At 35.5% G+C, this 288,358-nt stretch overlaps 2 protein-coding genes across 2 annotated transcripts in view; both read left to right on the top strand.

Moving 5' to 3' along the window:
* Window positions 1–80,484, top strand: part of LOC150107100 (Na(+)/citrate cotransporter-like) — a 135,108-nt gene extending 54,624 nt beyond the window's left edge. The window contains exons 2-12 of the mRNA XM_090391613.1: window positions 22,782–22,931; window positions 38,979–39,094; window positions 42,610–42,758; window positions 56,612–56,723; window positions 56,975–57,106; window positions 62,673–62,792; window positions 66,547–66,627; window positions 70,112–70,292; window positions 74,107–74,268; window positions 78,351–78,488; window positions 79,879–80,484. Of these exons, the coding sequence (XP_090247739.1) occupies window positions 22,782–22,931; window positions 38,979–39,094; window positions 42,610–42,758; window positions 56,612–56,723; window positions 56,975–57,106; window positions 62,673–62,792; window positions 66,547–66,627; window positions 70,112–70,292; window positions 74,107–74,268; window positions 78,351–78,488; window positions 79,879–80,019 (1,482 nt within the window). The 3' untranslated portion in view covers window positions 80,020–80,484. The remainder of the gene's footprint in view (window positions 1–22,781; window positions 22,932–38,978; window positions 39,095–42,609; window positions 42,759–56,611; window positions 56,724–56,974; window positions 57,107–62,672; window positions 62,793–66,546; window positions 66,628–70,111; window positions 70,293–74,106; window positions 74,269–78,350; window positions 78,489–79,878) is intronic.
* A 23,021-nt stretch (window positions 80,485–103,505) lies between these two features.
* Window positions 103,506–287,391, top strand: MED17 (mediator complex subunit 17). The gene is made up of 14 exons (XM_090391000.1): window positions 103,506–103,619; window positions 106,826–107,002; window positions 125,176–125,311; window positions 139,755–139,935; window positions 158,615–158,794; window positions 174,345–174,469; window positions 183,010–183,081; window positions 201,384–201,446; window positions 230,386–230,585; window positions 235,553–235,609; window positions 248,244–248,381; window positions 258,756–258,870; window positions 285,673–285,821; window positions 287,062–287,391. Exons 1-14 carry the CDS (start codon window positions 103,513–103,515, stop codon window positions 287,273–287,275), a joined length of 1,914 nt encoding a protein of 637 aa, XP_090247126.1. The 5' UTR covers window positions 103,506–103,512; the 3' UTR covers window positions 287,276–287,391.
* The last annotated feature ends 967 nt before the right edge of the window (window positions 287,392–288,358 follow it).

Here is a 288,358-nt window from a genome sequence, read left to right as displayed (position 1 = left end):
TGTGTACTATATTGAGGAAATTGTATTCCAGGAAATAGTTGAAACTAAGGATTTCGGGATGGATGGTAGTAGATAGAGAGTTGAAGTTTAGCGGGCATATTGCTAAAGTAGCTCTTAGGATTAGTTGGCTATTGCACAACAAGAGGAGATAAGGAAGTGGTTATTCCTCTTTATTTCTTGATACGTCCACATCTGCTCAGGTCTGCCTCCTGGGTTTCTTGGAGATCACCAAGTGGTGGAGAAGATTAGATTCAGAGGAGGGAGTGATCAAGATGGTGAGTGGTCTGTGGAATGCTCTCTATGAGGATAGATTGAAGTTTGTGAGTTACAAAAGTTGTTTAATAGGCGAAAAAGTGGGTATGTGACAGAAACTCTTAAGTCACGTAAAGCTTTTTAATGCTTTAGCACTTGGGTACAGGGGATGACAAGAAGACATCTCTGGAGGTTGAGCAAGAGTGTGGTTAGTAAGGGTGCGAAAACGAGATTTTTTTTTTTTTGCTTTGAGAGTAATGAATAAATTGAATGGATTGCCATAGTCACTAAAAACTAAAAACACTAATATTGCAATGGATTTGAGGATAGAAATGATATGGATAGCTTAGGTCTCTCAAGATGAGTCCTTCGAACTCCTTTGCAATATTAGTGTTTTTAGTTTTCCTGGTATAGTCTAGTCTTTAGTGACAAGTTGTAAGGTACAAGTCAGTCTAAGTTACTTGACAGTTGAAAGCGATTCTTGAATAAATTACGTATCGTTAATTTCTGGATTTTCGTATCCCCTTAGTCTGTCAAATTCCCTGCTGTCACACTTTATAACAACCTGAAGAATGACACAACAACAGAGGAATTCTCTTTACTAGTGAACAAGTTTAATAAAACGTGAATAATGGAGAAGAATAATTAGCTATGCTTTATTTTTTTATTTTATTTTTGAGCCCCTCAATCAAGTAACCGTTAGTCTACTGAAGTTTTACTTAATGGATACTAACGGTGTTATTTACTAAATGCTCTAAAATAAAGCATAGCAAATTGTTCTCTTGGAAAGCGCTGAGCAATGCGTACAAGAGTTAGTCATCATCATCATCATCAATCAGTGGTTCTAACAGGCAATTAAGTGCCTACGACCTACTATCATTGGATTTCGTAACCACAATCCTAGAATAAGGTGATTAGTGGTGTGCCTATAAGTTTTCTTTGTATATAAATTGAAGATGCACTCCTGAGAGGTTTGAGGATGAAAAACCCGCGTTTCGGCGAGGAAAACCTCCGTAGGAGGTTTTCCTCGCCAAATCCGTAGAAGACCGATTAACTCACCTTCAATTGGAAAACTCTGATAAAGGTTGCTCGCGTCCTCGACGGATTCGAACCCAGATCTTTCCAATCGAAGTACTTCTTCTATACCAACTGAGCTATGGAGGCTCACACACCAGAAGTATAATTCCTTTATTTTAATTTCTTTACTTGTTTGATGCAGAGAAAGTTTAAGTAGTGATCTAAGAAATTATACTGAAATGGTGGCATAAAAGCTGAAAGTTCTTCCTGATAACATTACACGATGAAATTTTCCTCGTAAGCGGGTAATTAGCGTAATTGCAGCGATGTGCTTGAGCTATAGAATGTGTAAGGGAACGTGTTAAGAAACCGCATGTGATTTAAACTTTACAAGAGAAACTAAACATATTTCCTGTTTACTGAATTTCAGAATTATATTAAGAATACATAAAGAAATAAAATATTCGTCTTATATTTCTTTGGCAAGTTTTAGTGCTGCATATCTCCGGAATTCGGTAGGCAGCCGGTCTCTGTGTCACAATCGCCGATTGAGTGCGTTCTTACGTGGTACTAGATAAGAGACGATGTTCGTAATCCTGGTACTTGTGTGTGTATGTATTACTCGGCAAAACTGAGTTATAGGATTAAAATCCTGATCTTTATTTCTAACTTGAGTCAAAAATCAGTTTGCTCTCGATTAGGGCGAAAAAAGATCTAGAAAAAGTCGCGTCGGTAGGTGATTTGAATCGAGCCCTACCATCATGGGAGTTTCTAAGAAAGTACGTAATGCCAGGTGCATAATACTATTTAGAACATGTGAAAAGTCATTTTCGAATTTTGAAAATAAATCTGTCTCATTATGCTTAGATCCCCATGATGTTTTATCCCTGCCATTATCAATCATAATTGTCCTTTCTCAAGAGTGTTACATCGACGACCTCTAATTTCCAAGTTATGGCATCCACAGTAAACACAGAGGAAAGGGGGAAATTTTCTACGAAATGCTAATCGATTTCCAAGAAAAACGTAACGGTACATCAATTGCCTCCCTATGTCGCCACCAGCTGACCATGAAATGAGATAAAAATATAACAAGTTCGGTCTGGATTTTTCAGATTCGAAAATTATTCATTTCCTGCCATTCTGCATATTTTTTGTGAGTGATCCACAACAGGAGTAGTTTTATTTGCCACCTCAGTTGATTCCGAAGCGTCGTGCGTTGCTTTATTCGTTTTCATTCATTGTTTCCGAAGGATGGTGCCGTGTAGTCAGGCTTGCATAGCAGTATGGAAGACAGCACGTTTATCACAAACAGTGATCTCGAAATCTTTAGGATTGGTGAGGGAGGGGGAGGATTGCGATAATTCCAGCAGAACCATGGATGAAATCAGCAGGACTTGTATATTTGACTTTCTGGAGTGCAATCCTGGTTTCGGGTTGGAAATGTGTGAAAAATAAATACAATAGTATTGACGATTATCTCGGCTGGAAAGGATACACAAGTCTTTTTTCGGGTAGTTTGTGTGTGTGGGCGCGCGTGCGTGTAATGCAGAAAGAGAGAAATAAATTGGGAAAATTTTTTTTTTTTGCGTGTGTGAAAAACTCCTTAGAAAGGAGTTTTTCACACACGCAAAAAAAGAAAGGAGAAAGTTTTTAAAGAAAGGAGTGTGAGGAGAAACTCCTTTCTAAAGAAAGGGAGTTTTTCAAAATGTTCACTCAAATTAATAAAATTTAAAAAATTAAAAAATATACTTTCGATGTTTTTTCAGATCACAAAGTAGTAATTTTTTTTAAAAAAATAAAGAAACATCGTTTATCAGACAATTGTAACATCTGATGTCTAAATGATTTTTTTTCCTTTAAGAAAAAAAAGAGTCTCAGCATTATTTAAAACGATGGGGTAGCTGTTGTAGTCCTTGCTGAGACATTCAGTTTAGAAAGAGAAGAGACTTTCTAATACTAGATTTTTTTTCTTTTAAAATCATTGCTTTTTAATGTAAATTCTTCACTTTTCAGTCACAATTTTGAAAAACGAAGTTTTTGTTTTCAGATTTTATTCTAATTCTTTTTTCGATTTGATTCCTAGGCCCAATGCCATCTTTAAAATGCTTGGCTTGGCCTTGCATTTACATCTATTTTTATTATAGATAATAACACAGATATTTATATAATTGAATGAATTGCGAACTAAATTTCGCTGTTGCGTTAAGATTTCCCACACTATTCTGCGCGCAGAGAAGAATCAGCGATTTAAGCTATTGTAACAGTGGTTCAGGAAAAAAGAAAACTTTGAATTGACATTTAACGGCTGACGAAAGTTATTTATGGGATGACTGTTGTGTGTGCGTGCGTGCGTGCGTGCGTGTGTGTGCGTGTGTGTGTGTGTGTGTTCGTTCTACATTGGACTGTACATGTGCCTGATAGAAGCTTTAACATTAACTTCTGGGACGTGAATTCATTGTATATACTATTCACGTTGCTTATCTCCACCACCATCATTAATTCAGTGGGCAAATTTGGAGTAAAGCAAACACTGAAGGCAAGGTACCTACTGTAAGGGTTTGCATTGAAGTGTGGAACCATTTTCTGCAACAAGATGATCTATGACTTCACACAAACGCAAGGGGTAGTATGGAGATTCTCCACATTGGTTTCATTGCCTTCCACTTACCCAGACAAGCTTTATCTGCCTTAATTCCACACTTACCCCATATTGAAGGAATATTTGAGAAGATATCGTGTCAAATGATAACGTCAATGCGACAGCGGGAATGGGGTTCCCGTTGGCGATGTGCATAATAAAACTTTTATTTTTACACGGCGGTGAGTTGACGTTCCTTGTTTTTGACTCATTTGGCCACAGGAGGCCAAGGAACAGACAAACGGAATGAGAAAACGCACAATTAAGAAACATAGGACATTCGTCACATGGTAATAGGTATCTCACTTTCACTCTTACACTCCTTTGGCGATGGCACTTCCAGTTTTTTCAACTTTCATTTTAGGGATTTCAACCAGCGAACCTCGTGGTTAGACGACCCACTTGATCGCGTGGAACGTCGTGCATTGGGAACTATACGCTTATTTGACTTACTGCTCATCACTGATCTGAAAAATTTGACAAGCGACGAGAAAAAAGAAAGTTTTGGTAACATCAGCGACTGGATGGGCTTCCAGAAACCATGAAAAATTTCGCCCATTGAACAAAAAATCATTTTAGGCCAAATTTAGGTTTCTCAAAGGCCAACAGTTGCGATCGACGTTGTGGCAGTTTTCCTAGACTGATCCACGCAGCTGTGTAATCACGTTTCGTTTTCTGCATTTTTCAAATCAGAAGTTTTTCCCTTTAACAGCTTGAAACCGTCAGTAAAGTGAGGGGAAAGATATTTTCGAAACCTGTATTAAATTAAATGTTAGTAGACCTGCATAATTTTTCCCATCCAGATTAATTAGTTGAAGCTACTTGGATTAAGCGTGTAACCGATTTTACGTATTATGGAAAAAAAAAAAAAAACTAGAATATTATTGGATAGCTTTGAACTAACTTCTTCAAGATGAACTAAATTTATGGCAGGCAAATGTTCGTAAATAGTGGTTACTCGTAAATGAATTTTAATTTTCACTTCTGTGAGCACGATGCAGAATCACAAATAATGTTCAACTTCTATCGCAAGCAAAACTACTGATGCAAAATTCTTTGAATTCCATGCGAATTGGTACATCAACAGAAATATGGAGGGCAGTGGAATACAATGATCAACAGCCAAACAGCCTCTCTTCCTTGTCCCAAGGTTTTATTCCGTTTCGGTCTTCCCTGACAAGTTAATTTTGTAGCAAAGTTTTGTTTAATTATTGACTAAACTATTTAAAAAAAAAAACCAACAATCTATAATCTGCCTACGCAAGCATTACTTGTTAGAAAATAATGAATAGATTTTTCATTTGAGCACAGGACAGGGAAAATTAAAATTCAGATCCAGTTATTGCTGTGTTCTCCGTTTTTAACAATTCCCTCCCCCCCATCCCTCTGATCTTCACGTAATTTTAATACGACTTCTGAAGATCACGCAGCATTATTATAACTTAATGATTTGAGGGGGGTCAAGTTATATACAACAAGGTCAATATACAGCACCTTGCATCATTCTAAATATTCTTTATCTTCAAGTTATTTTAACAAATTGAAGAACGTTCTAGCGATCTGCGCAATTACCAAATGGAAAAGAATGAAATATTTCGCATGGTGGTGACACGAAGTCGCACTTCCTTATGACGTCAGGTTACTTCCCCCTGTCACACCTCCTCGTACGAGTACGTCAGAAACATTTATCTACAGCTACGATAGAACAAGGAAGTTCAAAATGATGAAAACAAATTGGGCGAATTATATAAGGTTATTTAGAAAGTTGGCTGAAACCACGCTCACGAGATCCTCTATACTTCGTAATTCGTTTGCAGTTTCGTAATCTCTTGGACTTTTGAAATAAAATTCCGAACCGTCCAGTTTCACGTTCCTGCATTCATAGCCAGCCGTCCTTGCTCGAAACGAATATCGATAATAATATGGAGGGATATTTTATTCAAAGAAACAAACACCATAACAGAATTACTCGCATTACAAGTAATGCTAGAAAAATTAATTTTTGATTCCGTTCTGCTGTTTGTCTCATTTGGTAAGAGAAAGACTATTTGACAGCGTCGAGGTGAAACCGTACAGTCCTAAGCTCGTATTCATTCACAACATGCATTTCCTGTACAACTCGATTGTAATATAAACAGCCAAGAATATTTTTGTTCAGTGTTCAAGGACACATCTCTAGAAGCGTGTTTCTTCACCAGAAAAAGGACACCGTCAGTAATATTTTTCCTTAATGTGTCGATTATAGTTATACACGTTAATAATAGGGAGGGGCTAATCCTTCGCAGAAATATTTCCTCTTTCCACTGTTTCAGAATAGCGTGGTGCTAGCGGAACCCATTTTTAAATCTTGCTTCGTTCTAAAAATTCCAAGTGCTATTGCAGAACTGTTCCTTACTGCGTAAGCTCATCCGCCAGTTCCAACATTTATTGACAAGCAAAATTTATTTTTATGACAAAAGAAAAAAAAAAAAAGATGAGTCTAGTAGAAGTATTATATTCTGACGTCCAACAGAACAAAAATAAATAAAATAATTTGTAAACGATTTTTGTCATTTATTTTTCAAATTATTTTACTCTGTTTCAGTAAATGTTCTTTATACTGTTGTGCTCTTTTGAAGTGGAGAAATGGTTTTGTAGCATAAAAATGCTGCGATAATAACCAGTCGAACGGAGTTCTCGAATGTTAAATAACAACTCCGGGTTATTATTTATATAATATGTTATATATTATTGTAATTGTCAATATACTCTCCCATGTATATGTGTGTACATATATATAATGTAAAATGGGAATAAAAGTTCGCTATTCTAGTGTCACAATGCTGATCAGAAGAAAGGTTCTGATATTTCTTAACACTACTTTAAGATACTTTACAGTGAATAAGAAAGCCTTCAAATATGACAATATTTCTTCATACGTCCCTCACCTTTCAACCATTTGGTTCTTTCTCTCTCTGCTTTTTTTATTTTTAATTCGGAAGGACTATGATTAATTTTTCTACTTCCAGTTTATGGAAGTTGCATGCCTGAGCACCCTCGAACTGCGATTTCGGAAACGCTATTCTTGCACAACGTGTTTCACTGCGAATAACGTAATACACACGATTCGCGTTTGCGGAAAACACCCGTTCATTCACCAATGTCCAGAAACCTGCGCCACCTACAGTATTATTGTAGGTCTCTTATAAACACTTCTAAAACCAGGTAGCGTTAGCTGTTTCGTTAGGTAGTGCGGCTGTCATTCAAGTGAGTATCATGTTACGACCGTGGTGTTTCCAGAACTTGACGATAAGAACGGTAAAATACATCGAAGCATTTGCGATACCTTTAATATTATTGCCGCTGCCTCTACATTCCGGTACTCAGGTAAGTTCGTTCAAATACAAATATATGAATGATGAAAAAGGAGAGAATGGATAACGGAGGGGGGGGGATCGCTAAATGAAAGAGAATTTGTGTGTTTGACATTATTTTCCAAAATTTTCTCATTTGATCCCTTTCTTTATGTAAATACTCGTAAATCAACTGCAGGAACTTTTTATGAAGCAATGCAAAATTTATGTTCAGGAAATTTCGCAGAAAGGGATTCTCCGGTTGGCAAACTGGAAGTGATGTCAGGGAAAATGTGTAAATGCTTACATTGTACGAGGAGAATGTTCCAGATAATTTAAATGCCGGTTGAATTCGATTTCTACGGAGGCACAATTTTCTTCTAATTTCATTACGATCTCTGCCTGTGGAGAGGTCATGATCACCGTTTCCCCCACGATTCTAGCTCTGACACAGGAAGTCATTCTCGGAATGACATTTGGTGACTGCCTTTTGCTGTGCTGATTTTTGAAGCATTTTGAAAAATTACTGATAACTAACCCAGATAAAACAAACTTGGTTCACAGTCTTGTATTATCGTAAAATATTCCGGGAAATCTGAAAAACACTGCAAAATTTATGTCATTTTAAAATAACATAAGAAAAAAAAATGGAGTGATTTATCCTTTCAAACCGCCTCTTTCTTTTAAAAATTATGACGATCACATTCGAATGAAGCGTTGTTTTGAAATCTGATCCACTAATGGAAATAGGATACAATTTTATTTACGATATTTCATTCTTTTGCTCCATAACAGGAATAAAATTATTTCAACTGTGCCAAGTTGATGAATACATTTTCTGCATTAACATTCGAACTGTCGTGTTTTGGTAAAATGATCCGCACATAATTTGTGTTTAGCAACATTTGATCCCGAGATTGGTTAAAATGATTTTAATTTCAGAACTTCAGCACATTCCAGAATATTATGCTCAATATTAGGAATAAGGTTAAGCTAAAACCGTTGGAATCCAAATTATAACATTCACAAAGGCTTACTTCTAACTATAATAAAATTCTACAAAAGTCGGGACTCAATTGTCAATTGATTTTAGCTTAATTGGATCCTGATAATTTCTTTTACTTTATTTTTACGGCATGTTTTCTGAACATGATCTGACCAATGATTTTCATTTATTCGACTACGATGAAAGTGTAGTATAGTTTTTGTTTCGCGATATTTTCATCTCTTCAATGATGGTTTGGAAACCTCGGACACACTTAAAACTGAGTTGTCAGATTAAATCAACTGAGCGTCCTCACATCAAATATGATGTTTTCTTTTCTTTTCCGTGATACCAGTCGACGAGAATCCATCAACTTGATAGCTTCCACAAACGTCTATACTACAGTGGGATTGAAACGTATAGCCTATTAGTAGTAAAGCGAAATCACGATCCATTCTACCCAAGATGAGTAATTAGTTCGAATTGTACACTTTTCGTACGATTCATTGTTTGGCATTCAGAAATCTTCTATTAATTCATTTTCGGGAGTGTCAACTCTAAACACGTAATTTATGTTCATTTTTTCCCCCCTGATATCTTTCATTTTCTAGTTGACAAATTAACCTTTCAGATTCGTCGCAGAGTAATAAATCTTTTATTTTCTGCTAATTACTTCTCATTGCGTATCACTTATTACTTATCTGAAAATTATCTCCGGAATCCCTTTCACATCAAGAGTATTGGATTGAGGAGGACTAAATAATTCCAGAGAAATTCTCTACAGCGCGAATATACCCCCTGGTTAACTTATCTCAATTTCGTCAGATTTAATGTTTAACTAACTTTTTACGCTCTGCAGTTATTTATTGAACTATTGTGGTCAGCAAGGAAAAGTACTAATATTAAGATGTATTTTCTTTTTTGTGCTAAAGTGACTTGAGGTACTCTTATGTCAGTGGATTTAAGTTTTTTTTTAAAAATTTTGCATTTTATCAAACAATTTTCATAATCTCGTGCACAGAAGAAAGGAAGTGATGGCTGAGGCTAGGACTTCGGTATACCTGAGGTTTCTTGTGCGATCCATTAGTGAAGTCAGAACTGTCTTAACAGGAACCTAACCAGTACAGTATTTTCTATTAATGGGGAAAAATTCCACGTACAAGTTTCGACCCGAGTTCAACAAGGCCAACAATCATAGGCAAATAGCTACAGAAAATCTGACAAAACTACGATGAATTCGCCGAGGAGGATACACAAGCATCGCTGAACGTCATAGTTTCAATAATCCAAGGAAACCAAGCGAGTGCATCTCTAATAACTTCATTTTAGATGTATTATTCAGCTTCCTTACCCTTCAGATGTTTTGAAAATTTGGTTAATTCCACTATTCGCGAAGTTCAAAGATGTTATTCAGCCAATATGCAAAAATGAAAATGCAGCGTGTGCTTTGTGCATATGAATTTAGCTTTTCTATGTGTCTGCTTCATTAAGTATACTATAAACAATGACTCGTGTACTGTACGTAGATACAGACATCTCATCCAGGCAATGAAATGGTTATACACATGGATACGCAAGTTACAGGCGTCAGAGAAATTTTTACTTTGTATTTCAGAAAAGACAGGGAACTCATAGTAAAAAGCTAACTTTAGGAAATCTGGACGGAGGTCCTTCCACTCTTAGCCTTCATAAGAATCCATGCCTGTCGATGAATTTGGAGATATCGGAGAGAAAGCGCCAAACCATTCGGTCATCTCACGATCCTGACATGAGCATTGTTGTCTGAAAAAGTGGTTTCTGACTGGAAAACCAGCTGATAACACTAGAAAAACTTGTAGTCGTCGACTAAAATAGAACTTATAAGGCTCTCACTTCTAGCATTAAGGTACAAGAAACATTGCCACAAGGCTATGTAGCATTTTGCACAACACTAGTAGTATGGCCACAAACTTTTATGTGAAATCATAAACTATTTTTATTCAAAAATAATTACAATGAAAAATTCTCATTTAATAGCATTTTTAAAAATTCATTCCACAATTTCCCGGAACAATGCGTCTTATTGCTTACTCTTAATGCACCAGAATTATATAAAATTATAAATTGCAACAGAATTCTTTGAATAAAATATTGCACAAATAAGTTTAAAGAACGTTTCTAGATTGTAGACGCACTCTTAAATTCTACTCAATTCCCATAGATGCCTTTTAGCATGCTGAGAATTTGGCTGGTACAAGGCGCGAGAATTTTGCTAATCTCCTTCGCTGACACCAGATTGTTCAACTGATTTCTAAGTCGGTTTTGAAACCGACTTAGAAATCAGTTTACGCTTTTGACTGAGAAATTCGATCCCAAATGAAGAAACATTATGGTGAGGGGACTTCTGCAGATCGTCTCGTTCAATGGATTTCGACCGAATTCGTGATGGATTCTGAAGAACAACAGATGAGTCCTTTCCTTAGCAGGCACCTCTTCAGGTCTCATTCTTCAACTACTTCTGACCCTGTATAGTTCTTAGATTACTCATCGTTTTCTGATTAGTTTCTACATTTAGATTAAAATGTAGCGTGGGGTTTAAAAATAATGTCAACTGCAGATATTACAGGTCCGCCATTCAACCGATTATTGCTGCTTTATTGTTCGTTGTGTTAGCCATTTTATGTAAAAAAAAAAAAAAAAAAAAAGTCACTTTATATATATATGAGATTTTTTGAAATATTAGAAGTATTAAGCAAATAGAAAGTTGGTCGTAATCTAAATATGAATACTTAACTGGCATTGTTTTAATTCTTCAAAATGTAATGCTCAACTAAAATGTGACCGCTACCATAACATCAGCAACTACACTTCTTAAAAATGCCATTGAAATAGCTTCTAAATTACAATCAACATTCCACTTTCACAGCATACGTGGCTTGCTTTTTACGTTTCTTTCTGATGCAAATTAAGTTACTATATAGCTAGCCATTTTCGAAGTTTGTAAACTACGAAATTACAATAATCAGTGAGTGATGATTCATCGTTATACACTGGTGTCAAAAAGTTAAGGGCGAACTATTTTTATCTGTATATGAAAATGTTTTCATGGCTGTAACCAAATGTGGACAAAAATTTATCGTCGGCATACTAATATGTTAATAAAAAATATGTTTATAAATTTCGTACAAATTAAATTGCAACACGTTTTTGGAAAAAAGTTACAAATTTTGTAAGGACGCAGTTAAGGAATTAATGTGTATAATATGCAGTGTTTACAGAAAATTATGCGGGCACATTTCATTATGGAATGTGTCCACCCAAAACTGTGATGCAACTTTCACAACGTCGTACCATGCTTAGCGCCAAGTGATTCAGGAGTTCTTGAGGTAAACTAGCCTACTTTTCCTAGCAGAGGAAAGATAAGACCTTGTTTGTTTTCTAGAGGGGAATTTCGAGCAGCAATGCGTCTCCCCTTTTGCGTCCCAAATCTATTGGGTCAAGATCTGGGAGCGTGTTGGCCACTCGATTCCATTAATATCCTCGGTCTCCAGAAGTATCTCCACTACTTGTGTTCGATGTTGTGTAGTATTGTCATCCATAAAAATGAATTTTTCGCCTAGAGCACCACGAAGCAATCGAACGTTGAAGAACATCGTTGTAATTTGTACGAAATTTATAGTCCCTTTTTCCAGTACTTGTAGCTCGGTGCATCCATTAAGCATAATGCTCCCCCCTCCCAATACACACACCATGACCCTAGTACCGCCGTATTTATTCCTTTCAAGAACATTCTGACGATGGTGAGCAGTGGCGCACTCAGGATTTAATCTTGGAGGGGGCCGAGCGCTCAAGATTTAACCTTTTTTTTTGGGGGGGGGCTCGAGTTGAGTAGACGATTTGCGAATACAAACTACGCATCGCATACGACCTATGACTGAGCATCTGTAGTGATTGCTAATTCATAGAAATAGAAGACACGACACAACATAATTAAAAAAAAAAAAAAAAGAATTTTAATTAGGAAAAGATTTTTGGAAATTTTTCTAGTGTTTTTTCCTTTTCTTTGGGGGGTGCCCTGCCCGGGCTGCTTGCTCCCCCCCCTGGGTGCGCCACTGATGGTAAGTAATATCATTTTCACGCCAGATCAAATGTCGTCTAGAATCGCAGGAAAGACTAAAACGACTCTAATGTGTAAAGAGTACATTAGCCAATTGATGTCTTGTCCAATTTTTTATTGATACAATACCACTCACTAAAAATGTCCTCTACGATGAGCTGTGGATAAAGAGGCGCATGCCACAGTCTTTCGGGCATATAGGTCTAGATGTCTTAGTACGTCGGTTTGTCGAGATATCCGAGTACCTGTGCTTGGATGGAGCCGACTTGCAAGCCAATCTGCTGTGGTGCGTCGATTACGTTTTGCTGTTATCACCAAAAATCTGTGTTCATGCTCCGTGTTATTGCGAGGGCAACCTCTTAGCAAACATTTGGAACACATTCCAAAATCTAGATATAATATAAAGAGAGTAATCGGAGATAACGTGTTTATATGGCGTCTAGATTTTGAAACATGTTTTGATTTCCACTTCATCCGCCTCTGTTGTACAATTTTGTGACTCGCAGATCTCCTTATTGTTACAAATTCTGATTTATTAATTAAACTCTATATATATATATATATATATATATATATATATATATATATATATATATATAGTTATGATTATTACAGATTCTGTAATACCATTTAGTTAATTCTGCGATGGATGCAATGTTAAAGCTGCCTTTCTTAGGAGAAGAAACCTTTATCTCCGTGCTGGTGGAGCTATAACGTCATGGGCAAATCAAGCGGATAAAATTTTAACAACTCATCGACTGGTAGCATTCAGACCCTCAAGACATGTTATTGAGATCTTGTATATATGGATTTTTGCTCACCGGATACCGACATGATATCAACTATAGACACATCCACTGAAAGGTTGTCAACGAAACTTTTTACTTACGTTATCCATCTAATGAACAAATTTGGAATCTTCTACTGTCACATGCACCGCTCTTGTAGTTCTAGTTCCGAAGGTTGCACCTAAACTAACAGCATCTTTGATGTTTTTGGGGGGATTTTCGTAGTCGAAGGTGAGTTAGCCGGTCTCAGTGAGGTAACGGGGCTTTTCCTCCTGAAAACTCGGGAGTTTCTACATCTCTGAGACCGGCCAAACGGATACACTCAGTTTAGGCATAATGCAATGGCCGCCTTAGTTGCTTCTGACAATTCCAAAATCTGAAATGTAACGAAGTAAAGCACTTTCCCTGCACCTTCCATATGCTTACAAGGCTGCAACCGTCCTTCATACATCAGCATGATCATGCAGTCATTGGAAAACAGTGTTTCATTATTTATTTACTTGACCGAAATCAGCGGTAAAAGTGCTGATGCAAAAGATAGTTTCAGACTTCACACTATTTTTAATATTTCATAAATTGCAACAGATTATTTCAGCTGACTTTTTTGCTGTTCGTTAGTCTATTGCAAAAAGGCAACCTAAATTACGAATTTAATTGAGGTTATCTTTCGACAATAGTTACATCAGACCAGTTTTGCTATATCTATCCCATTATAAATTTCCTTCCATCAGTCTTAATTTTATCAAAATTGATTTTCACTTTGGCATTTTAATTTTTTAAAAATTTGATTTATTTTTATTCGATTTAAGATATTGCTGGTATCTTCTTCGCTCATGTATTCCTTTCTACCATACCACATTTTTGGTATTCCTTCCTGGATTCTGTTTAAATTAAGCATCACCAAAAGATCAGTAAAGATATTTGGCAATCTTCGTAAATTAATCGACCAAGTTTTGATAGTAAATATCAAATGTTGTTAAAGTAAATGGTATAATAAATAATATATTTTAGCCATCTCAAATACTTGTCAAAAACAGCTTTATTACAATTAATTTTAGTAGTCTGTTCTTGTCTATTGGATTTAGATATGACCATTTTTGTTTATTATTATTATTCTTCTTCGTGACACCTACAACTGTCTCAACCACTACACCGAACCTCTACTACGAATCAGCTCCATCAACGCCATCTACCGCCCACCTCCACCACTACCACAACTAGTATTTTTTGTCTGTAAATTGCGTGTGTTCTGAAGGGCCGTTATATATAATCGCTATTGCGAAAGTTAACTGGTTTACATTTAAAGACTAAAATTTCTTCCTTTTGTTTTATGGGGACCATAAAGAGTATGGCATAGACCATATATATGGTCTATACCATGCGGTATATATCCAGCCGGTTTTGTTTTCTAGGAAACTTCATTTTTATTGTTTGAAGTCGTTTCTCAATCTTCTTTTCATGGTCAATTTTACAATCTCTGAATAAAAAAAGCAGTTAACCGTTTACAACAGTAATTATTATAAACCAATGATCACATCTAAATCGAATAGACAATAGCAGGCTTCTGAAAATTACTGTACAGAAGGAAAAAAAAAAACTGGAAGACTAAGGAAGTGATGACATTACACTGGAACTGGAAACTTGACCCATAATAAGAAGACTAAATATTTCGTAGAGAATTTGAAAACTTCCTAAATAAGTTCAAAATCTCCTTCTTTTTCCTAAAGCAATCGCAGTTGATCATTTTCCGACTGCAAAATAAGTTGCTAAACTCGACTGCTAAAATATTTGAATGAGAGATTTTTTTTTCTCGTGGCTTTAAAATTTTATTTTGCAGTTTTCTTTAAGTTGCAATACAGGATAATCTTTGCCATAAGCGGGATTAATAAAGCATAATCCATTTAAGCTGTAAGTATGAAGGAGATAAAGAATAACTACCATCTTTAAATTTGGACAAGATACACCCAAGCGAGCCCTTAGTTAATGGGTGACTTCATATTAATTGCAAGAAATAAAAGTAATTCTCTGAGTACTTCTGATGCTGTGGGCATGGATGTTTGCGATTGTCTTTAGGTAGGAGCCTGAAGCCTTTTTCTAGCTTACAAAGGGTCCATGTTTGGTGTCTAGAGGAGGCTCTCTCGACCATGTAAAAAATAAATATATATCTGAAAGAAATCCTTAGCTCAAACACGATACTATAGGTTTAACCTCTTGTAGGCGAGAGAGAGAGAGAATTATTAAAAAAAACGGACAATAAGATAAAATTTGGCATTCCGACTAACACAGTGTGACGGTAAAATTTTTTTTTAGGCTCTGCAAGTTTTTATGGAAATGTTTGCCACTAATCTTTCAGCTTGCATGCAGTATTCTTCAGACAACAGTTCTGAAGTGATTCTCCAGTGAAAACTGCCTGTGGACGAGAATCAATCTTAATTCTTACATTATGGCTGATAAAGTGATGTGGCTGCAGCTACAACACCGGTACTTTCCTTTAGGCAATATAAGATTTTTATAGTAATCCCATCCGCGAAAGTTTGGGGATCTATAGCACATTGGTTCTAAGACTGGAAAATTGCTGATATGAAAATTTTCCTTTTTCTAGTAAAATAAAATTTATATGAAATGCTTATGGACTAAAAATGGATAATCACTCTGTGTGTGTGAACATGCACGTAATCATATGTCTTTAAGTAAAAGATATTAATAGAAATTTCTAGTTACTTTTCATGCTTCCTTTAAATAACATTCGAAATTGCAACTAAGGCTCTGAGGCTAGTACATTACATTTTTGCGTGTGTTCTAACCGGTTTTGCCTGTTTCTGATTTGCAGGAGAAAAATCCTCAGTATGAGATTAGCTAACTCACTTTCAGTAGAAAGACCTTTTTTATAAGCGTTTTTCTCGTTAGATAGGATTGGAATGCACGTCTTTCCAAGCCACAGAGGTTATGTAGAAATAATGTTCCAAAGTTAGAGACAGTGCAACGGGGATCCCATTGTGGTCTTCAGTTTAGTCTACAATCAACTGCTGTGAACCGAAATATTATAAATGAGAAGAAACTCTTAACGGATTACAGGTGATCAGAATGTACGTGCGTCTTCCCGGCTTTGTTTGGTGAAGGAAGAGGATGAAGTTTGCGGCAGAAAGATCTGCCCATTTCAGATTGACTCAGCTTTGCGTTAAAATAAGGCTAAGAAAATGAACAAGCAAAATAGAATCTCGTATGATTTCGGGAATAATTTTCATGCCGGTTGCGATATAAAATATGAAGATTTAGAAACCTAAATGTTTAATGGTTGAAGAATTTGTTTAGCATTAAGATGTTTTTCATTTATTCAGAAATAAGTACACTCGAACAAAAAAAAATCGCTGGTTAAAAAAATCAGACTTGCTTCCGAAAGCAAGCGGTGAGAAATGTCTTTTTTTGTTGTTGTTTTGTTTTTGGTAGCGGTATAATGGACGAGTTACGTTTTCTTGATAGCTTCACCAGTTCGAATACTGCAATTCTCCCATAAGCGAACAGTACCAAAACTACAGACATATTTCGAATTCATTAGCCTTAGGAAATCTTTATGAAAGGCCAATAAACATTAGAAACCAGCATTTAGCAAACATGCATGCACGAATGAGCACCTATTTTTTTTTTTTTCTTCTCTCTTCCTTAATGACACGTTTAGAATCTAAAAATGAAAGGTTGTTGCACTTTATCGTAGTCGAAAGCATGATGCTGACGTTATTAGCTGATGCAAAAACAGACATTCTAAACAATGCACGGAACGAGAGAATACCATTTAAATACTTTATTCTCTCTTTGCAACGCCTTTCGTTACGAAACGAAAATGAGTTTTTAAATAGTGGTACAGCTGAAATGTCAAGGAACTTGAATCCTTCAAGTTTTATTGGCTTACTATTAACCACTAACAATGTATACTTATGTCGGTAACTTGAAAATTAAGACAACGTGTGCATTATTGTCGGAATCGACAATCAGATGTCATCATGATGTCGCATGCTTCGGTATTTTTATTATTTTTGAAATTGAATTCATATTAAAATTAGCTTATTTTAAATGTAAAAATACTTAAATTTGGTTTTCTTATGAATATATTGAGGAATAAGCATTACTTTGAAACACTTTCCACACTCCACGACTTAAGAGATTACCGAACAGAAAAGTAAGAGGAAAGATTTGCTGAGATCGCAAAAGCAAAATGCCAAGATAGTCTCCATTAGAAGGAGCGGAGTGATCAAATAAACCTCTAAAGGTTCATTAACATATGCATTTCTCAATTTTTCAAATTGTTTGATACTTGTTTATTTAATGCTAATAAGAACTAATATAAAAATTCCCGGTTTAAAGATTCCTCAATATTACAATATGTCGAGGTGACCGAATGCGAATTCCATCAGAACAGTTCTCTGTACCATCCCATAAAGATTATAAAATAAACATTTAAATGCTTTTTTTTTTTTCATTCTGGTAAGGTGAGAACCCTGAGTAAAGGCATTTAATGGTTTGTTTAGCGGTTTAACTCGCAACACAAGAATAACAAAATATTATTTAAATTTGTTAGCTGATATTTCGCGAGTGTTACACCCAGCATCTTTAGAGCACACAAAAAAAAAACAGTTTGTCACAGCACGCGAACAGTAGCAATTTCTTGCTGTTCGCAACTTATGAGCTGCAAACACAACTCTCTCTACCTGCTTGAGAGTTCATCTGCTTATTTTCTAAAGGCGTGGTATGCCTCTACATTACGGTTACTTTCTGACATTTTATGTAATGAGAGATAAGGAACTCAGAAAACAAAGAAAAAGTCAATCATCATCGCATGAGAACTGTTATCCTATAAAAATTCTATATGCAAAATACCTTTTCCGCTATAAGTCTTTGGCGTCGACGACAAGAAAAACTTTAAGATCCGGAGCTTTCCAACTGGATAGTAAACGTGATAACATCCTCGCGACTGAGCTACAGAAATACCGAAGTATCGTAACCTTAAGGAGTACCAGTTTTGAAAAAACATTTTGTGCGAGTATATAAAGCCGAACACCTGTTTCTTTTTGTATGGTTCTAATTTAAATCGTTGCATCTGTCGCGTTTTTTTGCAATGCGTGCAGTTTGACTTCCACGCAAGAATATTGCAGTTTGTTTGAACTCCAACATTCTGAGTAACTAATTTTCCATTCGTTTTCGCAACACGCATCGACATCTATTTAAATTCATATTGTGTCTACCTGCATATGCAAATTATTTCTGGTCTTTGGCTGTACAAATATTCATAAAAATGTCGAGGATGTCTGTTTTGGTTGCAGACCCAAAACGTAATTATATATGGCCACGATCACCTCTGGCTAGAAAGAATTTAATAAAAATTTTGATTGCGTTGTAAACATGTGATTGATTGAGGTTTTGATTTCAGCAAAATTAGTTCTATTGATAAAATTTAGCGAAATGATGTTGAACCTCATCAAATTTAGTTAGACAGTTGGAGTTAAGAATCGAACATGCAATTTTCCTTTGTCTAAAGGAAATTTGCATGGCTACAGTTCAAAGGCAAAAACGGGTGGAAGTTTCATGGAATGAGCAACTTTTATAACGCTCATTTTTATCATTTTTTTTCGTAATTTTTATTATTAATTATAAAAATGTATTAATTTTAATAATTTAAAAAATATTTAATTAATTAAAATAATTTATTTTTTAGTAGTCGGGAAACCCTGCTCTAGAGACCAAACACGGAACTTTTTCAAGCCACTTCAGGCCTCCAATAAGCGGGGAGGTGGTCTTACGCCGGGCAATGAAATTCACTTCCGCCTAAAGACAATCCAAACATCTATGCCCACAGCGGGATTCGAACCAGCGACCTGTTGGATACGCTAATCGCTCGGCCAACTAGACAGGCAAAAAACAAACTTGGCCCGTTGTGGGATCAAACCTCTGACCTTCGCATTGCTCGCACGACCGGCCGCTCAGCTAACACCAAAGTGCCAACTTTCGATATGCCAACTTTTCTGATATCCAGAAGACGAGGAAATATCAAACCAATCTCTGTAATCAATTTCATATTAAAATATATTCCATGTAAACACCTGCAGCCGTCTACGATGTGGTGTTATTGAGTCAAACTTTACACGACGATGAAATTTTCAGTCGGAATTTAACTTTTTTTTTTTTTAATGTGTTAAGGGACGTATTAGATTGCGAAATCGCCACTTCCTAAAGGAACTCCTCCATTGCATGAGTCGCTCGCTCATGAAGTTACTTGGTCTCAAGGCAATGAAAAATGTATTTTTATCTGCTTTTTTTTCCATAAGTTTTTACGCAGTGTTAATATTAGCTTTTATTAGATAAAAGCTAATATATGAGTTTTATGTGGACGAACCGACACGACAAAATACATACTTTTCAGAACGCCTCTTAAAAAAAACAAAAAACTCTAATTTAGTTAAAGATAGGAAGAATTGCATAGTTTTGCTAGTTACAACTACTTTTACTGTGAACAACTTGGGTTACACTGGGCGTATGGTTTTTATAAGAAAGTTAAAAGTTGGCCTGCATCAGGGAAAAAAAACACTTTTAAATGCCTGTCTTTAGAATATCAAAACTGAATATTTCGGCACTTATAAAGAGCTACGTCTAGAGTTAATTGAACTGATTATTTGTTTGAAAAGCTGAAATATATACTTTTTTTATTAAAGTTGTATACATCCCACCCATATAAGGTCATGGACGGGCTAAAATTTAGTTAATGTCGAAAACCCTACTCCAGAAATGGAACAGGGAACTTTTTCCACGAGTCCAATATGTAGGATGTTGTTGTCACCCCGAGCAACGGAAATTCTGTATCACCTAACGGCATTCACAAATATTCGTGCCACAGTGGGAATTGAACTCACAAACAGTTTAGAGAGCCAATACACTTACCTTCTACCAACCATTTTCCTCATATGCGAAAGGAACTCCGAAAGTAAGGTCTCCATTGATAGCGCCCACTTCTAGCACCAAAGAGATGCCAAGTGAAACAAACAAACAATAGTTCTGACGTCCTCTTTTCATTTTCACACGGCTGTGGGAAGATGCTTCACAACTTCAAATTCGATCTCTTTGATAGCTAAAGTTTAACAAAACGAACATCCTCTCTCTCTATATATATAGTCCAGACTTTGCTTCGTTCGACTTCTGGTTATATCCCAAACTAAGACACAACTAATCATTTTGAAATAAATACCCCAAGGTTTGATTTAACGTTCATGTTCGAAATGAATAATAAATCAGTATAGAAACGATGATTCTGAAAGCAACCTGAAAAGTTTTACTGCGATTAATTTGAAAAATCCTTACGTGGAGAAAATTGTATTGAATGAGAGGAGGAGCTATCTTATTGCAGGATTGCTGTACTTTTATTACTTGAACTACTTTTAATGTGTATTCAGCGTTCAAAGCTGAATACACATTAAAAGTAGTTCAAGTAATAAAGCAAAGTGCAGTACTTTCCCCCTGCTCTTCAGAATAGTGTTTTGTGTACTGGCTCTAGTTTTTACGAGTATACGGTTTTAGTATTTTGAAAATAATCATTGCATCAAAAATAGCTCCCTATTTGAAATAAATATTCCACATTATCTTTAGATTACTTAGAAACCCCAACGTACTCGTCATTTCTGACTGTTCATTAAACTAAAGGCTATAGATAATATTTTTTAAAATGAGGAATTTTAAAAATTTCTCATTTTTAGAAAAGAGGAAGGACGAATTAAGTATTTGTCCATTCAAAGTTGATTTGAATTTGATAAAATTCAAATTAACTGTGAATCTATATTACATTTTGTTTTACACACACAAATTGCATCACGTATCTGATTTAAATTGTTCATCGCAGTAATACATTTCATAAACTTTTCTTTCCTCACAATGTTAACGTCTTCTCTTGATCATATATATATATTGAATAACATATTGGTGTGAAAACCAAATTCTTTTGTGGAGATTTGCTTATCATAAAGATAAATTATTTTAAATGAAATTACTGCTGTCAGAAAATCGTGTAATATCATTTCCATTTAAACCATTAATTGACTAACACTTTTTTAATTCTGCAAGCTAAAATTTGCTGTCTGTTTATAGAGCGTGAAAGGAAAAGAAATCCCAAAGCCACGCTGCTTCTGCAGATACGTCTCCCTCCTCCTATTTACAAGTCAACTTGAATCCCACAGATATGGATGTTTCAGAATGTCATGAAGTGGTAGATGACTAATCGCTCGGTGTGAGACCATCATTCTTTATTGAAGAGAGAAAAAAAAAACATTCATTGAAATAGTCTGATTTCCTCAACCCGAGTCGATCATGGCAAGTGTGCTCAGCTACAAGTTCCGTGTCCAAGTTAAACAATTTAAAGAAGTTAAATATACCACAATGTTCAGTTAATAATTAAACATAACTACTTAATTTTTTGTGTGCTAACCAATCCCGTATCATGTGCACTTCACAAAAAATCAGACCAGGATAGCACGAATTTCAAGTTAGAGCAACTAGCCATTTAAATTATTGTTGAATGTGATGGCTACAAAGGAGTCAAAATGGAGCGACTCGCATCAAACAGAGAAACGAGTGTTATTTTATTTTATTTGTTCTTCAGTGTCTTCCATCAGACAATTTACCCGTGACCATCAAAAGCAGCTTGATTAGATTACAAAGTTCTCTTAAATGAAACTGACATTGCGGTGATGAAGATTAAATAGACGAAGCATTCGCAGTACTGAAATTAATTTGAAGCTATTTTTCAAAATGGTTTTGCTTATTAACAGTACAATTTCCTGTCAAAGCTGTCAATGTTTTTTCAGCAAAACATAAGTCGACGTGAGAATTTCGATATGTATTTAAAAAAGGGGGAGGGGGTTAGAAAGATAGCAATGATTGTATTAGATTTATTATTATATTATGTGATTATATATAATATAATAATAAATTATATTATGCATAATCGTATATCAATGATTATATTATATTTATTAAATAATAGATTTAACATTTGCTATTTTTTATTTGCTATTTAACATACAAAAAGAAATTAAAAAAAACCCTTTAAAATAAGAATTAGCATCAATGAAGAAAACAGTCTAGCGTTACTTGAATACAGAAACAACAGCATGAAGCAATAAAATATCAACATGAACAATTTAAGTGGTTTCAGTTGGTAAAATACCCTGTAGCTATCAAACACGATCAAAGGGGGGGAGTGGGGGTATTCCTAATCTGTCAAGTCCGATTGACGGTGCCAGACCTAATATTGCTTTTATTTCTAAACGGTATTCATTCTTACAGTCGACTGTTTTCAAATTTTCTACACTTTGGAAAAGTTTGTGTTCGCAGGAACTATTCTCGGATGCCAAAAACTGTGAACCATCTAATTGCCTTGTTCGATGGTTGTTCAAAACCAAAGTTCAGAATAGTTTGTTCTGATTATTTCCAAACATCAGAGGCCGAATGAGAAACTCGCGCCTTAATTAAAACGAAGAGATAACAGTAAATTTTGAATGACTTAGTTATTCTGAAGTTACTGTCAATTGATTTATTTGTTGACACTATACTCGTATAGTCATTCCCAAGTTATATTTACCATGTGTGTGTGTGTAATGCACCCTGCATGCAATATATTTTTCTTTCTTTCTAGGAGGCAAAATGTGGTTATGTTATTCTTCTCATGGCTGCCTATTGGATGTTAGAACCAATTCCTCTGGCAGCGACGGCACTCCTGCCCATTGTGCTGTTTCCGTTGTTGGGTATCCTCAGTACTTCGGCTGCTTCATTACCGTATATGAATGTAAGTTGTTTTGGCTAAGTGTTGCAAATAGAATTTGATAAAATATTTCCTATAAGAAAGTACAGAAAAAAGTGCAATAAATGCACGTGGAATTTGTCTTTTAAATTGGCTGATCCAAAATAGAATATCCGATTTATAACCATTCATTGCAGAGAAAGCAATTCACATTTTTAGAAGTGTTGTAATTAAAGTAAAAACTAAATAAGTAAATTGAAATAAGACTACTTCTTAGAAGTATCCATTAACTATATTAATAGCAAATTTTATCTCTGAGTATTGTGCCTATAAAACTCTTAATTGGAAATTACGAAATTGAAAAACTACTTGCCTTGAGTGTGGGTTCTTTTGGCGCAGCAGAAGACCTCGTTGCTGCTCATCATTGCTATGGAGAAGTGGAAGAAAAACGTAAGCTGAGCATGAATTCTTAGTACGAATGACTTTAAGCACGCAAACTTGGTATTGCATGAAATCAGGGTTGCAGGGAATTGCTTGATCCCATTTAAAGGAACTGATTCTACCGGTTCCTTGGAATGACAGTTGGGATGAGTCATCTGATATGTCTTCTGATATCAAATACTGGGTAATGGAATATTTAGATCTGACTCAAGATTTTCTTACCTCATTCTCAATTATTTGACTGAGCATCTTTCATCCTTTTAACTTTTTAAATTTATTTAAAAACGCTTGAATTTCTGTTTCCTACAGAGCTTCAAAATTGTGAAATTCCTCCTCATCCTTAATAATTAAGACCACAACATGATAGTATCCTTTCCACGGAATAGGCAATTTCATAATCGCAACGTTGTCATCTAGCGCTATAACAATGTCGAACTGGATGATTGCGATTTCTGCTTTATCTCACCTCACTTTCGTGCTTTTTCCAAGGGCTTGCTATCTGCACATGCTAATGCTCGTATCTCTAAAAGGGGTTATAAATTTAACCAAACCTGATCTTAGAAAATACAAAATAAAAAATATGCTTCGTACCTCGGTAATAAGGCTGTCATCTGGTTCCTAACTGGAACTACTGGTCGCAATTATTACTTCATTCCACCCCTTTCCCTACATTTCGTGTCATCCTGTGGAAAAGTGATCTTCTGGTGTTACTTGCCACTCCAGTGTTACGAGAAAGAAACGTTCTGTTGAATTTCACACTTATTGCATCTTTATTTTTCCCAGGGGCGGCTCATGCATAGCGGGTGCTGCGGAACTGCAGCACCCCCAATTTTTTCTCGATATATAAATATATTTATTAATTTATTTATATTTGCTTGTAATATTTAATTTTATCATCAACAATCCTATTCAATTCTCTTTATTTTGTTAAAAAAAAAAAATAATAATAAAAATCCATCTTGTAGCACGTAATTAAGAGGGCGAAGGTCTCTTGCAGCACTGTGTTTTCCACAGTGTCATATTGCTACGCGCGCAAGCATATGCATGTCATAGTGAGATGCGAGCTATTGAGCTATTAGCGTAATACGGCACTGCCCCTCCGGAGTTCCACTGTTGTTTATATGCAGTTTGCGCTAGTAGTAGAGTGTTCGTATCTTGTTTACTCCGTCTCTTTAAATATTTGGACATTACAATTAAAGACATAACATTTGTTATAGTAATTTTTAAGTAACTTTGAATAATACCAAACTGTATAATTTTATCGATAATAAACAATATTGTTTCATGTTTAATTTTTTTAAAAATTTTTGCCATAATTTGGATATTTTATCCAAACACGTATACACTGTACTTACAGTGTGTGTGTGTATATTTCGAAAGTTGCAACACCCCCACGATTTCAAGCCGCAAGCCGCGACTTGTTTTTCCATCGGCGAACAATCAGAAAAATCTTAAACTACTCGGTCACCAGCTTGGACTAGGAATTTTCGGAGCTCGGAAGACAGTCACATGGACTCAGAGTATTTCTCCAAGTGTTTCTCAGTGTGTGCTCCAGTCTCCCTCCTTCTAGTTATCACTTTTGTTCTACTTATAAACCTTGTTGCCTAGAAATTAAGTATATCTTTACCATTTTCTTTACACTTCCCAGATAAAGGAAGGAAATCTGCATTGTCTCATTCCTGATGCACATCTCTCGCACAATTTATTAGAACTCTCGATTCAACTTCTGTTAAAAGCTTTGAGGGTCAGCGATCGCCAAAATGGTTTTCAGTGGTCAACTAGCATGCAAAGGTGTCTTAGATCAAGTGCCGAAACAGCAGACTGTTTCGGCACTTGATCTAAGATTCTACAAAATATCTGAGCAAACTCCCCATCTTTCTCTTCTTTCTACATTTCGTCTTGACGATTTAGTGTTTCCTTTCCCCACACTGTGTGAGAGAGTTTGACGTTTTCAATCTTCGAAATTATATATATATTTTTTTCCCCATCCATTTGCTTACTTTTCTACTATAGTGATCTTTCTCAAGCTACAACTCCTAGTTAGTTTCGCTCATTTTTGCACTACAGAAATCTTGCAGTGCGCAAAACAATATTTTCAAAACGAAATGATTCAATAAATATTGACCTCCATATCATTTTCCAGCACGGCAAATAAAACCTAGTTGAATTGAATTCCTGTATCGCGCAACAAAGGGAGTGCACATTATACCACTCCCCGTGTAGAGTCATAATTTTATCATTCAGGTCTCATTTAAGACGAAATTTAATTACTGAAATGACTCTGAGCAGGAACTTATCACAGTTATAGCCCAACATCCCAAAGCTGGGATTTTTATTAAGCTCAAAATCTACTTCGAGCAATTGCTTACTCTCTCTAAATTTCGGAGAAAACTTAGCGCCGGCGTATTCAGAAGACTGAGACGTATGATTTGGATGGGGTTTGGTGTAAATTCTGTTCTGGACACGAGCCTTCTAAGGTCTTTTTGGTCCAGTACATCAGCTGAGAATGAGTCATCTGGTGACTACTGTTTTTTCTTTTCTCGTGAAACTACTACAGAAACACACAGGTAAATAATATAACACTGCCTTAGTTGCATCGGAGTAATTATTAAACAGCAACGTCTCATGTTTCGGAGATTCTTAAACAAATACCATTCGTCACATTCCGAGAGAAACGGCGCAATTGGAATGATTAAGGAATCCATTCTCATTCCTTCTGCACACAGGATTCAAGATTTCAGCAAATATAAACACTGAGAATACACGAACTTCGCATTATGCGCTCCTTATTAGGTTTATTTGCTTTAACGTAAAGTAAGCAGTAAGATCAGAGTCCAAACGCCAAGAGTGCCCTGGCCCTTTTTTTTCCCCATAGATACTTTCATCAACTGTTAACTTGCACTTTTATTTATGGCTCTTCCACTCCGTGAGCACTGGAGCGATAACCAGTCATCACTTTCATTCCAGTTTCTTACTTTTCTCTTCATTCGTTCTGGCTATCTCCGCTTCCTGAAATATGCCTCCCCGCATGTGTTTCTTAATAACAAATTGCAGTCATTTATTCAAGAGAAACAACTTTCCGTGTCGGCTCAATCCTTATTCACCCAGAGCATCTTAAATTTTTCTTTAGTGAAATTCCTGTTTTTTAAGTGACTGATAAAGAAGTTTTGTTACACATGCGTTACGTCATTTTACCTTGTTCAATGCAATCTCGAAATACCATCTGCAACTTGACTGCAATAAATAATAAACTCGAAAGGTCACATTACTAACTTTATGTAGTAATCACTAGAATGACATACGCTGCCTAGCCAGAAACTTAAGAAAATATTTTCAGTATGAGATTAGCAGAGTGGTTAGCGTCTTTAATCTCGATCTACGATGATATTATCACCTTTTACCTACCCACGGTAATGAATGAACAAGGTTTGCAACCTTCGTTGGAGTCATTTACACGCGCGAGCGCGCACGCACAAAATTATTCTTTGGTTTCAATAATTTGAATCTTAAATCGTGGATTATACTAAAAATGTAGAAATCCCGTTCATCATTAACTGCGAAAGGATCTCTTTAGTTCATGCTTCAATGTCCTGAGTTGCGTCCAACAGCTGACCATATAAAGCAGTCTCTTAACTAAATAATGCAACATGCGATAAAGAATGCCGAAGGGACAATGTAGAATAAGCTACAAAAGATTTCTTTAATTTATCTGAATTTTACTTAGTTAACCTATATATTATATCAGTATTTAATTTATGAATACGATTATGAATTCATAATCCAGGAAACCTTTGAATTTGCAAATAAGCAGTGGGATTGTTCTCAAACCGGAAGATGAAATTCATCTACCATCAAAAACATGGCGGATTCATAATCTGTTGGTCGGAGATGGATATGCTAACCACTCTTACAACCAGAGCAGCATTTATAATCACCGACATATTTTTATACATAGACGAACACATCAATGACCCTCCGAGAAATTAGAAAAAAATCCTAACAAACGAGCAAAATAATTTTTGGCTTTCTGTCTTATATCAGGGACGAACGAGCCTTCTTCATACTAATCGGAAAGTCGAGGCTTGATAATCGTTCGTTGTTTTTGGTTCGATTTTCGGTTATTAGTTCATATACCATGACTCCTCACTGAAAACAATCGGTCAGAAACTGGTCCATTCAATTAAATTGTTAAGATAATACGATTCGTTTTCAATCACGATATTTCTGTTTTTGTATTCGCGGTTTCCTGCTGGTTCTCGTTTTGGTTGGAGAATTTTCGGTTGCAAGTACATTTCTTCATAAGCTTTTAAATCCTTCACACTTACTAGATTCATGTCTGTAAGGGTGCTTACACACACATGCGACACACTGTAAAACAACGGACTGCAACGAAAGAAGGGAAGGGTTCGAACATATTTGTCACGTGGTTCATCTATAAAGACAGGCGATCATTCCGCAGAACAGTGCTGTGCGCTTTATAATCCGGATAGGAAGATGATTTTCTATACATCTCACCCTCGTACTTGATGCATTATTTAAAAAAAAAGGGGGGGACGAAAGGACAAAGGACGAAAGTTGTGTGTTCGACAGTGGTTTAGCTTGTTGCCAGACTTACTTTCAAGAAGTTAGTGGACATCTCAAATTGAAGAGAATGTACTACAAATTTTGAATTAGTTTAACTCAAAAAATTGCAAAGATGAATAACATGTGCAGATATTCCAGTGCAGTATGTGTTAAAAAAAAGTTTTTTTGTTAATGCGTTCTCCCTTCCAATGGAAGGGAACAAATATTATCCCTCACCCCTTTCTTTATCTTAATCTCCAACTGCAGTGCCAATTTTCAGGAGTCGGGGGGGGGTTGCTCGCACATTATTTTCGACACTTTGTTATAGTGTGTCTGTTGGGGTTGTTTTAAGATTTCAAGAAACTTTTCTTCTTTTAGGCTTCAATAAGTTGTAAAGCCTGCACTGCTACATTTATTCAACGAAGTTATGGAAACTAAAGAGGTCTGTATTAAAATATTTTTAAAAAAATGCGGTGCAAGGATGTCCCCATTTTATCAGATGAAAGATGATTATAATCGAAACGAGAGTGTTTTGGAAATAAGTCCTAACCTGCTACAACGCTGCTCTGTTAGCAGCACGTGATGTTTCACTGAAATGGGCTGCTCTCCAAACTGAACACTTGTACCTCTTCACGCGATACTTAACTTCACTAGAGAATAAAGTGAAGACACGTGAAAGAAAACGTGTTTTGAACTTGTGCCTACATACTTGCTTTGATTTAACTTATCAGAAATTTTATGAAAAAAAAAATTCTGGAAAAAATATATATACATGGTATGACGATAATTACGAATTGCCTAAAAAGGGAGAAAATGTATAACACTACTATATTATCTCAAACTATTTACGGATATTTACTGACGTTATTTTTAGAATTAATGTTACTGTTATGGTATTTCTCAAATTCTTGAAGGGAATTTACATGCTGAACAATTAATTCAAAAATATCAACCAAGTAGTCATTTTCAAATGGTATCCAACTTCTTGCGTCTTCAGAACTTGGTTCATTTTTTACATATGAGATTTTTTTTTATCATGTACCACTTTGTTAGATGTAATTGGAAAAGTGTCTGAGCATTACCCATTAAAAGTCGACCTTCGGAAGTTTAACTTTTTTTTTCTTTCCCCTTTACAGCTGGTCCCCATTTGGTCCAGCTGTACAGTGCTATCATGACTAAATATTTTGTGCAAAGTTTTTTTTGTACAAAATATTGTACTGTGTACAGCAGGTTTTTTCCCCTCCTGGTCTCGGTTCTCTTTAACGAATAGTTTTAGTAAACACAAATAGTGGAATTAATAAATTGACGTCATGATATATTTTTTTTTTTTTTTGCCGATTGTCCCAGTTTCGAGATTTGATTTATACAGCACAGTCGCCCCATTTAGCGATCATCTAGTTCAGTGCTTTCGGTTCATTTTAGGTGTGGCCTCGTGATCTTAATTGTCTCTTCTGTAATTCCAATGCTACCTGTTGTAATTATAATTGGATACCCCTGCATCAGATTTTAATTAATAAATTCATTTTCATCGATTTGTACAAAAACTTAACTAATGTAATTACTTGACAGTTGTATAGCAAAATGATCGTTCAATGGAAAAAAAAGACATATTTTACTTTAGTAACAACTTAATTTGTTCTAATTAACATTTATCAGATCAAGTTAAGTTTGCTAATAAAGTTAATTAAAAACGACTATATAGAATGTAAAGTAGGAGTGGATTTTTCTAGATTTGAGCATTTTCCCTAAAATCTTCATACTCGTTCGTAATTACGCCGCGGTAACTCATTCCAAAGAAATTCGTCTGTTTTTGTAAATTCGTAAGTTTTGTCTGTTTAGCTTCTTGTATTCTAACTCATGGTGTCTTTTTCCGAGGGAAAATCATTCCACCACCATACGAGACCAACTAACTCAGCTGAAGCTGAAAGCCGTTATACATGTACCCAGTGGTGTACCTAGAGCTTTTTCCGCCCCTCTCAATACACCAAAAATACTACCAAAAGTCAAAACGACGTATAGGGAAATAAATTCAAACGCTATGTTTATTTTTGAAGTAAAACCTTAATTTCAACATTCTAAAATGTTACTTTTCTTGCTTTTCTGTTAGCAAAATCGTCGATGACATTGGCGAAGTCTATTTCATAGTAATGTAGGTAATTCTTAATCAGTTTTATTTAGAAAGACTCCTCTCACAACTAGCAACACCTACAGCATTGTGAAGAAAATTCGCTGTGGTAGTATTACAATATTTGGAAATGAGTTCTTTAGACTGTATTTTAGAATTAACTGTAAAAGTTTAAAAAAGGTTCCCAGCGCCCCCCCCCCCCCATAGCTAAGCCTCTGCATGTACCAAAGATCAGGACGGTTTAAGGAAGATAACCGATTGCACTCTCTCAAGTCATTAACAATATCTATATATTAATCAATATCAGTATATTGATTAATATATACTGATTGTTTTTTAACCATATCGAATGTGGCTTTTGCCTGGAAGACTATAATTCTCGATTAAATACAAAGCATTTCGACTTCCTTCTCTCACATCTAGCATTCATGCAGATAGTTTCAATTGCACTTCCTCCCGTGCTATGAAGACGAGACACGAACAACCTGCGGATTCATGTAGTCAAGTCCTCTGTAATGAGTAGATTTTTGAAAACACACCGAGATACTTCAGTTACTATGAATTGTGAAACGGTGATTGCCTCAAAGCTTTTGCATTTCTCTCAAGTTCTTGCTTGTTTCTTTAGCAGCTTTTTTTACGTGAAGTGATGTCTTCTTTCGTAACATCTATATACACTTCTGTTGAGCTTTGAATAATCCACGGAATTCTATTGTACTTTTTTATATCGTTAGTGGACATTAACAAATAACTATTTTATCACTCGTTTTTCTGCAATCTGAAGTGAGTGTTAGCTTTTGCTTATTTTTCATTTTGAAACATTTTCACGAGTAGGGCTGCTAGAATTTCTAGCCGTGCAGTTTAATTTCCACAAAATAAAGCAAACAACCCCCTGTATGCTGGAAGGAGAACAGTCTACTTCTGATTACCCATCTTCGATTATTCATAAACGACCCTTTTAAATCGTTTAAGAATCGAAGGAGGAAATTTATGCATATAAAAAATATGCAACGTCAGATGGTTCAGCTGAATATCATCTAACAAGAGAAATGTTTAAATTCTTCCCAAGAGTGAATTATTCAAATATTTTAGTAAAATCCTTTTTCTTAATATGAATGGTAATGTACTCCTTAAAAATTATCAATCTCCCTGAAAATCCCCCGAATTTCCATCATCACTCTATCGTACTTGCCGTCAGGCGATCATCTTATTGCAAAAAACTTAGCTCTACTCTTTCGTGTACAAATATCACAAAAGTTTGAAACTGAGTTGCGAGAGAAAATTTAATTTTTTTTTCTTGATCATAACAATACTGCTAGATGGCAAATATGTTTATATTCATACGGAAAGTGCAAGGCAGTATTGACGCATTTATAATCATTTCTCATCAGCCTTGAATAATTACGCATTTACAATTTTGCGAGATGCTTTTTTGGTACAATTTTCGACTAGATATTCCTAGAAATCGATGAAAACATCGCATGGTAACCCTGAAAACTGCAGTGACGCGAAGTCGATAATGATCTAAATTGATCGTTATGTCATCGTTTCATCTGTGTCAGCAGCAAACACTTCACGGCTCTCCGCATGACAGCTTAGACATTTTTCGAGAAACAGGAAAGAGACCTCTTACACTCACTTGCGCAACTGAACTATTCAAAGAACTTCAAATAAAAGGCGAAAAAAAAGTTTTTAGTTAGTGGGACTCGCATCGTGGAATAGCTTTTATCTAACCCTAGCCTATTTGCTATCTCCAATTTATTTACAACCATTTGTGGACCGGATGGCTCATTTTTTATAATAATACAAAATATTATTATAACAAAGCGCTCTCAGAAAATCTTAAACTATCGTCCTAAGCTCTAATTCAGTTTAATGCTTGAATGTTGAAATGTTCCGCTCACAAACGAATGTCTCGTTTATAAATAATATTAGATTCTTATTTAGTGTAAAAATATATAACCACGATTGAATTGTAAATCTGTAGCAAACAGTAAAATTAAATTTCTCATTAAGTTTAAATGATATGCCAATTTATACTGAATCTCGCATATTTTAGGAAGATGTGTTCATTTAGGCTACCTAAACAAATTGACTACGTCGAAAATGCTGCGTCACTTACCGATAAATACATGATCAGCTCAATCCAAAAAAGAAATGCAACCTCACATCGTGGCTGAAGGTGTTGGGAGGCCACCGAGCTTCGTTGTGAACAATTGCCTGTCTGGAAGTTCACAAGCCTATGAGAACTTGTGTGCAATTGGAACAACGGATACCCAGGTGGCAAAATAGAAGCATCAAACATCAGAACAATCTGCATTTCTTCAGTGGTGGTTAAGATTTTGAAGATAAAATAGTAAAGCCTCACTTCCATCGACATGAGACAGATGGTAATGGTATTTATAAATGTCGGCACCGATTTATTGAAGGGCGATTCTGGTTTATTAGTTTACTCGGATTTCATAGGTAAAGTGTGGCCGGTGAGGGCATGTACATATTGTTTTGGATTTTGCAGAAGTAAACGAGTAAGCCAATTCTTTGCAACTGTCTTGCTTCTACAAAATTGCTGGTAAGTTGTAACGAACGAGTTTAGATATATCAGCTTAGTAGATTGAATTGGCTATTTGACAGGTGTCAGTTGGGTGCGAGGTAGAATGTTTGTAAGAGGCTATGCACGCGGACCCTTGTTATATTTATATCAACGATATTTATTTCAATGGCGCCTCCGTAGAGCAGTCGGTACATAAAACTTTCAACTATATCTCCTCAATTTATGGCACCTTCGACTCCAAGTTTTCTAGCCATTTCTCCATTTAAGCCTAAAAAGGCTGGTTGTGAAAAAAAAATGGATAGTACACCATTCTTCACTGCTATTTCAACAATGTGTTTTTAAACCTTTCTGGCGTCATTGTTACGATAACTTGGTCAGATGTAAAGAATCTTGGGAGTTGTGTTTGGCCTCCAGCAGATTTCTGATCTTTTTTTAGCCCCTGAAGCAGAGGAAACGTTCTTATTGCTATCTTTCTCATTCACAGCTTCTAACACTTCAGGATGAAAACGATGCAAGTGTCGTTTTAAATTTAATGCTCTTGTAGGTGCATTTTTTTTTATCAGAACCACAAAAACTACTAATTTTTGCATCACATGCTTTTTCACAATCACCATCTTCTATAGTGCATTGACACATATTTCTCATCTGTTGTATTGTAAAGTGTTCAAAAACAGCGGACTCTTTTGACACTTTTTTGGCTATTGGGAATTTTTTCATGGGATGCCGCTTTCACTAATATAATATATAAATTATCAAAATGTTTTGTTTTGAAATTTGCAAAGAACTTGAAATTAAAATATAATCTTAAAAATAGGCTAATCAAATTATTATCTGAAATAGGAAGTTTTAACATTATTTATATTACAATTTAAATTCATTAGGAGTCGGTACATTTTTATCGACTCTGACTCCAGTAAAACCAAGAATTGCTTCTGACTCCACAGCTCTGGTTAGAAAGACAGATCATGAACATTTCATTTCATAAAGACTTGGCTCGCTTCTCGTCTGCGCATTTAGGAACTTTGCCTGGCCTTTTTAACTGAAGGTGAAATTAGCTGGTCTCATACAGCGGGAGTAAGTCTTTACCACCACCCCCTGGAAAATTGGGACTTTTTCTTCTTCCAAACCTGCTAGGAATATATGCGGTTAACATGCAAAAATATTTCGTAGAATACTGGTGTTAGGACGAGAGTTATTGAATTATGTAGTGTAGTGTCCTCCACAGATGAGTTCTGAGTCTCAGTCTCCATGCATGTAATGTAAATATTGTAAATGTCGTCGAAGTAAATGTAGAAAAAGTCTCAGAAACAATTTAATTATTTGAGGATTAATTGCCAGGAGGAGTTTTTTAGGTAATAGAAACTGTTCGGGCAGAATTGAACAGCCTGAAAAAGGTGATAAATGGATATATAGTTTAGCGTAACTAAGTGGAAAACTAATTTTAATTCTCAAACGACTTGTTCTCTAATAGGAGTAGGCTTTGAACCCTATAGACAGCTAACTCCTGGATAGCTGGTCTTCATGACAGATGAACCTAGGGATATCGAAAACTTTGAAGGCACTAGTGAAGGAAAAATAATAGTATGCAGATATCTGGTGATGGTATTTCTGAAATAAGAGTTCTACGGGCCTTTTTGAGTTTCGGGATTAGCATTAGTAAAAAGAAACCTATTATATAAAATTAAATATCCATTCTTTCTTTATTGCCAGATTCAAATTTTCTTGAACTTATTAGAATAAGTTCGTCAATTTCGGAGTTGCCTTCATTTGCACTATATAAGTCATGAGCTCTGCCGGAGGAGCCTAGATAGTCTTTTTTATTAACTTGATTTAGGTTTTATATCCTTTTATATAATAATTTAATAGGCTAGAATGAAGGATGTTCTCTTCTTACTATAGTAAAAACCCTCATTACGAGACCTATGATTTATTTTGGGAACCGGCAAAAAAACAAGCATAGTAAACGTTCCTCTGGTCGGCAATTAGAATTCAACATATAACCGTCTCTTCTTTGGTTGTTACACGCTACGAGGCACATATATAACGCTTTGGAACATGCTTAAAAGTTTTAAACTGATGAACTTCGATTACCACAGATGAAAAGTATATTTTGTTGGGTGGACCACTACTGGCGAAGTAGGGAGAATGAATAGGAAAATAAAGTTGAGTGAACACATGCGAAGGCGTTGAATCCTTCCAGAGGATATCAGCGATAAAGAAAACGATGAAGTGGTTCCTCTGCATATGGTCGTGATCAGCTTACATCGGGATTACTTATTACAGATCTAATCACCTCCCCAAATTTATTTGTTAGGAGGAGATTTTGAAGGATATCTGCTGTGAAACATTGGTTGTTAAGGGACAGACCGAGAATGTGTACATAGGAGTATGACAGATACTCTTGACGGAAATTTACCGATGAATACTGGAGAGATTTTCCAAATGGTAGGATAAGATTAAGGAAGTTGCGAAAGGAGCAAATAAACTTTGATAAAAAAATACATGAAGAGTGAATGAAGGAGGGTACAAACGGGGAAAGAGTTTAAGAAGCACATGATACACTTTATTTCGTCTAGAATGGGCCTGACGCGATAAGTTCATGGAAATCTTGTAATACTATTATCATTGATACTCCATGCTACAGAATATTAACATGTTAATTAATATACTGGTGTCCAAAACCTAAGCACAAACTACATTTTCACCTGTATGTCAAATATTTTCATGACTACAGCAAAATGTGAACATAAATTTATTGCAGGCATACTAATAAATTATACTACACAAAAAATGTGTTACGAATTTCGTACAAATTAAATGGCAATACGTTTCTGTCAAAAGTTCCAAATTTCCTAAGGATGCAGTTAAGGATTTATTGTGCAGTGATTAAAGAAAACTATGCGGAGGGACATTTAAATAAGGATATGTCCACCCCGAACTGCGGAGCAGCTCTCACAACATCTTATCATGTTTAGCACTAAGTGATTCAGGAGTTCTGAGGCAAACTGGCCCACTCCTCCTCCTCCAGAGCAAGGATAAGGCTTTGTTTTTTCTGGATGGGAATTTCGAGCAGCAATGCGTCTCCATATTGCGTCCCAAGCGTGTTCTATAGGATTGAGATCTGGGGAGCGTGCTGACCACTCGATTCGATTAATAACCACGGTCTCCATAAGTATCTCCACTGCTCTCTTACGATGTGGTGTGGTATTGTCATCCATAAAATGAATAATTTGCCTTCAGCACCATAGAACAATTGCACATGATGTTGAAAAACTTCGTTGCGATATTGTTTACCAGTCATAGTCTCTTTTTTAAGCACTTGTAGCTCAGTGCATCCATTATGCATGATGCCTCCCCACACCATGACCCCAGCACCGCCTTATTTATCCCTTTCAAGAACATTTTCGCGATAGTATGCAGTATACTCCTTACACTCAAGATCAACTATCGTCCGCAATCGGAGAAAAGACAAAAAATGACTCAGATATAAAGAGTATATTAGCCCATTGGTGTCTTGTTCAATTTTTATGGATACAACACGACTAAAAACGTGCTCTACAATGAGCTGCGGATAATGGGACGGACCTTCTGTCCAGGCCTTCCGGCGTATGTCTACTTGTTGCAGACATCTTGCCACAGTTTGTCCAGATATCCGAGTTCTTGTGCTTAGATGGGGCTGATTTGCATGCTGATCTGTACAAGTGCGTCGATTATATTTTGCTATTATGACCCAAAATCTGTCTTCATGCTCCCTGGTAAAGCGAGGGCGACATCTTAGCGTCGAGAATACATTCCATTGGCTTGAAACGCTCTCCAAAGCCTGGATGCAACCCTGTGGTATTTCAAACTCTGTGGCAATATCAGTAATTCTGTGCCTTCAAGTTTTCCAATAATTCTCCGCGTTCAGTCATCTGGATGGTGTCCTAGTTTGCAACTCGATTCCTTCAAACATAAGTCGCTTAGCGCAGTCTTTTGCATTTTATTCTGTTGAGTGCAACCACGTGACCCTTTGCGTGGATTCGAAAATTTGAATGTGTATCCCAGTTATACAAATTGCCACAAGCTAATTCGTCTGAACTGCGATTTTAATCTTCAGAAATAGTGTTTGTTCTTAAGTTTTGGAGACCAGTGTAGTAACTGAAGAGACATTTTAGTGTGATAATTTAAAGAATATATTATTTCAGGGCACGTGTCAATGAAATGTTCGGTTTTTATATTGGAATTTCTATTAAGTTTGGCTGCTTTGAAACTGCATTTTTTTCTCAAGCTTATTTGTGTGTTTTGCGATAATAAAAATCTACTACGAGTTTTCTGTAGAAACGCTAAGATTTCTACATCATCATCAGAAGGAAAATTCATAGTTTTTTTTTTAATGTCATTTCAATTCATGATACTTGGGAGGATGTGCTTAACGATCGGCTAGGCAAAGAGACACGAGTGCTTAAGAAACCAACTACACATTTTCCCTCCACTTCTGTATGAGATCGGATAACTTACCTTTACTTAAAGTCTCTGTAATGGTTCTAGGCGTTAGAGAGAGGATTCGAATCCAGTCCTTTCTCAACCAGAGAACGTCCTCGGTATGTACTGAGCATTCACTCGCCCACCTAGTTCCTGAAATTAAGGCAATTTCTAGGGTATTTTAATCAACTAGGAAAGTTGGAACTGTATGGGACAGTTTTAGTAAAATTGTGCATAATTTGTTTAAAACGCTGAATTTTATATTGCAATTGTTTTATCCTATTCTACTCACTCATCCATTCTAGGACAGGTTGAATCCCCATCCCTAATGAGGGAGCTTACGACTAATTATTGCAGCCCGGTCGTCACTCCTTGCTGCATCCCTTAAGGGAAGTATTCCTGACTGTAATCCGTGTGTTCACGGGGCCGGTTTGGCTGTTCTGGGGGACGAAAAACCCGAGTTTTCGGGTGAAAAAAAACCCTACCTCCGTATGAGACCAACTAACATATCTTTTAGTCGAAACAGACCAGATAAAGGTTCCTCACGTCTTAGACGGGAATCGAACCATGGTCTTTCCGACCAAAGGGCTTCGTCTATACTGACTGAGCTGCTACGGAGACTCTAATTGTTTTAAAAGTATATTGTAAGTCGGGGGAAAGGAAAATTCATGAAATTTGCGAGATAAGTAGTCAGCTGTGGTTAACGTACTCATTAGGTAATAACATAGGACAGTGTTCATACTGTTTGTTGGCCGAGCGGATAACGTGTCTACTTTCCAACTAATAGGTCTGAGTTCAAGCCACCATCCTATTTAACTGGAGGCCCTAGGTCCTTTGAAAAAATTCCATGTTTCGTCTCTATAGTGGAGATTCCTATGGCGTAACCCTCGGAACATATACGCACTGCTTAACGTACAATTTACAATCTTCCATGAGTGGGATTCATGGAACTGTGTGTACGCGCGCGCTCACACACAACCATTTGATGTTTTTTACAAAAGTTAAGTCTAACTAATACGCCGTTTTATTATTACTTCGAATCATTTTGATACTCATTAGGTTTCAAAAGACGAAGAAAGTTCCATATTTGCTTAAGCGAAGAGCAAAATCATAGAACAATTTCAACTGAAGAGTAAGTGAGCATTGATTTATGTATTTTATTTTAAATTATTAGTAATTCTATATCTTTTCTGGTCTCGAGCACTGCTGAAGCTCTCTGAAGCATGAATTTTTCTCTACTCAATACGTGAATGCCATCGCTCATTCTTTTGCCTTGCTGCTCCTCTTATGCTTCATATCACGTACTGAGTAGAGAAAAATTCATGCTTCAGAGAGTTTCAGCAGTGCTCGAGACCAGACAAAAGAATTACCAAGTATGATGAGGGAAAGATGCGAGTCAGACATTACCATTAAAAAAGGAGAATGATTTAGATAACCTACTACTTTCTGGGGGAGGGGGGGTAGGATAACCGATGACGTTTTCTTGTCATTAAATTCCAAAACCTATAATTCTAAGTCAGTTGCGCGTGATAGAGAAGATGAAACTGCAGAAACCGCTCGAACTTATTTCTCCGATAATGACAGCTGCGTTTAACATTTTATAACCTTGGTTTTCAGCGGATAGATATCCGTTGAGAGTGATAGATGTCAGAATCACAAGTATTTCCTAAGAACCATACCTTATTGCTGATATCTTGCCTCTACTGTGACGCAGCATTTACATCTGTGACCTATTTAGGCAAAGTGAATAAGTTTTTGTTTGCTGCTTATGTCACCGTGACGTTTCAAGATCATCTTAAATCCGTGTTTATTTGGCATTTTCAAACTTGTAAACATGCTTGTCAAATTTGGTGACCAAAACGAATGGTGGTTGGAATAGTTTTGCTGTTTCGATTACAGATTTCACAATATTTTTTTTTTTCTGTTCTTACACTCTGTGCTTTCTATCCCCCAGGCTACTAATATGATGTTTATTGGAGGACTTCTTATGGCTGTTGGTATTGAACACTGTAACCTACACAAGCGAATTGCACTAAAAGTTTTACTACATGTTGGGCCAACCCCGATCTGGTACGTATTACTTTTGTGTTTTTATGAGTTTAATTTATTTTCGTTCATAACGCAGAATTTACTACTATCATCATTGCTATATACACTAGCTATTATTATTATTATTGTGTGTGTGGTTCATCAGAAAGGCTAGCAGTAGGCTTTTCATGAGTAGAACTCACTATGGCCCTTGCAAACTCTGTCGCACAAAAATCATTCCTTCTCTCGCCGGAGAAAATCCCAACTAGCCTATAGGAAGCAGATAATTTTCCTCTTCATTGAAAACCTTGCTTATTTGGAGGTCTTGCTTATTGGTTGTTGTTGTTGTTGCGATAGAAAGGGGACAGAGACAGTCTATCTACATGCAGTGAGGACACCCTACAGTGACATCTTAAACACTAGGGTATATAGCAGTCAAACAGTTTCACACGGTTGGCCGCTAGATAATACAAAAAAGTAAACTAGATAGCAAATCATCAGGAAGCTAACAAAGCGAGCATTCAGCTGCAGTTACTTTTCCACATCAGGTATAAAGAACGAGTACAGTGATATTCTTGTGGTACTGACAATACTTTGTGGAAGGCATGTTTGTTAGTACACTCTGCACTGCATGAGTACTCTTCAGTTAATTCTTCTGCAACACTCAACCATGTAAAGTCTCATAAATAATTTTGATGACAGCAAAACTAACCCAAGAAAGTTAAAGCCAATGGAACTAACCAAAAACATTTTTAAAAACAACAGAAAAACCATACAAAAAAATCAAAACACTTCAATATTCATGGTCTGGTGTCAACTCCAACATAAACTACGAGCATCACTACTTTATAGACATTCGGACATAACAGAATCTCAACTAAAGGACACAACTTCTGTCCACGCAAATTCGGAACTCATTCCTTTCAAGGATAGGACGTGTGCATTTTTCAAGTCTGACAACCATCTGAAAGAATAACAAAAATTGACCTCTCCCTTCTTTTCTATCTGCTCTGAATCAAAATTTATTTCCCCCATTTCCGCATTCATTTGGTGCCTATCACTTTCCAAATTAGGAGAATACTATGAACATTTTTGTGTCTTTCAGAACTTATTTTATTCGATCCAAATGTAGAAAGAATTAAGTCCTTGGACGTCAATTTCAACTGACTTTCCTTCTCCAGTTTAGTTGATCAAGAAAGAAAAGAGCAAGTATTTTCTATTAACAATGAAGTTTCTGAAATCATCCATCTACACACATGAATTTCACTACTGCTGATCCATGAGTGGATCTCGCTGCAGCATTTTCACTTTTCCAAAACAAGTCATAGAAAGTTTGAGAACTACTTGATCGAGTTTGGCACAAAAGACGTCTTATGATGCTGCGATGTTATGGCTAACGCTCACTCATGCAACCGTGTTGCATTTACTCTTCTGTCATTCATTCGTAGCATGATGGATTACTTTCTTCCGATTTCCTTCCGTGCGAATGTTGGTACCCAGAACTCTACACTTTCGCTTAAGCTATTTCTCCTTTATTTGAATAACCTTCTCTGACTAACATCAAATTCTATCCACAGTTCCTCATTTTCGTCTGATAATTTGCAGTGCTGAAATATCCCGTTCTGTCTTTTCAAGCAGTGTCTTACACGGATCTTCTTAAAAATTTCATAAAATCAGTAGGACGTAGATAACTTGTTAACTTAAATGCTTCCAAAACGTAGTTCCATTTCAAACCCCACCTCCCATATCCGAAGATACCCAATCCCCCCCCCCCAAGATCAGATCTCTAGTTTATTGCTGATTTACACCTGTCAAGCACATACATCCATTAAGAATCACATCTCCATGCTAAACCTGATGAAATGCTTCAAGCGTATCAAGAGCGATTACTCTGCTCTGGTTTTTCCAAACTTTAATATGGCATCTAAAAATTCGGAAAAAAAGATGGATAGTGTAGGCTACAAGAATCCATTGTAGATCTAGAGTAGCGGAATCCCTATTAGCAATCATTATCTTTGGTACTACAGGTGAAAAAACAGTTCACTTCGATGGCAGCGTTCTCTCTCTTTTCTAGATTGGGCTTAATACAATTGAACAGGAAAGTGTACATACAATATAGGAGGAAGTTCATTTTGAAGTACAACTTTTGAATGTAACTGTTGGAATGCCATCAGAACCAGAAAGCTTATCTAAACTATTTAAGAATCTTCCGAGGTCTTTCTGACAAAAGATCTCGTAAGGCATACGACATTGTTTCTAATATAGTAAAAGACAATGTGTCCTGGTTAGCGAAGCAGAATTTGGATGAGAGAAACTGACAAAAATCGGTTTTATCTTTAAGTGACGTTGCCATCGTAACATCAAAATTTGTTGTTACGATAGTGACTTCACTAAATAACGTAGCGAAAAAATTCATCCCGAAAAATTAGGTTTAGTAAAAATACTTTACAGAGGTTTTTTTTTTTTTTTTTTTTCCATGAGGAATAAATTATTATAGTTTAACCTTGTTCGTATGACTGAATGCATATAAAGTACATCTTTTTACCATCGTATTTTCCAAGGGATTAAATAATAAATTCTTGCTTTCTACTTTCAGTACTGTTTGCACGGCAGGATGTTTCAAACATTAAAGAATCGATAACTTCTAAGTGAAAAGGAGTCGTTCGCGAGGGAGTTGGTGAAAGCGACGAGAAAATTTGCAGTCGTATGTTTCCTAATGGCATAACATTACGTGAGCATCGTTGAGAAGCATATCAATTTCAAGACGGCTTCTAAAGAACAGAAACATGGCGGCATACGTAGAGGAAATGCGATTTATGCAGGGTGGTATCACCTCAAATCCATCTAGAAGCGTATGAAGCAAATGCCATGTCACGGAAACGGCCTTTGCTAATAGCATGACGGAAGTCGAAGTGCGGGCGTAATCAGGGTGACAAAACAATCTATCATGATGGTGTTTGTCTCATATGTGTCTAATCGGAGAAGACAGATGCATTTCCCAAGGATTAACTCACTCGTTGGTTAAGGGAAACGTTTTTGCGCAGTAGTGTCAAATAAAATCGCGAATGTTCGCTCCTCATAATTCTGAAGGGGCGCCGGTGATTTCCATCTCTAGGCAGTTAAGCAGTTTACAACTGTTCACGATGCACAGGGTTAACACTTCGAAATAATTCCTTCTACACCGCGACAGACAATCCGCTACTGTGGGGCAAACGCACAAGCACTTCTCGATCATACTGAGAAGTAACGTGTGCGCCAAATGCCATTCATTTATCTGAAGACCTCTCAGAAGTAGAAATTCATGTAGAAATACTTCTGTTATTTTTGAAATATCCTGATTAGTGGAATGACATTACGAATAACAATTGCATGAATACTTCCACAGAATGAAAATGTGAAATTTGCACAAATCATAATTATTCTCCGCGCAAATTTTGGGTTAGCCAATCACTAAAACCACTCAAATCACATAAGAAATAATTACAGAATAGAATACTTGGGTGTATGATCATGGACTATAAGAAATGAATCGCTTATTTTTTTATATTTATTTTCAGGATGATGCTCGGAATTATGATGACTGCAATGTTTTTATCAATGTGGATCAGCAACACAGCAACGGCTGCCCTAATGGTACCCATAGTGGATGCTGTGCTGACAGAACTGGAAGCTCGACAAGTAGAAGACGATTTACCTTTGAAATCAGGTAATTACAAGTTCTTATTTAATATTTTTCTGCATTCTGGATACAAATTTCAACTTTAGAATAACGAAAATTGATTTAGTATCTACTGAAACAGCACTTTTACCGTAGTGATCGCTTTCTAAATGCTACCGATAATATTCAGTAAGCAGCGCTTGAGTTTTCATTGCCCGCATGCGGAACGTGCGGTGTAGTAGTTAAGCCACTAATGTCAGGGCAGAATTTATTTTCCTTAATATATAATTTACTACTCAGTCAAAATACTTGAATGTAATGGTTACATGCTATGCTCTGATGGGATTCAGCAGCCTCGTGAATACCCGTCAAGTCCATCCTTCTGTACGACTAAAATCTTAATTGCGCCCTTGGGATGAGATAAACAACGACCGCCCACTTTAAACCAGGTTATAGAATAGGAAACCTAATAAAACCTGTAGAGGTTTTATTAGGTTTCCTATTCGATTTGCTGTTAGTAAGGCAATTCTGCAGCTCTAATGAAGACAAACCTAGCAGTCTAATTAGCAATCGTAATGTGAACGGCACTGGTCGATTAATAGAATGACCCACTAGGCCACATTTTGTTCACCCATTTTTAAATCGGCAACATTTATAAATAAATAAAATTCGATTTAGTAGTTTGCAATTTATGGCACGCTGTAAGGTTAGGGCTCATGTTGGGATCACCGGTTTTATTTGCGCTTAGTAGCTTTCGAACAAAAACACCCACGTGTCGCGTGTTTGCGAGGTCCCCGTATAGAGGAAAATTGATTTGACAGGTTTCCAATTGAAACCGGGGTTTTCTAGATGAGACTTGACTTTGGCTGTTTTTATTGAAGAATACGAAGCAAAAATAGAGAATAGGGCCAAGTGGATTGACAATGCATTCACTCACACATCGAAAAAAAAAAGAAAAGAAAAACTGTACCAGTTCACTATTTCTGAACAAGCTGACTTGATTGTACTACTCTTCTGTCAGCCACAATGACGTAAGAAACTTATCATTGTTGTTATTTTTTTTTCAGACGGTTTTGTCTAAAAAAAAAACTCTTTAAAAAAAAAGAAATCGACTAGACATACGAGCATATTACCTATCTTCCCAATTCATGTAAGAAACGTAATGAGAAATTTTTATGTAGCAGTCTTTCGATATTTTACTAAAATTTCGTTGAGAATTTAGTAGGATCGTATGTGCACCGTTATCACAACAGTCTTTCAGTACGTATCCATCCAATGGCGGCTCATGCGAACGAATGTTTTCATATGATTATTTATTTAAATTAACGGAGCATTATTTTTTAACAAGCCAGGCATATGGAAATGCTAGCTTTTTCTTAGTAGTGTTTCTGCTCAATAAATCAAACAGCTTCACTTTTCCAACAATATCGAAATAAATATGACGATAAAAAAGCTGTCAAGCATGGTTGTTTGTGTAAGGAACAGACAGTTAATGCGAAGGATGACGATATTCGGTTTTGATTCCATATCAGCGAAAACGACGATGCACTTGTATACCGTTATGTGGGCATCGACCGTCTCCAGTCATTAATGAAACTGCTAATTTTTCAAGGATAAACCTGAATACTTTCAAGGACTGAAACTAATGTTAAATCTTAGCAAACAAAATGTCTTTGTTCTTTGGGGTGGAAATGTAAATATTCAAAATTCATTGAAGGTTTTTTTTTTTTTTTTTTTTTTTTTTTTTTTTTTTTTGCATTTCCACAACAATTGTAAAAATAATTAACTTTTTTTTGTTCATTGAAGAATCCAGAAGGCTTCATTCCCAAACGGAGAAATAACAGTCAAGGCAGTACTACTATTATTCATGATGAAGCAGCAAAATATAACTGCTGACGCGTATCGTCATAAAAGCCTGTCTTGAGACATCGAAAGGAAATTTTTTTTTCGCTTATAAATCTGCTCTTATCTCAAACAACTGCAATTCTGACAGCATTTTTCAGATTAGGCAAATGTTTCACACGCACAAAACATCAGATCAGTTGGTGAAAGGAGTGATAACGACTTCTGAATCGAGCAGAATGCCTCTTCTGTAAGTTGTTATAAATCTGGCTTTTCTCTTTGATTTATTGAGAGTATTGGCAAAAGTACAAAATTAATTAATTCTGTCACATGACGACTAAAATTAACATTACCGGATTTTTTTTTCTCTCAACCACGAATGGCTTATCTGTGAACCTATAATATGAGTTAAGGATTTTTATCTATTTTTATTGATATATTTTTACGATCCTCAAGAAAAACCCTACTCTAGAGACCAGACATGGATTTTTTTTTTTTCATCCAAGACACTTTAGGTCTTAAACAAGTGGGGCGATGAAATCGATCTCCCACCTGAAGACATTCACGAACATCCATGTCTACAGTCGGATTCGAACCCGAAACCTGTTGGTTTGAGAGCGGATATGTTGACCACTCGGCCAATCAGGCCAGCAAGGGAAATACAAACGTTATTAAAAGCCTGTGTGTTCTTGATAGTCGAATTTGCTTATGTGCTATTATACAGAAAGGTGGCTCTGGACACACAAACTTTTTTTTTTTTTTCAAAATCGAAACGTTTATCAAGACAAGTGTCTTTCTAGTACAAAAAAAAAAAAATTAAACGCTATAAAAAAATAAATAAAATAAAAAACAATAGCAGAACTGTTTGATTTGGCGGCTGACACTGTTATTTAAGACTATATTTGCGGTCCTAAACATACTGCACTTATAAGGCACGATACCCTCAGTCTTAGCATCATAGTAGATGCTTTTTAGAACAATTGCCAAAAAAAAAAAGAAAGAAAGAAAAGAGGGATGTCTGTTAACGCTACAATAAGAACACCGGTGGTTGCAAAACCAGTTCAATAACTACCGGCTTGAATGATTCTGCATATTCATTTCTGGAATATTTTCAAACTAAATTTAATGAATGCGATCCGCTCACTCACTCTGTGTGGTAACGAAGCAAATGAGCTGTCTCTCTTAAGACTCAATGAATAATCGACCTTGAAGACGTTAGTAAAAACTGTCATCTTGCATATGCCCTCAAATATGAGTTCTCAGTTCAAATGTGAAGCCGCAAATTGATACGTCGCTTAAGGATCGACAAGGAAGGTACCTAGAAAATCACTTTGAGGAGGAGAGGAACTTTCTTCAAAGGAAGCAATTCCTTCCATGAAATTGCTCAAGCAAATATGATCCGTAGAAATGAAACGATTTTCAAAATATTTCTGATTTTCTTCGAACATGTTTAATAGAATTATCGTTTGGAATTTGAACTCGGTAACTATACCAAACAAGTAAGGGAAAATATCAATTACTCGGTGATCAGGAACACTTCAACCAATACAGTGCAAAACGGTTTACCCCTCTTGAGAAAGAGTGCGGATGTACGAGAATGCCAATTTATATTATATTAAATAAACGTGTGCACTAAATTGCATTGTATATCATAATGGCTAAGAACGGTTTATGACGTAAAACTGCTCAATTTAACGTGTCTAATTCGAGTTCTAGACGACTTCAATAGCTTTAATCGCCGCAGAGCCAATCAATTCTTATTAACAGTTTTTATTCAAAGTAACAAGCAAAAATGTGCCTTTTTTGTTCTAACTATTCGTTTTATTATAGCTACAAATGAACCTGCTTTTACTTTGGTGCTTTCTGGTACAGTTAGTTACTGGGTTAGTTACATGATAAGTAAAAAGAATTGTGGACTCGTCGATTCCGGTAAAACGTGCACTGTTTGAAACATTAAAACAAATAATGCGTTCCTAATTGGAATACTTAAAAAAAAAATCTTTAAAAAAATCTTTCACATATCTCCCTATGTTAGACCATGTTTTACTGCAGGTTTTTAGTTTTTTATCTATTTTTTTCGTGCATAACATCTAAATTCCTTCTTAATTTTGTTTTATTCTATGACGTTATTTCTACTTTCTAATATATCCCTTCTCATGCATTTGAGTTTCATTTTCTATACTGTTTTGCTAATCTCACATTATCTTCAGACGCAATTTTGAATTCTGCAATAAACATCGCCATCAATCTCTCTTTAATCGATCAAGGAGGTGTATCTACACTGTTACTCTAATTCAAATGCTAAATTAATAAATGTGTTAATCCTAAGTCTAAAGGTTGGTAAACGGGAAAGCTCCATCACTATAAAACTTGGCCGTTGTATGGATGCCAGTTTACATTTGCGATGAAATCGATCAAATCTGCTAAAATCAACCTAAGAAAAATCAATGTTGTTTATAAAATGTATGCATTTGAATAACTTTGTTAGTAGCAGTATCTACTACTAACTAAAACTTTGTTAGTAGTAGATTTTTTTTTCCCCCCGGAAGATTCCAAGATTAAAATGAAACGTCCTTTTGGGTTAATTTTGTGCGATATAATCGCACGACGGCATTTTCACAACGGGGAGACCGAACGTATTAACCCTGTCTCAACGTGAATAATGGTCTCGATGCGACTTAATTTTCGTATGAGAACGTAATCATATTTTTGGCATTCTGTGAGGCGGTTTCAAAAAGTACCATGTTTGGTCGTTTTGCAACCACTGAAGAAACTTCATTTCGCATGACTTAGCCCATGCATAGTACTAAAATGCACTACAGATTGCTTGCAGCGTTTTTCCCCTTGCATGTATAAGGGCAATGATCTATCACATCATTAACTTGGCTAATTTGAAGTATGTGATAGGGTGGGTATATTCTATCTGTATAGTGTATTCTTCTTCTTCTGTCCACTGCTGGACGAAGGTCTCCCCCATGATTTTCCAGATCACTCGGTTTTCTGCCTCTCCCATCCATCTCACTCCTGCAATTTGTTCCAGTTCATTCCTACACCTTCTTCTCGGTCTTCTTCTTTGTCTTGCTCCATCCATTGGTCTCCACTCTTGTTTTTCTAGTCCATCTCCCGTCAATGCATCTGGCAATATGGCCAGCCCATCTCCACTTAGCCTGCTTAATGTATTTTACAATATCCATAATACCTGTTTGAGATCTTATCCAGGTATTTGTCTTCCTATCTCTTAATGTTATTTTTAGCATACTTCTTTCCATGCGATGTTGTGTTATTCGCAGCTGTTTGTTTAGGGCTTCTGTTAAAGTCCATGTTTCTCTTCCATATGTTAGGACAGGAAGTATTCACTGGTTGAAATCTTTCCTTTTTAGACTCATAGGGATGTCACTTCTGAATATGTCTCTCATTTTCCCATAAGCCATCCATCCAAGGTGAATTCTTCATTAAATCTCTTTTCTTTGGCACTCCTCAAAGGATAACAATTGGCCAAAATATACATATGAATTAACTTGTTCTATTTCATGGTTTTCAACTTTGACAGTTCTATGGTTAATATATTTATTCATCATTATTTTTGTTTTTTTCTCTTTTTATTTTTAATTCAATTACTCTGGAGGCTTCATTTAGCTGATTTAACCTTTCTTCTAGATCTTAAAGATTATCTGCTATCAGGACAATATCATCTGAAAATTTCTGACGATGCAGCCTTTCTCCATTTATGTTTATTCCTTTTGTTTCCCAATCAAGACTTCCTCTAGTGCAGCTGTAAATAATTTGGGAGATATGGTGTCACCTTGCCGGGTGCCTTTTTGTATTGGGAACTTTTCACTGTTTTTATATAATTTAATTACAGAAGTTGCATTATTGTAAATATGTTTTAGTGTTTCAATATATGGTTTCTCAGTTCCCTGGGTTTCAAGTGCTTTTAGTATTGTAGATGTTTTAACCGAATCAAATGCTTTTTCATAGTCCATATAGGTCAGACATAAGGGTTTATTGTATTCAATTGATTTTTCAATGAGCTGTCTTAATGTGTCAATATGGTCCAAAGTATTGTGATTCTTTCTAAATCCAGCTTGTTCACAGGATTGCATTCCCTCTAGTTTAGATTTTATTCTATTATTTATAATTTTTGTGAAAACTTTATATATGGTGGGGAGTAGGCTTATAGGCCTGTAGTTTTTAATTTCTTCCTTATTGCCCTTTTTAAAAATTTAATATTAGGAGTGAATTGTTCCAATTTTTTGGACATTTTCTCTGTTTTAGGCATTTATTAAAGAATTTAGTCAGCTGCTTGATGACGGGGCTTCCTCCTAGTTTTAAGAAGTTTACCATAATTCCATCTTCTCCTGGGGCCTTTCCATCCTTCATTTCCCGCAGTGCCATTTCCACTTCACCTTGTAAGATCTCAGGGGCATCATGTTCTTCATCACTCGAGTTATCCATAGATGATTCTTGGATGTCCCGGTCTTTGTCTTCATAGACTTCAGTATAAAATTCCTGAATTCTTTTGATTATTGCATCTCTGTTTTTTATAAGTTCACCGTTTGCTCCTCTTTCAACAGCTATTTCTTTTTTTCCAACTAATAATGTTCTTCTTAGGACCTTCATATTACTATTGTTTTCTATTGTTTCTTTAATTTTCCTAAGTTCATAGTGTATTACTGGCTGTCAACTGCATCAGTTCTTCTGACCGGTTTAAAATTTTAATTTAAAAAACCTGATTACAGGTTTTTCGCTTCCTAGATACCAAAGGCATATAAGAACTTTTCTTATGGAATAGAACGTTCTTTTCATTTCATTCTCGTTACTTTTCTATTGATCGCATATAATTTGAGTAAATAAGATTGATCGCGGTTTTAACATCTGTACATAACGTGATGTAAGGATTTTTCACAATTCAAGAATTTGTTTTATAGCCTGCTAGGTTTTGTTTAGGGGGATCTTCACTTACGAGTATTGCATCTCACTATTGTTATTATCAGAGATGACTCGGCTTATATTGGAAACTCCACGCAGTATTCTGCAGTTTGAGTGGCCAGGCGGTGTTGACACCGCGATGCGGAGAAAAGTAATTCATCCATGAAACAACGTGTGTTTGTTCTAACGTATTTGATTGCCTTTCATTTAGAAACCTGTGGTATATCCCAACTGAGGTGGGCATCTACCTGTGCTCGTATGCTTCGTTGGTTAGCTACGTTGGGTTTTTACGATACTTTGCAGGCTTGGGTCTTAATCATGCATTATGTTTCAAATATGAACAGTAAGCCGTTAAAAAAGCTATTAAAGTGTAGACTTCTTTCATGTAGTCAAAACTTGGAGATGGAACAGTTAAGTATTCCTAAACACCGACATTACTTCAAGGTTGAATTTTATGCATGTTAGTTGAGGAATTTCAGACTCAAAATTGACTTCTCCATGCATTCCACAACTGATAGCGCAAAGTTAGAATGGGCGATGCCCAGTTAGGAAGCTCTCGAATCGAATCTCGTCTGTGACGCAAAGAACTTTATACGGGGTTCTTCGGCTGATGGTGAGTAAGCAGGTTTCATACAAAGCTGACGGGATTATTTCCTACCATAAACTAGTGTTTCATCCCGTAAGACAGACAAACCTGCTAGCGGAACACACGCAGTGTAATCCACTGGCTTTAGCTGCTTCTGAAAGTCACAGTGAACGTTCATAAATCAAATTTTCCAAGATACTCGGCCAGATACTATGGCATCTACTAAATAAGACAAAAGGATGCATTTCCGTCTACATGTTTGAGGTGCGATATCCAAACGGATATTTGAAAAACTAAAGTTTCAGGCAGTTTCATAAAATTTATGAAGACGGTATAACAAAATACACATTTTTATTTGTTGTGTGCGTTTCATGAGGTGATCATGTTCTGAATTGGGGAAATGTCTTTTCAAAAGAAGATAAATACCACAATGTTGATATACATCAGTGTTTCCCAAAGTATGGTACACGAACCCCCACTAGTACGAGGCGTTGTTCTTTTAAATTTTGATTTTACATATGTATATATATTAATTGGAAAGAAGTCAACGGACACTATAGTTTGAGGAACAAACAGCCATGGCGCCTAAATTAAGAAGATGCATCCTTTTGCTGCGATCACTGCAGCAATCCTACAGGGCATACTTTCCACAAGCGTATGATAACGATCAACGGAATTTTGGATCGTTCTTCCTGTAGGCAAGTAAGGAGGTCCCAAACTATTGTTATTATTACGTGACACCTCCAAGGAGTCCAAAGACTCATCGAGGGAAGGTCCAAAGACTCTACAGCTCTCCGTCTCCACCAACTACAGCGAACCGCATCATTTACAGCAACGTCATCTACTGCCCACCACCACTATTTTCACAGACAATCACAAACATTTATACCCACGGCAAGATTCGAACCCCCCCCCCAAGCCTTTTGCCTGGAGAGCGGATATGCTAACCATTCGACCAACCAGGCCAGCAACTATTGTACAGCAGACGTCCCTTGACCTCATCTGACGCTCCAGTTCATCCCAGAGATGTTCAGTAGTGTTGAGATCAAGATTCTGTGGAGGCCAGCGAAGCGTGGTGACGTTCATGTTTACAAATCACGCAGTTGCAACAGCAGTCTTAAGACACGATGTACTCTTACTCGTAAAGACAATGGTCAGTTCCGTAGAAATCAGTGGCGGCCTGTGAAAATTTCAAGTGGGGTTGCTGCATATAAAAAAAAATTCCTAATCAATAACGAATTTATTAATAAATAAATTAACATATAAAAAATTGCTTTATTACAAATATTTCATCCTCACCACGAACAAACACCAATAATAAAAGTTTCGTATCAATAGCAATGACAAGCGCAAACGAATATCGGCGTTAGATCGCAGTGCATTTGTTTCGTGTAACGATAATCGAAAACATATAATTCTTTTCATATTTTCAACAGTGACCCTCGTCATAATTCAGCCCAGTACCTATAATAAATAAATAATTATGTTATTTTAACAAAATAAAATAATATTGACAAAATATAGTTCACCACGCACACCTACCAATAATAAACGCTTCATATCTCACAGAAATAAAGTGCGTAAGGATACTAAAGATACACTGCCTTTGGGGCAGTGTGGGAATGACGCAACGTGAAATGACATGCGCAAACGAATATCCGCGTTAGATCGCAGTGCATTTGTTTCGTAATCTAAACGTTAATCAAACATTTCCAATTATTAACTATTTAATCAATGTCAAAACATAAGCTGTAGACTTTAACATGTTGTATTGCATTTATATAATGTTGTAAGGATTATTATTATTTATAAACACAAACAAAGTTAAAATGTTTAATTTTTTCTTGGGGGTGCTGCTGTGTCGCAGTGCACATGTACGGGCCGCCACTGGTAGAAATGCCACAGAGTAGCCATTGCATTGTCCAGAATGTTCAGATACCTCTCGGAGTTCAATGTTCGTGGTACCATAAACAGAGGTCACGACATGGAAATTCATGTTGTTAGCCTCTGTTCTGAATATTTTTGTGCAGATTAGTGTTCCAGTCGATAGCGATGTCCGAAACTCATCGTTCAAGGCGTCGACCGACGAATGGTGGTTTTTACATATTATCCTTCCTTACGGTCATGTTCGGTGAGCCGTCCACAGTGGGTAGCACTTGCAGTTGACTCCCTGCGCTTCCATCTCATTATGCTATCACTGATTGTTGCCCTGGGATGGCCCAATTTGCAAGCAATTTGCTCAACAGATAGGCCTGCAACATGGCATCCTATCACGACGTCTCTTTCAAACTCCGTCAGTTCCCTTTTCGTAACCATTTCACCTAAACACATTTGCACTGACTTGAGAGCATCATATTTCTCCAATTTATATCGGCTATAAGCATGTGACTCGTTACATGGCAGGTTGCCCCTTGCCCATGGGAGTGGGGGGGGTGTCCGTTCACTTCTTTCCTAGCAGCCTATATAATAAAGAAATATACTATCGCAAATAACATACTCAAAATATCGTGCTATGGCAAATAAACAGGTCTATTCTATTATTTTTCTATAACAGAAATAAATCTAAATGAAGTTTTTGTATCGGCTGGCTGACGCTAGTATCGCATGGTTCGAAATGTGATTGTATCAAAGGTTTAATTCAAATGGTTTGAACCACAAAGTTAAAACTGTACGTAAATTTCGGAATGGTTCGCATCTTAATTTGTAATCCTCAACAATTTTTTCATCACCAGTGCATGCGTAATTATATATGTATTTAATCGTTTTTGTGTCAGGAGTTGTGATTGGATGTACATTTGATACGAGCAAGAATAATATTTTTTTAGTTTTGTTGGTTATTAAATTTCAAAGTGCAGTCTAATAATAATATTATTAAACATTTAATTAATATTAACATCTCTTTTGTATTTATTAAACCTTTTTTAATATGGATCACTGAGTAAAAACTGGATATTTGAAACGCACAATAGAAAATAATGAAGAAAATGACTGCTATAAATGTGAAGAACGCGATGCTGCAATAGAATCAATATTTGTTCCTGATGCATCAACTCGCTACTTTCAATGAGTGTTGGCCATTAATTTATTATAACACAAATGTTAAAAAAAAAGTTTATAATCATTCGTGGTTGAATGAAATATTATATCATTATAACTTGTCCTCAGTTGCTTTGCTTGAGACGACGATGTTACTAAAATCTTAAAACGGTTAGGCTGGTGAGATGACAACCAAGGAAAAGGAGTAGCCATAGTATTCAACACTAAATACGCGGCAAATCTTGAATGGCAGGCAATTTCAAGTAGAGAGATGTGGGCAAATATCAGAATGGGGAACTGGACAATGAGACTTATTTGTGCCTATGGTCCCACAGAAGGTTCTACTAAGGTAGAAGTGGAGGAATTTTTTGAGACTTGAGAGAAAGCAACTGACACAATGAAAAAGGAAAGGTTGGTCCTTGTTGGAGAGCTAATAGCAGAGTAGGAAATGACACTAATATGGTGTTAATACTAACACTATATTCCAACATAAAAATGTACACAAATTCACATGGAGAGAAGAGGCAAGGAATAAGAAAAATATCATTGACTATGTTATTGTTGATAGTGATGTTTTCTCACTGGTGCAGGACATTAATATACAGAGGATTTAAAATTGAAAGTGTTCACCATTTAGTCTTGAGCAGGATAAAATTAAATATCATATTGTAAAGAAGAACTTGTAAGGCAGTTTTAAAGCAAATAAAAATTGAGCAGCTTTCAGATGTGAACTGCAGACCAAAATACACAAAGATTATTCAAGAAAAAATGAAACCGTTTGAGAACAGAAACCAAGCCTTGGAGATTCAGTGGCAAATCCTGAAGAAAATATTGATCGATTCAGCCACAGAGGCAAGTGAGGAGGTTGTGTGCAAGGATAGAAAAATCAGAACTGAACTCCATGGTGGACACAGAAAGTTAAAGAGGAAGTGAAGGAAAAGAAGAAAGCGCATCGAAAGTTAATGACAAATAAGTCAGCTTGTGCTCTTCGAGAATACAGAGACAAATATAAGAAAGCTAAACAGTGTGTAAAACTAGCTAAACCAAAGTCATGGGCAGACTTTGGTAAGAACATAAAAAATAAATATCAAGAAAGTGGCAAGAAATTCTGGAGATTGTTGAAAAAGCTCAGAAATAGATGAAAGAGTGCTGTAAAAGGAATTACAGATGATAATGGTGACATGTAAACAGGAGAAAAAGATATCTTTGAAGTATGGAGTAGTTACTTCGAAAAATTGCTAAATGAAACAAGCAGTGATGACAGCACAGTGGTAAAAATCACTCAACACGAATGCGAACAGTAATCCATTTCCATACTTGAAATAGAAACAGCCATTAAAAGCCTAAAATGTGAAAAGGCAGCCGGACTAGACGATATTCGAACAGAAATGCTCTCCTATGGAAGTCTTATAGCCGCTACAATGCATAGTTTAGATGGCAGGGACAGAGAGAGACGAATTCCAGATGATTGGAGTAGAGCTCTCATAGTACCCATATATAAAAAGATGAGTGTACTACTGAGCGTTCCTGGTAAGATTTATATAAGTATACTCGAGAAACGGTTGAGAAAGATTGTGAAAGGGAAGCTTGGTGAAGAACAAGCTGGATTCACGCCAAATAGAGGCTGTCAGGATCAGATTTTCACTTTACGACAAATAGTTGAGAAAACATATGAATATAACAAAGATCTGTATTTAAGTTTTCTCGATTTGGAAAAGGCATATGACAAGGTGCCAAGAGAGAAGCTATTCATTACGCTGCAGTTATATGGTGTCAATGGGGCATTATATCAAGCAATACTTACAACTCAAATAAAGACTAAGTCAGCAGTTAGAATTGAAGGAAGTACAGGAAGATGGTTTAATGTTAAATCTGGTGTGAGACAAGCATGTACGTTATCCCCTCTGTTATTCATTATCTATATGAATCACATTAGGAAGGAAAGTGGTATTAAACCCGATATCAAAATTGGAAATGTTAACCTCAGCTCTTTACTTTTTTATGTGGATGATGTTATATTTCTAAATAAATCCGGTACAAGTCTGCAAGATTCCCTGTCTGAATTGAATAACTGATGTAATAGATTTGGTATAAAGCTCAGCAATAACAAGACAAAGACGATGAAAATAGGCAGACCATTGAAAATATCAACTGCAATATGAATAGAGAACCTACAGAACAAGTAAATCATTTCAGCTACTTAGGCACGCTTTTAGTGAAGATAGATAACAGAATCAAGCTGGTATGGTAGGAAGTCAGCTGAATAAATTTATATGGAATAACAGAGAAATTAGTCAAAACACTGAATTAGCTGTATACAAGAAGGTGTTCAAACCAATTTTAACTTATGGATCTGAGAGCTGGGTTTGAAATAAAACACTTGCAGAGACTAGAAACCGCAAATGTGAGAGTCCTGAGAAAGATTAGGGACGTGAACGGATGGTATCAGTGGCAATATCATATTAAAAATGAGGATATTAGGAAAGAACTTGACAACGTCAGCATAGAGGAATGCGTTAGCAGAGCTAATCTCAGGTGGTATGGTCACTTAAATAGAATGGGCGAGGAAAGATGAGCAAAACAAATGTTCTCTGCCAGGTTGATTGCAAAACGACCCAGAGGAAGACCAAGATATAGGTGGATTGATACGGTACAATGTGCCTTAGACGATAGAAATATAAGATCTGACAATGTTGGAGTCTTGACAGCTAACAGATTTATTTGGAGGAAAACTGTAGATCGGAAGTTGGTCGTAATGTAAGTTTTTCATGTAGTACTATCATATCCTGTACACCTCTTGAGGGTACATGTCAGGAATTTGATGATGATAAAGAAATAAATCAGCTAGCGCCTTTTATTTCCGTAGTACACGAGGTAGTTTTACCTTTTTAGCCCTATCTAACTTTTTGCAGGCCTCTGCTCTCAACATTTTTAATGTTGATGATGTTATACTTCTAAATAATGGAGTGGGCAGTTCAATCTCCACTGGTAGGCAATCAGAGATAGCTTGCCCAAAGCTATCACTGATTAAGCCTCACGCAGTGAAGAGACGGCCATCTCGTGGTCCATAACACTAACACAATATATTTTTGTTTGAAAATACTATGGGTTTACGTCGATTTTCTTGAGAAAATCGACTGTCTGATTTACGAGATGAAAAATCCGAACAATGGGACAGTTGTTTGCGGGAGAAAAACACGCTGCCAGTGCCAGAGATCGACAAACTGGGGAAGAGGTCGAAAAAAAGGATTAGAAGTATGTTCCTTTAGTCGGAAACTAGATTTGAATCCATGTCTTTCTTTGTGCGGTCAAGCATTCGAAATGCGCAAGCTCCACTTGTACTTACTGTAGCTACACAGGCTCTACTTTCTTAATTCGCTTAATTCTAATAATAGGAGCATTTCTACGAGACTGAGTAGCATTTAAAATAGACTACTATTCAAATAGTTTAGCTATTAATTGCGAATAATTAAATACTAACTGTAAATATTTTCCTTTTTCCTGCAAGTGTCGATAATCTCATCTCCAATGACACCCGTTGACGATTGTCAGACGAACGACTCGCATTCCGATAAGTCAGACAAGTCGGATGCATTTACAGACGAGGCCTTACAAAAAAGGTAACTACAACAATAAAGTTATTATGAAATTTCAGTTTAGAGCCAGATTCGTTTTTGATAACCAGCTTTAAAAAATTGCTATTTAATCTGTATTTCCAAAATTATAAGGTTTGTTAGAATTTAATTAAAACGTGACGTTCTTGCATTATTCCTGCGCACGTGTTAGCATGATTGGCGGATTTGCATTGGTAGACGAACGTCATCTTTACTATGCAATACGAGTGAAATGTAAAGAATTTTTCTCTTTATAGGAAAAATAATAACAGAAGACAGTTGCTGAGAAAGTCCATGTTTCTTAGTGTTGCTTATGCTACAAACATTGGTGGTACCGGAACTATAACAGGAACAGGCCCTAATCTCGTGCTGAAAGGGATTATGGATGAGTAAGTTAACTCATGAGAGGCATTATTAGAAATGTAAATAAATAAGACGAGAATTACAATTTCCATTCTTAGTGTAATTATAGAATTGAGCATGTCAATACTATTGCATAATAATAACAAATAACTGACCAGAAATTTGTGTAAGTAGAATGAAAATGAATTTAAAAATTAAAACACACAGGAGACATCCTTATGCCTCCGCAAGGAATTATTTCACATTATCACTGAGCGAAACTGCACTTTACTTTGAACAATATCTGGAAATTTACAAAAGCACAAATTATGCACCTCCATGGAGTCCAGGGGAGCAAGCAAAATCCATCCTATCTCATTGGCGTGGAGCCTTTTAATTTTCGTATCGACATTGTCGCCGATAGGCTGTGTATATACCATGCGAAAACCACTTCGTACAAGGCAGAAGGACTAATTAATGAAGTTCAATTTCGAATGAACTGGGCAATTTCGACAAAAATGAAGGCAGAAATAAAGTAATTTCTGAAATGAAAAGTTAGTTTCTACTGAGAGCAATTAAACAGCAGCACCTGTGTTTTCATGGGAGATGAGTTGCCGCGGAAGCCGTTTGGAGAAACCACGTCTGAAATTGTTTCTTTCGCAATCTGATTTGATCTTCGCACACTGAAGAAGATTCTTTACACCTCTATCGTCAAAAGATCTCCTTCTTCTACACTTACTTTCCCGGGCAATGGTATCAAAACGTCATCAAACGTCTCGATGTTTATCCTTTCCCCATCTTTATATCCCAAATTTAATTAACTCTTTTTTTTTTCTATTTTACAATAATCGTTTGGAAGAATATTGATGATTCGATTTTAGTTCAATCTTCATATTTTACATTGACATTTTAATGCCTACCCGAGTGACTGATTATAGAGCTTCTCCTTTGTGGAACAGTGAATTAGACTTCTACTGTGGCAGTAAATTTATGTAGTTAAATCGTTTTCATTGCCCAGTGTAAAAGTAGAGCTTTTTTTTATTAGACGCCCGAGTGCCATCGATGTTGATTATTTAAAGAATCGTTTCGAGAGTCTCAATTAACTATCCCTTAGTCAAACCTATGATACTCGTATTTGCTCGTATTTCTAATCTTTTTTTAGAGAGAATTGCCATAAAAAGCATCTTTTCAGAAACATTTTCTCATTTTTTGTAATATCTTTGGAGCAATTTTGCGTTGCAGTTTAATGTTTTTCTTTTCTTAGGTATGGAATTTATTCACGTATCCTATGAAATGCGATTCATCGACATTCCCATCTCAAACTTTAAAAACTTTTGTCGTAATAGATTCAAAGTTACCTGATCCCGGAACCGTGCCCTAGGAAACAAATCTGACATTTCTTCAAGCCCTTTCAGTTATACTAGAGGGCGGTGGTCTCAAGCCAAGCGATGTCAATTATCTATGAGCTAAAGACTCTTGCCGACATACATGCCGCAGTGAAATTCAAATCCCATAACTGGTAGAATGCAAAGCGAAATCCACCCAAGCTTACAATTAGATAGATTTAAGACGATAAGAGGTGCGTTTCATAACAACGTGTATGTGTACTTAGGTAAGCACCGATTAGCATCGCTATGTTCGTCCATTCATAGTGGTATCTAACTCTTATTGGTTGGTTAAAATCTTGATTAAAATGTGCTCGGTAATCCCGGCTCTGGTATTAAAACCGAAATTATTCATTATACCATGTTTATATTCATTATAAGAGATTACACGATGTAATACAATCAAGAAGCGCGTTATCCAAACCGTGCGGTGCTCATTATTCTAATAATTACCTTATATGTGAGGACAAATTTATGAATTTTTGTAGTTATTTGCTCATCGTTGTAACTAGATCAATCCTCTTTTCAATCCTAGTAACTTATGAATAAACTTTTGATTTTCTCGAATAATTTTTCTTTGTTTTCACATCTCTCTCTCTCTCTCTCTCTCTCTCTCTCTCTCTCTCTCTCTCTCTCTCTCTCTCTCTCTCTCCAAGGTGAAAATTTTAAATATGACAACAAACGATCTCCACAGTCCCTGATTATCCACCAAGCACACTAAGCCAGTGTAGTGCAAGTCCTTGATGACATAATTCAAGGATTTCACGATTAGGAAATCCAGAAAGAAGGAATGATGAAGTGCGTTAAGCTAGCTAATCCCCTGATCTCCATTCAATTTCACTATCAGAAACTGGAACACAATAACCTAACGTTCATTTAAGTTTAAAGGTTTTTTTTTTTCAAATAAAGATTCTCGATGACATTTCATTTCGCTCCCCAGTCTAACATCATGGGAAAAACAATTATTCAACATCTCTGGTTTAAAGTTGTTTGGAACGTTATGTATTTTCACAATTATACTCAGTTATAGAATAACAGCGTATCGCTGTGTTCATTTATAGATCTTCTTTTGAAGTGATATACTAACAATCTGATTTTAATTATTTTAAAGGCGATTTGGTAGGAGTGCGCTTACCACGTACTCGTAATTGCACGATAAAAATGGAAACGGTAAAACCGAGTGAATCATGAGTTCACACCCGATTTCATTTCAACCGAAGACAATTCCTTTCTTACGAACGTCACGCCCCTACAACAACGGCTCTGCTGACTTCGAAAATAGTCGCAGTGTATCTGTGCCAATATTCTAGAACGATGGCAATGAATCATAGCAGGAAAGTAATAGCATTTGAAAACACCACAGTGCTGCAAGCTAGAAAATCTTATGTTTAGAAAATTATCATATCGAGATATAATTTTAAAAGATATCACCGAAACTTCTAGCTTGAGTAAAGGAACTTTTCTTAATAGATTAAAAAAAAAAAAAAAATGCTTACATGCAGGGTCATTCGTAATTCACATTAAAATTTCCTTACATATGAAATTTCGAGCAGTTTCCATGTAATGTATGGTAACTGTAGGAAGATAAAACAAAATGCTAGTTAAGACACATTTCAGACAAAGGATTATCCACGAACCACCCCTTACGTGGCACACAAAGTGTTGATTCATTTCGTTCAAACTCGCCAACACAGAGCGTGATTTTATCAATGTACGAATTACTGCCATGATTCTTATAGGAGCGCATTCTAGCTCAATTAGAAGAACGAGACAAGCGTCCTTCGATTGGGAAAGACTTGTATTCGATTCCATTCTTGCCGGAAGGGCAGTTCGGGAGATCTCCTTACAACTGAGGCATCGCTAAAATGTGAAGCATATCTGGTTGCACATCAGCAAAGAAGAAGAAAGCCGGTAATCTTCAGAGAAACCACTGCACAAAAGCTAGGGACTATTCTGCATTTTCTGAACAACTTGGGCAGTATGGTGTTCGAAATCCTGATGTCCACGATACACTTCATCATGCACATCTGATGAAGCAAGTTTCGGGTGAAACTTGCTTCATCAGATAACCAGCGAATTAGTCGCGACCTACGATGTCTTAACATTTCATCACAGAATGTCACGTATAAATCCTTTAGATGCAATAATTTTGTGGACAGCGAACACAGGATACTTCTATGTGCTCTACATATTCCTCCCGTTCTTGGTTATTAAACTGCTCACATGCACAGCAATGTTCGAAAATCATACAATTTCTTTTATAGGTAGCCCAGAAGGTTATTTTTTCTGACACTCAAGGAAAGATACGTTGCATTATTGTTACTGATTTTCGTTTCATGGAACTGCAAAACACATCCAGGTTTCTCAGTAAGCGTCGCTTTGACGGATTGCACAAGCAACAATGTCGGTGCGCAAAAAAGCATTTAATAGGTGATCCAGTCAGCTAGCGCCATCTCGGGACAGTCTGAAACTTGAAAGAACGTTCGATCGAACAGTTTTGGTTTAAAATTCATGCCTGACATAATTTTAATGTACTGCCTATTAAGTAGTAAAGGAAATTATGATTAACCCTCTGCAATAAGTACAGAATATTCACTTTATGCAACAGACTTATTTCAGCGTTTATTATCACAGTGTTTGATTAAGTAGTAACAGTAACAGTAGTAACCAATAAGTAGTAACAGCCGCCAAATCCGCTGATTTGGCGGCTGTTACTACTTATTGGTTTCTCATGTTTGAAATTCCTTTCTCAAAGTGAACGCTCGTTCTGCACACAGTCATGACTATCAAAAAATTAGTTTTTTAAAAAAAAAAAAGAAATAAATTATTAAAATAAAATTATTGAAAAATCGAAAATTATTTAAAGATAAATATTAATAGTTAAGTAGTGAAATTGAATTGCACCACTCAAGATGAGTATTCCTCGGTGACTACCTCCAGTAGATTCAATTGATCTGTTACTTATCTTGGGAGAGGGACTTAGCATCGTCTGCAAAGGTCCATGGTTCCTCCCTTTACAATCTACAGTTGCGCTTTTCTCAAGAAAGTTTGCATCTGGCTGAGAAGAATCACTCGGCAGTGAAGAATAAAATTTTGATTCGGTATAGTTTTCTTTATTTTTATGAACTGTTTAGATTTGGTGCGATATTATCACCTTCTTGCTAAGTCAACAAGTGAGGCACCACCACCATAATTTAATAGTTATGATGCTAAGTCCTTCCCCTTTCCCCAAGGTAAGTAACAGAGATCAATCGAACTAATGGGTGGGTAGGTCACAGAGGGATACGCATCTTGAGTGGTGCAAATTCACGTTCGAAACGGTTTCAGTTATCACGTTCTTGACTAAATCATGCCCAGTTGTAGTCTTGGTTTAGCTGTTGTACAAAATGATAGTGATGACAAAGCGAGAACTAATTAAATATACGCTGTTAAATAATGTATCGCCTCCTCGGTGATGTAAAGGCGGTCACATTGGTGAGACACCACCATGTAGTCGCTTTGTTTAAAAAAGGCGCTGATCTTAAAAGCATGCAACAGTAAATGGTACTATATGCATATCTTGCTAGTCGATAAAATGCTTTCCTACCCGTGTAGAACTGGCATAAGTCCTTAAAAAAAAAAAAAAAAAAAAAAAAAAACTTGGGTCATGCCAATTTTTCATCTGAAAATTGTTGAAAAGCTTAGCGTGAAATTTATTAAACAATATTAAATAAGGCTCCATGATTCATTATCTATCCTATTCCTTCCCCAAGCACATGGTTTGCGAAGCTCATAGCCACTAGGCTAATCGCGCGGACAGTGGTTCATTAATTTTTTTTTTAATTTCTTAATCCATTTAATTAAACAAGGCCAAGGTCTTGAATGTTTGGCAGGTGCGGCATTCTTCACCATTAAAGCGTTGTAATGAATATTTCATTATGAGAAAGTGGGATGGGGAGAAGTGTGGGATAGAGTTGGAGTTTGAGATCCGACTTGACATCCAGAAATACGTTAAATGATTTGTAACAACTGATCCGTACCGAATATATTTGTTTATTTGAAACCTGGCTGTTAATCTCCACAATGACGCCGAGATGTGGGATGGTGAGAAAATATCAAACTTATTGCCTTCGTTTAAATTACGATTTAGATTATTTCCGTTACTTAAATATTCCTTCATATTTTCGGATATATAAAATATGTGTTCAGGTGAGAGAATCTCATTCCGATATTTACATTTTGTTCATAGGATGTTTCCGAAAAACACGGTTCTTTCATTCGACAAATGGATGATGTACAACACTCCAGTGATGCTCGTGTGCGTAATTCTGGCCTGGATATTTTTATTTCTCGTTTATCTCAAGAGGGCGTAAGTATTTTCCCTTGCTGTTTATCATATTTTTTTGTTTGTTTGTATTATCAACATTTCATTGAATAAAACGATTTTTGATAAATTCATTATCGAGTAATGCAAATTTATTGGAAAATCCCGATGAGTAAGATTCAGGGTTCTCGATGCTTTCGCGTGTAAGAGAGAGATGCCATCAAGTATTCAGTGACCTTTTTACGCACAGTTTTTGTTTTCATTTGTCTCAAGCTTTTTTGAGGCTTATCAAATAATAAAGGCATCACTGTTTAAGTAAAACCAATTAGACTAAATATTTGCAGATTTTATTTCCTTTGGGTTATTCGCATTTCATATTTACTACATCTATTTACTTGCATACATCCTGACAACTGTGGAAATAACTTCTTGCAATTTCTTGTCTACGAGCAAATTTTTGTGGAATTACGAGGTGGTCATACAGTTGAAGCATAGAACATGTCTAGAGTTTGAATAATGTAATTTGTTTTCCCAGTAATACCTATTTGTATACTTTTATGTTTTTGATTTACAACTGATGGTTTTTCTAAAGAAAAAAAATAAAGATAACTATTTACAAATAACTAGACTGCATTTCTCGAGATGGAAATGCTACTGAAATGATTTAAAGGGGGGGGGGGGGACCATAAAAAAAAGTTTATCTAACAATTTTGCCATTTCTACAGAAGAAAGATTTCGCATTACAAAAGCACAGGAGAATCTGTGAATTCTTTCGCATTCATAGATTCCAATGTTTGTAATAAAATTTTATTGGGAATTAAATAAAATCAATATGATTTTTGATTTTCCTGGTGATACTTAAAGGCGTTCAGGAACTACCAGTGCAGCATTCTAAATGAAGCTTTTCTGCCATAACTTAATAATAAATACTTAATCTAATTGCTAAATGAAATATAGAAGTCAATGTTTTACTGTCGTAGTCCATAAACCGCTTCGGAAATAAGTTGTGATTTGTTTATATCTTAATTTATAAAGTAATTTGCCATTTTTCGTTCTTCCATCGTACGCGGTGGTCATTTTCTAGAGTGCTCGAAGATAATCCTATTTCAGTTGTTTATATATTGTGTGGATTTGTTCTTTCCGCTGGGGGATAGGAGATCTCTCATTAAAACCAGGATGCTCCTGTTGTTCGAATATTTTGTGAAACTTACTTTATGAAAATCAGACTACACATTCCATTGTAAATACAGACTTCTTCATTTTCCAATAGACACCGTTAAGAAAACCAAAAAGCAGGGAACTAGACGCCATGCGGCACAAGGCAGAACCATCGCACAAAATATATTAGCAGAAGTGAAGCTTTGAACCTTTACCCTCAACCCCGATGTTCCAAAAGATTCCATCCATCGTAACTGGTTACGAGACATAGAATTGTTTTATTGATTGGGGTTGTTTAGAATCCATGATTGCATCCATGAAATGATGGATGCAATAATAAGTTCTAAAAGAATATATAACACAGTGCTTATCACAGATGTTCTGGAGGGAGGGAAAGAAGATGTTTTGTTTGAGCTCTAGTATAATTTCCACTGCTCCCATCAGGACTGTCCAAGAGGTCATTATCCACTAATTTGAATGCTGTGTACTGGAAAGTGTTATATTTTCCTAAGCTAAAAGAAATCGTTTTGTAATGAACCCCCTTCTCCACCATTAAAATTTCAAATATTCAGATCTGGAATATAAGTTTGTAGAATCCAGTACAGCACAATTAGTATCCTGTGGGCTAAATACAACTAGAATCTCAGTTTAATCATTGCCGACCTAGTTGGCCATGTAGATAGCCTTTGTGTGCCTTTTTTAAGTTTTATATTTTAATCGTCTGATATGCGATTCGCTTTCTAGTCACTTCAGTCCCCTCCAGGGCTGAAGTAACTAGAAAAATCCCATGTTTGATCTCGAAGAATTCTTTAATCTTCCCATCCCCCACGATATTAAAATTTACAACCTTATGTGGGAGAGATTCACGAAAAAATAAAACTAAAAATTTATTCCACTTGAAACATAATAACCAATTACAAAGATTCCTCATCTAAGAAGCCTGAAACTGTCTACATTTTAATGCTGAATTCATGCAAGTTGATCTGTTTTACTTTGCATACTTTTCAATCATCCATATTACAGTTTATTGATTTCGAAGCTGTTATAAAGAGGCGCATGAAGTAGAAAATTCCAAGTGCTAGTCTAAATGACAACGCATCACTTGGCTTTCTCAGTATTCAGTCTAGATAGGGAAATATTGCATACTTTCTAATGTTTCCAGTTATTATAACCACAAAAAACTTGGAATGAACAATAGTATTGTTTCGTTTTCGCAATCACATATTGGTGGCTTAATGCTCCATAGCTTACGATATGGAATATTTGATTAAAAACTGAAACGGAAATTGTCGAATGAAACCAGAACTGCGACAGGAGAATCTGAATTTTTACGTATTCATTGTAATCCACGGTTAGTGCATGCTCTGCATCCTTCTTCACTCTTATTGATTTTGTCCACCTGTAGGCTTGTAATCACTCAAATTCTCCTCCTGGCAATGGACTACTTGGATACTGTAATTCATATAGGATTAGTTATTAATATGCTAGCAGTCGTTCAGGACGGTACTGGTTATGTTGATATAGATTGAAACTTAGATATGTTCACAACAGCTCCGCACGCTTGTAAACAAATTAACACCTGGATATGAAAATGTTTATCCCCTTCACAAAAAGTATTCTTCGACGATGAATGGAAGCCTTCAAAAATCGGCCATTGTTAGGTGTCTCGTCGGTTGGAGTCGATCTTTTTCACGGACTCTGTTACAACAAGAAACAAACTTTTCAATCCAATGGTTTCAGTGTTAATTTCCTTAGCTGCCATAAATTGACAGTTTCTCCAACCGCTCACGTCGAAAGACTTCAAAACACAGCTAGAATAGCATTCCTTTCTGTCCAGGAGCTTCATTTATGAGCTTAGCAAATGAAAAACTCTCTACTAGCTAGTAATTATCAGATGACTTGTCCCTGTGTTTTTGCTTTAGTCGGGGGGGGGGGGGGGGGGGGGAGAGTTACACGGCGACTCGTCGTAGTATCTCTCTCACTAACTGAAAATAGCAAGCGTTCAGGAATTTGGGGTGGGGGGTTAAATCTTCTGTTATGTATAACAGCAGATTCCATATAGAAATGCCATTAAAAAAAAATCAAAATATTAACAGATCCTCAGAATTAGACATTTATCCATATTATGGAAAATTGTATATTTAATACTCATAAATGTTTTTTTGCTACTAGCTTTTGCTAGGACTTCTTTCATATTTGCATAAACAATGCAAATACATTATTTAAATTATACAACGACCAGGAAAGTATGAGCAAAAAATTGCATCAATAAAATCGATACATATGATCAGTTTTTTAAAAAAAATATTGTTTGCTCTGTACAAAAAGCGTTTGGAAATTATTAACCAAATACAAATAAAACAAACTGACAGTAAGAATAAAATTCATTTATTTAGCCTCAGCAGTGTTGAATCACAGTTTTAATAAACAAGTTCTTTTCATGCATGGAGCAATTATACGTGAAAATATTGTACGTAAGATAATTCAAACAGTTGGAAACCTGAGAAAACATTTTTGTAACTTTAATAGCCTCCATTACGATCAGATTCTTGGATTAGTTTACATGGAATTATTTATTTGAATACGTTAATATTAACTATGTTGATACTTTATTATTAATTACATTTTCAAATAATTTTAGATCTGTATACGTGGACAAGAATTTTCGGAAAACGTTCAGAGACATAATCGTAAAGAAATATGAAGAGCTGGGAACTATATCGTGAGTGTTGATACTTTATTATTATTAACAAATTATCCATCAATCACATAACACTTTCACTTACAACACCTCCACTTGTTCACTGTTCTCCAAGCAAAAAATTACTATTCTTCGTTGTTTTAAAGCTGCTAATTTAAAAATGTCTTCACGTTGGTTGTCTTGGGGGTGGGGGGGGGGGGGGGTGGGGGGGGGGGGGGGTGGGGGGGGGGGGGGGTGGGGGGGGGGGGGGGTGGGGGGGGGGGGGGGTGGGGGGGGGGGGGGGTGGGGGGGGGGGGGGGTGGGGGGGGGGGGGGGTGGGGGGGGGGGGGGGTGGGGGGGGGGGGGGGTGGGGGGGGGGGGGGGTGGGGGGGGGGGGGGGTGGGGGGGGGGGGGGGTGGGGGGGGGGGGGGGTGGGGGGGGGGGGGGGTGGGGGGGGGGGGGGGTGGGGGGGGGGGGGGGTGGGGGGGGGGGGGGGTGGGGGGGGGGGGGGGTGGGGGGGGGGGGGGGTGGGGGGGGGGGGGGGTGGGGGGGGGGGGGGGTGGGGGGGGGGGGGGGTGGGGGGGGGGGGGGGTGGGGGGGGGGGGGGGTGGGGGGGGGGGGGGGTGGGGGGGGGGGGGGGTGGGGGGGGGGGGGGGTGGGGGGGGGGGGGGGTGGGGGGGGGGGGGGGTGGGGGGGGGGGGGGATACAAATAACCTCAGTAGAAGTAGCCTCAAGAAATGTAAATCAAAATGTCAATTAGAATAAGCATTCTATGTACAAATGTATATATTGTAAATAGTTGTATATATATTTATTTTGATTGTACATAGATGCTTTAGTGTTAATAAAAATATACTCAGTGGAAGTGGCGCTTGGTCGCTCGAAGTTGGACTTAAGTTCAAGTCTAGTCGCGCAAATTGGAGGAACTTTTTCTAAGGCCTTTCTTCGACCAATTCCCGAGTTAGTCGAGCTCTGGCACGGGCTAGCAGGTTTTTTTCCTCCCAGAAACTCTGGTTTGTCATCCCGTAAACTCAAAAAAAATCGACCATAGTTCCCACGTTATTTCAGACAGTAACATATCTTGTTAGGGTTAGGTACCAAGAGATGGCAGCACTTGATTTCCAACCTCTTCATCGGTGGCTGCTATAATTAGTGATAGACATGGGCCAACTATCTCTGATTGGCTACAGGTGGGGATTGAACTACCCACTCAGTCTCCAAAAAAGCTAGATAGGGTATGAAGTCTACTCCCCATAAGGGAATACAAGCGGTTAGCTGATTTATTTATGTATAATAAATTCCTTTTTATGAGTTCAATGCTCATATTGAACATCTAGCATTTGTGTGCACATTGTTTTTCTCAAGAATGCAAAGCTTTCGGCTTGGCATCTTTGCATACTCTTCGCTGATACACCTTACGGAAACATTTGCACTTCTATCAGCAGAGTCCTAAATTAAATCGGCCTGCAATTCTCAGATTTTGCCAGTCTACACAAACGGCTCAAAATCAGTCAATTGTGATATCTACAGATGTCTTTAGTGACAGCACAATACATATCGAATACATGACGAATGTAGTAACTATACCACTAATCTTCATGGTATAGAACTTGCAACAGAGTAAATAAAACTGATACCTGAAGTGCGGCATTTTTTTCACTTTCACAGTTCATTACAGGCCAAAAAATATACTATTCACAACCAGTTTCTTTTTTCCTCTCTCTACACACCGTATGCCTTGGTTGGATTCCTACCAGACACCTTACTAAAGAGGAGATTACATGTACTGAAGGAGGTCAGCTTGTCCTTGCTAAGCTATTGTGTCTGCCTTCGAATGAAAGGCAGACACAATAGCTTAGCAACATAAGGGAACATACAATAAAATATGTATGTTCCATTATGGGCTGTAGCCAGTTAATAAGGTTGATCTGGAAACCAAATGGCAAACATACTGGTGTAGAGATTAAAAGAAAAATAGCTTGCCAGAGTTTAATTTCAGACTTTGTTTTTTCCCCTTTTCATTTTTTGTAGACAAAGTTCTTGACTGGCATATATAGCAAATCATATTACGCACTGGCGTAATATGTTGATGACTCACTTATGTATGATCACGGAAGACTATTTTCACCATATCTTACATTTTAACTAACTCTTGTGTTAACGATTTATGTGCTATTTTTGAGCTTTGTACCCAGGCAGATCTTTATACACGGAAAATAGCTGTATTTTTAAGTTTTAACATGCCATTTAGTACTATTATGTAGTGGGCAGTGTCTCCAGTCAACATGCTGTGAATCGTATTTTGACATTAATGTTTGTGCATAGCTTCATATCCAGGTGTGAGATCATTGCTCATTGGAGGTATGACATGACTTGAAATATTTTTGTTCTGTCTGTAGAGTAGGATTTCCGGATTATTTAACCCTCATCCCACAGAATTATTTAACCCTTACCCCCAGCACTGAACCTACTATAGGTTAGCAACTTTTCGTGAGTAGGATTCACATAAAATGTATTTGTCTTTTTTGTTTTAATTATTTCAATAAACATGTATTTTAAGAATTCTATGCATCTGATAAACATTTTTAATCTTTACTTGGCACATTATGACCATAGTAGCCAAGCTGTCATGAAATCTTCAGCCGAACCTCGTATTATTCTAGAGCGCTGTTCCGAACGATGCTTGGAGTAGTACTCTAATCAATGCAGGTGTTTCATTGAGCGAACAGTGCTTCCACTCTGTGGCACATGAATTTATCGACCACTATCCTGCTCCTTATATAGATTGTTGATAAAATTCCAGGATATTGCAGATACCAAAGGTGAATTTCTGTTGGGTCTGGTCCTATTTCACTTATCTAAAATCGGATAAGATCTGTTATGCTAGAGACATTTTCATTTTGTAGTTCCATTTAAACGGAATTATGAAAGATAAAAAATCGCTTTAGCTTCATTTTACAGATTGTTTTTTCACATATGGGAAAGATTAATAAGCCAATCGGGCTAATCGTTGTCTGTTATTGAAGTGTGATTCAAAACATGTTTGCGTCAGTATATCTACGGCGACTTGGTTGATGGAACTGATAGCATTTCCGTACTCCAACCAACGCCCATACTTCGAATCCCGTTTTGATTTGGATGTTCGTTAAAATCTTCGGGCAGAAGAAGATTTTAAGTCCAATGTAAGACATCTCTTGCTTACTGGAGGCCAAAGCGGGGTAAAAAAAAATCATTTTAGATCCTAGAGCAGGATTCCTAACCGGATTATCTAACCCTTATCCTGCCCATGGTACTAAAATATACGATACCTTTCAACCTTTCGGGAGTGAGACTCAAATTGTTTATTCTCATTGTAAAGGGACGTAATATTAATAGTTGAATCTGTTTCTATAGAATAGATTCCATCTGAATAATAAAAAAAATGTGTGTGTATATATATATATATATATATATATATGGAATAAAAAATTAAACTCCGAATTTTTACGCTATATTTTATTTACCGTTCTTTTGCGTTTTGTTGCAGAAAGATCAAAGATGCTACTGCTGGAATTGGAATACCGTTACTACTCTTTATGATACCAGCAGAGCCATGCAGGATTGGGAGAAGTCCCCCTCTTCTAGACTGGAAAACAGCACAACACAAACTCCCATGGGGTATTATTCTTCTTCTGGGAGGAGGATTTTCTTTAGCTGAAGGTTCCAAGGTACGATCATTTAAAATATTTATTTGAATCTGTCCTTGAATGTTTTAGGTTCATATCATTGCTCGATAACCCCAGGCTGAAAATCTTTGTTAGATTGAAGAGTTATTCAATTTAATTTTTTCTTTTGTATTTAAATAAAATTTCGTTTATCTTGTTTTTAACAACCTGCCAGATAAGTTTAAAAACCAATGTGCATCGACTTCTACTCGCAAATAATTATGTGAAACCATCCTTTTGACTTTATCTTGAACCGAATCTTAGTAAAATAAGACAAAACTATTAAATACTTTCTGATTAAACAACGATAATAATAATAATAACCTGGAAAGAATATAACTCATATTCAGCGGAAATGTATTTAAATCCTCTTATGTGATTTCGTTATGGGAATGGCTGAATATGGGACTCCCATAGGATTGAGGAAATAGTTACTACGCAACGTGCAAACACCCTTCTGATCAATAAAAAACTTAATTTCGGAAACATTGCAGAAGATGCTTTTACACGCTGAATCAACTTACCTCCATAGCATAGTCCTGATGTCGTAATATGTTTCGTTTAGTTGTCAAGTATGGACTAAATTGGGTTCAAATCCAGTCGAGAGCGTCAGAAAACGGTCTCGACTGGATTCTTTTCAAGTGAAGAGGAGTTACCCACTCCCATAAGCTAGTGGCACAGTCTTCTCACCAGGGAATTCGGATTTATCATTTTGCAAAACACAATCCGCCCGAGAACACTCCTAATTAAGACATAAGGTACTGGTTTAGTCTCATAGCCTTATTTACTTTGACTATAAATTCCAATGAACTTAACCTAAGCGAACTGAATCATTGTTATCTCTTGAGAGATCCAAAACTATAGGGTAGAATATATATTTTATTTAAAGATAACACGAGTTAACAAGCATTAAGACACATTTTTTTTCGATTGCATTCCCAATAATTCATCTTTCCATGAAGTACATGTAAAAAAACATAGCAAGTTATAAGTAGCATTCTTGTATTTATGTGTACATTGACTTTTCAGTTAGTATTTGTTTCATGTTAAGAAACGCTTTTTGGATATTTGTATTTTTATTTCTTGTTCATTTTCTATTCACAACTGATTAGACTTCCAGATATTTAAGTCTATCTACTTAGTTGAGTCTTTTTTCTTTTATCTTTTGATTATCATTATTTTTCTTTTCTGGGTATTTATTTTTATACTATTTATCACAATTCTTATTCGTTAATTATACTTTGTATAGAGGATCTCTCTTCATTGTCAGCAACTAATACTGTTTCATCTGTACATCTTTGGTTTTATTCCTTGAGCTATCCTTCCTGCGAACATTTCACACAATAACTGTGAATAATGTCCATCCTTGTTGGACTCTTCATTTTGTATCTGTCTGTTATGAAAGCATGTTAATTTTTATTACAGATTATTGACTCCAATATGTTTACTTTTTATTATCGTTAATCTTCGGATTCTTGTCAGAATGTTTTAAAAAATCCCTAAACGGTTTATCATGGAAAACTCAAATGCCGTTTCGAAATGCATGAAATATAGGTAGACCATTTGTGTATAGCAATTGATCTCTTGCATATAAATCTGAAGTTTAATATTGCATCGCCTGTGCCTGTTTCTACCTGTAAACCTCTACTCTTCTTCCGTTATTTTAATCAGGTTTTTATATCCAATATTATTATACGAAATAATTTCAGGGCATTGTTCATTAAGCTAACTAATCCTCATTGAGTTTGACTTTCTTTTTGGATAAAGCTCACTGCACATCTCAGATAATCTTTCTATTGTTTTTTTTTAATATTTCGCTAATAACCAAATCTGGGATTTAAGGGTTTTACTTTTTTGTGATTTTCTTATTAATTCAGTTTAAATTTGAAGGACCAAATACTTCACTCTCCTTGTTGATTTTTAAGTTTTCTCCACTTCCTAAAGCCATCCATCCATTCATATCCGACCAAGAAAAGCTGGGTGACCTAATTAGTTGTTTTAGGCGATTAATGCAGCCGGCTTGCCACTCCTCTGCTGTACCCCTAAAGCAAGTTTTTTTTTGGCTGTAGATCTGTGTGTTCAAGGGGGCAATTTGCCTTGGTTTTTCGTCCCTCAAAAAAAAAAAAAAAAAAGTTTTTTTTGGGAGAAAAATCCTCCACCTTCGTATGAGACCGGTTAACTACCATTTGATTGAAAACATCCGATAAAGATTCCTCAAGTCATAAACGAGAGTCTAATCCGATCTTCCCAACCAGCGGGCTCGTCTATACCACCTGAGCTAAGAAGGATCTATTTCCGGAATTTTTTTTTTTAATCTATTTCTCTTACTGTTCTAAGATACTGCTTAGAACAGTACTTTTCTTTTCGCATTCTTTATGCATTTGTTTCCCTATATTTGATTTATTTATTTATTTGCTAATTCCTTTATCATATTGATTTTGCAGAATTATAGCGACAAATTCTTCAGGTTCTTAGCATTGTTATTCAATCAATATATTCTCTCTTCTAATTATATAAATAAATCAGCTAATGCCCTTTATTCCCTTATAAGGAGCAGGCGAGGCCTTTATACCCTATCTAGCTTTTGAAGACTGAGTGGGCAGTTCAATCTCCACCAGTAGGCAACCAGAGATAGCTGACTCTTGTCTATCACTAATTATAGCAGCCACCTATGAAGAGGCTGGCAAATAAGTGCTCCCATCTCTTGGTACCTAACCCTAACAGGATATGTTACTGTCTGAAATAATGTGGGTACTACGGTCGATTTTCTTGATTTTACGGGAGGAAAAAACCCCGATATCCCGTGCCAGAGCTCGACTAACTCGGGAATCGGTCGAAGAAAGAAAAAGTTCCAATTTGCTACTAGACTTGAACTTAAGTCTGACTTCGAGCGACCGAGCCCAGAGGATGCAAGTTCCACTTCCACTGAGCTACAGAGGCCCCTCTTCTAATTATGACTTTAATTTTTTTATATTTATGTAGATCTTTGCTCTTCCTTTTTTTTTTATATTTAACTCTATAATTTTATCTGTCATCCATTTTTTTTTAATTATTTGGAGAAGAAAATGCTTAAAACATCGGTTTTTGAGAGAAAGACTACATCACATTTTATGATAACTTAAGAGCGATATTCTTTATACCAACTACAACATATAGTTCGTTTCATAAACTATAGTTTATGAAACGAACTATGCTATATTAATAGCTACCAATATAACATGCGAATAACTCAATCAAACTTTTGATCAATCCTTAGCTCAGTCTCTTACCAGTATCCATTTGGATACTGAACATACAAAGATCCGCTGTGACTTGCCACCATCTTGGACGAAACTATAGTTTTTGATGGCACCGCATTAAATATTATACACCATCCCGGGCATACAAGATCCCGCTGTTACAGACAGAGAAAATGAAATCACTTACTAGAACAGATGTAAAGATAAAGTGCCATAAGCACAAGAAGCTTAAAAAAAAAAAAAAAGATATGGAACCTGTAGAAGAATCAGAGGAAGACCCTGCATAATTCGTATTATTGATACGAAAAAGACAAAAACAGGGGAGAAGAATCTTATTCTTATGAATAAAATTTCCTCAGAACGCTTGACGTCGTTCATTGAGAAAGTAATCAAAACTTGGATATTAAATGAAATTCAATTAACTCAACGGGTATCCTTCCCTTACAAGCATTATTATGATTTTCTTGGCGAATTGTTTTAAATGCGAATAAAATGGCAGAATTCAAATACACAAATTTGGATTAGTATTATAATTTCTTTTCCTATTGGATCCTATATTACTTTTAATTTCGTTTTAGGCGTCAGGTCTGTCGCTGTGGGCGAGTGATCGTTTGGCTTCGCTTAACATCAGTTCTCCAGTAATGGTAGGTGCGATTTTGTGCCTCATGACTGCTGTTCTCACAGAGTTTACTAGCAACGTGGCTACAGCGAACATCGTTCTACCTGTTGTAGGTCAACTGGTAAGGTTTTTCGCTATATCTTATGCTAAATGAAAATATTAAGTGAGCGTTCATAACATTTTATTTTTATGTCATCATAAAGCTATAATTATTAAGATTATAAAATATTTCTAGAAATGTAGGCCACTACGTCATTCCTTTCTCCAATATACTGTTGCCATAGCATCTTCCAAGAAATAATACTAACTATTCGATAGAAAGAAAAAATCTTATTAAAAACGATTTTCCATATTTCTATTTTGTTATCTTCTGTAATAAAAACATAAGAAGAAAGGATGATGTCATAAAAGGAGCAAAGGACTGGATTTGGAAATGCAACTCAAAATAAATTTGCTTTCAAGTTTAATTCTGTTGATGGATGGCAGCGGATTGTACGTATGTTAATATAGGAGAATAAGGGACTTATTCATATCAATTGTAATCAGGGAAAGAAATGTAGCAATTGCATGCAGAAGAAACTGAACTGTTTAGCAGCTATTTTTGTAGTAGCACAAGATACTTGCAATACTTGGACTACATGTAAATACAAAATAGTCATTTTATATCATCGTAATATGTCCTGAAAAACTAAACAAAATGGTCGGTTGAGCAGTGACGCCATATGTGGTGGTCGAGTTTAGATTGATTAAAAAAAGCTCCTAGTCAAATGCATATTTGTGATGTTGCAATTTTGTACCATTTTTGGTTTTCTCTAACATTTATTCAAGCATGGTGAAAATGTTTAAGTTTGTAAAATAGTAGATTGTCTATTATTTCTCTTCTACTTATCATTCTGGGAGCAACAAATACTACTGCGGCGTTTTTTACACCCACGAAAAGCTGTAGACTTATAGTGTATCAGTACCGTCAGACGGCTAACGCTGTCGTGCGCGTGTGTATTACCTAATTCAAAAACCCTGCTCTACACGCAGCTTTTCAAGCTACTTCGGGCCACTAATAAATAGTGATTATTTTCTGTATGCTTTTGCAATTATGCAGGAGAAAATAAGGCTGCGACTAGCGTTTAATAATAACCACTTATAATCTAATACAGTCCCTTCATTTGAATGACGACTAATGGCATGAGTTTAGTAACTTGATGTGTAATCTTACTGCAGATTGTCTTATTTGTGGAATGAAAATCCCGTAGTTTCTAGGAATAAACTCATCCATTTTCATATGAGACTGAATAATTCGCATTCAGGAAAAAAAAAAAAACGGTATACAATGACACTTGACAAAATCAACTCAGTTGCAAATAATTTCGAACTACTTTTTTAAAGTGAAGTCGCAGCTTGCTGGCAGACGAAAACTGCTCGACAAATGTGAATATTTCGGGTTGGTGCGCAATTGTCATTGCTTTCTTGTTTATTCTTTTCTGAAAAAATAGATCGCGAAAATCTGATTTACATATTATACTTCGAATTATTAGACCAACGTCTATTCAACGATTTCATCTTCTCTATTCATGCCCCAATTTAGAAAAGGAGGTGAGGAAATTTCACAAAAAGGCCCATTTTAATTTGAAATTGGCTGACCCCTTCCTCTCTGAGTCACTTCAACCACCATTTTACTAACAGCCCATTTCTACTTGTTATGGCAGTGCTCCACCGGTTAGCATCTATCATTCCGCCCATTCAATGATCATCATTCTAAGCAGGATGGAGTTGGGATTTGTGCTATGTTGGCTATTGGATAAAAAATTAAATAAAGCTATTCATCTGATGTTTGCCATGGAAGACTAGAGGTATTTCAGTCAGACAGAGATCTGACACCGTCTGGTAGTTTGTGTATTATTGAAATTCAGAGAAGGTGTGTTCGAAGATTCATTTTTGCAAGAAAGGAAGAAATCACGACTGCATTTTGATAGCATTAAAGGTTATCAGATTCCTAGCACCATTAAAAAATAATATGAAGATCAATATTCTTGAAGCTTAAGTTTGAACACTTTGAATGGTTTGGATGAGTAAGAAGAAAAACAGGCAATATTAACAAAAGTGGAGAGAATTATTGGTTAGTGACAGAAAACCATTGATTTATGGTAGAATGGAAATAGAGACAAAGCCATGAAGTAGACAGACTTCAAGAGGTGAATTCATCCATGAGATACCACAGGAAATTAGGTGTCCGCTTACAGATAGTGGAAAGTAGATCGAAGGATGGCAATTTACTGATCAGCTTCGATGCCAGACACGAGCAAAATGCTCTTGATATATTAATATCTAAAGCATTTTCTACACAACTTTCCAGCATGTTCAATAGTAAGAGGTATGCTGTATATATATGGTGGTATGTACTCATATATATGAGTGTGGTCTGAAAAGTCCTCAGCCTAACAATGAAAAACGAATTTATAATTTCAAAATTATTTTTATTTTTCAACACAATCTTCCTTAACACTAATACATTTATTCCAGCGATGCTCCAGATTATATCGTCCCTGTAGTGGTTCTCAGAAAGATCTACAAAATACCCCTCTACAGCTGCAATCACCTCTTGATTCAAAGAAAAACGCTGACCAGCGAGAAAGAGTTTTAGTTTTGGGAAGAGACAGAAGTCAGAAGCAGCAAAATCTGGGGAATAAAGTGGATGTTCCAACAATTCATAGTGCAGATCCCTTAATTTCCCATTGCCAAAACACCTTTGTGGGCGGGTGCATTGTCCTGATGAAAGATGATTTTTTTTCTTCTGCCAACCGGGTCTATTCTCGCGAATTTTTTCGTCTAGTCTGGGTAAAAGATCGGAATAATATTCCCCGGTTATTCTTTTATCCTTTTCAAGATAATTAATAAACAAAATGCGTTTTAGCATCCCAAAACAGCGATGCCATGACCTTTCTTGCTGATGGATCCGACTTTGTCTTTGGTGCTGAACAACCGGCTTCTGTCCATTGTTTTGACTGTTGTTTGGATTCTGGTGTGTAATCCAACTTTCATCCATAGTAATAAATTGACGCACAAAATCAGTTTTGTTCTTGTTAAAATGCTCCAAGCACTGTTCAGAGATTTTCATGCCAGTTCGGTTTTGATCTGCTGTGAGCAAGCGCGGCACCCATCTTGCGCAAAGCTTTTTCATTTGCAATTCTTCATGCAAAATATATCCTACACGTTCTTTTGAAATGCCTATAGTCTCAGCAATTTCACTCACTTTGACTCGCCGGTCATGTAATACTATATCGTGCACTTGATCAATGATTTCTGGTGTTGTTATACTTTTTGGACGTCCTTCACGTGGATCATCTTCAAGGCTGGTACGGTCACGTTTAAACTCGGAGGCCCATTTCTTATTTATCGAAAACGAAGGATAAGTGTGCTCATAAACTTTTATGAACTTCGAATGAATTTCTTTTGGCGTTAAACCTTCTTTTTCAAAGAATTTTATAACCGCACGATACTCAATTTTATCCATTCCAAGGGATACAGACAACACTTTTGCTTCAGACAGCTGCATAAAACAAACTACCTGATAGAATGACTTACAGTTTCACATGGATGATTGACAGATGTACTAACTTAGAAAAAAAAACTCTTGCCGATAGTGTTGCCATGTATGTTCGAGACCGAGAACGTTTCAGACCACCCTCGTATGCAGGTGGTTCCTGATTAACTTCTTGGCCTCTAGACACGGAAGAAGTAAGTGCTGTAACCTCCGCCATTAATTTGAAAAAAACTTGAGTGATGGTATCCGTCGGTAGTTTGATGCAGACTTTTTTGAACAGGTTCGCGATATTCTTGCTTCTAAGTATTGATAAAAGTATAACCTGTGTATAAAAGATTAAGACTATATAAGACAAGTGTTCATTCTGGCGCACAAATTTTGATTATAACTTATCTCATATTTAAACTTGAAATACGTTTCAATTTTTAACAGCTAAAAAGATTTTTTAATTTCTTGCCAAATAAGTAATACGACAATAAAAATATTAATGGTGCAAAAAAGATTGTCTAATTTATGTTCTTAATTCAATATTCAACGCAAGTTGTAAATATATACATGGAATGTTATTTAAATTAATGCATCATGTATTTATAAATTTCCTTGTGTTTTGCAAGTTTAAGCTAAATTAAATATATTCTGATTTACTGCAAGGTTTTATGTTTTAGGCGGTCGTCCTTCAAGTAAATCCTTTATATCTCATGCTTCCTGTAACTATAGCTTGTTCGTTTGCGTTCATGCTGCCTGTTGCTACCCCTCCGAATGCTATAGTTTTCGAGGCATCATCAATGACTACAATGAATATGGTGAGTACTTCTAAATTATAGAATGTCGAGCAATAAAATATAATTAATAAATCTATCAGAATAACATGATTACTTGTGACTGTCCTATCGATTTCTTTGTGGAAAGCATAAAGCCTTGTACAATATTTCGATGCCGTGCGTCTGTTGTTCATATTCTTTTAACAACTATCTATTAGGTTCTAGTTTCCCAATGGATTGCTCCTCTGTTCTCTTTTAATCTAGGCACTGCTCAACAGAAATAATGGGCTAGTGAAGAACAGAAATCAAAGACATCTTTCAATTAGATACTAAATATTTGCCTTTGATAGAAATGGATTGTACTTTTATAAATATTTTCATATATTTTCTGGTATCAACCTGTTTTATCTTGGAGTAGGCCATATGCTTTTTGTTAAATGTGGTACAATAATTAGTTATTTACCATTTAACCCAAGGGCTTCACTGATGCAAATTTAGTGGAGTTTTTTCTGTTCATTCTCGTTAGTGTAAGATATCAGTTAAAACTCAATGAATCTTTGTGCTTGATGAAAGCACTACTTATGGTAGACTGAACGAACGGTTGCTTGTTTGGAGTAACAACTGAACACTGAACTTTAGTTGTGTGTATTTATCTTGTGTAGCTTGTATGAGAATTGTTTCCTGAAGCTCAATTTGTGATCTTTTATCCGCCTGCTACTCAGTTACAATAGATGTATGTTTTGATTATCCTCCTTCAAAAAATTTTTACTAATTAAACCAAATAGTGTTGTCTGGACTCATTAGATCTGGATTCTCATTTTGTAAACACCATATATAATTTTTTTGCATATGTTATTTATTTTTTTTATTAAAAAACTTCAGATTTTTTAAATTCAGATGGTAATGCATAATATTTTCATTATTGTTATATCTTGTATTTAATATCATTTGAAAATGTAATTTTCCAATATCCGTTATTTGTAATTTATTCTGCAATAGCAAAGATATCTGAATATACTGTATAACACAATGAGTTAATGTTATTTGGCTTGTAATCGAAATAATATTTTGCATTACTTTTGGGATTTCATATTTATATAAACTGTTATTTTGCTACATTATTATAAAATTATTTTATTATGTTAAACTATACTTGAATTCGAAATTTTCTGAGGTGATTTCTTGAGATCCTTTATCTTCTTATCCCTCCCTAATTGAACTTGAATCTATATTTCAAACAAATATTCATACCCGTCGCTAATAATATTCCCATAAGAAATTTAGAGGAAATACAATTAAAACAGGAAATAAACTTTTTTCAGTTACATCATTATAATCTGTGGTCATGTATAACCATTTAGTTAATACGTTACTTTTGTCGCTTGAAAATCATAATTACCAGACGCTTATTTCACTCTCATTTTGTTTTTAGGTTCTACCAGGAATATTCATGAATGTTCTGTGCTGTGGCATGGAGATCCTATTGATAAACACTCTAGGAAATGCAGTGTTCGACTTTAAGACATTTCCAGATTGGGCCAATATAACAGTGGCGAGAAATATAACTACTTAGTGTTTCTCTTTGACCAAATATTTTACAGATAAGAATTACTTCCATATCGTGCAGTAGGGATGCAAAGGCCGATCTCTCAAACGACAATTAAGTAACTTGGAATGGTTTTAGACTTGTTAGCGCACTGAATTTTATATTTGGGACAAAATTGAACAGATGACTGCAAACGCATCTGAAGTTCAGTGTTTGTGACAGGAACAACAACGCTTCAATTGCTAATTGCAGTCAATATGGCAAACAACATACTGTACAAAAAGAACAGTAGTGCTAGTATTTTAATTATTTTGTTAAAATGTGTAAAATGAGAGAAAAGAGTGCTAATAAGAAATGTATAAATTTTGATCTCTAACACGTTTGACAATGCTATTCATGTAGCAATTTCTTGAAAGACGAGTAAGACTTCTTGCAATTTGGAAATAAATTGTTTTATAGTTATTTTGACATAAATTGTTAAATATGATGATATTTTAGTCTGCAATGAAATCAATTTTCCTTTTGTAAAGATGAAAGTTCAGATAAGATTCAACAGCAGTTTATTTTTAATGTCAAAGGATTCATGTATATAATGTATATTCAAAGTTATGTGTAAATACAGAAAACAGGAGAAAATTTTTCAAGTATTATTCTGAGGCATGTGCATACAGTTAAAATCAAAACCGGCTTGGTACAAAATCTCAGTTGGCTTTTTGTACTTTTATTTTTTAACACTCAGTCCAACATTCTGTGTGAACCACGTTTGCACAATTTAGACATTGCGTATTTTACTAGAAAATGTTCATAATAATGACCAAAACTAACAAACGATTCCTTCGGCGACAATATTAAGAAACCGAGAGTTGGGGGGGGGGTAAAAATGTAAAATATTTAATATTAATTTAATAACTCATATGTTTAGCGTTGCTGTATATGTATTAGAAGGCAAAGTTTAACGCAATCCTTTCACTTGACCGAACATCACTACATATAGTCTTTTCCATCTGCATCCATTTCCATCTTTTCCATTTCCATCTTTAACCCATTTTCTGATCATATTTTCAATACAGCATGCTGCCAACATGATGCGAAACGAAGGCAATTCAGTAGATATAGTTTTGCTGATCAGCGAAGTTCTAATTTACAGTCTGTGATGTGAATTTCGGTTCTCATATATACAAGAGTGGTCTGAAAAGTTCTCGGCCTCGACCATACATGGCAACACTATCGGCAAGATTTTTTTTTCAAAGTTGGTATATCTGTCGTAAGCATCCATATGAAATTGTAAGTCATTCTATCAAGTAGTTTGTTTTATGCAGCTGTCTGAAGCAAAAGTATCTGTATCCCTTGAAATCGATAAAATTGAGTATCGTGCGGTTATAAAATTCTTTGTAAAAAAAAAGGTTAACACCAAAAAAAAAATTCATTCGAAGTTCATAAACGTTTATGGGCACTCTTCTTCGATTTCGACAATTAAGAAATGGGCTGCCGAGTTTAAACGTGGCTGTACCAGCCTTGAAGATGATCCGCGTGAAGGACATCCAAAAGTGTAACACCACCAGAAATCATTAATCAAGTGCACGATATGGTATTGAATGACCGGCGAGTCAAAGTGCGTGAAATTGATGAGACTATGGGCATTTCAAAAGAACGTGTAGGATATATTTTGCATGAAGAATTTCAAATGAAATCCTTTGCGCAAGATGGGTGCCGCCTGCTCACAGCAGATAAAAAAACGCACTCGCATGAAAATCTCTGAACAGTGCTTGGAGCGTTTTAACAAGAATAAAACTGATTTTGTGCATTGATTTATTACTATGGATGAGACTTGGATTCACCATTACACACCAGAATCCAAACAGCAGTCAAAAGAGTGGATAGAAGCCGGTTGTTCAGCACCAAAGAAGGCAAAGTCGGATCCATCAGCAAGAAAGGTCATGCTTCGGTGTGTGTTTTGGGATGCATTTTGTTTATTAATTATCTTGAAAAGGATAAAACAATAACCTGGAATATTATTCCGATCTTTTAACCAGACTAGACGAAAAAATTCGTGAGAATAGACCCGGTTTGCAGAAGAAAAAAAATAATCTTTCATCAGGACAACGCACCCGCCCACAAAGATGTTTTTGCAATGGGAAAATTAAGGGATCTACACTATGAATTATTGGAACATGCACTCTATTCTCCCAGATTTCTGACTTGTACCTCTTCCTAAAATTAAAACTCTTCCTCGCTGGTCAGCGTTTTTCTTCGAATCAAGAGGTGATTGCAGCTGTAGAGGGATATCTTGCAGATCTTACTGAGAACCACTACAGGGACGGTATAATGGCGCTGGAGAATCGCTGGAATAAATACATTAGTCTTAAGGGAGATTATGCTGAAAAATGAAAAATAATTTTAAAATTAAATTATAAATTCGTTTTTCACTGTAGGCCGAGAACTTTTCAGACCACCCTCGTATATCTTATCGGACAGTGGATACATTAATTTCTCTTATTTCTGAAAATGGACCCTTTAATCTTCATCTATACTGTCTGGAAATGTAGTTCACTGATCTTTCAGCTGAGTAATCTCACACATGATAATGGCGATTTTCGATACTTTTCTGTTTAAGCGAGACTAAATTGGCCGGAAGTGACCATTTACTTCCAAGCAAATCTAGTTTCTCCTCTCGAAAAATGAAAAAAACTCCCATCATATGCAGTTGACACATAACACGTTTTAGTTGCCTCAGGGAGTTATTCTAAGCAGTGGTCCTTATGGAATCCGTTTATCAGATATGCACAAAAGCGCCTAACCAGCAGTTCTTCATTGTAGGATGTTCAGACTGTTTGGCAGGTTGGAAAGGTGGACAGGTTATATCATGTTCGGCTGTTCAAAGTAATTTGTTATCATAGCCAGTTTAGCATTTAAAAATGTAAAATATCAAATATAATTTAATAACCTGCTTAGCGGTAAGAAAACCTTCATCTTTTTTATTTATTGTTACCATGAGATCTTGATTTTTTTTAGCAAGATATCTCATAAATTTTAAAAAATGTCATGCGCGATGAGGGTAATGATATTTTAATTTAATGTTTCCTGACACTTGCTCTTGATGATACTTTCTTAAACGTGTTTTACCATGATCTGTTTTTATTATTTTTTTAAAAAATTTTTTTAAAGTTTCATTTGCTTTAAATGAATAAAATTTTTGGCTCCAGCATTATTTTTGAACAGTGTTTACTCTAAATATCAAAATCATTAAGTCGAGGTTTACTCTTTAGTAAACATCAAGAGGGGTTAAATTTCTTTCCTTGTGAGAAGAAATCTTAACACCAATTTCTGCCTATTCTTACTAACAGTTCCCTTTACAATTACTCAACTTTAACTGGTGTTTATTTATTCAGTTTTGCATTCCAGATATAATAAATTGTTTCTGAATTGTTTATAAATATCAGATAGAATCCTGTTATAGAATACAACAACATTAACAAAAGGCATTCTAAAACAGTTTTTATTTTCCAATTCAAAGAGAGAGAGAGAGAGAGAGAGAGAGAATGGTTCAGAGATATCTTTAAGATTTCCTAACATTTGCAAATCTGTAGGTTTTCTGTGTCCTTAGTCACAACAAGTGATTGAATTCATGGCTAACCATTTGAAGATTTAAGTTAAAGAAAATACATCAATAGGTACCGCTATCATCTACCCCCCCCTACACACAAAAATAGTGTCATTGTTTGAAACAGTGGATATTCTATGATCAGTTTTTTCCTTCAGACAAACAGTTACTGGATAAAGATTTAACTAAAATTCTAGATACAGACCAAGCTGTGCTAGTAGCAGGTGACCTAAGCGCACAGCCTGGAACAGCAGAACTGAACACCGAAACGGTAGAATGTCATGATTCTAGGTTATTATCCAAAATCCACGTGCTGCAACGTAGGACTTCCTCATGTACTTGACACAGCGATACCACAAAATATCGTTCACCAATAACAAATAAGTGCGATTGACGACCTCACCTCTGACCACAACCCAATTTTACTCCAATTGGTCTCGCAGCACGAAAATATCCCAGATCGCCATCCAACCGTCAACTGGAAAGAATTAACGTTCGTTTTGCACGAATTTAATGGCACAGTTCAACTATCGACTTGAAGAAAAAAATCGACGACTCAGTTCTCGAGCTTGGAAAGGCAGATAACATAATTAAAGCTGCAAATGCGGATGTTCCACTCGCAACTGACTTATGAACGAAATTTAAAACTTCATCCTTCAAAAAAAAAAAAAAAAAAAAAAAACAGCCAGGTATTAACAGCACAGAATGCTTGTCCCAGAACGCCGAAAGCTGCTCAACAGGGCTAGGACCACAGCTCTACCAATCCAATCCACAGTGAACGTGGTCTGGATTACCGCGATGCAAACAAAATTGCAACTTAATTTTGTTTGCAACTTTAATCTAGGCTATCGACAAAATTGTCGATAGCCTAGAGAAGCAGTGTACTCCAAAGTAGATCCATGCAGTCTTCATCAGTCAAGTACACACGCGGGTACGTTGTACGCTAAAGTGCACAGAGTACGAAACCCAATCTAGTCGACATCCCCGCTGAGGTAAATGAAATCATCACTAAAATTAAGAAGAGGAGACCACCATGCCCAGATGGGATTTCTAACAAATTCATCAAACGGCTGCCGCATAAAATCATAATGCACATATTGTTGTTTTATTGACGCATTATTAAAACATCACTACTTTCCATTGTAATGAGAAGTAGCCGAAGTAATCTTAATCCTCAAATCAAGAAAAGCATTTCCTCAAAAACTAGCCCACAATCAGTCTCATCTCCTGCTTGGGAAAAATGGCCAAGAAGGAAATACAGTACTAACAAGACTGCAGAAAATCACTAAAGAATTACATCGCAACCCCGATGAATTGCGATGTAATTCTCAGAGTTGTGGAATACATCAGCGTATAGTATAACTAGAAGCAGCATACAAGGACCATCTTCCTGGATAATGCGGCAATATCTGACCCGAATACGGCAAGACGGGCTTCTTTTCAGACTCGTGAACATCAGATTTCCACTAGGACTAGTCAAATTTAACAGGTCGTACCGTGGCGATCGCAAATTCCTAGTCTGAATCGCAGCTGGTGTCACCTCTACTCTTCGCTATCAATGTCAGTGACATCCAGAGTTGCCACCACAACGGTCCCATATGCAAATGATACTACAATAATGGTACGCTCTCCCGATCTAGATTAGCAAAACGCAATCCTGGAACTGGAACAATGGTTCAAAAAGGGAGAATTCATATTTGGCACCCCATTCCATGGCAACCAGTAGCCAAATACTGTGGAATACAATTAAATAAAGGGCTTCGCTTCACAACTCATGGCGATCTTATCCACTCAAAACCAAATGAGGCCATAGAAAAGCTATACCCGCTACTGAACCAAAGTAGCCAGCTACTCATAGACCTTAAGCTATTCTTATACAAGATACTTATCACGCCACTCCTGACTTATGGCCCTCCAACCTGAAGTCACACTGGATTCAAATGTTAACAAATTACAGATAAACAAATATTTACGATTAGCGTTGAACGCAAACGTATAGCTTCACCGAGACGCTGGTATTCATGAGATCAAAACTTTCCAACACGAAAGGATTGCAAAATTATTTGAAAATGCTGCCATTCACCCAAACCCATTATCTTCTCGCAAGCGGTAGACAACACCGAGCATGACACAGCAAAACACAAACGTCCCAAAATCATACTGAACTGGTATTAAAAAAATAAATAAATAAAATCGCTTCCAGAAGCCCAAAATGGGTTAACCAAAGGATCAATAATATGACAAGTTCGTTGTGGTCTGCAACCTAGTAGAAGACTGCAACAAAGTTATAATTACTTAATTATTGACAATTATTGAGCTAATGCTCAATAATTGTCTTCAATCCAATAATTTCTTGCAAATCGGATAAAGGGACACGGGACCAATGGTCCAATCAATTCATCGTGCCAGAACAGTTAACAGTAGCTTGGTATATTACTGGGTGTGGCTCCTCCTGAAGAGACCTCAAAGGTCGAAACCGGATGTAGTGACTCTTATAATGCATAGTATCATGAATGTCGGAAAGGAAGTGTGCTTTGCGTTGTGGGATACTACCGCAGTGGTGAGCTATAAGGGGACTCGCGCGAGCCCTTTGTTAAAATCTTCTCAAATTTGCGATCCCCTTGTTCTTCGTGTTTATTATTTTATTTTTTCAAAAAAAAAAAAAAAAAGACATTTTTTGAAATATATTAAGCGACAAACTCATACGGTAACCTAACAAAAATTAGTCTATTCGGCAGTGGCATTATTGTTTCAACTCCTCTATAACGAATTCGCCCAATTTTGAAAATAAAATAAGCGCATACGCTATCTTACACTTCTGGTAGCCAAAACCAGTATGGTAAAACCAGTAGCCAATCAAATTTGTTCGTAAAACTGGCATCAACTGGTTGTTCCACTGGACATTAGTTCGGTGTTCGTCAGTACACTGATGCATAACAATTGTTTTGCGTTTAAAATTTAAACATAATAATAAATTTAATTTTTATAATTGTAAAAGTATTTTTATCCGTGAAACATGAAAAGACAGTTAAATGTATTAAATTTTTTTGGTGAAAAGTGATTCTGTTGATTCCACTGCGGTTGAAAATGAAGTTGAAGATAACACGCACATTGATTCAATGAATATGCAACCGGTTGGAGGAGAAAAAGAAAATCATTTACCTGATTTCTGGAACAAGAAGCAAGCATCGTATTTCAAAACGCAGTATAAGTGGTTAGAAGTTAAAAATGATAAATTAGGATGTTGTTTGCTCAAAATATAAAAACTTAGGTGGTTGTTGAAGGAGAAAAAAAGTTGTCACCTGTCAAAGGAATGGGTAGAAATGAAAATGGAACCGAATGGAAACACTAGAGGCTCAAATACCCCATCTTTGCGTAAAAAGTTATCCAAACATAATGAATCATTTGCTAATAATAAAATCATAAAAATAAATGAATTTAACAAATCTATATTATCAAATTTAATTGACAAACTAAATGAAAAAGAAATTTTGATAACTTCAAAAATGTTTACTTCTGTTTATAGTTTGAAGAGAAACTGACCAATGTCTGATTTATCAGATTTAATCGAGCTGCAAATTTAAAATGGTATTCATCTAGGATTATCATTTCATTCTAGATTCTTAGGAATCTAGAATGAAATGATAATAGGAATCATATTTTCTAGACAAATAAAATTAGAAATATTCTCCAAAATAATAGAAAAAATTGCAAAATTTCTATAATAGCAGACGAATCGACAACATTATCGAAAATAAGTGTTTTAGTTATTCACATACAAGTTGAGCTCACTGAACCATGTATGATTTTTGTAGATCGTGTAGAACTAGAAAATACCACCGCGGAATGTATACATGCTACTTTAAATTCATATAGATTTTCTGATAACTATTTAAAAAATGATCCCATTGCATTTTGTTCTGATGGAGCTAGTGTAATGTCAGGAAACAAATCGGGTGTTGCAATCAAACTTCTACAAAAATTCCTAGCATTGTGATTTGGCATTGCGTAGCTCATCGTTTACAATTAGAATTAGACGATTCGATAAAAATAAATAAATAAATCATTTTGAAATATTTGTGGATAAATTATATGCTTTTTATTATCAGTCACCAAAAAATCAACGAGAATTAAATTCGATTGCAAAAGACCTTGGTATCGAAATTTTAAAGATCGGCCGTGTGTTTGGAGCACGATGGGCAGCTTGCAGTTTACGAACGGCTCTTGATGTGTGGAGAAATTACCCAGCTTTATGCAAGCATTTTGCATCGAACGATAAATGAGGGCTTTTTAAACCCACTTCTCAATTTGTAGTTTTTAAAGGATCTAGCATTAATGATTGACATCCTACATGAATTATATCTGTCAGAAGCTCTACAAAGTTGCAATATAAGTATTATAAGGACTGACTCCTTAGTCATGCGAACAATTAATGCAATTAATGATTTTAAAAATTCTGTAGGTTCTTGTGAATCTAAAATTGATACCATGTTGAAATCAAAAGAATTTGAACGAATAGAACGTATTGAAAGCAAAATCAGATTTCACAAACTACTACAAGAACATTACAAAACTCTCTTATAATGTCTTTAAAGGATAGATTAATGCAGCAAAGTAATTTTAAACTTAAAAATGAAAATTATGAGGATTTGGAAGATGAAGAACTGAAAAACATTTTAAATGTATGTTATCCTGGAAGAAGAAGTTACGTGTTAGAAGGAGAAAACTGAATAAGACCTTTAAATTTTATTTTGAAATATGAAATTAAAATTAATGATTTTAGAGATGTAGTGGCTTTGACTGGAAAGTTACGAAACGAAATTCCCAGCACGGTGAAAAAAGCCAAAGTGATTATGGCAACAATTGCAGTTTGCAGCGCTGAAGCCGAACAAGCTTTTAATGCGATGAATAATATCGTAACGACGAAGAGATCTTCTCTCACTATAAAACATATTTCGGATTTAATGAGAATATGTATAAATGGGGAAACCCTTGAATGAATTTAATTAGAATCCCTATGTCAAATCTTTTCTAGAAAATCATCGCTCGCCTATAGATCCTCCTAGAACAAAAGACGTGAAGGAGGAAGGAAATAAGGTGTGGCAGCTGTTGTCATAAGTATTTCCTTAAAGTATTTGTTTGTAAATATTAACCTGTAAAGGAGTGAGTATTTTCTGGTAAATGTGCACCAGACAGTGACTTTTTTCTTTTTTTTTTTAAAATCTTCTCATCGTCCCGAAAGTGATTTTATTAAATAAAATATTATAGTTACTGTTACTACCATTTTACAAATAAGAATTCACTTTTGGTAATCACATAAATAAATAGGACTATAAAATAATGTCCCTTGATTGGTACCGTTGATTATCACTTGAAGTATAAAAACATAAACATAACATATATCAATATTATTTGTGTTCGAATCATATTTATTTATTATTTATAGTTTGTCATAAAAACTTCTATCAAACAAAACAAATTTATTTTGTTTATAAAAAATGCGGATTATTGCATATGTGCGATTATAAAAGATTTTATTGTTATTTTATTTTGATAGTTAAAAAATGTTTTTCTTATGTAAGATAAATTAACACAGATTATTGTGTGCAAATATTTCATGTTTAGATCATGAAATATTTGTTTAAAAATGATAGCCTTTACAGGTTGATTGTCCTCTCATACTCTTTGATTAGCATTTGTACAGCTGTATTAATAAAAGTTTTTGTGTGAAATACGGCTTTTTTCTTTTTTTTTTTTTTTCCTCGACGATGCGAGCCCTTTGTTAAAATTTCCATAGCTCACCACTGGATACTAGGGCAATTGATGTGAAGTCATCAGCCTCTATCTATATACAAAGCCTAGTCGTGAAGATACTTCACGCGCAAACTTTGCTTATACTTGGATAAAAAATTAAACAAGAATATAATTTCTTGGCAAATATAATTTGTTTTGTAATCAGCTAAGTAAAAACTTAGCTGATTATAGCTTAGCTGAATATATAGCAGGTATCGATTAAAATGCGTTCTGCAGTTGAATAAATCGCAAAGATCTTTTTATTTTATTTTATTTTTTGATATTATTATTCAACTAAAATATATCCTGTTTCATTATCATCAGCATGTCCATTAAATCTATATTAGTACCACTAAATTTCAAATCTTTATAAAATATTGACTCAATGCCCAAGCACACAAATCATTTGATTAAGTCCATTGAATTAATTAATATAAATAAGAAAAATGCAATACTTAGCAGGCAATGGAGTTACTCTGTATCTCAAACTAATTTAGCTAGACTAATTTTATATTAATCTTTTATATATTTTTATTAAAAGACTTACCCAGTTGTACTTTATATTTCGTGCAGGTGAAGATGACAAAATATTGGATGGCAATTTAAAAATAGTTGCTTGTTTTTGAGTTTTCGAACAGTGGACTAACAGAAAACATTATATTCCGAAACTATGCCATTCCAGAAATAAAATTTACATCATGGAGAGTATAAAAATATTTTTTTTCTGTTTTTATTTGCATATTAGTGTCTCATGAAAAACTAACTCACTGGACGAAATGCCTGTCTGGTTACCATGGGGATAGCGTATGATGTCTCCACCAACAGGCTATGCATTCGCGTTCCAGGATCTAACTTTCAGATTTCCAAAAGTTTGTTTCCCAAACTTATATTTGAAGGGTTTCATATTAAAATAATTCAATTTTTTATTATTATTTATTTATTTATTTTGATTTAATGCTGAACCCTGGAAATCATCAGATCTTGAAGACTGGGAAAAAACAGCCAAAAATTATAAAGAACTGCTTTTTAAACTTAGAATTGTACAGGGACGAGATAATATTGAGGATTCTCTTCTTTTTTCCTCTGCAAAATTTGGTATTCTTAGTTACGTGGATAGTGAATGATTCGACCATAATATGAGGATTAGGGAGAATGCAATCCTATTATGATGGAAGACTTCATTTTGTTTTCTTCAAAGAGATATACACAAGTACTTATATGAAGAAGCGAAGTTCTAAGCACTTTTGAATCTGTGTGTATTTGTAACCCTTTTATTATCCTTCTTGTTCTAAATAAATATAGTAAAATATAAAAATACTTGAATTTGACTATTCATTTTTAAAATAATTTCATTGAACAAACTTAGTGAAGCTTGTATATTGATATGCTTCTAACAAAGGTCCCTGATGTGCTGGGAAAAAGTGCTATTTTTAAATTTCCTCCTAAAATGCATAATAGAATCTATTTGTTTCGAACTTAGTTGCAAAACTTTATTGACCAGTGTTATTCATCATTGATAAAATTCATATTCCAGAATTTAATTATGGCCAAAGATTTTACAAAACATTTTACACAACTCATTTTACCGCTGGACAGACGAACTTCATATTACCATTGAAAATGTGTCCAATGAAACTCCTATGAACAATCAAATTCCTTTGATTAAATCATATCGTTATATGGAAAGCAGTTTATTGATCTAGTAGCAGTAGATGGAGTATCTTTTGCATCATGTAGAACTGAGTGCTTGAAGAATAAGAATGTTGGATCTGTAACTGGAGTAATCATTATCTAATGTCAGTGGAGGATTGACTATGCAGTCTTCAGAGGTGATAAGGAATACAGAGTGTTTGGTTGCTAAAGCAGTTTCCGGATAGTACTAATGGTACTAAAAGTAATAGGTTTACAACTTTTATGGATGGGATTCGCATTAAAAATAGAAATTGTAATGGAAATATAAGGAGAAAGTGAGGAAGGAATCCATCACTGAATAGAGCAGATGTATAAAAGTAGCTATGGCAGATAAAATCATTTTTGTGAGAGGAAACTGCAGTCCAGAGAAAATTATGCTCATAAACTTTAGTAGAAGGAATTACTTTTAAAAAAATATATATATATATATATCGGAATTAGAGCTCTACAGAGTTTTTTTCTCCCAGTCTTGTATTATTTTTCAAGAACTTTAGAGATAAATGATATGAGCTATCTATAGGTCCAGTGCTGAAGGCAATGGCTTTTACCCTGTTTGTAATGTAAATAGGTATATATTGAAGTTTTAGTTGTTAGTTGGAGGAAAGAGTAATACTGACATCGAATCTCATGTTCACAAGTTTCACGAGTACTGGATTCAGTTGTCCAAATGTATAAGTAGCCTAATTTGTTTATTCCTGGACTCTTTTTAGTTATGTCTAGCCTTTTACTTAAGGTTACAAAACGTATCGCTAAATTTCCATGGCTGTTGTTAATATTCACGTCGCTAGCTTAATCTAGAATTATCAGAAGCAATTTAACACTACACCCTCAATGTAGATATAAACTAAAATGACTTGGATAACAAGGATAGTCATGTGCATGTACGGCGATATTGGTGCTCTTGGTGGTGATTACTATTGTTAATGCTGATAGTTGACACTCTCCTATCTACCTATTTAAATCATGCATTTTAGGAAGCGGTCTTTCTCAAATGCATGTTGAGATAGTCCGCTTATCATCTCTCCATTTCGGATGTATCAATGTTTTCCAGGAGCAAACTATTTTGTCCTGTGTGTCCAAAATATTGAGTTTTATACTGGCAGAGGGTGCTGTATACATCTGGGAAAGAGAGTGGGTCGACGCGATCTTTGATCTGTCTTAGGCAGGTAGAAATTTTGTTCAGAGGTTTGTATATATATATATATATATATATATATATATATATATATATATATATATATATATATATATATATATATATACACACACACTGCTTGGAAGGGAGTCAGCAGACACCGCAGTGTGGGCTAAAAACAGCCATTGTTCCTACTTTAATAATTGACTTGAGCAACCCAACAGGGCATACTTTTCAGAAGCTCAATCAGAGGTCCGAGACCAAACCAGGAAAAACAGGACAATACCATCACACCGCCACGTTCGAATTTCATACTTGAGGTTGTGCACTCTGATAATAGGCGTTCATTGGAATCCGCCACACCCGTCCATTTGCCCGGTAGAGTGGGTAGCGTGATTCCTCGCTCCATAACACCGATTTCTATGCTTCCACAACTCATTTTACATGCTCATTTCACTAAAGACGACGCTGCATATTGGTTCGAGTAATGTGGAGCTTGCATATTGCGGTCCTACGATGGAAACCCATGTTGTGAAGGTTCTGAATGTATTTATGCAGATTAGTGTTCCAGTCACCAGGAACTCTTCAACGTGTCTCCGAGGAATGTCCGTTTTTACATATTATCCTTCGTTACGGGCACTTTCGGTGAGAGGGGTGGGTCATCCACTCTAGGTATCACTTGCAGTTGACTTTCTCTGCTTCTATCTCAGTATGGTATCACTGATTGTTCATCTTCTATGACCCAATTTGTCAGCAATTTGCTGAACAGATAGACCTGCAACATGGCATCCTATCACAACGCCTCTTCAAAGGCCGCCAATTCCCTTATCGCAACCATTTCATACGGACACAGTTGCACTGACTACAGCTAAAAAAAAAAATCAGCTTATGCTTTTTCTTCTCTTATAAGGAGTAGGCGAATCTACTGTCTAACTTTTGAAGACTGAGTATGCAATTCAATCTCCACTGGTAGCCTTGAGCCAGCCATCTCTGATTGACTGTTACTAATTTAAGCGGCCCGCAATGAAGAGGCGGCTTAACAAGTACAGTCATCTCGTCGTCCCTAACACAATATTTTTAATCTGAAATAGTGTGGGTTCTACGATTGATTTTCTTAGTTGCTAACTGACTTGGGAGCATCATATTCCACCAATTCATACCGGCTACAAGCATGGCACGAAGCACCTTGCCCATGGGGATATCCGTTGACATCTTTCCAAGCAGTGTAGTTTTGTTGCAGGAGGGAGCAAAGTTTATTTATTGTACCTTGGATGTGAGGTGTTTCTGGGGAAACCCCATATCTCCATTTTGCAAAGTTTTGAGAAAAACTGAGTGTTAAAATTTTGAAGTCTAAAAAAATTTAAATATGAAAGTGGTAATTATTTTTTGAAACATCTGGGAAAACTCTATAACTCCATTTTGCAAAGTTTTGAGAAAAACTGAGTTAAAGTTTTGAAATCTCTAAAAAAAAATCTAAATATGAAAGTGGTAATTACTTTTTTAAAGCATATATTTCTTACAACATTGTTTTATTGAAATATATCATTCATACAGCATTTTTTAATATAAACTACATTTATTGCTTAAATGTGCTTGGTATTCATCTTCAAGCTGACTCTTTTTCTCTCCTTCGGGAGTTTCAAAAGTGAAGCACATTTGGCACTGGCCTTTTTTTTTTTTTTTTTTTTTTTGGCTTGAAAAATGCTAAGTTATAATTGGTACAAAAACTCGTCTGTAGGTTAACAGGTACACAGTACGATCTTCATTATTTTCTTTACACTTCATCCTATACAAATCATACATCTTAGTATTATTCAAAGTAGGGTCTAGATACTCATACTCATGTTTGGTTGATGACCTGCAGTAATGGGATTCAAGCCTTAGAAAACTTTCGATGTGCCACGCTACCTGCCGAGACGTCTATAGACGTTCAAGTTATCATGGATGCGAAGTGCACATTAAATTGTAATACCATTGATATTACATTGAAATATATGATGGATGCGTATTTGATCCATAATGGCCGGTACGGTGGTTAACCGGCCATTATGGATCAAATCACTATTTCAGGATTTGTTTTGTTTGCTGGTGAAGTTTTCCCTCTCTTATCTTCAACAAAAATACCGCTGTCACTTTTATGTCTAAAAGCAGTTATAACCTCATCGTCATCACTTATAAACAGGGTCTCCAGAAAGAATGCCCGACACACTAATATTTTTTTCCATTTACCTCAAAAAAATATTTCCTTGGCTCCCTGCGTTGTTGTTCGCTAACTTTTGTTGATCTTCTTCTTTCTGGACTTGAACTGATTACTGTTTTTAGAATAAAATCTTTTTGTGTCTTATAATCTGCCAGTCTCCAATAATCACCACAAATCTTCACCCTTTCTTCTTCTGATATTTTTTCCGCGCATTTATAGCGACACAAATAACAATTGATAGGTTTTGGGGCTTTAGCAGGTCTTTCTTTCCACTTAATTGTATAAGGTAGTCCCTCACTGCCTTTCCTTTTCTCTAAATTACATTTTCATTTGCTTGGTCAGATTTTTTCCACCTATCTTTCTTAGGAGATTTTGAACATTCTTCGTGAACTCTTGCAGTACTGTTTTCTTCATTCTCATCTTGCTTACTGTTAGATGTATTGTGAAAGGTTGCAGCAACTGCTTTACCATCACTATCATCCTGATTTGAAACATTTCTGTTGTTCACTTTTCTTGGCATAGCTTCTTCAGTTGAATCTATAAAAATACAATTATTTGTAACACAAATGTGATCATCCAACCTGAAAGTTCTGTAATTATGATTATAAATTTTAACTTTAGAAATGATGGATTTTCCAAGGCTTGTGTCAAGTCTTGGGACCGTGGGGGGCCATGCAGAGTTGCAATTACAACTGATGAGTCGTTCTTGATCAAATATGCTGATGGGAAACTGTTTCATGGAAGACGTGATATGAGGTAGTGCCTCTCATGAAGTTAACTGTGTGAGGATCATTTTTCCCGCAAGCATGGTACCACGTTTTCATGTAGCAGTTCTAACTAGTGCTGTGCATTTACTGAGCACACCTCTCAGCCCCTTGTTGCACATTGCTCTTCAAAGGAAATGGGACCAATATGATGGATGTAGTGAAGCCGCACCAAACAGTAAATCGCGGTAAATATAACTGCTCCTGTGTGGATTATCCTGCAACCAAATTCGACAGTTATGCATATTAACTTTTCTATGAAATTGAAAATTTGCTTGTTGTCCAATTTTAAAATAGTATTTTCTGCGGCTCTTGAACATGCAAAAATGTATTATATATGCAGCACTTATTATCAAAGAACTTGCCCACCCCTGCTTTATAAGAACCAGAAAATATTACATATTTGCAAAAAAGTAATGCCGATTGTATACGAGAGTGGTCTGAAATGTTCTCGACCTAATAATGAAAAAACGAATTTATAATTTCAAAAATTTTTTTTCAACATAATCTCCCTTAAGACAAATACATTTATTCCAGTGAAGCTCCAGCGTCATTATCATGTCCCTGTAGTGGTTCTCAGTAAGATCTGCAAAATATCCCACTACAGCTGCAATCACTCTTGATTTGAAGAAAAAAGCTGACCAGTTTTAGTTTTGAAAAGAAATAGAAATCAGAGGGACCTAAATCTGGGGAATAGGGTGGATGTTCCAACAGTTCATATTGAAGATCCCTTAATTTTCCCATTGCCTAAACACCTTTGTGGGCAGGTGCATCCTCCTGATGAAAGATGATTTTTTCTTTGCAAACCGGGTTTTTTCTCACGAATTTTTTCGTATAGTCTGATTAAAAGATCGGAATAATATTCTCCGGTTATTGTTTTACTCTTTTCAAGATACTTAATAAATAAAATGTCTTTAGCATCCCAAAACACCGATGCCATGACCTCTCTTGCGGATGGAACCGACTTTGCCTTCTTTGGCGCTGAACAATCTGCTTCTGTCCACTGTTTTGACTGCTGTTTGGATTCGTGTGTAATGGCGAATCCAAGTCTCATCTATTGTAATAAATCGACTCATAAACTGAATTTTATTCTTGTTAAAACGCTCCAAGCACTGTTCAGAGATTTTCATGCCAGTGCGGTTTTGATCTGCTGTGAGCAAGTGCGGCACCCATCTTGCACAAAGGTTTTTCATTTGCAATTCTTCATGCAAATTATATCCTACACGTTCTTTTGAAATCCCTATAGTCTCAGGAATTTCACGCACTTTGACTCGATCATCCAATGCATATCGTGCACTTGATCAATGATTTCTGGTGTTGTTACACTTTTTGGACGTCCTTCACTTAGATCGTCTTCAAGGCTGGTACGGCCACATTTAATCTCGGCAGCCCATTTCTTAATTGTCGAAAACGAAGGAGAAGAGTGTGCATAAATTTTTTTGAATTTCGAATGAATTTCTTTTGGCGTTAAACCTTCTTTTACAAATAATTTTATAACCGCATGATACTCAATTTTATCCATTTCAATGGATACAGACAACACTTTTGCTTCAGATATCTGTATAAAACAAACTACTTGATAGAATGACTTGCAATTGCACATGGATGCTTAGGACAGATGTACCAAGTTAGGAAAAAAAACATATCTTGCTGATAGTGTTGCATCTATGGTCGAGGCCGAGAAATTTTCAGACCACTCTCGTACTTCTCATCAGTATATACACAAAACACGATACCAAATTAGTGAACCAACTACACTACGAGAAGTACTTAGTATGGTGGGGTTGATTTGAAATCTACTTCATGTCGAATTTGATTGGAAATAAATAAATTACATTTCCATACTAAGTGATGTTTAATGCATTGTGCAAGAAAGGAGGGGGGGGAGATAGAAAGTTCTCCGCCTCGACCACAGATGGCAACGCTATCGGTAAGAGATTTTTTTCTAACTTGGTACATCTGTCATAAGCATCCATGTGAAATTGCTAGTCATTCTGTAGTTTGTTTTCTTTCATAAGTATAAATAGTATATGACCACGAGAAATAGTATATGACGATATGATAATATAAGAAAACATAAGTCACCTTCATAGCTCTGCTACTACTATGTTCTTTTTTGGTTATATCAGTTGATTTAATATCATTTTCGTTCTAGATGTTTATTTTCCAGGCTCCCAATTCTACTTTCCAGTTTATTACTTTCCAGGTCCCCAATTCTACACCATTCTAAAACATCCATAAATACTATTCAGAGGGATCTTGCAATCGTAGTTGCCCCGCTCCTTTAATAATTAATTATTATTATAACACCAAATTTCCATGAGTCAAAAGACCTTTCATGGGAGGTGGACTCTATCATGACCAAAGCTCATTCAACAGTGATTTAATCTCATTCAATATGTCATATTCGCCACATTCGTACGCAATGCATCCCATCAACCAGTTTGCATGCAAAAAACCTGCTCCTCAAAAATTGAGAAACAGATTCTTAAGTTTGAAAACACCAGAAATGGGATATGAGTAGCTTTATTTTATTAGGAGTAAATCGCAATAAGCGTAAATCCTCGTATATTTGTGTTTTAGAAGACGATTCCTCTAGCGATGGAATAAAACAATTTTTACAAGGATCTCGCTAATAATCTTTTGTTTAGTACAAAGAAGATTATTTTCTGTCTTTTTGCCAGTCACTTTCTTATACATAATTCACATCCTCTCAGATCTCTTTGATATGTTGTGTGTAGAAGAGTCCGTATAAATCTCTTCAATACTCAATCTAATTCACTTCAATCTCATTCATCCTTCTAAATCTCTTCAATCTCTTCTTAAATTAAGTAGAAGAGCTTGATATTATGTCTGTGTAGCTCAGTGGAAGTGACGTTTGCACTCTTCAGTCCTTAGTGCTAAACCACCCGAAGAAAAAGCAACATCAGTTCGATCCTAATCGGCGACTAGAGGAACGTTAGTCGATCTCTGACACTGGCAAGCGGATTTTTTCTACCGGAAACTCGAGTTTTTCGTCCCGTAAAACTCAAGAAAATCGACCATAGAACCCACACTATTTCAGACGTTAAAATTATTGTGTTAGGGACCAGATTGCGGCATGTGTTGAGCCATCTCTTCAATACAGGCTGCTTAAATTAGTGATGGCCTAGGGCCAGCTATCTCTGACTGGCTACCAGTGGAGACTGAACTACCCACTCATTTACCAAAAAGTTAGACAGTACTAAAATGTCATCGCCTCCTTTCTATAAGGGAATAAAAGACGTTAGCGAATATTTTTTATACAACTACAACTCAATTACGGTGCTCAAATCTTGTCACCTGGGTTTCTAGGAGATGCGCAACTTTTGGAGAGGGGAGTGACCAAGATGATGAGTGGTCTGAGAAATCCTCGCTCTATCCTCATAGGGAGCATTCCTGAACCATTTGGAAGTTGGTTCATAAGCATAAAAGGGGAGGATATGATAGAAAACTTTAAGTTAAAGGATTTTATATGATTAATGCAGGGGAAATGTTTCAGCGCTTGGCTAGAAGGGAAAGAAAAGACTTGCAGTACTTTCAAAATGATTAGAACACGGTGGAATTATGGGTATGTGAGAATTGCAGGCAGTTCAATGTTATTAAATGTGAAGTCATGCACTTTGGTGTTATGAGATATCCAATGTCTTATTATGTTGGTGGGAATATGTTGAAAGAAAATGATGAGGCTAGGTATCTTAGAGTTTTAAAAGATAGGAAGTTGAAGTTCACGGGCCATATTATAAAGATTGCACATACAACTCAGAGGATAATTGGAATGCTGAACCGAACTTTAACATATAACGTTAAGGAAGCCTTGTTGCCTGTTTACAAGACCTTGATAATGCCTCACTTGGACTATTGTGCGCTGGTCTGGTCTCCTTGTTTCGGTGGTGATTCGGATGCTCTAGAGGCAGTGCAAAGTGGAGTGTTAAAAATGATATTAGGATTGTGGGACATTGATTATGAACACAGATTGAAAAAATGTATTGTACAGACTCTCGCAAATATGAGAAATAAGGGTTGATATTATTATTATTATTACAGGCAGCTCCAAGCAGTCCTTAGACTCATCGAGGGAGATCCAACATCATGTCAAGAACAACTATTCAACATTCACACAGTATTTATCATACTTCTCCTTGAACTCATTTACAGTCATGGCATCCACAACAGATTCTGGCAGCTTATTCCACTCATTTACCACTGTCCAAGTAAAAAACCTACCTCTAACAACCTTGCTAACTACACTCTTACCAAGGTTCCATGGATGACCCCTAGTCCTCCCACTATCAATCCTATTCTCAAAAATATATTTTCAATTAATCTTATAGAAACCCTTCAGTAATTTGAATGTCTCAATCATATCACCCCTTTTCCGCCTATCAACCAATTTCTGCAGCCCACAAATCTTCAACCTGTTCTCATAAGGGTCATTCCATAGTCCTGCTATTATCTTGGTCACTCGTCTCTGAACCCTGTCCACCTACCACTCCCCATCGAGAAGAAACACTGGCGCACATATCTGGGCACAGTAGTCTAGATGGGGTCTTATCAAAGCTCGATACAGAGGAACAATAACCTGTTTGTCTCTGCTTGTTAAAGTATCTTTCAGCAACCAAGTGATTTGGTGAGCTGATTTAGCCACTTTTGCAATGTTCTCCCTAAACTTCAACTCCCTAGCCACCAACATTCCCAAATCTCTGGCATCATCAATCTCCTGGAGTACAGTTCCACCAATGTGATATACTGCTGCAAATTTTTTCACCCCCCAAAAGGCAAAACCTTACATTTTTCCACATTAAATTGACATCCATTCTCCTTAACCCAGTCCTCCAAACTATCCAAATCATCCTGCAAAATTCTGACATCCTGAGCATTCACTATTGCTCTACCTAACTTTGTATCATCTGCAAACAGATGCACAGTTTCTGTCAGATCCTTTACAATTAAACAGTAGCTGTCCAAGAACAGAACCCTACCACACACCGCTAGTTACAAATCGTCTTTTGGATTCTACTCCTGAATAAACCACTCTCTATCTCTCCATCAACCACCCTCCTATCCATCTCACTAACGCTATATCCATTCTCATATGCTGCAGTTAACGATTAGAATTCCATGCGGTATCCTATCAAAGGCTTTAGCAAGGTCCAGTAGAACAAATCACTGTAAACCCATTACCCTTATCCAGTTCAGCCGTCACTGTGTTATAGAATGTGAGCAAGTTACTGAGGCATGATCTACCCTTCACAAAACCATACTGTTCCCCATAAAGTATCCCATTTTCATTTATCCAATCTTTTATTTTCCTCTGGACTATTTTCTGCAAGACCTTGACAACAATTCCCGATATGCTGATCGGCCGGTAATTTTTAACAGCAGTCTTGGAACCCTTTATGCAGTGGAACTATTTTTCCCTCTTTCCCCTTGGGACTAACTCAGACCCTAGACTCAAATTAAACAAAATGGTCAAAGGCGCTGACAATTCTTTAGCTGCTTCTCGAACGACACGAGATGGTATACCATCCAATCCCGAAGATGTATTGACATTGAGGTGTGGTAATAGGCTATTCACCTCCACTTCATTCACCACAATTCTCGTATAAGCTATTTGTTCTTCCATTTCTTCAATGTCACCACCTGGATGATATACTCTTGCAAAGTGCTCGCTCAGTAATTCTACTATATCAACTGATTCGGTTACCTCCCTACCATCAACATTCTTTAAAATCAATCTGCCGTATACATTTTTCTTTTACTTGCAACATATCGAAAAAACTGGTTGGAAATCCCTTTAGCCTGCATGGCTAATGTTCTTACATAATCTGCTTTTGCTTTTCGTACCATATTTGTTACCCTTTTGGCCTGGGCTTTATATCGTTCATGTGTCTGCAGGTCACCTTTCTCATTAAATTCCCTCTACAGTTGTTTCTTTTTTTTTTCAGCTCAAGATTAATGGTGTTATTCATCCATTTAATCCCTACTTGATTTATTATTCAGACTCTAGGTATACAGTCAGTCATTGCCTCCTGCAAAACCTTCTTAATCACCTCCCATGCACTATCAACATCCAGCCGTTGCAGCTTTGCATGCCATGGTACTGATCCAATCAAACTCCTAAGCTTGTCATACTTACAAGCCCGATAATTCCACATGTACCCTGTCTTAATTGAAAATTCCACACCTTTAGCCACCTCCCAAGTCAAGATCCTATGATCCCTTTCACCAATTGGTGGCAATGTGGTCACATTCATTACAGCCAAATCCTCAGATGCAATTACTAGGTCAAGCACTCTCTGACCCCTAGTATTTTCCATTACATGCTGTTGCAGATAGTTATCCCTTAATAACCGCATAAAACCCAATTCCTTCCTCCCGTGTGTCCTCTCCTCCCCCAATCAATGCTACCATAGTTGAAATCTCCCATAATAATTACCCTCCTTCACTTATTTCTTCTATTTGCTTATGCAAACTATCTCCACCATCTTTTCCATCACCTGGTCTATAACAGCACCCAATTGTATATTTTGTTCTGCCAGCCTCAATTTCACACCAAATTGACTCAAATGTGCTCTTTTCTGTATCCTGCAATTCAACTTCTATTCTCCTTGGCTGTAGCTCATCAGCTATCATTAACAATACTCCTCCCCCCAATTTATTCTCTCTGTCATTCCTGAACACATTATATCCCTCACATTCAATCCCACTAGCTATATCATCTTCAGTCAGCCATGTTTCACTAATGCCAATAACCTGTGCTCTAGAAGTGCCAACGAATGCCAAAAATTCTTCCTTCTTGTTCCTAATACACCTAGCATTAGCATACATGAATTGCAGATCCCCTTTAGCCCCATCCCTACCTTGATGCCTTATACTAACTATCCCATTCCGATTTGTTGTCCTTATTTGCTCGGGCATATTAACTCATTCATACACTCAACTGCCTCCCTAAGGTCTGCATATCTACCCCCCCCTTAATAAATCTAGTTTCCCTGATTCTGCACATCCACTTCATTCAACAACACTTTTTCAACTCTCCTTAGTCAATTCAAATGCAAACCATCCATCTTATATAGATCCTTTCGCCCATCGAACTCACTCCCCACGTCTACAAATTCCACACCACTCGTCATGCATAACTCACGCATGATTTACACATATGATTTACACTTACAAACTTCTGAAAGGTCATTCAGAATACCAGTAGAGAGAAATTTTCATTTTAGGGAGGATGGGGAAAGGACAAGAGAGAGTATCCTTGGAAGTCGAGAATAAATGCCGTCAAGAAAGAGGGAAGAGCTAGAATTTTCTCTCATAGAGTGATGCCTGATTGGAATGGATTGCCATTATATGTTGTGTGTTCAAATAGTGTGAATAATGAATTCAAGAAATTCAATAAAAGCCATCAACGAGTAGAGATTAAAGATATTCTTCTTTGGTGAGTAGGACTACTATATAGTTGTATTTTTATCATTTATAAATACAATTTTATAATGTATTTATAAATGACGGCTGGTGTGGACAGTATGTGACCTCCTTCCATGAGTCCCTGATTTTCTGGACGGTTGTCTTAATATAATCATAATACATTTCTTTGAATTTCTATCTCAGGTTTTAATTGATTTCATTCTAATTTAGTTTCCAGTATGAATATTCAAGAATATCATCTTGTAAAAACGAAGCGAACCTCCGTAGCTCAGTCGATATAGATGAAGCCCTTTGGGCGGAAAGATCTCTGCTCGATTCCCGTCCATAATACATTAGAGAACCCTTTATCTTGTCTCTTTCTACTAAAGGTGAGTTAGCCGGTCTCATACGGAGGTAGAGTGTTTTTTCCCCGGAAATTCGGGTTTTTCGTCTCTCAAAACAGACAAACCGGCCAGTAGAACACACGCAATTTACAGACAAGAATACTTGGAAGCATTGGGGTAACCGCTTTATCCTCGTATTACGGTTAAGAATTCCAAGAGTACTTGGAAGGCTCTGGGTGCTTAAGTGCCTGTTATAGCCACTGATGGATAGTAAAGCGAAGCTATTTCTGAATATTTATTGTTGTGCACAGTTTTAATTATTAATTTAATTATTAAATTTTAATTTTAATTTTAATTTATTTCTGATTAGAATCAGAAATAAATTATGTAAACAGATTGCTTATTTTTTGAGAACACTTCAAAAACGCCATAAACATGCAAGTATTAATCCTTTCTGTGATACACATGATTATCACCACATTCGTATATCGGCAATGTTAGTAAACTGTAATTTCTTCCACAGTTCTGTTTCTCTTAAACTCGACTTCAGATGTCGCAGTCGTATGTTGTATAGAATTGAAATGGCGCTTTCTGTGAACGTGAGTGTTGAAGCTACTCAAGAATATCAAGTCCAAGAAATTACTTACGATGGCCAGGAGATATATTCGCAGTAAGTGTTTGGTGCTGAATTTTTAAAGGCCAGAAACAAAATTATGGTATAACTATGATTGATCTCATTTCAGTGACACGCGGCGGCTAATACATTATTAATACGTTATTCATGAAGTGATTGCTGCGATTACACCGAAATTTGAATACTTACAAAAACATGTCGTGAAATTTCAGTTTTTGTGTCAATCTAGGCATTTGCAAGAGCAGGAGGATCCACCATTATATATAACAATAACTTAACTCTTCTTGATGGAATTTAATAAAAGTTGCCATTTTGGATGTACGGTGGAAAGTTTCCACTTTTAATTTTGAAGTTCATCCGTTTTGTTTTTATTGGCAAAAGGATTTGAACCGGTAATGATAATTTCACGCCAGCTGGATAGGAGTGAATGAAATTCTTCATTTAGAATATTCTGAAATTTGCTGAGTCTTTTCAGCTTTACCATTTAAGTCCACATTTCATGATAAACTAGATGCGTGCATATTATTATTATTATTATATGACACCTCCAAGTAGACGAGAGACTCATCGAGGGAGGACACCTACTTTACAATTCTCCATCTGACAATCTACCAACTACAGCAAACTGTCATCTATGCCAACACCATCTACTGCCCACCACCACTAGTATTTTCACAGACAATCACATATCTCCATGCCCACGATGGGATTTGAACCCCCAGCCTTTTGGCTGGAGAGCAGATACACTAACTACTCGGCCAACCAGGCCGGCATTGTTGGGGAGCTTCCATTTTTCAGTTGGTATCGATGATGGCCATTGTCAAAAACAAGTTCATCTAGGATGAGGTGAACTTTATGTTGTTTAATTCTCTCTCCATGTGAAACTGATGCCATTTAGTGCCTTGCATAAGAATTTGAAGAGGAGAGAAATTGGTAGTGCATAAGAGGTGGTCAAGGGGTGCTTGAAGAAAGCAGTATCAGAATGTATACCCAGAATCAGAAGGATAAATCAGGTAGAAGTTAAATTATGAATAGCTTCATTAAGCAGGAGTTGCCGACAAGAAAAAATTGTGGAGGGAGTATAAAGTAAAAGGTGATCAGCATGCCCATGAGCAGTATAAGACACAGGTAAACTAGCTGATGAGGCCAAATCTTAAAAAGTTCTTTCACTGTATGTCAAGTAAAAGGAGCAATGAATATGGAAAGATGACTTTAAAATGTGCTGATGGTGGAGAGGTAACAGAATCAAACCTAATAGTTGAATTATTGATTGAGCATTTTGCAGGGGCATACCATCTACTTGGTGATGTTGCAGTGCCAGATTTTGCATCTTCGATGTAAACACAACAATGTGATTAGTATATCGGCCCATGTATTATGAGAATTTGCAAGAAAATTATCAGCTGCTCTGACCAAACTATTTAAGTGGAAAGAAGGCAAAATAGTCCTACTGCATAAAGGAGGATTCAGGGTGGAAGTAGCAAATTATATGCCAAGCAACATGTCTGCTGTGGTGGTTAAGGTATTGGAGAACTTAGTGAAAGAAAGTATTCAGGACTCAGTAGATAGGAATATGATACTCAATAAGGGACAACATGGTTGTGTAAAGGGTAAGTCTGTTTGCAGGTCTTACTTTTTATAATAGTAATAATGGCATTGAATAAGGGGAGTGGCTACTCAGTGATATTTCTAGACTTTGCAGTGATATTTGACAGGATTCCACATAAAATTTCTTGCATATTTAAATGAGAGGGTAGCTGATGGACAGATAACACACAATAATCTTTGGAGGAATTGAGTCCAGGAGAAGTCAGGTGACCAGTTGTCTATCACAGAGCTCAGTGCTTGGTCCTGTGTTGCTTAATTTGTACATCAGTGATATAGGAATTGATTTGATTTGATGAGAAATATTCATTTTGCAGGTGATGCAAAACTGGTAATTATGATGGTAAATGAAGATAATTTTGAGATCCTGCAGGATGACTTAAATAGACTAGCAGCATGGGAAAAGGTAAATGGCTGCCAGTTTAATGTGGCTAAGTGTAAGGTGATGCACTTTGGGAAGAAGTCAAAAGCTGTGTACTATGTTGGTAGGCCTGAACTGCAGGAAACCATTATGTCCAGGGACTTGGGGCATGATTGTGGACAGGATGTTGAAGTTTAGATGGCATATTGGAAGGGTGGCGAAAGTGCACATCAGATTGTGTTTGTTGAAGAACAAGCAGGGATAGAGAAGTTAATGTTCCCCTATATAAGGCTGCATTTGGACTGCTGCGTGCAGATCTGGACACCCAGATTCTGTGCAGATGAAGAGGAGATGGAGAGGATCCAGAAGCAAGTGGCAAAGATTGTTTCGGGTCTATGGAATACTCCTTGAGAGCAGTGGTGTAGCTAGAGCTTTTGCCGCCCCTCTCAATACACACCAAAAATACTACAAAAAGTCAAAACAATGTATAGGGAAATAAATTAAAACACTGTTTATTTTTGAAGTAAAACTTTAATTTCAACATTCTAAAATGCTATTTTTCTTGCTTTTCTGTTAGCAAAATCGTCAATGACATTGGTGAAGTCTATTTCATAGTAATGTAGGTAATTCTTAATCAATTTTATAGAAAAACTCCTTTCACAACTAGCAACACTTACAGCAATTGTGAGGAAAATTCGCAGTAGTATTACGATATTTGGAAATGAGTTCTCTAGACTGTATTTTACAATTAACTGCAAAAATTCAAAAAGGTTCAAAGTGCCACCTGGGGCAGACTGTCCCATCCACCTCTCCCTAGCTACGCCCTGTTATATATATGAGAGAATATATTGACTGTCTGTGGGCTTCAGTATGAATTACTAAAGGAGTTTTATAGGATTGACACTGAAGACTTTTTTTCCAGTACGTGACAGGCAATAACTCCTTTAGCATTCTGTTTTACAAAATCATCATAGAATATAGTAATGTAATTATCTGATATCATTGAACCTTTATCTGCTCTTCCATCTTGCTCTCTTTACTCTTGAAAAATAGCAGTCTTTCTTAAATATGACCTTTATAACCATACATCTAAATGATACAATATTATTAGATGATATTCTATCATTTTAGATGATACAATACACCATAATATTCTGATTTTACCAAGTGATGCAACTTAGAGTGTGACTGGCACTATTGTCCAACTGAGATATATAAATTAAAGAATTAATTTTTTAATTCTTTAATTTATATATATTTTTTAATTTATTTATAGGCCACTTTCTATGTCAGAAAACCTTACTAAACTTGCACAGAAAATTGATTTTCGTAAAGTGAGTGATGATAATTCAGAATTAGCAGGTGTCACAGATGGAATTGAAGGAGACCATAAAGAATTAGTGCTGTTCCAGCCTTCACTATGGCCTTGGGATTCTGTCCGTAATAAGATAAGGTTTGTATGTGAACATTTCCTTAGTAATGCTAAATATGTAGTTTTTTTTTTTTTAATCTCCACTTCATATGTGATAGGTTACAGTTCCTATAATATAAGTGTCCTGTATTGGCAAGTGCATAAGAAGAAATATATTGATGTGTTTCTTCATTGGTTGTAGGTCATAGTTATTACTATTATTATGGGCGACTCCAGGGAGTCTTTAGACTCATCGAGGGAGGCCGTAAACATTATGTCCATACAACTATAGACATTCTCACAGTATCTGTCATACCTTGCCTTGAACAAAAGTTGTTGCAGTGAACAGTGTGAGGGTTCAAAAAAAAGTCAGGAACCAGATGGTGATGAAAAATTAGTTATGTAAGCTTGAAGCTGAATTACATATGAATATTAAATAGCTGTTGCTTGTATTTTATATGCTTAAAGGAAACTGGAGGAATTATTATGACCAATTTGGAAGAAAATTGCCTATGAGAATTTGTAGAGAGGAGAACAAGAAGCAAATTAAACGTCTATATGGTTAGAGTGAGTTCGTTACATAAAGATCAACTATAGTAGATTGCCCTTTCTTGCATATTTCTGATAGTACAAAAAAAAGCATACAGCATTTTTAGGAAGGATTTTGATGTGCCACTGTAAATGTGAGAATATTCTGAAGATAAACTGAGTTGGACGATATTCAGAGATTTGACAAGCATAATGTTATAAATGTGAAGTGAAGTCATTAGCCTCTATATATGAGTTGTCCAGTTGCAGAATTACTTCACACGCAAACTTGGTTTGCTTACATTTGGATAAAGGATTAAACCAAGAATATAATTTCTTGGCATCTTTAATTTATAATATAACCAAGTGGGGAAACTTTCAAAAAGCATCATGTTAGGTTTTATAGATGTATATATAACAACCTTAGTATATTTTATGTAGCACTCCTAAGTAATCTTCCTTATGGCCACTATCAAACACATAGAATGCACCTGAGTATTTTAGCTAAAAGTAGAACCATTGATAAATATTTAAAGATTATAGCAGAAGGAAAGACCTGCTCTCAGGAATTATAGGTAAAGTGAATGGAGTTGTCTATGCTGTTTTTGATTTTTATGGTACAAAGACGTCAAAAGCTCATACTGTGCCAGGACACAGGTTACAGCAGTACATATGGTAAATGGTTAGTAGGACGATCACAAACATCCATGCTTTTGGTGGGATTCGAACCTGCAGCCTCTTGGCTGGAGAGCAGATACTAACTGATCTGTGGAGAATGTGAAATGATTTTAAATTCCTTATGGATGATTGCTATTTTCTAAGCATTTGGTTGATCCTAAAGAACAATGACTTATGGAGAGTGGAAGAGAATCTTTATTGTGTGTGTGTTGTTGTTGTTGTCTGTTTTGAACAGGCAACTGTCCTCAAAGATTTATGGAGAGCGAGTGAGTATATATATGGCACCAAAGATTGAGGCGTTCCTGTTGGTTATAAGCTTTGGATTCAATATTATTTGGTTTGATTGCCATTTAATTGATATAACATAAGGCTGATGGATATTTATAGCCTTATTGTTAGATCTAATGGCCAATTGTTCTGGTTATGTGTAGTTTTATTTCATTATTTCTGAAATCAAGTATGAAAGCTTTTTATTTCTTGATACATGAGTATATGATGCAATGCTATTTCAGTGTGGTGAGGAAAACAGTAGACTACGTTCTAGTAATCAAATATATCATTTTTATCTTTGAATAATTGATATTCTGAAAATTATGCTAATTTCTCGTTAGTTCTAAATGCCACTTTATAATTCGTATGTTTTAAAATGCATTTAGAATGGTATTTTTTCTAATTGTACACAATATTGTATACAATTGTACACCTTGTTTATGCCTGTATGCATGATATGTGTACTTTCATTTTGCTCCAAGCATTTCAGAACTTCATATTCTGAAATAGTTGTTCATAGATGAAATAGTTGTTGCTATTACTGTTTAACTGTGTTTTTATTCATTGTTGGGAGAAAAACACAGTCAAGAAATAATAGCAACAAATTACAAGGACACACACACACTTATAGTGATTAGTGTTGCAACCAGCTGAGGTACCCCCCCCCCTCCCTGCACACACACACACAACTGACATTTCTTGTTAGCGCAAAATGGAGGAAACCCTAAGGAAAAATTGGTATAAGCGAATTTAGTTTGTACTATACTTGCCTACATTCCCTTATTTATCAGTCCTGATGAGCAAATTCATATTTGATAAACACGTTTTAGGAAGACTAACTGCATTTAGGTAAAAGTGGTATGGCAGTATATTTACGTGAGATAATGCATTATGGGAAAAGTTTTTCCCCTTGTTTTTTTTTTAATTCATACATCTATTTTTTTTCTACAAGGTTGGGGTTGGATCAGGTAGTGTTTTTTAATACATATTTTGGTCATTTATAATATCCAATATTTTGAATGTTAATAATTACTTCTAGATTACCTTATAGCAGTGCTTTTCAAACTTTTCATGTTGGTGACACACCTTTTAGACAAACATAATTTCATGGCACAGTAATTCAGTCTGATGTGCCTCTCATGGGTCACATGGCCAGATCAGATATAGTTTAAGTATATGCTTTTACCATTGTATTTTGTATAACTTTTAGAAGGTTTATTAAAAAATCTCTTCCTGTTCATCCGATACCAGGTTAATAAAAATTCACTATTTATAGTAAGTGATTAATCACTTACTCCTAGTGAGGTAAAATGGCGCTTTAATTTGTTTGGTACCATACTTTTATTTGCAAGTATCATCCTACAAACTAAACACTGGGGACAAAGATGGTTTTCATTACCAGAAAATGTGAACCCCAATTTCATATAATCTTTATTGTATAAACAAGGCATGGAAAATTTTCCTTTACACTTCTTCCGTATTAATGCAGACCGTTCAACAGCTGATTCCTGCATAGTTTCTATGGTCGATACATTTTGTTCATCACAAACATCGTCACCTTCAGCTTTTCTTTTATTAATTAGAAAGGTATCCATTTTATGGGTAATTCAACACCAATTTGATAAATAAAAGTGTGCGAATTTATTGTAAAGCTTTAAGAGTAACTAAATATAAAATAAAAGCACCAGCTTTTCGTTTATTCACTTGCAGTTAGAATAAGCATCAATAATAACATTTGTATGAATAAGTGGGGTGCTTTATTTTTATTGATCGAACAATAATAAAACCGAGCAACTACTACGTGATAAAACCACAGGGATGAATTCAGCTGCATTTATTCTTCATTATTGATCGAAATATATTGATATGAAATATTCTTAAAGGTCAAAAATAATCCGAAGATAGTTTGTATATATAATTTTGAAAGTGAAATTTAAATTCTAGAACGTAAAACATCTTGCAATTACATTCTATTTAAAGTAAAGTATTTTTGGGACTCCTTAGTGCTGCTGTGCACAATTTAGCTTCTGTTTACATTTACTGTCACTCATACTTGAATGAACTATAGAAAACCCCAACGAAAATGAAACTGATGGTGATGGTTGCATGCAAGTTGGTATAGACTCAAGGAGGGGGTTCCGAGCGGTTGACCAAATATCTTCTTTAACAGCGCTAACTAAAAGTCGTACCAGTACTTTGCAAAATGGATTCCGCTGTGGAAATTTTCAGCGATTATTCTGTTCAACACTATATGTTTGCATGACACACCTTCACACTGCAGCCGACACACTAACGTGTTGTCGTGACACACACAGTTTGGAAAGCTCTGCCTTATAGACTCACATTGGCAAGTACAGGTATACCGAACTGAAGAAATAAAACAGATCTTACTTCTTACAGTATCTGTAGACTGTTCTGCTCTTCTTTCTTCTATTCTTACATCCCAGTGTATTAGAGCAGTTTGACGGCAAGGGAGTGTTGCTTTCCTTTCTAACTAGTTCCCAGTAACTATTAAAAGAGGCAAGCCCAATTATCCTGAGCTGGCAGCCCCACCACCAGCACACTTACCATCATGTTAGTAACTGGATATAGAGAAACATTATTTTCAAGTCTCAAAGAAATCTAAACTAAGTGGAAAACCTAATAAATGACCACAAATTGGAAAATGTTAAGAAACTTTGGAAAAAAGAAAGATGTGGTGAAATATGCCACATGGAATATTAGAAACATAACATATAAAGTAGAATTTGCTAATCTCGTTGGCCGAGCAGTTAGCAGATCTGCTCTCCATCCAACAGGCTGCAGATTTTAATCCTGTGGGCATAGATGTTTGTAATTGTTTTCAGGTGGGAAACAAATTTTATCATCCTGTGTGAGGCCACTGTCCCGCTTGTTGGAGGCCCACGTGCTTTGAAAAACTTCAATGTTTGCTCTCTAGAGCAGGATTTCTAGATTATGCAAAATATAAATACAGTAAAACCCTTTTTTACACTTTTCAGGGGACTGATGGGAAAAAGTGCAAATAGATGACTTACTGCTAGTATGTGAGTCTACATACTAGATTTACAAAATTTAATAACTGAAAATAAATGAATTTACAATGTACTTACATTTATCTATTTAAAAAAATCTTTAATTGTTGATTGTTTTTGCTTTTCGTTTTTTTTTTTTTTTTTTTTTTTGACTTAGCGCAAGATTGCTTTGCATTGATTTCAATGCTTGACCTGTTTTTTTACTATCGCGTTCAAAGTGGACACAGAGAGTCCAAGATCTTATGCTAAATGCACACGTGTTCCGGCATGCCAATTTACACGTCGTAGAATTGGCATCGTTTCTTCTACCGAAATACATTTTCTGTCTTTTTTCTCCATTTTACTAACATGGATAATCCACCACTGCAACTTGAAAGCAACTTTCACACGCTAAATTATGTTGCAGAAATTCTGCAATATCAATTCGTACTGTGATTGAAAAATCACGGTATCTCTCATCACTACAGTTCTGCTGCATGCGTGCAAGTCACCGTGATGGCGGAAATGAAACTACAGCCGAAAGCAGTGCCACCTGAGAACAGAAATGCGCAGATTTCTGCTGAAATCGATTCGAAAATCGTATTGCCACCGAGAAAAAAACACATCACGGGAAATAACGTCCACATCAAGTTGTTAATGGCGGGAAAACAATACATCGTGAGAATAGGCCTTAAGACGGGACCCACAGAAAATGACGTAAATGGCAGGAAAACATAAATTGCAGGAACATAAAAACGGGGTTTTACTGTAAAAGCTATAAAAAATAAATATATCAAATCAGTAAAAATAGGGCAAAAAAATCCTTATCCTGCCCCCACATTACAAATGTACTGTAGGTTTACAAATAAATCTTTCATGGATAGGAACCACATAAAATATATATATATATATTTGGATAAAATTTTAAATGAGGAAAAAAAAATATGTATAGTGATTTAGAATAGGGGCCCTAATCACGCATGTGTGCACAATCAGACCTATCATTTGCACAAAGGGAACAAAGATGCCAGCTTCGAAGACAACTCGAAGAAAAATGTCAAAACAGTAACAACAACTGGATCATCGACTACAGACAAGATAAACTGGTGAAAAAACCAAGTGATGCCACTAGCAGCCACCAAGGAGACCAACATACAGGCACCGCATAGGAAATGTGCAAGACCCATGCTGTCCAACATACGACACAAAACCCTACACATCCCCTTCACCAACATCCATGGCTTTAACTCCAACTTGAATAGTGTCCACTACCACCTACAGTTTACCAAACCCCACCTACTCTTCCTGGCAGAAACACAAATCTCACCTCCCAGCAACACCACTTATCTCAACCTTCCAAACCACTCGCTCTTCAACAACTTTCGTCCCAAGGGTGGTGTCTGCGCATACATCCGCTCTGACATACCTTGCCAGAGAGCACCCAACCTAGAATCACCCAACTTTGACCTCCTTTGTTTGAAAATATCCCTTCCCCACTCAGTCCAATTCATCTGCTGTCTCTATCACTCCTCCAACACAACCAACCACCCTGAGTTCTAATTTCCTCTCCCTAAAAATCAACTTTCTCCAATCTCACTCCAATCGACCAGAATACCAGATAACCTAAACCACTCCCCAAACATCCTAGATTCCTCACCAATGACCCCTCCAAATACACAGTGAAAGTAGTGATTCCCCTGGGCAATTCTGACCGCAACCTAGTGCTCATCTCCTTCCCCATGCAACAACGTTTACACAGACACTCTCACACAAGAGTTTTTTGGCACTATAACAGTGCCAAGTGGGGCAGCCTCTGCAACTTTTATGCCACATTCCCATGGTTGGACTATTGCTTCCGGCCTTCCAACCCAAACATATGCCGAGCTTATTACCAAAGTAATTCTCACCAGCATGAATACATGCACTCCACACAGCACTGAACTGCCATTCCCTAACAAAACCCTGGTTCTCCAAAAGATGTGCCAAGGCTGTAGAGATGAAAAACACCAGACATACCACAACTGGCTGAAATCAAGAACCCCATCCTCCTTCAAAGCTTACACCGAAGCCCGTAATAAATGCAAAAAAACAATCAACACTTCCAAAATAGAGTTCAAAAGAGCAAAAAGCAGGAAACTAGCAGCCTGTCCAAACGGCAGCCGAGCCTTTTGGTCTCTCACCAAAGCAATTGGCCGTAATTTCTGTCCAACACTATTCCCACCCCTATCGCACCCCGATGGCTCTACTGCATCATCACCCACAGAAAAAGCCAATCTTCTAGCCTCATACTTTGCTTCAAATGCATGCATAACTGACAATGGCAAAATGTCCCTCAACCATTCCAGACACCCAACATACAATGCCCCCCATATCCTTTTGCCAGGATGAGGTCCGAAAAATACTGTCCAAATTAGACACAAAAAAGTCTCCTGACCCCTATCCTATGTCACCTATATATACTCTCCTACTCCACTGGAATCTATCCCACAAACTGGAAATTGACCTATATTCAGCCCATCCCCAAGAAGGGTGACAAGTCACTGCCATCCAATTCTGTCCTGTCTCGCTTACCTCAGTCCTGTCAAAGGTAATGGAAATAATCATCAATTCCCAACTCCTGCACTATCTTGAAGACACTCACCAAATAAATGACAGCCAGTATGGATTCTGCCACTGCCGATCAACAGGAGATCTTCTCACATACGTCACCCATCTCTGGACAAAAGCTATGGAGAGGTTTGGCGAATCTCAAGTGGTTGCACTAGATATCTTCAAAGCCTTTGACCAGGTCTGGCATAAAGGCCTACTAAGCAAACTACCATCATTCGGTCTGACCCAGGGCTTCTGTAGGTGAATCACCAGTTTTCTGTCTGGACGCGCACTCTGTGTGATGGGGAGAGCTCCCTATCCTCTCGCCACTCAATTAATGCTGGGTCCCACAAGGTTCTGTCCTCTCACCAACCCTCTTCCTGCTATATATATCAATGACCTACTGCAATTGACCTCCAACCGAATACACAGTTTTGCAGACGACAGCACACTACACTCTTCGCTTGCATTTGATAAGCCTTACCCTACACAACTCACCTCAACCTACAGAACATCAACCACCGCGATCCTCAACTCCGATCTTCAAGTCATCCTCCATATAACCTCATAAATTTTAATGCCAATAAAACCCAGTTCTGTACTATTTCTCTTAAAAAATATCCATTTTTTTTCCCAATATCCTTTTTAATGATACCCAAATCTCCAGACAGTTTGAGATCTCACTCCTTGGAATCACCCTCACATCAAACCTCTCCTGGCATAAACATATCTCAAACATTGCATCCTCAGCCTTAAAAAAACTAGGATTTCTCTTTCGCTCAAGACGTTACTTCACTCCCGAACAGTTATTAACATTATACAAGTCACAAATCCGCCCAACTATTGAATACTGCTCTCAGATATGGGGTGGGGCCCCATAAAGCTCTCTGAAAATGCTCGCCTCAATACAGAGGAGAGCAATTAGACTTATCAAGGATCCATCCCTTACCAACTCCCTCTCCCCCTCTCTCACATAGACATATGGTCTCTGCAGTATGTATATTCTACAAATATTTCCATGGGAAATGCTCATCGGAAATATCATCAATAATTCCTTCGCTCAGTACTAAACTCATTGGAATAAGTACAGCTGCTGCACAACATTCCTTCACAGTTCACCTAGAAACAAACAGAACAAGTTTCTTTTCTTCTTCCTTCATCTCCACAACTGCTGCACTGTGGAACAGCCTCCCACCTACTGTGTTTCCCAAGGAATACAATTTAAAGTCATTAAAATCAAATGTAAACAAAGTTCTCTTTGTTTCTACTGTAAACAAAGTAATGTACTATAGGTTGACCAACCAACCTCCTGTGTATGGGCTCAACATAAAAAAAAAGCCAAAAATCTGGAAGATCATTATTTTGATATCTTCAGCAAGTATCACTGCATCCATACAGGGTACCAGTTTGGACTGTAGGAGCGCACTATTATAACCAGTCTGTGTCTACCTTCCTGCCTGCATGTGCTCAATCTGTCTCTTTGTGTGCCCATTAAGGTGCCTTGGTGACCAAAGCAAATTATTGGCTGGGTATAATCTGATTAGCTAAATAAATACAGTTAATAATAGCTTTAGATGTTCTGTTTTATTCCACTAGGTATCAATACGGCAGACTTAGGCATGACATTTATTTAGAAACTATATATGCTGCTCTGGAATAAAATATTTCAGGATCATTTTAATATACTTTATGAAATTAACACATCCTGATAAGAGCAGTACGAATTTGTGGTGATGGTGTAGAAATAGTTAACATGTTGGTTAAAAAATTGCATAGCCCAAATGGGAGGATAGGAGTTAAATTGTACAGAAATAATTCACTTTAGCTGTTCAGAATTTTCTGAAGACATCCTTTGATGTAGCTTCTCTATGTACTAACATTGAATTTTTTGTTGTGTTAGTATGTTAATAAATTTACTGTGCAAGTGACGCATGTAGTGAAGCCTTAGCAGGCACTGGTGATTTCAGTTACTCCCTCAGAACCTGAATTAACTTTATATTTTATTGTACCGAAAGAGGAAATTATCAAATTGAAAAAAAAATGAATAATGTAGGTTCTTTCAGATTGGGATATGTATTGATCTTGAAAGATTATTAGGATGTTGATGTACTTTCAAAAATAAACTCCATTGGAAAAGCAAATATATTATACAAGGAACCTAGTCTTGTCAAGTGTTAAATAATAAAGTGCATTTTATTATTTTAAAAACCATCTCTTTTACCTTAATGGGTGACTCAGTGGCCTTTCATGGCCAAGTAACTTGGCTCTTCTAGAAACAAAATTAACACTGATAGGACAGATAAACTTATCTGGAATACTTTAAAACAAAAGGTTTATTTTCATTAATAATAAAGTAATGTGCAATTTATTGACATATTGTTCTTATTTCTAATAATTAGGATAATGGGATTATTGAGAAGCTAACTTTGTATGAAACAACTGTGAAGATCTTAATCTTCTGGATACTACTCTTGTTTTTACTGAATAGAATTTTAAATATTTCAGACAGAAGCAATTAAAATTCAAGACAAATTTATCTTGTTTTCTGAAAAATGTAGAGGGGTGTACAAAAACACAAACTATGCACTATTCTTATTTCAAAAAGTTTGAAATGGAAAATCGTAGATAATTAGTATGTCCTATCCTTTCTGTGTATTGTATCATCAGTTATTTTTGTTATAGTTATAAAGATGTCAGTTAAATAAAGTAATTTCCTGTCTGAAATTTTGCTATTGGTGCTTTATATAGTTTTTTTTTTAATTAACATTCTAACTACCTTCATAAGTCAAAAGACACATTGCAGGAGAACCTCCACTGTCATGTACAAAGTTCATGTAGCTGAGCTTTAAATACATTGACCATCCACTCTTCTTTCATATGTGGCTTAATCAAAACCTTATACAATGGAATCATGATCATCTTACTTTTATATGATAATGACAAATCATTGCCATAATCCATTATGATGTCCTCACAATTTCAGTATTGCTATCCTCGAAACTTCATGTTTCTTCCTGCCAACAAATCCAGAAAACTTGTTACTTTTTTTCAGAATTTCATCACCAAATGTATAATCTTCAGAATTTCGTCACCAATGTATACTCTACATTGTATCCCTACCTACCAAATTTCAAAACTAATAGGCTTAAATATAGAGACATAAGCTGACGAAATAATGATAAAATTATTATAGAGTCATGGAATAACACTTACACATTCTGCAAATCTATCCATCCATTTCATTTGACATCAAGAGATTTCACCGTATGGGCACTCAGATGCTCGGTGATGTGCTACACCAGTCCTCGCCACGTGATCCTGTTGTATGCTTTTCTGTAGGCTTCAACTCTGAAGATCAGTCACTTAAGACACCATCCATCCATCTCATTGATGGTCTACCCCTTCCTCTCTTTTTTCCAGAACGTTACCTTCTGTCAGTGCTAGCTCTACTGACGGTGCAATACGTGTATTTGCATGGGGGGGGGGGATTGGCCTAAACTCTACGAAAAATAAATCATAAAAATCGTTTATTCCTTCTGTGTTGAAACCAGATTTCAGGATTTCGTTAGTTAAATTTTTACATAATAAAACTTCATTGTACTGAATATTTTTTAAAAATCATAATCATTTAAAATAATGTAGTATTATATTGTGTTTAATGTTGCACTGTCAGTGTTAATATCAGACAACATGGCAATAGCAGAATACCTATCTTACATTTATTTCTGATTCCATTGTTGGCCGTGAGTTGACCTTGACCTGAGGTTAAATCTCATTTAACCAATGATACCAAACGATCATTATGTGAGATAATTTGTTAAGAGTAAACCAGTTAAAGAAATGGGATCAAAATACCTAAATACAGTTGTGCAGTGATTGTTAATAATACTTTTTTGATACAGTTATTAGGATTTGGCTTTTAAAATAATTTTAACATTCCAATACTGTATTTACTCGAATATAACTCACATCCCTGATTTTACTTTTCAAAAAAAGAAATTAAAAAGTTTAAACACATTTATGTCGGGAGGTTGCAATAGTAACTCGCTCCCCACAGTAAACAACATGCCCTCCCCAAAAGCCACTGCAGATGCAAGAAAAACAAGTAGTTTTATTGTATCATTGAATAAGGTACAGAGACATTTGCAGTCTATGTAATATATTTCTCAACACATAGTGTAATTAGAGACAACTGGAATAAAAACAGCACTAACTAGTGAATTGTATGTCCCATCCCACAGAAACTATGCTATATAGACTCAAGTGAAACCATATGTTGCACTGGCAGACACAGTATCTAACTAAAAACTATTGTCCAATTTTTCAGTTACATGAAATAAGTGTTTGATTGCATTTGAAAGTTTCGATGTCATTAAGACAGATCACATAAGTGGAAGCGGCAGCAAACAACCAGCAATAAAATTCGCAGGGTTGAAACTTTGTGTGAGTTCAGCCTGCCTGCGCTGCGATGTGCAAGGGGTACACAGATGGTAAGGAGACGTTCCGTCAGAACGATAAACTGACAAAACACCACCTGGGCATGAACATATTAAAACTAAGAAATATATAGTGAATGTTGTTATGACAGTTTCAGATATTATGGAATTAGGTTGAAGAGAAGTAGCATTTCTACTCAACATCTGTCGGCTTGCCTTTGTCATTGAGTCGCACGAACTTTTGTTAATACTGCACCAGTCATATGCATGTCTTCATAGCCGCTCTATCTGTATTGGCTTACCTTTGCTGGCTTGTACTCTTGCTGCTGTCTTGCTTTTGTGCTCTGCTTTCACTTCTCATTAGTCATTCATGAAGGATTGTTCATTATGTATCTCAAGTCTTGTAAATTACTGGTAATTTTTGCTTGAGATAATGGGAAAGAAGATGATGATGTTATTTGGGTAGATGATTTTGACGATGCACACAAGGAAACTGCTCTCGAGGTCGGAAGTAGCAATAGTGAATAGGAGATTCTTGGTAAGTCATACCCATTTTCACTTTTTTCCTGAAAACTTTAGTTTCCAAAATCCCTGCATATATCTCACGCAACGATTTTCAGCTTTAATTTTGGAGAAAAAAAGTGCAAGTTATATTCGAGTGAATACAGTATGTCTGATAAAAGAAAAAAGAAAAACTACCATGTGCAGAATGTCGCAAAAAGAAATCGGAAAAAGAACGCGATATTGAGAAATAAATTATATGTTCTTAATAACGCCGATTTTTTGAAGCTTGTTGAATTAACTTCCAAATTCGATAATGCTATGTCTGAACATTTACTGAAAGTATCTCATGGATCTGCCCAACATTATCTTGGGAAAAACTTTAAAATTAATTGATTTCTCTCCTCTCTGGAGCCATAAAAAGGAAAATAATTTCTTTGGTGCAGAATGCTGGGTTACAGCATAGTTGCAGACTGTACTCCTGATGTAAGTCATATTGAACAATTAACACTAATTGTAAGATTTTGTTAATATGGATCCAGGTGATATCAATATCCATGAGCACTTTGTTGGTTTCATTCCAGTAGAAGCCACTACAGGCTCAGTTTTAACTGAATGTATTCTTAAAAAATTGTCAGATATCAATATTCCTATCGCAAACATGCATGGCCAGAGTTACAACAATGGATCAAACATGAAAGGAAAACATTCAGGAGTTCAACAGCGCATTAGGGATTTGAACTCGAGAGCTTTTTTTATACCTTGCTCTTCTCATTCTCTGAACTTAGTTGTCAATGATCCTGCTATGTCATCTAGTGAAGGGATTTCATTCTTTGAAACAGTTCATAAATTGTATGTGTTTTTCTCAGCATCAACATTCCTTTGGAGAATCCTTAAAAACATATTGCAACTCTAACTCCCAAGCCATTATGTTGGAAGTTTTTTCTAATTTATAACCATTAAGTACTACCCTCTGGGAATCTAGAATCGAAGCTGTTTGTCCTCTATGATATTATATTGACGAATTTTATGATGCATTGATAGAAATTGCTGATGACAATTCAGTGGACAAAATGGCAAGACATGAAGCTGAAACTCTTGCCCTTAAGCTCAGAGATTTTAAATTTTTATGTTGTTTGGTTATATGGTATACTATGTTTTAAATGAAATTAATGTTGCTAGTAAATTATTGCAAAGCATAAAAATGGAATTGACTACTGCCATATCTACTTTAAGAAATGTTCTTCAAAGCCTTGAGGGTATCAGAAATGATGAATCATTTCAAAAGTTCCTTGTAGATGCTACAACATTAGCTGAAAAAGTTGAAGTTGATCCTAATTTGAAGACATTTAATACTAGAGTGCATCGGCAGAAAAAGCATGATTATGAAGCAAAAGATGAGCTTTTTTCTGATCCCAAAACTAAATTTAAATTTGAGTTTTTCTTTCTTATTATTGATGTAGTAACGAGTTCTATCCACAAAAGAATTGGACAATTGGAATACTACAGTTCACATTTTTTGTTTTTGTAATATTCCTAAATTGAAATCTGAGGCAACAAGTGAGCTTTTTAAACAAATGTAAAAATCTGGAAAGTATTCTAGCACATCAAGAAAATAGAGACATTGATGCCATTGAGCTATTTAATGAATTGAGAAAAAAGATGAGCTTTTTTCTGATCCCAAAACTAAATTTAAATTTGAGTTTTTCTTTCTTATTATTGATGTAGTAACGAGTTCTATCCACAAAAGAATTGGGCAATTGGAATACTACAGTTCACATTTTTTGTTTTTGTATAATATTCCTAAATTGAAATCTGAGGCAACAAGTGAGCTTTTTAAACAAATGTAAAAATCTGGAAAGTATTCTAGCACATCAAGAAAATAGAGACATTGATGCCATTGAGCTATTTAATGAATTGAGAGTAGTTTTCTACTTAGTACCGGAAAATACGATGCCGATTGAAGTCCTATGTTGTATAGTTGCAAAATTATTTTGTAGTAAAGTTGTTGTAAAGTTATTTTAACTTTGCTCCTAATGTTGCAGTAACCTTAAGAATATTACTGTCATTACTGGTAGTTGCAAGTGGCGAGTGTAGTCTTTCAAAACTAAAGCTTATTAAAACTTATTTACATTCTACAATGGCCGAAACTTAATTGGAAGTCTTGCCATGATTTCATTTGAACACGAAATCGGTCAGAAATTAGACTACACTGGCCTTATTTGTGATTTTGCAAATAAGAAAGCAGGAAAAGTTTCATTTCAAACAGTAGGTTTACATTTTAACAGTGAAAATGTAAATCAACTTATATTAAGACATGGCATGTGCTCTAAAATCTAAAAAAATTATATTTACCATAGTTACCTGTGTTTATGATTTTGCAGTTCTTCATTCTACATAACGTGATGAACATTACTTACATATAAGTTAATAGAAATACAGTATAAAAACAATATTTTTTAGGTTGTGTTGATAGTATTTGTGATATTAATGAATTTTGGAGCAATAAAATTATTGATTTTTCAAATAAACTAACTTTTAATAATTGCCACTTTGTTATAATTTAATTAAAATTTACAGCAAGTGCATTTATTCTGCATTTGATGAGTATACTCATCTTTGCTTGATTTTAATTGCTCATGCAGATACACAGAAAAAATTCCACTTGAGAGGTTTGAGAGGCAACTGACAGCCAGTTGCCTCTCAAACCGACTGATCTATTTGCTAATCCACATCCATTTCAGTTTAGGTACGGACTTGTTTGGCACTCTATCCAAGGCCTTTCCAAAATCTAAATATCATCATCACCACCATGCTTTTCAAGGATTTAAGCCTAGAGTTTCCTGTTCCAGCCTTAGAAGTCATCATTGAATCTCTTTAGAGAAAAATCTAAATATGCCACTGCACATGCCCACTGCATTTGCACCTTGTTGTAATATACAAGAAAAGATTGCTGAAGTGCGACATATTTAACGCACCCATCTCACCGTCAGACAGGACATTACTGTTATCAACCCAATTCTGAATTTTAGCACACTAGCTTCTTCACAACTCCAGACAGATAGGTATGTCAAGGCTGCTATTGCTTACACCTTATTAACATCAAAATGACTTGATTCCTTGTATACTTCATGCTCACTCATCATCAATCCTCTGTTCACATACTCAGCTCTATGCTCTTGATGACACACATTTGAGAAATATATTAATCAATTACTAATTGAATACCACATCTCTATCCCCCACTCTGGTTACATAACTGCCATTTTGATCACTTAGCATTATCCTTTCATATTCATTCACACTTCTACTTGCCACATATATTAAAAGAAATTGCAAGTATTTTCTTGCCTGACTGCCTAGTTTCTGCACATTTGCCAACTGAGTCTCCCTCCTAGCCTGCTCTTTATATTCATTATGCAAATGATTATCATTCACTTGGTGCTAATTCCATAATATCATCTTCTTTCAGACTGATGAAGGCATTATGTTGCTGTTAAATATTTCTTGATTAGTGTCCAAACAGGTTTGCCTATGACTGTCTACCACCCAAGATGATCACTTTATGGTTGCTCTCCAACTGAAAGGAAATTCAGCGCACACCATTCACACTCACATTCTTTGATATGATCAGATATAAATCTCTTAATCCTTGTGTCTTTCATTATATACTTCCTTAAATAGTTCTAGGTTCTAGTTCTAAAATCTCATTAATTTTCCATATTTCCAATTTTTTCAATCCTGTATTACCATAATTAAAATCACTCATAATGATCACCCTTCTCTTGTTCACTAAGCCAGTTTGCCTATACATTTTTTCCACATTCCCTATCTTCTAGCAACATCCAGCTAAATAGCTAATTATTATTTCTTACCATTTGATAATTAAAAATCCCTGCTTTTCCATAATAAATCAACAGTATGCTAATTGAAGAATTTGGCTATTAAATAATGATGGATTTATAATATTCTCTTTCTGTACATTAATAGTGTTTTCTTATGATATACTTTGAAAAGTTATTTTATCTAAATGATCCATAATTATGATTATTTTAATTGAAATATATTTCTTACAGTATTTGTTCATGTTATAGCATTTTCTTCAGTTCATCAGCTGAAACTTGATGTTATGCCAGTAAATACTTCATTATTTTTTGAGTTGTCCAATTCCTCATTTTGAAATTTGCCTACATAACTGCCTACCAACCAAGAAGTTTATAATTGGTATTGAAAATGCTTATGTTACTTGAATATAACACAATATTTAGAAGAAACACACGTATAAACCACAGTGAAAATTATTTAATTGTAAATATTTCATCCTAAGTATCTTAGAACATCATCAGTACAGTATTTAAACAAAATTAGGAAAAACATACAGTTAGGGCGCATGATTACAATAGAATCTCATGAAAACGTGCATAACGTGGGAAGTAGTAAAAAAAAAAAAAAAAAAAAAAAAAAAAAACCTTAATTATTTAACACAATTTTGTATGATAATTTCCCATACTTTAGGAATAGTAAGAACGTCGTTGCGGTTTAGGTTTGGTCTGTGTAGTAGGGCTTCAGAACTTTGTATAAACGTTCATGTTTAAATAAAGTTCTATGTAAAAGTTTAGCCTTTTCCCAATGGATCTTATGGTTTGGATTTTCAATTCCGTGTTGAGAGAGGCAGATTTCTGCAGTTTAAGAAGACGAATGTGGTCTTGATGTTCCGAGATGCCTTTCTGAACAGACCTACCTGTCTGTCCAAAGTAAGATAATTTGCATGAGCATGGAATCTCATAAACACCAGGTAACATCAAGGGTGAGAATTTGTCCTTAGGAGAAGGTAATAAGTTGTAAATTTGGTTGATAGGTTTGTAAGTAGTGGCAAAATTGTATTTCTTCATAATTTTAGAAAGACGTTCTGAGATGCCTTTAAAAACAACTCAAAAAATCATCAGTCACTCCTGCATACATCAAACCCAGACAGGAAGAAGTGCATAGGATTCCCATACCTTACGTTAAAGTCAACCAAATTTACAACTTATTACCTTCTCCTAAGGACAAATTCTCACCCTTGATGTTACCTGGTGTTTATGAGATTCCATGCTCATGCAAATTATCTTGCTTTGGACAGACAGGTAGGTCTGTTCAGAAACGCATCTCGGAACATCAAGACCACATTCATCTTCTTAAACCGCAGAAATCTGGCCTCTCTCAACACAGAATTGAAAATCCAAACCATAGGATCCATTGGGAAAAGGCTAAACTTTTACATAGATCTTTATTTAAACTGAACGTTTATACAAAGAAAGTTCTGAAGCCCTACTACACAGACCAAACCTAAACTGCAATGACGTTCTTACTATTCCTAAAGTATGGGAAATTATCATACAAAATTGTGTTAAATAATTAAGTTTTTTTTTTTTTTTTTTTTGTACTACTTCCCACGTTATGCACGTTTTCATGAGATTCTATTGTAATCATGTGCCCTAACTGTATGTTTTTCCTAATTTTGTTTAAATACTGTATTGATGATGTCCTAAGATACTTAGGATGAAATATTTACAATTAAATAATTTTCACTGTGGTTTATACGTGTGTTTCTTCTAATTATGAACGCACCACAGGTTTCGTTATTTAAAAAAATAACACAATATATTTATTATTTAGCAATTCTCATCTGTTTCAGTGTTTTTCATCTCAGTAATACCAGTTATGTCCACAAGGTGCTTCTCTACTTCTGCCAGTTTGACTTCTTTTTCATTCATGCTTCTTATTTTGATGTTGATGTTAATGGTGCCTATCTCTTGGAATGAGCTGTTTATTAATGAAACAGAATTTTGACATAACTGAAAAATTGTTTCATAAAAAAAAATAAAAAATCCCTTACCCCAGTTGGTTCTGATGCCTATTGGTTGGAAAGACCTAGATTTGAATCCCATCAAGGATGTTAAGAACCTTTATTGGGATTTATCATTTGAATTTGAGTTAATCATTCATACTGAGGTGTCAAGATTTTTCAACCTGCAAAAGACAAACAAGCCTGAAGAACACAACAAATTAACAGCTATAATACACTAATAGGATTAACCACTGTTAGAGTATTAATAAATTTCAGATGAGCCATGTTACATGGCCATGACAAGCAATTCAGCCATTAAGATGCTGGGGAAGAACCTATGCTTGAATAATACTGCTTTTTTATAATTTATAGGAACATGCTAACAGAATTAACAGTTCTGGTTGATGTCTTAAATATTGCTAAAGAAAAAAGATATCTATTTCTTGATCCTGTTTCCCAAGATCCACCTGAATCAAAGCCTGTTGCTGTACTCCTGGCAAAGAAAAAGGTATGTTTAATTTGTAATAGTATTACATATTTTGGTTATAATAGCTTTGTTTTGTTTTTGAAAATTTAGCATCTAAAATTAGAGTTCTGCTTATGTGAATGAGTTCTCAAAGACAGTGTCAAAAATTCATAAAAATTTCAAATATGTACAAAATATCTGATTCTATTTTCATAGAATACTTGATTTCTAATAGAACAGTATTTAATTATAAGCATAAAGAAAACAACAATGTTTCTTGTTAAAGTAAATATTTCAAAAAGAGAGAACAATTAATTTCCTTTATATATTAAATTTATGTGAACCCCACCCATGAAAGGTTGCAAACCTATAGTACAGGGTTTCCCAAACTGTGTTCTGCAGAACACTGGTGTTCCATGAGAAGTTCTCCTGGAATTTGTCATTTTAGTTTTCTAAGCATTTTTCATGAATAAATGTTTTATAGTGGAAATATTCTGAGGAGAATAATATTCATGAATATGTCGAAAAGCTCAGACCCAGAATGCCTAATAACATCTATGTAGCAAATGTTAGTGACCAAGCTGCGTATTTTTAAACATGGAAGTATTCATGAATTATCGTTAATTTTTACACATCAAAACTTTTCAACATTTGGGAAAGGGAATACCGCTGTTTATTACCGCTCATAAAAATTGCCTGCAAGCGGATTATAACAATGGGCAGCGTATCCTGTGTTTTCAAAACTGAAGGAAATAACATCTGTGCAGCAAATGTCAGTGACCAAGCGGCATATTTTTAAACATGGAAATATTCATGAATTATCGTTAATTTTTACACATTGAAATCTTTAAACAATCGGTAAAGAGAATACCGCTGTTTATGATCGTAAAAAATGCCTGCAAGCTGATTAACAACAATGGGCAGCGTATCCTCTGTTCTCAAAACTGAAAGAAATAACATCTGTGTTGCAAATGTTAGAGACCAATCAACAAGGAAGTATAAAGAAAATTTTTCCACTAAAATTGAAGATCAAGGTAGTCCGTATCCGGTTCTCAAATCTAGTAATACTGAATACTTTCTTCCCAATTTCATATTGTAGGGTGAAAGTTTCGAAACCGGGGTGTGCTTAAGGGTCAAAGCTGTATAACTGAGAGGAGACCTCCACATTGCCTTTAAAGGAATGCGGAGAACCGACCAGGGCTTCTGACCTAATGTCCAATCCTCACCTTCTCGTGGTGCACCCTGTTGGGTATCTACTTTGATACTGAACGAACGAGGATGGGCTGGCAATTTGGGATTTAGCCAACCAAATTGTATTCTTATTGGTTAAACCAAAATAAAAAATGATGATACAACATAACAAAATTTCATGCCGGCTGGGGCGTCGCCCGGTTAAACAAGGCCCCCGTTGTTTTCGCCAGGGAACCAGGGCGAACAGCGAAAAGTCAGCTACTGGAACAAATCTGAAAACAAACCCCAACTCAACATCACCAGAGTTAAAGATCGGTACTATCAACGTAAGAAGCCTGAATGGCAAAGAAATGGAGCTGCTGAGGAATTAGATAAGTACCAGATCGACATAATACGGGTGACTGAAACAAAAAAAGACCGAAACTGGTGAGATCTTTCTGAGCAATAAATACAAAATGTTATATTCAGGCAATGATAATCAAGGAAAAGGAGTAGCAGCCATAGTATTCAACACAAAATACGAGGCTAATCTTCTTGAATGGCAGTCAATCTCAAGTAGAGTAATGTGGGCAAATATGAGAATGCGGAACTGGACAGTGAGACTTATTTGTGCCTATGGTCCCACAGAAGGTTCTACTAAGGTAGAAGTGGAGGAATTTTTTGACGCTTTAGAAAAAGCAACTGACACAATAAAAAAGGAAAAGTTGGTCCTTGTTGAGGATCTAAATAGCAGAGTAGGAAATGATTGTGAAACATACAAATATATTTTGGGAAAATTTGGAGAAAAGGGCAAAGCTAATAATAATGGCAAATACCTGTTGGATTTCTGCTCAGGATATGGATTGCTTATTACTAACACCATGTTCCAACATAAAAATGTGCACAAATTCACATGGAGAGAAGAGGCTAGGAATAAGAAAAGTCTCATTGACTATGTTATTGTTGATAGTGAAGTTTTCTCCCTGGTGCAGGACACCAGAGTACAGAGGATTTAAAATTGGAAGTGATCACTATTTAGTCTTGAGCAGGATAAAATTGAATTTCATATTGAAAAGAATAACATGTAAGAAAGTTTTAAAGTGAATAAAAGTTGAGCAGCTCTCAGATGTGAACTGTAGACTAAAATACAGAAAGATTATTGAAAACAAAATGAAAGAGTTTGAGAACAGGAATCAAACCTTGGAGATTCAGTGGCAAACTCTGAAGAAAACATTGATTGATTCAGCTAGAGAGGCATGTGGTGAGGTTGTGTGCAAGGATAAAAAAATCAGAACACCCTGGTGGACACAGGAAGTTAAAGAAGCAGTGAAGGAAAAGAAGAAAGCATATCAAAAGTTCCTGGCAAATAAGTCAGCTTTTACTCTTACAGAATACAGAGACCAATGTAAGAAAGCTAAACAGTGTGTAAAACTAGCTAAACAAAAGTCATGGGAGGACTTTGGCAAGAATATAGGAAATAAATATCAAGAAGGTGGCAAAATATTCAGGAGGTTATTGAAGAGGCTTAGGAATGGAGGAAAGAGTACTGTAAAAGGAGTTAGAGTTGATAAAGGTGACATGAAAACAGGAGAAAAAGATATCCTTAAAGTATGGAGTAATTACTTTGAAAAACTGCTAAACGAAACAAGCAGTGATGACAGCATAGTGATAAAAAACACTGACCAGGCATGCAGTCAGGAATACATATCCATACTTGAAGTAGAAAAGCCATCAAAGGCCTGAAATGTGGAAAGGCAGCAGGAGTAGATGATATTCAACCAGAAATGCTGAAGTATGGTGGGATAAAAGTCTTACAGTGGCTGCACTGCATAGTTCAGAAAGCCTGGACATAGGGACGAATTCCCGATGATTGGAGTAGAGCTCTCATTAGTACCCATATATAAAAAGGGAAATAAAACTGAATGTGAGAATTACAGAGGTATTTCCCTACTGAGTGTTCCTGGCAAGATCTATGCAAGTATACTTGAGAAGAATTGTGGAAGAAAAGCTTGGTGAAGAAAAAGCTGGATTCAGGCCAAATAGAGGCTGTCAGGATCAGATCTTCACTTTACGACAAATAGTCGAGAAAGCATGGGAATATAACAAAGATCTGTATTTAAGTTTTTTTCGATTTGGAAAAGGCATATGACAAGGTGCCAAGAGAGAAGCTATTCAATACGCTGCAGTTATATGGTATCAATGGGGCATTATATCAAGCAATACTTAGTCTTTATTTGAGATGTAAGCCAGCAGTTAGAATTGAAGGAAGTACAGGAAGTTGGTTTAATGTTAAATCTGGTGTGAGACAAGGATGTACATTATCCCCTCTGTTATTCATTATCTATATGGATCACATTATGAAGGAAAGTGGTATTAAACCTGATATCAAAATTGGAGATGTTAATGTCAGCTCTTTGCTTTATGCGGATGATGTTATACTTCTAAATAAATCCGCTACAAGTCTACAAGATTCTCTGACTAAATTGAATAGCTGTTGTAATAGATATGGTATGAAGGTCAGCAATAAAAAGACAAAGACAATGAAATTAGGCAGAATCATTGAAAATGTCAACTGTGTTGTGAATGGAGAACCTGTGGAACAAGTAAAACATTTCAGCTACTTAGGCACGATTTTTACTGAAGATGGTAAATTAAATATAGAAATAGACAACAGAATCAGCAAAGCTGGTATGGTGGGAAGTCAATTGAATAAATTCATGGAATAAGAGAGAAATTAGTCGGAACACTAAATTAGCTGTATACAAGACAGTGTTCAAACCAGTTTTAACTTATGGATCTGAGAGCTGGGTCAGAAGTAAAACACTTGACCAAAGACTAGAGACCGCAGATATGAGAGTCCTGAGAAAGATTAGAGGCGTGAACAGATGGCATCAATGGCAATATCATATTAAAAATGAGGATATTAGGAAAGAACTTGACATTGTCAGCATCCAGGAATGCATTAGCAGAGCTAATCTCAGGTGGTATGGTCATTTAAATAAAAAGGGAGAGGAAAGATTAGCAAAACAAGTGTTCTCTGCCAGGTTTTCAGGAAAACTACCCAGAGGAAGACCAAGATATAGGTCGATTGATACGGTACAAAGTGCCTTAGACGATAGAAATATAAGATCTGATAATGTTGGAGTCTTGACAAGTAACAGACTGGTTTGAAGGAAAATTGTAGAGAGGAAGTTAGTAATGATGTAATTTTTTCATGTAGTACTGTCATATCCTGTACACCCCTTGAGGGTACATGGCAGGAATTTGATGATGATGATGAAGTTTTGAAACCGTAGTGTCATGATTTTTTAAAAGTAATAAGCCTGCAGATTTAAATTTTAATATGAATAAGAGACAAGGGACTTTGTTTAATTTTGGTATTAAGAAATCTCTTATTGAAGGTGTTTGTGACGCAACAGATAGTGAGTCATCCACCATCAGCCTATAAAGCAATCTCCAGGATGTACAAAAGGAGGGGAAAACTACCAGCACACAGGAGAAAAAAGTTTGCATTCACTTGTAAGTACTTATAATAATATTATAAATTTTTGGTGATCAGAATGGGATATGTATATGAAAATCAGCACAAATTAATTTAATGATGTTTATGTTTAATTGATGTTTTATTAATTATTAATTAATAATAAAAAATCAGCTAAATTGATTATTAATTGTTAAATATACCAATGAAAATTTCAGGATTTGTGAAGTATTCCGTCGCAGGAAAAGTTTGGGAAACGCTGCTATAGTACATTAGTATAGGTGGAGTGATAGTTAAATAATCCAAAATTCCCTTCTCTATAGAAAAAACATGAATTTTTTTGAGCAATTTTAGTCCTTTAATAATAGTAATCTTATACTGGATGATGAAATTTTTCCATCACCTAATGAAATTTCACAAACTTTGATGCCTGCAGTGGGATTCTAACTGACAACCTGTTTGTTGGAGAGCAGATATACTCTCTACTCAGTCAACCCCCCCCCCCTGGGAGGGTCTGAGTTCTTTTGTCAGAAATGGTATTTGATATAGTTATCAATTTTTGTGCAAATCAATCCATTTCTGGGCTTAATGTTTCAATGTGATGCAAAATAACTATTCTAATTAAATTAAATTTAATAAAATTGCTGTTTAGGATATCCGTGAAAATTCATAGGTAGCAACATAGAAAACTTCAGCTGCATTCTTAATGGCAAATCAGTAGAACAAATAAAATATTTCGGCTATTTAGGCACAGTTTTTAGTGAAGATTGCAAATGAAATTTGGAAATAGACAACAGAATAAGCAAAATCAGTATAGTTTGGAGCCAGTTGAAATAAGAAAGAAATTAGCCAGAATACTAAATTAACAGTATACCAGACAGTATTCAAACCAGTTTTAAGTTATGGAACTGAGATTTCAGTTAGAAATAAAACACTTCGTCAAAGATTAAAGACCACAGATATGAGAGTTCTGAGAAAAATTAGGGACCTGAACAGATGGCATCAATGGCAGAATCATATTAAAAATTAAGACATTAGGAGAGGAACTTGACATTAACGTTCAAGAATTGAGTAGTGTTAATCTAAGGTGCAGTGGTAACTGAAAACAGAATGGGAGAGGAAAGGTTAGCAAAACAGGTGTTTGACACCATATAAGAGGTAATGAAAGATTTGTGAGCAGCATTGTATGGGGATTCAGTTATTAGAGGCATGTTGAAAAGAAGATGCACAAAGTTTTCTGTTTTCTGGGAGGTAGAATTAGTAATGATTGAAACACTTGATTTGAGGAGTAAATGAATCAGAGTTGGAAACATGCCGTCATAAGTGAAACAGATGTCAAGGAAGATTATGCAAATGTTAAGAGAGCAGGTGAAACTGATGGTGAAGGAAAAAATGCGATCAACGATAAGAATGGTGAAAAATGGAGTGTAATTAATAGTAATATAGTGAACAGGGCTGACAGCAAAAAAGTATGTGTCCAAAAAAAGCTGATGGTAAGATAGTGAGAGTGAATTATAATGACAAAATAATGCAAGATTTGAAAACATAGTTGGCAAGATATGAAGCAGATGTGGAGTGAAATGAAGGGAATTGGAGATATGTATGGAATAATGAAGAAGATAGAAATGAATGGTAGCCATATAAAAGAGGTAATGAAAGATTTGTGAGTGGCATTGTTTGGGGATTCAGTTATTAATCCCCATACAATGATGTGTTGAACAAGAAAATGCACCAAGTTTGTTTTCTGGGAGGTAGAATTAGCAGTGATTGAAGCATTGGATTTGAGAAGTAAATGAGAAAAAAAAGTTGGTAGTGATAATAGGAACAAAATACTTGATTGGAAGCAAGGAAAATGTAAGATTGGATATCAGGAGGTTGTTGAGAAGGATTTAAAGATAATAGTATGATAGGAAAGATAGTCGGTGTGTTGCCAGGATATGATGGTGATGAGTTGAGGCAGACAGCAAAGGTTGTGAAATTAGCAGAAATGTGTGAAGAGAAAGGAATACAGTTGCTGAATGTGTGGGATGAGCTTAAAGGAAGAATTGAACTGTATAAGGATGCTGGACTGCATTTCATTGGTGTGGGTCATCTAGAGAAGCTGCTGCTAGAAGGGGTAGTGAGTTCAGAGAATGGATCCAAACAAGTAGGATGTGATGTTGAAGAATAAAGAAGGAGGGATAGAAGTAGTGCTTATGAATGGAAAAGTGGTTGGCACAAGTATAGAGAATGAGAGACCAAGTTATGTGCAAGAGAGGGAAATGGGAGTGTGAGGATGGACAGGGGTTCACAGTGTGAACATCGATGCTCAAAGAGAAATGGATGTAGGGGAAGCATTTGGGTTTGGAGAGGGTTCTAAGATGGTAATGCGAGAGAGGATTAGCTCGAGGTGGACATGAAGATGTTACATCCAATAAGTGGTATCAATGAAACATTATAGATCCAGAAATGAATTCTTATATTTCTATACAAATGCTAGAAGTAGCATAAACAAGAGGAATGAATTGTTGCCTTGATTGAGTTTTTTTTTTTTTTTTTTTTTTCACCCAAAAATAGTTGGAATAAGTGAAACATGGTTGGATGAAGATGGCTTTATTGCAGGAATACAGATGGAAGGTTTTTCTTGAAGTTTTTCATGAAGATAGAAAAGAATTATAAAAACAGAGGAAAACTACATAAAAAATTTTATTAACAGAGAATTTCACTTAAGTATCATAGGCATCACAGTACAAGAACACAGAATGACAATTAAACAACAAACAATTCTAAAAAGTGCCACCTGAGTAGCTAATGTAAGATAACTTTAAAAAAAAAAAATTAACAGATTTAAAAAGTACCATCTCCTGCAAAGAGGATAGACGTAGACCATCAGATATGTTTAAGTTAGAACAATGAAGTAAGGTTTCACATGTTTCTTTATAAAGATGTGCTATGAGGAAAGAACTTTTATGAAGGACTCTTGTTCCAATGAACTCTATGTTTTAGTGTCAATAGCATGTTCTGCAAGTCCAAACTGTTCAGGCTCGTATTTAATATAAGACTTGTATTCTTTCTTCTAGATGAATAAAAACAGATCTTCCTGTTTGTCCAAAATATGATAACCCACAAGAGCAAGGAATCTGGTAGATGCCTAGATAACCGACCAGTGGAAGCTTGCTCTTAGGAGAAACGAGAAAGGTGAAGAATTTTCTGATGGGACAAAAGGCAAAAAAAATTTTCAGTGTTTTAAAACTTTTGCTATGCATTCAGTAATTCCATGCAAAGGGATAGGAATATGAGTTATTTCTTCTGTATCAGAAAAGTTTGTCTGAAGAATCAAGAATGAGCATGATATACTGAAGTCTTAATAGTTCCAGCTTTTTGACTAGGATATAATGGCCTATATGGGCCATATTCTAAACAACTGAAAAATGTAGGCTGCTATCTGTTTGATGAAGAATTAGAAGATCTAAAAAGACTAATTAAATCAAAATGGCTCCACCTTTCTCATTTCTTCTAAGGACAAACTTCCACTTCTCGGTTATCCAGGTATCTGTCAGATTCCTTGCTCTTGTTGGTTATCATATTTTGGACAAACAGGAAGATCTGCTTTTATTCGTTTAGAAGAACATAAGTTTATATTAAGTACTCTGAGCCTAAGGTGAATTGGATCCTAGGATCCAATTCACCTTAGAAGTAGTAGTAAATAACCAATTAGCCTTTTTAGATCTTTTAAGTCTGTCAATCAGATGTACCCTATGTTTTTCAGTTTTTCGGAAGAAGACTCATACAGGCCATTATATCCATGCTGAATTTCATCACTGTCCTAGTCAAAAGGCTGGAACTATTAGAATTTACTACGTTGTGCTCATTCTTTCATTCTTTATGTTCTTCAGACAGACTTTTACAGAAAGAATTAAGACATATTAATTCCATCTTTTTATCTAATGGTTTTAAGGATTCTTTCATCAAAAACGTTTTAACAGTAATGGTATCTCTTTCTCTTCCAATACAGAAGAAATAACTCGCATTCCTATCCTTTACGTGCATGGAATTACTGAACACATAGTGAAAGTTTTAAAACCACTGAATATTTTTGTTGCCTTTTGCCCCATCAGCAAAATCTCCACCTTTCTCATTTCCCCCAAGGACACTTCCCCTGCTCAGTTATCCAGGCATCTATCAGATTCCTTGCTCTCGTGGGTTATATTTTGGATAAACAGGAAGATCTGCTTTTATTTGTGTAGAAGAACCAAGTCTTATATTAAATACCATGAGCCTGAATTAACAGTCTAGACTCTAGCAGAGCATGCAATCGACACTAAAGGTAGAGTTCATTGGAACAAGACAAGAGTCCTTCATAAAATTAGTTTTTCCTCATAGAACATTTTTCTAAAGAAACATGAAGCCTTACTTCATTGTTCTAACTTAGATTCTTTTTGGTCTATCTATCCCCCTTTGTGGGAGATGGTACTTTTTAAATTTGCTAATCTTTCCTAATTTTATTTTGTGTGTGTGTGTGTGTGTGTGTATACACATATACAGTTGACCCTTGAAGAACGCAGGTTTGAATTGCACAGGTCCACTTATACACTGTTTTTTATGAATAAATATATTGGAAAATGTTTTGGAGATTTTTGACAATTTGCAAAAACTCACAGACGAACCTCGCAGCTTAGAAATATCGAAAAAATTAGATATGTCATGAATGCATAAAATATATATAGACACTAGTCTATTTTATCATTATTATCATAAAATATACACAAATCTAATATAAAAAGTTAAAATTTATAAAAACGTACGCACAAAAAAAACTTATAGACCATATATGGTGCCATTTGCAGTTGATAGAAATGTAAACAAACGTAAAGATGCACTATTAAATCATAACTACATAAAAGTAACTATTATTAATTAGTTAAAATTAATTACTGTGCATAAAATAAAAATTTTATAATGATTCATTTGTTAGTGTATATGCTAGGTTACCGCAGAACAGTTGTATTGATTGCACTAGACTACCATTAAGCAATCATATTGCTGCTTCTTCGTTATCAATGCATGAATTATTATACCTGTAAATAAATATGAATAATTTCTTTTTTACATTATCTTTTCATTTTTGATGTCTAGTATTAATAATATGTATAACATCTACAGTACTTTGTATCATATAAGACAATATAAATGTAGATACTGACAGACATACAATTTGCCTTGTAAACAGACGACATAAACTTACTGTATCGATAAATACACCACAGTATTGTAAGTGTATTTTCACTTCCTCATGATTTTCTTTAATAACATTTTCTTTTCTCTAGCTTACTTTATTGTAAGAATACACTGTATGATACATGTGAAATACAAAATATGTGTTAATCGACTGTTTATACTATCGGTAAGGCTTCTGGTTAACAGTAGGCTATTAGTAGTTACGTTTTTGGGGAGTCAAAATTATATGCGGATTTTCAAAAAACGCACAGGGACACCCCCCCTCATTGTTCAAGGATTAACTGTATATATATATATATATACTTTTTTTTTAATAAGTTAGAAAATTGACTTTTTTTTACTTATCTTACATTAGCTATCGAGGTGGCACTTTTTTTAGAATTGTCTTGTTTGTCTGTTATTGTTTAATTGCCATTCTATGTTCTTGTACTAACAATGCCTTCTACACTGATAAAATTTTTCATAAGTTTTCCTCCGTCTGTATAACTCTTAATTATGCCAACTCTTGGTATTTCATTATTGAAACAAAGATAGAAAAGGTAAAAAGGGAGGTGGCATACTGTGGATATAGAGAAGGAGTTGTGCTTGTGTAAGGTGGCAATGCAAGGAGGAAATAATGATATTGGTTTTAAGACAGTATGGTAGTAGATTGAGGTGAAGAGAATGAAATACTTAGTTGGATGTTGCTATAGACCTTGTGATGTGGAAGTGTATCTCACATGATTAACATTGTATCATGTACATTTTACAAGTTTTTGTCTAAAGATAAATATATTAAGAACTGTCATTGTAAAATTACTTTGTATGTAATAATAATTTTACGAAACTTTGTATTAATCAAATCTGTGTGTCGCATGAAATGTGACGTCAGCATGTCCTTATGCTAACGTAATTCCAAAAATGGGAAGCTCGAGAGAAGTGCATGCATGCTATGTGAATCCTGACCTATAAAGGCTCTCACATCAGGAAGAAGAACATTTTGGTGCTTTTCGTCCTTTTTCCCTTGGATCACCACCATGTGAGATCTACTGTCAGTCAATGGAGTGTCTCACATGAGGAGGCCAGCACAATTTGACACAACAGCCAAGGTCGCCACTTTGATTTTTTTCACTTTCAGTAAAGAAAGTCCTTATTTGATTCCTTAATCAAATAAGAACTGTACTGAAAGAATGGTTCCTTATATAAGTATATGGAATTCAACTCATTGTAAGTGCTTGGATGGATATGTAAATACTTCCGGACAATTCACATTATGTATCTTTGTTCCATATTCAATTCTGCTAATGTAAATGTTCAAGATGTATTTGAATAAGTATCTGTTGTAAGTAGTGAATGCAAGTTATTGTTAAAGAAACTCACGTTTGGCAAGTTAAAATGTTAGTGAATGACTAGTAAATAGTTCTAAGTTATATATAGGTTATAAAATAGAAATGTTAGGAGAACTAAGCCTAAGGTAGAATCACGTGAAATTGTTTATGACTTATAATTTCTTTGTATCCATGCTCCAAGTATATACAACAAAAATTACTAATATAGATAAAGAAGATATAACAGAGGGTACTGACCATGAAATGTGCAGGCAAATTAGCCAAGAAAATAGGAAAAGGGTGATCATTATGGATGAATGGCAACAGAGATTGTGATGATGATAGCATCCAGAAGTAAAGAAATGAATTTCTCAAGTTTTGATGGACAACATCCTCAGGCAATGTGTAAACATAGGACACACGAGGATTTGAGGGTGTTGGATTTAATCATCTCCTAGAGAATTTAAATGGTTTGTCTCTGGGACAAATGTCATTGGAAATAGTCCCTTGCCAAAGCTGTTGGCCACAACATTTTGCCTAATACTGCTCCCATCATTACTTCACTCAGATGGGTCTATTGCATTGTCACACATAGAAAAAGCCAATCTCCTGGCATCTTACTTTTCCTTAAATGCTTGCATAGATGATTTTGTTAAATGTCCCCCCCCCTCCCCAAACCATTCCAAACACCCAATACTCAATGCCTCCACTTACCTTTCACCAGAAAGTGATCAGAAAAATAATAAACCTCTAAAGTAGATACTAAAAAGTCCCCTGGCCCTGATGGCATTCCTCCAATCCCAAAAATTTGTAATTTGTAATATGAAACAAAAACAAAACAAAATATATCACATCAAGATGATAAAGGAAGTTGGCCACCACACTCATAATGAAAGAAAGTTAAAAACATAATACTCGGCAAAGATAATTTATTAGTCAGTTTTGACGTTTTTGCCCTTTTTACAAATTTCCATCCAATATTACGGTTCCCTTTGCCCACATACTACGTTCCGGTTACTTTGTGTGGCAAAATAATTTTAACCTACAAAAAGAAGGTATGGCTATGGGTTCACCACGACCCCCCCCCCCCCCCCAATCCCAGTTGCTAACTTTTATATGGAAGCTTTTGAGCAACGTGCTCTAAATTCCTTTACTTACAATTTACTTTACTTACTTAAAAACCTACAGTTTGGCTTAGATACGTTGACAACATGTTTGTTATCTATCCACACATCTGCCAAACATTAAACACCTTGTTCATCCCAAACACACAACATGATCACATACATTTTACTATTGAAATGGAAAATCAGAACTCACTTCCTTTCCTGGATACACTGGTCACATGTCTTCCCTCAGGCAGTCTATTCTTCACTGTCTACCACAAGCCTATATATACATGCTAACTCTTATCACCACTCTTCACAGAAACTTGGAATCATTAGCACCCTCAAAAACAGAACTATAACAATTTGATCTAATGAACAAGCTCTTAAACAAGAATTACAAATTATTAGCAATACATTTATAAATAATTGTATAGCAAAAAAAATGATCAAAGTTCTTCATAAAATTTCATCAAAAAATACAGGTAATATAGATTACAGTAAAACCATAGCTATCCCATACATTAAAGGGTTATCAGAAAAAATAAACAGATTTCTACACCATTATAATCTTAATGCTATTATTAAACTACTTATAAAATTAAAAAAAACATATTCAGCTCCTCTAAGAATCCTCTTCCCCATTGGATCACTATGGAGTATACTATATCCATCGCACCATTAACTGCAGGAAACTGATGAAACCAAGGAATTGGGTGTGATTGTGGACAGAGAGAGTTGAAGTATAGATGACATATTGAAAAGGTAACTAAAAACAGCACATCATATTACGTGGTTGTTGAAGAACACTAACAAGCAAAAATAGGGAGGTTATTGCTCTCCTATATAGGGCTTTCTAAGCCACATCTGGACTCCCAGATTCCATGGTGGTGGTGGTGGTGATGAAGTTGTGGAGAGGATCCAAAGGTGAGTGACAAAGACTGACATTTCTGTGGAATGCTGCTTATGAGAATAGATTGACAGTCTGTAGGCTTTAAAAATTAGCTGATAGATGAAAAAGAGGAGATGTGATAGAAGCATTTAAGTTATTAAAGGGGTTTTATAGGATTTACTGAAGATTTTTTTTGGAGAGAAGGGGTCACCAGTGGAAGTTGTGTAAGAATGTGATTAGTAAGGATGTTAGGACTAGGTTTCTTGCTTTAGAGGGTGGTGAAGGGGTGGAATGGATTGCCAGAGGTGGTTGTGAGTGCTTCACAGCACGAAAAATGGATCTCCCACGATGAGTCTTCTGACTCCATGGAGATACTTGTATAATAGTAACAACATATGAATAGTAAAATGTTAGCCAATTACTCAAACATGACTTTCCCTTAACCACTGTTGAGTATCAGCCCATTTCTATATGTGATCTCTTACCAAATCTTCCAAAATCTTCACCACTACTCCAGAGATCTTCATAAGCCTGCACTATCCTTTTTTTGTGTAATGGATTATCATATGTTTTTTCCACTCCTGTAGAATCTGTGTGTAGAGACTGCTGAGACTCAGATCATACAACAAAGTCAAAGCCACAACAGTTCAGCTGAACACTCTTTTATGAGTGTTGCTGATATCCCACCAGATTCTTATTCAGTTTACAAAACAGCTCTAGTACTCTCTCCTCTTCATACACCTGAATTTCTTCATCTAATGTAGAGATAGCTCTGAGCTCTATGTTGCATATACCTAGTTGATGACTTTATAGCTTTTAGAGAAATGGGTTAGTGATATATGAATATTCATATATCACTAACCTAAGTGACTATATGAATATTCATAATCTCTATATATGAATGCTGTATAGTGAAATGTTGGTTTATTTAATGTGCAGATAAAATTGCCAATTTCACAAGAGCATTAAATAAACCAACCTTTCACCATACAATACCATACATAAAGCATTAGTTGCATTGAATCAATGGTCAGTTGTGCTACTCTTTTGATCAAACCTTTTATCTAACATATCTAAAATATTTAATATTCTAATGAAATCCTTTGTTTCAGAAATTGTCTGTTTCAAAGAAAAAGTTTAAAAATAAAAATGTAGTTATCCACTTCTGCTGTGGATAACTTTTGCTGATTGTTTCAGTATTTTTTTATGAGGTACCTATATTGTTATGAAATATGTCTAATGCGAACTTCATGTAAAAATTCAGATATCATGAAGATTTTTTCCTTAATAAATTTAAATCTCTTTATGTTAGGCATTAGCTGGGGCAGCTGGCATAATTTTGAATGGAGCAGATCGCTTAAGAGCCTCACAGTGCGAATCTGGAAGGAATAGGGCAATTCCAGACTTTCACATGGAATTGCTACATATGAGACAGACATGGCGTTTAAAAAAAGTTGGAAATACCATTCTGGGAGATTTGGGTTATCGGAGTGGTGAGTAGCAACACTTTGTTTAAATGGATATCTGGAAAAGAGCTAACTGTGTTTGTTATTTGTAGCACTAATAGCCTCCTTGTTTGTCAGAGCTGTATACAGTGTATAATAATTTGACTTCAAATGCATACTGTTCAAATGCACACATATTACAAACTGGATTATCTGCATAATTTTGAGATCTGATCAGAAACATATTCAAAGTATAGTGTGATAAGGTGGCAAAACCTATTTTTGTTTGAGCTTCTCATTTGATAAACCATATCTGCCGCATTCTTTTAATTTTTAAGCAGTTAGGATAATAGGTAAGATGAATCAACATCACTATGTCCTCAAGTTGCTGATAACTATCCGTCAGGGAGTGTACAGGATACAGTAATAGTACTATATAATTTTGTTTACATCATTACTAACTTAATCTTCTCATCTTAATCTGTTCAATACAGTGGTATTGCCATTAATCTTTTTTATATCTGCTACTGTCTGTTAACAAATTTTCCTTGGATTAGTCTGTTATTTGTCAGGACTCCAGGATTACCAAATCTTATATTTCTGTCTTCTAAAGCTCTTCTAATTGTATCAGTCCACTTAGATACATAGATCATGGTCATCTTGTGGATCTGCTTCCTTCTATCAAAGACCTGTTAACCTTTCCTGTTCCATTGTTTTAGGTTGCCCTACAACATTAGATTAGCTCTGCTCACATATTCTTGAAAGCTAATAGTGTCACCTTCCTTCCTAAGAATTTTTAATGGCACTTGTGGCATTATTATGCCACATTAAAGACTAGAGACTGCAGATATGAGAGTCCTGAGAAAGATTAGGGGCATGAACAGATGGCTAATAATATCAAGTTCTTTCCTAATATCCTCGTTTTTAATATGATATTGTTATTGATGCCATCTGTTCATGCCCCTAATCTTTCTCAGGACTCTCATACCTGTGGTCTCCAGTCTTTGATCAAGTGTTTTACTTCTGACCCAGCTCTCAGATCCATAAGTTAAAATTGGTTTAAACACTAATGTGCACAGCTAATTTAGTGTTTTGACTAATTTCTGTCTTTCTTATTCCATATACATTTATTCAGTTGACTTCCTACCATACCAGCTTTGTTGATTCAGTTGTCTATTTCCATATTTAATTTATCATCTTCACTAAAAATCGTGCCTATTGAAATCTTTTACTTGTTCTATAGGTTCTTCATTCACAATGCAGTTGATATTTTCAATGTTTCTGCCTATTTTCATTGTCTTTGTCTTGTCTTCTCTTTTGTTGACCTTCATACCATCTCTATTACAACAGTTATTCAATTTAGTCAGTGAATCTTGCAGACTTGTACTGGATTTATTTAGAAGTATAACTCATCTGCATAAAGAAAAGAGCTGAGATTAACATCTCCACTTTTGTTATCAGGTTTAATATCATTTTCCTTCATAATGTGATCCATGTAGATAATGAATAACAGAGGGAATAATGTACATCCTTGTACATTATTCCCTCTGAGACTATGAGAGCTGTACTTCAATCATCTGGAATTCATCCCTCTGTCCAGTCCTTCTGAACTATGCAGTGCGGCCACTGTAAGACGTTTATACCTCTGTCTTCTTATACTTTCTTCAATTCTAACTGCTGACTTACAACTCAAATAAAGACTAAATATTGCTTGATATAATGCCCATTGACACGATGCAGCTGTAGTGTTTTGAATAGCTTTTCTCTTGGTACCTTGTCATATGCCTTTTCCAGATCTACAAAACTTAAATACAGATCATTGTTATATTCCCATGATTTCTCAACTATTTTTCATAAAATCTGATCATGACAGCCTCTATTTGGCCTGAATCTAGTTTGTTCTTCACTATGCTTCCCTTCTGCAATCCTTGTCAACCGTTTCTCAAGTATACTTGCATAAATCTTACCAGGAACACTCAGTAGGGAAATACCTCTGTAATTGTCACATTCAGTTTTATTTCCCTTTTTATATATGGGTACTATGAGAGCTGTACTCCAATCATCTGGAATTCATACCTCTGTGAACTATGCCTTCTGAACTATGCAGTGCAGCCACTGTAAGACTTTTATACCTCCATACTTGAGTATTTCTGGTCGAATATCATCTACTCCTGCTGCCTTTTCACATTTCAGGCTTTTGATGGCTTTTTCTACATCAAGTATGGATATATATTCCTGATTGCATGCCTGTCGAGTGTTTTTTTACCAATGTGCTGTCACTGATTGTTTCATTTAGCAATTTCTCAAAGTAATTACTCCATACATCAAGGATATCTTTTTCACCAGTTTTCTTGTCATCTTTATCATCTGTAATTCCTTTTACAGCACTCTTTCTCTCAATTTCTAAGCTTTTTCAATAGCCTCCAGAATATTTTGCCACCTTCTTGATATTTATTTTCTGTGTTCTTGCCAAAGTCTTCCCATGACTTTTGTTCAGTTAGTTTTACATAGTGTTTAGCTTTCTTACATTTGTCTCTGTATTCTCTGAGAGCATGAGCTAACTTATTTGCCAGGAACTTTTGATATGTTTAGTTCTTTTCCTTCACTGCCACTTTAACTTCTTGTGTCCTCCAAGGAGTTCTGATTTTATTATCCTTGCCTTCCTAATGACTTTGTTTTAAATATGATGCTACTGTTCTTGCTATATGTTGACTTACCTATTTGCATAATTCATACCTGTGGTCTCCAGTCTTTGATCAAGTGTTCTTTTTCTTACCCATTTCTCAGATTCATAAGTTAAAACTAGCTTCAACACTTTTGTATACTGCTAGTTTAGTGTTTTGACTAATTTCTCTCTTATTCCGTGTAAATTTATTCAGTAGACTCTTCCTACCATGAGAACTTTGCTAATTCTTTTGTCTTTTTCCATGTTTAGTTTGTCATCTTCACTAATTGAGTTTGAATACTTGAAATGTTCTATAGATTCTTCATTCAGATGGAATTCTTGTTCTCAGTGTTCCAGAAAATTTTCAGTCTCTATGTTTTTATTGATGATTTTCATACCAAACTTATTACACCTGTTATTCAATTTAGTTGGGGAATACTGCTGACTTATACTGGATTTATTTCAGATTATATCACCATCTTCATAAAGTAAAGAGTTGAAATTAACATTTCTGGTTTAGATATCAGGTTTAATGCTACTTCATAATGTGATCCATATAGAATAATAACAGTGGAGGTAATGTCCCTTGTCTCACATCTAATTTAACAGTAACCCATCTTCCTGTACCAGAAAGTACAGATACCTTCTTCAGTTCTGACTGGTCAAGTTACAACTCAGATGTAGACTATGTATTGCTCAATGTAATGGACCATTCACACCATATAATTGAATTATTTTGAAGAGCTTTTCTCTTAGTACTTTGTCATATGCCAGATCTACAAAACTTGAATACAGATCTTTATTATACTCATGTTACACAAATTAGAACAAATGAGGATAGATATGACACTGGTTAAGTTGATAAGAGGGATTGCTGCTGGACAGATTTTAAAGTTGTATATGGAGGAGCAGAATCGAGGCAAAAACAGGTGACTAGTGGTGTGCCACAAGGTTCAGTGGTGGGACCATTGCTGTTTAATTTGAACATAAATGATATTGGAAATGACCTGAAAGAAAATATTCAGTTGTTTGCTGATGATGCGAAATTAGGTAGAGTAATAGTTAATCAAGGCAGTGTGGAGAGCTTGAAGGAAGATTTAAATAGGGTGTCAGTTTAATGTCGAAAAATGTAAAGTTATGCATTTTGAGATAAATAGATTATAAGCTGTGTATGACATTGATGGCACTGTATTACAGGAAATAGATGAAGCTAGAGATTTAGGAGTGGTAGTAGACAGTCAATTAAGAGGACATACTGCTGAGGTTGCTAAGGTACCACATAAAATTACTTGGCTAGGGAAAACACAACAAGTAGAAATAAGGAAGATGTAATTCCTCTTTATAAGGCCTTGATATGTCAACATCTGTATTATTGTGCTCAAGTCTGGTCCCCTGGGTTTCTTGGGGGATGAGGAAGCAATGGATAGGATTCTGAGGCGAGTGACCAATATGGTGAGTGGCCTGTGGAATGTTCCCTGTGAGGATAGATTGAAGGTGTGTGGATTGCAGAAGTTGGTTGATAGGAGAAAAAGAGGAGATATCATAGAAACATTTAAGTTGATAGTTTATTTTTCCCTTGGTTAGACTATAATAAATTTAGTTTAATCCTTTATCCAAGTGTGAGCAAACAAAGTTTGCGCCTGAAAATATCTTCAGGACTGGGGTAACTTACTATATCTATTAAGATATTTGCTATATGGAAAATAAACTTCCAACACAATACTCAATGTTATCCATTTCAAGGGATACAGGCAGCACTTGAAGCTTCAGACAGCTGTATAAAATAAACTACTGGATAGAACGATTTGCAATTTCACATGGACACTTATGACAGCTGTACGAACTTAGAAAAAAAAAATCTTGTTAATAGTGTTACCATTTATGGTTGAGGTTGAGAACTTTTCAGACCACCCACGTACATCATCTGCTGTTAGCCAAGTCTCACTAATGCCTATAACGTTTGGCAAGGTTGCACTAGCCAGTGCCAAAAACTCGTACCTCTTGTTCCTGATACTTCTGCCATTAGTACATAGAAACTGCAGTATGTCTTTAGTCCCCTACCTTCCTTTACTTTCTGAATTGACTGCCCTATTCAATATTTTTGCTTGAGAGATAGGTTCCTCACTCGATCGTTCTCACTCTTCATGGCTACCTTCACACAAACTCATTTGTTTCCACCCTAATTGCTTTTTCCCTGAATTTGCACCGCAGCATGTTCGGTGAGCAAAACTCTCTTCAGACACCTAACACTGAAACCATTTAGATGCAGTCCATGAGCATTGCACAAATCCTTCTTTCTGTCAAACAGAGACCACAGATCCACAAATTATTATTATAAGGTGCCTCCATGGAGTCAAAAGACTCATTGAGGGAATTCTACATCATTCCTTTTGCGCAAGCTACATATAGACTCATTGGTTATATTGTAACCTCCTCCTCCTCAGTTTGCCTCTTTTATAACATGGAAGGAGTCTTACAATCTTCACCTTCTTGCTCTTCAACTTTGCCTCTTCTCACAACTCCTTTACATCCACCCCCCATAGAATACTTCTCGCCTCTCAAATCATTTGCCAACCAAGACAATCATTTTTTTCAACTTACCTTTTTTGCATCTGGATGGTATGTCTAATATCATGAATTTTTGCACCCATGAAACACGATTTTGTCATACTTTCATTAAGTACTCCCCTGATCATTGAGTCTCCATACATAATTTTCTCCTTAACTTGTTTTTCTTGTTTGTTTGGTTGGTCTTTATTATTTTTTCAGGTGGCCTGCTTCTTTTTTTTTTTTTAGCCCCTTAACTCTTGCTGCTTCTACAATTTTTGTAGAAGCAGCTTGAAAGATAACATTTAAGCATGCTATTTCTTTTTTAATATCCATTTAATTTTCCTCTGTTTACACGGCTGCACATTCAACATTAATAACATCATTTTCCATCTTGCCATCAATATTTGTTGCACTCACATCACCCAACAGACACTCACTTTTGAAATATTTAATATACACTCTCTCTCCAGTTACAATTTCTTTCCACATATTCTTTAATTTTCTTGATGAATATATTCCACACACACACTGCACTGAATAATATACCATAAATTCAAATCACCGAACATTGTGATCTTTACTGCCATTGTTTATCATGTCGGTGGCATGCCGACAATAAATATTACAATAAAATTGTTATAAGATACTAAATACTCCAAAAAACACAAAAATCTACACAAATACACTAATTTTCTGAGACAAAAACACAGTAAAACAGATGTCACTAATTTTACATAAGCGATAAATTACACAACCACTTACAATATAACCTTGAACTAGTCTCCGTTAAGATGATGATACCTCAAATTTTTTTTACCAATAGGTTCAGAGATACCAGAAATATAAGGGATTGGAACCCTGTAATCTGTCAAAGAATTCTTAGGTGTTGGAACATAAAAGTCATTTATCTGTTGGATTTAACCATTTAATTCCATTAACTTGTTGTAAGCTTGAGGGAGAAGAGCATGCATTATGTGCTCTATTAACTAACTAGATAATACCAATTTTTTGAGAAGTGTGGATTGTCCAATATGGGCAAATAGTAAATGTGAAAGAAATTTAACAGTTCTATATCTGGAACTGTCAATACAATTCACAATGGGTCTTACTGGACAACCTTCTTTCGAATTTTTTGCATATCATATAAATGATGAGTCTTTCCAAAATGAGTGTAACTTATACAGAATATTTTGATCCTAGCTAACTTCATCAAAGAGCTTATTTGATTGTTTAATATGTGTTTTAGTAGAGCTATAATTAATTTCCTGATAGATGGAGGTGTCCTGTAAAAGGCAGTCTCTCTTCCTCTCCCTTCCCTTACAACTTTTGCTTTATTTGCTTTCGAAATAGATAAATGGTTCTTTTGTTTTAATGAAAGCAGCTCAGAATTTAGTAGTAGATAAATTACATGGAGGTAATTTGCTTCTAAAGAAACAGATTATTGTATTTACCTTGTATTCCTGTTCTTTGATTTGTTTGTTTCTACATGCTGATGTTCTGTTATTTTCAGTACGAAATATCTGTACTGTAGTTATCATGTAATTTTGTTGTTTTATAGTTATGCCACAGATACCTTTTAAAGATTATTCTCCAACCATCTCAACTAGGTCATCTTTCTGTCTTTTCTGCTCATTCAGGCATTTGTCTTCCTTCATGTGGATATCATTGGATGACTAGGTATTGCTTTTCATCCATGCAGTAAATCCTGTTCATCTGTTTAAATTTTAAAATATTTTTCCCTATATCGAACACTTTTTTTATATCTTCATTCATTATTTTGTCTTTCAGTCTGATGTTTAGCATTGTTCTTTCCATTCTTCATTTCCACTCAGTTTTCCTCTTTCTTTAGAGTATTTGTTTGGTTACTGGTCATATCGCTAATCCATATGTCATAACTGAAATGTCACATTAGTTGAAAAGTTTGGCTCTATTTTACTGCATAGAAATTTTTTCACTTTGCCAAATGCCATCCGTTCTAGCTGAATTATTCTTTTTATTTCTTCATAAATGCTTCTTTTTCCTAATGCAAAAGTTCTTCCATGTTATTGTACTTGCTCTATTTTGTTGGTCTAGTGTTATTTGTTCTCATATTATTATTATTAAGAGAGACCTCGGAGTCAGGGACTCATTGAGGGAGGTCACTGCTACATGCACCAGCTATCATACTTATTCTTGAATTCATTCACACTGCTTGCACTCACAACATCCAATGGCAATCCCTTCCAATCATGCACCAGCTTATGAGAAAAATATCTAGCACTCACCCCTTCTTAGTGGCATTCATTCTCAGCTTCCGAGGATGCCCTCTTGTCCTTTCCGAACCCTCCATAAAATGAAAAATTCCATCTACTGAAATCCTATATGACCCTTTCAAAAATTTGTACATCTCAGTCATATAACCCATCTTTTTCCTGTTTGCTAGTGTCTGCAGTCTACGAAATCTTAAAGAAATTTTTATCAGAGAAAATCTCAAAGAAACTATTCATAATCAGTATACTGCAATCCTGACATCATTTTTAACACTCTCCTTTGCACTCTCTCTACACTGTATCAGAATCACAACAGAAACCAGGAGAACAGATTTGCACACAATAATCCAAGTGAGATCTTATCAAGACCTTGTAAAGAGGCAAAATGACATCCTTATCTTTACATGTGAATATTTGTTTCAGCATTGCAATTATCTTTTGAGTTGTTTTTGGAATCTTTACTACATGGTCCCTGAACTTCAACTTCCTATCAACTAACACTCCAAGATCCCTAGCCTGATCAGTTTCTTCTAGCATAATCCCGCCAATATAATATACATTGGATATCTAATGTCATGTTATATTGGATATCTTAACATTACTGACATTGAACTGACAACATATTCCCATTCCCACACAGTTCCAGCCTATGCAGATCATTTTGCAAGTACTGCATATCAGCAGCATTCCTGATTACCCTATCTATCTTTGTATCATCAGCAAATAGCTGTATGTCAGTTGTGAAATCCTTACTGGTATCATTAATATACAGATTGAATAACAGTGGACCTCGCACTGATCCTTGTGGTACACCACTGGTTACCTTAAATCTTGCAGACTCACATAACCCCATATACCACTTTTTGATATCTGTTAGTCAGCCATCCTCTTATCCATACTATTATTCTATAATCCAAACCCATATTCTGTCAAAAGCCTTAGCAAAATCCAAATGTATCATGGTATATCCATTCCCCTTGTTTAGTTCAATGGTAGCATTGTTATAGAATGTGAGCAAGTTCCTAAAACATGACCTTCTCTTAGTAAACCCATGTTGCTCGTTGCAAAATAGAGATTCACTGTCAACCCATTTCTGAATGCGAACCCTAAGCAATTTTTCCAAAATCTTCATCACCACTCCTGAGATACTAATTGGTCAATAGTTTGATACATCGGTCTTTGCACTAGTCTTGTGCAATGGGATTACCATACATTCTTTCCACTCCTGTGGCATCTTCCCTGTTCTGAGACTCATTATATAGCCTGGTTAAAGGAATAGCCAGTTCAGCTGAACACTCTCTTAGCACCCATGCTGATATCCCATCCATCCCTATTGCTGAATTCTTATTCAGTTTGTGCAACAGCTCTAATAGCTCATACACCTGAGTTTCTTTATCCAGTGAAGAGGTAGCAGTGAGCTCAATGTTGCGTACACCAGGTTGATAGCTTTTAACAAAATGGGCAGTCATTAGTTAAACAACCTCTTCTGCATCTGTTACCTTCATGCCATCTGTATTTAGAAGAGTTATTCTTTCATATTCATTCTTTCATTTACTTGCAGCATATCGATAGAATTCTTGTGGGTTGTCTTTAGCACACAGAGCCAGTTTCTTTTCGTACTCAAACTTTGCTTTCTGTACAACAGTTGCTGACTATTGTAGCTTGCTGCTTATAATTTTCATAACAGACATCATTATGTACACAGTATTCCTTCCACATCATCCTTTTCTTACGAATCTCTTACCTAATAAGATTACACATCCATTTGACCCCTTCCCTATTTATTCTTCGACCTCTCAGGACACATTCTGATACAGCGTAATTTAAGTATTGTTTAAATGCTTCCCATGCATTGTTGATGTTCTTCCCATCCAGCAACTGATCCCACTCCACTGAACTCAGTATACTCTTCAGTTGGTCATAATTTCCTGCTTTGTGGTTCAGCATGTAACCTTTTCTAAATGGAACATTCATAAACTTACTTGCTTACTAAGTGAGTACTGTATGATCACCCTCACCATTCGGAGGCAGAATAGTTACGCCTTTAACAGACATGCCCTCTGACACTATAATCAAATCTAACATTCTTTGACCTCAAGTTCCTTCTGTCTCATGTTGCTTGAGGAAGTCATCCTGCAACAGCTCAATAAATTCATTTTCATTCTTCTCATGAAATTCTACTGTTACCAATCAATTCAAGTCCCCCATTATGATTACTCTTTTTGTGCTCATCTTTTATTTGGTGATGCATTTCTTCATTACTAACCAGTCCACCAGGTCTGTAATAACACCCCACTATGTAATTGATCTTGTTAGATTCCACGTCACACCAGATAGCTTCAAACTCACTGGTACATGAAATACTGGTAGTAGTAGTACTACAATCATAGGTCTCAACTCTAACTGGATTCAAGTCATCCGATATCATTAGTAGCACTCCTCCCTCTCCGATCCTCTGGCCTTCCTAAAAATACTGTACCCTTTACACTTGATACCAGTTAGTATATCTGATTCTGATAGCCAGGTCTCACTAATGCCTATAATTTGAGGTCCCAACATATTGACCAGGGCAACAAACTCTCTACCCCTTTGTTTCTGATGCTCCTAACATTCATGTACACACATAAAATCTACCTGCATGTTCTTTTGTATACTCTTGTCTGCAGTCTGCATGACACAGTTGGACCACTTGTAGATCTCTATTCTTCTCTAGTGCTTTATACATGTAGACATCTTTGCACATGTTTGTTTGGTCTGAACCAAACAAACACAGTTGAAATTGTTCTCTCCTCGTTCAGCATTTCCATCAAAAATGCTGAACATTAAATCAGTTGTACTACATATCCATGTAGTACACCTGATTTAACATACCTATCTTCCGTACTCCTTCAATCTAACTGCTGAGTTACAGCTTAAATAGACTATGTATTGCTTGATATAATGTCCCATTTAGACCATATAACTGTTGCATTTTGAACAGCTTTCTTCTTGGGCACCTTGTCATATGGCTTTTCAAGATCAACAAAACCTAAATGCAAATCCTTGTTATATTCCAAAGATTTCTCAACTGTTTGTCTTAAAGTGAAAATCTGATCTTGACAACCAACCTCTATTTGGCCTGAATCCAGGTTGTTCTTCAACAAGTTTCCCTTCCACAATTTTTCGTAGCCGTTTATCACGTATACATGCATAAATTCTGTAACAGAAAGACTCAGTCTACTGAGTGTTCCTGTTACAGAATACCTCTGTATTTTTCACATTCATTTTTATGTCCCTTTTTATGAATGGCACTTTCAGAGCTTTGCTCCAATCCTCTGGAATTCGATTATCTGACCAGGCCTTCTGAATTATGCAATGCATCCATAGTAAAATGTTTATACAGCAATCCCTCAATTAATGTGCCCCCCCCCCATTAGTGCGTCATTTTTTTTTTCGATACCTAAATTCGATTAGTGCACCTATATACATCTTAAAAATAAATGTTACAGATTTAAAATTTTTTTTCTATATACATTTTTATGGCTAACTATTTTAAATGATTACTCACTAGGATGAAATAATTTAGTTACCGATTTAAAACATTTTAAAAAGTTATTTTTAATAGCATACTACATTGTTTCCATGTACACTATGTTCCAAATTTACCGCCAACATTTATGTCGCCTGCTAATTACATAGCATTTTGCTGATCGTTTCTCGTGCCTCCTTTGCAATTGTTCTTCTTACTTTTTTTATTTTAAAATATTTTCCCAACCTTTAATCATGAGTAAAAGAATTAGTGAGCAAAAAAGTGGAAGTGCGAAAAAGATTCGATAAGTAGTCTCATTGTAAGAAAAATTTGAAACAAAGAAAAATGAACAAGGCGAGTCCAGAGCAAATATAGGACAAGATCACAAAAATGGGCAAATCAACTATAAGAGCAATTTTAAGCAAAGCTGGTGAATACAAAGAGAATGGTAAGGCAGCTTCAAGTTCATCATGCAATGCACTTGAAATCAAAGTATTATAATGATCGATTTAAGGAGACTTCTTTCTACATGGATCGAAGATTGTAACCAAAAATGGATCCCACTAAACACTAACGTTATTAAATCAAAAGCATTAAGTCTCTTTGCAATCTTGAAAGAAAGGGTTATCAATGATGGAAAAGAAAAATTCCATGCTAGTGCTGGGTTGTTTGAGCATTTCAAAAAGAGAAATAACCTATATAATGTTCTAATCACAGGCGAAGCTGCAAATGTAGATAAGGAGGTGGCCGCAAATTATCCAGAGATTTTGAAGAAAATTGTGGAAAAAGGGGCTATTGTGACCAACAAATATTTAATTTCAATGAAACCAGCCTCTTTGGAAGTGAATACCTTCCAAAAGTTTTCTTGCCAAATCAGAAAAATCCCAGCCTTGTTATAAAGTGGCAAAGTCAAATGAAATTACTGCCAGCAATATGTGAGCTGTTTGGAAGCACATTGTGCAAATGATTTTAGAGGCTTTTCAAATAAATCTAAGTTAATTAAATCTCATTCTGAGAAAGTGAGTGATTCCAACCTGCTAAATTTAGATGCACAGCAGGAAGATCCTGAAGAATATGAAGAAAATTTAATCACTGACAAGCCCAAAGAGATTTCACAGAAACAATTAAAAATATTTTTTGTACAATCGAAATTTTTAAGCAGCAATTCTTAGAGGCTGACCCTGGTGAAGAGAGAAGCAGTAAAATTTGCAGAAGAGTAGAAGAGGCAATAGGGCCATACCGTCAGTTGTATGGACAAAAAAAAAAAAAAATAATAATAATAATAAAAACAGAATGCCTGCCAAACTACATTAGCTCAATTCTTTGTTAAGAAGTAGAATAATAAATTTATATTCTGGATATGTTTTATTGTATTTCAGCTTCATAATTTTCCTTTAACTAGGCCCTGAGACATACCCCAATTTTTTTATAAAAAAATTAAGGGTCAAAAAAGAAATTTGAGGAATGAATTATGCCCATAGGTTATTATATTCGATTAGTGATGTTTTCGATTAATGTGCCTGTTTTAAAGACCGCATTAGGCTCATTAATCGAGGGATTACTGTATCTTCATATTTGAGCATTTCTGGCTGAATTTCTTCTACTCCAGCTGCCTTTACACATTTCAAGTTTTGGATGACTTTTTCTACTCCAAGTATTGATATGCACCAGGTCTGTAACAACACCCCACTTTGTAATTGATCTTGTTAGATTCCACGTCACAAATACTGTTAGTAGTAGTACTACAATCATAGGTCTCAACTCTAACTAATTCAAGTCATCCGATATCATTAGTAGCACCCCACCCCTCTCCAATCCTCTGTCCTTCCTAAAAATACTGTACCCTTTACACCCGATACCAGTTAGTATATCTGATTCTGATACTGTGTCCTTTTCAGAGTTTTCTACCTTCGTGCTGACACTGCTTGTTTCGTTTAACAGTTTTTCAAAGTAATTACCACAACCATCAAGAATATCTTTATCTTCAGTTTACATGTCACCTTTATCATCTCTGATTCCTCTTACTACTTTTTGCTCCATTTCTAAGCTTTTTCAATAGCCTCCAGAATATTTTGTCACCCTCCTGATATTTTTTTTCTGTGTTTTTACCAAAGTCTTCCCATGACTTTTGTTTAGCTAGTTTTACACAGTGCTTTGCTTTCTTACATTTTTCTCTGTATTCCCTAAGACCACAAGCTATCTTAACTTGCTAGGAGCTTTCAAAATGCTTTCTTCTTTTCCTTGATTTCCTCTTTAACTTCCTGAGTCTACCATGTGTTCTGATTTTTCTATCCTTACACACTTCTTTTCAATAAGAAATTCAGTTTTATTCTGCTCAAAACTAAATAATGATCACTTCCTATTTCAGAACCTGTGTATACTCCTGTGTCCTGAACCAGTGGGGAAAACATCGCTATCAACTATATCATAGTCAGTGAGACTTTTCTTATTCCTTACTTCTTTTCTTCATGTGATTTTGTGCACGTTTTTATGTTGGAACATGGTGAAATGGAAGAACTAACAGAAGAACTGGATAAGTACCACATCAACATAATAGGTGTGACTGAAACAAAGAAAAATACAAAAACAGGTCAGATCTTTTTAGACAACAAATACAAAATATTATATTCATGCAATAAAAAATTTCCAACATCTTTCTCTAATCCAGAGTAATTTAATAATACGGTGTGACACCTTTTGGCAACTCGTATATGGAAATATGACGTCTGCATTGTTTCAACCTTGGTATCACCTCTGGTTCTGGCTCCCACTGAGAAGATCTCAATAAAGGTTGAAACCAGTCTAGGTAGCGACCCTTCCCATAATGCATAGCATTATACATGTCTGCAAGGAGATGTGCCTTTTCATTACATAATATTCTAAGGCGAGTAATGTGAAGGCAGTCCACCTTTGCCACAAGTTGCCCCAGTCCTGAAAATACTTCAGGCACAATCTTTGTTTGCTTACACTTGGATAAAGGATTAAACTAAATATATAATTTGTAGTCTAACCAAGTGAAAAAAGCTTCTGTTATTTAGCTTTGCTCTTTTCTCCAATTTTCCCAAAACATTTCTGTATGTCTGGTAATCATTTTCTACTCTGCTGTTTTAGATCTCCAACAAGGACTAAGTTTTCCTTTTTTGTTGTGTCAAATGCCTTCTCTAATGCCTCAAAAAATTCCTCAACTTTTTCCTTAGTAGAACTTTCTGTGGGACCATTAGGCAGAAATAAATCTCATTGTTCAGTTTCTCATTCTGATATTGGCTCACTCCACTCTGTTTGATATTGCCTGCCATTTGAGATTAATATCATATTTACTGTTGAATACTATATCTACCCCTTCTTTTCCCTGATTGTTATTGCTTGAATATAATATAATATTTGTTGTATTTGTTGCTTAAAAAGATCTGACCTATTTTTGTTTTGTTTCAGTCACACCTATTATGTCGATCTGGTACTTATCCAGTTCTTCTGTTAGTTCTTCCATTTCTTAAACTCTGTTGATGTTTAGTTGGGATGTGTTCTGGAATTTATTCCAGTAGCTGACTTTTTGCAGTTCACTCTGGTTCCCTGAAGAAAACAATGAGATCCTTGTTTAACTGGGCAAAGCCCCAGCTGGTATTAAAATTGCCATGTTGTACCATTATTTTGCACCATCTTCATCCATTTAGTATCTAGTAGGTGTCTAACAGGGATGCGCCATGAGCAGGTCAGAAGCCCTGGTTTGTTCTCCACATTCCTTAAAAGGCTATGTGGAGGTCTCCTCCCAGTTATATAACTTTGGCCCTTAAATATCCTACTAAATTTAACTTATCTCTAAATTACTATATTATGAAATTTTTAAAGTACAGTAAAACCCTGAAGTTACGCGGTAGGTGGGACCAACGAAAAGTGCGTAAGTCGAATTCGCATAACTCGGGGTATAATTTTGCATGTAATTTATATATACAAACATACAATTGGAATCAAAGGTTTACAAAAAAAACACCTATATTTTTTAAGAAATATAATCATAATTGTAGTTTTTCATACATAAAAAAAAGAAAGTTATTTCGATGTCGATGGATTCATAAAATCTAATAGATTCGTCTGACGGCATAATGTCTTATTCTTGTCATGCAAAATTTCTTCATAGCAAGCTAATGATTTTTTTTATTCCTTGCCTTGTGGCTACAATTCGTTCCTCATTAGAATCTATGTCCTCCAAAATCCGTAAATCTTTCTTTTATGATTGTTCTTACTGTGGATTCTTGTAGATCGAACTTCTTTGCTAGCTCACAAATTTTCATTCCACCTTCAAAATCCTTAATAATGTTGAGTTTTGTTTCCAAAGTCAATGTTTTTCTTTTCTTGCTAGCAGTAGAAGAATCGGACTTGCTTCTTTTGGATGACATTATTATTTTTTATGTGATAAAATTTTTATCAAGAACATAACATTAAACAATCGCAAGGTTTGTAGACTCTAAAAATCGTGTATGAATGGAGACCGCGCAAAACACGTCAGTGCTTGTTCACAGCATGTGCGACACTGGCGAATGCAGCCAGTGCCTGAAAGATACGACTAATGGTGAGGCGTGAAGTGGGACGGGAATACGTACATATAAGAAACCGCGTAACTCTGGATTCACGTAAGTCGGGGTATGACTGTATTTTGTTTTTAATGAAATTATTGACCTATTCCTGTTATGTGAAGACTTTACACAAGACATCCTCTGTGCTACTTAGAGGATAACAGAAGTTAGCATTGAGACAAATACATATAATCCACATAATTTGTATGTAAAAGAATAGTCTTCTGTGATTCAGTTTCACTGTGCACAGATCTGAGATTTTAATGATATTTAAATCTTATCTGAAAGTAGACCATCTTCTGTGTTGAAAAGATTACATTTTGAAAAATTCTTAGCTCACTAAAAATTTTTTAAAATGTAATCTTTTTGTAAGCTATTTTTCTAAAATACATACTTGTGAAAGATATGTTAACCTTCAGAAAACACCTTGATTATGTATTATAAATTCAACCTTTTTCAAGATTGTGAAGGGGGGGGGGGGTGTCTTTTACTCAGATAATCCATAAAGTAACAATGACATCTTTTGTTCAGAAAGACTGGTTTCAAATCTCATCTCTGATGCTTATTGCATCAAAGATGAACTTGATGAAGTATTCATCTCATACTGAGGTTACAAAAGTTATAGTCCCCTTACACTAACCAGACAGAGTACACATACAACAGACAAAGAAGACTGTATAGATAGGATTAACCTCCATATCATAGCATAGATGACATTGTTACATCCTGAATGAAGAACTTTAAAAAAAGAAACAATTCATTCAGGATTTAACAAGTCAGAAAAATCAGCTGAGAGAAAAAATTTGTACTCAAGCAGAAGAAATAAAGTACTAACTGTAAATAGAAATAGAATTACTTCATTTTAGTAGAATTGTAAGACCATGTAAAGAACTTTGTGTATAAATTGGTATTATATGAATGCATCATGTATACAATGAATGGGTAAATTAGATGTAAACAATAGTCCAAAGGTCACGAGCGGGCCTGAGGCATTGGCAATCTTGGAAAGCGACGCACATTCGTTTCCCGAAAGATGCTGCTAGAGATCTCGCAATGTGCCGAAATCCCCGCGGACGAAGAAAGTAGCGGGCGGGAAAAGATCACAGAAAGTAAGAGGGCGCTATCGCAGCTAGTAACAGAGTGCTAAAAAGGGGGAGGTGAAGGGAGAATGAAAAGGGTTTGCACCCCTGACTTTTTTTTTTTTTTTTTTTGCCTATTTTACTTGATGATGATTCGACTTCTCCCGTGGGCCGGAAGTTCCTGATGGTGTTTCTTGGTGATAGTACGATATCGGACGGTGCGCCTTTCCCTTTGATGTCGGTATATGCTGTCTTCGCTCCTTCACTGAAAGTTCCGACAGAATAATATCGCAAATGTATCCTATGAACCGGCAGTAGAAACGAGGATGGCCCAAAACAGATCGAGAATAGACTAGGGAAAAACGCCAGGTGCAGAGCATAGCTTAATCTGATGACCATAGTGACCCATCATGTGGACACAGGCTTATGGAGGTATCGAGAGGTAATTCAAACAAAGAATGACAGTTCAGACAGGCCTGGAGATCCTGTCCCAAGAAATGGTAAAGTACGGATTTTGTTGTATAATTACCCAGTCAGTAAAAGGGAAAGATCATTGTAGTGTAATAATAGAGTATGGACAGTATTTAAGAACTTTAAGTGATTATTAAAGCAGTGGCTAATGTCCATAAGACGAATTGTCTGGAATGATCATAGATGATTGTGACTAGTTTAATGTGCAAGACTAACATAGTAGGTAGAATATTGATTAGAAGTGTATAATGTGTATATTATGTGTGTTTAATCTCTAACTCAAAAGAAGGATTTATTGTTCATGCATTAGAGTATTAATCAGTTTGATACAGTTTGATTTAGCATGTCATTAAACTAATTGAAAGTAAGATTGGCCTAAGTGTATATGTCTTTAGATTCCACTAAATGTTTTTTCTTCTATACCTGAGTTTTGCCTGTGATATGAATCAAAACTACCACTCATTAATCTGAACCATAGCAGGGGGGGGGGGATCAGGAATTGAAAGAAAGAAATAACATGTTGTTATAGAGGTTACGGCTGCAAACCAGAATTTACTTAGCCACAGTAAAGCGTTTAATTTATGAGTTTAAGACTAAATTTATTCACCTATGTGCACCAAAAGTCTGGAAAAGTCTCCCTGAATAAGAGTCCCCTCTATTCTAAGATATTGGCTGGTGCAGCTTTAAAAAATAAATTTGTCAATATCTGAAGAGGAGATGGCCCCAGAAAGAAATTAGAGGATTCGTTTCTTTTAACAAGGAATAACCTTTATCAGTCAGGGTAAGCACGTGAGTAAAATTAGGAATCGGCTAGCGATATAGAATTTGCTTTCCTTATAGAATGAACATGTAAGAAGTAATACAGATATTAGAGTCAGGGAAATTTTGTAAGTCTTGTAGTCATTGTAGAGAGGTAAATTCATAAAGAAAGTAAATTTTTTAGGAAAAGTGACGACATAACATCTATAGAAGGTAGAGACCTATAGATGTCTCTACCTTCTATTGGACTGTGACTGGCCAATACTGAGCATAATACATTACGTTTGGCGACTGAATGTTATAAAAAACATTTAATTTATAATACTTATGTAGTGTAGGTTATAAGATGATAATATGGTCACTGTGATTTACGAAAAGAAAATCATTTTTTCATAAAATCTTATCTCTTTCATTTTCACTGATATGTTTAGATATCATTATATTTTTACTGCAGCTTCTTAATAAGAGTGTGAAAATTGATGAATGAATCAATGTTTGTTTCACTAAAATTACAACTCCAGAGTACATGGCAGAATCCATAGACTTACTGACAAAGCAAACCATATGATTTTCCTCTTTTTACATATCCAGGTTGTTTGGTTCATCCCAACATGAATGTGCTAATCTGCTAGAGTAAGAGCATGATTTCTGATGTCATTTTAGGGAAACCCTCTGCATTACTCCTTTTGTTGGATTACAATTATGTTTATTTAAATTATTATTCATTTTATTTATCTATTTATTTTTGCTTTATATGCATGTATATTATTTTGTTATAAATATTATTAATATGTTATTATAATGTATTATAATATTGTGTTATTGTAATATATATTTTTTTTAATTTTTATTTTATTTTATTTTATTTTTTAAAGCTGGATCTCGATTTTGGCAGTCTGGAACTTTCGAAGTCGCTAAAAGCGAACAGTCTACAAGTCTAACTTCTAGTCCTGTATTAACAGGAACTACTCTTCAGCCTCGAACCAGTGCCATTAAAATTATCTTGCCTAGTGAACTCGAGGGAATAAGTTATATTCAGGTTGCGATTCAGAATGGTATTACACAATAAGTTATTTTAACTTTTCTTGTTTCATCTCAAATTCTGTTAGCTGTAAAAGTAAAAGTTCGGTTGGGTCTCCATATTTGTGGGATCTGTATTCACCAATTCGTGTTTTCATGATGGTTGCAAAATTGCACATTTTCAATTTTACAGTGAATTAGGCTACTTGTACTTAAAAAGCCTAAAAGGTTCAAGAAAGGGATGAAAAAATAGGCCACATGTTTGGTATTAATGAAATTTGGGCACATAAGGAAATAAGAAACACTGAGATCAGAGATGCAGTGCAAACTAGTGGAATTCTTACTGCTAAATATGCAGTTTATGTACATGATAAAGTGATATTAAAAATGGAGAATGTACTGTTCATTTTAACTAAAGAGGAAGCACAATAAATTTGCCTGTGAATATTGTATGATTTTCACTAAGGTCATCGTTCTTTACTACAGATTTAAGCAACAAACCCCCTGTGCCAGTAGCACCATGGAAACCACTTTCATTGCCAACAAAGGCTGGTTTTCTAGAAATTCAAGAGACGTTATTCACTCTATAATGTAAAGGTTATGGGCAATTCTGCTTCAGTTGATTATGAAGCTGCTAAGGACTGTCCTGTGCAACTCAGAGTTCATCAAAGAGAAGGGATATAACCTGAACATGTTTTCAGTGTCAATGAGACTGCATTATTCTGGATAATGCAGTCTCATTGATTTATAGGCATTTGATTTCATCAAACTTATATAGTGTCTCAAACAGACAAAGACCAAATTGGAAGACTCAGCGTCAGTCAATCCTGCTTCTTCTCCAGTCTCTGAGACCCCCTGACAAGTACTGAATCCTGTGGTGAATATCCTAGTGCATGCCTTGTTTCTTAACTATGTAATAAGATATTGGATACATTATTTTTGAAACACAAGTCTGAGGTGCTACTCATGATTGTAAAACACAATTAAAACCTTTAAATATTTTAAAATATTTAAAGTTTAAATATTTTTCTGTTAATTGTAAATAGTTGTGTAAGTGTTTAGACATACATAGAAAAATCTGGGGTGCTATTTGGGTTAGAGTTTTCCCAGGAAGTGTTCACACGTAACCCCTGCAAATATGGAGACCCGACTGTATTTCAATGTCATTGCATGTGGTATCCCGAATTTTGTTTCTGTAGAAAAATTGAGCATATGTGCAAAATTAGGGTATATTTTAATAGTTTTAAATATCCAGTTTAATTGTGATTACATGAGAACTGTAATATAATTTCTTCAGTATCTCAGGAATGTCTTTCAGAATTCTGTCATATATATATTTGTATCATATATATATATATATATATATATATATATATATATATATATATATATATATTGGCGTACATATTTACTCAGTAGATAATGTTATGAAAAAATTAGTTTGAATGACTATAATACCAAGAATAAAGTTTAACGCTGAGATACTACTAGTTTTGTTGAACAAAACATCAATCAATACTAAGTAGACCTAAAATAAAACATCTCCCACTCCAGTATCAAGGAGTCTACAAGATCTTGTGTGAATGTGGCAAACCATATTACGGTGAGACGGCTAAATCTATCCTTTTACGTATTGAGGAACACAGAAGAGACATAACCTACAATAGGACCAGGGCCAGCGCTCTCTCAAGCCACATTCTCTTCTCTATTAACTCAGATGAAGGCCTTCAACACCTCATAGACTGGCCGCAAACTTCTAATATTCATAGGTGTTATGATGAGCTCGAAAGGAAGATAGTCGAATCTAAAGAAATATCCCTTGATTCATCCCATATAAACAACAGCCTTAGCTACAATCTTTCTGATGCACACATTGCCACTGTCCAATACTGGCACTCTCATGACAATTCTCGCATGTAGTCAAATTTAATTGGAATTCTAGCAATCATTCCTGTTTTAAACTCTACTTCGGTCTTTTATATTAGTTCTGTTGATATAATTTTATTATGTCTCTGTTATTTTACATAATTCTTTGTCTTTGATACCTGAAGTAGTTGAATTTTGTTCAACGAAACTAGTAGTATCTCAGCATTAAACTTTATTCTTTTTATTCTCGGTATTATAGTCATTCAAACTAATTTTTTCATATATACATATATATATGTATATGTATATATTCATAGTTAAATGCGTGAGTATAATAAGCTGCACAGTACAATAAATTATAAATATTAATAATCTTTAGGAAAGATTGACATCAACTGGGTTTATATTAGTCAAAGTAATTTATTTGATACTAAGTAAAAAATACCAAATAAAAAATAGGTATTTTTTACTTAGTATCAAATAAATTACTTCGACTAATATAAACCCAGTTGATGTCAGTCTTTTCCATATATCTTGAGGTCGAAAATAACATAAATTCATTATTAATAATCTTTATTTTATCATCATCATCATCAAATTCCTGACATGTACCTTCAACAGGTGTGCAGGATATGATAGTACTACATGAAAAATTTACATCATTACTAACTTCCTATCTACAATTTTCCTCCAAATCAGTCTGTTACTTGTCAAGACTCCAACATTATCAGATCTTATATTTCTATCGTCTAAGGCACTTTGTACCGTATCAGTCCACCTATATCTTGGTCTTCCACTGGGTCGTGGAAGACCAGGTTTTCCTGCCAACCTGGCAGAGAACACTTGTTTTGCTAATCTTTCCTTGCCCATTCTGTTTAAGTGACCATACCACCTGAGATTAGCTCTGCTAATGCATTGCTGGATGCTGACAATGTCAAATTCTTTCCTAATATCTTGTTTTTAATATGATGTTGACATTGATGCCATCTTTCACGCCTCTAATCTTTCTCAAAACTCTCATGTGTGGTTTCTAGTCTTTGGTCAAGTGCTTCTGACCCAGCTCTCCGATCCATAATTTAAAACTGGCTTGAACACCATCTTGTATACAGCTAATTTAGTGTTCTGACTAATTTCTCTCTTATTCCATATGAATTTATTCAATTGACTTGCCTACCATACCAGCTTTGTTGATTCTGTTGTCTATTTCCATATTTAATTTGCCATCTTCAGTAAAAATCGTGCCCAAGTAGCTGAAATGTTTTACTTGTTCCACAGGTTCCCTGTTCACAACACAGTTGACATTTTTGACAATTCTACCTATTTTCATTGTCTTTGTCTTTTTAATGCTGACTTTCATACCATATCTATTACAACAGTTATTCAATTTAGTCAGGGAATCTTGCAAACTTGTTGCAGATTTATTCAGAAGTATAACATCGTCCGCATAAAGCAAAGAGCTGACATTAACATCTCCAATTCTGATATCATGTTTAATACCACTTTCCTTCATAATGTGATCCATATAGATAATGAATAACAGAGGGGATAATGTGCATCCTTGTCTCACACCAGATTTAACATTAAACCATCTTCCTGTACTTCCTTCAATTCTAACTGCTTACAAATAAAGACTAAGTATTGCTTGATATAATGCCCCATTGACACCATATAACTGTAGCGTATTGAACAGCTTCTCTCTTGGCACCTTGTCGTATGCCTTTTCCAGCACGACAAAACTTAAATACAGATCTTTGTTATATTCCCATGCTTTCTCAACTATTTGTCGTAAAATGAAGATCTGATCCTGACAGCCTCTATTTGGCCTGAATCCAGCTTGTTCTTCACCAAGCTTTTTTTCCACAATTCTTATCAACCGTTTCTCAAGTATACTTGCATAGATCTTGCCAGGAACACTCAGTAGGGAAATACCTCTGTAATTCTCGCATTCAGTTTTATTTCCCTTTATATATATGGGTACTATTAAAGCTCTACTCCAGTCATTGGGAATTCGTCCCTCTGTCCAGGCTTTCTGAACTATGCAGTGTAGCCACTGTAAGACTTTAATACCACCATACTTCAGCATTTCTGGTCGAATATCATCTACTCCTGCTGCCTTTCCACATTATTTTATTGGAATTGAAAATTAATTAATCAGCATTTATTACATTGCTTTTTTATTTTTTATTTATTCTTGATTCTTTTATTATTATAATTTGCTAGATTTTTGAAACTATTGAAACAGAACCACTACAAATGTTAAATTAAGCAACAAGTAATACATACATTTACAGTGAGAGTGATTAGCATATACCAGTTAGATTAGAGCATGTTGCAACAAACTTTAGAAGCTAGCTAGGAGAAATCTGACACGGCCCCAAAAAAGAATCTAAAAAAGTTTTGCTTAGCCTTGGAATCAAAAATTATTAAAAGGAATAATAATAAATCTCCTTTATTGTTTTGTAATGAAGTGGGTGAACAGTGTGTCTTTGAAACTTAAGTTTCAAAAGTAGTTGAGAGCTTATAAAAATGTATTTAACCCAAAAGTTGTCCTTTCAGTTGTTGTGATTTAATGCATTAATCAAGACTGATTATGAAAAATATAGCTTTCAAGCTTGTGAATTGCCATGGTGTCATTCTAGATTTTTTCCAGAGCTTTGGTGAAAACCAACAGTTTCACACTAGCTTGACAGTGAAATCTAAACACTAATATAAAGGTTGAAGATATAGGTTCCTGGCTGAAGTTCATGCCTATTAAGCATTGCATCATATGAAGATGAAAAGATGTAGACATTAAAATTTCAAATTTTATTAAATACCTCAGACACTTCACAAAAAAAAAAAAAATGGATACATTATTTTTGAAACACGAGTCTGAAGTGCTACTCACGATTGTAAAACATAATTAAAACTTTAAATATTTTTCTGTTAATTGTAAAGATGTTAGATCCATAATGTATGATCCATACAGAAGATGAATAACAGAAAAAAAAGGATACTTATGTGTCCAATGAATGTAAACTAAATACAAAAACTGGTCCTGACTAATCAGATGATGTATTATGATGATGCATTTTTTCAGAGGAAGAAATATGACACTAGTCATCCATACTTCTCAAAATCAGTTGATAAACACAAGCAAGACAAAGGCAAGCCCTCAGTCTCTTAGAAATCAAATAAGCCTAAGAATACTAAAATTATTACAGATTTTAATAAATCTACCTCTTTCTATTTTGTTTCTGTCTGCAGTAGACATATTTAAAATCAAGTGTTTTAAACCCACCTTAAGTTATTTTACTATTCTTTGTAAAGACTGAAGATTAATGGGGTTAGAGAGACTATACAGTTCTTATATACCAATGCAGAATAGAAGTTCAGGAAAGCAAATGATGTGAGGTAATGCATACCGTCCTACCAGTCCAGAACCCGGGGGTTGGGTGCCAGGGGGACAGTGCCTCCCCTTGAGTGTCGAGTCATCAGAATTCAGGGAGAACTGGATTTCCAGTCTGGAACATGGGGGTTGGGAGCCGTAGGTGCCAGGGGGCATAGCCCCCCCCCCCTAGTATATATATATATACACAGAAAATAAATATAATGCTTATTTTGTGCATTCTTACCAAAAGTCTTTCCATGACTTTTGTTTAGCTACTTTTACATGTTGCTTCACTTTTTCATATATTTCTCTCAAGCTACTTACTTGCCAAGAGCTTTTGATGTTATATTCTTAAATAAAATTAGTACAAATCTGCAGCATTCTTTAAACAGATTGAAAACTATATGTAAAAAATTTTGCATGAATATCAGCAATGATAGAAAATTCTGAAAAATAGGCACAGTTTTTATTGAAGATGACATTATGTTAAAGTCAAAGTCAATTCATTCAAATTAAGTCAACTGAATAAAGTTATGTGGAATGAAGGAGAAATTAATCAAAATGTTGAAGGTGCCATATACGACACAGTGTTCAAACACATTTTAATTTATTAATCTTATACTGGGTTAGAAATTCAACAGCTGAACAATGACTAGTGACCACAGGTATGAAAGTACTGTGAAAGATTAAAGAGATGGTATCTATGGCAGAATCATATAAAAAATGAAGATATTAGGAAGGAATATTTTTTTTTTAGCATGCAGGAATTTGTGGGAAGAGTTAATCTAAGGTGGTATGGTCTCTTAAACATAATGGGAGAGCAAAGGTTAGCAAAAACAGGTATTTTGTGCCAGGATGGCATGAAAAAGACTCGCAGAAAGACCAAGATCTAAATGCAGTTAAAAGTGCCTTAGGAGATTGAAATATAAGATAATATTGAAGTCCTGACAGATAACAAACTAATTTGGAGGGAAATTGTTGATAAGTAAGCAGTAATATAAATTTTCATGTATTACTATCAGAATATCCATTAAAACCCTCTTGAGGGTGCATATCAGGAATTTGATATCATTATTGATATCTCTTATGTTATTTTGTGGGATAATTTTTCTGATCTGTAGTATTACTTTATTTTGTCATTGTGTCTTTCATTGTTAATTCATGAGTCTTTTGTCCCCACATTCAGTGTAAGAGTAAACTCATGAATATGACCTCCTCCCATAAATGATTTGCTTTCAGCACTGTCGGGAAGATAATTATTTTGTAGTTGATCAGGAAGTTTCCTGATGCATTTCCATCATGTTCTGATCCCTTGTACTGTGTAGCAGCTGGTCTGTGAAATGCCTTTTTTTTTTTTGCTCTGCCCTCAAATGGAGGATAGTTGCTTCCTAGTTATTGATATTATGATAAGCACCAGAAAGGGTCTATCTATATTATATGTAAAAAGGTGTGAAATGGCTAAACCTCTGGAAGCCACACATACTGATAGGCTCTTCTGGCTTCTGATAAGCAAGGCAGTGGCAAAAAAAGTCATTTATCACTCTGTGGAGAGGTGTCATTTGCTGGTATTCCTTATTACATTACTCGGTTCATGATGACTAGCCCTGTTTGTTGAAACCAGCTACACTGTAATAAGTTGGGGTTGGTTTTTATGAGAAAAGTTTTTGCTTGTGCATCACTGATCTATTAGCATTTAAGTTATACAGAGCAGTTAGAACAAAAGGATGCATAGGAAGATGGTTTGATGGCATACGAGCTGTAAGACAATGTTGTATGCTCTCTCATTTATAATCTATATGGACCATACAGTAATCTACCATTTATCTGTAACTTCAGTTATCAGATTGAATTTTAAAAGAGGTTATGTAGTTTTAAAAAAATCCATAATTGGCACCTTATTTGGCGTAACAGCGAAATCGCATCCTTTTGATAAAACAAAACGTTCACTAGTCAGCTTACCTAGATCCAGTAATATTACTATTGATATAGATAAAGTAGTCATAAATGTTTCCAGACGTCCACTAACAGACTGTGAATGTTTTGTTTTATCAAAAGGATATGATGGGTGCAGGGGGTGCCTTAAGCACCCCCCCTATCCTTTTATCAAAAGGATAGGGGGGTGCTTAAGGGTCAAAGCTGTATAACTGAGAGGAGACCTCCACATAGCCTTTAAAGGAATGCGGAGAACCGACCAGGGCTTCTGACCTAATGTCCAATCCTCACCTTCTCGTGGTGCACCCTGTTGGGTATCTACTTTGATACTGAACGAACGAGGATGGGCTGGCAATTTGGGATTTAGCCGACCAAATTGTATTCTTATTGGTTAAACCAAAATAAAAAATGATGGTACAACATAACAAAATTTCATGCCGGCTGGGGCGTCGCCCGGTTAAACAAGGCCCCCGTTGTTTTCGCCAGGGAACCAGGGCGAACAGCGAAAAGTCAGCTACTGGAACAAATCTGAAAACAAACCCCAACTCAACATCACCAGAGTTAAAGATCGGTACTATCAACGTAAGAAGCCTGAATGGCAAAGAAATGGAGCTAGCTGAGGAATTAGATAAGTACCAGATCGACATAATAGGGGTGACTGAAACAAAAAAGACCAAAACTGGTGAGATCTTTCTGAGCAATAAATACAAAATGTTATATTCAGGCAATAACAATCAAGGAAAAGAAGGAGTAGCCATAGTATTCAACACAAAATACGAGGCTAATCTTCTTGAATGGCAGTCAGTCTCAAGTAGAGTAATGTGGGCAAATATGAGAATGGGGAACTGGACAATGGGGAAATGAGACTTATTTGTGCCTATGGTCCCACAGAAGGTTCTACTAAGGTAGAAGTGGAGGAATTTTTTGAGGCTTTAGAAAAAGCAACTGACACAATGAAAAAGGAAAAGTTGGTCCTTGTTGGGGATCTAAATAGTAGAGTAGGAAATGATTGTGAGACATACAAAAATATTTTGGGAAAATTTGGAGAAAAGAGCAAAGCTAATAATAATGGCAAATATCTGTTGGTTTCTGCTCAGGACATGGACTGGTTATTACTAACACCATGTTCCAACATAAAAATGTGCACAAATTCACATGGAGAGAAGAGGCTAGGAATAAGAAAAGTCTCATTGACTATGTTATTGTTGATAGTGATGTTTTCTCCCTGGAGCAGGACACCAGAGTGTACAGAGGATTTGAAATTGGAAGTGATCACTATTTAGTCTTGAGCAGGATAAAATTGAATTTCATATTGAAAAGAATAACATGTAAGAAAGTTTTAAAGTGAATAAAAGTTGAGCAGCTCTCAGATGTAAACTGTAGACTAAAATACAGAAATATTATTGAAAAGAAAATGAAAGAGTTTGAGAACAGGAATCAAACCTTGGAGATTCAGTGGCAAACTCTGAAGGAAACATTGATTGATTCTGCCAGAGAGGCATGTGGTGAGGTTGTGTGCAAAGATAAAAAAATCAGAACTCCCTGGTGGACACAGGAAGTTAAAGAGGCAGTGAAGGAAAAGAAGAAAGCATATCAAAAGTTCCTGGCAAATAAGTCAGCTTTTACTCTTACAGAATACAGAGACAAATGTAAGAAAGCTAAACAGTGTGTAAAACTAGCTAAACAAAAGTCATGGGAGGACTTTGGCAAGAATATAGAAAATAAATATCAAGAAGGTGGCAAAATATTCTGGAGGTTGTTGAAGAAGCTTAGGAATGGAGGAAAGAGTGCTGTAAAAGGAATTAGAGATGATAAAGGTGAAATGAAAACAGGAGAAAAAGATATCCTTGAAGTATGGAGTAATTACTTTGAAAAACTGCTAAATGAAACAAGCAGTGATGACAGCACAGTGATAAAAAACACTGACCAGGCATGCAGTCAGGAATACATATCCATACTTGAAGTAGAAAAAGCCATCAAAGGCTTGAAATGTGGAAAGGCAGCAGGAGTAGATGATATTCGACCAGAAATGCTGAAGTATGGTGGTATAAGAGTCTTACAGTGGCTGCACTGCATAGTTCAGAAAGCCTGGACAGAGGGACGAATTCCCGATGACTGGAGTAGAGCTCTCATAGTACCCATATATAAAAAGGGAAATAAAACTGAATGTGAGAATTACAGAGGTATTTCCCTACTGAGTGTTCCTGGCAAGATCTATGCAAGTATACTTGAGAAACGGTTGAGAAGAATTGTGGAAGAAAAGCTTGGTGAAGAACAAGCTGGATTCAGGCCAAATAGAGGCTGTCAGGATCAGATCTTCACTTTACGACAAATAGTCGAGAAAGCATGGGAATATAACAAAGATCTGTATTTAAGTTTTGTCGATTTGGAAAAGGCATATGAAAAGGTGCCAAGAGAGAAGCTATTCAATACGCTGCAGTTATATGGTGTCAATGGGGCATTATATCAAGCAATACTTAGTCTTTATTTGAGTTGTGAGTCAGCAGTTAGAATTGAAGGAAGTACAGGAAGATGATTTAATGTTAAATCTGGTGTGAGACAAGGATGTACATTATCCCCTCTGTTATTCATTATCTATATGGATCACATTATGAAGGAATGTGGTATTAAACCTGATATCAAAATTGGAGATGTTAATGTCAGCTCTTTGCTTTATGCGGATGATGTTATACTTCTAAATAAATCCGCTACAAGTCTGCAAGATTCTCTGACTAAATTGAATAGCTGTTGTAATAGATATGGTATGAAGGTCAGCAATAAAAAGACAAAGACAATGAAAATAGGCAGAATCATTGAAAATGTCAACTGTGTTGTGAATGGATAACCTGTGGAACAAGTAAAACATTTCAGCTACTTAGGCACAATTTTTACTGAAGATGGTAAACTAAATATAGAAATAGACAACAGAATCAGCAAAGCTGGTATCGTGGGAAGTCAACTGAATAAATTCATATGGAATAAGAAAGAAATTAGTCGGAACACTAAATTAGCTGTATGCAAGACTGTGTTCAAACCAATTTTAACTTATGGATCTGAGAGCTGGGTCAGAAGTAAAACACTTGACCAAAGACTAGAGACAGCAGATATGAGAGTCCTGAGAAAGATTAGAGGCGTGAACAGATGGCATCAATGGCAATATCATATTAAAAATGAGGATATTAGGAAAGAACTTGACATTGTCAGCATCCAGGAATGCGTTAGCAGAGCTAATCTCAGATGGTATGGTCACTTAAATAGAATGGGAGAGGAAAGATTAGCAAAACAAGTGTTCTCTGCCAGGTTGGCAGGAAAACGACCCAGAGGAAGACCAAGATATAGGTGGATTGATATACGGTACAAAGTGCGTTAGACGATAGAAATATAAGATCTGATAATGTTGGAGTCTTGACAAGTAACAGACTGATTTGGAGGAAAATCGTAGATAGGAAGTTAGTAATGATGTAATTTTTTCATGTAGTACTGTCATATCCTGTACACCCCTTGAGGGTACATGGCAGGAATTTGATGATGATGATGATGATGATGAAAGGATATGATTTCGCTGTTACGCCGAATAAGGTGCCAATTATGGATTTTTTTCATAACATAGACAGGGGTATTCTATCCTTATCCCAAAAAACAGCCAACAGATTACGTTTTGAATGTGCACAAATTCTTTTTCATGCCAAGCCTCCTCGTCCTAATCTTTCTTACTCTGAGTTTAAAGCATTGAAATCACTGAAGAATAATAATAATTTAATAATTACGAAAGCTGATAAGGGGAAGGCTATAGTGATTCAAGATAGGAAGGAATATGAGAGAAAATTGTCTCTTTTACTTCGCGACTATTCAACTTATAGGCCTCTTACATCGGATCCTACCCGGAGTCAATTGAAGAGACTTAATTCTCTTATAGATAATGTAACTACATGGAATGAAGATCAAAAGAAAAACGTTAAAACCTTCTTCGGTCTTCCACCTTGATTGTATGGTCTTCCGAAAGTTCATAAACCAGGCATTCCGTTGAGACCAGTCGTAGATTGTATAGGGTGCCCCACTTACAAAATCTCAAAATTTTTATCTAATTTACTCTCCTCTTCAACTAGAAGAACTGATACTTATATAAAAAATACTTTGGGTTTCAAATATAAAATTTCAGATCTTCATTTGGACGTTTCTGATATCATGATCAGTTTAGATGTTGTTTCTTTATTTACAAATGTGCCTCTTTCGGAAAGTATTGAATTACTACAACAGGAATTTCCTTCGGATATTGTAAACGTATTTGATTTTGTAATAAATTCTGGTTATTTTTCCTTTAAAAATAAGTTGTATCAACAAATTGAAGGAACAGCAATGGGTAATCCTCTTTCTCCTGCTATCTCCAATTTCTTTATGGAACATTTTGAACAACGTATCTTTGACAATATTTCTCCCAGACCTACGCATTGGTTCAGATATGTCGATGACATTTTTGCTGTATGGAATGGCTCTTCTGATGAACTTCAACAATTTCTCACTAAGTTAAACGCATTTCATCCTAGGATCAAGTTTACCCTAGAAATAGAATCAAATAAGCAGTTAGCCTTTTTAGATCTTCTAATTCTTCACCAACCAGATGGTAACCTACATTTCTCAGTTTATAGAAAGAAGACTCATACAGGCCATTATATCCATGTGGAATCTCATCACCATCCCAATCAAAAGGCAGGAACTATTAAAACACTGGTTCATCGGGCCCACTCCTTTTGTTCTACAGACAATCTTTTACAGAAAGAACTACAATACATAATTTCTTCCTTTCTATCTAATGGTTATAAGAATTGCTTCATTGAAAGAACTTTGAGTAGTTTTAATGTCTTTCTCTTCAAACACAGAGGAAATAACGCGCATTACTATCCCTTATGTACAAGGCATCAGTGAACGTATAGCAAAAGTTTTAAAACCACTGAATATTTTTGTTGCCTTTCGACCATTTAGAAAAATCTCCACCTTTCTCACTTCTCCTAAGGACAAGCTTCCACATCTTAATCATCCAGGTGTCTACCAGATTCCGTGCTCTTGTGGATTATCTTATTTCGGACAAACGGGAAGATCTGCCTCTATTCGGCTAGAAGAACACCAATCTTATATTGAATACTTTAAACCTGAAAAGTCTGGACTTTCTGAATATGCCATCTTCACTAGACACAGAGTTCATTGGAGAAAGACAAGAGTTCTTCACAAAAGTCAGTTTCTCATGGAACGCCTTTATAAAGAAACATGTGAAACTCAACTTCATTCTCCTAACTTAAACAGATCCGACGGCTTACGTCTGTCCCCTTTATGGGAGATAGTACTTTACAAATCAGCTAATCTTTCCTAACTTTTTATTGTATTAATTTTTTTATTTTATTTTTTTATTATTTTTTTTTTAGGAAAGTTATTGACCTTTTTAGTTATCTTACACCAGCTACTTAGGTGGCGCTTTTTGGAATTGTCAGTTAGTGTTTAATTTTGAGCTTAATGTACTGAGGTTGTCTGTGACACACAGGCAAAAATTATACTAATAAATAATCTTTCTACGTGAGTTTTTTCCCTTATTTATTGTGTACCGAGTTATCAGAATGGCAAGTTCTGATAATTGAAGTACAGTTACATGGTGCTCTACCAGAAGGCATATAAGGGTCGTTGTTTTGAAGGTTAGATGAACGGTAGATTACTGTATTATTAAGGAAAATGGTATTATTTCTGATATTCAAAGAAGAGCTGTTACTCTTACTTCATTACTTTATGTTGATGATGTGTTCATCTTAACAAATTGCTGCATGTCTTCAAAAATATTTAGCCATATAAAAAAAAAATGACTAAGACTATGAGAACAGACAGGAAAACAGAAAACATTAGCTGCATTCTCAATAGTAAAACTATAGGTTTTGCATTTCAGATATTTAAGTACACATTTTTAAGTGAATGGGGGGGGGGAATTAAATACAGAATGAGATGACAGAATAAGTAAGACTGATGTGGTGTGAAGAAATTTGAATAAGTTTATAAAGAACCGAGTGATCAATAACCAAAAAGACCACGCTAACTGTATATGCAAATTCTTTTTAATTCTTTTTAAACCAGTTTTAACATCTGGACTGGAGAGCTAGGGTAAATATATATATATATATATATCATCAGTTGATGAAAAACTGAAGACTGTAGTTACTATAGATGAGTTTTTTGGAAAAATATTTGGAGAGCAGAGAAATGGCATCAATAACAGAATCATATTAAAAACAAAGATATCAGACAATAACTTAGCATTATTAATATTTAAGAATTGTAAGCAAAGCTAATCTGAGGTTAATTAAACAAAACGGAACATACCGTATAAGAGTACGAAAACAATGTGTAAAGCAAAGTGGCAGGAGAAAGATTACAGGAAGATTGAGCTATTGATGCTGATAAAAATATTTTTGAAGATCAAAACATAACTGTTCTAATCAGAAACCTGAGAAATAATAGATCAGTTTGAATGACAATCAGAAATTAATCATTAAATCTTAATTTTGTTAGGCTGTTCTAATATCTGGTATACCAAATAATGACCTAAATTTTGGAATAGCAGGTTTTTTTGTGGTTTATATTGTTTAGTAGGTAAATGTTACTGCTATTATCATACACACACTGCTTGGAAAGAAGTCAACGAACACCCAGTAGACAAGTTGCATTATGCCACGTCATGTGTTTGAAGCCAGTATAAATTGGAAGAATGTGATGCTCTGAAGTCACTCCAACTGTGTTTGGGTGAAATGGCTTGTAAGAAAAGGATTGATGGAAGAGGCGTTGTGAAAGGATGCCATGTTGCAGCCCTATCTATTCAACAAATTGTGCCATCCCAGGTCAACAATCAGTGATACCATACTGAGATGAAAGTACAGGGAATCAACTACAAACCACAGTGGATGATTCACCAAACATGACCATAGGGTGTTACGAAGGGTAATGTGCAAACACCACCATTCGTCAGCCGACAAATTGAATGCGAAGTTCAGGGTATTGACTGAAACATGAATCTGCACAAAAACATTCAGAACCAAGGCTCACAATATGGATTTCCATGATAGGACTACATATAATATGCAAGCCCAACATTATTATTATTATTAAGAGAGACCTCCAGGAGTCAGGGACTCATCAAGGGAGGGCACATACTACACACACCAGCTATCATACTTATTCTTGAATTCATTCACACTGCTTGTCCTCACAACATCCAATGGCAATCCATTCCAATCATGTATCACCCTATGTGAGAAAAATCTAGCTCCCCTCTCCCCCCACTTCTTAGCAGCATTCATTCTCAGCTTCAAGGAAGCCCACTTCTTCTTTCTCCATCCTCCATGAAGTGAAAAATTCCATCAACTGAAAACCTGTATGACCCTTTCAGAAGTTTGTAAGTCTCAATTATATCACCTATTATCCAATCCAACATGCAGTATAGTCTTGAATGGTGCAAAGTGAGGTGTGGAAGCTTGGAAAGTGTTATGGAGTGATGAATCAGTTACATCCTCTACTGAGCAGATGGACGAGTGTGGCAAATACCCGATGAATATCTCTTACCAGAGTTCGTAACCGAACTATGGAATTTGGAGGTGGCAGTATGATGGTATGGTCCTGTTTTTCCTGGTTTGGCCTCGGATCTCTGATTGTGGTGCCACAAACATTGAACTCTAAGAGGTATCTGGAACCTTTTGAATAATGCAATACCTTCTACTTTGTGGCATTTCTACAGAACTGACCATTGTCTCTTTCAGCAAGATAATGCACTGTGTAAGAAGGCTGCTGTAACTGTGTGGTTTGTGGACATGAACGTCACCACAATTGACTGGCCTCCACAGAGTCACAATCTCAACCCTATTGAACATCTGTGGGATGAACTGGAGTGTCAGGTGAAGTCAAGGGACATCCACTGCATAACAGTCCAGAATTTCATTACATGCCTACAGGAAGAATGTTCCAAAATTCCCATTGATCACTCTCATATGCTTGTGGAAAGTATGCGCTGTAGGATTGCTGCAGTCACTGCAGCAAAAGGGAGTTCTACATCTTAAGGTGGGTACCATGGGTTTTGTTCCTCACACGGTGGTATCCACTGACTTCTTTCCAAGCAGTGTGTATAGTACATTTAGTACTCGGGATGGGCTATGGAGTTCATAATTCAGAAATCATGTTCATGACTAAGTATGGAATTTTTTCAAGTCACTTTCAGTCATTATGGCCTCACGCCATACAGTGAAATTATTTACCACCTCTTTATCAATAGCCAATAAATCAAAGCAGTGACCAAATCATCTGGTTCAAACAATTTGTGTATATAAAATAAATTTTATGGTGTATGGATATCTGTAGAAATAACATATTTTTTAAAAAATGCATATTTCCAGATGCAGAAACTGTTGCCAGTGGAGAACTCACACTATTACTACCTCTAGCACAACCAGAATCAAACTGGCATCATAAACTAGAAGCAGCACAAAATATTTTGTTTTGTAGAGAGCTGTTTTCTCAGGTAATATGGATAATTTGCTTTTCATGTTATTTTTTAAGATGGTAATGATTCTACTCTTATTCAGGTCAGGCACCATCAATAATTACTAGAAATAATAAAATGTTCATCATGAATGCAAATGACATTGTGTAGACCTTATTGTCTGTTCAACATGAATAAATGACATAATTCATTGATGTCTCATGTATTTAGTTGTCTTGATAACAGCGTATTATTATTTCTTTGTGGTGGTATACTCATCATCATCGAATTCCTGCCATGTACCCTCAAGTGGCGTACAGGATATGAGAGTACTACACGAAAAAAATTACATCATTACTAACTTCCTATCTACAATTTTCCTCCAAATCAGTCTGTTACTTGTCAAGACTCCAACATTATCAGATCTTGTATTTCTATTGTCTAAGGCACTTTGTACCTTATCAATCCACCTATATCTTGGTCTTCCTCTGTGTCGTTTTCCTGCCAACCTGGCAGAGAACACTTGTTTTGCTGCACATTTATTTCATAGATTAAATTTCCTTACATAATAAATAAAATGAATTTTTTATAGTAATTTAGTAATGCACTTAAATTTTGACCAACTGTAGTATTATAGTAATGAGTAACATACACGTGCTTTTTAAACTTGCTATGTTATTTCAGATATTTAATAATAAGAGGGGGGGGGATAATGTCATTAAAATGTTTTTAAGGTAACAATAAGAAAGTGAGTTATGCATGACTTGCCTGGGTGCCAATGATTACTAAAATGTTGTCCTACATATTTCAGGACCCACTACTATGTAGTAACATACCTTTTCTTGGACATTAAAAATATTGTATTATGTTTGTTGCCTGCTGTCACCATTTTGATACTGATATGTAGTTTAAATATCAGGAATTTTGGGGGTTTGAAGCCCAATATATGCGTGAATTAGAATTAGAATGTTGAATTAATGGAATATCAGCAATTGGTGATTCAGGGAGATTAAAGCATATACTGTTCTTTCATTTCTCTTGCTTTCATCCTGTACTCTTGTTGTACTAGTCTTAAGTGTAAGCAAAATAGCAGATTGTGGAAAAGAATGCAAATGAGAAGAGTATAAGAATACTTAAAAAAAAAAAAAAAAAAAACTTAATGACTGTGACTGTGAATGATCATTCATACGTGAAAATAAAACAAAGTAATATTATGTGAGTGAGTGCAAATGTGATTGTGAATAAGTAAGGCAAGAGCAAGTGAGAAATGGTGTGTTATAGAGTTAGTGATATAAAAGAGCTGGGAATTAGTGTGAATGCACATTATAAGAAAATATTGGAGAGGAAGGAAGTGGAACAGCATCTAGAAGGAACAAGTGAGCGAGGATGATTATAATGAAAGATGTTAGAAGAGAATTCATGTAGCCAAGAAATGAATTAAGATGGGTACAAAGTGGAGGACTGAGAGTAAGAAGACACCAGAAAGTTGTAAGGTAGGATAGAAAAGTGTGGAATAGAAGCAAGGAGGGATAATAAGATATGAGGAGATGAAGAGTGGAGTAATTGACTGTTTATCAGAATGAATAATCTGTGAGTAATGCAACTTGGATTTTAGAGTGTCAATAGAGACAAGGAGAGGGGAGAAAATTTGAAGGGTTGGGATCATGAGTGTATTACTGAGATATTATAGGTGAGGACAGTGATTATAAGTGATATGATTGCTAGTATATGTAAGAAGACATGTGAAGATGTATAATTTGTTTAACCATCAGTGAACAAATTTTATCATTACATTAATAAGGAAAGAATTTAAAAAAATCATTATGCTTATTATGTTTTTTAACAACTGAACCATTCACAAAACATACATCAATCCTTGTATAATTAATCCCTATTCATGTTATTTTGTTCTTGATGTATTCTTCAGATACCTGTTTTGCTTACATATCATGACCAGCAGGGTGGGTGAACTGTCTCATCCAAATAATTATCTATTTAGTGCATTATAAAGTAAATTATGTAAGAGTACTTTTAAATTTGTTATCACCAGAAAGCTGGTGAACCCATAAACCAAATCACGCCTACATCTAAAGGTGTTGTTAATAGAAAACATTTTAGTTTGCAAATTTTAATAAAAATGAGCAATGTATACTTTATCGTATTATTGGAATCTAAACAATTGTAGATGTTATCCACAGTGATAATGATATCGTTAAGTTAATGCCAAACTTCATTCTGGATATGACACAGTTAAGTTTACATTATCTGCTATGAGTCAGGTGATCACTGCAAGCTGTTTGTAGCACCTAGTTGTCATGCTGTGCATTCTCAATGACTGATAGATAGTACATGGTGTGATATATATTCTTATATATATCAGAAACAGCCAGTCAGTAATTTTTTTATTTTCCTAGTATGCAAATAAGCTTAGTTATTGAATAAAATTTAAATTTTACTACATCTATTAAGATATTAATATGAAAGATTAGCAAAACAAGTGTTCTCTGCCAGGTTGGCAGCAAAATGACCCAGAAGAAGACCAAGATATAGGTGGATTGATGCGGTACAAAGTGCCTTAGACAAATGTTGGAGTCTTGACAAGTAACAGACTGATTTGGAGGAAAATTGTAGATAGGAAGTTACTAATGATGTAATTTTTTCATGTAGTACTGTCATATCCTGTACACCCCTTGAGGGTACATGGCAGGAATTTGATGATGATGATGATGACAAGGACCAACTTTTCCTTTTTCATTGTGTCAGTTGCTTTCTCTAATGCCTCAAAAAAATCCTCCACTTCTACCTTCTGTGGGACCATAGGCACAAATAAGTCTCATTTTCCAGTTGCCCATTCTGATATCTGCCCACATCACTCTACTTGAGACTGCCTGCCATTCAAGATGATTAGCTTCATATCTAGTGTAGAATACTATGACTACTCCTTCTTTTCCTTGATTGTCATTGCCTGAATATAACATTTTGTATTTAATTTATTGCTCAGAAAGATCTCGCCAGTTTTTGTTTCGGTCATCCGTATTATGTCGATCTGGTACTTATCTAATTCCTCAGCTAGCTCCATTTCTTTGCCATTCAGGCTTCTTATGTTGATAGTACCGATCTAACTCTGGTGATGTTATGTTGGGGTGTGTTTTCAGATTTGTTCCAGTAGCTGACCTTTTGCAGTTTGCCCTGGTTCTATTGCGAAAATAATGGGGGCATTGTTTAACCAGGCGACGCCCCAGCTGGCATGGAATTCTGTCATTTTGTACCATCATTTTGTATTTTGGTTTAAGCCAATAAGAATACAATTTGGTTGGCTGAATCTCAAATTGCCATCCCATCCTCATCCGTTCAGTATCCAGGTAGATACCTAACAGGAGGGTGCACCACGAGAAGATGAGGATTGGACATTAGGTCAGAAGCCTCGGTCGGTTCTCCACATTCCTTTAAAGGCTATATGGAGGTCTCCTCTCGGGTATACAGCTTTGACCTTTAAGCACCCCCCATGAATAAGTCTGTACAAGGAGGAGATAGAAGGCTTCCCATTGCAAGGCATGAAAGTTGTTCGTTGATTTTACAGCTCCATTGGAAAAAATTTAGAAGTTTAGAAATAAGAGAAAAGGACCATATTGAAGACATCAATAACAACAGAATAGACAGCTCAGGTCTGGCATTCCATTTCTCCCACACTCACCACAACACTGAATGGGACAAGAGCTCCCTGCCTTATATAGAAGACAACTTCAGTGCCCACAACATGAAAGAGGCTACCATTCCACGCTCCATGTGTTTCTGTTTTACTTGCACTTTTGTGTAACAGCAGTTCTTACACATTTGGTGTTTTTATTTATGTAATGATTCATATTTAGTACTTGTTGCATATTTATTTGTGTGTTTATCCTAACCCAGGTGAAGGCACTAGCCTAAGTGGCAAAAGTAGTAGGTTTATTAAATAATTATTATGACCTGTAAACCAGTGTTAGATATATTTTTATTATGTTAAATTTTTGGTCGAAAAAAAAATCAACATATTCATCATGTATACTTAAGTTTTGTAGATTGGAAAAGGTACATGACAAGGTGCCAGAGAAAAACTTTTCAAAATGCTACAATAAATGGGACATTATATTGAGCAATGCATAGTCTATATTTAAGTTGTAAGTCAGCAGTTAGATTTGAAGGAAACACAGGTAGGACATTTTTAAAAGGGTGCATGCTATCCTCACTCTTGTTCATCATATATATGGATTGTATTTTGAAAGAAAGTGGAATTAAACTTGATATTAGAATCAGAGATATCAAACTTAACTCTTTTACTTTATGCAGATGAAGTACTCCGAAACACATCGAATTCAAATCTCTAGGATTCTCTGACTAAACTAAACACAGCTGGAACAAATTTGACATGAAAATTAGCAATAAAAAGACAAACTACGAAAATTCGCAGGATTATAGACAACTTCACCTACATTCTCAATGGAGAACCTATAGAACGAGTTATGTTTGAGCAGAGGTAATCTAAGGTAGTATGGTCACTTAAACAGAATGAAAGAAGAAAGGGTAGCAAAACAGGTGGATTGATTCAGCCAGAAATGGCCTAGGAGATAGAAATATGATATATGACAATGTTGGGGTGTTCACAAGTAATAGACTAATCTGGAGTAAAATTATTAATTGGTGATTAGTAAAATCAGGTAGTACTGTTATGCCTGCACACCCCTTTTCCATGTATTCCCCTTCTTAGTCAAAGCTCTTTAATTGTCATGTCAAACTGCATGAACACTCACCAGTTAGAGATTCTCAGATGTTGCTACATCCTCTGTCCAAAAAGAAACCGAACTTTTCGAAAATAGAAGAAACTAGTGATGTTACCTGTTGTATCTTTTTGTTGTCGAAAGCAGCAACCTTCATTAGAGTCCTGTCAACTGTTTATGACATTTGTTTCATTAGAAGCCAAGTTATAGTGCCAAGAGTTTCATGTTGGAGACTTAATGGATTGTATACAGCACTCAGAAAGGATTAAAAACGGAATTTAATTCTTCCTATATTTCGTCTCAGTCAATGAGACATCTTCAGGAATTATAAAAAAACTAATGTAACATAAAAACAAATAACAAACAATACTAAGCCCAACCATGTGGGTGACACTAAAGTCCTATCTAGGTGCAGCGCCCTCTTAGAGCGGTTGTAGGTGGCCTGGAATGTAAAGTGGGACCTCTGATGATAAGCATTTCCAAAATCTTAGGAAGCTTAATGCAACAATATTTGTTGAGATTTGGTTGATTCCTGAGAGCTGCTGCTGATTCTGAGAATAGTCTTTCTCTTTTGAATTTGCTGTGGTGGAGCATGGTGGTTTTTTCCCATGAGATCCTCTGGATTGTATCCAAGACATGGTCAGCCAGGCCTGACTGACCATAGTCGTGGTTGCAGATGTATGACTTATGTTCCTCCAGGCGGATAGTAGCTGATCTGCCTGTCTGTCTAAAGTATGCCAGTTTACAGGAACAGGGTACTTTATAGACTCCAGGCACTGAGAGAGGAGGGGAGCTGATCTTTTGTAAAACGGATAAGGGTAGCAAGTTTGTGGTGGGGCTTAAATGCTGTGTGTAGGTTATACTTTCTAAAATCTTGGATATTTTTCAGATTTGCCCCAGATGTAGGGTATGGTGACGCCATTTCTAAACTCTTTTTGAAGAGAAGACTGGGGAATGGGGGAGGACCTGATTATTTTTTTAAAGCTGTGATCGCTGTAGCCATTGGAAAGGAAAGTGTTGTGTATGTGGTCAAGCTCAGTTGTAAGGGCAGTTCCACTGGAACAAATATTGTAGGCTCTGTTGGTAAGAGTTAAAATTATATGGTTAAAACGATATGGCATTATTAAAACTCTTGGTAAGAGTTTTAATAATGCCATATTGTTGAGTAGGGTGGTGGTGGGAGCATTTGTGGATGTATATCCACTGGAGGCTTAGTGGATATACAATCCATTAAGCCTCCAACATGATGTCCTCACAGCACTTAAGCCTCTACACATGGAGTGCCAAGAGTGACAGTGTGTTTTGACGAGCAGTCGGAAAATGAGTTTCAAACAGAGAGCTGCGATTGACTTTTGTGTTAAAGTTATACTTTTACACAAGTTAAACTTGGTAAAAGTTTTACCAAAATGCATCAAATGCTTCAAAAAGCATACAGTGATGAATGCTTATCCCGTACTCAAGTTTATGAGTGGTTTAAGTGATTTTAAAGTGGTCATGAGACGCTTGAGGACGATGAAAAGCTGGGCCATCCAAAAACTGAACTGAGCGAAGTTAACATCCAAAAAGTGCGTGATTTCATCAAAGAAAACATGAAATTGTCCGTGAGATTCATTGAAGATGAATCGGGGACTCCAAAATCAACTGTGCACAACATTTTGACTGAGAGTTTGGGCCTTCGTGAATTGAATTCGCGATTTGTTCCCCACAAGTTGACTGATGACCAAAAAAATGTATTCAAATTGAACACTGCAAGGACCTGACTAAAACCGCTCATAAGGACTCAAGCTTGCTTGAAATAATTGTTACTGGTGATGAAATGTGGTGTTTTGAGTATGAGCCCGAAACAAAGTGCCAGAGTGCTGAATGGAGACCACCAGAAGAGGGGCATCTGAAAAAAAAGTTGCTTGGAGAAGTCAAAAGTAAATACAATGCTGATATGTTTCTACGAATCCAAGGGCATTATCCACAAAGAATTCATTATGCCTGGCCTAACAATCAATGGTGAGTTTTATCTCGAAGTTTTGAAGCGATTGATAGCGAGAATTCGTCATGTACGGCATGAATATCGTGATGCAGGCAGCTGGTCAGTCACTTTTGCACGATAATGCATCATCTCATCATTCAAACATTGTGAGACAATTTTTTGAGCAAAAATCAAGTTTGTGTGTTGGATCACTTACCTTATTCACCTGATTTAGCACTCTGTGACTTCTTTCTCTTCCCCCAACTTCATTTGCTGATGAAATGAAAGCAATACGACACCAATGAAAATGTTCAAGCAGCAGTAACCACATTCCTGAACAGTATCCTAAAAACTGGTATAAAAACTCATTTAACGAATTAATTGACCATACCAAATGCTGTATCAAAGCTGAGGGGGGAGTATTATTATTATTATAATGCCACTCACTTACTTGAAATCTTCATAATAAACTAAATATGTGCAGTCTACTATTAAAATCAAAAATAACCTGAAAACTTCATCATTCTGTGAACTTTATAATTAATTACCTCCATTTTGAAATAGGAGGGGTTCAATTGATCAACAATACAAGTTGATCAATATTAGTCAAAAAAAAAAAAAATGGAACTGTGAATTAAAGAAATATTGCACAGTAAAAAGTATTTCTTTAGGAAAAGTTATGGAATTTGTTTATTTCAGGAACAGCTCATTTTGCATTTGAAATTTCCTGTCTATAAGATAAAAAAATTCAAAATGTCCCATTTGAATTTTTCACCTAAATTTTTGATTTTAAGGGAAGGCACATTTAATTCATTATGAAGATTTCAGATAAGTGACGTTAATTTAAGCTAATGCCATTTCAAAACTTAAATGTTAATTCTCTGTTTTAATTTTTATAATTTTATTCTCTTTTAGTTTTCATGTCTCCCATTTTTTGCATTTGTAATTTGTCATGTTATTTTGTGTATTTTATGTATGGTTCCTGCCAGTCTTTTGTGTTCAGCATATGATTTATCACCATTTGTTTTAATTTTCCACAACTTTCCTTTGTGGTCTATGTTTGATGTCATTTGCTGTCATTAAAGTAGCTCTTGTATATAGTGTGTACTGTATTGATTCTCCTTTTCAACAATACAGAATCTCCTAAAACTGACATTAATAAATTAGTGCTCACTTTCTGGTATTAGATTAATTTCTTTAATCTTACAAGGGGGGGGGGGTATTCAGAAACTTATTTTACGTGATAGATGAGTATCATTGCTTTGCACATATTTACTATTGCTAATTATGAAGGCCTGAAGTGCTAAATAATTTCAGTGTTTGTTCTCTAGAAAAGGACTCCAGATTATTTAATCTGGAGTTCAAGAATAATCCTCAGTCATATAATAATATAGTCCTGTAAGTTTTTGATAATATGTCCTATAAGTTTATGACCTTTTATGGGCATGATTTAAATATAAAAATATATGGATATTCTTTAAAATATTTTAAAATGCTTCATACAATTCTTTTTTAAAAATGTAACATTCACTGATTATTCAGCTTTATTGTCTAAAAATGTTTACTTCTTATTCTTATTCCATTATAATGAACTTATATGGTATAGAAGACTATCAAAAATTCCTATCCAAAGTGGATATCATCAGTGCTGTGTTAAAGGAAATTCGCTACATTTCTTTGGTCCATGTTGGGCTGCTGCTGTTCATGCTTGTATGTCTTGAAAAAGTTTTGCATCAGAGTCAATCATTTTTAGTGTGTATTTTTTGCCAGTCTGTAAGGCTTACTTTGATTATAAATGTATGTATATATTTATTTATATTTTTATATTTATATGTATTGTTTTTTAAATTTTTTTTTTCTAGCTGGCCAGAGAAGCTGTTCAGTTGCAGTCAGCTATCCCCAATCTTGTTGTTGGTAATCACATCATTACCTCAGTAAGATATGGATTAGTTCCTTTTTGCTTTTGAAATTATTTACTTGCATTAACTACCTTGATAATACAGCATTAGTCTCAGAAAACCTGTAATGTCATCTACTTATTTTTGGTCATTCTCATTGCAAACATTATTTATAATCAACAGAATTCTGTAAGTCAAAATCCTAAGTTGGAAAACATTATATATTAACAATTAACATGTCTGAATGCTCAAATGTTTAGGTCTGTTTAACAAAACAGATTAACTAATTTTATTTATCATTTATCACGAAATAATACAATGTACAAATTATGACATAAAATTTTATATACAGTACTGTACTGTAATAAACAGTGAAACATGAGTGCATAGTTCTTTGGTGCACTTGCTAATAAAAATAATCAGATGGAAATGTGAAGCAAGAGTAATTCTTCAAAACTGCTGCTTTATTAATTGCATAATTCCACAGAAGAGGCTAGGTAATCAACAACAAATTCCTCAAATTCAGTAATTACAACATTGTTCTGAGGATGGTTCGCCAGATACATAACTTGTAAAAGGTTTTTGTTTATATTCAGAGGATGATGTGCTGCAAGAGTGGGCTTTTTAAAAATTTAGTCTATACACGTTTCCATTTCTTTTCTGCATAAATTTCTCTGTAACAAGCAAGTGCAGCTTGCATCATTCTTCTACTTTACTAAATCACTCAATGTTGGGATCCATTTTGTCCACACGTGGCACTGATTTGCTATAGGCTTCGCAACCTTTTGTGCATGGGTCAAATATAAAATAAAATTAAAAAAAATGAAAACAGTGCAAACAACTCCAGCCTGGTTAGGGTATTTTTCACTGCTCTCTAGCCAAAAGGCTGTAGGTTCAAATCCTGCCATGGGCATGGATGTTTGTGATTGTGTGGAAAGAGCATCTCCAACCCTACCACTTCTTCCAGCAGAAGGCTTCACTTCCAAAACTCGGTGAGGTACGAGAGTGACCATACGACATCAATGAATGGCAGTAAAAAAAAAAAAAAAATTTTCCCTCAAATAACTGAACTGCTTTATTAACAAAGGAAAATGCAACTACCGTTTTTTTTTTTTTATTTAATTTTATTTTTATTAATGGAAAGTATTTGATGACTTGGCTTCTTCCTCTTGTTCTTTTTTCTCTTCTTCTGCAGCTTTCTGTGCTTCTAGCCAAGTAAGAGTTCTTTTCTTTGTGAAAGCCCTTCTTCTACAGCTTTCAGCAAATGCTCTACATTATCATCAGCTCAGCTCACATTCAGTTAGCAACAGTATCTTCTCACCAAGGCTTTGTCAAATCTTGTGTTTTTAGCAACATCTTCCAAATACCATTCACAGACTTTGCTATCACCTCACTCCATGCCTCATCTGCAAGATATTTTATTCATTTCAAAAGTCTCTGAGGTTTTCTCACCCTCAGTAGCAGCAATAACATCCCAAGTCCACGGATTGTAGTAATAAGATGGTGTTTGATGAATGTGTTAATAGAATGTCCATTGTAAGTCGAAGACTGACTATGCTATGACCTTTGACTAGATTGCTTAATTTACCATACTATACTAGAGCTGAGACCACAATTCAGCTTTGGTATAGTCCCAAGGAAGTGGAAAGAAGGGGGAGAATGGTTCCATGCATAAAGGAGGCTGACCAATCAGCATCACATGAGCTGTGGTCAGGGTATTGGGAAATTGGTTAACGGCAAAATTCATGAATTGGTGGAGTATGGGGCAGCATGGTTTTGTTGAAGGGTAAGTTATGCCTCAGTAATTTACTTACTTTTTATAAAAGTAACAGCTGAATATTCTTGCAAAAGTATTTGATTTGGAACTCTGTTACATAAATTGGAGCAAGCATGTTTGGACATGAAGCTGGTGACAGGAATAAGAAGGTGGTTAATTGTTCTATGTGAGGATAGATTGAAGATAACTTATGAAGTAAAGTCCACAGAGTTAATGTTCAAAAGTCATATTGCAAAATGACTAAAATAGCTCCATGTGTTGACTAAAATAGCTCATAGGATTACCTGGGTACTGAAGACCACACTGGTAAGTAGAGATAAAGAGGTTATTATACCTCTTTATAAAGTTGATCTACTGCTGAATGAAGGCCATTCCAAGATTACTCCAAAACTGTCTGTCCATGGCTCTCCTTTCCCATGTCATTCCTGCAAATCTGATGATTTCATCAATCCACTATGATTTAGGTCGGCGTTGTGGTCGTGTTTCCTCTCATGGAATTCAATCCAGTACTTCTTGTGTCCATCATTGATCTTGTCTTTGAGCAATATGTCCAGTCCATTGCCACTCTCTCTATGATGTCAGAGACTTTGGTTTGATTTCTTATCCACGTATTCCTTTTGTGATCTAGTCTTGTGATATGAAGCATACTTCTTTCCATACTAAATTGTGTTGTTCTTAATTTTTGAATTTCCTTTGTATTTAGTGCCCATGTTTCACACCCATATGTCAATATAGGAAGAATACATTGGTTAAAACTTTTCTTTTCAGTCATAATGGTAGTTGACTTTTGAATATTGAATGTAATTTTCCAAATGCTTTCCACCCAAGCATCATGCATCTTTTAATTTCGTCCATGTTATTTTGTTCCATTGATGTCTGTTGTTTTAAGTACATGTAATGATCTACTTGTTTAATTTCATCATTATTGATTTTTATTATTTCTGGTTGGACATAATAGGATCCATTTAAGAGAGACTTAAATGGATCGTAATATTATTCACATTGTTCTTGAAAAGAAGTTGCCCAACAGCCTTGGCAAGCAACTAGAAAGTTTGACTGCCTTTTGAGCAAGATGTATGCTTAGTGCATTTGGCCCTTACAAAGACTGATATATTATTTTTATTTATTTATTTGTCAAATATAGTCATCTTAATTAAGAGAATGGCAAACAAACACAACAAAAGGTGGCTTTGCCTAGATTTCAGGTTAAATAATCTGGCGTGGGAAATCAGGCTTGAAAAAAGTGCTTGTTTCAGCGAACTGTAGTCATAGAAGATGCTGTTTGAGGTTTAGTAGTCAATAATAAATTGGGCTTGGATGTCTAAGTGATACTGCATATTGTTGATGTTAAGTATTATGTACTCAGATGTTGGTAAAGTCTGTGGAAGTACTTTTTTTTCAATTTTTTTTCAGGTTTTTTTTTTTTTTTTTTTTTTTTGTTGTTCTTGGTTTTTTTTATGCTGTCTGGAATGCTGGGAAAATTTATGAAGTAGAGGCATGCAGTCGAGTAAAGACTTGTGGACGTGACTCACACATGGAGAGCCCATACTCCAAGTTGCGGCCTCAGCAATAACCTCTGTAAGTAAGTAAGTAGTAGGAGAATTATTCACTGGCTGATTGAGAATTTTCCCAAAATGTTACCAACAGGCTTGGTCCTACATACCATTTAGCAGCTGACCTGTGTAAACTGCTTTACTGCTGTATGTGCAAATGTAGGAGGAAGAGGTGGTGGCACTACTCTCCAAATAAATAATTATGGTGTGTGGAGATCATGTTCAGCTAAGCCACTTACACTACATTTAGGAAGAAAAGGAGGGGACAGAAACTGGAAGCCATACTCTATAAACAAAATGGCAATACCGCTCTCATATTTCCACCTATAAGTCTAGTTGCTATTTTCTCTAACTAGGGAGGACCTGCATTTAAAGCACTAATACATGAGCATTTTTTGTCAAATATTCATCTTTTCCATATTTTAGGTGTCTGAAGTCTTTTTCTATCCAAAATGTTGATATGCTGTCCAGATCGCATTCTTCTTGAATATCTTTTATGACTGTTATTTTCCTGGATCATCTCTTTAACTTCTTGAGTTCACAGTGAAGTTCAGATTTTTCTATCCTTACAAACAATCTCACCACTTGACTGCCTGGCTGAATCAGTCAGTGTTTGCTTCAGAGTCTGATAGTGATGCTCCAAGGCTTGGTTCCTGTTTTCAGATGCTTTTATTTTTTTTTCCAGTAATATATTTGAATTTTTAGTTCACCTCTGAAAGCTATTCCACTTTGATTATTTTTAAAACTTTCTTGCACACTATTCATTTTTAATATAATATTCATTTTTATCCTGATCAGAAGTGATCACTTCTTATTTTCCCTCTATACTCTTATATCCTGAATCAGCATTAACCCTTATAACATTAACTTTTGTTCTGGCTCACCAGTTGAGCAAATATCTCATATCAGTTTATAAGCTTTTGTTAATGCTATAACTAAGTTTTTACTCTGTATGACTACCAGTGTTGAAGCAAATATGAGGCGTGACAATTTTATTCCCAGAACGGCCGTGTAGTGTTGCCCAAGTGGTGATTTAATTGGAGTACATGAGAGATAGTCTTTGTACGTGTTTTAACTAATGCGTGCATAAACCTCAAGGCGATAGAGCCATTTGCTAGTTGGCTATTGCAAAAAAAAATAGAGATCTATGTGTAAACTTTGGCATAAAAATATGATAGAAATTTGAAGCAGCGTGTTAACATCAAATTTTGTGTCAAAATCTGCAAAACTACTACTGAAATGATGGAGCTATTAAAAGTGACATATGGTGTAGATGCTCTGAAAAAGTCAAGTGTCTCTGAATGGCATAAGAGATTCAAAGTTGGGTGAGACGATGTGAACAATGACCCCAGAAGTGGGCAGCCAAAAACAGAAATGATGGATGCAAATGTGAATAAACTGATTGATTTGGTACTGTCTGACAGACGATTAAGTGTGTGATTAATGGCTGATGAATAGCAAATGAATTGAGAAACAGAGGGTAATTTTAAATGATGAATTGGGTATGCGAAAGATTTCTGCCAAGTTTGTACCTCGGATCTTGATGGACGAACAGAAGCAGTGGTGGCTTCGAGTTGCAACTGATCTTTCTGCAAATAAGCACGTGTCCAAGAGTAATTACATGTGACAAAACCTAGTGCTTCCAAAACAAGACGCCAGAGCATGCAGTGGACAACCCCATTCGCCACGTCAAAAAAAAAAGCACGCATGTCACATTCGCAGTTCAAGACCATGCTGGTGTGTTTCTTTGATCACAATGGGATAGTCCACTATGAATTCATTGAACAGGGGCAAATGGTCAGCCAACAATGCTATTTAGAGGTACTGAAAAAACTATGAAATTCTGTTTGGAGAAAAAGACCTGAATTCTGGCCTGACAAGTGGGTCATCCCTCATGACAATGCACCAAGCCATAGTATGCTCATCATGAGAGAGTTTCTGGGCAAAAAAATTTATTACCAAATTAAGTAATCTTGCTTATTCACCCATCTTATCTCCTTATGATTTCTGGCTGTTTCCAAAATTAAACACTGTGCAAAAAGGACGAAGATTTTCCGATATCGCCGATATCCAGCATAATGTGATAAAGAAACTCAAGAGTGTTCTGGAAAAAGAGTTCCAAGCCTGTTTCAAAAAATGGGAACACCGTCTAAACCAGTATGTAGCACAAGGGGACTATTTCGAAGGTGACAGTAGCCACTAATGTATAGTTCTGAATGAAGGTTTTTTACAGATGTATTCCGGAAATGAAATTGTCACATCTCGTATTTCTAACCCATTCTCAAGCAGTTTGCGAGTATTTCGATCTCTGGCACAGACGCTGGATTTTTCTCCACAAACTCTGGTTAATTTGTCCCATAAACTCATGTAAATAAAAGTTAATATATGATCATTAATTTTGAGACAGCATGTCTTCTATCAATATCAGAATATTCATGGCAAGATTGCATTTTTGAAGAAAACTAGCAAAAATTCTAATAGAAACAATTCAGAAAAATCAGCTAACTTGGTTTGGGACACCAAATTTTGTCATGAGAAAGATTAGGGGCATGACCAGATGGCTAACATGTCAAGTTCTTTCCTGATATCCTGTTTTAATATGATATTTCTAATTGATGGCATCTGTTCGTGCCCCTAATCTGTCTCTGGACTCTCATAACTGTGGTCTCTGGTCTTTTGTCAAGTGTTTTATTTCTAGTCCAGCTCTCAGATCCATAAGTTAAAATTGGTGATTTTGCCCAACCAGCTTTGTTGACTCTGTTGTCTATTTCCATATTTAATTTACTCTTCACTAAAAATCATGCTTGAGTAGCTGAAATGTTTTACTAGATTCTCCATTCACAATGCAGTTGATATTTTCATTGTCTTCATCTTGTTGTCTTTGCTGACCTTCATACCATCTCTATTACAACAGTTATTCAATTTAGTCAATGAATCTTGCAGACTTGTACTGGATTTATTTTGTATAACTCATCTGCATAAAGTAGAGAGCTGAGATTAGCATGTCTAATTTTGGGTTTAATATCACTTTCCTTCATAATGTGATCTATATAGATAATGAATAACAGGGGGGATAATGTACATCCTTGTCTTACACCAGATTTAACATTAAACTATCTTCCTGTACTTCCTTCAATTCTAACTGCTGACTTACAACTCAAATAAAGACTAAGTATTGCTTGATATAATGCCCCATTGACAAGATACAACTGTACTTTTGAATAGCTTCTCTCTTGGCACCTTGTCATATGCCTTTTCCAGATCGACAAAACTTAAATACAGATCTTTATTATATTCCCATGATTTCTCAACTATTTGTCATAAAGTGAAAATCTGATCCTGACAGCCTCTATTTGGCCTGAATCCACCTTGTTCTTCACTCAGCTTTTCTTCCACAATTCTTCTCAATCGTTTCTCAAGTATACTTGCATAGATCTTGCTAGGAACACTTAGTAGGGAAATACCTCTGTAATTCTCACATTCAGTTTTATTTCCCTTTTTATTTATGGGTACTATGACAGCTCTACTCCAATCATCTGGAATTCATCCCTCTGTCCAGGCCTTCTGAACAATGCTGTGCAGCCACTATAAGACTTGAGTATTTCTGGTCGAATATGATCTAATCCTGCTGCCTTTCCACATTTCCGGCTTTTGATGACTTTTTTCTACTTCAAGTATGGATGTCTATTCCTGATTGCATTCCTGGTCAGTGTTTTTACCACTTTACTGTCATTGATTGTTTCATTTAGCAATTTTTCAAAGTAATTACTCCATACATCAACAATATCTTTTTTTCTAATTTTCATGTCACCTTTATCATCTCTAATTCCTTTTACAGCACTTATTCCTCCATTTCTGAGCTGCTTCAACAACCTCCAGAATATCTTGCCACCTTCTTGATATTTATTTTAATAATTAATGTTTTCTTCAGGGCTTGCCGCTGTTTTTTTCTGAGATAAAACCATCTAAAGTAACTTAAATGTTTCTATCATATCCCTCTCTTTTGTCTATCAACCAATTTCTGCACTCCACACACCCTCAATCTGTCCTCATAGAGAAAGTTCTGCAGACCACTAACGATCTTGTTTGCTTTCCTCTGAATCCTTTCCACCACTTCCTCATTCCAAGAAATCCAGGTGAGCTGACCTGAGCATAGTAATCCAGATGTGGACATATCAAGGCCTTATAAAGAGGAATAACAACTTACTTATATCTACTTGGTGTGTTCTTCACTAGCCAAGTAATCATAAGATTACTTGGCTAGTGAAGTGAAGCTTGTGGCACACCACTAATCACCTTAGCAATATGTTCTCTGAACTTCAGCTCTCTGTCTGCCATCACCCTAAATCTCTACTTCACTAATTTCCTGGAGTACAGTTCCATCATTGTGGTACACTGCTTATAATCTGTTTATCCCAGAATGCATAACTTTACATTTCTCGACATTAAGCTGACACCCATTAACTTTTGCCCATACTGGCAGCCTATTTAATCATCCTACAAACTCTTCACATTGTCTTGATTAACTATTACTCTACCTAATTGACATCATCAGCAAACAAATATTTTTGAATATTTTCTTTCATTTCCTATATCAATTATGTACAAATTAAACAGCAATGACCCCCATCACTGAACCTTGTTGCACACCACTAATCACCTTGATTATTCCCCCTCCATATACCACTTTTTGATATCTGTCCTGCAGCCATCCTCTTATCCACATAACCAGTGTTATATTCATCTCCATTTGTTCTAATTTGTGTAACAGTGTTCCGTCTGATATTCAGTCAGGTGTCTTCACAAAATCCAGAGAATCATCTTGTAGCCATTTTCTTTATCCAGCTCAGCTGTCACTCTTATTATAAAAAGTTAGTAAATTACTATGGCATGACCAACCCTTAACATAGCAATGTTGCCTTTCATAGCGTATCATATTCTTATCCACCTATTCTTGAATTCTCTTTTTGACCAATTTTCCCAGTACTTTTACAACTGCCCATGAGATTCTGATTGGTCTATAATTTGCTGCTGCTGTCTTAGAACCTCCTTTATGCAGGAGAATTATTTGCCCTTCTTTCCACTCCCTTGGAACCCTACCAGAACTGAGACTTAAAGAGCCTATACAGAGACATTGCCAATTCCCCTGTACATTCCCACAAAATGTGAACTGATAATCCCATCTAATCCCACAGCTGTATTTACATAGAAATTCTGCAATATCCTAAGAACCTCCATTTCATCTACCTCTGTTCCCACATATGTCTCTGTCATGTCACAGAATTAACCTCACTCGCATGATATTTTTTTTTTGTGACAATCACTCATTAAGGTTATTCTTTCATAGTCATTCCTCCTCTTCCTTGCCACATAACGAAAGAACTCTTTTTAATTTCCTTTGTCCTGCTCAACTAGTTTCTTCTCGTAATCTGATTTTGCCTTCCTTACCATACTGGTCACCTTTCTTTCCTTGTACTGTTCTTGTTATATGAAGAAGATACCTTAAATCCTCTGGGGGGAGGGGGGGTATCTCCTGATCTTTCACATCTGAAAACCAAGAACTCTTAAGGCTTGCAACTTGGAATGTAAAGACCTTATATGAAGCTGAGAAGTTAGATAACCTTATATAAGAACTTGAAGTGATGAAAGACATTGCTGGTATCAGTGAAGTGAAATGGACTAATAGTGAAAAATAAACAGAAACAGTCATTCAATTATATACTCATGTGGAGACAGTCATACGAATGGAGTAGCATTTGTACTAAAAATGAGATTGCTCAATCCTTACTTGGATTTTGGCCCATAAGTGACAGAGCAATTCCATTAAAAATTGCAGCTCAACCTTTTAATTTTTTATTGTCCAAATATATGCACCTGCTTCTGATTACCCAGATGAAGATGTAGAACATTTCTATGAAGGCATTCAAAATGCACTTAACAGTGCTAAATCAGATGACATAACTATCATTATGAGAGATCTAAATGCTAAAGTAGGCTCAGAAAAGATCTCTTCCTGCGTGGAAAACCAAGGCCTAGGACATAGAAATCCAAGAGGATAAAGATTAATACAGTTCTGTGAAGAAAAAACAATCTGGTAATAACAAATGCTTTATTTAGCCAGCGCCTCCTAGAAGACTTCACACTTGGAAAAGTCCCAGAGACGGCTGTAGGAACCAGATTGACTATATAATGATTAAAAAAGATTCTGGAATAACATCTTACAAGCCAAAACTACCCAGGGGCTTGATATTGGAATCAGACCACAACCCTGTGGTCATTAAAGCAGCAATAACATTAAAGAAAACAATGAAACCTATAAACATAGAAAAATATGATCTTGGCTCCCTTAAAAATCAAGAAATACAAGATAAATTTTTAAAGGAACTGGCACAATCCACTGCTGTTAATGTTCCTGATTCCATCAAGTATACTTACTTTCAAGATGAGATTGAGGAGAGATAGCAGAAATTTAAAGAGGACATAAAAAAAGGGCAGTAAAACAAACAATTCCCAAATTTGAGAAGAAGATGAGTAAACCCTGGATGAATGATAAGATACTGAAAATGGAGGAAAGAAGGAAACACAAAAATAGGCCTGAATACAAGAACTTAAACAAGGAGATCGGGAAAGAATGTAGGATTGCAAAAGAACTATAGCCCAACAACAAATGCAAGGAAATTGAACTTTTGGACAAGAAGCACAAAACCAGAGAACTTCATGAAAAAGTTAGGGAGCTAACTAGCAAATCTTACAAAAAGGTAGGCTCTCATTGCATTGAAATTATCAATGGAAACATCCTAATGGATATAGTCAAAATAAAGGGATACAACTAATAGAGTATTCAAAGGAACTCTACAATCATGATAGAATAGATAAGCCAATGCAAGAAAATTTGGAGGGGACTACTATTCTTACCTGGGAAGTAACAAATGCCATTAGGAAATTGAAACTAGGAAAAGCTCCAGGAATGGATGGAATTATGGCAGAATATCTAAAGGCTTTAAACGATAAGGCTATAAGATCACTGACTGACATATGTAACAAAATATATGAAGCTGGACACCTGCCAAAAGATTTTAAGCACTCGACATTCCTACCAATACCTAAAAAATCGAAGACAATCACATGTGAAGAGTACAGAACTCAGATAGCAAAAGTTATGTGATATATCATCCTAGAAAGAAATAAACATAAAATCAAATTGGAAATTAATGAAACACAGTCTGGTTTTCAGGAAAATAAAGGAACTAGAGAAGGACTCTTCAACACTAGAACTATTATAGAAAGATATCTGGAGAAGCAGAAAGGAGTCTACTTATGTTTTATTGACTACACAAAGGCCTTTGACAATATACAACATGAACAACTAATAGAATGCATCAAAAAATTAGAAGTAGATGGTAAAGATACCAGATTACTGATAAATCTATATTGGGAGCAAACTGCCTCAATAAAAATATCAGGAGAAACCTCAGTGGAATTCCCAGTAAAGAAGGGTGTCAGACAAGGCTGTGTTCTTTCTCATATATTGTTTAATCTCTATACTGAAAATATCTTCCAGCAATTAGAAGAATTTAAAGGAGTCAGCATAAGAGGCAGAAATGCAGACAATATAGTACTGCTGGCTGAAATTAAAAAAGATCTTCAAAACCTACCAGAAGAGATGCTGAAACTAAGTGAAAAATATGGACTTAATTTCAACTTCAAAAAAAACCCAAAGTCATGCTGGTAACAAAGAAAAAGAAAAAATACCCAATATAAATATTAAGATCAGAGGAAATACCTTAGATCAACTAGAGATTCATATATATTTGAGTTAACTGATTACAGAAAATGGAAAGTGTGATATGGAAATATTGAGAATAGAAATTGTTAGATCAACCCTCATTAGCATGAAAAACATTCTTACCTTAAGGGAAATTCACACAAAAACAAGACTTAGGCTGTCCAAGTCCTATGTATGGTCAACACTGCTATATAGAGGAGAAACCTGGACAGTATCAAAATATTGTGAAAATAAACTAAAAGCCTTTGAGATGTGGATTCTCAGAAAAATCCTTAGTCCCATGGATTGTCAAAAAAAAAACTAATTTAGAAATATTAGAGATGATTGGAGAAGATAGGACTGTTGAAAACCATTAAGAAAAGGAAAACCAGCTACCTTGGTCACATACTAAGGCATGAATCCCTACAAAAAACACTTCCAGAAGGAATGATGATACAAGGAAAAAGAAGAAGTGGAAGACAAAGAACAGATTGAATGGGAAATATTAAGCTCTGGACCTTTTTGTCTTATGAAGAATGTAAAAGAGAAGCACAAAACCGTACATAGTGGAAGCTCATGGTAGTCAACCTTCTGGAAGGAGATGACATCTGATAAAACAAGAGACTGTTCTTGTTATACTGAGCCTTGTATCGTTCATGAGTTTGCTGATCACCTTTCTCATTATATACCTTCTACCGCATTTTTTTTTTTTTTTTTTCTGAATTTCCTGTTTAATGACTAATCATCCATATCTCCAGCGTGCTACTAACATCCTTCCCTTGCAAGGTTTTATGCCATGGCACAGCTTCGAGTGTCCTCCGAATCTTGTCATAATCATTTGACTTATAGTTCCCTTCTTGACAGAATATGTCCCACTTTTTACAGTCTCTGAAATGAAGACCACATGGTCACTTTCACTAATCAGAGCAATGTGGCCATCTTAGTTATGGATAGCTCTTCTGATCCTATGACCAGGTCCAATACTCTTGCACCTCACATCCCCTGCATCACATGCTGCCTCAAGTAATTATCTCTCGGTAGGTGTATAAATTCTATTTCCTTCCTGCCATGTGATCTCTCATCCTTCTAATCTATATCTTCCTCCATAACAATCAATCAACCTGCACTCATTGTACTAATTTGCTGATGCATGTCTTCCATATAATAATAAAACTACACTTTCACTTCTTATGACCTGTTTTCAACAAATAATAATAAATGACAAGAATCCATAGTTAAAACAATAGTATCTTATCCAATCCCAACCTCATCAAACAAATGGATGTGATTATATGAATTAAAAGATGGAGGAAGAAATGGACAAATCTATAATTAAGAAATAAAACTTATGTCCCATGCTGCCTCATATAAACACTACCACATCACCTTTATCCAAATACAGTTAGCCCTTCTATAACATGTTTATAAAATACGAATTTTCTCATACACAATTGATAAATAAGGGAACGTATAGCACAAAATGAATTTGCTTATACACAATTTTTCTCTAGGTTTCCATTTTGCACTAACAAGACATCAGGATTTCACCTGAACGAATTGCTAATCACTGTGTGGGTGTCCTTGTATTTTTTTGGCATTATTTCTTAACTCTGTTTTTTCCAAAAAAAAGAATAAATCAAGTGAAAAGATTGAAACAAACAGTGCTGATGATGAAAATTTTTAAAAAATGCATTGACAAAGAATAACTATGAAATTCTAAAATACTTGGAACAGAATGAAAGAACACATCATGCATGCAGACATCAATATGGCAACACTGCAAACAATTAGAAAATATGCTGAGAAAATAAAAACAAGTTTTTAGTCTATCTGTCTGTGAAGGAAAAATTCATGCATTTTATGTGATACAAGACCATTTATTATTAATTTTATTAATAATACAATTTTTCACTACATTTTCACTTCTCAGACTTGTCTTGAATTGTTTTTATGAAAAGAAGCAAGCAATTTTCTCTGCCTAATATTATGAGCAAATGTTGAAAAGATTCAGTATCATAAAAACTCCAATAAAATAAAACGCTCAAGTCTGCACATGTAACTACGTTAGCACATTTCTGAATTCTGATTGGCCTGAGATGTTTGGATAGATAGGACCAGTGACTTCATATAACAGCAATTTAGAAAACAAAAAAATTTAAGTTAAAATGAATACAATGAAATGTTTTGGGAGAATAAATACTTCTTTCTAATCTTTTCACATTTTAATATCCATATTAACAGTCAAATTCAGCATATTCAACTACTGGTAAAGAAATAAGCAAATTACTGGCTTTCTGCTATATTTCAGAATTGCAGGTTACATTGCAGTGCAACTGTGCGCTCTTCAAAGATAACATGCATATCCTATCCTCTCATTGGTAGTACTCTATTACAACAAAATCAGTGATAATTGACAAAACAGGCATTTGTAATAACCAACATTCCCCAATTTATATGTGATAAATAAGGTAAGCATATAAGAAACTGTAGAAAGTTTTTTTTTTTTTTCACTTGGTTGCAAATTTAAATTAAACTTGGCAAGAAATTATATCTTGTTTTATCCTTAATAACTTAACATAACAGAAACATATTTCTTACAAACAACAAATTCTCACCAAACAAAACTTGTAAAAATGAACATATTAAACAAGATTGTGAGATTTTACAGCCCTTCCCATAATACATAGCATTATACATGTCTGTAAGGGTGTGTGCTTTCCATTATGGGATACAAAGGCAATTGATATGAAGTAAAAATTCTTCTGCGTGATTACAATGTCTAGGCTAAACCAGAGAGGCGTGAAATGCTGATTGAACTGTTCTGGCTACCACGAGGTATAGTAATGTGTTGATCTTTGGAGTTCAACAACCAGATCCTCTGCCTACTACATCTTCATTTCGGTGACCCATTAGTAGCCCTGGTATATATTACCAAGCAAATAGACCAGTGTTTCTCAAAGTGTGGTACGCGTATCTCTGGGGGTATGCAAAAGGTCGTTAGGGGGGTACGTGGCAATTTTCGGCTATGCATAATTAAAGGGGTCATTATATTTTTCAACAAACAGTGCAATTAGAGACAAGCGGGATAAAATGGCACTAATTAATGAATCACACATCCCCTCTCCAACAGAAACTGCCATATAGACCAAGCAATACCATATTTTGCCAGTGGAACATATGGTTTTGCTTTTTCAACTCAACTGTTGAAATGCTAATTTGTCTTTGGTTCGGGCGATCTTTTGTTAATACCACACCAATCATATGCAGTTCTTCGCTGCTCTGCGTATCTCAAGTCTTGTAAATTACTGGTAATTTTTGCTTGAAATAATGGGAAAGAAGATGACGCTATTTGGGTAGATGACTTTGACGATACACACCAAGAAACTGTTCTCGATGCCAAAAGTAGTGATAGCAAGTAGGAGCTTCTTGGCAACTCACACCATTTTCAGTTTTTTTCTGAAAACTTTAATTTCTGAAAATTCCCGCATGTATCTCGCAACACGATTTTTTACCTTTAATTTTGGGAAAAAAGTTAGTTATATTCTAGGAAATACAGTATTTTTTTTTAGCTTTCAAATTCTTACATATCAATCATTGGTTAAAGATTGGATTTATAAAACCCCCAAAAGAGAGCAATATAGCAAATACAAGTAGCTGGATCAAATGAAATTAATGAGTGTGTTGTCTGACATCTCTAGAGAACCAAAATTTAAAACTAAATCATATTTTTTGTTTACATGACCATCATCATCACCGAATTCCTGCAATATACCCTCAAAGGGTGTACAGGATATGATAGTACTACATGAAAAAAATTACATCATTACTAACTTCCTATCTACAATTTTCTTCCAAATCAGTCTGTTACTTGTCAAGACTCCAACATTATCAGAGCTTTTTTATATCGTCTAAGGCACTTTGTACCGTATCAATCCACCTATATCTTGGTCTACCTCTGGGTCGTTTTGCTGCCAACCTGGCAGAGAACACTTGTTTTGCTAATCTTTCTTCACCCATTCTGTTTAAGTGACCATACCACCTGAGATTAGCTTGCTGACAATGTCAAGTTCTTTCCTAATATCCTTGTTTTTAATATGATATTGCCATTGATGCCATCTGTTCATGCCTCTAATCTTTCTCAGGACTCTCATATCTGCAGTCTCTAGTCTTTGGTCAAGTGTTTTACTTCTGACCCAGCTCTCAGATTCATAAGTTAAAACTAGTTTGAACACTGTCTGGTATACAGCTAATTTAGTATTCCGACTAATTTCTCTCTTATTCCATATGAATTTATTCAATTGACTTCCCACCATACCAGCTTTGCTGATTCTGTTGTCTATTTCTATATTTAATTTACCATCTTCAGTAAAAATCTTGCCTAAGTAGCTGAAATGTTTTACTTGTTCCACAAGTTCCCTGTTCACAACACAGTTGACATTTTTGACAATTCTACCTATTTTCATTGTCTTTGTCTTTTTAATGCTGACTTTCATACCATATCTATTACAACAGTTATTCAATTTAGTCAGGGAATCTTGCAAACTTGTTGCAGATTTATTCAGAAGTATAACATCGTCCGCATAAAGCAAAGAACTGACATTAACATCTCCAATTTTGATATCATGTTTAATACCACTTTCCTTCATAATGTGACCCATATAGATAATGAATAACAGAGGGGATGATGTACATCCTTATCTCACACCAGATTTAACATTAAACCATCTTCCTGTATTCCAATTCTAACTGCTGGCTGAACAACTCAAATAAAGACTGAGTATTGCTTGATATAATGCCCCATTGACACCATATAACTGTAGCGTATTGAATAGCTTCTCTCTTGGCACCTTGTCATATGCATGCCTTTTCCAAATCTACAAAACTTAAATACAGATCTTTGTTATATTCCCATGCTTTCTCGACTGCCTGTTATAAAGTGAAGATCTGATCCTGACAGCCTCTATTTGGCCTCAATCCAGCTTGTTCTTTGCCAAGCTTTTCTTCCACAATTCTTACTCGTTTCTCAAGTATACTTGCATAGATCTTGCCAGGAACACTTAGCAGGGAAATACCTGTAATTCTCACATTCAGTTTTATTTCCCTTTTTATATATGGGTACTATGAGAGCTGTACTCCAATCATTGGATATTCGTCACTCTGTCCTGGATTTCTGAACTATGCAGTGCAGCCACTGTAAGACTTTTATACCACCATACTTCAGCATTTCTGATCGAATATCATCTACTCCTGCTGCCTTTCCACATTTTAAGCCATTGATGACTTTTTCTACTTCAAGTATGGATATGTATTCCTGACTGCATGCCTGATCAGTGTTTTTTACCACTCTGTTGTCATCACTCCTTGTTTCATTTAGCAGTTTTTCAAAGTAATTACTCCATACTTCAAGGATATCTTTTTTCTCCCGTTTTCATGTCACCTTTATCATCTCTAACTCCTTTTACAGCACTCTTTCCTCCATTCCTAAGCTTCTTCAACAACCTCCAGAATATTTTACCACCTTCTTTGATATTTATTTTCTATATTCTTGCCAAAGTCCTCCCATGACTTTTGTTTAGCTAGTTTAGCTGTCTTACATTTGTCTCTGTATTCTCTAAGAGCACAAGCTGACTTATTTGCCAAGAACTTTTGTTATGCTTTCTTCTTTTCCTTCACTGGCTCTTTAACTTCCTGTGTCTACCATGGAGTTCTAATTTTTCTATCCTTGCAGACAACTTCACCACATGCCTCTTTAGCTGAATTAATAAGGGCTTTCTTCAAGGCTTGCCACTGAATCTCCAAGGTTTGAATCCTGTTCTCAAACTCTTTCATTTTTTCTTCAATCATGTTTGTGTATTTTAGTCTACAATTCACATCTGAGAGCTGCTCAGCTTTTATTCGCTTTAAAACTTTCTTGCATGTTATTCTTTTCAATATGAAATTCAATTTTATCCTGCTCAAGACTAAATAGTGATCACTTCCAGTTTCAAATCCTCTGTACACTCTTGTGTCCTGCACCAAGGAGAAAACATCACTAATATTTTTGTATGTCTGACAATCATTTCCTACTCTGCTATTTAGATCCCCAACAAGGACCAACTTTTCCTTTTTCATTGTGTCAGTTGCTTTTTCTAAAGCATCAAAAAATTCCTCCACTTATTTGTGCCTATGTGGGACCATAGGCACAAATAAGTCTCATTGTCCAGTTCCCCATTCTCATATTTGCCTACATTACTCTACTTGAGACTGACTGCCATTCAAGAAGATTAGCCTTGTATTTTGTGTTGAATTCTATGGCTACTCCTTCTTTTCTTTAATTGTCATTGCCTGAATATAACATTTTGTATTTATTGCTCAGAATACATGAACGTATAAATTCAAATAAAATAGATATTTAATTTTAATTAATATTTTAAATGAATGTATTAATTTTAATTAATTTATTTTTAATTAATTAATTAGGGGTACTTGGTAATAATGAAAATTTAAAAAGGGGTACGCGGATATCTGAAGTTGAGAGACACGTATTAGACCATCGAACTGAAGGAAATTGTCCAGTAGTGAACTGACATGGTTGCAGGTGTGGTATCCCTTCCCCTTTCAGAGAAAATTTCAAACCTATGTCACTAGGTGATTGATGAGTTTCATCATCCAGTGTAATACGACCACCTGTTATTGGAAACTTGAAGTGGCCAAACACCGTGTATTGATTTCAAGGCAAATAAATCAGTCACCTTTTTTGAGGGGCTGCTGTAAAATGATTAATCTGCTTTCTGGTATTAGTATAATACACAAAACTTAATGATAATGCTTTACAATACTTACATCTTTAAACTTTTTAACTCCATTTTTAAAAAGTTAAGAGGCATTCATTTGTTTAAGAAAATATATAATCACCAAAGCACTTTTATCTTGAAAAAAGGTTTATCGAATGTGTTTGTTTATGATAGGTGTCTTATTCGACTTTAAGGTACTTTCTTCAAAATAATTTTTTTTAGCCTTTGTTTCCTGCAAATTACTTATTTTGTATCTTAGTTTTGTTTATGAACATTAAAAAAAAATTCTACAGGAAGAATTTTCATATACGTAATTTTGTCCTGCTTTGGACAAAACTAATAAACTAATTTTCTAGTTTATCATTGTTTTTGAGTATTTTTCATAGTAATCTAAGGCTTGAGTAATTTCTCCAAATATACCTGTGAATATGCTTTGTATATATATTTATAAAATATCAATTTACTTCTAGCTCTTTCCAGGTGTTCAGCTAAGCATTGGTTTGTGCCATAGTACAACACAAGAAAAAAGTAAGGTAAATTATTTTTTCTTCAGTATCATTATGTTAGTAACATAATTGTAATTGCCTTGTACATAATCACAGTATTTCACTATTTTTATGGAACATCTACTGTAACAGTGGTGTTTTTTTCCCTTCAGTTAAAGGGATAAAACCACCACTGACCCTAGTTGACTTTGTAGGCATATTGCCCACAAAGTGTTCTTGGTAAGATTTTTACAGAGTAGTTCACCAATGCCCCCCCCCCTTTTTTTTTTTTTTATCTGGGCTCAGAACCGGCATGCAGCTGAGATGTATTCATGACTAAGCCATGTGTGTTCATGGTTCCTGTTCTGGGGGCAAAAAACCCGAGTTTCCAGGCAAACCCCACCTCTGTATGAGACCGACTAACTCACCTTTTGTCGAAAGAGACCAGATAAAGGTTCCTCACTTCACTGATGGGGAATCAAACCCAGGTCATTCCAGCCAAAGGGCTTCGCATCTATATTGACTCAGCTATGGAGGCTCACTGTAACAGTATAGTGTGCTTATTTGGTGTGCTTGCATTTTGGCATATTTACAACTGATCTAAGCAGTAGTCATCTTTTAATGCCTTTAAAAGATGACTACTGCTAGCAGTAAGCTAGAATATTTAAATCAAGAAATACTCTTGTTGAATCCTTTTTCCAACTATAAGGAAACAGTCTTAGTGCAAAGCATCTTCATGAGTGGCCAGTATATATACATATACTGGCCACTGAATTAGAAACCTTTATGCAGATGTAATGTAAATATCACTTACAGTGTGTATGCAAAGTACTTGGTCGCGTGCGTCACCACGTGTTCTGCACAAGTATTTAAAAATGCTGTGGTCAGTAAATGTTGATCACAATGAGGTAAAAAAAAACAAATGATGTTTCAGAGTTCAATAAAGGGCTTCTTGTGGGTTCCCTTTGGCTGGAGCCACAATTTTGAAAACAGCAGAGCTGAATGGTTTCTCAGAAGGTGAGATATCCCAGGCATTTAATCAGTGGAAAAATAACCTACATTGCTTGTCTAAGAGGCATAACTCTGGTCCTAAGAAAATCTGCCATCAACGAGATCGCCGTCATCTGAGAAGGCTTGTACAGAAACAGAACTTCCTGTGTGCTGCAGTTGACCAAAGCATTTAATGAAAGCTGTTTCCAACCAATATCTCACCAAACTATGCGTGGAGAATTGAAAAGGATCAGTGTTTACAGTTGTATGCCTATATGGAAACAACTGATTTCTCCAAAGAACCAGAAAGTTTGTCTCTAGTGGTGTCAGGAACACTGTGACTAACACTGGAAGACTGGGAAAAAGTCACATAGTCCAACAAGTCACAGTTCACCTTGTTCTTTACCAATGGTAGGCAGAAAGTTTGGCAGGAGCACCACCTCGAAAACCTTGTGTTGTGTTCACAAGGAATATCTGAACATTGTTGTTAATCAAGTCCATCCTGCAATGTTGATTTTTTATCCAGCAGGTGATGGTTGGTTTATGGATGACATTACTACTGTCCATCAAGCAAGAATTGTTCAGCAGATTCAGTGAGTATGACAGCGCTCCATCTTTCTTGGCCACAACGAAGCTCAGATCCGAATCCCATTGAGAATGTACAGGACATGTTTGAAAAACAGATCCGAGAGCAGAGTCCTCTTTCATCAAATCTGAACCAGTTCAAGGACTGTCTGGTGAACATCTAGTATGTTGTAGATGTAGATCCAATCCAACACCTTGTGGAGTATGTCAAACCACATCTGTGCTTGTAATTCGAGCTAAAGGAGGTCCTTTAGCTATAATTATGATAAAAGAATTTGGTATTAAATAAAAGTTCATAATTCAGTTGGTATGTGTAGAATATATATAGAAAGAATGTATACTAACCTCTATATACAAGTAGCCTGGTTGTGAAGATACTTCACATGCAAACTTTCTTTGCTTGTTTGGATAAAGGATTAAACAAGAATATAATGTCTTGCACATTTAATTTATAAACTAAGTGAAAAATCTTTCTATAAAAGAACATATTTCTATACTGAATCTAACAAAAATCATGCAAAGGCGTGCTTTTTGTTAGATTCAGTATCTATCCACTTTGCCCATGTTCCTCACTGTGGATATTTGTGGAGGTGACAGAATGGTCTGCATTGTCCTGCAGACCATCTTGTTTATTGGAAGCCTGAAGTAGCGTGACAAAACCATAAAAATAACTCATCTGAACACTTTGTTGAGTGAGATTTTCTTGAGGAGAGGGGGGGAGGTTGAGTGCTATTTGGCAATAAGCATCCATTTGAATAATTAGCTGTTGCATATATAAACTACTCGCTGATTAATCCAAGTTTTCAAGAAGTTAGCAAGAATGTTGGAAAACATTGTTTTCCTTGAGCCATAAAACATTCAGATGTCGACAGTGACTAAAGCAAATATTTCCTGATTGACAGCAAATTTGAATGGTGGCAAGAGGTTTTGAAAATTTCCCTAGATTATCATCAAATTTCTGACCTATACCCTCAGTGAGTGTACAAGGTATTATGATAATACCACATGAAAAGTTACATCATTACATTACTTCGTATCAATAATTTTCCTCCAAATTAATCTGTTATTTTCAAGACTCCAATATTATCAGACTTTACATTTCTGTCTTCTAAGGATGGTGATGGTGCCACTCTTGACCTCTACTAATGTTGATTTGGGGTTTGTTCTTGTAGTTGATTTTTTGCTGTTTTCCCTGATTCCCTGACGAAAATAATGGCACTAGGCAATACCTCAGCCAGCATGAAATTCTGTCATGATGTACCACCATTTTTGCATTATAATTTAAAGCCAATAAGAATACTGTTTGGATAAATACCTAACAGGGTGCACCATGAGAATGTGGTGCACTCTTTAAAAGTCTATGTGGAAATCTCCAAGTTATCCAACTTTGAACTTTAAGCACCACCATTTCCATGGATATTCCTGTTAATGGACCACAATAAAACTGTAAAACATCTGTTTCAGTTTGACGTATTTTGAAATGTAGAAAGTGAGTTGCGATTTCATTCCCATTCCACTAATTTATTTTGGTGTCTAGGTGTTTACCTGGATACTAAAATAAAGAATACAGATAAGCTGGCAATTTGAGATTTAGCCAAACAGAATTCACAATTTTATTTATTTATTTATGTTGCCTTAATAAATTTGCCTGAATATATTTGGGTATGGCCATAAGACCAAAAAATAATTTCCTTAGTTAACATTGTATTAGTATTGTATTTTTTTCCTAATTTTAGGAATTTAAATGAAAATACTCATATGGCCATTTCCATTCATTTGTGTTTTGGATGTAGCTTGAAATAATGGAATTTTCATTCTTGACACCTTAATGTTAATTCATTGGCCTTACTCCTTAACACCAGTGAAATGCAATTGAAATATGGATGCTATTCTCAGAAACTGCCCTACCTACATTCTATTAAATTATAACTCCACTAAATTTCAGATTAAGTAAAAATTCTACTCAAAAACTATCATCCTGGCCAAAAAAAAAAAAAAAACTTAAATCTTCCAGTTCTTGCCCATCATCTCCAGATATATATATGGTTTACTTAAAACCACAAACTTAATTCTCTCCTTACCCAAGGAGAGAATTAAGCTTTGAATTATGAACATAATTAAGAATTAGGCTTCTGACCTAATGTCCAATCTTCACCTTCTCATGGTGCACCCTGTTAGGTATCTATCTGGATACTGAATGAACGAGCATGGACTGGCAATTTGAGATTTAGCCAACCCAATTGCTAACCTATAATAGATGCTACTGATTTCCCTTGCTATAAATTATTCAAACGGCTAAGCATAATCTCAGGGTGCTTAAGGTTCAAAGCTGTATAAATGAAAGGAGACCTCCACATAGCCTTTAAAGGAATGTGGAGAACCAACCAGGGATTCTGACCTAATGTCCAATCTTCACCTTCTCATGGTGCACCCTGTTAGGTATCTACCTGGATACTGAATGAATGAGGGTGGACTGGCAATTTGGGATTTAGTCCACCAAATTGTATTCTTATTGGCTTAAACCACAATATAAAATGATGGTATAACATGACAGAATTTCCTGCTGGCTAGGGCATTGCCTGGTTAAACAAGTCCCCCATTTCGCCAGGGAACCAGGGAAACCAGTAAAAAGTCAAGTACTGGAACAAATCCTGAAGCACACCCCAACTCGACACGACCAGAGTTCAAGATCGATACTATCAATATAAGAAGCCTGAATGGCAAAGAAATGGAGCTAGCCGAGGAATTGAATAAGTACCAGATTGACATAATAGGGGATCACTGAAACAAATAAGAGGATAATCTTCTTGAATAGCAGGCGATATCAAGTAGAATGATGTGGGCAAATATCAGAATGGGGAACTGGACAATGAAACTTATTTATGCCTATGGTCCCACAGAAGGTTCTATTAGATAGAAGTAGAGGAATTTTTTGAGGCTTTAGAGAAAGCAACTGAGACAGTGAAAAATTGGTCCTTGTTGGGGATCTAAATAGCGGAGTAGGAAATGAATGTCAAGCATACAAAAATATTTTGGGAAAATTTGGAGAAAAGAGCAAAGCTAATAATAATGGCAAATACCTATTTGATTTCATCTCAGGACATGGACTAGTTATTACTAACACCATGTTCCAAAATAAAAATGTGCACAAATTCACATGGAAAGAAGAGGGAAGGAATAAGAAAAGTCTCACTGACTATGTTATTGTTGATAGTGATGTTTTCTCACTGGTGCAGGACACTAAGAGTGTACAGAGGATTTGAAATTGGAAGTGATCACCATTTAATCTCGAGCAGGATTAAATTGAATTTCATATTGAAAAGAATAACATGTAAGAAAGTTTTAAAGAAAATAAAAGTTGAGCAGCTCTCAGATGTGAACTGTAGACTAAAATACACAAAGATTATTGAAGAAAAAATGAAAGAGTTTGAGAACAGCAACCAAACCTTGGAAATTCATTGGGCAAGTCCTGAAGAAAACAAAGTTTGATTCAGCAAGAGAAGCATATGGTGAGGTTGTCTGTAAGGATAGAAAAATCAAAATGCCATGGTGGACACAGAAAGTTTAAAGAGGCAGTGAAAGAAAAGAAGAAAGCATATCAAAAGTTCCTGGCAAATAAGTCAGCTTGTGCTCTTAGAGAATACAGAGACAAATGTAAGAAAGCTAAACAAAAGTCATGGGAGGACTTTGGTAAGAACATAGAAAATAAATATCAAGAATGTAGCAAGATATTCTGGAGGTTGTTGAAGCAGCTCAGAAATGGAGGAAGGAGTGCTGTAAAAGGAATTAGAGATGATAAAGGTGACATGAAAACTGGTGAAAAAGATTTCCTTCATGTATGGAGTAATTATTTTGAAAAATCACTAAATGAAACAATGACAGTACAATGGTAAAAACACTGAAGAGGCATGCAAACAGGAATACGTATCCCTACTTATCATCTAATTCCTGATGTACCTTCAAGGGTTCTACAGGATACGATAATACTACATGACAAAATTTATATCATTACTTTCCTATCTATAATTTTTCTTCAAATCAATCTGCTACCTGTCAAGACTTCAACATTATCAGATCTTATATTTTCTCTCTTCTAAGGTACTTTTTACCATATCAATCGGCCTATATGTTGGTCTGCCTCTGGGTCTTTATCTTGCCAGCCTGGCAGAGAACACTTGTTTTGCTAATCTTTCCTCTCCCATTCTGTTTAAATGACAATACCACCAGACATTGGCTCCAGTAACACATGTCTGGATGCTAACTATGGCAAGTTCTTTCCTAATATCTTCATTTCAATATGCTATTGACATTGATGCCATCTGTTCTTACCCCTAATCTTTCTCATGACTCTCATATCTGCAGTCTCTAGTCTTTGGTCAAGTGTTTTACTTCTAACTCAGCTCTCAGATCCATAAGTTAAAATTGGTGTCGACACTGTCTTGTATACAGCTAATTTAGTGTTTTAACTAATTTCTCTCTTATTCCATATAAATTTGTTCAGTTGACTTCCTATGTACTAACTTATTTGATTCTGTTGTCTATTTCCATATTTATTTATCATCTTCGCAAAAATCGTTCCTAAGTTGCTGAAATGTTTTAGTTGTTCTATAGGTCCATTCACAATGCAGTTGATATTTTCATTGTCTTGTTATTGCTGACCTTCATACCATATCTATTACAACAGTTATTCAATTTGGTCAGCGAATCTTGCAGATTTATTTAGAAGTATAACATCATCTACATAAAGCAAAGAGCTGAGATTGACATCTCCAATTTTGAGATCAGATTTAATACTACTTTCTTTCATAATGTGATCCATATAGTTAATGAATAACAGAGGGGATAATCTACATCCTTGTCTGACAACAGATTCAACAGTAAACCATCATCCTGTACTTCCTTCAATTCTAACTACTGACTTACAACTCAAATAAAGACTAAATATTGCTTGATATAATGCCCATTGACACGATGCAGCTGTAGTGTTTTGAATAGCTTTTCTCTTGGCACCTTTGTCATATGCCTTTCCAGATCTACAAAACTTAAGTACAGATCTTTGTTATATTCCCATGCTTTCTCGACTATTTGTCGTAAAGTGAAGATCTGATCCTGACAGCCTCTATTTGGCCTGAATCCACCTTGTTCTTCACCCAGCTTTTCTTCCACAATTCTTCTCAATCGTTTCTCAAGTATACCTGCATAGATTTTGCCAGGAACACTCAGTAGGGTAATACGTCTGTAATTCTCACATTCAGTTTTATTTCCCTTTATATATGGGTACTATGAGAGCTCTACTCCAATCATCTGGAATTCATCCTTCTGTCTAGGCCTTCTGAACAATGCAGTGCAGCCACTGTAAGACCTGTATACTTCCATACTTGAGAATTTCTGGTCAAATATCATCTACTCTAGCTGCCTTTACACATTTCAGGCTTTTGATGGCTTTTTCTACTTCAACTTGAAGTAGGAAAAAAAAACATATCCATACTTCTGTTCTTTGGAACAGTCTGCCCCACTCTGCCTTCCCTAAAGATTACCACCTTCAGCTATTAAAACAGAATGTGAACAGATTCCTGCTTTCTTCTGTTTCTCTTGCACACAAATGGCACTAATGTGTGGATTTGATGTGTGTGTGTGTGTGTGTGTGTGTGGCATAATGGATTTACTCAACTGAAAAACATATTTTTTAAAAATATTACTTGACTGGAAGCTGGAAGATATTAAATAAAACTCTTTTTTTATTCAGCGTCATTTTTAAGAAGACTTCTTCAGGTGCATAAAAAAGAGAGAAACAACCAACAAAACTGTAAAGGAATAAAGTCTAAACACTAAGCGTTAGAGTGAAAAGGTAAATATTAAATCATTGGTGTCTGGTATTTAAAGCTGTTCTCTGTATAATCTCAATGTTGGGCGTGCGTATGAATTCAAGATCTCATGAACGCCAAAGTTGGATGGCAGCACAATGGCAGTCTGAGAGATTATAACTAAGGTTGTTAAGATGTATTGGATTAATGGAGATTTCTTTAGATTCAACTATTCGTCTTTCCAGTTCATCATAGCAACAAATTGTCCCATAAAACTGAATGGATGAGATTTTCCTCATTAGTGTTAGAATTCAGAACATGGTCGGACAGAGCACTAGCTCTTCTTCTGCTGTATGTAATGTCTCTTTGATGTTCTTCAATGCACAATTCGATGGATTTCTCCGTCTTGCCAAAATAAGGTTTATCACAGTTGCACCATATCAGGTAAACACCAGGATATTTAAGATCGTCATGTCTTTGTTTGGGTTTGCTCAGAAAGCAATGGAGTTTTGGAAGAGGAGTGAATGAAGTCCAGATGTTGTATTTCTTAAGAACCTTTGCCAGTTTTGGTGAATCATAGCTGATATATGATAGAGAAATGTGGCCTCTTTCACTATTTGTATCTGTACTATGGTGATGAATTGGATTGGAAAGTAATTTATTAATTGTTTTCTTGGAATATCCATTCTGTTGAAAAGTAGTATGAAGAAACTGAAGTTCGCATAAGAGTGAGCGAGCATGATTGCCTAGTGTAGAGATGATTCCATTTGGAGGTGGATAATGTGTGATTGCACTTTGGAGGTATCTATTTGTATGAATAGGTTTCCTGTAGATTGAGATTTTTAATTTTTCAGAGATGCGAGTGAGTCTAACATGTAAGAAAGGGAGAGTGCCATCAACTTCTAATTGAACAGTAAATTTTATATTTGGGTGTTGACTATTCAGGTGGTCAAGGAAGTTCTTAAGAGATTCAGGGCCATGACTCCAGATTAAAAAGATATAATCATCCTTCTGGCTGATAAAGGTAATGCTACTGTCGTCCTAAACAGTGATTATAACAACAAAGTATTACAATTACTGTAGACAGATACTTACTCGATCACCCTTGACAGAGATCCAACTCCAGAATTCCACAACCATACTAATAACCTTCTTAGAACAACTACGAAATTTCCCAGGAATATTTGATTAGACCTTTGCTCTCTTCATCCATTAATTCCTAGATTATATGGATTACCAAAAATCCTTAAAGAGAACACTCCACTAAGACCTGTTGTAGAAGGAATTGATTCACCATCTTATAAGCTTTCAAAATATTTAGCTAAATTGCTTAGATGTTTTTCAGGCTTGTCCTCTTCTTTCATTAAAAATTCTGTCGATTTTGTCTCCAATATAAAAAACATTAATATTAATAAAGAAGAAATTATGGCCAGTTTTGATATTGTCTCCCTGTTTACTAATGTTCTTACAGAAGAAGTCCTTATGCTATTGAAAGAGAAATTATCAAAAAAGTGTCTTTATTAACTCACTGCATTAATTCTGGATATTTCAAGTTTAAAGACTCTATTTACAAACAGAAATCTGGCTTAGCCATAGGCAACCATTATCGCCAATACTAGCAAACATATATCTGGAATATTTAGAAGAGAAAGCTATCTCTTCTTTTCCTTTAAAACCAAGAATATGGAAAAGATATATAGATGACATCTTTTTAATCTGGAGCCATGGCCCTGAATTTCTTCAGAACTTTCTTGACCACCTGAATAGTCAACACCCAAATAAAACATTTACTCTTGAATTAGAAGTTGATGGCACTCTCCCTTTCTTAGATGTTGGACTCACTTGAATCGCTAAAAATTAAAAATCTCAATCTACAGGAAACCTACTCATACAAATAGATACCTCCATGTGCAATCCCACCATTATCCACCTCAAAAATTTGGAATCATCTCTACACAAGGCAATTGTGCTCACTCACTCCTGTGTGTGAAGAAGAAGATATCAAAAAAGAACCTCATTTCTTCATACTACTTTTTAGCAGAATGGATATTCCAAGAAAACAATTAATAAATTACTTTTCAATCCACAATGCCTCGCCATATGTGAAAGAGGCCACATTTCTGTACCATATGTCAGCTCTGTTTCACCAAAATTGGCAAAGGTTCTTAAGAAATACAACATCTGGACCTCATTCACTCCTCTTCCAAAACTCCGTTCCTTTCTGAGCCAACCCAAACAAAAGCCATGACGATCTTAAATATCCTGGTGTTTAGCGGATACGGTGCAACTGTTATAAACCTTATTTTGGCCAGATGGAGAAATCCATCGAATTGCGCATTGAAGAACATCAAAACATTACATACGGCAGAACAAGAGCTAGTGCTCTGTCCAACGATGTTCTGAATTCTAACACTAATGAGGAAACCCCTGTTCCATTCAGCTTTATGGGACAAATCTGATAATATCTTTTGTTGCTATGATGAACTGGAAAGACGAATAGTTGAATCTAAAGAAATCTCCATTAATCAAATACATCTTAACAACAACCTTAGTTATAATCTCTCAGACTGCCATTGTGCTGCCATCCAACTTTGGCATTCAAGAGATCTTGAATTCATATGCACGCCCAACATTGAGATTATACAGAGAACAGCTTTAAATACCAGACACCAACGATTTAATATTTACCTTTTCACTCTAACGCTTAGTGTTTAGACTTTATTCCTTTACAGTTTTGTTGGCTGTTTCTCTTTTTTTGTGCACCTGAAGAAGTCTTCTTAAAGACGAAACTAGTCGTACTGAATAAAAGTAGTGTTTTATTTTATGTCTCTCGGCTTCCAGTCATTTAATATTTTAATATTTAATAAAAATATATATGTATAAATCATGCTTTAGATACTACTCATACAATTGGCTGTGGAAAAAGACACCCTCCTTCTTAGCAAGTTTAGAACACAGATTGTTTTTTGGAATCTGTAACTTGTAACTGCCCTCAAAAATTAGCATATATGGATGCATAAAATTTTCCAAAATGTCGGAAACTAATCTTTTGAGATCCCGTTTTGACAACTGAGACCTTCAACAGGTGCCCACAGACGACGCCAGTTGTTTTTGTTGCGTGTATGCATGTTAAAACTGTTATATTCTGCTTCCTGAAGAGGTCTCTGTAACTGAACTGAAACATTTGAAGAATCAAATAGTGTTTATAATCCTTTCCTAGTACTGTTTCACCCGATTAAGCCTCCAATGTGAATTGATTCTTATTTTGGGATGGTGTGAATAGAATGTGGGTGCCACTAAAGCATGGAAGGTTACATGTGGTAGTTTTTGATGCCTAAAGATGTCTTCTTTTTGAAAGTATTTAGCAATAATTCTTTCTGTATTATTATATTCGGATTTTTGTTTAATTGTAAGGTAGTGTGCTTAATTTTGTTTTCAAAGCTTCTTTATTTGATGTTGTATTGTGTGTCATAGCAGGCAATTTCAGTGTGTACGATTTTGTTTGCTGCATCATTTGTGAAATATATGCCTTATGTAGAATGAGAGAAGTTTGGAAGGAAAATGAAACTTGAGAGTGGCATGTCATAATTGTTATAAGAGTGAATGTTAGAAGTGTGAGATGAGAAAGAACAAAAGGATAGAAGCAAGCTGAAAGATGATATGTGGAAAAATATGATTGGTGAAGTCGATGTTACAATAGGTATTAGTTTCTGCAAGAATGAAATAATGAAAAATGAAGAGAATGACCAGATGGTAATGATAGAGATAGCACACTTATGTGGAGCTCTCCACAGAACAAAACATGATATTTAGTTGTTTGAGAAATGACTAGAGTATGGTATAACACAGAGGTGAAAGAAGGGAATGCAATGAGAGAGAAAGCAGAGTGTGAAACAGCAAAATTGTGAGAATAAGGGGAGTACTTGAGGAAAGTGTGATGAAATTGTGTTTTCTTCTTGCCAATATTAAAAATCTAACAGATAAGGTTAGGTGTTGATGGTCATTCATTACTTATTTTTAACGGCATTAACAAGTAGTGTCAGCTCTAGAGGTCCTGGCACCCCGATGGAAATTTTCAGTTGAGTCCCCCCACCACCACCACCCCCTTTTTTTTTTTTTAATGTACTTAAAATTAAAGGTTCTTTTCACCAGGGAACCAGGGCGAACAGCGAAAAGTCAGCTACTGGAACAAATCTGAAAACACACCCCAACTCAATACCACCAGAGTTAAAGATCGGTACTATCAACGTAAGAAACCTGAATGGCAAAGAAATGGAGTTAGTTGAAGAATTAGATTAGTACCAGATCGACATAATAGGGGTTACTGAAACAAAAAAGACAAAAACTGGTGAGATCTTTCTGAGCAATAAATACAAAATGTTATATTCAGGCAATGACAATCAAGGAAAAGAAGGAGTAGCCATAGTATTCAACACAAAATACGAGGCTAATCTTCTTGAATGGCAGTCAGTCTCAAGTAGAGTAATGTGGGCAAATATGAGAATGGGGAACTGGACAATGAGACTTATTTGTGCCTATGGTCCCACATAGGCACAAATAAGTGGAGGAATTTTTTGATGCTTTAGAAAAAGCAACTGACACAATGAAAAAGGAAAAGTTGGTCCTTGTTGGGGATCTAAATAGCAGAGTAGGAAATGATTGTCAGACATACAAAAATATTTGAGGAAAATTTGGAGAAAAGAGCAAAGCTAATAATAATGGCAAATATCTGATGGATTTCTGCTCAGGACATGGACTAGTTATTACTAACACCATGTTCCAACATAAAAATGTGCACAAATTCACATGGAGAGAAGAGGCTAGGAATAAGAAAAGTCTCACTGACCATGTTATTGTTGATAGTGATGTTTTCACCCTGGTGCAGGACACCAGAGTGTACAGAGGATTTGAAATTGGAAGTGATCACTATCTAGTCTTGAGCAGGATAAAATTGAATTTCATATTGAAAAGAATAACATGTAAGAAAGTTTTAAAGTGAATAAAAGTTGAGCAGCACTCAGATGTGAACTGTAGACTAAAATACACGAAGATTATTCAAGAAAAAATGAAAGAGTTTGAGAACAGGAATATCAAACCTTGGAGATTCAGTGGCAAACTCTGAAGAAAACATTGATTGATTCTGCCAGAGATGCATGTGGTGATGTTGTCTGCAAGGATAAAAAAATCAGTACTCCCTGGTGGACACAGGAAGTTAAAGAGCCAGTGAAGGAAAAGAAGAAAGCATATCAAAAGTTCCTGTCAAATAAGTCAGCTTGTGCTCTTAGAGAATATAGAGACAAATGCAAGAATGCTAAACAAAAGTCATGGGAGGACTTTAGCAAGAATATAGAAAATAAATATCAAGAAGGTGGCAAAATATTCTGGAGGTTATTGAAGAAGCTTAGGAATGGAGGAAAGAGTGCTGTAAAAGGAGTTGATGATAGAGGTGGTGAAGAGATGATAAAGGTGACATGAAAACGGGAGAAAAAGATATCCTTGAGGTATGGAGTAATTACTTTGAAAATGCTAAATGAAACAAGCAGTGATGACAACACAGTGGTAAAAAACACTGCCCAGGCATGCAGTCAGGAATACATTTCCATACTTGAAGTAGAAAAAGCAATCAAAGGCTTGAAATGTGGAAAGCAGAGGAGTAGATGATATTCGACCAGAAATGGTGGTGGTATAAGAGTCTTACAGCGGCTGCACTTCACTGCATAGTTCAGAAAGCCTGGACAGAGGGACGAATGCCCGATGATTGGAGTACAGCTCTCATAGTACCCATATATAAAAAGGGAAATAAAACTGATTGTGAGAATTACAGAGGTATTTCCCTACTAAGTGTTAATGGCAAGATCTATGCAAGTATACTTGAGAAACGGTTGAGAAGAATTCTGGTAGAAAAGCTTAGTGAAGAACTAGCTGGATTCAGGTCAAATAGAGGCTGTCAGGATCAGATCTTTGCTTTACGACAAATAGTGGAGAAATCATGGGAATATAACAAAGATCTGTATTTAAGTTTTGTAGATTTGGAAAAGGCATATGACAAGGTGCCAAGAGAGAAGCTATTCAATACACTGCAGTTATATGGTGTCAATGGGGCATTATATCAAGCAATACTTAGTCTTTATTTGAGTTATAAGTCAGCAGTTAGAATTGAAGGAAGTACAGGAAGATGGTTTAATGTTAAATCTGGTGTGAGACAAGGATGTACATTATCCCCTCTGTTATTCATTATCTATATGGATCACATTATGAAGGAAAGTGGTATTAAACATGATATCAAAATTGTAGATGTTAATGTCAGCTCTTTGCTTTATGTGGATGATGTTATATTTCTAAATAAATCCGCTACAAGTCTGCAAGATTCTCTGACTAAATTGAATAGCTGTTGTAATAGATATGGTATGAAGGTCAGCAATAAAAAGACAAAGACAATGAAAATAGGCAGAATCATTGAAAATGTCAACTGTGTTGTGAATGGAGAACCTGGTGGAACAAGTAAAACATTTCAGCTACTTAGGCACGATTTTTACTGAAGATGGTAAATTAAATATAGAAATAGACAACAGAATCAGCAAAGCTGGTATGGTGGGAAGTCAATTGAATAAATTCATATGGAATAAGAGAGAAATTAGTCAGAACACTAAATTAGCTGTATACAAGACAGTGTTCAAACCAGTGTTAACTTATGGGTCTGAGAGCTGGGTCAGAAGTGTAAAATACTTGACCAAAGACTAGAGACCACAGATATGAGAGTCCTGAGAAAGATTACAGGGGTGAACAGATGCATTAATGGTAATATCATATTAAAAATGACGATATTAGGAAAGAACTTGACATTATTAGCATCCAGGAATGCGTTAACAGAGCTAATCTCAGGTGGTATTGTCACTTAAACAGAATGGTGAGGAAAGATTAGCAAAACAAGTGTTCTCTGCCAGGTTGGCAGCAAAACAACCCAGAGGAAGACCAAGATATAGGTGGATTGATTCGGTACAAAGTGCCTTAGATGATAGAAATATAAGATCTGATAATGTTGGAGTTCTTCACAAATAACAGACTGATTTGGAGAAAAATTGTAGATAGGAAGTTAGTAATGATGTAATTTTTTTTCATGTAGTACTATCATATCCTGTACACCCCCTTGAGGGTACATGGCAGGAATTTGATGATGATGATGAAACTGAATGTGAGAATTACAAAAATTATATCCCTACTGAGTGTTCCTGGTACGATGTATGGAAGTATATTTGGGAAACTGTTGAGAAGAATTGTGGAAGAAAAGCTTGGTGAAGAACAAGCTTGATTCAGGTCAAATAGAGGCTGTCAGGATCAGATCTTTGCTTTACGACAAATAGTGGAGAAATCATGGGAATATAACAAAGATCTGTCTTTAAGTTTTGTAGATCTTGAAAAGGCATATGACAAGGTGTCAAGAGAGAAGCTATTCAATACGCTACGATTATATGGTGTCAATGGGGCATTATATAAAACAATACTTAGTCTTTATTTGAGTTGTAAGTCAGCAGTTAGAATTGAAGGAAGCAGAGGAAGATGGTTTAATCTTAAATCTGGTGTGAGACGAGGATGTACATTATCTCCACTGTTATTCATTATCTATATGGATCACATAATGAAGGAAAGTGGTATTAAACATGATATCAAAATTGGAGATGTTAATGTCAGCTCTTTGCTTTATGCGGACGATGTTATATTTCTAAATAAATCTGCTGCAAGTCTGCAAGATTCTCTGACTAAATTGAATAACTGTTGTAATAGATATGGTATGAAGATCAGCAATAAAAAGACAAAGACAATGAAAATAGAATCATTGAAAATGTCAACTATGTTTTGAATATAGAACCTGTGGAACAAGTAAAACTTTTCATCTACTTCATGTTGGAGGCTTAATGGATTTTTTACAACACTCAGAAAGGATTAAAAAAGAATTTAATACTTCCTATATTTCGTCCTAGTCACCCAGGACATCGATGGGGATTACAAAAATAACTAATGTCTTGGACACCACCCACAGGGTATCATGGAAGAAAACTACCATGCTCCATCACAGCAAATTCAAGAAAGAGAGACTATTCTTAGAAGCAGCAGCTCTCAAAATTCAACCAAACCTTAATAAATACGGTTGCATTAAGCTTCCGAAAATTTGGGAAACACCCATCACCAGAGGTCCCACCTTACATTCCAGGATACTTACAACCGCCCTTAGAGGGCGCTCCACCTAGATAGGACTTTAGTGTCACCCATGTTGTTGGGCTGAGTATTGTTTGATATGTGTGTGTACATGTTACATTAGTTATTTTTGTAATCCCCGTCAATGTCCTAGTGACTAGGATGAAATATAGGAAGTAATAAATTCTTTTTTAATCCTTTCTGAGTGTTGTGAAAAATCCATTAAGCCACCAACATGATGTCTTCACAGCACTTAAGCCTTTACACACGAATTCTAATCTTTCATGGAGAAGATATAGCACGCAAATCCAAGCAATACGGTAAGTCAAAACTACGACTATCATGGCAACTAAATAGGCTTGCCTTTTTAAAAAGATGTTGGGAAAAAAGAGTGATACCGAACTGCGTGAAACTAAAGACCAATTTCCATTCCAAAAAAAACACTCTGCATATATAACTGTGCCAGCCCTAGCATTACTACGCGAGCAAATCGCCTCTACACGTGCCACCCTCTCAGTGACGAACGCCACCATTGGCTCCTTACATTCAGAGCTCTCCACCGTTCTTAACCCTGAACTTTGGTCGATTCTCTCTGGCATTTCGGAAACTTCGGCACAGAAAGAATTTCAAAAAATAAAAAATAAACACGTCAAGAAATATAACAACCGCGTTAAAGACAAACCACAACCACAAATTCAGCCGCTCCAGACAGTAGTAAACCTTTCGTCCAAAAGGCTCAACGACGATGCCGTCAGCACCCTTAGCCTCGGCCGTAATTTTGCCGTCACTCTGAAGGAAGTGCTGGGGCTTGATGTAATGGTTAACATCGAACTTGGGATCGGTCGCTTACCGTCGGAGATAGCCAACAACATCAGACTCGACGTAGCCAATATCCTTGCGCATTCTTCGCCTCCAAAAAGTAATCTATCGTATGCCCAATGCACAGCTCTCCTGAAATTACAGAAAGATAAAAGTATCATCATTGCCAGAGCGGATAAGGGTAATGCCACAGTCGTTCTTAATACCAGTGAATACAATCATAAAATGAACATTATCCTCTGCGATCGCGCTACCTACATCCCGCTAGAATACGCCCCCACAAAAACACAAGTTAAGAAATTAAAAATCTTACTTAAAAAAGTATCTTCCTGGCCCCCCTGACACCACGAAAAAACTTAAACCTTTCCGCCCCCCCAAATCTATGGTTTACTAAAAATACACAAACTCAATTCACCACTCAGACCTATAGTAGATGCCACCAATGCACCTTGCTACAGACTGTCTAAACAGCTGACCAACTCTCTGACCCCCCTCACTGGAAGATCCTCTTCCTATATAAAAAACTCGACCCACTTTAAAGCCCTCGTAGAAAATTTAACTTTGAATAACACAGACATATTGGTAAGCTTTGATATCTCCTCTTTGTTTACCAATATTCCCTTAACTGACACCTTAACTGACACCTTAACTCTCTTAGAAAACGTTTTTCCGTCTGACATCTTAGATCTCTTTTCCTTTGCCATTAACTCTGGGTATTTTTCTTGAAAGAACAAAATCTACAAGCAGATAGAGGGAACTCCCATGGGTTCCCCCCTCTCTCCCCCTCTTGCTAATTTCTATATGGAAGATTTCGAAAAACGAGCCATAGACTCAGCCCCACTCAAACCTTCTATCTGGCTAAGATATGTAGATGATGTGTTCTCTATTTGGCCTCATGTCCCAGACACGTTAGACTCCTTCCTCCGTCATCTCAATAGCCTACATCCAAGAATCCAGTTTACTATGGAAAAGGAAAAGAACAATTGTTTACCCTTCCTAGACACCTTTGTCACATGCCTGCCTAATGATACACTTGCCTTCACTATATACAGAAAACCCACACACACACACAGGCAGATACATTCTCTCCCACCACCACCACCCCTCTCAACAATATGGCATTAAAACTCTTACTAATAGAGCTCACAATCTTTGTTCCAGAGGAACCGCCCTCACTACTGAGCTTAACCACATACACAACACCTTCCTCTCCAATGGCTACAACGATCACAGTATCAAAAAAATAATCAGTTCCTCCCCCATTCTCCGTCCTTCTCGTCAACAAGATTTTAAAAATGCCATCACCATACCCTACATCCGTGGCACATCCGAAAAAATAGCCAAGATTCTAAAAAAGTATAACCTACACACAGCATATAAGCCCCATCGCAAACTTGCTACCCTCATCCGCTCTACGAAAGATCAGCTCCCTCCTCTCTCTCTCTGCATGGAGTTTACAAAATACTCTGTTCCTGTAAGCTGGCGTACTTTAGACAGACAGGCAGATCAGCATCCATCCGCTTGAAGGAACACAAGTCTTACATTTGTAAACACAACTATGGTCATTCAGGCTTGGCAGACCATGTCTTGGACACTACCCACAGGGTATCATGGAAGAAAACCACCATGCTCCATCACAACAAATTCAAGAAAGACAGACTATTCTTAGAAGCAGCAGCAGCTCTCAAAATTCAACCAAACCTTAATAAATACGGTTGCATTAAGCTTCCGAAAATTTGGGAAACACTCATCACCAGAGGTCCCACCTTACATTCCTGGCCACCTACAACCGCCCTTAGAGGGCGCTCCACCTAGATAGGACTTTAGTGTCACCCACGTTGTTGGGCTGAGTATTGTTTGATATGTGTGTGTACATGTTACATTAGTTATTTTTGTAATCCCCGTCGATGTCCTAGTGACTAGGATGAAATATAGGAAGTATTAAATTCTTTTTTAATCCTTTCTGAGTGTTGTGAAAAATCCATTAAGCCTCCAACATGATGTCTTCACAGCACTTAAGCCTTTACACACGAATTTTCATCTACTTAGGCACGATTTTTAGTGAAGATGGTAAATTAAATATGGAAATAGACAACAGAATCAACAAAGCTGGTATGGTAGGAAGTCAATTGAATAAATTCATATGGAATAAGAGAGAAATTAGTGAGAACACTAAATTAGCTGTATACAAGACGGTGTTCAAACCAGTTTTAACTTATGGATCTGAGAGCTGGGTCAGAAGTAAAGCACTTGACCAGACTAGAGACCGCAGATATGAAAGTCTTGAGAAAGATTAGAGGCGTGAAAGATGGCATCAATGTCAATATCATATTAAAAACAAGGATATTAGGAAAGAATTTGACATTGTCAGCATCCAGGATTGCGTTAGCAGAGCTAATCTCAGGTGGTATGGTCACTTAAACAGAATGGGTGAAGAAAGATTAGCAAAGCAAGTGTTCTTTCTCAAGTTGGCAGGAAAATGACCCAGAGGAAGACCAAGATTTAGGTGGATTGATACGGTACAAAGTGCCTTAGACGATAGAAATATAAGATCTGGTAATGTTGGAGTCTTGACAAGTAACAGACTGATTTGGAGGAAAATTGTAGATAGGAAGTTAGTAATGATGTAAATTTTTCATGTAGTACTATCATATCCTGTACACCCCCTTGAGGGTACATGGCAGAAATTTGATGATGATGATGAAAATTAAAGGTTAAAAATCAAATCGCATATTTTTATGTGAAATTGTGTACTTTGAAAAATGCATGTATTAACTGCCCAGGACGTGTATATACGTCCAGCAAAATCTGGATACAATGCATGCTATCTGTTGAAAGAACATGGATAAGTGTAATTTGGCTGTCATATCCATTTGAAGATGATAATCCACTGAAGAGAAAACTTAACCAGATTATCTCGTGATCATAGCTGTGTCTCAGCTGTGATCTCGATCTATGCTGGGTAACTGGACTTTTAGTTATATTGGAGATACTAAAAATATAGGAATTATTTTTATTTTCTCCTTTTATTGGACAATTTTTATTGCCAGGATAAAATAAGAGATCCTTGCATACTTTATTCACTTAAATATTGCATTATCTTGGAGAACCAATGTGATTTTTAATTTTTTGTCCTAATTTTGTCTAATTGCTTAGTTGACAATACATTTTATTTATTCTTGAACTTAATTCAAGATAATTATTCAAAATATTTTTTGGGGAAAAAAAAGAGACTATTGATGTTCCAGATTGTTATTTTCATTTTTGCTCAAAATAAAATTTTGTAGAATACTTCACAGATGTCTGAAGGATGCTCTTTGACGACTTTGCTTTATAGATAATAATATGAAAATCTTTAATCGTGTTAAATGTGAAGTGCACATAATGTGAAAAGTACGAAATACGAAATTAGAAGAAAGTAGATATCTATAATTCGGTACTATGTGTGGGAGGGGGGTGGTTAGAATAATAGAAAACAAACATAAACTTTTAATCTATTCCATATAGGATGTGACTCAGATAATTGCTGGCCTGGTTGGCCGAGTGGTTAACGTATTCGCTTTCCAGCCAAAAGGCTGCAAGTTCAAATCCTGCCGTGGGCATGAATGTTTGTGATTGTCTGTCAAAATATTAGTGGTGGTGGTCGGCGGTAGATGATGAAGGTAGTTGTGAGTGGTGGAGACAGAGAGTTGTAGAGGAGATGCTCTCCCTCTGACGAGTCTTTGGACTCCCTGGAGGTGTTACATCTCCTCCTTCTCTTCCGTCTAAGATGGGTTGAGTCTTCTCTATTCCTTGCTGTTCCGAAAAGTTCCTTATATGTTCTGCATCTCGAGATGTTCTTTATTAATTTCAGCCAGGTAATTCTTGGTCTTCGGGTCTTCTTTTTTCAGTTGGAAAAGTATTGATTAGGACATTAGGAAGTCTGTCTGTGTCCATGTGTACAGTGTGTCCAAACCATCTCAGTTATTGTTTTCTAATTTTTTATGTTATTGTTCTTTTTTGTACAATAGTTCTTGTCTGACTGTGATGTTTGTTTTCTTTTCTATCCAACTTGTTCTATTTATTTTTCTTAAGCATTTCATTTCAAATGCCAGCAGTTTTTTCTCTTGCTGCTATTACTAAAAAAAAAAAAATTTTAGTAATATTAAACTAAAGTTTTTATTCAAACACGGTAGTTGTCTCCATAATTTCCAAAAATGCATTCGGATCACCGTGCAAGCCTAAAAGAAAGTTTTTTCTCCTCTCTTTTTTTAACTGTCCATAATTTGATTTTGACTTGCTTAGATATCTTGTTTGTTTTCCAGATTTTCTGTAATTTTCCCATGGTGGTCCATCCTATCGCTATTCTGTGTTTGATTGTTTTGAGTTTATCTATTGTTTCTGTTAGTTTTGATCCAAGGAATATGAAGTTGTCTACTTGTTCTATTTGTTCTCCGTTTAGGGTGGCTGAGATGGTAGTTCCGTTCCTCCCTATTTTCATCACTTTTGTCTTTTGTATATTTATTGTCATGTCATATGTTTTACAGGTTCCGTTTAGCTTGTTGATCAACTTTTGTAGTTCATTTGGGGTTCTTGCAAGAACCCCAAATGAACTACAAAAGTTGATCAATTCAAATACAAAAAATTCAAAATACAAAAGTTGATAATATCAAATATGCGAGATCATCTGCATATTTGATATTATTTATGTTTAAACCATTGATATTGATTCCAGGCTCATTGTCTATTGCCTTCTTTACAACAACTTCTAGATATATGTTGAATAGGCATGGAGATAATGGGCATCCTTGCATTACTCCTTTTTGGATCTCTATGGGTTCTGTTGTAAGTGTGTCCTTTTTAATTATTGCATTTGTCTTAGAGTAATATTTTATCAGAAACTGTATTATATATTTGTCTATTGCTTTTTCCAGTAGAATTTTAAGAAAGATTTCTCTGTTGATGTTATCGAAAGCTTGTTTAAAGTCCACAAAACAACAATATAGTTCTTTATGGTCTTCCCAACTGAGCTCTGCTAGTTGGTGCAATGTGAAAATTTGGTCTATTGTTGAATAGTTTCCTTGGAAACCAGCTTGTTCTATGCCTATCATTTCTTCATAGGTGTTTTTTTAATCTATTTTGTATAATTCTTATGAATATTTTATAGATGTGAGGGAGTAAATTGATTGGTCTGTTATTTCTGCAGTCTTTTTTGTCTCCTTTCTTGTATATTGGAATGATCTTTCCAGTTCTCAAGTCATCTGGGATCTTTCCTGTTTGTAGTATTTTATTGAATAGGGTTTGTTAAATATTCTGTTGATATGCTGCCTCCATATGACCACAGTTCAGTAGGGATAGTATCAATGCCTGGTGCTTTATTGTTTTTCATCTGTTTTATTGCATATCTAACTTCTTGTAAAATTTTGGGATGATCATTATTTTCTTCTATTGTTGGCATTGTAGTTTTGTTTCCTTGGTGGAAGATAGTCTTAAAATGGTTTGACCAGATTTTTCTTATATATTCAATATTGTGGACTTGGAGAAGGCATATGACCGGGTTCCTCGGGATAAGCTTTGGCAAGTAGTACAGAAGTATGGAGTGGATGGCCAACTATTAGCTACCATCAAGTCCCTGTATGAATGCCCAGAGTTTTGTGTCAGGGTAAACAGCACAAAGTCTGAACCTTTCAGTCTCCATTGGCCTCCGCCAAGGGTGTGTTCTGACACCCCTCCTTTTCATAATATTCATGGACTGGATTGATAGGCACAGCCGAGGCAGTGAGTGTGTCAGAATTGGAATATGTAGCATTGGATGTCTGCTTTTTGCAGATGACCTAGTTCTGCTCAGCTCTTTCACAGATGACCTCCAGCGGATCCTGGATAGGTTTGTAGCTGTTTGTGCAGATGCTGGAATGAAGATCAGTGTGGCCAAAACTGAAACATTTGTGGTCTCAAGACAACCATCCCAGTGCACTCTAAATGTAAGTGGAGTCCCAGTGAGACAGGTGGAGAAGTTTAAATACCTTGGGTCTATATTCACGAATGATGGAAAATGGGACGTAGAGCTAGATACTCGAATTGGCATAGCAAGCTCAATATTGCGGGAGCTTGGCCGTTCGGTAGTATTGATGTGGGAGTTAAGCCAGAAGGCAAAGCTGGCTGTCTTCAGTACAGTCTATGTCCCCATCCTCACCTATGGTCATGAGAGTTGGGTAATGATCAAAAGAATGCGGACACGAATCCAAGTGGCTGAAATGAGGTTCCTTCGAGGGATTGTGGGGCTGACAAGACTCGACAGAGTCAGAAGCTCTGCAATTCGGGAAACCCTCAATACTCAACCACTGCTTCTCCATGTTGAGAGATCACAGTTACGTTGGTACGGGCACCTAGTCAGAATGCCACAAGAGAGGCTCCCTCAACAGGCCCTCTTTGCCAAGCCAGATGGTGGGAGACCACGTGAAATGCCAAGGACTCGCTGGATAGATTATATCCAAAACCTTGGGTAGACACGTTTGGGAATCCCACCAGAACACCTGAGCTTGGCGGCAGAGGATCGTGACCATTGGAAGTTCCTCTTGCAGCTGTTACCCCCACAACCCAATTAGGAAAGGTGGGCCTTGAAGATGTATGTATTCAATATTCCCAGTTTCGGTCATCTTGTTGTTTATCATTGTTACTGCTTTTACTGAGAATTCCTTTGTAATATCTCTTACAGTATCATGGAAGACTTTTCGGTTATTTTGTTGGTATGCTTCTTGGCATTTCTTAACTTTTTCTTCTAACCATTTTTCTTTGGCTTTTTTGCATAGGTTATCAACTTTATTTTTTAGTGCTCTGTATTTTTCTCTATTCTCTTCATTGTTTTGTTGGTTTACAAGTATCTTGGCCTCTCTTTTCTCTTCTGTGGTAGCTATGATTTCTTGGGTTATCCACTGTTTGTTTATTTTGGGTTTGGAACCTAGAGTGTCTTTTGCAATTGATAACACTGTTTCTTTTCCTTCTTCCCAGTATTTTCCGCTGTTCTGGAAGATGGAGGGTTTTAATTTCAAGCACATCTGTTCTAAAAAATCGACTTCTGCTTGAGCTATCTTTTAGTTTCAATAGGTTGATGTTTTCTTCTTTTCTGATATTGTTTTTCCTGTTGAATTTTATCTTCACTTTGGCAGTTAATATTTCGTCGTCAGTGTCAAAATCAAAACTTCTTAATGTTCGTACATTATTTACTGATCTTTTCCATTGTTTATGATGATATAGTCTATGCAGTTCTTTATATTACCATCTGGGGCTGTCCATGTATATTTATTATTAGGGTGTTGATAGAACAATGTGTTTGTAATCATTAGATCGTTTGCTTTACAGAAGTGGAGTAATTCTTCTCCTCTGTCGTTAAGCTCTCCGTATCCAAATTTCCCCATCACATCTTTTTTGTCTGCTGTGAACTGTCCTATTTTAGCATTAAAATCTCCTATCACTATCACGAATTCTCTATTTTTGGGATTATCTATTTCCTGTTGTAGTTCTTCATAGAAATTTTCTATTTCTTCCTCTGAATGGTTACTGTCTGGTGCATATATTTGGATTATTTTAATTGTTTGACCTTTTTCATTTGCTTGAAGTTTGGTTGTGATTATTCTAGGAGACACTGGGTTTATTTCAATTACTGAGTGTGTAAGTTTCTTTTCAATTAATAATGCAACTCCTTCTCTGTGTATGTTATCTTTTCTTCCTGAGAAGTACAGTTTTCCTTCTGGTAAATCCATGAATCATCTCTGCACCAATGTGTCTCTGATATACCTAAAATACTCCATTTCAGTCCTTTTAAATTTTCCTGGACTAATTGCAATTTTCCAGGTTGGTATAGTGATCTTATGTTGAGGGTGGCTACATGTTTCATATCCTTGGCTGACCACATTGCTGATTTCTCACCTATTCTATGTGATCTTCGAGTAGGCGCGTCGGTTGTCCCGTATGCAGTAACACTATCTCGGTTTGTAGACTTTCTCCTGCTCATGAAGGTTACTGGCATAATAATGTAGCCAGCTTGCCATGCCTCTGTTACATCCTTTGGTCCATGGCTCTTTATTCTTTATTCAGAGCAACCCATTTGGGTTTCCCCATCCGCCACCCGGGGGACGCGCCTGGTAGGAGTGTGGTCTCCCCCAAGTGTTACATAATAATGATAATAATTTCATCATATATATATATATATATATATATATATACGAGGGTGGTCTGAAATATTCTCGGCCTCGACCATAGATGGCAACACTATCAGCAAGATTTTTTTTTCTAAGTTGGTACATCTGTCATAAGCATCCATGTGAAATTGCAAGTCATTCTATCAAGTACAGGTAACCCTCGTATAATGTGGATGGTAGGTTCAATAGAAATGCCACATTATATAAAACATGTTATGCGTGACTCAGATCACATAAAAAAAGTAGGGTTAGGTTCCAAAATCGTTTTTTTTTTTTTTATTTAATTCAGGTAATTCATGTAAGCTAAGAAAACATAAACTATGAAACAAATACATAGTATAAAATTATAAAACATTATAAATTGTACGTAAACTTCATTGCATAAATGTTTTAGGCAAAATAAAATAAAGCACATATTTTAATCATCATCACTGTCTTCAAAACTAACATTTCGTAGATGTTCTTTATTTATTGTAATGGCTGGATGTGGTCATGGCTTGAAATCTCTTGGACATCATTTCTGTAATTCTCATTGCATACTTCGGCTGGTTTAGTTATCAAGAAGTCAGTAATAAGACCTTGCTTGCCACTATGCTGCAATTTTTTATTAAGTTAATAATACGGAGCTAAACAAATATCCAATTGTCCTGTGAATTTCCAGAGCACTCCATTGAGAGATCGTTATAAAATAACTTTCTTGCCAAGTTCAATCCTTCTGCTAATTTCTTTAAACTGAATTCTTTAATTGATTCATTGCAATCAGAATCAGTTAGCATGGAAAGTTTGGCAGAACTTTCCTTGCTATTTGGTTTGACATCATCTATTAATTGTACCAGTTCCTCCTAATTTAAATCTATATCCCTATCAATTAATTCACTAATTTCGTTTTCAACAATATTGCAAAAGCGCTCTAAGTGGCCATTACTATAAAAATAAATTTTTTACGTAAAAAAACCCATTACATATTGTATGTATCTCACCAAAAAATAAAGTGCTCAGCTTGAAATTAACACATTTATGATTTTAATGTGCTCTGGCAGAAAATGAAGACAATTTTCAACAAATAAGCACTTTATATGGTAAACAATTGATGTACATGTGTGCTAAAGGGTATTTCCCCTAATATAAATTTGCTACTTATAACTACATGCGCGATACGGGCAGACGCAAATTTAACGAAAATAAAATTTGATTTTTAAGTCTCATGTTGGAAAATATACGAAAAGATAAATGGTTACTACAGTTTGTAGACCGTCTTATATCAAAACTGCATTGTATAAGTACTGCGTTAAGCAAGGGATACTACAATTTGTAGACTGCGTTATATCGAAACCGCGTTGTTTAAGTACTGCGTTATACGAGGGTTACCTGTAGTTTGTTTTATGCGGCTGTCTGAAGCAAAAGTGTTGTCTGTATCTCTTGAAATGGATAAAATTGAGTATCGTGCAGTTATGAAATTCTTTGAAAAAGAAGGTTTAATGCCAAAAGAAATTTATTTGAAGTTCATAAAAGTTTATGAGCACACTTATCCTTCGTTTTCGACAAATAAGAAATGGGCCTCCGAGTTTAAACGTGACTGTACCAGCCTTGAAGATGATCCACATGAAGGACATCCAAAAAGTGTAACAACACCAGAAATCATTGATCAAGTGCATGATATGCTATTGGATGACCAGCAAGTCAAAGGGTGTGAAATTGCTGAGACTAGGCATTTCAAAAGAACATATAGGATATATTTTGCATGAAGAATTGCAAATGAAATCCTTTGTGCAAGATGGGTGCTGCGCTTGCTCACAGCAGATCAAAAATGCATTCGCATGAAAATCTCTGAACAGTGTTTGGAACATTTTAAAAAGAATAAAACTGATTTTGTGCATCAATTTATTACTATGGATGAGACTTGGATTACACACCAGAATCCAAACAACAGTCAAAACAATGGACAGAAGCCGGTTGTTCAGCACCAAAGAAGACGAAGTCGGTTCCTTCAGCAGCAAAAGTCATTGAATCGGTGTTTTGGGATGCTAAAGGCATTTTGTTTATTAATTATCTTGAAAAGGGTAAAACAATAACTGAGGAATATTATCGATCTTTTAACCAAACTAGATGAAAAAATTTGTGAGAAAAGACCTGGTTTGCAGAAGAAAAGAAATCATCTTTCGTCAGGACAATGCACCTGTTCACTAAGGTGCACTCTGAATTGTTTGAACATTTACCCTATTCCCCAAATTTGGCTCCCTCTGACTTCTATCTCTTCCCAAAACTAAAACTCTTCTTTGCTGGTCAGTGTTTTTCTTCGAATCAAGAAGTGATTGCAACTGTAGAGGGGTATTTTGCAGATCTTACTGAGAATCACTATAGGTACAAGATAATTGCACCGGAGCATCGCTGGAATAAATTTATTAATCTTAAGGGAGATTATATTGAAAAATAAAAATAATATTGAAATTATAAATTCATTTTTTCATTGTTAGGTTGAGAACTTTTCAGGCCACCCTCATATATATATATATATATATATATATATATATATATATTTTTTTTTTTTTTTTTGATGCTTCCACCTACGAAATGTTATTTTACAATGGTAAAGAAATAGCATCATTATTATTGAAATGAGCACTCTACAAATAATAATAATTTGTTTCATTTTTCAACTGCGAGTTCATTTGAAATATTGACTATAATTTTGCAATATTTCAAAATTAGATTTCAAATAAGAATATAATGCAATTTAACACACTTTATGATTTTATGTCAAATTTGTCTTCATAAAAGCAGAAAGAGTTGTTCTCAAACAGCAGCAATATATCTAAATTGGCAAGCATAACAATAACATGCATATTTCCATACGTAATGTAATGTCCCACCTTACTGCAATAAGTTTTGCTTGATAACATTTTTTTTTCAGAATATTTTAAAACAGTTGTTTAACAGAAGCACGGAAATTGGCATGAAAATAATTTCCACAATATTTTCGGTAATAATCTTCCAAAATGAATACATGCATGACTGAAACCGAGAATAATTGTAAAGTTTTATGGTATATCACACAACTAGTTTAGGCTTTTGACAACCTTCTTCAGGTGTCCTTTAAAAATAGGAAACAGCAATAAAAACACTGAATCTCTTCTCTTCCTTTATTTTAACACCTAAAGTTTGGAAACATTATGTGGATGATGTCTTCATTGTTTGGAGCCATATACATGAATCCCTTATGGTTTTCCTTGAACATCTCAATAGCCGACATCAAAGTATTAAGTTTACTGCCGAGCTTGAAACGGATAATTCCTTGCCTTTTCTTGATGTCAAACTGACTCGCTCTTCTGGTAAACTCAAAATATCGATATATAGAAAGCCCACACATACCAACAGATATCTGCACAGTCAATCCCATCATTTCCCTCCTCATAAGTTTGGAATAATTTCCACATTGGGACATAGAGCCCATTCTCTTCTTGATGACTCAAATGAACTTCTTACAGAAATAAACCATCTGAAAACTTCTTTCGAAGTTAATGGATATTCCAAGAAAATCATTGAAAAATTCCTTCTTAATCCTCCTAGACATCACTCAGAAGAAACAAATAGATTCAAAGGCAATATATCTATTCCTTACATAAGTACTGTTTCACATAAATTAGCAAAAGTTCTAAGTAAATACAATATCAGAACATTGTTCACTCCACTTCCAAAGATCTGTTTCTTAATTAGCCACCCAAAGCCTTGTCATCATCAACTCAAATACCCTAGTGTATATAAAATATTGTGTGAATGTGATATTCCTTATTTTGGGCAGACAAATCTGTCGAATTGCATATGGAAGAACACATGAGGGACATTACTTACAAGAGACAGCAAGCGAGTGCATTATCAAGTCATATCCTTTTCTCGGCTAATCCTAATGATAAAAACCAAGTCTGCTGGGAAAAATCTACTAACATCTTCCGTTGCAGTGACAAAATAGAGAGAATAATCATGGAATCTAGAGAAATCATCTTCAATCCTGTTCATCTAAATAACAACTTGAGCTACAACCTCCCAGATAGTCATTCAGCTGTAATCATGTACTGGCGTTCACGTGAGGCGGCAAGCATGCACTCTCCCAACAATGCAACAAACGAAAGAACAGTTTCAAATACAACTACAATGTTTTCATGCTAATTATGTATAGAGACTGTCTATGTTAATCATAGTCTTTTAACCTTCAATGTTTAGTGTTTTTTCTTTCTTTTATAATGTCACCTGAAGAAGGCTGTTACAGGCCAAAACTAGTAGTGTTTTTATATTAAAACCTTTTTACTTAAATCTCGGTTCTAGTCATTCAGTTTTTCATAAAACTATGTGTATGTTAACCTAGTTAATGTTCGTTCTGTCATATATATATATATATATATATATATTTCTATTCTCATCTAGAACAATTCGCCAGTATCAAAAATGGAGCACAAACCTGTTCTTGAGCATTCCCTCCATCAGCTACTACGTGAACTACATTATAATGCCCTTCATCATCCTATGCCACATCCTACCACTGCAACACTAGGTATCAGCAAGTGCAGGCAACTTGCTGGACCAGAAGCTGCTGATAGACAAACTATTCTAGAGTCCTCTAAAAGGTAAGAGAGTAAGAAAAGGAGAAACTTCTTAGGGATCTTCTTAGCAGAGAGTTACTATTGGTGTATTATTCTTTGTGTTTCCTGTTATAATTGTGCAGAACCAGACTGAGCTAATTTACTACCTTGAACAAACTGAAAATTCTGGACTCCATACTGAATTCATCGAAGTTAATAAATTTTTTGAGCTTTCATATATGCAAAACTGGGAGTGTCCTTTAGTATTATTGTAATAAGTAATAAGTCAGTAAGCAAAAATTATTTAATACTAGTTACATTAATCATCCTTAGTGTTGCTCTTCATTTGTTATGGTAATTTTTAAGAATAGTCAACAATAAAGAGTTATAATTCTTTCTTATAATGTGTTTTTGCCAATCTCACCCATGAAAACTTGTAAATCTATAGTACATTAACACCACAAGCAGGTTAGGGATTACATACTCCAAAAACCATGCTCTAAATACCAAACATGTAACTGTTTCAGCCTACTTTAAGCTTCTACTAAGCAGTGTAAGTGGTCTCACATTGCTTGTGACAAAAATTATTCAGTACCTAAAGCATACATAAACTTGGATTTCAATAGATATCCACTTGGGCAGCCAGGTGGGTGCATCTCTCTCTCTCTCTCTCTCTCTCTCTCTCTTGAGATCTCATAATTGCCATCATGATAGTGCTACATACTCAAGTTTACAGTACATTATGAATGCAGCTTCTTTTTTGACATCTATTACCTGTCAGATTTTATATTTTGGTCATCTGTAGTACCATTAACTGGGTTAATGTTTTGTTAATCCCCCCCCCCCTCCCATCTTAGATTAACTATCTTCATGCGTTCTTGAATGTTAATTATGTCTAATAGCTTTTTAATGTTTCTGTATTAATGGCATCTGTTCTCTTTAATTTTCTTCAGAACTCTCCTATTTGTAACAAATAAAACAAAACAGCTGTTTTTTATTTGTTCCTGTTGTAATGCTGTTAATCATGCTGATATTGTATGGCGATATTTTAGTTATTTAATCACTTTAGCAATCCCCTCCATGTGGGGCACCTGTTCATGGTTGTGGGGGGGGGGGAACTTTGATCCTCATGTGAACCCTGGACCCCCAAAGTAATACAATGTTAATGTGTTGATGACACCAAAAATGATATTTGTCCCAATGAAAAAGCATATTTAGAAGAACTATTCATTGAGATGCAGAAAAATTAAGTGGATTATCCATTGTTCTTCCATCATTTTCTACCATAACAGTTGTTTGGAAACTAGAAATCCTGGTTGAATATCATTAGGCTCTTTTTCCTTGACTGCTTTTTATAGAAGGAATAAGGGCTTTAATCAAGAATACTTGATCACCACTTTGCTTATGCTTAGTAATATCCATTTTGACATCCTATCCAAGCTATTATGCTTTCTTTTATGCACAAGAACTGCCTTGCCAATTTTGACATTTGAAAGACAGTGTTACAATAATAATGTGCAAATTAAAAAAAATGATGCATTGTAAATCCAAGCAAAACTACAATGTAGTTGTTGATTTATAACTGAAACAAAGAGATTGTGTGATAAGTGAGCAGTGTTATAAGTTGGTGTGTATTGGGGGGGGGGGGTATATTATTATTATTACGGGCAACTCCAAGGAGTCCATAGACTCATCGAGGAAGGCCCTAAACATCATGTCAAGAACAACTATTCAGCTTCCACACAGTATCTATCATACTTGGCCTTGAACTCATTTACAGTCATGGCACCCACAACAGACTCTGGCAACTTATTCCACTCATTCACCACTCTCCAAGTAAAAAAACCTAGTTCTGACACCTTTGCTAACCACACTCTTGCCCAGTTTCCATGGATGGCCCCTAGTCCTCCCACCACCAGACCTGTTCTGAAAAATATCCTCTGAATTAACCTTATAGAAACCCTTCAGTAATTTGAACGTCTGAATCATATCACCCCTTTTCTGCCTATCAACCAATTTCTGCAACCCACAAATCTTCAACCTGTTCTCATAATATTCATTCCATAGACCTGCTGTCATCTTGGTCACTCACCTCTGGATCCTCTCAACCTCCTCCCCATCAAGAAGAAACCCTGGCGCCCAGATCTGGGCACAGTAGTCAAGATGGGGTCTTATCAAGGCTCAATACAGAGAAACAATAACTTGTCTCTGCTCGTCAAGGTATTCTTCAGTGACCAAGTGATTTGATGAGCTGATTTAGCCACTTTTGCAATGTGTCCCTAAACTTCAACTCCCTATCCACCAACACTCCCAAATGCTTGGCCTCATCAATCTCCTGGAGTACAGTTCCACCAATGTGGTATACTGCTGCTAATCTTTTCACCCCAAAATGCATAACCTTGCACTTTTCCACATTAAATTGACATCCATTCTCCTTAGCCCAGTCCTCCAATCTATCCAAATCATCCTGCAAAATTTTGGCATCATGTGCATTCACTATTGCTCTACCCAACTTTGCATCATCAGCATTAGAGATGTGTGAGGATTGGGCTCAATTCCCACATACCAGCTCAGTGGTCACTTGATTACAGAAAATGAGTAAATTTCTAGGTTATCTGCCCTGGAAACCACATAAATATATATTTAGGAAAGTTTTTAAGTATGTTTCTTCAATTTTTAGGCCACGGAAATGCTGGTACTTTGAAGACTCATATGAAAGGGACCACTTATACTACTCTTTGATGTCTGTTTGTCAGCAACCCTGTTATCCACCTCACCAGTACTTCTGATCTGTCCTCATTTGCTCCATTTTATGTAACAGATTTCTATGCAGTATCATAATGTAGCCATTTTCTTTATCCAGATTAGTTATCACTTGATTATAGAAAGTGAATGAATTACAAAGTTAGACTTCACAGAGTCATACTGTCTCCTCATAGAGTATCCTGTCAAACTGATTCCTGAATCCTACCCTTTGCCATTTCTGTGCAATACTAACACCTTTCCTCCTTTCATTTTTTATATCATAATACTGCTCCAAGCTGTCTGCTGAGTTTTTTTGTAATCCCTCTCTCTCTAATTCCACATATACTTCTTAACTGAAAATTTCTACATATTTAGCAACTTTCCATTCCAGGACTGATAAGTGATATAAGATTTGTCTATGACTTTGGTTATAGACAAATCTTCACTCATCAGATCCCATACTCTCAAACCACAGGCCTTCCTCTCTGTCACATGCTATTTTGGGTAATTGTTTTTCTTAGTACGGTGTGGCACAGAAAGGGGGGAAACAGTACTGAACTTTGACACCCCTACTCCTTCAGTACATGTGCTATCATTGTAGTTATTCAGTATTGTCTTTTTGCACCATACTATAGCTGCATAAATTCCTATCCTTCCCTTGTGTGTCTTTTTCCCTCCAGTGTATATGCCTATAACAGTTGCTCATCTTACATTCATTTGTCAATGTATATCAGTGTATATCTTCTCTGAATATCACATGGTTTGTAAATTTAAATATCAAACAGAACCAGTTATTTGAAAGGTCATAATTATAGAGACTGAAGAGCTCATTTACCTGATAATCTGATAACTTCAAAATGTAAACAAAAGCAAAAAATATAATGAAATAAACATTGCAAATGAAATATCTGTCAAATGCTGACAGTGTTATCCTTCAAATAGAAAATGTACAATTTAATTTTTAGATTACAAAGAACTAAGATACTCAGTCACAAATAAAACAGTAACAAATATAATTATTATTTCAGATCTTTTCACTTGGTTATAAATTAAATTAAAGATACCAAGAAATTATATTCTTGTTTAATCCTTTATCCAAGTGTAAGCAAACAAAGTTTCCATGTGAATTATCTTCATGACTAGGCTATTTGTATATAGAGGCTGATGACTTCACATTAATTGCCTTAGTATCCATAATGCAAAGCACATACTTTCAGGTGTGTGTGATGCTGTGCATTGTGGGAAGGGCCACTACCCATATCAGTTTTGACCTTTATTGAGGTCTCATCAGTGGGAACCAGATCCAGAAGAGATACCAAAGTAGAAGTGAAGACAGAAGTTCTAAAGCAATTAATGTGAAATCACCAGCCTCTATATAAAGTAGCCTAGTCATGAAGATGTTTCACACATACTTTGCTTACGCTTAGATAAGGGATTAAACAAGAATATGATTTCTTGGCATCTTTAATTTCAATATAATCATTAATGATTCATATGTAATTTCTAGAAAATAAACTATTATTCAATTGTACCAATTAGAAATCATTCACATGTTTGATAAATAACATAAGATCTCTAAGCACTGATATATTGCATTTCATTCTTCTCTTTCCTCTGCTTTCCAAAAATGTAAATCCACAGAGTCCAACCAAAAAAAAAAACTTTGTGCCACTTTTATAAAAGTTTTTATTGTGTCTAATGTGCTTGTGTTCTTGAAATAATTTTTATTGCTCATACGATCAACCACTTTGTGTGTAAGTATATCACTAGTATTAATTATAAGTAACATGATTAACCTCCCTACTGGCTGAGGTGGATGAAATAGTGAGAAAAAATTGCACTTCTTATCCATGTTATTCAATAGGTGTTACAGAATCATATCTAGATATAGCTGGACATCTATAGATGGCATGGCCAGTGGGGTGTTAATAAATATCAAATAAATCACACTTTTCAGAAGAAATGTTTAATACCTTCTAAACAACATTAAAGTTAAGTTGCTACAATTAACACCCCACTGAAACTGAAATCAGCTGAAACATTTTCAGCTGATTTCAGTTCTTTGTGTACAAAACTGAGGAACACATAAAAAAAAAAAGGAACTAGTTTCTTGATTCTACATAGTTATGTTTATTGATGCATACAGATTCTATATATTATTATATAGAATTCAGTATAATTTAATAAAATATCTTTGACTTTGTTGGTATTGTGTGTGTGTGTGTGTGTGTATATATATATATATACATATATTTTTTATTTTTTAGTGAAGCCCTTCTGGAACAAATTGTTCGACAAACTCAGCATGTTGTGTTGAGACTAAGGTAAGAATGAGAAGCCAACCTTTCATAAATGGCAGCGATCTTGCTAAAATCAAATATTTTGAGTAAAACTGTATTTGATCATTGATGCACTTGTTGGTAATTAAATATTAAATCTATCTTCTTTGTATGGGCTTATACTAAGTTTTTTAATATCACTCCACACCCAAGATAATAGAGACCATAGCACATTAGTGCCTTCCATAGGGTTCTCCCTACAGGCTTTGATGTGTTTTCACATCCCCTAAAATGTGGGTGAAACATACTAAAGAGTTGAGAAACATGGATAGGGAGGAAGTGAAAATTCTTCACATTTAGGAGAACCATAAACTGGATTACTCCCATTTGTAACTACATCTCTGGCCATCACAGCATATGTAGTTCCTTGCAATACATTCAGTATAACTGTAATTTTAAATAGAAATATCAACTAAACATGTACAATATATTTTTATATTTCTAATTCTTTTACCATATAACTGTTTATTGTTAAGAGCAGAACGAAATAAGTAACATCCATTCTGAAATATATGTTATTTGGGGTGTGGGGGCTCGATTTGTTTGGAAAATTGTTGCAATCAAATATTGCCTGTAAATCATCTGTGAGCCTAGAGAAGCAAATGTTAGATCGATTTATTTTTATTTTTTTAAATTTTATTTTGTTTATTTTTGTTATTAATTTTGCTTAGTTACTGTTAGATGACTTATATTTTGAAGAACTATGTCGAATATAATTACTTTTATAACATAATTAATTAATGAATTAATTGCAAAGTATATATCTTGTTTCTTCTAAACTAAGTCTTGTGTATTGTTCATTTATAATTCTAGTTAGAAATCACTTAGAAAACAGTGACACTTAAAATAATGCATAATGTTATCTGTAATACTTTAAACAACAATTTATCTTTCCCATTTCAAGAATCCTACACTACAAATTGAAACAAATAATTATGAAACAATTATGTATTAGCTAAGCTTTCTGTATAGAATGCAGCTGACAACAGCAGTTATTAATGTCATTCTTATAATCAGGGCTTAACATACACTCGCTCATGGTGACTAGATTTTGCTAGCTGGTGGGTAGCTCCAAACTGGAGGAAATATTTTTTTTTTTTAAATAAAAATAGCTTTCTAAGCAAAATCTTTTTCAACTTTAAGAAAAAACAGATGAGACAACAATAATCACTCCTATTGACTTGTTTGAATCTAGTATTTGAAAAAAAAAAAAAAAAATCTGAAGTGAGTTTCATTTTTTGCCTCACAAGAAGGGTTTTGCATAATTTACCAAGCCCTGCTTATAATTGTTTTCAATGTTTAGTTGGAAAAAATAGCAAGAAAATAATCTTGTGCACTTTGTTTTGAAAAAAGAAAGAAAGAACATTGTAAATAAAATTTGGCTCTGAAATAATCATGCCTGATAAACAAGAAAATACATCATCCCCCAAATGGATTTACCTTTTCCATTATCTTGTGAATAGTTTTGAAAATGAATTATTATTTATATGGGCACTTCAAGGAATCAAAAGACTCATCGCAGGAGATCCATCTATCCATTAACACAATACCTATCATACATCGCCTTAAATCTATTCACTGTTGGGCTGCTCACAACCATCTCTGGCAATCCATTCCACTCATTCACCATTCTCCAAGTAAAGAACCTAGTCTGCACACCCTTACTAACCACACTCTTAGATAATTTCCATATCTATAATTTGTATAGGCTATAAATTCATACTCTCTCCTCCACTCCACACACACACGTACACACACACACACACACCACAAAAAGAAAAGTTGAACTCCTATGTAACAACACCTGCACTTTTTTTAAATTGTTCTTTCTTTCCACTATGTCAGATAATTTATAATTTTTTGATAATAAAACTGAATCTCTAATTTTTATAAAATTAAGATATTGTGATTATAAGGGTGATTTGGCAGAATTAATTTTTGATAAAAATACCGCATCAGCCTGGAAAAGAAATATCAGTGTTGCTATAAATTTAGGATGTCTGCTAATGAACAAAATGAAAGAAAACAAAACAAGAAATTGCTGATGTATACTTCTGTACTATTGCATGGGGCTCTTTGGTGTGGCTTCTGCTGAAGTGTTCTGTTCTTTCTTAGTAGCAGTCAAATAATCTAAGCTTTCAGCCTATTCCTGTGTTAGAGAGGAATGTTTAGCGTTGAATGCTATCATTACTCTTTTCTTTCCTTGATCATTATTGCTTGACTTCAGTTCTTCTGGTGTAAGTTTATTCCTTCTTCTTCTAGATCTTGAGTTGGAGTTTGTTCCAGCAGCTGACTTTTCACTGTTCACTCTGGTTCCCTGATGAAAACAGCAGGGACATTGTTTAACCAGGCAACATCCCAGCATGAAATCTCATGTTGTATCATCATATGTGTTTGCAGTTTAAACTAATAGGCAGTACAATTTGGTTGGCTAAGTCTCACATTGCCAGCCTATTCTCATTCGTTCAATACCCAGTGGATACCTACTAACAGAGTGCACCTCGTGAAAGTGAGAATTGAACATTAGGTCAGAAGCCCAAGTTGCTTATCTGCATACCTTAAAGTTGAGGTGGAGGTCTCCTCTCAGTTAGAAAAATAAAAGGCTGAAATTTAAATAAATTCATTGCTAAAACTGATCTGTTATCACATTTCAAAATAATTATTTATTTTATTTTCACACATGTGAAATTTGTTTTTATGTTTACCAAGCATAATACATAAATAAATTGCACAGCAAAAAGTTAAAATGCAGGTATCCCTTGCTTAACACGACAATCCCTTTATTTACGCGGCAAGAGTTTTAATTAACACGCCTTTAAATTTACCAAAATTCCATGCCAAATACAAAATCATTGCTACAACCCATGGACATGGGCGTCACTGCAACTTTCAAAGCCCATTTTTTTAAAAAGACATTCTCAAAGGCAGTAGAAACAACAATGGGAGAAAATGCGATTAGGCTCCAAGAATTTTGAAAAACTTTTAACAATAAACACGAAACTGAAAACATTCATGACTAGTGGGAGCAAGTGTGGTAAAGACCTTGGTTTTAATGGTGTTGATGCAGAAGATGTTAAAGAATTATAAATTTAGTTGAATCCTTTATTCAAGTGTAAGCAAAGAAAGTTTGCTCCTGAAGTATCTTCAGGACTGAGGCAACTCGTGTAAAGGTGGACCAATCTCTCATCACTCCTTGTTTTAGTATAATATAATATAAAAAAACTTTCAACATCTTTCTCTAAATCCAGAGTAATTTAATAATAAGGTGAGACACCTTTTGGCAACTCGTATAGGTAAATATGACTTCTCCATTGCTTCCACCTTAGTATCACCACCTCTGGGTCTGGCTCCCACTGACGAGACCTCAGTAAAGGTTGAAACTGGTCTGGATAGTGGCCCTTCCCTTAAGCATAGCATTATACATCTGCAATGAGATGTGCTTTGCATTATAGGAGATACTAAGACAAGGAGTAATGAGAGCTTGGTGAGATACTTGAGATACTTCAGATGCAAACTTTGTTTGCTTACACTTGGATAAAGGATTAAACTAAATTTATTATAATCTAACCAAGTGGGAGAAAACTTTCAAAATGTTAAAGAATTATTGGATTTAAATTCAAAAGATTTCAGTGACAGCGATCTTCTTGAAATTAAACAATAATGCGCATATAAAGACAACGAACAAATGGAATGTAAAGATGGGGTTCCAAAGGAGATAACAGTCAAAGAACTGGAAGGAATATTTTGCACTTTAGAATCGCTTAAGCAGCAAGTAATGGATGTGGATTCAGATGTTAATCAAAGAATGCTTGTTTGCCAAGGTCTGGAGAGTCATTTTGCTTGTTATCGTAGAATATATGCTTATAAGAAAAAACTGAAACGACTCTTGATAACTTTTTTGATAAAAAATTGCACAACTAATGTAGGTACAAGCATTTATTCAACATTTACTTTGCATTCATTTTTTATCTTTCCTAAAAGAGTACCACATAAAACAAATTATTAATGCAGCAATCCCTCAATTAATGTGTTCTTTAAAACAGTCGCATTAATCGAAAACACACTAATTAAATATAATAATCTATGGGAAAATGTATAATTTGTTCCTCAGATTTCTTTTTTTGACCCTTAATTTTTTTTATAAAATAATTGGGGTATGTCTCAAGACCAGTTAAACTAAAACAACTCTTGATAAATTTTTTGATAAAAAATTGCAGTAACTAATGTAGGTACAAGCATTTATTCAACATTTACTTTGCATTCATTTTTTCTTTCCTAAAAGAGTACCACATAAAACAAATTATGTATGAAATTAACCATGATGTTACTGCGTATATCAAAATCGCATTAATCAAATATAATAATGAATAGTAAAATGTACCATTCGTCCACGATCAATTATTGTACAGCAATCCATCGATTAGTGCATCATTTTTTTTTCGATACCCAAAAACATTAACCATTAAAACAAATTAACCATGTAGCTGAAAGACAATAAAACACATTCAGAATTTAAATTTATTATCCTGCTTCTTAACAAAGAATTGAGCTAACGTAGTTTGACGGGCATTGTGTTTCTTTTTTTTCATACAACTGATGGTATGGCCCTATTGCCCCTTCTGCAAATTTTACTGGTTCTCTCTTCGCCAGGGTCAATCTCTAAACATTGCTGCTTAAAAACTTTGATTGTATGTAAACTATTTTCAAATTGTTTCTGTGAAAACCTCTTTGGACTTGTCAGTGATTACATTTTTTTCATATTCTTCAGGATCTTTCCGCTGTGTATCTAAATTTAGCAGATTGGAATCACTCAACTTCTCAGAATGAGATTTAATTAACTTAGATTAATTTGAAAAGTCTCTAAAATCATTTCCACAATGTGGAAGAATGTGCTTCCAAACAGCTCGCACATTGCTAGCAGTAATTTCATTCGACTTTGCAACTTTATAACCAGACTGAGATTTCTCTGATTTGGCTAGAAAAGTCCTGGAAGGCATTTGCTTCCAAAAAAGAGGCCGGTTTCATCGACATAAAATATTTGTTGAATCACAATAGTCCCCCTCTTACACAATTTTCTTAAATCTCTGGATATCTCCTTATCTGCACTTGCAGCTTTGCCTGTGATTAGAATTATGTAGGCTATTTCTCTTTTTAAAATGCTCAAATCACCCAGCACTAATGTGGAATTCTTATTTTCCATCATTAATAGTCCTTTCTTTCCAGGTTACAAAGAGACAATGCTTTTGATTTAATAAGGCCAGTGTTTAGCAGGATCCGTTTTTGGTTACAATCTTCGATCTATGTAAAAAGAAGTCTCTCTAATTCAATCATTATAATACTTTGATTTTCAGTGCATGCATGATGAACTTGAAGCAGCTTTACCTTTCTGTCCTATATTTGCTCTGGACTCGCCTTGTTTATTTTTCTTTATTATTTCAAGTTTTTCTTCCAATCAGATTACTTTTCAAATCATTTTCACACTTCTGTTTTTTGCTCACTAATTCTTTTACTCATGATTAAAGGTTAGGAAAATATTTTGAAATAAAAAAGGAAAACAATTGCATGAGATGTTAAGCAAAATGCTATGTAAAGCAGACGACATAAATTTTGGCAGTAAATTTGGAACATAGCGTACATGGAAATAGTGTAGTATGCCATTAAAAAATATCTCTGTAAAATGTTTCAAATCGGTAACTAAATTATTTCATCCTGGTGATTGATTTTTTAAAATCTGTAACATTTATTTTTAAGATGTATATTGGCGCACTAATCAGGGGTGCATTAATCGATGGATTGCTGTACAATAATTGATCGTGGACGAATGGTACTTTTTACTATTCATTATTATATTTGATTAATGCGATTTTGATATACGCAGTAACATCAAAGGATTAATTAATTGCGTTAATCAAGGGATACCTTATTGAAGGACATCAAAGGATGTCCCAGGTAAAACAGTATAGTACAGAAAAGGTCACTCTGTATGAATCCATGAATAGCTTTACAATCGCCATTAAGAGATTAACTGGAAAGTAGGGTAATTAAAAAACAAGCCAAGGATGTTGTGCGGTAGCTCAACATCCTTTTACACTCCAACTGAATTGATTGAATGTGCTTTATGCTTTCCTGGTTTATTTTAATTGTTTCTTTCTAATTATGTGTTCTCCAACCACTTACAACCTCCAGCTTTTCAAGAAAAATATAAGTAGGGTCTTTCTTCCTTAACTTCCCCATACCAGCTGAAGCAGATGAAATTTTGTGACCATCTTAGGCATTTTCATGAATCAAAGCATGAGGCAATTCTGCCTTTTATATATGAAAATGCCTAAGATGGTCACAGTATTTCATCTACTTTGGCCATTGGGAGGTTATGGAAGAAGGGAAGGAATCTACTGATATTTTTCTTGAAAAGCTGGAGATTGTAGTGGTTGGAGAACACTTCATGAGAAAGGTTATTCTGGGAAAAGAGGAAATTAAATAAAATGGGAATGCAAGAAGCATATTCACTGAATTTGAAGTGGGCACTTGCTACTGCTTGTATTTTAACAGGTCTGATGAAAAGTAAATGAATGATGGATGCTAGTTGCAGTAGATACCAGTTAATTTGAAGTTCAAGAGTTACAAAATTTATTAGCTCTGAATTAAATTAATTTGCATTATACAATGATCATATGGGCTGAGTATTTTCTTGAACTCATTAATATTGGTGTCAAACTTCCATCCTATCTAAAAGAATTAAAAAAAAGTCTTATGCCTGCATTATTTTATTTATTTATTTATTGTCATCACACCCAGCAGAGGTTATATACATTATACCTATATACATTAATACCAAGACTAAAGTATGAGTTAAATGATCTGGAACTCCTAGAATCCAGACATGGAATGGAACTCTTTCATACCACTACAGTAAGCAGGGTGGTGGCCTCGCACCAGCTAATTTTGCAATTTGCGTGTGTTATTTTCACCCATATAAGGCATAATGTAGTATAATACATTAGTAGAGAAATAATCTAGAAATTCCACTCCAGAAATTAAACTTGAGACTCTTTTGCAAGCCAATTCAGGCTTGTGAATAGGGTAGTGACAATAACCAACATATATGCCCATGGTGGAATTCAAACCCTGCAGCTTGTTGGTTGGAGAGTCTATATAATGAGCACGCAGCCATTCACAAGACATCCACATAACTAAGTAGACTGTATATTTTGCATGTAGGTGATGTGATGTGGCACCCACTTAGATGAAGTTTCTGACATCTTAATTTCTCGTCTGAGTATATTTTTTAGGATCCCTAAAAAAACATTAATAATAAAATGTCTAATAATTTTTTTTTATTTTTTCCTTGTGTTTAATTTTTCATTCAAAAACACTTTAATTTATATGAATAATTTTCTTGAGAAATTCATCAGTTAATAATTATGATAAAGAGCCAAGAGGCTATTTTTTTCCCGTAGCGTAAATTAAGTTAAGGGGATAATAAATCCCTCATTATTTTATTTTAAAGCTGGATACGAAACTCGGAGATCTAGATCTAAGAGTTTCATTCTGAAGAACTATCTGCAAGTCCAAGCGTAAGTCAACACCTGGGTGGTACAACACTAGGGCAAATATTAAGGATTTGCTGTTTTACTCATAATGTAAAACGCAGCTCCTAGGAGATGTATTACTGTTTTACATTATGAGGAGATGTCACTACCCAGACCGGTTTTGACCTTTATTGAGATCTCATCAGTGAGTAGGTAGACTTGGATAATACCGAGGTTTAAGTGAACCGAACTTACATATACCCTTACTATACGAATTACCAGACCAGTGTACCCATATATTATTATTACTACGATAAAGAGCCAAGAGGCTATTTTTTTCCGTAATACATCCATAAAGCAGTAATACATCTCCTGGGAGCTGCGTTTTACATTATGAGAAAATATTAAGGATAGTGATGGAGCTTGCTCCACCTCTGCTCCGAGTTTCCCTAGTGTTGTGCTACCTAGGTGTTAACTTACGCTTGGACTTGCTGATAGTTCTTCAACATGAAACTCTTAGATTTCGATCTCTGAGTTTCGTATCCAGCTTTAAAATAAAATAATGGGGGATTTGTTATCCCCTTAACTTAATTTACGCCGGAAAAAAATAGCCTCTTGGCTCTTTATCATAGTAGTAATAATATATGGGTACACCGTCTGGCAATTCATATAATAAGGGTATATGTAAGTTCGGTTCACTTAAACCTTAGTATTATCCAGGTCTACCTACTCACTGATGAGACCTCAATAAAGGTCAAAACCAGTCTGGGTGGTGACCTCTCCTCATAATGTAAAACAGTAATGCATCTCCTAGGAGCTGCGTTTTACATTATGAGAAAATATTAAGGTTAGTGGTGGAGCTTGTTCCACCTTTGCTCTGAGTTGCCCTAGTGTTGTACTACCCAGGTGTTGACTTGCGCTTGGTTGCGCCGATAGTTCTTCGGCATGAAACTCTTAGATTTCGATCTCTGAGTTTCGTAACCGGCTTTAAATAAAATAATGAGGGATTTATTATCCCCTTAACTTAGTTAATAATTATATTATTTATAACTCAAGAAATTACAGAAAATATATTTATGAGGTGAGAATGAGAGGAAAATTATAAATGAGATAACTGGGAATCTCCTGGAGATATACAAAAGCACAGATTATGCCCATGGGTATGTTGAGTATGTTGAAAATTTTTCCACTTGGTTATAAATTAATACCGAGTTCTAGACCTACTGGAACTTAAAGAACCCTGTGTCCTGACCATTTTTAGCTCTATTTAAAAAATTGCTGTGCAGTATTTCTATGGAATATCCAAATAATTATTTTTTGTCTTTTAGTTAGCATCTTTGACAATTAATTGGAACAAAAATTTTAGTTATACATGTGGTATGGGCTCCAGTAATGGGTTACAAGAAATCAAGGTTTTTGAAAAAAATAAAAAGTTAATATTTTATTAGTCTCTACTTATATTTACTTCTTTAGTGTTCAGTTCAACAAATTCAGTCAAAATATTGCTTAGATTTTACATACATAATGAAAATTATAAATAAAATTTATGTATTTTATTATTATGATGAAAATATCATTTTACATAGGGGTGTACATCACTATAATTATCCACTGTTGGTCACAAAAGTTGAGTGGTAAATTATTGAATTAGGCCATTCAGTTTTTGAAATGCCACGACCTCGCATGCGATCCCAAACACGACTCAGTGGACGGCCTCGAATTTGGTCACCCCTCATTCAAAGTTCTGTGTCACTGTCGCTTGACTTGGATCTCACATTGTGGGGAGATCTGCTTCCTCTTGTTCTGGATCCCTGTCTGCCCAATCATCTAATTCAGATCCTTCGTTATCGAGTATTTCCTCAAGCATTTGTTCTCATTTGTGTTCACTCAAGAACTGTTTTACACCCCCTGCTTTGGGCACCACTGGGTCCTGGTCTGTCCATGGTGACAGAGAAATTCAAACTGATCTCTCAGGTCACAAGAAGAGAGTCGTGAATCCCTTATATTGTTTTGATTGGAGCAGCCAGAGTTATGATGGCTCGATGTAATATGAACATGTGTGATCATACGTGGTGCAGCTGATGAGCAGGCATTACAATATACTAATATAAATTCCCTTTTTTATTGTTAAAGTCAACTATCTTCATGGATAATTGAAGCTGAAGGGTCAAATTTAATTACAGTACAGTCTGATAATAAATTTCAAGCATATATTATTATTTTCGGAATTTTTAATTTAGCAATGTAAATATACATCGATAGGACTCAAAGTGTTAAAGATAGCAAGGAATTATATTTTTGGTTTGTGTGTCATGAAGTTAATGCATGCAAACTTTGTTGGCTTACTCTTGGATAAAGGATTAAATCAAGAATATAATTTCTTGGTATCTTTAATTTATAGTATAACCAAGTGGTAAAAACTTTCATCTATCCCTAATCCAGAGTACCATCAGAGCTCATTTGAGCTGTTTATGAAGGTAAATCTTGATTTAGGTATGATCAGCCCAATAACAACTTTTGCAACTCAATTCAGGGCTTACCCACACTAAAATGCAACTAAATTGCCTGGTGAACAGATAATTTCTCTACTGCAGTAACAGTGTATAGTTCAAATTTCAAACCAGTACAGATTTTGAGTTGTTGTTGAATCAAATGATGTGAAAGAGTTGACTGAAACAAAATGAAGAAACTTAGAAGTGTAATATGTGTCTTAGATAAGAGTCATGTCTGGTTTTGTCAGACTGTAATAAATATTTAGTAGCACAACTATTTTATTTCAAATGAGAAGGCAGAATGAATTCGTAAAAGATATCAAATAATATGTAAACAATAATAAAATAAAAATTATAGAAGTCAAAAAAAACTGGAATAAACTGATTTGTATACACGGAAATTGATTAAAAGAGAGAGAACATGATAAAACTGAAATCAAAACCAGAATTGATGTTTCTAAAATCTTATACTTGAATCATATATATACACACGTGCATGCGGAGAGACACACTGAGTAGATAGTAGGTTCAATAAAGCTTGAAGAATTTAATTCATTCAATCGTTATGTACACATACAAGAGAGAGAGAGAGTTAATACTTCAAGTATTTTCATTTTTTCCAGTTTCCAAATAAGGGGAATAAAACAGCACAAAGAAATAATTAAACACAGGTTTAATAGCTCCAGTATTTTTTTCTATCACTGAGCCAACTTCTGGAATACAATATAAACTTGTAATAACACACACACGCACACACACACAAAATAAGTGGAAGATGTATTAGATTAGAAGCCTGAAATCCTAACAAGGGTGCTGGTAACCAGCCCTTGACTGTTGTCGGGAGACCTAAGAATTAATATTTCTCAATTGGGAACAACCGTATTTATATTAGATTGGTTTTTTAAATATGCTGCCGATATCAGAAGGGTTTTTCAGGTTTCTGTTTGCTGCATTGAAGCATAGTAGTTTTTCATTTGATTCATCCGAGGCATGGTCAGCTAGACCCAACTGATCATAGTTTTGACAGCAAATATTTCTTGTGTTCTTCAAGGCAGGTGTTGGCAGATCTCACACATCAAATCTACTTTTCCTCTTCCTCATTTATTTCATTGATAGAAGGATCAGCTTCCTCATAATGTATTTCTCAGCAGCTTAAACCTGTAGTTCTTCAAAAAAAAAAAATGTCAATACATTTCTTCTTTCTCAATCCTTATTTGCACCCCACATATGGCACTGATGTGCTATAGATTCTTGTACCTCTTGTGTGTGGAATAAATATATTTAAAAAAAAAAAAATCTTCATCCATAATAAGTTGTTATTACAAGTTGCTAAAACAAGGATGTTCACACCCGGAATAGAAGGGATGCAGGTGATCCTTAGGAGAGTGGATAAGGACAGCCAGCTTCATATGAAGCAGTGCAGAGATTATATTTCTTTGAAGTTTTGACTCTTGTTTCAAAGGTGTCCCAGATATAGGGAATAGTAATAGTCTTACTTTAATCTGTATATTGAGAGAGAGAAAGATGTGAGGAACATTTGTTTTGTTCAAGTGCTACATATACGGATCAAGAAAGCATAAAAGGAAAATTCCCAAATGTTGGGAATTCTTCTACATGAATCACGAAAGGAATAATTTCATACTCCTTTCTTAATCTGTATATGTGTCTGTATAGTTAGTAATGTTAATAACAAAGCCAGCTTGGTTGGCCGAGTGGTTAGCATATCTGCTCTCCATCCAAAAGGCTGCGTGTTCGAATCCCATCATGGGCATAGATGTTTGTGATTGTCTGTGAAAATACTAGTGGTGGTGGTCGTGGACAGTAGATGGCATTGGTGTAGATCAATATTTCCCAACGTTTTTTGGATCATGCCCCACCTCAAAGATTTTGATGTCCCCCCCCCCCCCCCCCCCCCCGCCGACTATGGTGAGTGTTTTGAGTATATCATTGTTTTCTAATTGCCCCCCAAAATATTCACATTGCCCCCCTGTGGGGCATACACCCCACATTGAGAAACACTGGTGTAGATGATGTGGTTCGCTGTAGTTGGTGGATTGAGTGGTGGAGACAGAGAGTTGTACAGCCCTTCGTTGATGAGTCTTTGGACTCCTTGCAGGTGTCATGTAATAATAATAATAAATATTGTTCATACTATGGCAGTTGAACTAAAGACTGCCTGCCTGAAATTACTAGACAGTAGGAATATTTAAAACAAACTAATATCCAAAATTAGATAACTGGTAGCTGATTCACTATTAAGGAACTACTTTTTATATTTATATTTGTTTATTGTTCTACTTATGTATGATTTGAATGCACAAGTGAATTTAAAAACATACGTAATTTCATGCAGATAATTAACACAGATATATGCAAATTGAATTCAAAAACATGCATAGATTTCATTTAGATTATTAACAGCTCCACTCCCTCCCCAGTTCTGTGGGAGTAGTATCTGAATGAAATTACTCCTTTCTTGAACCATTGTGTGTATGTAGTTAGTAATGTTCATAACCAATAAAAATTTCTTTCATCTATACAATAACAACAGCATTTTGCACAATTGATATCTTTGGTTTTGTTTTATTTTTTTAACAGAACAATGTATATGATTGATACATATGCATGTGAGATTAAAGATCCACTTATTGTTGCTCATTGGATCTGTTTAAATAGCCCGTCTCAGAGCAGTGTTAAAATTAACATCATGACACACGGATATGAAACAATATGTAGGTAAGTATACAAACATTAGGTAAATTTTCATATATTATATATATATGTGTGTGCATTCTTTTGCCTCATGTTTGATTTGGTTTCAAGTTTTTGGAATTGGATAACTCCATTGAATTGTATGCCTTCCTCTAGAACAGATTTCATATTCTAGAAAATACTTTGAGCTATCAGGCTGTCCTCTTTTTCATGTTAATCATACCAACCATTATTCTATCAGTCACTCACCTGAATTTATTGTTGTTTATTGATATGTATTAAAAGAAACAGTAAAGATTGTTCAGTATAATTGTGACCTATTATTGGTTTTAAATATCAATGAAGAGGAAAAAAACGTTCTAAACTGTAAAGTAAAACTGTACATTGACTGGGTTTTTGAACTTAAAACAATCCCAAGAGAATTCTGTTAAGAATATCTCTCTCTACTACCTAAATGTTGGTATCTAATATCGATACAAAAAATCGATATTAGATGTGCTTTGCATTATGGGATACTAAGGAAAGTGATCAGAACTCAGTTCACCTTTGCCACGAGTTGCCCCAGTCCTGAAGATACTTCAGGTGCAAACTTTGTTTGCTTACGCTTGGATAAAGGATTAAACTAAATATATAATTTATAGTCTAACCAAGTAGAAAAAACTTCCAACATATTTCTCTAATCCAGAGTAATTTAATAATAAGGTGTGACACCTTTTGGCAACTGGCATATGGAAATATGACTTCTGCATTGCTTCAACCTTGATACCACCTCTGGGTCTGGCTCAAGACCCAGAGGTGGTGGTGGTGGGGGGGGGGGTTTGACCTCAGAATTGTACTGGAAACATTCATGCTCATAATACTGTTTAGGGAACCAATTCGCTATCAGTTATGTGAACAATATTTGGTTGGCTGAGTGATACTTGCTCTCAAATCAAGGGGATGTGGGTTTGAGTTCTTCCATGCCCATGAATTTTGTTGAATATCTGCAGGTGAAAAATGAATTTCGTTGCTGGTGTTGAGACCACTGTGATACTTATTGGAGATCTCAGGTGGCTTGAAATAGTTCTCTTTTAGATCTCTAAAGCAGGGTTTCTGGATTTTATAAAAATAAACTACATTTTTTTTTTATTCTAAAAAAATTAGGTAATCCCTGAAAAGTCTTGAAAAATTATCTGTCTTTGGTCTCCAGAGTATGACTTCCAGATTATCTAGCCCTTATTTAGCCTATCCACAATACACTGATGTACTATATTTTTGTTTAAAGCCTTTCGTGGACAGAATTCACATAAAAAAATAATAATAATAAATAAAAAATGTTTTGCAAACTCAGTTTCTAGCATTTTCATCCAGTCATTCACTAGTCAATTGCATTTACTAGCAAGTGTGTATTTGGAAATGCAGGATGTTATTTGTTTTTCCATTTCAAGAATCATTTACTACATCCTTTCTGCCAAAACACTTAAACCATTGAAATTACAGGGGGAGGAGATTTTTTCCTACAAAAAATCGATATTGGTCCATTGTTTTATTAATTGATTTTGCAATTCATTTTGCAGTCTCATTTAGCTGACATTTGGCTGTCTTAATTAATTCTTGAAGGATCTAATTTAGTTGCTGTTCATATCTTGGAGGAATATTGGCTAAAAATATTTATCATAGAAAAAGAAGTACCCAAGTAGAAATTTAAAAAAAAAAAAAAAAAAAAATTGTGAAGAATCTTTTTATTCATAAAATTTTTGCCCATCATATAAGGTAATTTTGATGTCAAAAATTGGAACACAAGCATCTGTGACAGAAGGAAACATACTGGAAACATACAGAACAATACTGGCATTGAATTGTGACTTTTAATGTTGCTGCACAGTCTAATTAAAATGATATGTTGCATAAAAATAATAAAAACATAAATGAGCAGTATCAAGTAATACTACCTCACATTGATAGGGTGCTAACTGCAATCCATGAGATCTCTTTAGATTGGGATGCTATAGTAATTGTTCACTTTTTTTTTATACAGGCTGACCTTGAGTAACCTGCTCCTGTGAAGTACTAATCTTCCATGGAATCCTATGCTTGTAGGTGATAACATGTTCTACAAGTTTGAAACTGTTTTGGCTCCAGGTACTCTATTTTTGATTCTCATAACACATATGCAGATCTAGATTGACCAAAGTAGAACCATTAGAGCATAAAATCTGGTGAACACCAGAGAAAAGCCATAGAGAAACTGATCTTTTGCCTAACTTAAAAATGAAAATATCTTATCTCTGTGATATGTTCAGATATATACATTAAATGTAAGAAATGACCACATTTGACTTCTTAAGGAGTTGCTAAGGAGGAGCTCTGTGGTTATGGTCTTGCTGAAACAATTAGATAAAATAGTGTGCTTTATATGTTCTGTTCTTTATATAGTAAATTGTCCAGAGTAAAGGAGCAATGGAAATAAACTACCTCCAAACTAGAATTCTCTTGGAAGAAGAATGAAGTCCTTCATAGAAGTGAGTGAGTTTTTTGTAAAAAGCATGTAAAGAAAGAAAGCTAGCATTGTTGCACTGTCCTGAGCATTAAAGTAATAGTATGCTTTTAACTTCATTTATAATTAGACTATTAAAATTCACGATTTCATGTCAGCATTGTTGATCCTTCTATCATATACATGTTTACTCTTCTGTTTCAGTTTTTCATACCAAAGACAGCTTAAGTGTAATAAGCAAAAATTCTATTCAGAAAAATCGTTTCACATAAGTAATCTTCTCTTATTTCCATTTAAGATGACTGGAACTGTCCTAAACTGCTTTCTATGATTAGTCACCTTCCTTGTAATTCCACTTGAATTCCTTTCCCCCCTTGATATTTCCACATGTGTATTCAGCCTCCAAGTCAAGACTACATGGTCACTCTCAACAGGCAGGGACATAGTTACCATCAGATCCTGTGAAGCTAAGACCAGATCCAAAACTCTTGCTTCTCTCTCTCTTTCACCATGGTTCTTAAAACATTTATTCTTTAAAAATTAAATTTCAGAAATTCAGTTCCCTTACTACTGCATGCCATTTCCACTGTCCGATTTATATTGCTCTAGTTAAAATTTCCTATGATGGTCACTTGCTTTGCACTTGTCAGATCGGTCTGACTAAATATTTTCTGCTCATATATAGCAACATCTTACTAAATATGCTGCTCACATCCATCTATACACTCTCAAAACCATTAGTGTTATTTCCTTCCAATTTCTCTACCCAAGTGTCACTCCACTATCCCATTTACTTTCCCTATTCTTCCAAAATATCTTAAACCTCTTTTAATTCTGTCCCTGTCAGGACATTATCTGCTATCAAATACATTATACTGATTCTGGTGATCTTTAGACAAGCTGAGCCTATCAATTCCACCATTTCATATCCTTTAAGGAATATAATTAGAACCTTCTCATACTTAAGTTTTATAGATTTTGCCAAAGCTTTTGACAATAACAGATAGACATTTGAGCTATGGAATTCCTGATAAATTTGTGAGAATAATAAATGAAATGTAAAAAAAAAAAAAAAAAAGGAAAAAGGAAAAAAAAGTAAACATTGTGTTATCAGAACAGTTTGAAATACGTGGTGTGAGAAATGATTATGTAATGTCTGGACTGCTTTTTAACATAGTTATTGATTAGCTTATGAAAAGGTTACAAAGTATAAGAAAAGGAATAAAATGAAAGCTCATATCACAGCCAAAAGATATACATTATGCTGATGGCATAGTTTTAATATATATATATATATATATATATAAATATAAATAAACATTATATAAAAGAGCTGAAAAAGTTGGACTTAAATATGAATAAAACAAAACTTATTAAATTGAACAGCATATGCCAGAAAGAAATTAAAATTGAGATATGGCACAAAATTGACGAAAAGCAAGCACTGTTTTCAGGAGATTGAATATGAATAATATGTGGAAATCATCCAGATATCATAATAAAACCAGAGATCTTCAGTAGCAATGTTGAAGGCTTGTCATTATATGGATCAGAGTCATGGAAGTTGACAAAGAAATAGGAAGTTAAATTGAATATTTTTCAGTGTTTTTAGAAAATGATAAAAATACTTTGGCCATAACATGTAACAGATAAGTTATATAAACAGACAAAGCAAGAAAGTATTGCCAGTGAAATAAAAAGACAGGTGAAAGTGGGTTGGGCCATGTACTAAGAATGGACAGAAGAGAGGTGGATCTCAGAAGGAAAAGGCCTGAACTAACTTTGCAAAGAAGTTGAAATAATGGGGATAACTGAAAGAGGTGGATCTCAGCCATATTTGCTACAGAGCATGAAGAGGGTAGGCAGGTAATATAATCACCTAAATTAGCTGTTCTCTTAATCCTAGTTAGAGATAAGTAAATTTGTGAAGTAAGCATCAAGCAAATTAGTGTAAATGTTTCTATTCTGCCTCTCACTTAAGAAGAGTATTCTCCAAGGATGCACTTTTTCATTAGATAATTAAGCTTATGCTGCATTCCTTCAGCCATAACTTAGTTCAACTTGAAACTGTCCAGATTCTCTAATGCAGACCTCCGTCTTCTAATCTGACTTGTTCTTTTTAAATCTTTAAGCTTTCTTTTATAGAGAAATATTTATTTAATCATTACAAGAGCTGATAAGAAGTAGGTATAGGAAAGAATATTACAAGGAGCTTATCTTAGTGCTCTGGGTTTATTCAGTCTGGGACAGGCTGAATAAACTCAACAGGGGTTATCTTATAGATGATGACCCCTGTTGAGTTTATTCATCAAGACAAATGAAGTTTTGAGAAGACATGGTCTTCTCAAGACTTTATTTGGCTGCCCTATCTATGAGGTTGCCAAATAATCTACCTTTATTGGCAAAATTTCCAAACTTCATTTTACTTCTACTCACATAATGATCAATATGGATGTCACTGCCTTAGTCACCAGTTTCCTTTCCATTTCCTTTTGGAGGAAATATTGAAATTTCTTAGTTAAGATTTCCCTACTGATGTTATTAAACTATTTGATGTTGTGATTTATTCTGCTTATTTTAGTTATTATAATACTTTACTAACAGATAGAAAGAGAAGTAATAAGAAATCCTGTTTTCCCTACATTGTCTAATTACTTCATGGAGAGTTTTGAACATCTTCTCTGCAACATTCATCCTACGCTTCAGTGTGGTACAGATATACTGATGTTATTTTTGTTGTTTGAGGAGTTTCAAGAATTTGTCATCAGAATTAATACTATTCATGCTAAAAATTGAAAGTGATTATAGTATCTTCTTGGATCTAATTTATTTGAAGGCTTTAGTTCTCAGTTTTAGTAAAAGAAGACATGCATACTAGACATTATATTCATGCTGATTCTCACCATGTCAAAAATCTGGCCATATAAGGACTCCCATCCATTAGGCACCATGTCTTTGCTTATGTGATGCCTTACTTCATTGATGGAAACAGAACATATAAAGTCTGCTATTTTATCTAATAGTTTCATTGAGGCTTTCATCAGCAAGACCACAATCATGAGTTTTTAGAGGCCCTTGTGACATAGAAAAAAACTATATATGAACACACAAAAAAATTTATCACTAAAATATATAACCAAATATTTCAATCTGAAACTTGCAAATGATCTTCAATGTAAATGACAATTCAAAAAAAACATAGGATGACAGCAGTAGATTTCAAAAGAGATACAAACTGTGTGTTAAGTGAAGTATTTTCTGTTTTCTTTCTTGGCAACGAAGTGGGTTTCTACCCATCCAAAAGATGTCTTTAATTTTAATCTCTGCAAAGAATAGCCTCTCTCAGTTTATGAAATTCCTTGCATCTGTGTTCTGTCCTTATTGGACTAGTCTGGAAGAGCTGTATTTGATTGTTACAAGAAACATATAAAAATTAAATTTATTCAATGTACCCTAATATCATGCATCAGATCAATCTAGGCTTGTCCCTTCCTGTCATAGGATTCTCTGGAAGAAGAATAAAAACCTTCATAAGAAAAGATTCCTTATGGAAAGTCTGTAAAGAAAGAAAGAAAACTGTAAATCTTTGATACATCATCCTAATCCCTTATGCAAAATAGTGTTGCTAATTAATGCTGCTCATCTAAATCAGTGGTCTCCAAAGTGTGGTATGCGTACCACATGGATTACGCAAATCGATATGTGGGGGTACGTTAAAAAGTTTTATATTGATAGGAAAAAAATTAAGTAATTAATTAAAGATAAAGAATATTACTTTCTTTCATCAATTAAACATATATGTAATATAGACAAAGACGTTATAAAGATCCTGTAAACTTAAATTTGCAAGTAGCACACATTGGGTGACTTTGCACACATAATCGTCCGTGGCAAAGCTGTCATGTTTTTTAAAACTAGGGAGTAAATCTCTTACTTCTTATCATTGCCATTGTTTGTAGAGCATCCTAGTGTTAACAAGCCCAACTAGAGAAGGAAAATTTCTTAGTTATCCTGCTATCTACAGATGACACCACAGTTGTATTAATTATTTGACTATTAGTAGTGACTATTAGTTTAACGATTTTTTAGTATATATTGTTTCTGTGCAATTCCAACGCCTTTTTGTACTTACTTTTACGTTTACACTAGAAATAGTGAATTAATATTATCAAAATTGCTTACATTTTTTAAAAGTATTTGATATTATCAGTAGTATCATCATCATCATCATCAAATTCCTGCCATGTACCCTCAAGGGGTGTACAGGATATGATAGTACTACATGAAAAAAATTACATCATTATTAATTTCCTATTAACAATTTTTCTCCAAATCAGTCTATTACTTGTCAACACTCCAACATTATCAGATCTTATATTTTTATCGTCTAAAACACTTTGTACCATATCAATCCACCTATATCTTGGTCTTCCTCTGGGTCGTTTTGCAATCAACCTGGCAGAGAACATTTGTTTTGCTAATCTTTCCTCGCCCATTCTGTTTAAGTGACCATACCACCTGAGATTAGCTCTGCTAACGCATTCCTGGATGCTGACGATGTCAAGTTCTTTCCTAATATCCTCGTTTTTAATATGATACTGCCATTGATGCCATCTGTTCACGCCTATAATCTTTCTCAGAACTCTCATATCTGTGGTCTCTAGTCTTTGGTCAAGTGTTTTACTTCTGACCCAGCTCTCAGATCCATAAGTTAAAACTGTTTGAACACTGTCTTGTATACAGCTAATTTAGTGTGCGGACTAATTTCTCTCTTATTCCATATGAATTTATTCAATTGACTTCCCACCATACCAGCTTTGCTAATTCTGTTGTCTATTTCTATATTTAATTTACCATCTTCAGTAAAAATCGTGCCTAAATAGCTGAAATGTTTTACTTGTTCCACAGGTTCTCCATTCACAACACAGTTGATATTTTCAATGATTCTGCCTATTTTCATTGTCTTTGTCTTTTTATTGCTGACCTTTATACCATATCTATTACAACAGCTATTCAATTTAGTCAGAGAATCTTCCAGACTTGTAGCAGATTTATTTAGAAGTATAACATCATCCGCATAAAGCAAAGAGCTGACATTAACATCTACAATTTTGATATCATGTTTAATACCACTTTCCTTCATAATGTGATCCATATAGATAATGAATAACAGAGGGGATAATGTACATCCTTGTCTCACACCAGATTTAACATTAAACCATCTTCCTGTACTTCCTTCAATTCTAACTGCTGACTTACAACTCAAACAAAGACTAAGTATTGCTTGATATAATGCCCCATTGACACCATATAACTGCAGCGTATTGAATAGCTTCTCTCTTGGCAATTTGTCATATGCCTTTTCCAGATCGACAAAACTTAAATACAGATCTTTGTTATATTCCCATGCTTTCTCGACTATTTGTCGTAAAGTGAAGATCTGATCCTGACAGCCTCTATTTGGCCTGAATCCAGCTTGTTCTTCACCAAGCTTTTCTTCCACAATTCTTCTCAACCGTTTCTCAAGTATACTTGCATAGATCTTTCCAGGAACACTCAGTAGGGAAATACCTCTGTAATTCTCACATGCAGTTTTATTTCCCTTTTTATATATGGGTACTATGAGAGCTGTACTCCAATCATCGGGCATTCGTCCCTCTGTCCAGGCTTTCTGAACTATGCATTACAGCCACTGTAAGACTCTTATACCACCATACTTCAGCATTTCTGGTCGAATATCATCTACTCCTGCTGCCTTTCCACATTTCAAGCCTTTGATGGCTTTTTCTACTTCAAGTATGGATATGTATTCCTGACTGCATGCCTGGTCAGTTTTTTTACCACTGTGCTGTCATCACTGCTTGTTTCATTTAGCAGTTTTTCAAAGTAATTACTCCATACTTCAAGGATATCTTTTTCTCCCATTTTCATGTCACCTTTATCATCTCTAATTCCTTTTATAGCACTCTTTCCTCCATTCTTAAGCGTCTTAAACAACCTCCAGAATATTTGGCACCCTCTTGATATTTATTTTCTGTATTCTTGCCAAAGTTTTCCCATGACTTTTGTTTAGCTAGTTTTACACAGTGTTTAGCATTCTTGCATTTGTCTCTATATTCTCTAAGAGCACAAGCTGACTTATTTGACAGGAACTTTTGGTATGCTTTCTTCTTTTCCTTCACTGCCTCTTTAACTTCCTGTGTCCACCAGGGAGTTCTGATTTTTTTATCCTTACAGACAACCTCACCACATGCCTCTCTGGCAGAATCAATCAATGTTTTCTTCAGAGTTTGCCACTGAATCTCCAAGGTTTTATTCCTGTTCTCAAACTCTTTCATTTTTTCTTCAATAATCTTTGTGTATTTTAGTCTACAGCTCACATCTGAGAGCTGCTCAACTTTTATTCGTTTTAAAACTTTCTTACATGTTATTCTTTTCAATATGAAATTCAATTTTATCCTGCTCACAACTAAATAGTGATCACTTCCAATTTCAAATCCTCTGTACACTCTGGTGTCCTGCACCAGGGAGAAAACATCACTATCAACAATAACATAGTCAATGAGACTTTTCTTATTCCTTGCCTCTTCTCTCCATGTGAATTTGTGCACATTTTTATGTTGGAACATGGTGTTAGTAATAACCAGTCCATGTCCCGAGCAGAAATCCAACAGATATTTGCCATTATTATTAGCTTTGCTCTTTTCTCCAAATTTTCCTCAAATATTTTTGTATGTCTGACAATCATTTCCTACTCTGCTATTTAGTTCCCCAACAAGGACCAACTTTTTATTTTTCATTGTGTCAGTTGCTTTTTCTAAAGCCTCAAAAAATTCCTCCACTTCTACCTTAGTAGAACCTTCTGTGGGACCATAGGCACAAATAAGTCTCATTGTCCAGTTCCCCATTCTCATATTTGCCCACATTACTCTACTTGAGACTGACTGCCATTCAAGAAGATTAGCCTCGTATTTTGTGTTGAATACTATGGCTACTCCTTCTTTTCCATGATTGTCATTGCCTGAATATAACATTTTGTATTTATTGCTCAGAAAGATCTCACCAGTTTTGGTCTTTTTTGTTTCAGTCATCCCTATTATGTCGATCTGGTACTTATCTAATTCCTCAGCTAGCTCCATTTCTTTGCCATTCAGGCTTCTTACGTTGATAGTACCGATCTTTAACTCTGGTGATGTTGAGTTGGGGTTTATTTTCAGATTTGTTCCAGTAGCTGACTTTTCGCTGTTCGCCCTGGTTCCCTGGCGAAAACAACGGGGGCCTTGTTTAACCGGGCGATGCCCCAGCCGGCATGAAATTTTGTCAAGTTGTACCATCATTTCTTATTTTGGTTTAGCCAATAAGAATACAATTTGGTCAGCTAAATCCCAAATTGCCAGCTCATCCTCGTTCGTTTAGTATCCAAGTAGATATCCAACAGGGTGCACCACGAGAAGGTGAGGATTGGACATTAGGTCAGAACCCCGGTTCTCCGCATTCCTTTAAAGGCTATGTGGAGGTCTCCTCTCAGTTATACAGCTTTGACCCTTAAGCACCCCATTATCAGTAGTAAATGAATTATATTTAAATTTTACAAATTAACCCTCACAAAATGGATAAATGGTTAAAAAAATTTCCTCCAAAGAAACTCTCTCAATCAATTGGGATTATGCGCTATTTATTTTTTGTCTTGGGTGTACGCGATCAAAAAAGTTTGGAGACCACTGATTTAAATGGTTATTATTTTTGTAGTGCACTTTGTTAGGACTCAGTTATAATTAGACCATGCAGCTGTGTGGAAATGATTTGATGTTTGCATTATTGATCCTCTGTTTACATGCTTACACTAATATGTTACAAAATGAATTTGAATAACTGAGAATGAAGTAAGTAAATAAATTAATAAAAATCAATTGTATTTTCAGAACTCCTCTAGTTATTCATGTAGGAGAACGAACACTGAAAGCAATATGTAGAGATGGACGAGTAATGAATTTGTCCTATGAACCACAGGAACTGCAGTACTTACTTATGTGTCAAGTGGGTAAAAGGAAAAATGAATTTTGTTGTATAATTATATGATAATATATTAATATATTTAAGTAAATGAAGGAACTATTTACATAGTTCCTTCATCAACAATTTGTTAACACATATAACTTTTAAATGTAAAAATACGTAAATACCGGCTTAGTTGGCCGAGTGGTTAGCGTATCCACTCTCCAGCCAAAAGACTGCAGGTTCGAATCCCTCCGTGGGTATGGATGTTTGTGATGGTTTATGAAAATACTAGTGGTGGTGGTGGTGGGCAGTAGATAGCATTGGTATGGTTGCAGTTCGTTGTAGTTTATGAATTGAGTAGTGGAGATGGAGAGTTGTAGAGTAGGTGCCCTCCCTCAATGAGTCTTTGGACTCCATGGAAGTGTCAGTTAATAATAAGAGTTCCACTTAATGTGATCCCATTAGGTTTAACAAAATTTGCTGATAATAAACAGCTAACTAGTTAATAACACAAACAGAAATATCCAAAAAAAAATTTAGATTATGATTACTCAATGATAAGCAAATAAATCAAATTGTAATTTTTATGCACACACAAGATTCAGACTTGTGAAATTATCACATTTGTTAATACATATAACTTTAATTAGAAAGCATTATCTGAAATTATGCCAGATATATTAGTCTACCCCTTTGCTGCAGTACCATGCATATAAGCTAGGGATTGAAAAGAAATTAAACTGTGTATTGGTGTTGATAAGTCACTTGATTACCAAACTTCCCCAATAATCCTTGATGCTGTCTAGAGAAAGGCACCAAGGATTATTGGGGAAATTTTTGAAGTGTCATATCAGAAGTTAACAGATGCAGGTGAGAGATTGTAATAGGTAGAACACTTGAATTTTTGTATGAAGAAATATGAAGAAATTTCATATGAAAGAAATGTGATTTTGGGGAGGGGGGGTGAGATTGTTTTAGTTGCATTTGAAGTTACCCTCCATCCATTGAAAAATGGCATTTATGGATTATGCAGTCTTGAAGCTAGAAATGATGAAGTACTTTGTTGTATTTTGGCAAACTGTGGATAGGATTTGAGATCATAGAAAAGAAAACATCAATAAATAGGAGAAGTGTAGATGAAAGAACAGCCCTGAGACACTCTCACATTGGTAAGAAAGTTGGAAGAGAGAAAACTGCCTATTCAGACACATTGGAAGATATTCAGTCATATCCCTTGAAAATAGCATACAGCACTGAGTGATAGAGATATACAGAGATCTGCCATACATCAAGATTGCTTGATTTTGGTGGGTGCTGATTAATTGGTAGGCATCTATATACTAAGAAGCTGACTGTTAATAATGTCCTTCATTATTTTAAAAAGTTGAGGTGAGGACAATTGATTGATAATATGAAGGCCAACTTCAAATTATCAATTATTCCCTTTTTTTAGGAATGGGCTGAAAATGAAATAGCTCAGAATTATGTTCATTTTTAGCTTGGATTCTGTCTTTGTATACCTGTTGGAAAACCATTTTGATAATGGATATGGATACAATAAAGAGCCAAGAGTAAATTAAGTTAAGGGGATAATAAATCCCTCATTATTTTAATCTTCGAGATCTTCGAGTTTCTTATTCGGCTTTAAAATAATGAGGGATTTATTATCCCCTTAACTTAATGGATATGGAGTTTGAGTGGAATGCCTTCATTCTAGTAAGAATTGTTTTGATAACTCACTCAGAGCAGGTGTTTGGATCAGGAATAGAAACAGCAGTCTAGTGAAATGAGTAGAAATTGCAGGGGTCATCCCATTTGTCACCACTTTAGTTCCAAACTAGTTAAGATTGGCTATAGGAAGAGCTTTCTGTATGAGATAAAATTCACATCTTAAGTTAATTACTAGAAGAGAGCTGATTGCTTTCACAAAATATACTTTGAAGATAATTGGTTAAGAAAATATTTAAAATGTAGGAAATCATTTTAATTTCTTGGATCTTCCAGTATATAAATGGACACTTTTTTTTTAAGTCATTGCAAATACTATTACATCTCTTCAAACAACTTGATCTGTTGAATTAGAAAAGGAAGGCCTTTTGAAATTGTAGACAGCTTCAGGAATAGAAAGTTAAAGAGGCCAGAGTGATTCAGTAAGCAGTAAAAAGACAGTAAATGAGTTTGACAGAGTAGAACGAAGAAATGTTAAGCCAAAAAAGGTCAAAGTGAAAGGATTCTGGATTTGGAAATGTGAAATCACACTCACAGAGCACAGCACAGGTATGAACCATGGAACAGAAAGAATCATGATTGTTCTGATACCTAAGATAAATAGTTGTGATAACTGCTTTTTTTTTTTTAAATGTCAATCCCTCCCAGTCGAGGTTTCTTGTAAAACTATAGTACATTTGTCCCATGAATAGGTTAAGGATTTTTTCTATTTTTATTAATTTTTTAATATATTTTTCATTTATTTTTTACATAGCCCAGAAACCTTGCTCTAAAGACCAAACATGGAACTTTTCCAAGCCACTTCAGGCATCCAATAAGCAGAGTGATGGTCTCACATTGAGCATTGAAGTTCATATCCCACCTAAAGATAATCACAAACATTCATGCCCACAGAAGAATTTGAGCCTGCAACCTGTTGGTTGTAGAGAGTGGATGTGCTAACCACTTAGCCAACCAGTCTGGCAAGTGTACTCACTCTCCACCCATCAGACTGCAGTTTTCAATTTTACCATGGGCATGGATGTTTTTGATTGTCTAGAGGTAGTAGGTGAATTGCATCACTCATATGAGATCACCGTACTTATTGAAGGCCTGAAGGGGCTGCTGTTGGTCTCATGAAAAAAAAAAAATACATTGTGTTTCAAATTGAAGTACCCATATTTAGAGAGAACCAGTAGATGAAATACTCTCAAACAACTTGGTGGGTATACCCTAACCAGATCATGGAGAAGATATTTTGATAGTAAAAAAAAAAAAAATAGTTCAAGTAATAGGAGAAATATAGTGCTGTGAGCAGGAGAAATTTACATTAATGTGAACCAGATACTATGCCGGTGGTCTGAAAAGTTCTCAGCCTCGACCATAGATGGCAACACTATCGGGAAGATTTTTTTTATTTATTTTTTCTAAGTTGGTACATCTGTCATAAGCATCCATTGTGAAATTGCAAGTCATTCTATCAAGTAGTTTGCTTCATACAGCTTTCTGAAGAAAAAGTGTTGTTTGTGTAAAATGGATAAAATTGAGTGTCGTGCAGTTATAAAATTCATTGTAAAAGAAGGTTTAACGGCAAAAGAAATTCATTCAAAGTTCATAAATATGTGTACATAAATATGGGCACTCTTCTCCTTTGTTTCTGACAATTAAGAAATGAGCTGCCAAGTTTAAACGTTAGCTTACCAGCCTTGAAGATGATGCACATGAAGGATGTCCAAAAAAATGGTGACTGGTGAGTCAAAGTGCGGGAAATTGTTGAGACTATAGGAATTTGAAAAGAACGTGTAGGATATATTTTGCATGAAGAATTGCAAATGAAAAAGCTTTGCAGAAGATGGGTGCCACGCTTGCTCACAGCAGATCAAAAACACAATCTCCTGAAAATCTCAGAACAGTGCTTGGGGCATTTTAACAAGAATAAAACTGATTTTGTGCATCAATTTATTACTATGGATGAGACTTGGATTCACCATTACACACCAGAATCCAAACAGCAGTCAAAACAGAGAACAGAAGCCGGTTGTTCAGTGTAAAAGAAGACAAAGTCAGTTCCATCAGCAGGAAAGGTCATGGCATCAGTGTTTTGGGATGCTAAAGACATATTTTTTTTATTAATCATCTTGAAAAAGGTAAAACAATAACTGGGGAATATTATTCTGATCTTTAAACCAGACTAGAGGAAAAAATTCATGGGAAAAGACCTGGTTTGCAGAAGAAAAAAATCATCTTTCATCAGGACAATGCACCTGCCCACAAAAGTGTTTTGGCAATGGGAAAATTAAGGAATCTGCACTATGAATTGTTAGAACATCCACTCTATTCCCCAGATTTGGCTCTCTCTGACTTCTATCTCTTACCAAAACTAAAACTCTTCCTCACTGGTCAGCGTTTGTCTTCGAATCAAGAGGTGATTGCAGCTGTAGAGGGATATTTTGTAGATCTGACTGAGAACCACTATAGGGAAGGGATAATGGCCCTGGAGCATTGCTGGAATAAATATATTAGTCTTAATGGAGATTATGTTCAAAAATAAAAATAATTTTGAAATTATAAATTCGTTTTTTCATTGTTAGGCCAAGAACTTTTCAGACCACCCTCTTAACTATTGAACATAACTTAAGTCTTTTTTAGGTTTATCTTTAAGCTAGCTGTTTTGCTAGCAATTTTGAGTTTCACAAGTTCATAGTTCATGTCGACTTGAATTATACAATAGCCGTGTCATCTGCAAAGTGAAGATGGCTTAAATCTCCCATTTATCTTCATACATTTTCCTTCTAAATCAAGAAGGTTGAATATTTCTTCTAAACATGCAGTAAATAATTTGGGAGATGTTCTGTTCCATATATTTTGCATCTGTATTTCCTTATCATCATCATCAAATTCCTGATATGTATCCTCATAGGTATAGAGCAGGGGTCGCCAAACTTCTTTGACCGTCGACCCCTTCAAGAGTTTCTTGACTTTTTATCGACCCCCTCTATTTTACTATTACGTAATTATAATAGGACAACCAAAAAAGATGCTTATGTGAGTTTTTAGATTGCTTATTTTATAGTTAATTCTCGTAGACAGGCTTATACGTTGGTTATGCATTTCTAAATCACTTAGGGAATTGAAACAACGTTGATCCGAATATAAATTAAATAATACTTTAATAGATATTTCCGGTATTTCGGCAATGTCTCATTGCCATTTTCTAAAGGAACTTACAAAAAGGCAGGTGCACACAGGCCCTAACAATACAGCAACTGGAAATGAAGATATGAAGCTATCGTTCTCCTAGAAGTCCTGATGGTGCCCTCTGGCGGGCTAAGTAGGTGTTCTTGGCCGTTGGGCTGAAGGTCTGCTGATGTACGCCTCCCAAATTTGGGGCAGTCGCATACAACCAAATTTGTTGAGGTTTGGAGAGTTTCTTAGGGCAGAGGCTGATTCCATAAATAATCTTTCGAATTTATATTTGCTCCGGTGTATTATTGTTGCTTTCTTCCACCGTATTCTGTGGCGAGTATCCAGAGCATGGTCTGCAAGACCATGATGGCTATATTTGTAAATGTTTTGTAAAGGTTTTACAAATGGCTATATTTGTAAAACCGGATGTAGTCCTTGTGTTCAGAAATTCTGATATTCGCTGTCCTGCCTGTTTGGCCAAAGTATGACAGTTTACAACTGCAAGGGACCTGGTATACACCAGGTAGGTCTAGGGGAAGTGGTTGGTCTTTGGTAGAGCGGATAAAGGATGCCAATTTTCTGTAAGGCCTGTAACAGGAGGTGAGATCATGTTTTTTTAGAATTTTGGTAATTTTTTCTGGGGTGCCTCGGATGTAGGGAATGGTGATGGATTTAGAGTAATCTTTTTTGTGGAGGGGAGGAGGAGGGGGGCTGTGGTTTGTAGGTTTTAATATTTTTTTGGGGGGGGGTAGCCATTGGCTGAGAAAGTGTTGAGGATGTGATTTAGTTCAGTGTTAAGGGCTATGTCGTTAGAACAGATTAGTTTAGCCCTGTTGTATAGTGTTTTTACCACTCCATATTGTTGTGAGGGGGGGGGGGGATTGTTGGTGGATGTATCTGCCTGTATGGGTGGGTTTTCTGTAAACTGAGAAAACCAAAGTTCCATCAGGCTGGCGGGTGACTAGTGTGTCTAGGAAGGGGAGGCAGTTGTTTTCCTCTTTTTCCAGGGTAAACTTGATTCTGGCGTGTTGGTTGTTTAAGTGTGTAAGGAAGGAGAGGAGTGTTTCAGAGCCATGTGGCCAAATAGCGAACACATCATCAACGTAGCGAAGCCATATGGTTGGTTTTTGTGGGGCAGAGGCTAAGGCTTTTTCCTCAAAGGTCTCCATAAAGAAATTGGCTAAGGGTGGGGAGAGTGGTGAGCCCATGGCTGTCCCCTCTATTTGTTTGTAGAATTTTCCCTGCCAAACGAAGTAGCCTGAGTTCATTGTGAACTGAAATAGGGCTGAGATATTGGGGGTAAATTTAGCTTGGATTAGCTAAATTACTAAATTACTAAAATACTACAGTTTTTTCTAAAGTATCTTGAGTGGGACATTTGTGAATAAGGAGGAGACGTCGAAGCTGACCATTATGTCAGTATGTTGGAGTGTAAGGTTTTCTGTGCTGGCTTTGAAGTGGGCTGAGTTTTTTTATGTGTGATGGTGTGTTGCCAGTATAGTGTGTGAGCTCTTTGGCCAAATGTTTAGCTAATTTGTATGTGGGGGAATCAATGCCATCCACTATGGGACGTAATGGCACGTTTTCTTTATGTATTTTTGGGAGTCCGTAAATACGGGGGGGTATAGAGTTAAACGGTTTTAATCTATTGGTAACTTCTAAAAAAAAAAAAAAAAAATATTTTATAGTTAGTGTTTATTGTATGTATAATATAGTATATATTATTATATTGGCTTAACGTCAAAGGGATACGTTTTTGTTTTTGACATCCTTCTTAACATTACATATTTGATAGGAGGGATAAATAATATATAAAATTTAATTTAGATAACAAAATAACAATAATACAATCATCCTTATATATATGAAAATAAGACTTTTATTAACTTATTATACAATTTACTAACGTTGTCAATGTTGGGTTCAAAATGAGTAAGCTTCAGCCTTAAATCGCCACGGAATTCTATATCTAGCTTATTTTTTTGCTTTGTTAAAGTGGAATTAACATCGCTGAAACCAGCTTCAACCATATATGAGCTTGGAAATGCAAGCAAAAAGGGGAGTACCACTTCAGAAAGTTTTGTATATTTTTCTACAACATTTATATTTGTCCAAAAGTAACTTAAAGTCCTATTTTTAAAAAGCATTTTAGCTTCAAGATCAACTGACAATTCAATAAGTTCATCTTGTAAGTTACATTCGATATTTTCAATATCTGCAGAAAATGCCGTGATGACCCAATCTGGAATGTGCATGTTTTCAAAATCTGGAAAGTGCAATTTAAAATCATCGCTCAAATTTTGAAGATGTTTTGTGTATATTTCTAAGTCTTCATCCTTTACTTCCAATTGCCGCAGATTCGAAAAGTACTGAAACTCTTTTCATAACGATGATGATTTAAATAAGGCTAATTTAGCTTGGAAGTCTAAAAGAATCGTCCGAGCTTGAATAATCGTGACATCTTTACCTCATAGATGGGTCTGTAAGTCATTAAATTTTGAAAATAAGTCCTCCAAGTAGCAAATATGATTCCTATTTCTCTTCAGTTCATCAGTGAAGAGAAAAAACAAATTAACAGCTGTAAGAAACTAGGGTTGAGTCGAACAACTCAACAAATCTTTGTAGACTTGCACCTCTAGACAGCCATCTTACTTCAGTATGAAAGAGTAATTGGATTGATGCTTCATCTAAGAGAAAATAAACTCTTAGAGTATCATGCAGTTCGTCACTGAGAGTTTTTGCCACCAAATTGCTTCTGTGCAACACACAGTGAATAGTACATACACTTTGAACTTTTTCTTTCAGAAAGGCAGCGAAGCCTCGATAACGGCCCGCCATTGCAGGTGCGCCATCTGTGGCCACTGCTGTTATATTAGTAAATGGAATATCATACTTATTTAAATATTCCTCCAATCGCTGAAAAATTGTCAACCCTGTTCCATCACTTTCAAGATATTTTGCAAATAAAAATTCATTAATAATTTGATGTTTGGTTTTACTATAATATCTTACATAAGCCATAAGAATAGAAGAACTATTGAATGTAGATTCATCAAGTTGAATGGAGAACTTACTATTTTTGAGTTCTGATACTACAGTTTTTTCTACATCTTCAGCCATTTCACCAATATATCTTTTCAAGGTATTCGCACTCAATGGTAAGCATTTTAAAACAGGAACAGAATCTTTTTTCAATGATGGTTTTAATTACTTCTTTGATTGCGGGTATAACAATATCCTCTGCAATTGTATGTGGTTTTTCTTTTTTTGCTATATTAAAAGAAATATTGTAGGAGGTTGTTTATTGTCAACTTCGGCAGGTGCTTTCATAAATGATTTTATAGTTGGTCGATGTGTGTATTTCTTTCAGTTCTTTAAAAAAGTCAAGATCTTTATCTTTCTTCTCGGGATGGAGTCTTTGAAGATGATCTTTCATTTTTGCTGGTTTCATTGCATCGTTACTAAAAGTTTTTTCACAAAGAAGACATAGGCCTCGTTTCGTTTCTTAATGAAGCAATAAACCCAAATTTCAAATATTCTAACGAATATTGTCTGCATTTCTTTTTAGAATCTTGAAGTTGCCATTGTGGTTACTGGGGTTGTAACAAAATAATTAAAATTGAAGTCAGTAAGCAAAAGTAATGTCTAAATAATACCTACTCACGTATTTCTATAGGATGTACAAAACTACCAGCCCTGCTCAACTCTTCAACATAGAGAAGTTTAGTTCATGAATGAATAACAATTGAATTATGATATGTATGTTGATGAATTTTAGAACATTAATGCTCACTTATATGTCGATGCGCAAAAATGAGACTGGGATCGAATATGTGTAAATATAAGTAAATAAGCAACCTGGGCTGGAACTACCGACATCCGTTTATTGGTGAATACGTCATTTTGGCCTACTTGATTGACCTCCGTAACTATTTTCATGACCTTGCATCTTACAGGTCCTATTCATGTGACTGTTCCCACAATTCACTCTTAATTGTGTTGTTATTCAGGATGTAGGTAATCCAAGTTAACCGAATTAAATATTACCCGTACAATGATGTCATTTTTTCTATCGACCGAATTGATCCCTAACAATGTTATATCGACCACTTTGGCGACCACTGGTATAGAGGATATTATGATAGTACCACATGAAAAGTTTATATTATTGCTAATTTCCCTCTAAATTAATCTTTTATCTGTCATGACTCCAATGTAATATATTGTCATATACAAAATTCTAAGACACTTCTAATTGCATCAATTCACCTACATCTTGGTCTTTGTCTGAGTCCTTTTCTTGCAATCTTAGCAAAAAACACTTCTTCTGCTCTGCTTTCCTCTCTCTCATTATATTCAAGTAACCATACCATCTCAGACCGGCTCTGCCCACACATTCCTGAACACTAAGAATATCCAGTTCCTTTCTAATATCCTTATATCTACTACCTACTCTCGTTGCTTTGATATGTGGTCTCCAGTGTTTTATTTCTAACTCAACTCTTAAATCAACGAGTTTAAACTGGTTTGAATAATGTCTTGTATACAGCTAGTTTGGTGTTTTGACTAATTTCTGTCCTATATTATATACATTTATTCCGTTGACCTCCTACCATACCATATTTGCTAATTCTGTTGTCTATTTCCATATTTAATTTGCCATCTTCTGTAAAAATTGTGTCTAAATGGATGAATTTGTACTTGTTCTTTAGGTTCTCCTTTCAGGATGCAGTTGTCATTTTTGGTGTTCCTGTTTTTTTTTTATAGGTTGTCTTTTTATTGCTAATTTTATACCAAAGCACTTAATCAATTTAGTTAGAGAATCCTGCAGACTTGTACTGGATTTATGTAACAATATAACATCTTCTGCATAAAGTAAAGTAAAGAATACTTCCAATTTTGATATCAAGTTTAATGACCACTTTCCTTCATAATGTGATTCACATAGATGATGAATTAGAATGGAGATAATGTACACCCTTGTCTCACACCTGATTTAACATCAAACCATAAAATATTCTGACTATAGTTTTGCTGATGACAGCACACTTCATTTGACAGTCTTGTTGGATCCTACTTCGTCTTAATCTATACCTTGGATCCAACATGTTATTTACTATAATGTTCTTAAACAAAATAGAAGGTTGCTAGTTGATTTCTAATTCAAATATAGAGAAAATTTATATTTAATGACTGTGCCACTTTATATCTGAATTAGTTCAAGAATTGAAGATAAACCAACTCTCAACTATCTCTCCTTTTAGGTGTTAACATTGTATATACTGGCCGAGTATATTTAACTTATTTATCTCTCCCGCCTTGGTTTGAATATTTTATGAATGGTGCAGTAAAAGAGATTCAGGCAAAACACAACTTTAGATTAACAAAAACAAACATTTAATTTTAAATCACAAATTTTACACTTAAGTTCAATCATACAGACTCAGACAAAGGTAAATCTTATCTCTATAATACAGTCTTCTCACAGTTCCTTAAGTTCCAAATACAATAAAATCGCAGTAACACCACTTTACAAGCAAACACTTGTAAATTTACACTTCAGCTAATCTTCACAATAGTTACTGTTAACATAAGGAAATTCTACGATGAAACACACATCTCTGCATAGGAATATTAATGGTTGGAATATTCTTACCGATAATCTTCTTTCTTCATCTACTTATACGCAAAACTTTTTATAACTGTAAACACCTTTAACAATAAACAGCACTCATTAAAATAAATCTTCTAGCAATAACTGAAATAATCATCGGTCACAATACACATAAACAAACATTGTTGCTTAAAGTACTACTGATCACTCATGAAATAAGGCAACACACAATAATTCCTTAACTTGAGGTTTTATATGCACAGTTGTTCACTCTTCTGGCATTCAATTAATTCTTTAGACACTACAATTCTAAACACAGCTAACGGTAAACTTCAATTTTACAGTCTCTACTATTCTGCTACTCTAGTTACTCGATGCTTTATTTCAAGATTCTGTGTGTCCTTGACTGGTCGGCCCTGAAATTATATCTCAATTCAAGTATCGATAGTCTAATTAATAGTCTCTCAGCTGTTTTCCAAAGCTATAATTGTTATTCTACAACTTATTAGCTAACTGCTTCTCGACTAGTAGACTTTATTAGCTGCTTGAGTGACTTGCCGACTTGCTATTATCGCACTGTGATTCCCAAATGCCGAACTCCGATTCCAACCTAATGCCAATCCTCTCCTTTCTCTCTCTAATCTATCTCTCTTAATAATAATAATTTCCAGCGTTCTTCCTTTTTATATCCATTCTTCCCGCCTAAATTGTTCTCGTGATTTCTTTCTAAAACTCTTTTCAATAAACCTTCTCTCCACGTGCTGTTCTAAAAACGTGCTCGCTCACTCACTTACGTCTCCATGACAACAAAACAAAACATAATAAAATTGAGGTATTGCATAACGCTAAACTTCTACAAATAGGAATAAATAAAGAATATTTACATTTCAATTAATGCGCAGTTAAATTATCATATACAAGTTCTTATAATATTAATATAGTAATGAATAAAATAGCTTAATAATATTTAACACAGTCTTTTCATTATTAATACATATATCTTTGATTAAATAATTAAAAATTAGATAAAATTAAAGGTAGTTATATGAATATTAAATTGTAAAATAAGTTGTTTACATTAAATAATATTTACAAGTCTAGCCTTTGTGATGGAAGATCATGTTGGATTCTGAACTAAATAATAATTACTCTAATCTCTACATAATCAGAATCCAACAGTCTCTTGACTAATTATTCCAAGTTTGAATATCTTCCATGACTGTCTTAAACATTGATCACCTTGCAATTTCCAGTAAGGTGAAGACAACACTTTGAACTTCAGTACTGTGCTAACAAAACATAGTTCTTATTTCCCATAAAGATCTTATTTTACTTCAACTTTCAGTGTGATAATACAGAGATTTCTAGTTAAGATCACATTACACTTTCCAGGTGACTTACATACACCTGGTGACTTTCTTTATGTACACATATCACATCCATTACCACCACAGCCTCTAAAAAAACCCTCACTGAAGATACTTCTGGCTGTTCATGGAAGGGGAATTCAGTTAATAGAGCTCTCTCACCCCACACATGCTTCAGATATTTATCCTAAATATTGTTTCTTCTTTAGATCTTTTCTTTAGGAATGTTCATGGACACTACTCTGCCAGATTTGCCACCATCATTTGCAACCTTTGATATCTTAACTTCTTTATACATAATATAGATATCCCTAGAACACTGGATATTGACCACTCATTATTATAAATTATTAAAACCTAGACACAAAGAAAGTAATGCAGTATTCTCTCTGTTATTAATATAATTTATTTTGACCAAAGTTCTTAGATTGTGAGCAGAATATTTATTCTGTTCACAATTGAACATGTGATACCATGGTTCAGTGGTATTGTCTGGTATAAACCATATATTCTGTCAAAAGCCTTAGCAAAATACAAAAGTATTATGGTGTATCCATTCCCCTTGTCTAGTTTAGTGGTAACATTATTATAGAATGTGAGCAAGTTGCTAAAACATGACCGTCCCTTAGTAAACCCATGTTGCTCATTGCAAAGTAGAGATTCACTGTCAACCCATTTTTCAAAAATCTTCACAACCGCTCCTGAGATACTAATTGGTCAATAGTTGGGTACCACCCTTATGCAATGGAATTACTAAAGCTTTTTTCCAGTCCTGCAGGATCTTCCCTGTTCTGACACTCATATTAAACAGCCTGGTCAAAGGAATAGCTAGTTCAGCTGAACACTCTCTTAGCACACTTGCTGATATCCCATCAGTCTCTATTGCTGAATTCTTATTCAGTTTGTGCAACAGCTCTAATACCTCGTTCTCATACACTTGAATTTCTTCATTCAATGAAGAGGTAGCAGTAAGCTCAATGTCACTTACACCAGGTCATCATCATCAAATTCCTGACATATACCCTCAAGGGGGTGTACAGGATATGATAGTACTACATGAAAAATTTACATCATTACTAACTTCCTATCTACAATTTTCCTCCAAATCAGTCTGTTACTTGTCGAGACTCCTACATAATCAGATCTTATATTTCTATCGTCTAAGGCACTTTGTACCGTATCAATCCACCTATATCTTGGTCTTCCTCTGGGTTGTTTTCCCGCCAACCTGGCAGAGAACACTTGCTTTGCTAATCTTTCCTCACCCATTCTGTTTAAGTGACCATACCACCTGAGATTAGCTCTGCTAACACATTCCTGGATGCTGACAATGTCAAGTTCTTTCCTAATATCCTCGTTTTTAATATGATATTGACATTAATGCCATCTGTTCACGCCTCTAGTTTTTGGTCAAGTGTTTTACTTTTGACCCAGCTCTCAGATCCATAAGTTAAAACTGGTTTGAACAATCTTGTATACAGTTAATTTAGTGTTCTGACTAATTTCTCTCTTATTCCATATGAATTTATTCAATTGACTTCCTACCATACCAGCTTTGTTAATTCTGTTGTCTATTTCTATATTTAATTTACCATCTTCAGTAAAAATCGTGCCTAAGTAGCTGAAATGTTTTACTTGTTCCACAGGTTCTCCTTTCACAACACAGTTGACATTTTCAACGATTCTACCTGTTTTCATTGTCTTTGTCTTTTTAACTTTCATGCCATATCTATTACAACAGTTATTCAATTTAGTCAGGGAATCTTGCAAGCTTGTAGCAGATTTATTTAGATGTATAACATCGTCCGCATAAAGCAAAGAGCTGACATTAACATCTTCAATTCTGATATCTTGTTTAATACCACTTTCCTTCATAACATGATCCATATAGATAATGAATAACAGAGAGGATAATGTACATCTGTGTCTCACACCAGTTTTAACATTAAACCATCTTCCTGTACTTCCTTCAATTCTAACTGCTGACTTACAACTCAAATAAAGACTAAGTATTGTTTGATATAATGCCCCATTGACACCATATAACTGTAGCGTATTGAATAGCTTCTCTCTTTGCACCTTGTCATATGCCTTTTCCAGATCGACAAAACTTAAATACAGATCTTTGTTATATTCCCATGCTTTCTCAACTATTTGTCGTAAAGTGAAGATCTGATCCTGACAGCCTCTATTTGGTCTGAATCCAGCTTGTTCTTCACCAAGCTTTTCTTCCACAATTCTTCTCAACCGTTTCTCATGTATACTTGCATAGATCTTGCCAGGAACACTCAGAATGGAGATACCTCTGTAATTCTCATATTCAGTTTTATTTCCCTTTTTATATATGGGTACTATTAGAGCTGTACTCCAATCATCGGGCATTCGTCCCTCTGTCCAGGTTTTCTGAACTATGCAGTGCATCCACTGTAAGAATTTTATACCACCATACTTCAGCATTTCTGGTCGAATATCATCTACTCCTGCTGCCTTTCCACATTTCAAGCCTTTGATGGCTTATTCTACTTCAAGTATGGATATGTATTCCTGACAGCATGCCTGAGGAGTGTTTTTACCACTGTGCTATCACTGCTTGTTTCATTTAGCAATTTTTCGAAGTAATTACTCTATACTTCAAGGATATCTTTTTCTCCTGTTTTCATGTCACCTTCATCATCTCTAACTCCTTTAACAGCTCTCTTTTAACTCCTTTAACTCCTTTCCTCCATTTCTAAGCTTCTTCAACAACCTTCTTGATATTTATTTTCTATGTTCTTGCCAAAGTCCTCCCATGACTTTTGTTTAGCTAGTTTTACACAGTGTTTCACTTTCTTACATTTGTCTCTGTATTCTCTAAGAGGAAAAGCTGACTTATTTGCCAAGAACTTTTGGTATGCTTTCTTCTTTTCCTTCACTGCCTCTTTAATTTCCTGTGCCCACCATGGAATTCTGATTTTTCTATCCTTGCAGATAACCTCACCACATGCCTCTCTGGCTGAATCAATCAGGGTTTTCTTCAAGGCTTGCCACTGAATCTCCAAGGTTTGGTTCCTGTTCTCAAACTCTTTCATTTTTTCTTCAATAATCTTTCTGTATTTTAGTCTACAATTCACATCTGAGAGCTGCTCAACTTTTATTTGCTTTAAAACTTTCTTACATGTTTTTCTTTTCAACGTGAAATTCAATTTTATCCTGCTCAAGACTAAATAGTGATCACTTCCAATTCGAAATCCTCTGGTGTCCTGCACCAGTGAGAAAACATCACTATCAACAATAACATAGTCAATGAGACTTTTCTTATTCCTTGCCTCTTCACTCCATGTGAATTTGTGCACATTTTTATGTTGGAACATGGTGTTAGTAATAACCAGTCCATGTCCTGAGCAGAAATCCAACAGGTATTTGCCATTATTATTAGCTTTGCTTTTTTCTCCAAATTTTCCCAAAATACTTTTGTATGTCTGACAATTATTTCCTACTCTGCTATTTAGATCCCCAAGAAGGACCAATTTTTCATTGTGTCAGTTGCTTTTTCTAAAGCATCAAAAAATTCCTCCACTTCTACCTTAGTAGAACCTTCTGTGGGACCATAGCTACAAGTCTCATTGTCCAATTCCCCATTCTGATATTTGCCCACATCACTCTACTTGAGACTGACTGCCATTCAAGAAGATTAGTCTCGTATTTTGTGTTGGATACTATGGCTACTCCTTCTTTTCCTTGATTGTCATTTCCTGAATATATCATTTTGTATTTATTGCTCAGAAATCTCACCAGTTTTTGTCTTTTTTGTTTCAGTCACCCCTATTATGTCGATCTGGTACTTAATCAGGCATACAAAATCTAATTCTTAAGACATACTTATCTAATTCTTCAGCTAGCTCCATTTCTTTGCCATTCAGACTTCTTATGTTGATAGTACCGATACCTTTAGCAAAATGAGCACTCATTAGTTGAACAACCTCTTCTGTATCTGTAACACGCCATATGCATTTAGATGCAGATGGCATGTTACATTTTGTATGTCTGACAATCATTTCATACTCTGCTGTTTAGATCCCCAACAAGGACCAACTTTTCCTTTTTCATTGTATCAGTTGCTTTTTCTAAAGCATCAAAAAATTCCTCCACTTCTACCTTAGTATTCTTTCTTTTACTTGCAGCATATCGATAGAATTCTTGTGGGTTGTCTTTAGCACACAGAGCCAGTTTCTTTTCATACTCAGACTTTTTTCTTTCTGTTACAACAGTTATGACCATTCTGGCCTGCTGCCTATAATTTTCATAATGCACGTCATCCTTATGCACACAGTATTCCTTTCACATCATCCTTTTCTTATGAATCTCTTGCTTAATTACAGATTATAAAATAGTTTTTAAAACTAGTCATCACAGGCCATAAGATCTTCTCAGAAATGAAACATTAGCAACACATTTCAGGATATTTTAGTGCATGTGTGTTTATAGGTTCAATTGTCAGTCCATATGCAATCATATAGGATCCACAATTCATTCCGTTTGTCCACATGAGCATCAATTGATATCACAGCGTGATTTCATTGCCCACTGTGAGGCCACTATTGGAGGCTTGAAGCAGCTTAAAATAGTTCCATGTTTGGTCCCTAGCAAGATATCTAGATTATCTAAACCCTAGCCTACAAACCTTTTAGGAATAGGATTCACATTTAAGGAAAAGATGGAATGAGAGCATTATGTGTACCAAAAGAGCAATCTTTGTGGGGGCTTTAATTTTCCAAACATTGATTGGATAAAAGAGAAATCTCATGATAAGAAAGAACAGGAATTTATTGAACGAGACAACTTTTTCAAGCGGCATGTGAAAGAAGGAACTCGAGATCAAGGAGTGTTGGATTTGCTCATAACGTCAGAAGGGATCTCTATCAAGAATATGATTGTTCTGTCAAAAGAGGTGTGATATTTTGACACACCTCTACATAACATGTGTTAAACCAAACTGACTTCAATTTTCAGGCAAAAAATGCTTTCAGCGAATTTTTTCTGCGATGATTTTTCCTACAATAAAGTTTCCTCTTGATCAATTTTCCCTTGATGAATTGTCCGTGAACCCTTTTCTTTGCGGCTAGGTTTTAATAATATATAAATAATGAGTGGTATTAATATATCCCTGGTGTTCATAGAATAAATACATTGGGAGTGAAATGGATATGCAACTTTATTAAGTAAGAGATCCACAAGAAGATGATGATGCGGAAAGAATATTATGAAAATAAGAGTGAGAGGAGTTATGAAATATATATATATAAAGCTCAGGCCAGAAAAGTAACGAGTTTTTGCGAAAAGCTAAATCAGAGTATGAATATGAAAAGAAATTGGCCATTCAAGCTGAACAATTCAAAAGAATGTTATCATTATGCTGCAAGTAAAAGAAAGAATGAATGTGACAGAATAAGTTTATTGAATGCAGATGGTACTTGAGTGTCTGAAGCTAATGAGATTGTTCAATTAATGAGTGCTACTGCTACATTGGATGAAGAGTTAGAGATTCATGAAAATGAGGTTGAAGGGCTGTTGCATAACCTGGATAAAAATTTTTCTATAGGGACAGATGGAACATCAGCCTGTTTGCTAAAGGAATGTTCAGCTGAAATGGCTAGGCTTTTCACATGTATGTATAACTTGAGTCTCAGCTCAGGAATGGAAGGAATGTATGATAGTTCCATTGTACAAGGGTGGTGCGTGCAAAAACTGATGTATCTAACTACCGATCTATCAGTATCTCTGGTGTGGTAGTGAAAATTTTAGAGAAGTTTGTAAGAACTCGCATACAGAAATAGGTAGACAAACAAGCTATACGCTGTAAGGATCAGCATGGGTTTATTAAAGGAAGGTCATGTTTTAGCAATTTGCTGATGTTTTGTGACAATGTTATGGACAAGTTGGATAAAGGGAATGGATACACTATGACGATGTTGGATTTTTCTAAGGCATTTTGATAGGACACCACATGAAAGGATGTTGCATAAACTGGAGATTATGGAATTGGAATATCAACTCTTGACTTGGATCAAGGGATGGTTAACAGATAGATATCAAAAAGTGGTATACAGTGGGTGTGAATCTGCCAGATTTAAGGTGACCAGTGGTGTACCTCAGTCTTCAGTCCTTGGGCCATTATTGTTCAATGTGTACATTAATGATATCAAGCAGAGTCTAACATCAGATGTGCAATTGTTTGCTGATGATGCAAAGATAGGCAGGGCAATCAGGGATACTACTGACAAAATGATTTGAATAGGCTGGAAATTTGAGCAAACTAAAATGGCTGTCAGTTTAATGTTAGTAAGTCTAAAGTTATGCACTTTGGCATAATTTGATTTTCAGCATATTATATTAGCAGGGTTATGCTACAAGGAACTGAGGAAGTAAGGGATCTTGGTGGATAGAGTTGAAGCTCAAAGGTCACATAGCAAAAGTTGCAAATACAACTCAGAGGATAATTGCGATGTTGAAGTGAACCTTGACATGTAAGGATAAAGAAGTCATTTTGCCTCTTTATAAGGCTTTGATAAGACCACACCCGAATTACTGTGTGCAGATTTGGTCTCCCAGATTCCAAGGGTTAAAGAAGCTGTGGAAAGGGTGCAAAGAAAAGTTACAAAAATTATATCTGGATTGTGGAATTTAGGTTATTAGGAACAGATTGCAAGTATGTGGATTACAGACTCTGGTTAACAGTAGAAAGAGGGGTGATATGATAGAGATCTATAAACGTTTGAATGGGTGTTTAAGATACTGTTTGTTATAGGAACAACAAACTTAACATCTATGGAAGTTAAGTTTGTTGTTCACAGTCAAGAAAGGGGTAAGAGCTAGGTTTTTCTCTTGCAGAGTAGGGAGTGAGTGGAATAGTTTGCCTTTAGAGATAGTGAGTGCATCTAGTGTGAATGAATTTAAGCAAAGGTATCACAGCTGGTTTGGGTGATTTATAGCCTCCCTCAATGAGTCCTTGACTCCCTGGAGGTCTTAGATAATAATAATAATAATAATAATAACTGGATTGTATTGTAGTATTTTTGGGGTAGTTTTGAACTATCCATTCTTTTGATATTTTCAGTCCACTTCTTTCAGTATTCATATACTTTGTCCAATACTAAGTCTATTTTTAGTTCTTTATATATTTCTTTGCTACTTCTTTTGTCCCAAAGAGTATAGTCTGCTCTCCTTCGTAGGAATTTCATTTCTTCAGTTTCTATTCTTTTTTCTTCTGCAGTTTTTATAGTTCATAATTCATTTCCATACAGTAGAGAAGGTCTTTGCCAAAACTTTATAAACTTATTCTTGTATGCTTTTGAACTTGGTTAGGTTTGAAAATATCGTTGATCATTCCCATTATCTTTAGAAAATTTGAAATTTTGATGTCAAAGTCAATGTATTTCATATATGATACAGCACATATTTGAATATTTGAAGCTTTAATTTGTTCTAAAATTTTGTTTTCAATCAGGATTTTTGTTTTGGCTGTTGATATTTGCATTCTAAATTTTTTTGCATTTATGTTTAAGGCATGTATTGATTTTTAGAGTTCATCTTGACTTCTTGCTATAATTATTTGGTCATCTGCAAACAAAAGGGTATTAAGTATAGTTCCATGATCCAGTTTAAATGCTGGTTTTATATTTTCCTTCCATTTCTTTACTAATTTATCTATAGATATTAAATAACAGTGGTGACATTGGTCATCCTTGACGGACCCCCTCTGTTTATTAATATTGTTATATGATATAGAATATAACACATATTTACTGTGGTATTTGAATATGACATAGATTTACTGTGGTATTTGAAACTAAATTGACACCATATGTAACTTTTAGAAATACTTGTTATCAGAACTGATCCAACACCATAAATTCTCAGAAATGTTATATGTAGCCTTGTCCATTTGATAATTAAACAAGTTTAAATACCATCCCATTTTTATAACCTCTCAACCTTCTTTAATTTAATGCTACTCTATTATAAAGGACCACAACAACCCTACATTTATTTTTCCTTCCATTCATTCTTATCTAAGGATGACTTCAAAATGGACTGAGCACCATAATGCAAATTAATACTTTCTTATAACTTAAAATTAAAAAACATCATGGTTTCATTTCATTTACATATTTCTAGCTTTCAAAATTGAAATTACTGGTCATCCCAGTTGTAATTTTATATATTCAAAAATTTAATGTTTCTTGGATTCATGTGTTCACATACTGATATTATTATGCAAACCTTTTTCTACTCTTGTGATTTTTTCATATCCTTATAATTTTCAGGTCATTGTAATTCATCATCAAATTCCTGCCATGTACCCTCAAGGGGTGTACAGGATATGATAGTACTACATGAAAAAAATTACATCATTATTAATTTCCTATCTACAATTTTCCTCCAAATCAGTCTGTTACTTGTCAAGACTCCAACATTATCAGATCTTATATTTCTATCGTCTAAAGCACTTTGTACCGTATCAATCCACCTATATCTTGGTCTTCCTCTGGGTTGTTTTGCTGCCAACCTGGCAGAGAACACTTGTTTTGCTAATCTTTCCTCACCATTCTGTTTAAGTGACCATACCACCTGAGATTAGCTTTGCTAACACATTCCTGGATGCTGATAATGTCAAGTTCTTTCCTAATATCCTTTTTAATATGATATTGCCATTGATGCCATCTGTTCACGCCTATAATCTTTCTCAGGACTCTCATATCTGTGGTCTCTAGTCTTTGGTCAAGTGTTTTACTTCTGACCCAGCTCTCAGATCCATAAGTTAAAACTGGTTTGAACACTGTCTTGTATACAGCTAATTTAGTCATTGTAATTCTATTACCTGTAATAACATCTGAGTTTTCAAAAAACTTTAAATAAGTTCTGAAATAAACAACCTGTTTACTTACATAAACTTCAGCAAGAATTGTCTGCATTACAAATGGCACGCTCTAAAATGTGCTCTTCTATATTATTTCCCTCAGTTATTTGATTCTATAACTTGGCTTAGGAGGTAGACAGTACAGTCTCATCTCATCTTCCTTTTACCTTGCGGTGTCGAGGGTTTATTAATCATCGGACCTAAACCATTCACAGGATAACGTGGTCAGTCCCACGCCCCAGTATATCCTCTGTCCGTAGTGGTGTTGAGTTCTAAAGGCCGGTTTGCCTGATTTGTGGGATGAAAAACCCCAGGATAAACTGGGGAAAAACCTTGCTGTCCACACCCAAGACTGGCTATGGCTGAGGAAGATCCTTAAGCTCCTCACGTCATTGACGGGAATCGAACCTTGAATACTTCTTCCCCAGGCATATGGTTGCAAAGTGCACAGCCACTCGGCTAACCACGCAGACTGACAGTAGAGTGGTAGCAGTTTATTATTCACAGTGAAACACCAAAACAGAGCAATGACTTCGTAAATAAACATGATGAATGCTATGCATCAGTTGATGCACAGTATTGCACATGGAAGTGTCATGCACACTTCCATAATATTTGATCCTAATAGTATCGGTTTTTACCTGATTGTCTCACAAATGCATATAAGGAGAGATTCCATTCTCCATATACCTTCATTGTTGTTTGATTTTTTTAATTTCCAACTGTATTAATACTAATGATGATACATGAAGTGAAATTGTAGTTAATCTATCTTAATTAAATACTTTTTCAACTGTTTTTACATGTAGCTTATGTAGAGTGATTAATAATGCACAGTTATCTCTTAGTAAATGTACTTCATGGTATTTTATGAAGTTGTAGTACTATCATATCCTGTACACCCTTTGAGGGTATATACCAGGAATTTGATGATGATGATGTGATGTGACCATCTCTCAAATTTGTAAGTGAAACTTGGATTCTAAAACAAAGAAACAAAGACTGGAATCAGCACAAATGAAGTTTCTAAGACCTTTCCTTGGACTCACTAGGTTAGATAAAACGAGAACGATTAGATACAAAAAACATCATACAATAAATAGAAGAATATCAGCAAAATTGGCTATACCACATAGTAAGGATGAATAACAATAAGATTCCCAAATTAACATATAAATATAAACTTACAGGAAGAAGAGACCACGGACATCCAAGATCAAGGTGGAAAGATCAACTTCCATCTGCAGAGCAGGACATAAAAAGCTTATACCTGAATTGCTCAGATGACGAGCAGTTGATGAGGGGAAGGCATGTACTGCCATTTTTTTGGATTTTTGCAAAAGCATTTTACAGGGTGCTACATGATAAGCTGATAAGTTGCAGCACATGGGTTTAGATGTTGGGTTAGTCAACTGGATTCAGGATTGGCTGTCTGATAAGTATCAGAGAGTTGTGTATGGTGGGGAAGTATCAGGAAGCAGAAGGTTACAAATGGGATCTCACAGGGCTCAGTACTGGGACTTGTATTGTTGAACTTTTATATCAATGACATTGTCAGTGAATTGCTGGGGGATATTCAGTGGTTTTCAGATGATGTGAAGCTGGGAAGGGTTATTAGTAATAGTGCAGATGTGGCAGCCCTACAAAAGGATTTGAATAAACTAGATGGGTGTCAGTTTAATGCAGCAAAATGTAAAGTCTTGAAGTTTGGGATACATTGATGGGAAGCTGCATACTCAATTGGAGGAGCTGTACTGGACAAAGAGTGGGAGAGAGAAAAGATCGGGGGGGGGGGGGTGATGATTGATAGAACCCTGAAATTCAGGGAACATATTACCTAGTACAGAGTTACAAAGGTAACTCAGTACTAGGTAACTGCAATACTGAGAAGGATGCTGATCTGCAGAGATAAAAGAGTTATCGTTCCAATGTTTAAGACTGATCAGACCACACTTAGACTATTGTTCTCAAATTTGTTCCCCAGGATTTGAAGGGGATAAATTAACTGTGGTAAGAGTGCAGAGGCAGATAACAAAAGATTGTATCAGGACTGTACAATGTTAGTTATGAAGATAGCCTGAGGGAATGTGGACTGCAAAAGTTGGTAAATAGAAGGATAGGTGATATGATTGAGACTTTTAAACTGTTGAGAGGCCAGGGTTGACACTGGGGAATTCTTTCACTTGGTGGACCAGAGGGAAGAAGTGATGACAAAGGGCCATCCATGGAAGTTACAAAAGGAAGCTGTGAGCAAGAAGTTGAGGAGTGGTTTCTTTACATGGAGGGTGGTTGAACTGTGGATTGCATTGCCTGATAGTGTTGAGAGCAAGAACGGTCAATGAGTTCAAGAGTGGTATGATAGACTTTGTGTTTCGTAGGAAGGACCTTCCACAATGAATCTTTTGACTCCATGGAGGGCTGAATAATAATAATAATAAATTGTTTAATAACAATTAGGTGGTACTTTTTTTTTTGAAATAGACTTGATTAATAAGGGCTAATTTAAATCATTACAGCTGAATATATTATTCAGTGTATCCCATCATTTTCAAGTGGTACTATCTTTGTGAATGGATTTTAATTTTATTTCAAATAAAATAAATCATCATCATCAAATTCCTGCCATGTACCCTCAAGGGGTGTACAGGATATGATAGTACTACATGAAAAAAAAATACATCCTATCGACAATTTTCCTCCAAATCAGTCTGTTACTTGTCAAGACTCCAACATTATCAGATCTTGTATTTCTATTGTCTAAGGCACTTTTGTACCGTATCAATCCACCTAAATCTTGGTCTTCCTCTGGGTCGTTTTCCTGCCAACTTGAGAAAGAACACTTGTTTTGCTAATCTTTCTTCGCCCATTCTGTTTAAGTGACCATACCACCTGAGATTAGCTCTGCTAACGCATTCCTGAATGCTGACAATGTCAAGTTCTTTCCTAATATCCTCGTTTTTAATATGATATTGCCATTGATGCCATCTGTTCACGCCTATAATCTTTCTCAGGACTCTCATATCTGTGGTCTCTAGTCTTTGGTCAAGTATTCTACTTCTGACCCAGCTCTCAGATCCATAAGTTAAAAACTGTTTGAACACTGTCTTGTATACAGCTAATTTAGTGTGCGGACTAATTTCTCTCTTATTCCATATGAATTTATTCAATTGACTTCCCACCATACCAGCTTTGCTGCTCCTGTTGTCTATTTCTATATTTAATTTACCATCTTCACGAAAAATCATACCTAAGTAGTTGAAATGTTTTACTTGTTCCACAGGTTCTCCATTCACAACACAGTTGATATTTTCAGTGAATCTTCCTATTTTCATTGTCTTTGTCTTTTTATTGCTGACTTTCATACCATATCTATTACAACAGTTATTCAATTTAGTCAGTGAATCGTGCAGACTTGTAGCAGATTTATTTAGAAGTATAACATCATCCGCATAAAGCAAAGAGCTGACATTAACATCTCCAATTTTGATATCATGTTTAATACTACTTTCCTTCATAATGTGATCCATATAGATAATGAATAAAGTTAATAATGTACATCCTTCTCTCACCCCAGATTTAACATTAAACCATCTTCCTGTACTTCCTTCAATTCTAACTGCTGACTTACAACTCAAATAAAGACTAAGTATTGCTTGATATAATGCCCCATTGACACCATAAAACTGTAGCGTATTGAAAAACTTCTCTCTTGGCACCTTGTCATATGCCTTTTCCAAATCGACAAAACTTAAAAACAGATCTTTGTTATATTCCCATGCTTTCTCGACTATTTGTTGTAAAGTGAAGATCTGATCCTGACAGCCTCTATTTGGCCTGAATCCAGATCTTCACCAGGCTTTTCTTTCACAATTCCTCTCAACCGTTTCTCAAGTATACTTGCATAGATCTTGCCAGGAACACTCAGTAGGGAAATACCTCTGTAATTCTCACATTCAGTTTTATTTCCCTTTTTATATATGGGTACTATGAGAGCTCTACTCCAATCATCAGGAATTCGTTCCTCTGTCCAGGCTTTCTGAACTATGCATTACAGCCACAGTAAGACTCTTATACCATCATACTGCAGCATTTCTGGTTGAATATCATCTACTCCTGCTGCCTTTCCACATTTTAAGCCATTGATGACTTTTTCTACTTCAAGTATGGATATGTATTCCTGACTGCATGCCTGGTCAGTGTTTTTTACTGCTGTGCTGTCATCATTCCTTGTTTCATTTAGCAGTTTTTCAAAGTAATTACTCCATACTTCAAGGATATCTTTTTCTCCCGTTTTCATGTTACCTTTATCATCTCTAACTCCTTTTATAGCACTCTTTCCTCCATTCCTAAGCTTCTTCAACAACCTCCAGAATATTTTACCACCTTCTTGATATTTATTTTCTATATTCTTGCCAAAGTCCTCCCATGACTTTTATTTAGCTAGTTTTACACAGTGTTTAGCATTCTTACATTTGTCTCTGTATTCTCTAAAAGTACAAGCTGATTTATTTGCCAAGAACTTTTGATATGCTTTCTTCTTTTCCTTCACTACCTCTTTAACTTCCTGTGTCCACCACGGAGTTCTGATTTTTCTTTCCTTGCAGACAACTTCACCACATGCCTCTCTAGCTGAATCAATCACCGCTTTCTTCAAGGCTTGCCACTGAATCTCCAAGGTTTGATTCCTGTTCTCAAACTCTTTCATTTTTTCTTCAATAATCTTTGTGTATTTTAGTCTACAGTTCACATCTGAGAGCTGCTCAACTTTTATTCCCTTTAAAACTTTCTTACATGTTATTCTTTTCAATATGAAATTCAATTTTATCCTGCTCAAGACTAAATAGTGATCACTTCCAATTTCAAATCCTCTGTACACTCTGATATCTTGCACCAGGGAGAAAACATCACTATCAACAATAACATAGTCAATGAGCTTTCTTATTTCTTGCCTCTTCTCTCCATGTGAATTTGTGCACATTTTTATGTTGAAACATGGTGTTAGTAATAACCAGTCCATGTCCTGAGCAGAAATCCAATAGATATTTGCCATTATTATTAGCTTTGCTCTTTTCTCCAAATTTTCCCAAAATATTTTTGTATGTCTGACAATCATTTCCTACTCTGCTATTTAGATCCTCAACAAGAACCAACTTTTATTTTTCATTGTGTCAGTTGCTTTCTCTAAAGCCTCAAAAAATTCCTGCACTTCTACCTTAGTAGAACCTTCTGTGGGACCATAGGCACAAATAAGTCTCATTGTCCAATTCCTCATTCTCATATTTGCCCACATTACTCTACTTGAGACTGACTGCCATTCAAAAATATTAGCCTCGTATTTTGTGTTGGATACTATGGCTACTCCTTCTGTTCCTTGATTGTCATTGTCTGAATATAACATTTTGTATTTATTGCTCAGAAAGATCTCACCAGTTTTTGTCTTTTTTTGTTTCAATCACCCATATTATGTCGATCTGGTACTTATCTAATTCCTCAGCTAGCTCCATTTCTTTGCCATTCAGGCTTATGTTGTTAGTACCGATCTTTATCTCTGGTGATGTTGAGTTGGGGTGTGTTTTCAGATTTGTTCCATTAGCTGACTTTTCGCTGTTCGCCCTGGTTCCCTGGCAAAAACAACGGGGGCCTTGTTTAACCGGGTGTTGTCCCAGCCGGCATGAAATTTTGTCAAGTTGTACCATCATTTCTTATTTTGGTTTAGCCAATAAGAATACAATTTGGTCAGCTAAATCCCAAATTGCCAGCTCATCCTCGTTCGTTTAGTATCCAAGTAGATACCCAACAGGGTGCACCACGAGAAGGTGAGGATTGGACATTAGGTCAGAAGCCCTGTTTGGTTCTCCACATTCTTTTAAAGGCTATGTGGAGGTCTCCTCTCAGTTATACAATTTTGACTCTTAAGCACCATAATATAATAAATATTAAGCACCCAATAAAATAAATAATATAACTAAATATTAAATTACAAATTAGAAGTGTTTTAATGCTCATTTTTAAAATAGAATTGTTGACTTACAGTTTATATAAATAATTGCAGCATATTTGATTTATTCAAGGTATCCCAGCATCAGGTGAATGCTGTGCAAGCCTTAGCAAAATTAATGGGATGGAAAGTATTATCAACATGTAATCACATAGGTGTTGGTCAGGTTGAGCCAATTGGAAATGCATCATCTGTTTTGATGGCATCACCCACAGGAGACAGGTGAGTGTGTGTACAGATACAATACAGTTTTTGTACTCGCATATGTATATAAGTGTATTAGAGTAGAGGATTCGATTTATTCATCGAAACCTATACCCGATATCAAGTTGAAAGAACTACTCTGTATGTGTTTCTTATAGAGTAACAAGGTTTCTTTTTGTTCAGGTAACCTGACATCAAGGGAAAGAGATTTGCTGACAGGAATGCAAGACTTGACCATTCATTGGGCAAGTCTTGTATTCCTGCTTTGACATAATAAGGCAGGAAAATCCCTTATTATTTTACAGCCAGTATGCGAAACTCTAAGATCGAAAACTACGATCTAAGAGTTTCATGCCGAAGAACTATCGGCGAATCCAAGCGTAAGTGACCACCTGGTAGTACAACACCCAGGTAACTCAAAGCAAAGGTGGAGCAAGCTCCCTCACTCAGCATAAAACTTTTAAATCATAGTTTTCGATCTTAGAGTTTCGCATACTGGCTATAAAATAATAAGGGATTTTTATCCCCTTAATTTAATTAACTTTGCCAGAAAAAATAGCCATTTGGCTTTTCATCTTAGTTATAATATAATATAACATAATATATGGGCACACCATTCTGGCATTCGTATATGTAAGTTCATCTCACTTAAACTTTGATATCATCTAGGTCTAGCTACTCACTGATGAGACCTCAGAAAAGGTTGAAACCAGTCTGGATAGTGACCTCTCCTCATAATGTAAAGCAGTATTACATCTCCTAGGAGCTGTGTGTTTTTACATTATGAGAAAATATCAAGGATAGTGAGGGAGCCTGCTCCACCTTTGCTTCGAGTTGCCTGGGTGGTCACTTATGCTTGGATTCGCTAATAGTTCTTTGGCATGAAACTCTTAGATCGTAGTTTTCAATCTTAGAGTTTTGCATGCTGGCTGTAAAATAATAAGGGATTTTTATCCCCTTAATTTAATTAACTTCACCAGAAAAAATAGCTGTTTGGCTTTTCATCTTAGTTATAGTATCTGTAGTTTTTATCTGAAAACAATCTGCCATGTCAGAAGCAGTTTATTTTGGACTTAGAGATTGTTTATGAAGTAGGTTCATGCACATCCAGCTTAGGATTTGAATTCAGAGTGAAGTTATTATCCACAATGCCATTATGTTATCTAAGTCATTGTGGATCTATAAAAATAGATTAAAATAGCATTGTTTAAAGTATTTTTTTGCACTAATTTTCTTAATATTGCACTGACCTTTATAGGGTAATCGCTGTGCGATGTGGGCCACAGACTGGTGTACAAGTTAGTGTTTCGTATTCTCCACAGCAGCAGGACTTTTATCCCAGCACACTAGTTAGAGATAGGAAATGGCAAAACTTGGGTGGAAATTTTCGAGAGGTCAGTTGGGAAAGAATGGAAGGAAGGAACTTTCTAAATAAGATGGAACATTTGATGGCTAGTCTGACACCTTGTTAAATATACATATATTAAGTCATAAGCGGATTTCTGTTTGTACATTGTTCTTGTATATACCTGTGTACATATCTGTTTATAAGTTTTAAAAAGTAAAAATAAAAATTCCTGGCAGTTTTTTAGCTTGTGGTTTTCTTCATGCGTGCATTAGTTTGTTTCTGTGTAATTAGTAAAATAATGAAAATTATTCAATATACAGTCATCTCTAAGAAACATAAGTAATGTGATTTTTTTTTTTTTAATTAACTTGATGTAACTGTATTTTCCAGAGTCTTAATTCTAATGAGTGAAATTTGCTATTTAGCAGAATCAAAAACAATATTCAAATTAACTTGAAATAATTGTGGCTGATAATGATATACTCATTTTTATTTGTCTAAACCAAGTATATGAGGGTGGTCTGAAAAGTTCTCGACCTCGACCCATAGATGGCAAGCGTCGGCAAGATTTTTTTTTTTTTTTTTTTTGCTAAGTTGGTATACATCTGTCGTAAGCATCCATGCAAAATTGCAAGTCATTCTATCAAGTAGTTTGTTTTATTCAGCTGTCTGAAGCAAAAATGTTGTCTGTATCCCTTGAAATGGATAAAATTGATCGTGTGGTTATAAAATTCTTTGTAAAAGAAGGTTTAACGGCAAAAGAAATTCATTCAAAGTTCATAAAAGTTTAAGGGTACTCTTCTCCTTCGTTTTTGACAATTAAGAAATGGGCTGCCGAGTTTAAACATGGCTGTACCAGCCTTCAAGATGATCCATGTGAAGGACATCCACAAAAAGTGTAACAACACCAGTAATCATTGATCAAGTGCACGATATAGTATTGGGTGACTGGCAAGTCAAGGTGCGTAAAATTGCTGAGACTATAGGCATTTCAAAAGAATTTGTAGGATATATCTTGCATGAAGAATTGCAAATGAAGAAGCTGTGCAAAAGATGGGTGCTGAGCTTGAGCAGATCAAAAACGCAATCGCATGAAAATCTCTGAACAGTGCTTGGAGCATTTTAACAAGAATAAAATTAATTTTGTGCATTGGTCTATTACTATGGATGAGACTTGGATTCTCCATTACACACTACAATCTAAACA

This window comes from Typopeltis vanoorti, chromosome 4 (genome assembly GCF_054136105.1).
Source record: "Typopeltis vanoorti isolate ZY-2024b chromosome 4, IOZ_Tvanoo_1.0, whole genome shotgun sequence".
NCBI classification, from domain to species: domain Eukaryota; kingdom Metazoa; phylum Arthropoda; class Arachnida; order Uropygi; family Thelyphonidae; genus Typopeltis; species Typopeltis vanoorti.
Note: the sequence above shows the minus strand (reverse complement) of the source record. Positions and strands in the feature narration are given on the sequence as shown.

Excerpts from the sequence above, each read along its gene's own strand:
- MED17 (XM_090391000.1), top strand. The coding sequence starts at position 103,513 with ATGTTGTATAGAATTGAAATGGCGCTTTCTGTGAACGTGAGTGTTGAA. Across the intron at positions 125,312-139,754 it reads TACTCCTGGCAAAGAAAAAG|GCATTAGCTGGGGCAGCTGG; the intron begins GTATGTTTAATT and ends TCTTTATGTTAG. Across the intron at positions 235,610-248,243 it reads CATGTTGTGTTGAGACTAAG|AACAATGTATATGATTGATA; the intron begins GTAAGAATGAGA and ends TTTTTTTAACAG.